Source organism: Xiphias gladius, chromosome 24 (genome assembly GCF_016859285.1).
Source record: "Xiphias gladius isolate SHS-SW01 ecotype Sanya breed wild chromosome 24, ASM1685928v1, whole genome shotgun sequence".
Taxonomy (NCBI): domain Eukaryota; kingdom Metazoa; phylum Chordata; class Actinopteri; order Istiophoriformes; family Xiphiidae; genus Xiphias; species Xiphias gladius.
Window position 1 is genome coordinate 18,811,185 of NC_053423.1, and position 288,358 is coordinate 19,099,542.

Consider the following 288,358-nt stretch of genomic DNA (forward strand, 5'->3'; position numbering starts at 1 on the left):
GGGAACCAAGCCCAAACAATGGAAAATACAGAATGTGAACCGGGTTTTCCACATGCTACTAGCCATATAGTTTATGTTACTTAGTAAATGGGCTAAAACATGCCAAAAACTTTGGTATGGTCCTTAAGATGGCTGCTAAGGTCTAATAATAGTTTACCTCACACTCAAAAAGTATTGAAATCTGAAGTTAACTTCCCTTCAGTTCAAATGCAAATCATGTGCAGCCCAGTATTTATTCCTCTTGATAACACATGGCCTTAATAGATTGCTTCAGGCAGGAGTGATAGACTGTATATGGCAGGAGCCCACCATGGTGGAGTATAGCTCATTTAGCTGGGGGAGGGGAAAAAATGGAGAGCCACTGTGAAGGAGAAGGCAAGAGAAGAGGATGGCCCTGCAGGAAGAAGAAGAGGAAGAGCGTAGGAGGGTTGGATTGATAGATAACTTTGTTGAGATAACAGAGTAGTTTCAGTGCCGGTGGATGGTGGGAGGAGAATCACTGTCTCTTCCTGAATGCAGAGGTATGTGTATTTTTGAATGTGCGTCTTTGATACATATAGATACCTAGATAACTAGGCAACCGAGGCAAAACACATATGCAAGCACCACTGACACCTCACACACATATCTTCTTCCCATACATCCCATTCAGTCCTGTAGTTGTGGGCTTCAAAGTCCTGAAGCTAACAGGATGGGACCACCACGGTTAGTTAAGTGGAGACATGATCCATGTCCTGATCACAGACAGGAGGCAAAGGGAGTTGGGGAGGGGGGGGTAGCCAGTTGTAGGAGAGAGGAGAAAGAGGAGGTGAAGATCTCACATGGAATTGACAGAGACAAAGGAAAAGCAAATCAAGTGGGAGAGATGGAAAACGGGAAAGAGAGATGAAACGACGGTATGTCTTCGGAGAGATGTTGGTCCCTTTTGAAGAGGACACGGGTGCTGCTCAATCACAGTAAACTTCAAAGGCTCTTCATTAAAGCCTTGCCTAGAGACGAGAGCCCTCCTTCCCTCCCCTCTCTCCCCTCCGTCCTCGTCCTCCTCATCCTTCTTTTCTTCACTGTCTGTCTCACTCACTCTCTCTTTCTCCCTTGACTCCACTCAGCCATTAAAAACAGCAGGTAGAGAAGCAAGTGAAAGAGAAGAAGAGTGAGGAGGAGACAAAAGGACACAAAGGGAGAGAGATCAGCCATGCAGGCAACAGAAAGCCGCGTTTGCTGAATCGAATGAGCAATGTCCTTTGCTAGAATCCATCTTCTTTTGTTGTTGCTCAAGCTCAATCTGTAATGTTGTCTTGCTCTTCTTCCTCCAGCCGAAGAAAAGCTGATGAAAAGGTGTGCACAGGCTTGAGTGAAGAATTAGAATAGAAGAGGCAAATGCTTCACAGTGGTTAAAGCCCGCCGCGGCAGAGTGATGTGTCACATATCTTATCAGCTGTCACATGAAAATGTGGTGTTCCCAAAAAGTCAATCGCAGGATTTAACAATTGTGAAATTTTTTAATTTGTTTGACATAAAACTTAATCCAAAGAGGTACTGCGTACAATATTAACACCCACCTTTAAAATACTCTAAAGTGTCGATGTCAAATAATAATCCAATGTCTTTGATTTGATTTTGCAAACACAACCAGCTTAAAATGCTAACATATGTGTTTGCTGCTGCTGATCCGTTTGATCCCTGCTCTCAGACATGCATTGAGCATATTAGGTCCAATCAATGTCATGATGAAATGCACATCATGCTGGGCAAAACCTCCAGCAAGCAGAGCAGCCTCCTGAGAACACACACACTTCAGTCTACAGATAGAGAATCAAAGAAAAAAAGAGAGTGTCACTTTGCACTGATCCGACACGCAGGCATGGGCATCTATCAGATGGAATAACAAACAAAAATGTTTCATTTGGAGACAGAGACCCATGTATGTATGTGTATGTGTATATTTATACATATATACATATATATATGTGTATATATATATATATATATGTATGTATGTATGTATGTATATACATATATACACGGGTTGTCTGCAGCTTTTAGCTCTAGGGAGGACTGGTAAGATCATTACCAGTCAGGGGTAAGTCCTAGTTGTTAATGATCTTTCCAGTCTATCCTCATCAGAAACAACCTTGCCTCACAGAAATGGCTTGCAAAATCGGATATACATCAGCTCATCCATCATCAGCAGATTATTGTGACGGGATTCCTCCGGAGAGCAGCTGCCACCAACTGCTGTCGTCATGACCGATTTTGTGCATCGCTACAAATAAGTGATTAAAAAAAGCGCCTTTAGCATTAACAGTTATTTAGTCCAGCTACGAAACTACAACATCCTCCGATTTTCTCCATCCAGATTTGACTTCAAAGACCCATCCAGTTCCTTGCTAGCTAGTTTTAATGTCCTGGAGGATGATTTATTTTGAGATATGAGGCTTCCATTATACAGCACTGCAATGATTATGAGTATAAAGGCAACAGTGCAAAGCCAGGTCTTTGGAAAGGTCTGGCGGAGTTCAGCAGCTTAAAATTTACCTCTTTCAGTGATAAATATATATTCAAACAAAATAAAAGACAAAAGAAAGACGGGATCAGCATGTTGTGACTTTACGGATCCTTCTAATTGAAATGTATATGGGATTTACTCAGTTAATCATGCAACTTTCAACATCATCATCTCCCCTTGATTGATCTTGACTGGAACTTCACTGTTCACTGTACTGCACATATTTTACTACACAGAATACTCAATGTAGCAAAAAGTGAGTGAGTGCAGATGCAGTCTATGTTAGAGGGCCTTAACACTACTAAAAACCATAATTTAAACCATCACCGAAATAAGTATTCCAGTCCCAGAAAACAGAGCGTTCCCATGGGCTCTGAGCACAAATCCATATGACTTTTCTTCCCCGTGGCTTCAGATCTAATTAGTATATAATGGTTATAAACGTTCCCATCATGGGCACCCTAATCAAAAACAAAACTTCCATTTTCCCTCAGTGGACCTCCAATGAGCAGGCTGCATTTAAATGAAATGATGGTAATATCATTTTGCAGGCTAAACCCGGGGAAGATGAGAAGTCTAACAATGAGAACTGTGCAAGTACGTGTTTGTGTGAGGGTATGAAAGGGAATTAAATGATTTCCAAATCCAAAGGAAGCAAGGTGGCACATTGGTATTCATTATCGGTCAGCATTTAATCAAGAAACTTGGTGATTAAGTGGCAAAGTCAGCAGCTTGTCGTTTTTCTAAATTGAGTTTGTCGTGTGTGTGGAAGGTTATATTAGCAATTTCTAAATGTATCAGAGTTCGCTAACATGCATTATCCCACCAAGAACTCTACGGTTTTGGAGTGATCCCCCTCTGTTTCTACTGGTTTCTGAGATACTATGTTTTTAGCCATGAGCGGCTAAAACATGACTCCAGGGGTAGCAGTGTCGGTCTGTTTGTTGGTCCACCGCTTCGGTCCGGAGTGAAATATTTGATAATTGATTGCCATATAATTTGGTTCAGACATTCATGGTGTCCAGAGAATGAAGCCTGACAATTTTGGTGATCCCCCCTCCAGTGCCACCATGAGGTTGACATTTTTGGGTTTTAATTACCGACTCAACAACTATTGATTGGTTTGCCATGGAATTTGTTGCAGACATTTACGGTCCCCAGAGGATAAAACCTACTGACACTGATGATCGCTTAACTTTTCATCTAGCACTTCCAGCATGTCAAAATCTTCACTTGTCCAGTAACGTATCTCGATCTCTACTAGACAGATTGGCAACAAATTTGTACAGACATTCACTGTCCCCATGTATCTTCATTACTTGGTGATGACCTGTTCCTCTACCACCACCAGGATCCTGACATTTATGCTTTACATGGATACACTGTAATAACTTTGATGATCCATTAAATTTTCATCTAGCACCATCATCAGATCAAAAATTGACTATGTCCAGTAGTTTAGTTTATGACCAAATACCTTGTGTAGTGCTTATTAGCAAATGTTGGCATGCAAACATTATTATACATCATACATTAACTTGTTGACCTTAGCATTTAGCGCTAAGCACAGCTGTGACTAAGTACAGCCTCACAGAGCTGCTAGCATAGCTGTAAACTCTCAGTCTTGCCAATTTTGATTTTGATGTTCTCTTGAAGAGAAAAAAAAAAGGCAAAGATTAGATATTTGCAAAATATCTTAAGATTTAATATGTTCTAATTTGTATGCTCTGAAAGTTTGTGGTGAATGGTACAAGAGCTGAGTGTCTGTGCAGAACTTTCCAGCATTCAACGGTGTCGTCTAAATCATGTCAGACAAACTGGGAAAGCTGGAGTTTTTGGAGGGGAATGAGATGAGCAGCATAGATTGGCTGATAATCTTTAAAAGCATTGCTGAAATTTATACTCTGGTTTTGTTTGAATAACCAAGCAGAACATAGTTTGTCAGGGAGTGGTCATCCTTTAGGGCCAAACATACTGTCGGATACTCACAATATGCTTTGTGTACTCCTCATCAAAAGGCGGATTCAGTGTCTTGAGTCAACAAAATATGAGATTATTAAAATATATCAATGAATCAATCAATTGAATTGAGTGTGACAAGGGTGAAATCTTTTTTAATCTTACTGAATAAGCTTAGAAAACTCACACTACATAAAAGAGAGGGCATGAGACCAATCTGGTGAGCTCACGGTGTCTTATTCCTTCTGTCCTTTATCCAGTCCGTTTAATTACACTGACCTAGTTGATAGTGGACCAAAAAATGGACACACTGTAATTCTGTTCTTTGAAAACATGATTAAGTTCTCTGTGTTCTATTACAAAGGAGAGAGATAGCTGTTATCAGTTGTCTGTCCTCCTGTGTCAATAACAAACAGCCTTGCCTGCTATAGAATTCATCACCACATTTACAGTATTTTGTTTGAAACAAAAGAAAGAGTCATGCTTTGAGAGATCGGGGAGTCTCAAACACAGTTGCTGAGTTGCTTTCAATTGATTCCTGCACCATGTTAGCTTTTGTTTTGCCAACGGAGTGCTGGAGAACCACTTTTCTCATCATCAGAATGTGTTAGTAGCAGTCATTACACTCCTCCATACCTCTCAAATGTTGCTCTCCATGCTTCTGTGATGCCTAAATTTGCTAAATGTTCGAAACTACCTCAGCAACCAGCTTACAATAGCAGCCAGAACTCCTAACCTGGTTCAGCTCTGTTTTATACTTTCAGCCAAGGAATTAAAATTGTTCAAATTCCCCGCTGGATCATCCAAACTAAGCAAAATTGTTGCATAATTACTTCATGCTTCCCTGCCTAATGTAAAAAGCATCATTAAGCTTTAAAACCTCCGAACCTAAATTACCTGTTTTATACATGACTCAGAGCTTTTAAAAAGTGGAACGATAATAAAGGAGATGGTGATTAAGCCCTCACAAAACTGCGACAAATTCAATGCATTGTAGCAGTTTCACAACATTCAGACATGATTTGCCTCCTAAGCATCTTTGAGCACTAAAACCTCTGATCCTAAGAAGTACTCAGCTGAGCTCACCTTCCTCACAGGGGTGAATTACGCTGGCTCTCAGACTGCTTTGCTTTTAGGAAAGGCAAGGAAATCCTGCTCTTGCGGGTTATGTCCTCCGTCCTCTTTGACCAGTCAAACCTTAAATCCGGTGAAGAGCATTCAACAAAAGAAAGGTTGGATTGACTCCGGCAGGACAGGGACAGGGATCACCAGACACCAAAAATGACTAAATATAGTGACTATATGACAGGCTAACATGAACATGTCCTCGTGTTTTGTCTGATAGTGATTTATTCTTCCCAATTCACTCCAGCAATTTTTTTCCCGTCCATTGTTGTTAAAGTCTAATGCAGCCTCTCTTGCACCGTCATGCAGATTTTTTGCTCATAAACTTATCTTGTTTTTGGGATTTTAGCAAGCTAGCATTAGTTTTTAGCCATGCTAGCAGCACGGCTCTGTGGATGGCAGTACTGATCTCTCATTCCACCACTTTTGTCCAGACTAAAATGTCTAAACAACTATTTGATGGACTATTTGAGACTTTATATTGCTTTTAATTTGATTTAAATTTTTTCGACGTGTTGCGCTTTGTTCAGTATTTCTTTATTTTTATTTTCCTTGTGAGTTCATGGTTGGAAGTGAAACTAAAGTCAAAATAAAAATACATTCTCGATGTCAGTGTCCGAAAAGAGGATGCGTTTTGGGTTTTGCACGTTATTCTGCATTGTGCTGTAGAAGTTTCCCCTCTGGAAAACGAGACAATGAGTCACCAGTTTTTTTGTCACCAGTCAACTTTAATGTGAGGTTGTGTGTAAGATTGAGAGCAGTTTCTTTGTTTGAAGCTGTAAACCACCATGCAGCAGCGGCTGCGGCTGCTAGAGTTGAGGCTGAGGCGTGTGGCACCGACAACTATGAGCAACGCCAGGCACGAATTTAGACTTGAGGTTGGTGCTTGGACTAAGAGTTGGGCTTCATCATACTATAATTATCAGAGTTTTATTTGCGAGGCTTGGGCTTGGACCGGTGCATTGGCATGATCCAACGCAGTGTTGTGTCTGCCTGCTATATTGCTGTACTTTGAGTTTGGGTCAGTGAGGTCCTACGTGCCCACCCTAGTCGGGCCCAGGCTTAGTCTCCAGCCATGAGCTCTTATGAGGCCTGACAGCCTGTTTACCTTGGACGCCATTTCCTTAACATTTCTGCATGGTTTGGCGCTGACTACCAGTTGATGGCCGGCAGCTTTATTGAATTAGCTCTGCAGCTACAAAGGGAGAGAAAGAAAAAAAAGAGAGACAAAGGAAAAGACAGAAAGTGGGAGAGAGAGTGAAAGAAAGGAGGAAAGGTTATAAAGTAGTCTAAAAGCCATCCACCTATATCTGTGGCTAAGTCGCGGTTTACATTTTTGCTCTCTCTCCTGACATAAACACACACGGACCCTTTACATTAACCTAAACAAACAGCACGTAAATCCTGGTTGCACTTTGACACAAACTTTAAACTAAAAGGACAAACACATGCGACGTAGCTGCACAGAAAGGAAAGGACAGATTGGGAAATGTGTGTTGCTGCAACAGCTTCAGCATAAGTGGCTTTTCCCATTGGCCCTATGCTTCACCACCCCCCTAAATGGGTCCTATCCTGATGGGATGTCTTTTACAAACTGCCTCTGGGCAAATATCACATACCATATTAGAGCATACTGACCCAATTCCTCAGAACAGAGTAGAAAGAGGAGTATTCACTAAAAACAACATATCAAGAACCAGAAGTAGCTTTATCGTGTCCTCTATGATCTGCCTCCCCTCAGGTAGATACAAGAGCAGACAAAATGCATGTGCGTGGGCACGGTCTGTTTGACACCCTAACAAACACACATGTAATACTCAAACCTTTTGGAACATGCACTGGTGCATGCATGTTCAATTCCTCTTTCCTTTTTCGCCCTCAAAGAGAACCTCACAAGGTGGTTTCAGCACGCATGTACCCTGCTGTAATGAAGCAGCTTGTAAAATCACGAGCAGGTATAGATCAAATGTCAAAAAAGAGCTGATGATCTGCACCCAGCGTGGAAAAAAAGGTTAATCTAAAGCAGTAGTTTTTCAGAGGGGATTGATTTGAATGAATGAAACGCTTCCCACCTCTCCCTCAATTTTCATAATTGCTGCATTTATTTAATTAATGAACGAGAAGTGAAAAAGAGAAATATTACCGTTTCTTAATGAGCCACTCAGCAACTCTAGAGAGGGATAATCACATTTACTTTTTCAGCACATGGGACACAAGCCATGATGTGTTTCAGGTGATAACTCTGAATAAATAAACCCGTTAATGAGAATAAATCTGCCCCCCTGAGATTTTTGTCAGAGCTCGTGTCAGCCTCGCTGCTTTCTCTTTCCACTCGTGGCACCACCCAAGATGCGCAATCCTGTGTGAGATTAATCCCCACCGTGACTCTAATCTGCCTCTGTAACAGGGTGAGATGAGGGCTCTAAAATGATATGGTGGAGCACATAACCACCTAAAGATTACTCATCTGCACATGGATAATCCCCTTAGACTTTAAGTAACATTAAGAGAGTGAATGTGCTTTAAAAGCAGCCCTTCGCTTTAAATGTTTTTGTGTCCTGTTTATAGATACAGAGATACCCTTTGTTTGAGGGCATTTTTGAGGGTATTTTTGGCTTTAGGGTAACCATGGTAAGAAGGCTTACCTTTTGAATTATTAGCCAAGTGTGAGCTTCTGTTGGAGACAAGTGTCAAAGTAGTTAATGAGCCATATAAAGTAATCTGCATCTGCTCTCAACATTTCAGACAAAAACACTCAGTAACAGATCCCTGGCCAAATCTTTGCTCAAAGAACTTTATTAAAAATTTGAAAACTGACTATGATCTAAAAACCTCAACCTCCATGATTATAACAGAATGGCATGACTAGAAACATTAATTGCTAGTGGTACTAGTATGAAAGTGTATTTTCACAGTATTTTAAAGGAAGCGTTATTCGCTGTCTTGTCGTGAGTTAGAAGAGAAGATTGATACGCTGTTCACATCTGCATGTTAGGTTCGGAGCTGGAGCCAGGCGGCATTTAGCCTAGCTTAGCATAAAGACTAGAATCAAGCAGAAACAGCTAGCCCGGCTCTGTCCAAAGTTAAAAAAAAACTGCCTATATTCACCTAAAAATTAATTGTGTTTATCTAACCCAAAAACAAAGTGAATAAACCATGAAGCAAGGCGTCCGCTCTCAACATTCTACACCATTTTAAAAAAAGGAAAATATATAAACTAACAGCAAAGAACCCTCCTTATAAACATAAATGCTTGAAGGGTAAATCTACTTATGATTCGGTAGTTATTTTAATGTCAGAAAATAGTTTAAAAAAAAGGTGATCACAATTTCCAGACCTCATGGTGACTCCTTAAAAATACTTGTTTTGTGTGACAAACAGTTCAAAATTCAAAGACAGTCTATGGAAAGCCATTTTCAGGTCTCTCCAGAGATTTTCAATCAGGTTCAAGTCAGGGCTCTGGCTTGGCCACTCAGAAACATTCACAGAGCCACTCCTGTGTTGTCCTGTTCGTGTGCTCAGGGTCATTGTCCTTCAGCCCAGTCTGAAGTCCTGAGCTCTCTAGACCAGGTTTCCATTAAGATTATGTCTATACCTTGCTATGTTCAGCTTTCCCTCAACCCTGACCAGTCTCCCTGTCCCTGCCGCTGAAAAACACCCCCACAGCATGAGGCTGCCACCACCATGCTTCACTGCCGGGATGGTATTTGGCAGGTGATGAGCAGTGCCTGGTTTCCTCCAGACATGATGCTTAGAATTGAGGCCAAACAGTTCAATCTTGGTTTCATCAGACCAGAGAATCTTGTTTCTTACAGTCTGAGAGTCCTATAAGTGCTTTTTTTTGCCAACTCCAAATGGACTCTCATGTGTCTTTCACTGAGGAGACCTTATATAGACAGGTGTGTGCCTTTCCAAATCATGTCCAATGATTAAATTTACCAAAGGTGGACGCCAATCGAGGTGTCAGAACATCGCAAAGATGATCAAGAGAAATGCAAAGGGTCTGAATATTTGTCAAACTGATATTTCAGTTTTTCCTTTTTAATTAATTTGCAAATAATAATAAATTTGTGTTCACTTTGTCATCATGGGGTATTGAGTGCAGATTGATGAGGGGAAAATGAATTTAAAGGATTTTAGCATGAGGTTGCAACACAAAAGTGAAGGGGTCTGAATACTTTCTGAGTGCACTGTAAACTGTTAGCAATTAGTTTTCACCCAGTTCCTTGGAGTAACACTGGGGTTTTTCCATCGACTGGTGACAGCAGAACACCTGATGACAGACCCCTGTAACTGGAGTCAGAACACAGGTGCTACACGCTTCACGTTCTGCGTGGTTCAGCGCTGATTCACCAAGATATTTTAAAAAATGAACACAATCAACAGATCAGGGAGAAAAAAGTAAAAAAAAAAAAAAAAAAAAAAAGTGTAATTTTAAAACAAGATGGCACAAGCAGTTGGATATTAGGCCACAATGTTTATTCAGTAGTGTTGTTTCAACTTATAGGTACAATACTGTCTGCTTTTGTAAGACTAAAAAAAAGTTACCATTACAGTCATCCATGCTCACAGAATGCCAGTCAAGTCGTTTACACCCCTCCTTTGTGTACACACCCGCCACATGCTCACCTTGAGCACGTACATTTCCAAATGGTAGGCACTTTGAAGGTTTAAAACATTTGTGAATATACATTTATATATATTTATATATCTTTTCATATACTAATAAGCAATTGGACTCTAAGGTCAGGTCTCTAATAGAGAGAAAAAAAAAAAAACTAAAAGAGTGAGGAGAAAAGAGAATGAGGAAACAACATGATGTGGCCCTGGTGGAGGGGAGTGGGAATGAGAAGATGGTTGGAGTAGAAATACTGTGAGTCTTTGGGTTTTTCAGTATAGTTCAGTACCTTAGGTTCTATCACAAGAAAGGACAACAGAGATGGGGGGAAAAGAGGATGGAGGTGGACAAGTTAAGGATCACAGCGAGACTGAGAGAAGAAGAGAAGAACATGATGGATGGAGAGGTAGAGGGATGAACAGCTGCATGTGGTAGGTGTTAGGAGTTTAGACGATGTGACAGCATCTACTGTATCTACTACACATTACTGTACAGCTGAAAAAAAAGGCAACTTCACAAACCTGCCGAACAAACCTTGTGTGTCTCTTCAGAGCAAGTTAATGTGGACATTTAAAAGAAAAAAAGGTGAATTCAGTAACCTGTTGTCAGTGGACTGTAATCTTTGCTTTCAATTGATGCAGCTACACGGCTTTTTTTGCAGCAGCCATTTTGTGGCCTCTTATTGAGTTAAACTCATTTCGGGATGCAAAATGGCATCAAAGCAAACACCTTGTGTAGGTTGTAAACCTAGTAAACAACTTCCTCTTTCAACAGAAGCTATTTTGAAATGCCTGTGCTGATCACTAGAAACCATGAATAGCCCTCAACATGAGTCCCAAAACTAATTCAAACGTAACACTTGGGTCTTACATTTTCTGTACAGCCTCATTTATCGGTGCCTCTGAGAAACTAGGTTTTCTAGAGGGGGGGTTCTGGTGTTTATTTACTGCAGAGGTATGTGCTCTGCATGTGGGGATTCAACCGTGGCCCTGGTTTGTTTGTGTCCAAGCAGTAGCGGGGCTTCACTGAGCCGATCTTTGGGCCTAAAGCATCAACAATGGGACACGGACAATAACACCAGGCTACAAGGGTGGCTCCATACAGCTGAGTGAGAAAAAGAGAGAGTGGGGGATGGGGTTGGAGGGGTTATTGACAGCTCAACTGGCCATGCTCCAATCTGATTAAAGAGAAGGTGGGAATGAGGGAGTTCAGGGTAAACAGACTGAGGGGGCGGGGGGCGGGGGGGGGTTAGCAGAGTTTGGGTGCAGTCAGTAAACTCGAGGGACACGCTGGGGAGGTAGGTGGCTATGGGCCAAAAAGCCACAGAGAAGAAACTTCACCCCAAAACACTACACACACGCCAAGCTGCACGATAGCAGTGGGAAGCAAAAAGCAGTGAATGTGCAATGTGAGACAGAATGCATTTAAATAGAAAAGAAGTTCAGCAAGACATAAAACAGAAGCGAGTTTTGTGATTTTTGCCGAGCCCTGACACACTTATTTTTATCTTTTAAAGACCAATTCCTGGTATGAAAATAAAACCCTGTCGAAAAAGAAAAAAAGGACACTGAGAAGAGACAAACAAATCAACAAGACATAATGAAACGCTCACGTCTGACTAAAAAAACTGAAGTGAGAGCAAATAATAAACATTGTAACCTGAAGGGAGAACATTTACAATTGACCGTTAACAGCGTTAATATGAAGACCGAAGACCTTCATCAGAACTACAAAGGCAATTTTTTTAACATCAGAGAAAAGATAAATTAATGTAATACACCTTTAGAGATCAACATCAGACATGCTAGGACAAAATAAAAAGAAAAAAATGAACGTAGGATTGATACAGAATAATTATTTTCAATTACTTCCACTTTTAATTTTTTTTTTCTTTACAAAGAACATACTGCTACAGTTAAAAGTAGTCAGTGACTAAAAACAGCTCCTTTGACAGAAGACAGATGCGATCAGTTTCCCTCGCCTTTACAGATCCTGTTTTTATTTTTTTCAGCCTTTTCAAATAATACACAAAATGTTTAAATACACTGAGATTTGCCATAAATGAGAAATGCTTGGTTTTTCATTTAAAAAAAAAAAAAAAGAAGAAAGAAAAGGTCTTAATTACAATACTCTATGCAAAAGCTTTCCTTTATGCTATTTTTCCTTAATCAACTTGAAAACATTTTGTTGTTGTTTCTTGTTGTGTATGAACAGATTTGCTGTTGTCATGGACTGTGTTTTTGACAGTCACTCGAGATTTGTCAATCTGTTGATGAGAGGGCGGGATTTTATGCATAAAACTCCTTGGTGGGGGCCTTCTGATAGGCTGCGCCGGAGGGTTTCCTCTCTCCCAGGTCATAGCTGCCCTCATCCTTCTTCCTCATGCGGTAGACCAGCAGGAGGATGAGGAAGATGGCGAACAGGAAGCCAATCACGCCGCCTGCAATAACAGCTTAGAGAGGCAAAGACAGAAAGGGAAGTTAAACTGTCAATGCTCAGGAAGTAAAATCAATGACTACTCTGTGTCCTCGTGGAGAATGAGACCTTAAATTTGTCCTAAAGAGACCAGACTTCTCAAAAACTGAGCTCCTTATGGCCTAACATGCAGTGTGTCTTCTATCTTATTCAATTAAAACACATAGTTTCTGCTATTGCCGGACTAAATTTTAATACTAATGCAATATAACAGCATATTATCAAAACTGAGGGGTTAAATTTGGTGAAAGCAAAATGCAACCATCATCGCTGAATGTTGAAACCATTGCAGTTACTAAATATCAATGGGGAAACCTTCAATTTGCCTCAGGAGATACAGAGTCAGTAATTTTCTGTGGTTCATTTCACCTCTTCTAATGTGTTGGTGAGTTTAAAGTTAGTGTTCCATTAAAGGGATATTAATGCTCCTGTCCTTGATTGGTATACAGAGCTGTGTTGCGCCAAGTGTGGGTGTTTCGACATGATGTGTATTCCAATCAGCGGCTGCCGACTGGGACTTCAGAGGAAGAAGCTTGTGGCATTGGCTCCTGCCTTAACAGCCAGGCAAATAAATCCAGTGAGGACAAACAAACACGCACCAGTCCAGCATGGCTTGAACTGAATCCTGTCCCTGAACTCGGTGATAAACTGCAAGACTAAAATATTGACCGCTGATACAGATTGACAACAAACCAAAACAGACTGGATCCTACACGTCCCATAATGTCAAGTCGATTGTGTCTTTCATTAGACACTCATACCCCGTTCCACACCTTTCAAATTCCACAGTAGATGACACTACACAGTGTTCCCAGGCTGAGTAGTACTAAGAGTGACTGGCAAACTGAGCTGCAAAATATTATGGTTCTGCATGGATATCTTCAGGACCTTGGACATCTTAGTCACGAATCCACTCATAACATTTGTTAAGAGAAGAATTATTAAAAATATGAACTCACCGGATGGTAGGAAATCATCTTATTTGAAGCGGAAGAAGAGGTCAGGCGGGTATAAAACAAAAAACCTTATTTATTCCAACAAAGAGGTCTCGTCCATTTAAGTCAATAAAAGGCAGGAATCCTACGCCAACTTGCATTTTTCATGGTTTTTTGTTGAGTTCAATGGAGGAGACTTTTCTTTATTCTTTAAAAAAAAAAAATCACGTTTTTCATTACTGCCATCCTTTTTTTTCAAGCTTGTAGGTCACTAAGAAGATTCCTACTATCCAGTGAGTTTAAAGTTTCATTATTGCTATAACAAATGATATGAATGGATCTGTGACTAACATTTACAGAAGATATCCATGCGGGACCGCGATACATAGTATACGGTTCTAAATCAGGGCTTGACAGACCCCGCCGAGATGGAAACAGAAGCATTTGAGGTTAAACTTTATGTAGAGGACACATTGTAAACCACACGGCCAACAGTGGGCTGACATCAAGGGAAATCTGAATTAAATCCACCGAGGCTGTATTAAGAAATGCCCCCCTCCAGCTTTGACCCCTTACTCTCCTCAGTAATACTCCTAACTCCCCACATGGGCTTATTTCACTCTCCCTCCCAATTATGCCTGTATGAGGTTCTTTATAGCTTCCTAATCTGTTTAAGGTCTCTCCCGGTGCTACAGTCTGCCCTCTGCTCCACTTTAGGTTTCCACACGTCGACTGGCACCATGGCCCCGTGGGTAAAGCCCGTGGCACACACCCAGATGCTGAGCTCCGAGAAGCAGTAATGCAGTGCAGAGTGAATAAATGAAAATGAGATTATGGGCAATTATATTTATAGGAGTCATACAGGAGATGAAGAGTAATGGCTATGATTTAGAAGAAGGGGGTAAAGTGAACAAAATAGTGAAGGCAAAGAAGGCTGGAGGTGACCAAGGTACACATATATTTCCAGTTTGAATGCCTCATCTAAACACGTTATTCTGGCAATCCGATTTTTTTCTATCACAATCCACGAACAGTATACGAACGATGAAAATGAGCCCATCATTAGGAGAGAGATGTGAGGCAAGCCTGTCCTGATTTTGTCCTTCTTAATGTTGTTTCAGCGTATTGCCAACACCAGATGGATATCACAACAAAATAAAAGTGAGGTGCCAATCAATGTTTGCCTCAGACACGCAGGGAGAGAGACTGCATCAGAGAGCGCAGTGATTTCGAGTCAGATAATTTCCTTTCCACTCTCTTTCATGTACTCAAAGCAAGCAACACACACACTTGAAACGCCCACAATGCTGTGAACCCTGCAAGCCCCCACAGAGGGACACAGACGGAGTTTATTAAAAGTAATTATTTTGAGAAGTGGATTAGCTGGGAGACTTTAGGGGAAATGCTATGTAGAATTCCAGACATGTTGTAACATATAAGGATTGGAGAAACATTAGACTGCAAACTAAATAAACACTCCCAGAATGCATAAAAGAACTCATTGGTGGAGAATCAAATTGTGATGTTAAGGCAAAAATAAAGTAAGATCTCAACTGCAGTCAAATTTGTAGTATATAATTGTCCTTGTGTATTTATGTAGTTTTCCATAGGAGAAATGGTTTGATGTCTTTTGTGGTTTCCTGTGATAGATACCTGCCAACACCTCTGTCCTCTGGAAGAGGTTTTCAGTGCGGACCTCAATGGCCTCCTGGGGTGAGCCGGGGGCACTAGTTGTACTAGTCATCTGGTTCCTCTGCATGTCCTCTGTAACTGGCACTGGTGCCTGGGTGAGGAGAAGAAAGGCAAGAGAGGAGGAAAGAGAGGGTTTAAATTTAAGTTTGCTTTACTGACAGCTGACTTACACATTTTGTCCTCCAGTAGTCCGTGTCTGTGTGTCTAGAGGACTTGGGTTCATTTGGGTGTTATGGCATAATCCCTAAATTCCTCCCTGATATGATCGTGATTGTAAATATTAAAGAAGTAGTTCAGCATTTTGCGAGTTCTGGGCAGGACTATTTCTAATCAAAGACTATTTTTCGGCAAGGCGCAGTAACTGGAGTCGCCGCTGGTTATCTGATAACATCATAGTGACGACAAGACTCAGGTAATCACTGCACAACAAACGAGATATAAACAAGAGAGATGTAAGGTGTTAATTAGTGAACTTTAGAGGTGCTGGTAGCTGGATTTTGTTACCTTTGTTTCCCTGTTTCCAGTGTTTATGCTAAGATAAGCTGACTGCCAACTGGCTCTAGCTTCATATTCAGTGCACAGAAGTGTGATGGGTATCAATCTTCTCTTGTACGTCTCGGCAAGTGAATTTCCCAAAATGTTTAATTGGTCCATGTAGGAAAAAGAGGGAATTTCATTGGGCCATGAATATGAAACCCGCCCAATGGGCCAGGGCCCATGTATCCCATGCTTTTTTTTAATGACACCAAAGAAGGGTGAAAAGGATCAAAAATGAAACTGCAGTTGGCCAAGGGAGCAGTGACGGAGGAGAATAAATGGAAGAGGGCCAGGTAGGCTTGGCTTAGGGGGTTGAGACCTTGACGACTAATCCCAAACAGATGCAGTATCCAGTACAGTACAGTGGGAGTGCAACACAGAAGTGAGATCTAGGATGGTTCCAGAGTATCTGCTTATGCCTGAGAGAGATGTAATCCTCCATAATTTGCGATGGAGGGAAAACATTGAGAAGTGACGTGAGCCCTTGATCTTTATCCTGAAAGCAACCTCACAGCTCCTGGTATTACAGGGGATTTGATGACATATACTGGGTCATATAAAGACATATTGAGGTACTGTGCCGCTCTCTGTTGAGTCAGGGTAGTTATTAAGGAGCCACCATGATTATTAATGACAGTAAGTGTGTATAATTTCATAAAATACCTGCTTACAATAAAGCACACGGCAAGAGTTTTACACCAGAAGAAACGTAAAAAATATTTTTTGGCTATGATTACTTTAATAGTTTAATATTCCTCTACTGGTTAAATATACTTTAAATAGTGATTGTGGACTTTTAAGCTGTTCGAAGCACCATTTGCTCTAGGTGGAGGAAAAAATACATCAGGGCAAAATTAGCAGCATCACACAAGTTATCAAATGCAGAATGTCTACTTGAAAGAACGAATCAACATTTTGGGAAATACGCTTATTCGCTTTCGTGCTGGGAGTTGGAAGAAGATCAACACAACTGTCATGTCTGGATGCTAAATATTAATCTACTGCCACGAGACGGTTAGCCTGCTTAGCAGCAAGGATGAAAACAGGGGGAAACAGGCAGTCTGGCTCTGTCCAAGAGTAAAAACTCTACCTACCAGCACCTAAGTATACAAACAAGCTGATGTTTTACAGGGGTTATGTTATGGAACTAGTTATTGGCCGGGCAATCTGTTTTTTTTTTCATTACCTTTGGAAAGATGCAGGCTAAGTCTTTCCCCCTGCTTTTATGTTTTATGCTAAGCTAAGTTAACCATGTCCTGGCTGTAGCTTCTGATTTAATGGACATATGAGAGAGTGGTGTCGATCATCTGATCTCTCTCTCAGCAAGAAAAGTGAATAAACATATTTAAATCCTTTGATTTATAGAAGTCAAAACTTTCTTTCTTGTCTTGCTGACTTTTGTCCAAATCTTAAGAAGTCTGAATACCCTCGCTGGTTAAAACAAGAAATCAAATTTTGTTTTGTCTCCTGTCTATATCATAGTACTTTTTTAGGGTACCTCTTACCTCTGTTCTGAATGGTTTCCTTGGTGTGCTGTCCCTTGCCTTTTCTCTGACCGTGGCTGTGTCCACCCTGGGGGTGAAATCTTTGGTGGAGTCCTGGGTGGGTTGTGCTGCATTGGGCTCGAAATAAACCGTACTGACAGTCACCGTTTCTTCCACCACTTCTTCACCCCCACCTGGGAGAAAGAGGGTGACAGGTAGAGGGTTAAGGAGAAACCTATGAAATGTCTGAAATGTTTGCTTGGTTAAACTTCTACTGTATTACTATTATAGGGAATTTGGTTCACTGTGGGGAAAAAAAGCATTAAATTGTAAAGATTTTGATGTGTGTATGTCCAAATAGGTATAATATCCAGAGCATCCATGTACTGTAAAAATTTAATTTTAATGTATTATATACAGTTTGAATCTCCTATAGAATACAGACAGAAGGGCAGAGCAATAGGGTATAGATCTGTGTATATATATATAGATATAGATATATATATTTATTGATATAGATATAGATATAGATAGATAGATATATATATCTCTATATCTATACACACACACATATATATAGATATATAGATATAGATATAGATATATAGATATATAGATATATAGATATAGATATATATATGTATATACACACACACACATCTAGAATGGCCTTCTCACTGCAGTTATACAAGTCTCTCAGAGAGAAGAAATACTTTTGACCAAAGAATTAACGTTGAAAAGGTGCTTAAAGCAAGTAGAGCAGACAAGCTAATAAAAAAGACGTGAAATTTGCACACTTGCCCACGGCAGTCTGGGTGACAAGGCAATCTCAATTCAAATCAAGTGAGAGAAAGACAGAGGCAGTGAAAGAAAGAAGAGACAAAGACAGGAAGAGAAAGGAAAGAGATAAAGAGAGAGAAGAGGGAAATCGATGGCACATCTTTAGTCTGCCGGTGGAAAAAAAAACAGAAAAGAAAAGAACTTGTTCATAAGACTTGTTCATAAAACTGACCTGCAGCAGATTTGAAAATGACACGTCACCATGCCTCTGGGTAATTGCCCGCTGAGCTTAGTAGTGTGTGTGTCTTTACCCAAGTATGTGGCTGTATGAGCGTGTGCAAATGTGTCTTACCTGAGCCAGACCCTGAGTTAAAGTCATCATCATCTTCAGGGTAATAACCTCCTGAGCCTGTGTCATCCAGGTACAAGTCATCAGCCTGAGAGGATGTCTTGGCTGCTTCTGTTATCTGCAAAACAACAAGATAAAAAGGTATTCAGGACCTGTGTCACTTTTAAATGCACATCTGTATTTATGCAAGTCCATGTAAGAGTTGTCATTCAGCACCACGTCACATCAGCGAAGTGAAGACATTCACTGTGTCCACGCGGCACACATTCCGTTTCTGTTTCTACCCCTGGCAGCTAAATATGATTTAGAAAGTCGAGTGGCCAAGTTTTAATTCTAGCCTTTGAATCAATAATAACATCCTCTCCACTTTGAGACCAACACTTCGGTTTGTGATTATTTCTTTAATTGGCAAACATAAAAACCTCTTGGGTATCAATGCAAAGCTCGTATCATTAGTAAAGTTGGAACAGCACAAATCTTTGCTAAATTTGCCCTTCTGAAATCTCACAGTGCAGTAAGTGCGGCCAAAACAGTCAAAGTAACAGTCTGTCTTGTTGTACCAGCTATTAAGCAGGAATTGGTGCACAGTGCAAACACAAATGTTCAGCTGAGTGTACGCCCAAGAGATGGATACTAAAACTGCGACATAACCGCTTCCTTTCAAACAAAACTAAGAGTCTACAGCCATGTACTTATGCACCGCCGTGCTTCGAGCTCACTGCTAACTTTAGCATGCTAACATGCTCACAGCGACAATACTAACATGCTATAGTGTCCACCGTGTTCACCATCTTAGTTTAGCTCGTTAGCATGCAAGCCTTCGCTAAGATGCACCGAACACAAAGTACAGCTGAGGCTGCTGGGAATGTCATTGCTTTTACAGGTACTGGTCATTAAAAACACATTTTAATTTTGACCTGGTGATGGCATTAGATAAAAAGTTAATCGATCACCACAATTATTAGAATTCGTCCTGAATGTCTCAAGAAAAAAACAGGGCAACACATTTAATGATTGTCGAGACTGGCGCTGCACATAACGATTATTTTCATTATTGATTAATCAATTAAACGTCTGTAATTTCTCACAATCACAATTTCCTTAGGTCCAAGATGATGTCTTCAAACTGCTTGTATGTCCTACAGTCCAAAACCAAAAGACATTCGGTTTACGGTTTCATAAGAAAAAGAAAAGCAGCACATATCAGGGATTGTCGGCATGTTTGTTAAAATATGACTTAAATGATTTTATCATTTAAGTCATATGTTATCACTTAATTTTATCAATTTTCTGTTGATTGAATTATCAATTTACTGACTCGTTGTTTCAGCCCTAGTTGAGAGAGTTCACTCAAAACCACGAGTGTCAACCTCATGGCTGCGCTAGAGGAAAAGCCGGGGAATCACTAAAATCAGTAGGAATCATCGTCTGGGCACGATGAATGTCTGTACCAGATTTCAGGCACGCCATCCAGTAGCGGTGGACAGACATAAAGATCAACAGTGCCATCCCTAGATCCACGCTGCTGGCGTGGCTAATAGCACACGTCCCCGTTTCATCGTCAAATGAAGCGGAGCAGCGCAGGTGACCGTCCAATCACAGCATCTAGTCCCTACCACAGCATCGTTGCCTGGACAACTCGCCTGACTAGTGGGAATGTTTGTGTTCCGGCTTAATGGAGTGACTGGCTGAAAGGACCACAGTTTAACAGTGTCTGTTTGTTTAAAAAGCAGCTCCTCGCATGGTGTGTAAATTGGGATTTTATTGAGAAATAAGATAAGGAAATAGAGTTTTCACTCTAAACGGCTTCCAAAACCAGATATATGCTGGATGCCCAAGTATGACAGCTGTTATCCAAGTGTGTGTATATGGTATACATAACTATCATAGTGTTGTGTTGAGTGTGTGTGACTGGAATAGCTATAAACGCATCCATGGCAACATCCATTCAACTCCTTTTCACCAATCTGTGGTTGGCTGTACTGCCCCTTCTATACTGATAGTCCTGCTTTAGAAAAAAAGAATACAAAAGAGAGACCCCGCAATGTATCATCCCTGTGTGTGTGTGTGTGTGTGTGTGTGTGTGTGTGTGTGTGTGTGTGTGTGTGTGTGTGTGTGTGTGTGTGTGTGTGTGTGTGTGTTCCACCCATTAAGCTGGTTGCTACAGTTCCGTGTCTGCTCTGAGGATGTTGAACTGATAAACCTGAGACTGAATGAAGCTGGATTGGAGGAAATAATCAATTGGCTTGACAGGAAATAAGTTTTTTTTTTTTTTTTTTTTTCTTAACTGCAAAGAATAGGCATGGTACGAGAAAGCTAAGAAAATGGGCAGTGAGACATTTTCGCCCCTTTAGTGCCTGTTTTGGAGACTCTTTGTTTGGGCAGGAAAAAAGCGAGTATGCTGCAACTAATGTTCTCATTATTAAATAGTCTGTCCGTTCATTTTTTTCTATTAGTGGCTAAATTAGGATTTATATGAGATCCTGTGACTTTCAGCATTTGTTTGACATATTTTTAATATACGTTTTATGAATCTTATGTTCAAGGGTATATGTTTTGTTTTTTCCCTGGCTGTATTTTTCCCTTTGGGCCCAATAAATTAAAAGTTGAAGTTTCTCAGAACCCAAAGTGGTATCTTCAGGTCGCTTGTTTTGTCCGACGAGCTGTCCAAAATCCAAATATATTCAAAATAATTGCGATATAAAACATAAAAGCCTCACATTTTAGAAGCTGGCACAGGCACATTTTTGGCATTTCTGCTTGATAAATGACCTCAGTGATAGACTGGGAAAATGTTTCAGTTACATCCCTTCTCCATTTCAGCATTTCCAATTACACTCAGTATTTTAATGTGAGTGTGTTCAGTAATGCTTTCAAGTCATTATGTCTGCTTTTGTGGAGTCATGAAAGAAAGGCCTGGCACTCTCCATAACAAAGAAGCAGGGAGTACACATAGCTAACAACAGTGAAAGAGAGAAAAAGAAAGACAGAGGCGAGATGAAACAGAACAATGCGTATCTCCATCTCGCCTCTCTCAACTGGCTCTGGCTTCTGGAAGAAAGGCCTTTCACCGCAGATCCGCCTGATCAAAGAGAGAATTTGTTCAAAGTAACTTTATCTTAACCTTTATTGCCTTCTTTTCCTCCAAACACAGCCCCCGTCCACTGCAAATGCCTGGCAAACCAATTCACTGGTCCATGCCGTCCGCAGGTTTTTATGCATTGGTGATATGAGCACAATGGGCCAAAGGGAGGCAGGCCACAGATCAAATAGTGACAAAAGGCACTAATGAGATAGAGGCCACACACACACACACACACACACACACACACATATGCATGCATGAGTAGACATGTTTTACAAACGTATGCAAGTATTCAGTGATTCATTGATTATACATACACACACACACATTAGAGTGCATAAGCATATAACATGACACCACACCGACAAGCAAGCAAATGTGTGAACAAAAGCAGGAAGTAATAACAATGTAGCTGGAACTCCCCTTGGGCCTAATAAATGCAGATTTCAAAGACATTAGAACTATAATGACAAAACTTTCACTTGACCTGTTTAATTAATAAATGGATGAATAATATGAATGGTGATGCACAAGGAAGTAGCTAATTATACCTTTTTACCTTTTCTTATTTACCAGAAAGTCCCATAAAATACAATACAAGGCCTAACGATTTAATTATCAACTAATCTAAGGATTATTTTCTGGATTATTTCATTTTTCACTGGGTGTATAGAATATCAGCAAATTGTGAAAAAATATGCCCATCCCAAGCTTGCAGAGTCCATGTTAATGTCTTAAAATGTCTTGTCTTGCTCGACCCCAAAAATATTAAGTATACTAACATAAAGAGCTCAGAAAAACAGAAGATATTTACATAATAGGAGCTGTAACCAATGAAATTTATGTTATTTTTGTTTACAAAAGATCATTAATCTATTAAATAGTTGTCTTTTAATTAGCTCTATTCAATATCTGTTTTTGCTTTTGATACAACATACATTTGAAGCATATAAATGCAAAATCCTTTCAAGTGCATCGATTTATAGTACTTAAAAAGAGTTTGCAAAGTTTACAAGGTTAAAGTTTGATAGAGCTCTATCATCTCTAGTGAAAAGCAGAACTCTCTGAGGCAGGCAAAAAAAAAAAAAGGAAAACTGTTCAAAAGCATCACACTAAACAGACATTAGCGATAGGTATTAAACATGTGAAAGTGTTTAACAATATTTATGAAACACTTTGAAATATACTTATTTGCTGTTTTACTGAGAATAAGATAAAAATGAAGCTACAGCTAGCAGCTGGTTAGCTTAGCTTAACATAAAGACTGGAAACAGGGGGAAACAGCTAGCCTGACTATGTTTAAAAAGGTCACAAAATCCACCTACAAGCACTGCTAAAGCTCACTAACTAAAAATGTATCTTATTTGTTTAATCCATACAAAGATTAAATGTAAAAATGAGAAATTTACTGTTTTTATTAGTGAGCTAAAGAGGTTATTGACAGGGACAGGCTTTATATTTCCAGTGTGCACATTAAGCTAACTGCCTCCTGACTGAAGCTTCATACATACCGACATAAGCGTGGTATCAATCTCTCTCGTCTAACTCTTTGCAGGAGAGTAAAAAAAGCATATTTCTCAAAATGATCTAGTCTTTTAACAATGACAATAATGCGAAATCCAACCAATAGTTATGCTACCTTTAAGATGTGCACCCAGGTACACAAGTGTACAGAGGCCCCATTTATCTCAAGCTTGAGGGTACACAAGTCCGCTTTCACCTCTGTAATCTTCGTGTTTCAACAGTTTGAACAAGGCGTTTGGATTAGAGTGGTTCGTACGTACAGGCCACGCAAAACCAAATCAGTGTAGATCTGAGGGGGGAAATGGTCTGTTTGACCTTGATAAACTTCCCTGACTTTATCTGACAGACAGGGACAGGCTCAAACCTGCAAGTGTGTGTGTGTGTGTGTGTGTGTGTGTGTGTGTGTGTGTGTGTGTGTGTGTGTGTGTGTGTGTGTGTGTGTGTGTGTGTGTGTGTGTGTGTGTGTGTGTGTGTGTGTGGGAGTGTACACACTATAAACTTGATAAAGCTGACTGTCTCTATCACTAGCACACACATGCATGTGCAGCCACAGCAGCCCCGATAAACTTTGCTCTTTTTATCAATCCAGTGACATTTACAGGTAGTCTCTGCTTTCAGCCCTTATCACAGTCTCTGAGCTGAACCAGACATCAATCCGCCGACAAGTTAAGCAGAGTGGACACTGAAAACCAGTTACAAGGTTGCGTCACTGGGGTATGGCTGCTCTAGTCTGAATAACAATTAGTCGAAAAATCCTGCAGTGTTACTTGCAGAGAAGATTTAGGGCAGGGAGAACTTCTAAAATTGATCCAGTTGGAAATATCTTAATTTAGCAACTTATTATTCCTTTTTGGCGATCAATGTCAGGTTTCCCATGATGGACTCATCCCTCCTTAGAAACAGTGCTCTCTCCCTCACTATCTATGTTGTCATTCACTAAAGCTGAAAGCTAATGTGATATTAAAGGGGCAATGTGTCAGTATTTTAGTTTAAAGTATTCAAAAATTGTCTAAAATAATCAACGGAACGTGAACAGTTTTGACATTATGTTAAAGACGTATTTGTATTGTGTTGCAGAGATATCTACTGAGGTTAGCATGCATAACCAGCTAGGCCCGGTCTGACCCGTCTCGTAATTCCACTTTGTACCTCAGGTGGTGGTAGTGAGTCACTGTAGCGTTCTGTCTGCCCTCAGTCCGACATGAGAGGATGAAGAAGTGGTAACTGTGATTAGTCTATAAACCCGTGCTGCAGCTGTCCTCTCTCAGCTGTCCTCATCGTTCCTCCACTCTTTCCTCAAGCTGAGCTACTGATGCCGCTGCTCCAGCTGCTCTCCCTCCCCCTCGCGTTCCTCGATCTCTCGTTCCCCGTCCTCCCCTCCTGCCACCAACCCCTCTTCCCTGTCTCTCTGACTGGGCAGACTAGCTGTGAAACTGTCATCGTCCGTAAAACAACCTAGCCGTTACACAATCAGATTGCAAGGTAAGCCTGCGTGGAAAGCACTATTCCCAGATCCAGGTGCAGGTTTGGCAACATGTCAACAACTGCCCTACGCTGAGGGTAGATATATTCCAGCTAGCGTTGGCACAATGTGAGGGTGAGGGTTGAAACTCGGTTGTGGTTGGCCATGAGCTCAGTCCAACAATGCGCAAGCAGCACGCTCTCACGCGCACCCTGAATGACAGGTACGCAGAGAGGGACGGAAAAACTTTATGGATCTTTTGACGGTACACCAGCCCTCCAGTGTGGCGGCCCACTGGGATTTGTCCTGGTATGCCCCATTGGCACAGGGGAAGAGGAGGGGGGGAGGAGGGACCAAAGAGTGCATTACCTGGTTTCTTGCGATCAGGGTGGACACCCCAACTTCCTGATAATATGCTGCCTCCTATTTGTTTGGAGTATGAATTCAACGGCTGGCCAGTTCTTACACCTAGCCCCTTTAGTTTCACGAACCCTTGAAAATGAAAACTTTAAGACCTACGGTTATTCAGTATTTAATCCAAAGTGGGATAGAGGATCAAGTAGAGCAGCCAACATTCAGTGTAATGTGACTACTGTAGTGAAAGGCTCCATAATAAAGCTTTCTGAGTGCTAACTGAATAGTTGTATTGGCTATAAGGTTAACCACTGGCGTATATAGTTAGTGAGGAGGGTATGCTGTTGAGTCTGTATGTATAGTATGTTATAATCGCAGTAGCCTATCATATGCTCTAGTTTTGGGGGAAAAAAAGGCCGGTCTCCTCTATATGCTTGCATATAAACCAATCAGTACACAGAAATCAACAGTAATCCACATCTGTTGCCAATAACTAATCTTAGGTGACAGTTTATTTTCACTGATTTGCCTGTATGCTAAATCAACGAAAAACCACACAGCAGAGTAGCAGAGGCACATTGTACTACTCAGACAACTGGTATTGAATACACAAGGTTTTCTGGGAATTAATAGCATCAAAGACACACTCAGTCACATTCAGTTGCTCTTCGTAAATTTGGCTCAACTTTCCACTAATCCCGCTTTGACAAGTGTCATTCTTCGAGCTCAAGCCGTACACCTTGTAGTGGACTAATACAAAGACAATGCATTGGAAAGAAGAGGCCTTGGAGCACTGTTGCAGAGTGAGAGCAAGACAAACATCAAAGCTCCCGAGTGACACTTAGGGAGCAGCACAATATACATACACAAAGGCACACATTCCCAAAGCGGCATGTCGCCTTTGTGCACAGAAAAGTGGGATAAGAATGAAGGCCAAGTTTAACACATGTAGGAAATCTACCTCGTGCATAAACATACAAAAACGCTCACGTGTGCTGTGTTCATCCCACACACAAAGCTACATGCAAACGCGCACACACAGAGAACTTTATGACTTGCGTACCCCACTTGGTGCGAATAGCAGTATCTGAGGCAAATAACAGGCACTGATTGTATGCCTGATTTCTTGGGCCACATTCACACTGACATTAGCGTAGTAGGAAAAAAAACCGCAGCATGCCCATTCACGTGAATGATGCCACTACCTTGATGCAGTGAATGTGCCAATTTAAAAAATTAAATTAAAAAAAATAATAATAAAGTCGTCCGTCAGAAAAGTTGAACCTGGCTCATCTTTTGGCAAATCAAATTCGGGCAAGCATACATTCCTGGTAGACTACTTTGTACTGTGAACACCATATTCCTATTGTTTACCCCGAGCCATGATGCGGCGGATCTGTTCCATCAGACACACATTAAACGAATGATGCAAAATGCAGCCGAAATCCCTCCTGTGTAAACAAGCCTCTACTTGGTCCGGTATGACCAGTGCCTTACAGTGGCTAACGTTAGCTCATGCTAAAACCCTCAGGTAGTCACTGCTGTTTAACTGCCATTACAGAGTCAGTTCTCTGACTTGGTGCTCCTCCTCTTTCCAATAATGAATATGACCCAGCACATCATAAAAACATATTTCAGAAACCGAACCATAGAGTTCTGGAATTTTTTCTAGTTAATTTTTCATTTTTATTTTAGCTACAATCAGCTCTGGCATGTCCTCGTTGAAACTATCTGACTCTGTTCATCCTTAGTCTTGTGCCTTCTCAAGCGTAACCGCACACAAGGACACACGTGAGTTTGCAAACACACAGGGACACACGGAGACAGCATCATTTGGGCACCCTAACAAGCAGATACCACATAGTTTGATCAAGCTTTCGGACAGCGAAAGGAAAAGAGGGACAGACAGAGACAGAGAGCAAGTGAGAGCGAGGAAGAAGGAGGGCGAACTGCCATAATGGGCTTGTAGCTAGTGATGTATGCCCTCTATTAGTTGTGCAAAGAGCTACGCTATTGTGGTATCTCTGCCTGCTAATGAAGTAATAAGCCGGCCGGAGTGCAGCTTCCACACTGTCTGTCTCTCTATCTGCCTGTGTCTCCCCGTCACTCTGTCTGTTTGCCCTTTAAATCTGAGGAAGAAACGAAGGGTTGCAGACCTTGACCGAACAAAATGCAGACGGCGGAGAAGGTGGGATTGAGGAGAAAAGAGTGGGAAATAAAAAAAGAGAGAGTGGAGGTGGACAAAAGGGGAGAGAGGATGAGAAGCGAGAGAGGGAGGGAGGGAGGGGGAAATACCCCACTGCTACAGACAATCCCGTAGCCGCGAGGTTGCTCTGCTAAAAGCCTGTCAAAATCACCATGTCCAAGCCTAGCGGAGCTTGAAAGGCCCTGGGTCTGTATGTACTAACAGTATCTGTGAGTCACTGTGATAACTGCATCTCTCTCTCCTTTCTATAACATAGGGATGAAGGGGGATGAGTGGGGACATATGGAGGGAAATGGAGTCATCTGGACTAGCCCTGGGCTCTTGACTTTCTCCTGTTGACACACTGCTCTCACTTCCAGTGCAACAAATATTAGCTCAAATCCAAGTCAGGCCAGGGGAAATAGTGGTCCTCACAGGAATGCAGAGACACAGACGCGTGCACGCGCACGCGTGCCAACATCTGCGCGTCCACGAAAGCAGCCATGGGACACACGTATGTTCCAACACAGACCCACACAAACCCTTATCCAGCACTCGCATCTCAAAGGCGTGAGACGAATACAAAGACACACATCATAACACCGACTTCAGAGAGACGAAAAAGAGGAAAACAAGTGCACGGGGGCCAGCAGACAGACAGCGTTTCAGATCCTCCTCCATCGGTCGGCTGCTCTCTCTGGTTCTTAACTACTTCTTGAGTCTACCTCAGAACTGTAAGGAGCTTAGAAAAAAAACCACAGCAGAGGAAAAACAACAACTGCTTTCCAAGCACAGTCACTATGCTCTGTATAAGGCATTGTGCCTCACAACTCTAACTTTTCTATATTTCATAAGAATATCTAAGGTATATGAACTTATATCAGCCACTGCTCTTGCAAACACGTCGCTGACATGACACTGGTGAGGTGGTAGTAGAGCTGAATTCAGAACTAATTAACTGAGTGGATTATTCAGCAACATGTTTCATGATCAGTCTTTGATTTATCTCATTTATCAAGCAAAAATGCAAAACATTTGCTGGTTCCAGGCATAGGTCAAAGTCTTGGGAGATACGCTTATTCCCCCGTCTCTCAAGAGTTAGATGAGAAGATCAATACCGTTTTCGTATGGCTATAGCCAAGCAATGATTTGGTTAGCTTAGTGTGAAGACTGGGAGCAGGGATAAACAGCTAGAGTACGCAATCAGCATCTCTAAAGCCACTTTATGAACACAATTTATCTATGTGTAATCCATACAATAAAAAGATGTATATAAGGTTTTGTGCCAGGCTTCCCTCCAAGTCTTTACGCTAATTAAGCTAACTGTCTCCAGACTGCAGCTCCATATTTTAAAAGTTCAACAGTTTATGGTATATGCTTATCCCCCTTCTTGCTGTGAGTTCGATGAGAAGATTTATTATCTGTCTATTAAATATGCAGCTACACCAGCCAGTTATCTTAGCTCAGCATGAAGACTGAAAGCAGCTGTGGAGGTGCCTACAAGCTCCTCCAAAGCTCGCTTATTAATAGATTAATCAATCATAATAACTATTGATAGGGGCTGCCCTAGGTCAAATTTACTGCATCATTTATTGGTAGCACGCTCTAGACTCTCTCTGCCTCTCTGTTTGTTAAGGTGTATTAACTTTCACAATATCAACGTTCTTCATATGCATATTGTGAAAGCTTTACTACGTTGCGTGTATTGTCTACTTTGCTCTGTCCTGTGAATTAAATCAGTTCTTATTGTCACGGCCAGGCAAACAAATATCTGCATCTATGAGAGAACTCAATAATATGTGAGGGGAGTGTGTGTGTGTGTGTGTGTGTGTGTGTGTGTGTGTGTGTGTGTGTGTGTGTGTGTGTGTGTGTGAGTGTGTGTGTCTGTTTGTTTGTTTGTTTGCAAGTGTGAGAGAGACAAAGCGTGATAATCCCTAATTAACCAAGTAAAGGTGGCAAAGGTTCACTTCATCCGTTCTACTTAACCTGCCACAGATTTATACAGAAGGTCAATACGGCAACTGTGCTCTGCCCTGTTTCACTCTGCTGTGGTGAAAACCAGACTCCCTTCACAGGCCCACCCCTTTCTTCCTCCCACTGCCTCCTTCACGACATGGGCTTTATCACTGCAGAACAGAACGGAGACTCAAAAAAAGAAGAAAAGAGAAGTTGGTGCAGGCTGAGAGGTGTTGGAGGAACCTGATAACACATTCAGCAATTGAAATCAATTAAATTTCAGATTCCTGGTTATTGTTAGTTGAATTTAGCAAATATGGTGTGGTATTTTGTTCCCAGTTGCACTTCCAAAGTCTTTTGATACCACAAAAGGTCTGATTTTGCACTTCTGACTGGCTCCCTAGTTATGCGGTTGCTGAGGCTCATTGGTATGAAATTTAGATCGATCTACCATACCAAACTGATGGAAAAAAAAGCCCACATTTTCTCAGAAACAAAGTTGAAATAATTAGAATTCATGGGCATAGTATAACCATATAGTGCCACTTAATTATCCTGGAGAGCTTTGCTTTTATGTTGAGGAACACTGAGGATATCATTAGGTGAATACCTTCAAATGGGATTTTGAAGTAAAAAATAACTTCCTCCCACTTTGCAACTCTATTGTGACTGGGAGGAAGAGAGGAAGTGAACAATAGCCTCCCTGATGTTTGGAGAAGTGGAAAGCAGGAGAGGGGTGACAGAAGAAGACGAGTTGGGGAGAGTTTGGTGGTTATGCAGGGTGACAAATTGGCTTCTGTGAATTCATGTAGCATCAGCCATCAACAGAGCAGACAGCTGCTGCTTTCATGGCTGAAGTATGAATAACAGCTGGATCCGTGATGGTACTGTTATTAGAGACAGAAAAAAAACCCAAAAAAAACAGGACAGGAGGATTTGGTGACGTCCAAACATTAAATTTGTCCAACCAGCACCTGCTGATGACTGAACAAACTGCTGGCAAGATAGAAAGAAAAAAAAGGTCCCTGTGAGTCATGTATGTGGGTGGTGAGAATTGTTTGGAAAATGTAAATAGGAACAACAGGCAGTAAACACCCCCTACATGACTGTAAGAGAGGATGTCCAATCTGTAACTCATACAGGCCAAAAAAAGGTTAATGTGTGTGTTTGTGTGTGTCCGTGTGTGTGTGTGTGTGTGTGTGTCTGCCTTTGTGCTCTTTGAACCCACTCTAACTTTTATTGCCCTCCCAGGGATCATAATAGGGAACTAATTGATAGTCTTTGAGCTGCGGGCAGAGGAGAGGGGGAGTTCCTGCCGGAAGTCAACACAAATCAAACTCTCTCTAAGCCCTTAAGGTCTGGAGCTACTGTAGCTGAGCTGAAGTGTGTGTGTGTGTGTGTGTGTGTGTGTGTGTGTGTGTGTGTGTGTGTGTGTGTGTGTGTGTGTGTGTGTGGGGGCAGGCGGGAGAGAGACACAGACAGTGAGCAGAGAGAGGAAATGCGAAAGAGTGAGACTTAGATAAAGTGAGAGCGATAGTTTGAGTTGACATCTATGGTTTACACATCTACTTGTCTAGATGTCGCCTCCTCACTTAAGCAAATGAGCTTGCACTTTTGACCTAATAACTTAAGACAGCTCAGATAATGCATTTCAGCTATATGAGATATGAGACATACGGTATCAATATCCTGCCTATTTCACATGTAAACCTCTAAACAGCTTGCAGTCATTCCCCTTTTATTTTTAACAAATATAATATATATAAATATATATTAGAAAACACAGTTAAGTCAACACAGCACAACAGCTTTAAAACAAATTTGTTACAATATGATGTCTCGGAGACACATTTATTTCAAGAAGCTCAACGCTGTACAGTATCCTTTGGAAAATAATCCTACCCCGACTCTTTTCATTTTTCTCCCTGCTCCCAAAAGATTAGATCACGTTGCCTCGGTAGGTGAAAGGCCCACCTCCACAACCTGAGCACAAGCTGAGCATGTGGGTGCTTTCGTCTCATAGATTCGTCTCAGATTCATATCGTCTCCTATTCCAAAACAAACGGCCGTGTGACATAGAAAGGCATACACCACATTCCAGAAGGCTCAAGCCCCTCCATAAGGGGGTTGGCAGGATAAGGAGGGGTTTCCACCTCGGACTTCCAAGGGTGTCTTGCACCACAGTACACTCCGTGTAACTTATGGCCCTCCTAAAACTGAAAGTGGGCCACTTTTATGCATGCGCACAATTAAAAGACAACGTCTAGTGATAATCGCTATTTTTCTTAATCCTATGAAAATGACCGAAACCAACAATTAATTGATCCTACTAACAAGTATTGCCTGTGTAACCAAAGCTTGATACAGCTTACAGACCTCCATTTCCCCCCCAAAAAACCCTATTAAAGACATTTCAATTAACCACACAGTTCATTGGGTGAAGTTCATTGCAATAATCAGATAAATGTGGTTTTTATTCTCAGTTAACCCACATACAGTATATCATCCTGCTGCTGTAAATACCCGCTGGCGCACCAAATGTGTGCCGCATTTGAAAATAGACCCCAACAAAAACACAGTTTACTCCTGTTTGAGTAATATTGGCTAGAAACAGAGAGATTGTTTAGACTTTGTTTTTAAATTTTATGTCTCAAATAGTAACTACCGGACCTGGGGCTGAGAACCACAGACATACTGTATTGACTACTGAGAAATGGACGAACACAGTTAGTTTTGGTCATCTCATGAGATTCGTGAGAATAACATAAATATGAAGTAACACCAGCCTAATATTCTAATAAACGATCAATTATTCATCAGTCATATTCATGTCAAAACAAATTTAGAAATCAAAGTGACAAACTTTACTATGGGTCATTACATCTGTGTTCAGTGAAGGAAGTAAAATGTTCCCCAACACATGATCAGTTTTAATCAGAGGCTGAAAAGAATTTCAAATGGGTATGAGAACGCCGGTGAGAAGATGAGTTACCCTTTCATTCCTCTAACACTGCCCTGCACACTATTATTAAAGGGATGAGACCAGTCTTTAACAGGTGCATTAGCACAAGTTTATGTCCCCATAAAGATTAAGTAAACAGTTTAAGACCGCAGGACAATTAAATGCAGCAGACTTCGGTGAGTGCTGCTGCTCAATGGACACGTCGGCTGACTGACTCAGCCTGATACTGCTGAGCAAATACACGCACTTTCTGAAATATGGGACAGGTCAGCTACCTCTTAGCTGCGCAGCTAGGAACGTTTCTGCCCACAGAGAGAGTATCAAGCACTGAAACCGGTGGCTGTTTTTAGCCATGCTAGTCTCTGGGAATGACAGGGCCAGTCAGCCCGTTCACCACTTTGGATGGGTTACCATGAAATTTTGTACTTACATTAATGTTATTGAGAGGATGAGTCCTAATGACTTTGGTGATCTCCTGACTGGTCCTCTAACACCACCATGAGGTTGCAATTTGTGGGTTTTTGGGAAATGTCTCCTATTGGATGGCTTATAATGAAATTTGGGGAAGACATTGATGCCCCTCCCCCTTCAGGACGAATTGTAACTTTGGTGATCCTTTAAGTTTCCATCCAGCACCATCATCAGGTCAAAATTTTAATACATCCAACACTTGAACACTTCAAAATACCTGCAAATGAGCAAACATTAGCAGGATAGCACGCTAAACTAAGATGATGAAACCAGTAAGCATTATACCCGTTAAACATCATCATATTAGCAATGTCACTGAGAGCATGTTAGCATGCTGATGTTAGCATTTAGCTCAAAGCATCATTCACTGTGCCGAAGTACAACTTGACGGAGCACTCACTAGCCCAAGAGCATTAAGAGCGATGGTTATGGCGTCCCTATCAACCTTGCTACCAATTTGTCCCACAGAAAAGAGAGTTTTATTTTCAAGACGTCATCCCAATGTTAAGTCTATGCGCTGAGCAGGAACACGCAGGCGGGGCCAGTGGGCAAAACACCGCTGTGCACGTGCAGTGGGCTGCACAGCATGGAAGCAAACCAGGAAGCTGGAAAACATTTCTTATGCTCATGCACCAGGCGAGCAATTTTCATTCAAGTGACCGGGCACCATCTTGAAGTCCTGTATCCAGTTCCTAAAATAATCCTTGCACTAGCCTCACTAACATGGCAGTAGACTTAGTTTTGTCCGTCTTCCAAGAACAAAGTCCACTTTGACAACTCAAACTAAATCCGTATGTGAGCTGAACAATTTCTGGCAATAAGAGTGGACTGGAGATTTAATTGTTACTTCCAAGCTAACAAACACGAGCAAAAGCACAGAGCTGACAGGGGCTGACAGAAGCATCTCTTGTTGTATATTACTCTAAGTTGTACCATGTAAACAGCAGACGTGGGTAGAATTGTAAACCCTGCCTACCCATAACGTGCTGTCTTTGAACCAGCACCACATGCTCCTCTATTTTTCTTCCCCACAGACCAGTGAGACACAACATGGAGTGGCTATGATTTCCTCCCTTGCAGTATTGCTTCCCAACAGGAAGAAAGTCAATCTCATGGTTTCCAAGAAAAACAGACACATGCTGACAGACCACCGATGAGCAAGAGAGAACAATGGCGCTTGACTCGCTCCCTACCTGTCCAGTTGTGTTTAGAGGGTAATGTAGGTAACAATACAACAACCACAAAAACTGAGAAGATGAAGTAAAAAAATAACAGTGCAACATTCTTATCTCACAGCAGATAAGAAAAAAATGTGTCTCTGTGAGTGTGTCAGTGTAAGAATATGGATTTTTTTTTAACATGCTGCAAGTATTTCACCACTCTAATTAAAGGATGACTGATTCTTTCAAGTGGCTCTCTAGACACCTTCATCTGACTTAATGTAAACCTTCTCACTGTGAAATTTCTCCATCAGTGCTACCAGAACTAATACAGTGGGGAACAGTCTGGAGCTCATGTGGCTTTAAGATGGCCCTTTTTAGAGAATACCTCAGTGCTGTGGTATCCAGCCTCATGGACCTTAACTTGCTTTCTTTCTGCCTTCTGCACAAGGAGCTCTGCAGATTCCCAGGCCTGGCGAGCGCTGCTGCTCCCACTGCCGAATCCCGCCCTCTTCTCCTCCCTCCACTGTGCCCCCCTGCTTGCCCGTCCACGGGCTTCGGATACGCACAGGAAAGCCTAGATTCTTTGTCAGCTGTGAAACTCTAGACACTGGGAAACGGGCTTCAGCTTCCAGTCATCTCTGGTGCTGAGGAGGGGGGACACAGTGAGATTTGCTGCAGCACGGCAGCTCTCTTCCCTCCAGACAGGAGAGAAATATTAAGCTTAACAGAAAACCTTGAGCTGAGTGACTGTAGAGATGAGCAAACGTAGTGTGAGAGAGAGAGAGAGATTTAAGTGCGTTATATAAAACAGGTTTCATATTCTGTATCTCAAAGACTCCAGTAACCCGAAAGCACTAAGGGGCAGCATGGGAACGATCCGGAGTTTGTCCATTTAGCTGGAGGTGATAGCACAGCCCATATCATGAATACCACATATCAGAGGTTCAAACCACTTGCAGGGACTCAAAATGGAGTAAGGCCATGTACACACAATTGTGAGCAGCTGTATGAATAGGAGACAGCTCTTGTTTAACAGGAGCTGCTAAATGGAGAGAAGTTTTACAAGCAGTTCAGCTCTCTGCTAGAAGTGAAGAAGATTCCGCTCTGGCCCCAAGGCGACCATTCACTGGCTGAATGTTAAGTGATACTAACAACAAATTCCATGTCTCCTTATCCTGAAATTACTCATTTATTTACTAATTTAAACAAATGAGCTTCCTGTTTAGAGGTTTAAAGCATCTGTCTTTTTACTGGGTTAAACACCAGGTGTAACTGAGGTTCCTACAATATTTCAGCCTTTGCTGACATCTTTCTCTGAAAACAGAGTCAACGATGTTGCTATCAAGACTTTTAATTATACTGCTCACACTCGGCTTTGTTAACAAATTTAATCTCGTAAAGTTAAAATATTCTGAGGATTGTCAGTGTCTTGTAAGCGTAAATTTCAACGACTTGAATGAATTGTCTGCCCAAAAGTTCAAAACCAAGCAATATTTAGTTTAGAACTGAAGCTATTATTTTTAATATCGATTACACTGTCAATTTTTTTTTTTTTTTGATGAATCATTTTTAAAAAATGGCCGTCAGAAATTCCCAGAGTTCAACGTCACGTCTTCAACTGTCTTGTTTTGGACGACCGAAGTTCAAAACCCAAAGATATTCAGTTTACACTAATATAAAACAGAGAAAAACATCAAATCCTCACATTTTCAAAGCTTGAACCTGACAATATTTGGCATGGCTTTTTAGCAAAAAGTGTTTTTCCAATAGGAAATGACGATTATGAAACTACTTACAGATTAATTTTCTGTCAATCAGCTCATTTTTTGAGCTGTAACTCAGTTATGTTTTCACGAACAATGACTTAATCAATTAACAAAATGTTGTCCAATTATTTCTGTCAATCAACTAATCGATTATTTGAATAACTATTTCAGCAAATTTCCAAGGACCTTCAAGGCTTATTGGAATCGGTGTTTGTATAACTGTCCTTCAATTCAGCTCATAGACGGAGTGGTGAAAAGCAAGCTAACAACAACAAAGGAGGTTTAAAAGATCCAGTTAAAGACAATTACATGTGAAGCAAACAACAACACACAAAAACACTCAAGAGACAGAATTTTCTTAGACTTCATCCATTTCCTGCTTTAATTAAAGGCCACCAGTGGCTCTCATGACCACGTTAAGCTTGACTACCATAGCTGAAAATGACCTGCAGTGCCCACTTGACCTAGGGAGAACATTAGCGCTGTGACAAAAGCTTATTCTCTTATTTCAGTGACCCCGGTCCATTCACTCAGTCTTACTATCCACCGATCAGCCACAGCATTAAAAACAGTTGCCGGTTTTAATGTTGAGGCCGAATGGTGTAAAACGAGCCTAATCAGGCATCTGGCCCTCTATTGGTGCAGCATTCATATTTCCCTTGGCCCTAAAACAGCAGATTCTCAGTCCTTCACGTGCACACATGTTAATGCTCACTTAGCTTGGCTTCTGGCCCACAGGTGCACAATATACGAGACCCTTTTGTCTATGTAAGAGCAGGAAATTAGTGATTATGCTGCTAGCTTAGCAGGTATTCTCCCAGGAGCTGCAGTTTATATTAGAGAAAGGAGAATATAGAGCCTGTATAACATCCACCATCATTGCCTTTACAAGAATTCTCGTCTTTCATGCCTGCTGTGTAATACTCAGCTCCGTGGGCAGGAACGTGTGCATATACATCCACCTCTCTTTAAATGCACGTGAAACTGTTATCTACCGCTTTGTGCCGACGGGTTTCCTGCTCCCGTGACGCGGGCCTGCAGGGTTCAGTTTAGTAGCATGTGGCCCAGAACTGATGCTCTGCTGTGTTCGGCTGCTGTCGGCAGCCGGCAGACAGATGGACAGACAAGACTCTTCTGGTTTAAAAGCTGGGAAGGAGGAATACTTATAGAGGGTGCCAAGACCATCTGTAAGGGAGTGCAGGGGAGAGAACAGGTCTCTCTTTATCTCATGTCCTTGGACACAGCCTGCTAAGAGGACAGGGGGAGGATGGATGGAAAATGTTTCAACAATTATTTGCGGAAGTTTAACATTAAGCCTATGGTGTGCTGCATTGACTGTTGGAGTAATGATTCCTGTTATATTTTCTTCATCAGGAACAATACATATAGTTCTTATTAGTGCAGAAACCAGTAGTCAATTACTTGATTATTTGCTGGACAGAAAATCAGTAATCATTTCAGAAAAAATGCAAAAATGCCCAAACTGCAACCAACCTTTCAAATATGAGGATTCACTGCGTTTCTCTGTTTTACATCTTTGTAAATCGAATATCTTTGGGTTTTGGAGTGTTGATTAGACAAAACAAGCAGTTTAAAGACCCATATTGATGGTTGAGAGGAGTAAATTTGCAAGTAAATGTGTATAGCTGTACAGTATCTTCGAAAACAAACAAATACTTTGGAGACTGAGTATATATATAAATAAATAAGGTCATACTCTAAAAGTGCTCAAACACACTGCAGTCCTTATCAAAGTTCACAGTTCTTCAAAACAATATCCAGTCCCGAACAGTGACTTTGTGTTTCAAACATGCTGCATAAAAATGATAAGTGTCCAATGAAATTTGTGTAACAGAAATAATGCAGGTCTTCAGTCATTGCCAGATCCGTGTCTCTTACTGTCCAATTACAGCAGCCAGACGCTCATGTCCTCTGGCATGTCCCCACCGATGCTTCGCTGGTGCACTTTTCTTTACTTCTTGGCATTTGATTCTGACACTTGACCACTTCCTCTTCATTTCTGGAAATGTTCAGCTCTCTGAGCTGGCAGCATTAACTACTGCTGCTGTAACATGTTGCCAAAGCTGATTTTTTTTTAATGGTCGCAGTAGATCTATGACAGACCCAGAACTGCGGGAGGTAAAAAGGCTTGAAACCAGGCCCCCGTGTGTGCCCACTTCAGGTTCAGCGTTTTAATTAAGTGTTTTGCAGGCTTTTATAAATCAGGGCATCACATGGATTGACAGATGAATAGAATTATACTTTATCTGCATTAAAACACATATTCCTAAATAAATATAGCCATGATTATTCAACCACAGTAAAGACTTCAAAAGCTTCACGGGGCTCCCAGCCGTGATCTATCACGCTGTTGGTTATATAAACCTCTGCTGTGCACATACACACCTGTGCCACAGGCGAACACACACTTTCAGTACAGTGCCTTGGGTACATAAAAACACACACACCTCGGTCATGAATGTACACATTAACACATGAGCTGCCACACAGTCATGAACGCACAAACTATAGCCTGTGTTCCTCTAGCGTGTGCAATGACCTGTGCTCATACAGTATGCACACACACACACACACACACACACACACACACACACACACACACACATCCTCTATCAGGTTGTCAGTGTGTCAGTGCTCTGGAGAGGGGATGAATGCAGTCTTTTAAGCCGCAGCAGGCCTATCATATCAACCACTCCTGCACTAACACAGGTGCTGCTGCTGCTGCTGCTGCTGGATGAGTCAACTGAAATGAATATTTGTGTGCACATGCAAATATTTGTAGATATATGAGTGTGTGGTGTGTGTGTGTGTGTGTGTCTGTGTGTGTGCGGTACCCTCTATGCTACATGCACTTACACAGTATACAAGTATGGTAATTACCTGAGAGGAACATGGGGTCAGCCAGAGCTCTGTGATCTGCACCGCTGACTACACTTTGTCAGCAAAGCACACACACCACTGGAATGTGCTTTGTTTGAACCCTATCACTATACATTAGGCTTGTCGTATGTGCCTGCATTTGTTCCGGGATGTCTTTGCGTGCTTTGTACTCGCACTCCTTGTTCTTGAACTGAACAATTGTTCCAAGTATTGCCAAATGCTGGTCATGAAAATAGTGCTGAAAACAATCCTCACCAACTGTCTTTGTACTCTTGAGTTCAATCTGGCAAAAACAAAAAACTTAAAAACAAAACCCACACACACACTGTGGTAATTAAGACATTCTGTGCGCAGTCTCCTATTAGCTGCTATTCCTCTGGCAAACACATAATGTCTAACATAGAGGGGGACTGCTAAGTGTTTTAAACTCAGTACCCTTAATCTTTGATCCAATGGCATGTACCTAGTTCCTGGCTCAAAAGGGGGTCATTGTCATTAACCACCAATCATGTGCTCCAGGCTTAGAGCTAAGCTAATCAACTTGTCATATAACAATCAAGGTGCAGGGTCAATTCACTTTCAGCTGTCAAGGCAGAGCGTGAATAAAAAAAAAAAAAAAAGAAATTCGTTGAATGCAAGAGAGGCCAATTAGTCAGTCAGCTGTCAGGAAACTGGGTATACAGAGAACTTTTTTTTTCAGTTCAATAAGAAAGATAACCTGCAATGAAAACTCTTTCTTTTTTTTTTTTTGAATAGACTGATTGTCAGCATTTTCCACTGTTAGCCGTAGCTGCTGCCAGCTACACAATCATCCAGTGGTCCGTGTCACAAAACATTTCTCTCACACCTCACACAGTCTGGTTTTCTCTGTCACTTTGTCAATGAAAGGGCATGGTTTCCATCAACTCTGCCTTTTAAAAGATTGGTGTTTGGCTCGTGTCATAAAAATCCGCAGGGCAAGGTGTGTGTGGTTGTGTGTTTAGCCTCCGTGCACGCATGTGTTTTCATCTTTTGCGCTCAAATACTGTACGTACATGCACAAGAAAGCGAGTGTGTTTGTGTGCATGTGTTTGCTCGATGGATGAAACACATTTCAAGTTTCAAGTTTAATATAGTCCAGCTTTTTTCCCCCCATTTGAGCATCTCTGGGTCTAAGAATGTGTGTCTTTAAACAATCTGTTGCCAAAATAGGAAAAGAAAAACCCCTGAGCTTTTTCTGGCAGATCATTAACACCACACATGAAAGCGCTTTGTAGGGGTCAAAGTTTGCCCAATGTCTTCCTCAACACATAAAACAAAAAATATATTGGATAGATGGGAGAAGGGGGAGGAGGATGTGGGACACGGGTTGGGAGTTTTTGGAGAATTATAATTTCCTCTGATTTTATTTAACCAAAAAGCTGCAGTGATTTGCCGGTTGCCAGCTACAATCTGGTCTTATCCATTTACTAAAAGCATTTTAGATGACATGAGTAAATGGTTGAAATATAAGCGTACAACAAGGAGGGTGGAAATCCACATAACCAAAGTTTATAATCAAATACACCACATTTTCATTCCTGTTAGTACATATGGCCCTTTATGCACTTATCAGTGTGCAGGGGAAAAAAAAATGATGATGTGCCACAATCTTCCATCCAGGACGCCAATCTCTCACTGCTGCCAGCTCTGCCTTTATCACCTGAGATGAAAGCCAGAGGGGGAAGAGAAAGAGAACGAGGGAGGCAGATGGGGCAGAGGCAAGCGAGGAGAACGATTTTGCCACTTTGTTGGCTGATCTGGTTCAATCCTTGTGGTGCAGCGATTGAATTCCCATCCAAGCCTTTTCCTTAAGAGGATTTGGACTCAAGGGAGTCAGCAGGGCTACAGGACTACAGTGTGTGTGTGTGTGTGTGTGTGTGTGTGTGGGGGTGGGACCCGTAATGGGTGGATGGGAGTGATGGAAGAGAAAGGCATGGGTGCAGGAAGAAAGAAAGAGGAGGATTGGGAAATTGTTCAAAAAAAACAAACAAAAGAAAAAACAGGAAACAGGAAAGGTCAAGGATAAATTCTGGTCTCAGACGAGGCAAACATCTCATCATTCTCTAGCTGGGATAATGTGATAGCTATTTAAAGAGAGGAAGGAAGCAAAGATGGCGAGAAAGGTTAATGAAAGAAGTGACACGCTTTATAACTGTCAGGCAGAGAGGGGACGTAAAAGAGAAAGGGGGACACTAATGATTTAAGGGTTGGATGAACAGAAGAAATAAAGAGGTAAAGAAGGGATGAGATGACGGGAGAGGAGCAGCAGGTGGTGATCTCTGATCCCATTATCCAGGGCTAATCCTGACCAGCAGTGAGCGTGTTTGTATGTGTCCTGGCATACGTGTGTGTGTGTTTGTTGTTGGCATGACACCCACAGAAGCATCAGCTCTGTTGGTCGAACCGTCGCAAGACTTGAGGGAAAAAGGGAGAGTGGGATGTGTTAAGATTTCACCACACTGCGGGGGCAGGGGTTAATTAACGGCAAAATGTACAGAAAGGTTTGTAACATCTTAAAACTTTCCATATTTAGTCTCCTTTTAATTTAGAGCAAACTGTGTAGCACTTCAAAGGCGATGCACTTGCACATAAAACGTCTGACAGTTAAATAAGATGAAAAGCATGGAAATTGAACAAGAAAATTAACAGTTATGACAGGCCAATGTGGTGATTGTATAATTAAATGTTACAATCTGTAACATAGCCAACTATTCAGTGGGACAAATTAGCTGTTCGGTCCGGTACTTGACAAACGTTTGGCTGTCATTTTTGAACAGTATCAACTTGCCTTATGTTTTAACAAGCTACTTCTTTGTCATTTTTTTCCTGCGTCCGCCTGCTCCTCACTCTCTCACTCAGAAAGCAGCGGACTCCTGACAGCTCGCTGCCTGTCAGATGAAAACAGTGTACGCCCCAGCTTGTGTCCACAAAGGTAATAAAACTCTGGTGTAAACTTTTTCAGAGTTTGACAAACAGCAGGTAGTGTGGGATTGGGTGAGTCTGACGTTACGTGGATGAGAGTTGGCAGCCCCCCTTGGCACAAATCCAAAGTGCCGTCGCCTACAGTGCCGTATGCAAAGGGTTTTATGAATAGTCAGGTAGCCAGTGAGTCTGGGTCGCTATGTGTTTGTGTTCAAATACACACTGTTCAGGTTAGGGCCGCAGAATGCATCATAGATGATCTTAAATTACATTTCTATGTTTTCAGGATTAATCATCACAAAAATACAGCCTGAAGGTTATTTCATTACAGGTGGAATTGCTTTCCTGTCATACTATGTCCAGAAAATAACATATACGGTTTTATAAAATGAGACCTAAACATACATCAGCTCACAACAACGTTAAAACAATGTGTGTATTATTGCTCTACCCAAAGAACCCTTGCCATCAGTGCATTGTTATGTTTGAAGAGGATTTTATCCTCTGGCTCTAATCTAGTCCGGGCCACCGTGTCACATGATAATGGCGGATGGATGACTGCTGCAGATGTAGATGTGCAGGTTATTACTGCGTTAAGCCCTAAAAAAAAAATGTTTGTTGAAAGACACTGTAATCCTCCTTTACTCTTTGGTTTGAGTAAAGGAGGTCAGGTCAGGTCGATGTCCCAAAGGTTTGGGACTTCGACCTGACCCTAGACAGAGTTGAAAAATTGTGAACCTATCCTTTAACCATTTTAGAGAAGAGAAGAGACAACATTAGGAAAGTGTCTCAGTGGCAGAAAGTCTCTGTCCAAAGATGGTAAAGATGGAAATCACGCCAAAAAAAAAAAAAAAAAGGCAGCTCTCGATGGGCTCCTGCATGAACAGTGACTGTATCCGACGTGATGTAAGCATGACTCATGTAATTGCACATTAATGACACTGTCTAATTATGGGTGCATGAGCTGAGCTGTGTGCCAGACTCAGTGTAGGGTCCACAAACACACAGGTTTTTTAATCTCTAGTCTCCATCAGTACCAAAGCTCTGAACGAAAATATCTTCAAACATTGACAAAGGAAGGACTTTTCTTTCAACAAATATGAGCCAAATACTGAGGTTGATTATTGCTCTGGTAATGTGAGCCCAAAACCCTGCTGAAGCCTGTAAAACCAGGATTAGCTTAGACAATAGAGTTATTGACACTTAATGTGTGTCTAAAGCAGCGATTGTATAGTCACACTATTGTACCTACAACACATGTACAGTATATTCTGATGTTCCTGCTTTGGAGAAGAAAGCCACGGGCTACTGCTCCACTGTCACAGCGTTAGCTGTGTGGATTAACAGTTTTAGAAAGTCACCTGAGGTTAAGTTAGCACATGCTGAAGATAAGCCGGCTGTGGCTCGAGAGCACTTCAGACCTCGTAGCGGTGTAGTCCAAAGTAAATCGAACTTGCCGTGCAAATAACAGCGCACTCACGGCAACTCGGGGTCTGCTCAGTTAATGGTGTCAATGCCAGTTTAAATCGCTCGCAAGTTACAGTAGAAGCAGGCACAACTTGCAAGTAGAGCAGAAATGATTAGCGGATTGATCGCAAAAATGCCAGACTTTCGCTGGTTTCAGCTTCTCAAACGTGACGATTTCTTGCTTTGCTTTGTCATATATAATTGTCAATTTAATATCTTTTTCGTTTGGACTTTTGATCCAAAAAAAAAAAAAAGCAATCTGAAGACAGAGGAAGAGAAATTGTGACGGACATTTTTTTCACTTTTTTTTTTTGATTTTTCATTAGCTAATCGAAAAAAATAATCAGATTATCAAGGAAAAAAAACAATGCTGGTTGCAGCCCACATTGCAAGTTTTTTCAAAAGAGGTAGCAAATATTTACTTAAACTAGTTTGATTCTAATGTTGATCACTTGATGATTGGTCTGTACACGCAACAGCAATCTAGGCAAAAGTCTGGAACTTCCTTTAGTTCATAAAACCTGCCATTTCGCCAGTGTGAAATAAAAAATGTAATTTTGTTTGGAGATTAAAGCCCACCTTCGGGATCAAACACCAATCTCACAAAGAGGAAGCCCTTGAAATCTACATCTGTGTGTTCCTCTGTGTACATGAGCGATGTTTGACAGAAAACACCGCAGCTCCGTCTGCTCGGTTCCGGTGCATAACAAAGTGCTCCACAACAAAAGAAAAATGCTTCCATGTTTTACATATGCAGGCCAGCTGCATATGGCGCTGGATGCATGCTTGTCTTATCAACCAAACAACAAAGATCCCGCAAGTTAGCTCGGAAATATGAGTACACTACTCCCGTCCGTCTGGACAATATCCTCCTGGATCCATTACATGTGGCAGTTCAGCTTTGATTAGTCGCTAAATGGAAAGACCCTTGTGTGGATCGCCTGCGATCACACTCTCCCACTTGAAAGGATGAGGTGCACATCCCAAAATCATCTTGCTTTCTTGGGGTTATTTTGTGAGTCTTTCCTTTTTCTTTTTTTCTTTTCTTTAAAAAAAAAAAACTGTTGTAGCTTCTGGCTTATATTTGGAAATGATGAGGTGAAATTCTTATTCACGTTCCATCCTATGTAAATAATTGAATTCTGGCAACCAAAATAGGCCCAGTACCTCTGCCACAGCTAGACTGCATTTTTAATCTTTAATGACTCTGTGGAAGAATAAGCTGGGACTTGAAAGAGGGCCAGTTTATCAAGACAGAAAGCACACTTTCAACTGATAGAACGCACAATTAGCAAGAGCCCAATCTTTCACAGAGGAGAGCAGTTTTTTTGTGCTCTCTATTTTGGATGCAGGACAGAGATCACTAACAAAACTCCTGCAGCTAAAAATGGCTTTTAATGTGGCTGCCAAACCTCTACTCCCTTGCTCACTACATGGCCTTTCCCAGATCTTTCCCCGTGCTGTAATTCTGCAAGAATGTGTGGTTTCTGAAGACTGCAGTCTGGCTTTTACTGAAACGTCCTGAAACAACACAAGATGCTGGCCAAATGACGCTCCACCCTGTGCCCCAGGGTTTTACTACCACCTCCTTACTGATGGGTAAGGAGGATGCTGAGGTCTAAAGAGAGGCATAGTGAGTGGTTGTAAGAGAAAAAAAAGAAAAAAAAATCAAAAGACAAGTTAAGAGACAGCATTTGCACAGCACAGGGAACCTTTGAAAACAGTAAGAGGGATGAAACACTGAGCTCTAATCGATGGTATCTGCATGCAAAAACTTTAAAGACTTATCTTTCAAGTGAAACCAGACAGAGACATGCGGCAAAAGCTGGGAGGCAGAGGTTGTGGTGGTATATCCCACACTAAAAAGGAGGCACTATCAAAAACACACCAGGGAACACATGTCTGCAGCAGCTTTTGCACTACAGGTCTAAGAAAACTTGTCATAAAGCCTCTTGTGGTCACAAAGTCACACATGGCGGAGTGGAACCACACCAAACAAGAGCAGAGGCCACAACAGTAAGTCATCTTCAAAAAAGGCATCTTCAATAGACTATTCAGAGCTGTCTTGCTGCAGTAAGTGGAGTTCATTACATGCACACTGTAAAAGCTGGGTCACTCCACAATGACTATTGAAAATGCTTCTCAAAAGCAGGACAGAACCGAAGTACCTGTAGTTAATGATATTTTAAAAAAAAATAAATTACAGCAAGTTGTGTATTGCTCTCGGCGTATGATAATAGAAGTCATTATGGCTTATTATAATAATGTGGATGTAAGACAGACCTCTTTTCTCATAGACAGCTCAACTATGATGATCAAAATCCTCAGATGTTCAGTTAAATAGAGTGTTCCAGCAATTTACTATTCAACTTTCAAAGTGTTAGCGGTTTCAGAATACATTAAAAAAATGGAATAATCAATTTGCTGCAGCTGAGGCTGAGATATTCTGAGTTTTGTTGCAACTCAGGAGCGTTGTTTTGTTCGAATTTTCCCGCCTGGTAAACATCCATGCGTCTTTCTTTGTGCCCCTAGTTTGTAACACAGGCTTTCCAAGCCCAAGTCTGAGATATTTTCTCAGACCTGACAAAACTCCCTCTGGAGCCAAAACAGACGTCATACAACTATTTTCACATCCTTGTGTGTGTTCACAACACAAACTAAACAGGGACCCACTCATAAAAAAACATTGCACCGTAGCACCGCTAGTAGTCTAAAACTCCGCAAGTTTAAGTTTGAGTTCAACAATGACACTGAGAAGAAAAAGAATCATTGCTCCTGTGTTTGGCTGAATACTGTTTAAAGGCTTAAGCGAACAGCACCACTGGCCTAGGAGGCAATCCCTTAAGTTAGCCAAAAAGTTATGAGGCTATGAGGCTTAAAGCTGCTTAAACCTTCTATAGCTCCCGCATTCTCTTCGCATCCACTATTTAATTCTTTGTGATGAATCTGAAAACCCCCATAGAGGCTGTGTTGGTAAGCCCGGAGGCTGCCGCGTCTGCTGGCTGTCCGGAGAGAAAGGATATCCTGCTGAGTCTGGAGGGTAGCAGTCATGCAGCCAGTCCACCCAGCCACCCAATCACTTGATTAAACAAATTATCATCATCAAAGTAATCAAGCTTTGCACTATGCCTGCCTGCCTCCATTATACCATGAAAACTGGTTTAACCATGGCATGGAAACGATACGGATTAAAAGTGAAGCAGTGACCTTGGTTGATGTCACTGTCAAAGGGGCTTATTTTTGGGGCGGCTGCGAGTGAGACAGAGAGAGCCCGAGAGGATGGGCGAAAGCAAAAGACAGCCCAAGAGAGAGTGAGACAGAGTGTCATTGAGGACAACATAAAAGCTGGTAAACATCATGTCCTCGAAAGTCCATTATTACAAGTTTTCAATATGAAAGTAATAGTGTGCTTAGAATTTCTGGTTATATTCAGTTTCAAATATCCAAAACCCAAGTAAAGCCTGGAACCTCAACACAGTCAACCATACAAAAACACATTTCCAGTAAAGGGTGTCAAAAGGTCAACCATGTACCTGACTGCGGACACGACACATTTGACTGGCAGCCTCTCTTTGTTTAGAGATCTCTCTCTGAAATTTTCCACCCATCAAGCGAGCTGTGTGGTTGGGCCCAAAAGGAGAGAGCTGGCAATGAGCGTGTCAGCGGTATTTGCATTTAAAATCAAAATGGATTCCATCTGACACGGTTTCTCTGGTCTAAAGCCTCTCCGGGCTGAATAATAAACCCAATCCCTCGGCGTAATGGAGGACTGACTGCTGGGGTGCTGAATGCCACACAGTGCTCTGCTCAAAGGGTTTACAGGCAGTGTTGAGGACACAGATGGCTGTTAACAGAACGCATTAGTAAAGATTAACTCGCCTGGTAGACTCGCCACATTAGTGCCTGTGATCATGTTAACAACCATTGCAGAAGGAGAGTATGTTGCATGATGAGATTCGGGCTGAAGTTTTTTTTTGGGGGGGGCGGACTTTTTGTTGGACTGTTGGCCGTCAATCAGGACGTTTGACGGTGTCACTTTGGGCTGTAGGAAATTGTGATGGGCATTATTCACTGTGTTCTGACATTTTATGCTCAAAAAATATTCATTGAGAAAATAATGGTTAGTTTTAGCCCAAAATAAAACCTGTAAGAAAAATAAAGAAGACTGGTCATCAGGATCACAATATCCACCTATAACCTAAACCATAATGGTGCAGTCTTAAAGCAAGGCTATGTAACTTTCGAAAAAAACAAAAAAACAAAACACATTCTTACTTCTACAAATAAAAAGCTAAATTCATGAGCAATAAAACACACCATTGCTCAGTTCAGTACACTTAGGTATTTTGCTGCTACAGCCTCACTAGGTCTGTTATGACCAGTAGCTCATGGGGGCTAATGTTAGCTAACGTTAACAAACTTTAGATAGATACTATTGAGTTAACGACATAACGTTTGCTCTCTCAACGATTACAGAGCACGGAAATTCATTTTTGACCGTTGAAGGTCCACTCACTAGCTTGTTCAACCACTTCTCACTGTCTACATCGACAGATTGGATTTGGTTGGATTATTTTGTCAAATTTATGACTCATCCCTTCCTGTGCTACTGCACTACTACATCTTCAAATAAACCACTTGTAGCAACAGCTCGGCAAAAGTTACAAAGGCACATTTCAAGACCATTTCACACCAAGTCTGACATTCATCTGGTGAGAAAAAAAAGCGAACAAAAAGGAAAATACATTCAAATCTAGGGTATCCTGCACATGTTGGGGATATTTTCACTGTGTATTTAAAATTCTCGAGTGACCGATAACAATAACTATACAAATGTACGTAGCTGCTGTTCACATGATCTTTCCAAAGCACGACAGCAGATTCAGAACTGGCTTAAAACACATGGCAGCACATTACCAAAAAATAAATAAATAAATAAATAAAAAACATTACCAAATTACCAAAAAGTTGGGGAATCTTTGTAGATAAACATGCCACTTTGTTGAATTTAGCTGCCAAAACATTTGCTTTTGCACAGCATGTGAGCAAAAGTCTGTCGAAAATACCTATATTCAGCGAAAAAAAGAGCTAGCAGGCAGCAGGAGAGAATAAAGGAACAGAAATAACATAAAGGCGATAGTGATTATGACTCCATTCACAGTAGGAGCTATGTATACAGGTGTTACTATAAAGATTAACGTGCCTAAAACTTTTTTTCAGATTAAGGACTATAAATTAGTTTCAGACTTGCCCTCAGTGTGAAAAGGCCCTTAAGTGTGATCCTCAGTAGCACATGAAACTCAACTCGTAGAAGTTTTTTTAAAATTTGCGCTGGTTTTTCACCACTCTTAGCTCATTCAGTCTTACAGTGTGAGTCACTGTCTCGACTGGTTTGATGATGCGGTCACAGTTTGGACTCGCAAACATCGGACGTCTGGCACAACAGTACACAGGAACATCTGGATACAGATCTGGGGTCTTGACATGACGGTTCCTCCAAATCAAAATAAGGAAATGAGGCAAACCTCAGCAAAGTCAGCAGAAACCATTGCTTTTGAAATTAAACTGGGAATAAAAACTAGGATATGAAAATAACTTCTGAAGACTCAAATGTTTGTTTTTGGCAAGAACATGGAGTGCTGGAGACAGATGCACATTTTTCTAAGCATGGAAAAGTCTGGCTTATTATTAAATTACAGGTTATGCGCCCATAAGGAAATTATTAAAGCTGGAAGTATTCATGAGTCTACTGAGGGAAGGAAACACATCTTCTTCATGTTTCTTGTCTCACATCTCAATAATGAATATTCATGAACACTCAATTGCCTTTTAAGTCACTGCTGTTCCCTAAAAACGAGATGGGTTTACACACCCAAATGCATTTAGACGAAAAAGTGCTATGTGTGGAGTTGACTAATGAATTTCCCTCTCCAGCTCATCAGCTTTCCCAAATACCCTCTGGAATCTCTGAGTTTTCTCATGAAAAAAAGCTCTAAATTAAGTGAATGCATGGAATATAATTTGAGGTTGGTGATACGCCCTGCATAGAAAGCATGATTTACGCACTTTTAAGTCATTCAGAGCTCTTTTGACTCAAGATGTGGGAAGTAATAGAAACAACAGGCATTAGAAGTACATTTCTCTGCTTGGAGGAACACCAGTGCAGATATCAATTTGCCCCCCCCCCCGCCTTTTGAGACGATAAAGCGCACTCGTAAATATGAGTGAGCACAGATGTGTTAAATGTGCCTTGCAGTTTTCCACAGCAAAACCTGGGAGTTAGATGGAAAAACCTAGCTGACATCATGGCTTCAAATATCCACCATTTTTTGGACAGTATACAGATGGAACAAATTTGGTCTACATACGCAAGTCATTGTCTATTCAGCAGAGCAAAGTCAACCGAGATGGTTTCACTTGCTCCACTTGATTTTACTTCATCCTTTAACTAGCAAACCAACAGAACCTGAACTGACCACAATCTACACTAATGACATTTAATAGACAGCTATAAAGGAAAAACGTTTATCTTAGTCGGGAGTGGACGGCAAACGTCCAATATCAGAATCTCAGATTTACAATAACTTGCAGCAACGATGCCTATGCTTTGACTTCTCCGAACACTATGAATTGCACCAAACAGCAATACACTGTGTTTTGCCATTTCCGAAAAAATAATACCATTCTCACAGTAAAGGAACTTTTTAAGAAAAACCTGTGTTTACCATTAGGGTGAATTGATCAACACGGGTGAGAGTAAGTGTGCTCAGCTGAACTACTTCTGACAACGTGTAATCATTCAAATTGTGATAATGGCGCACATTTTCAGAAAATCTTTCCTCAAAGGCGTTCGTGGTGTAAAGCTGAAACTGTGTGAAACTGTGTGAAATGAGACGGGGACAAGATGCGAGAGACATTCAAATCCTGTACGCTTTCTCACCTCTGCACACCTTGCCAATGGCTGTGGGTGTAAATTTTCAGAAAGGTGCAGAAATTTTGGGAAGCAACCCCCCAAATTCCAAGTCGGGTTTTTTTTTTTTTTTTTTTCCCCCATTTGCATTATATTGACGTCTTTATCCTGTATCTGTATCCTTGCTCCAGACGTGGGTTTTATGATACCACTTTGGTACAAGAGTGTGACCACGGTTTACTAGAGCGTTTATAGGGTTACTACATACACAGTACTCAGGTTAGTGTGTACCGTGAGTCTTACAGATACCATAACATTTCTAGAGAAGATACTTTCAAGTAATTTTTAGCCCTCCCACCCGGAAATTCTGCTGTTTGTACTTGCATAGACTTTTTAAATCAAAGGCACAGTGTATTTTCCTTAAGATTAGAGGTGAAAAAAATGAACGGATCAGTCAATTGGGCAAGTACCTTATTGATCAATTAATCATTTCAGACACCTTTTCTAGCGAAAATGTCAAACATTCCCTGGTTCCAGTTTTTCAAATGTGACTATTTGCTGCTTTTCTTTGTCTTTCATGATAGTAAACTGAATATATCTGTTTTTTTGACTTTTGGTCTGACAAAACAAGCAATCTGAAGAAAGAAAACTGTCTGAGGATTGATAAAGTTACAAAGAGTTAAACCAGATTATATATACAAAACACACACACGCACACACATGCACACACACACACACACACACACACACACTCAAATGATTTATTCTGACAATGGCCAAATAGCAAAAACAATAATAGTCTGATAACAGCATGCTACATTAATTCAAAAGAACTGCGCCTTCCTTTTAAATCACATAAGAAAAAATGGGAAAGTACAAAGCATTTCTCCAAGTAATTGAAAAGTTAACAGTATAGGCTGATTCTGTTCACAAAGCAGACCAGTCCAGCAGTCACACACCAAATACCATTAGTGGCACGCTGTTTACCACATGGGTCTGTCTCTGTCACCCCCACCCCCGCTGCCAAGTTAGACATTTTTCACACCTCACACAGCACAGCACCAGGCAGGTCCTGCCTGGGAAAAACCTGAAACCTGAGGGAGCCAGGGTTCACACTCTTCCCCCACTCCTTTTCCTTCGTCTCCCTCTTCTTTTCCTCCTACCGACTGAAACTGGAAGGCGGCGGGCAGTAAAGAGAAAAAAGAGAAAGAAAGGAAGAAAACACACATCCTGACACAGGGTTTTCCCCACTTCTCTTTGTCACAACCACAATCCCCTCCACCACGGTCCTGCCAAGGAAGTTTCCATTTGCTAAGCTAATTAAAATACAAGAAAAACGGGAAGAAAGAGGGTGGGAACAGAGGAAGAAAGAAAGAGAGTAATGTTCCAGGTCTACTGTGTCTAAATATTTTCATCCACATTGCCACATGCTAATGCAGGTTTGGTTGTCTGCTGCTGCAGCCTCTGATAAGTTTGCAGGCGAAGGTGGCCGTGGCCCAACATAAACCAGTGCTGTTGCTGTCGCTGGATGTGATGTAGCCGCATCCCCCTAATGTGTTTTCCCTGTGACTCTGCGGCTGGGATGACGGTGTATTTTAGACATCCCACAGGGCTGTAGAAAGGCACGGAGGCACAAACCGGCACACACAGACAAATGCACTGTCAGTAGAGTTTGACTATTTTTTCGAGTCTTCTCTAGTATGCACAAGTCCCTGCCAAAGAACGAGCCTCTTCTAGCTCCTCAACAAGAGACAGGAGGATTAGGAGGAAGAGAAAGGGGGTGAGGAAGGCAGCTTCCTTTAAACACACGTGTCCCGCAGATGTTGGCAAATTCGATTCACACGCTCACATCTTAAGGGAAGGGGAAGAAAAAGAACGGGGTGCATCTTGTGTGAAAAAAGGGAAACATATCCTTTCCCTTGATTCCATCCAGCTGCATGAGGGGAAATATTCTGAGAATATTGAGGGATGTGGCAAGAGGGGAGCAATGTAGAGAGGGAAGAAAAAAAAAAAATCAAACATGGGGGAGGCATGACACTATGTGTGCGAAAGTGTGTTCATATGCTTGTATGCGTGCGCTACGTGACAACAAAGCAAGAGTTCATGCATGGACATAAATGGATTCAGGGAAAAGGGGGGGTGGTGGTGGTGGTGGTGGTGGCGGTGGTTGCTGTGCTTTCAGTGGTCCAGCAGCCCCTGCCTCCTGCCTTCTGGAGAGTGCATTAGCGATTGCATAATGCTAGGCAGACAGGGACAGAGTGAATGCACCCCCTGAAGGGCCGGACACTAGCGAGGAGGTGGGTTTCCTCTGCAGGGTAAGAAACTCGGGTGTGTGTCAGTGGCGGATTTATTAGCAGAATAAAAGGGAAGCAGCTTCCCGGCTTTTTCACTGTCAGACAAACAAACCACAGGCAGCTGAATGCAGGGGATCTGGTCGTGTCTTTAGTTTGAGGATTTCTAGGTTAATGCAAAAATAAAAGAGCATCATAAAATATACAGCAGGAGAAGCTGCAGTCGCAGTCACAGCATATGCTTCTTATGTGGCACTACATACTTCAATTTTTCTGCTCCATCATTACCCTTTTTTACAGTAAATGTTATTACATTCCTTGCTGCCTTTCTCCCTTTATTTAGTTCTCTCGAATAAAGAATGACGGAAAAGAAGGTAAGTATTTTGTCCGGTCACCATTGACGGGCATTTTACTTATTCACCATTAACTACATAGGAAATTAAGTGTACAAGATTAAGCATATTGCTTTTTATCACTGGAAAATGGAGAGAAAATTTCCAATGCGCATACCTCATTCAGAGTCTGAAAGCCTTCAGCTGTGCAACAAGTAAAGTGTTGCGATCAGTTCAGTAGCCTTGAAGAGGGTGTCAGGAGGATTTACAAAACATCAAGAATAGTGGAAAATAACATGCTTTCAGGATTCATATAACCTTCATATAAATCTACCCAAAGGGAAATAGTAGTGTGGGTTATTTGTTCTTGGGGCATCTGAGAATGAATGATGTGTGTAGATGTGTGTGTTTTGCCAGAATTGTGTAAAAAAAAAAAAAATACACTGGACAGCCTTAAGTTGAGAGGAAGGTCAGTGTGTGCGTCTGTGCTGTTCATTTCATTACCACCCAATCAGCAGATTCAAAACTGGCATTCAAGCCAGAAAATGAAACTCAAATACCGCTGAGGGACCAAGATAATACATCCCTGACAATACACGGCCTGCACCTTTTCCCCTCCCTCGAAAAGCTATCAAAGGCTTCAAGTGGAAGTCTTGTATTTGCTGCTTTGGCCTTTTCGCACCTGGAACAGTGTAAGAGTTTTTCTCAGGCTTAGCTTGTCTTTTCTTTTTGACTGTTTGAGGGTAGTTTTATCGTAGCGATCTGACCTCACTTTCCCCGTTTGAGGAAAGACTAAGACTGAACTTGGTAAGAAACATTCCATGTCATTTCGGGTCTCTGTCTCCTCCATCCTCCAATTTCCCTCCCTCTGCTGTCCCTCTTCCGCCACACCAAACCCAGCATCGGAGCGCGAGAGAGAGTGCCCCCCTGTAAATCCCAGATGTAAAGGGAGGTGAACAACACCCTCGCTTCCTCCCAAAACATGACACAAATTACAGGCCGCAACATCTGGTGAGTGGCATGCAACGAAACACGGCGGGCCAAGCACACACAGCCTAGCTTAGCCCAGCCAAACTCATCCTCCTCGATCACAAACGTTCTTGGGAGCAGAGGAGTGGAAAACGTTACAAAACCTGTCTGAGGGACGAGTTGCAGACGAGAGCAGACTGCTAGAGCTCCTTGTTTCACTGGGCTGACCTCATCTAATAAAAGATATGGCAGCAGTTGATTAAATAATTTTCCCCCAGCCGGGAGCAGCTAATTTTTTTTATCTCTACCTTTTCAAAACCCGCCGAGTATCACTGGGTATCCCTGTGATGTGATGGGGGTGATTAAAACAGAGACAGACATTAAAACAGAGCGCCCAAAGCGGGTTATCAACCACTTGTCAGCACCGGCGCTAATATTGAAAATCAATGTCACGTGTCAAGTTCCACTGAGGCCTTCAGGAGACACAGATAAAGGGGAGGAAGATATTGATCTGTGTGTGTGTGTGTGTGTGTGTGTGTGTGTGTGTGTGTGTGTGTGTGTGTGTGTGTGTGTGTGTGTGTGTGTGTGTGTGTGTGTGGGCTGTCTGTGTAAAGTCATCTACCATGATGATGGTCAAGCATGCCAATCCCGCTATAATCCCGTAATAAACTACTTCACATTTTGCCAAAGTAAGTTGAAAATCATTGGGATATCATACTTTTAAGTGACCAGAAAAAAACACACTGTACTGCAATACAGCACAATATTGCAATACATGCTGCATTTTGTGAAACTTGTGGCCGTCGTGGATACTGGGCCAGGATATTGTTTTTGTTCAACTCCATGGGTATTTCCGAGGCTTTAATTTGTGGTAGAGAAGTATTGTATTCACTCTGTGTATGTTGGGCCATTGTGCACAATTAACAGTAAAGGATGTAAAGTTCAATGAAGAACTGGATTGTGGCGCGCAGATATACAGCCCTAGTGTAAGAGGAAGAAGAAAAAAAAAGAAAGATAATAGAAAACATGTTAAAAATGTACTCGGGGGTGACCTCATGCAAAACAATGAGTCATTAAAACAACAGTGTCTGAATCAGCTAATTGGACGAGCGGCTCTAACAGAGGAGGCGGCACTGCGCCAAGAGACAAGTCACAAACCACAGGGTAACAACAGGAGGGGACAATAATGACAGGGGCCGCGCACGAAGGTGCCAAAATCCGTGGTTCCAACCACCCGGCCAATTTGCAGGGCGATGCGCGCTCGGCGAGGAGGCGCCGCACGGACTCGAACCTGAGACTGGGTCGAGGACACGACAGGGGTGGACAGCGACAACGGTGTATGGGCTTTAAGTCGGGCCGCTGTCGATAACAGGAGGCGGGAAAGGAAAAACCGAGAATGAATGTGGGGACATTTCTCAGAGGGAGCCCTTTTTTTTTTTACATCTCTTTCACGACCATTCAGCACTTGCCACCAAATGAAGACAAAACAATGATTTATCTAAATGAAGACAAAGCAATGATTTATCTATTTAGTGGGCTGGATTGCTCCATTAACTATGACATCTACTCAATAATGCATCTGTTTCAGTCAGCCTGAACCCTGCACAGCTGTCAGAGGAATCAGCATCTTCACGACAAATCGCCGAAATACAGCTATAACGCCCCCATACGTTTGCTCCGTGCCCCCTAACGGTCAGTTTGGTGATCATATCCCTCATTTCGGATGGCATGAAGTCTATAATATGCCTGTTTTCTAAACCCCCCCCCCCCCCCCTCCGGAGTGCCTCCGGTCTTGCAGTTACTTCTCAGCTTTGGAAAGAGACATTTAAGCAACGCGTACAAGCACGTCGAGTCAACTTTTACACTGTGCGTCCCTTTAACCAGCTCCACGTTACAAGGAGAGCCACGGGCAAGTAGCGAGAGAAAGCCCGTGGATCCCGTACGGGCTCTTTTCTGACCATGCCAAGTGCATATGACTCTCTTATACGACCTATGGAAATCTGTAATGGCAGCAGGCTCCCCTGCCTGGTTGTCAAGAGGCAGAGAGAGATTCAATGGACACCAGCACCTCGGTCCGAACTACGACCATCGAACCCGTTTCACTGTTTATGTTGTTCCATCAAATCACAGCAGCGTCTTCGCACAGAAACTGAGAGGAAAGGACACATGAACGTCTGCAAATGGTCCCGGGGGGGGGGAGGGTTCCTCAAACAAAACAAAACAAAAAAAAATCTAAAAAGCAGCGAGTGGTCCATACGAGGACCCAAGTTGCCTTTCTCCCCCACCGCTACGGTGCTACTCCGTTTCAAGTTTGCCCTCCGAAAACTTACCCTCTCCCCGGCGAGGACGGCGGTGAATCCGAGGGTCAAAATTATCCAAACGTTCCTCATTATTCCTCTATATTTTAATTGAAAACGCGCTGTTAGGGGCCAAATGTCAAATCTCTCTTCTCCTCCTCCTCCTCTTCTTCTTCTTCTTCTTCTTCTTCTTCTTCTTCTTCTGTCTCCCCTCTCGCTTTCCTTGCACCCCTCGCTTCAACTCCTGCCGCTTCTCTCTCTCTCAGGAGTGGGATCCCACCGGATACGTGTTGCGTTTTGGTTATTCCTCCCCCCCCCCGCGCGTCTCTCTCCAAACACTTCTTCTTCTTCTTCTTCTTCTTCTTCCTCCTCTCTACTTCTCCCTCTCTCTCTGCGTAAATTTGTGCTAAATCGCGCGCAGACGGGCAGGGGTTTTAGCCGCGAAGGTCCTCCGCGCGCCTTGTGTCGGTGGAATCCGCACGAGACACCCAGCTCGCTCTCCCCGCTCTCCCTCGGCGCTCGCTCGGAATAGCGAGGACAAAGTGAAAGAGCGCGAGCGTAGACTGACGCTCCGGGGGGAGTGCGTGCGCTCTCTTCCTCGGCCGCGCCGCCGCGAGACGGGGGGAGAACTCGCGGCGAAAGTAGCCGAACACGAAACCGGTCATAAAACAGCCGTCGCAGCAAAAACAATTATGTTCTTTATTGACGCGCTGCGGGTCTTTATGGGGATTACTATTATTGTTTTTCTTTTTTCTTTTTTTTTGTCCCCACTGGGGAGGTTGGGTAAGAGGATGCGTGAAGAGAAGCTTCAAACCCTAACTGAGCCATTTATCTCCACGTCTAGATAACGATCGTTAATTGAGACCGTAATGAGACGGATTGCCACCGTTTCATTCAGCCGCTGCTCTGAATCACAGCGAAGCCCCCCCCGTGTCTGTGATGCGGCACGGCTATCATGAACACATCCGATTAGTCGCTCACGGCGGCCGAACTTCGGCGTGTAACGACATTCATGTGCGAATAACTCGCACAGCATCCCGTCGGAAAATGCACCACACAACAGAGGTGGAATTGAACACTGGAAGGAGTCGGGCATCGGTTGAGTGCTACAGGACGTTTCCCACTCCCGACTTCATCCATTTACGGGCAAAGTCGCCCCCTGCTGGTATAAATTAATAACCCCCCCCCCAAAAAACAAAAAACAAAAACAAAAACAAAAAAATCTACACAATACTACATCAATCAAAGAGAGCTTTGTACCTGTAATCTTAGTTTTGTAAACTTTGACATTCAGGTTTGAGCCTGAAAACTCTGATTTACATGTTTTTGCATTTTGTTCCATGTTTCCTTCTACCTCCAATTTACCAGTAGTCTCTGTTTTAGCGTTTCTGTGTTAGATGTTAAACTGTTCCTAAGTAAATGATTATGTCCTGGTTCTTTAAAGCTATTAGAAAGCTAATAAATGTGTCTAACTGATACTGTGTGTGTGTGTGTGTGTGTGTAGCAGCTCCAAAGAAACTGATTAGAAAGTTAGATTTCATATCCTTAACTGCAAATTCTCTGCGTACAAAACCTCACCTCATAGCAAGAGAAGTCTGTTAGGACACACACACACACACACACACACACACACACACACACACACACACACACACACACACACACACACACACACACACCTGAAATGTTTGCATCACATCTTTTTAAAATCTGTACAAACTTTCCAATCAGTTTTTACAGGCAGGAAACTCAATGTTCAGATTTTTTTTTTTTAAATGAAGCCTGCTAGCGCATACCTGAATAACTTTCAACAAAGAGTTGAAAGAGGCAGAGTTAACAGATACGAACAAACAAACAAAAATAAGATTACAGGTACAAAACTCTACTTTAAAGCGCACCTTTTTGAATTATGGCATAAAAATTACCCTTGTTAAAAAGACCATTACGTAGAAATAAAAATGCAGTTCGCTGTAATTACTTTCACAACGTGAAACTATTGCTCTTTTTAGAGGCGATTCTGTTGTAAAATTAATTAAAAAAACGTGACTTTTTCCATGAGGCAGCCTTCCAATGGTCCACTGATGGCACCCTTGCCAGCTCAATCCTCCACCTCACCGTCAAATTTCCAGATCACTGAAGTCACTCAGAACAGTGGAAACAGCATTTTCCCAGAACCTTTTGAAAACCACTAATCCTACCCGATAATAGTCTGAACTTTTTTTCACCGGAAACCCTTCAGCTCTCCTGACCGCTGCCAAACAAAATTCCTCCGGCACCATCTTGGCCACATGAATTGCAAGTCACTTCTGCAGCTACAAGGTGACTTCCTTGAAATACTTGCTTCAGTCAGGGTGGACCAAGGCATTAGACGTGCGTAACAACGACTGCGGTACGGAGGTAAACGTGCATTGGTGGCTTTATACTGCTGCTTTATACCTCGTTCCCGGGAATTGTACACATATCCACAGTGATTTGGATAAAATGTGAGTTGTTTAACGGGTCTTCGTGCTGGGTGTGGGTATACGTTGTAATTAAATTCGCACAGAATGCCGAGTTTAGCCACAGCATGTCACATCCTTGACGTGGTCTAACCAATCAAACTTTAACACTCAGATTAAAGATTATGGAGTCATAAGCGCCACTGCTTGATCTCTCATTTTCAACAAGAAAAACTTTCAGGAATTTTGAAAGGCAACTTAAATCATTGTGATGATAAGCATTGACAAGCACATTTCCATATGTGCAACGAATTCACATTAAGGAGTGTTTATTTGGAGATTTCACTGGTGTCCGCTGTTAGTGAAGCTTTAGTTCAAAACCAAAATAATTCCAGATTTTTAAACGGCATTAACTTCAGTTTGACTTGGCCTCTGTTGAACGGATGATGACCCTGACGGATTTTGTTTGATGTTTAAATGTTTTCAAACTCAACATTCAGTTTCAGAGACAAAATCAGGTGTTAAGATCAGATAAAGAACAGTCTATTGAGTTTTATCTGTAATTAGATTCTGCTGTATTTGCTATTGATTGTACACAATCCAACTAGCAGTTTAGCAGTTGTGGGATCACACTGTTTTAAGCGCACAAAAATACCCAAAAGGTTATGCTACGTAGTTAAAGGAATTTCAGAAAGTTCACTTTCTTGCCAAGAGTTAAATGAGAAAATTGATACCACTCACAAGCCTGCGAGGTAGATAAGCACCTGTTAGCTCATGTAATTGTTAGCTTAGCTTAGCACCAAGACTGGAAACAGCCAGCCAGACCCTGTCAAAAGATAACAAAATCTGACAACCAGTATCTCTAAAGTTCACTTAACACATTATCTCTTGTTTCTTTGAGTCGCACAAAAATCAAAATGGAAAAATGACAGCTCCCTCTTTTATGTACTTTTCCTTGACTCCGACCAGTAATGTCTTGGAGTCTTCGCTGGTTGCCTGGCAACTGGTTCTGTCTAAGAAGTAGTCTGGCAAAAAGGCCCCCTTAAAACGGCAAATTGTCATTTTACACAGCGCTTTTTGTACATATTAAGTTTACAACATACAGTATGTTGATTTGTGAGCTTTAGAAGTACTGGTAGGAGGATTTTGCTACCTTTGGACATGCCAGGCTAGCTGTTTCTCCTGTGAACACGAGAACGGGATCATTTCTCTCCCGTCACTCTCGGCAAGACAGCAAATAAACGTATTTCCCCAAATGTTAAACTATTTCTTTTAGGTGGTAGTTAATATGAAGACCCGCTTTTTCTTGTAATTCATAATGCATACCCTGATTGATCACAAATGTAGTATCTTTTACCTTTCAGAGAAGCACCCGACTGCGTGCCTGATATGAGCCAGACTGTATCGGAGGAGGAAGACAAAAAGAAGAACAAGAGGTGAGACAGCGAGGGACAGCGAAAGAAGACAGCATGGGACACAGACAAAACAGCAGAGGAAGGGGGGGGGGGGGGTAACAGGTCCCATTTGAACCTGAACAATTTTCTTTTTCCTTATCAAATTGTTCATCATGTTTGACCTGAATAGAAAACCAACAACAGCAGATACACTAAGTGGTGCCAGCCAGCCTTGCACAAACCAGGTGAGTACTTGAATCAATCATTTTGGGTTTGAACGAATGTGAATTTAAACCAAGCGCAATCCAAATCTTACAAATATTTAAACATTTATTTTGTGACCCATCCCCCACACAAGCACAAGCTTCCCAGGCCTCATCGTTCTCCTCCTCAGAGGGCTTAACTCTACTCCCGGTGTCCCAGATTATGCAGCCAATTAGGGCGAAGGCAAAGCCCCGTCTGCTGCCGAGCCTGGCTGGAGAGTCGTGTGTGAGTGTGAGTGTGAGAATGTGGCACCAGTTCATGTAACTGTCAGCCTGGTGCGAGGAAGCACAAGGACACAGAATGACACAGTCATCGAAAGGGAAGCCTTCAGCGATCCAAAAAAAAAAAAAAGAACAGTGACAGGGATGATAAATAAACTCTGTGTGAAGGCTGTATAATTTGATTTCCCAAATACAAATTATTCAAGGTGAATTATGCATGCAATGTGCTGGACTTCTTTCATTTTCATATGTGAATGGAATATCATTCAGACTCGATAGAAAGTGAAGACCTTCAATGTAGTTATGGATTTCATGATATTTTATTCAACAGCACCACCAGCTGGCAAATAAGAAACTGATTTAAATTCAGAGGCAAATCCCAGCATGTGATGACAGTCCGGGGAGGTGTTTTGAATATGAGCCACACGAGAGTAAAGCAGAATGAAAACTCAGCTGCTACCTGAATCTGTCTCTCTGTTTTTGGCCCCGTGGGCTGTGCTGAGGAATGCATTTGCAAACATAAGCACATGCCTGCATTAAACCAATGGAAACACTCAAAACACGGCCTCTTTTACACATACAAATGCAACTCATTCAGTATTTGCGGTCACTGCCTCAGTGGTAGCTGCTGCGTTTCTAGTGTTTATGTGGGTGGTGCTGCCATATCTGGCAGGGCCGGTCGACTTGGGCCCCTCGAAGGATGACATGCTTCCCCGAACATGGATGCCAAGATTATCCTCACTGTTGTTATTAACATCACTGTCTGGTTCATGGTCCTCATCCTCATCTCTGTTGTTTTTCTGTTCTCCATAGGGTATCAGGGTAATGAGGCTGAACTGCCTCAGTGGCTTGCCAAGAATCCCGAAGCTAAATGAAAGAAAGAAGAAAATTTAATGTCATACAGGCACAAAATTTTATGCTGCATTTAAGTGTCAGTCAGTTATATTAATATATGCTTCCGCAGTTCTGTGTACATGTTGTAAAAAACGTTTTTATATGTAGGCCTGAAAATATACATTAAAACCGTAAGCAAAAAAAATGCTCTGAAAAGGCAAATGCACATTATGTGCCCAGCACAGATCAAATTAATGAGTGGCTGGTGAAGACAGTTAAGCATTAAACCCCATAAACGACCCAGATATTCTCCTTAGGAGTGTTGGTGGATAACTGGTGAAACATGGCAGCATTAGGATGCATATGTAGCTATGTATCTGCTTGATGCAGAGGTAGGTAATCTTTATGGATAACACATTAGCAATAAGGTCTCGAGAAGCTGCCTATGAGAGGTTGTATATCAGGGGTGTGTTTCCATAAGTTTATTTTGGAGTATTTCTGCCCGAAGTCGTCACAAATGGACACTTAGTGCAACTTCAACCAATATGGCTCCGACTATTTGTCTGACGTCACTGCACACAGTAGTGCTACAGATACATGATACCATTAATCATGATAAATCACATCCTCCAGGGTGTAAAATGGGACGTATCGTGTGGCCACCTGACGCTGGCCAGCTGCTGGTTGAGCTCCTCCGTCAGGGCCTTGGTGTCACAGTGCTCGATCTGCAGCAGGCTCTGCCTCCTGGCCCGGCTGCTGAGGAACAGATGGGGGGACTGCTCTTTGGGTGAGGGCAGCAGAGACACCATGAGTGGGGAACGCTGATCAACTACGCTGCTGAGGGCCGGACGCCTATCGGATGTCCTTGGTTAAAAGTCAGATCAAGGAGCAGGGTCAAAAACTGTAATGAACATATAGTACATATAAACACCCCGGGGAAACATAAAAATTGATGTACTGCAGGAAAAACAGGGACAGTGAATTTCATGCATTAGTGTGTACAGATTGCTCCCTAATGCATTTCAATTATAAACAGATTACATCGTTTATATCTACAACCCCTCTGATTCAACAAAATACTACACTAAAAAACTGTCTATACATATAGTAGTTCATTCACTTGCAGGCAACAGCTGTATAAGCATTTTGATAAAGAGAAATCCCACACATATTCCATTTGGTCATACATACACATGATACTCATGGTGGAAACCTAGACAAATATGCAGAACTAATTAATCAGGAAAGACGCTATGGTAGCCAAACTTCTCAGGATCCGTGTGCTGTTCCTGAACAAATACAAAAATATGTATACTAGATTTTTTTTTTTTTTTAAACCACAATCATTGCGGTGTCTGCAACACAGTTAAAAGTGTTGCTGAAGCTAGTCCAAGTCATGTTGTGTACATCCACCCTCAGGAGAAGAGCAAGCCCCGAGCCCGGCTTTTGATTGTTTGATCCCAAGCTGACAGCAGGAAAAAGAGCACCGGGCCTTTGACAGCTTACACGAGTGCCAATCATGTGTCAGACACAGCAGAGCAACATAAAACAGGCTGTCAGATATCTTGTCAGGACTCTAACTGGAATACGATTGATGTCGACAGATTCATAGCTTTGTCCGATAGGAAAAGCTTTCTATCAATCATAGACAAGTTAAGTGTCTAAGCTATATAGTTATTTGCTGTATAATATGTTGAATCAGGGGAAGATTGGTTATGTCTAGTGATGGTTAGACATAAGAATTGACATATAGCAAACCCCAAGTGAATGCTGATACTGAAAAGTCCTCCATATAAAAAGTATGTGGGGGGTAACAGAATCACAGAACACAGTTTTACTATTGGCTGAACACTTGATCAGAATCTCGCAAACATGAACTCTGACCTTTGAATGTGCAGGACCTCGAGGTCAAATTGCACTGTCGCAAAAAATGGATTTTTGAATACGTCACCGATTGGGTTTTCAGTTGTAGTGCATGAATGGTAACCAGTACGGAGCTTTTACAAAACTCCACAGGGACATTATGTACTGTAGTTGACCGTTTGGTTGGTCTGTGGGGAGAGCAACCGAAAAAGTATTTTATAATATTAGAAATATTAACCTAAATAGGAGTGTAACCGAGGGTTAGAAATGCTGTTGCTTTTCTTCAATCAAAAATTCTTGTAGTCTTAAAAAATACATGTACAGTGAGAGTGAGTGCTAAAGCCACCTCAACCCGACCTTTACTTCACTTTAACGTACCTGTGCTTGAATGTGCCATTACATCCCATCCCCCTGGGGTCAGCTTCTCCCGTCTTCGCTGAACTACCCAGAGTAGTGGAGGTCGTTCCTGAGTCCCCATCAGTTCCGCTCCTCACTGCCGTTTGGAAGGTGTCCGAGTACAAAAGGCGCCCAACCTCCTCTTGGATGTCTCTCAGGTCCTTCCTGCCAAACGTCACCCAGGCCACAAAACAGTAGAAGCTGTACATGCACTGGAAAAAGTGGGAAAAGAAAGAGGGAGAGCAGAGTGAAGGTTGTCACCTGCTGTTTTTTTTTTATCCTCGAATCAATTCCTTCAATTCACAGGCCGCCACTTATTCCTCAGGGTTTTTAAAAGGTCACAACAGCTATTTCTGTCCAAAAAAGGTCATATACAGAGCAGGCAATAAAATGCATCTGTTAGAGGGATATTTCTCTCCCTGTCCACCCGCCTGGCTAAATACTGGAGGGAGCCTGTCAGAGCAAAGCACCTGTGTTATGTCAACATCTCCTACCACTAACTAATTCATTAAGGCCACCAGGCATAACCTGCACTCAGTGTAGCTCAGTTCTGCTCCCTGCCGTCTATATTCACAGATGGCGGACTGGCCTTCTCTCTGACCAGCAGAAAGGTCTATTTTTGTGTGCAGATGAGGCAATACAGTTTTGAGTTTTCCAACACGGAAAGAATGACAGGTCAGTCGGTCAGTTACCTTAAAAACATATTAGTTGGATAGGTCTACTTGCAGTCAAGGTGATTATTATATTGCAGCAAAAGGCTGTGATTGCACCTACCGCATGTAGCAGCCATTCTGTACTGTTTGACATGTGGACCCTGGAAAAACACATAAGAGTTTAGTATGTTGTGGAAAAGTATGACTGGTTGACCTTTCTTTGTGGATGACATGATCGTACTAGCACTGAGTCTAACATACTGGTTTGGGATCTGTGATTAGCAGCGCTACATTTCTAGCAAGTACGAATATTTCAGCAGTACGTACCTTCATTGAGCGCAAAACACTTTTGAAAGAAACATGAGAACAAAAACCAACATTTAATGGCAGACCTTAGATACAACTGCACAATCGTGTATAGGAAACCATGGCAACAATTAAATTCACTTAAAAAGGTGCACAGTACCTGAATCCAGCCCTTGAAGGATAATGAATACATATGGGGGTATTTCTTCAAGTCTGTCTTAAAACAATGCTCAGATGCACATATTTATATTGAAACAGTTTTTGGAAATTGTAGTTGTTCCTTCTGTCCATACTATATGCCCTACAGAGATCCCTTTTTAAAGTGAATCCAATGCATTTGATTGAGAACAGAATCCTCAGTCCTAGTTTGGTTTAGAAGTTTGTCGTAAACTTCAGCTGAGGCTAACGTGTGGCTCCAGCAGTCTGAGTTAGCCAAATCTATCTACCAAAGTAGATACCAAAGTTATGGTCCTTCTGGTAGTTCCACATACCCTCTTTCTCTTACAGAGGGAGAAGGAACCACTTTCTGGGGAAGCACAAAGAGGGAATACTAAAATCACAGTAATTCTGGAAGATAGCTACTTGATTTGTGCAACTCCCACCACTGAAGCCTCATACAGTATTAGCTTCAGCTTAACTTTTGTGTGCATTTTTGCACAGAGGAAGGAATATGGATTTCGTCCCCCATCTCTTACATTTGATTTGAATCATGAGGGGGATCTCTTCAAGGCCAGTATGGACAGGAGGTACAATTACAATGAATAAAAAACTTTCAGTGTAGATATAGATATGTGAATGCTGTATCAAGATAGACTTGAACAAATGTGAACCTATCCTGTAAGTGATTATTGTATCCTGTACTGTAGTGACAACATTTAAATGAGATAAGTGATGTGAAGTGGCTTTGATAGCAGGGCTTTTTTATGTGAATATCATAAGATGTTTATCACTTCTTGTCAGTCCCTACAACTTTGCAATATAGAGAGCAATTATGCACAGTGATTATTATTTGATGCTTATTAGTAAAAATACATTTTACTGTTGCTAAAATGTAAAGTACTAGATGGTTCCTTGCAGATCTCACATTGGGCTAGAATGACAGCAGAGTGTTGTAGTGATGGACTTTGTGCCTGACCCCATTCAGAGGACCATAACACTTCAAACCATACATACTGTATTAGAGATTCCTGCATTCCTGAAATTAATCTAATCTAATTAATATAAATACTGCCCTTATTAAAGATTTCCAGAATAAATGTAATTTCGGCTAAACATTCTTCTTTGCCTTCCTCAGATCCTCTTGGGAAGGCATTCACTACTGCTATCCAACCATTAACCCAGGAAGTATTTTGAAAATAGCATGACAAGTAATGCATCCTGGTAACTATACAACTGAGTGAAACTAAGAAAACTTTCCCTGCCTAAGACCTGTTTGATAAATATGAACAAATACTCACTTCTGATATGCTGTTTGTTGATGCTGTTCTAGCTCCAGAGTGAAGTAAGAGACAGCCAGCTTCTTTTGAGCTATCTCCTTTTTGGCCAAAGTCTCCACCGTCATCTGGTGCTCTGCGATGATGTCTACACTGGCAGGTTAGTTGGGGAGGAAGCGATGGTGTAGAAATACAGCACACAGAAGAGAGAGCAGGGGATTGGAGGAAGAGCAAATATACATAAAGACAGGTCACAGACGTGGGGGGATAAAGAGAGCATTACTACGATAAAGAATGCCACCGCATTACAATAAAGACAATAATCAACAGCCTGTAATATACATGCATGCTATATACGGTAAAACAAACAACACTCCTCCATTGTTAGTATACTTACCCCGATACAGGCTTAGGTTTATTTTCCAGAGACTTGTGTTCAAAGAAATAAGACAGGTAAAGGAGAAGGGCAGCCAGGACTTCATCAAGCTCTTTACTCCTAAGCACAGACAAGGAAGAAATAGTACTGAGTGGCCGATCTTTTCATTCAATTTACTGGCAAAGGAAATTGTGTATAAGGTAATTCAAGTCATGCGTTACTTACTTCAATATAGCCAAGAAGCAGAATGGAATGGGAAGCGAATAATGCTCCTGTAGCAAACTGACAGCCACGTCTGCAACACAGGGAGCCTTGTCAGAACAGGGTCAAAAGGTCATCTGGCAGTCACTAGGTATAGAAAGACGGCATTCTCTGGCTAAAGGCTATCACCACCCCTGAAGAGCAGAGTTTAGTTTTACTCCATATTTGATATTATGATGATATTATGAAGAGCGATTTGTCCTATAGTCACAATTTGGTTGCTCAAAAACCTCAGTCCTTATGGCGAGCACTCTAGTAATGGAGCAAATAATCACACATACAGATCTGAGCAATCCCTGATTCCTGTACATTCACACCCAGCAAGCTCCTATTTATTCGGCCAATTAGGAGTTCAACAGCATATCGACACTTGCGTTTAACATCATCAATGGAGACGCGGTCTCCCCGCCTCTTCATCACCGAGGACCTGTACGCGGTCAGACGCGCGGGGCTCAGGCTCTTCCTAATGCTTTGGCGCCCTCTAGGGTTCGATGTGTGGACATCGGCCAACCTGGGGGAGGCAGCGACGATGAAGATGTGCAGGTTAGTCGGAGAAATGTAACGAGCCGAAAAAACGTTTTGTGCAGTTACAAAAGGAGATTCCAGGTCTAGATTTCGTCTGCCTTTCGAATAACGTAAACAGCTGTTTTAATTAAAAAAACAAAAACAAAAAAACTTTTGAAAGCTGCGTGGATTCAGGCCTACCATTCTGCGCGCCGCTGAAGATCTTTGAAATCGTCGTGGGTTTGCCTCCTTTCACTCAAAACACCCTCCTCTGCCTGACCAGAACTAGAAAAAAAAAAAATGGTCTACTGTTTTATACGTGTCGCGACTGATAGCGGGCGCAACACGCTTGCAAGTTGCTCTGACCGTCCTCACCTGACCAACTCCACCGTTTGGGACTCGTCGCTCCACGCCCAGCGGCCTGGCGGCGGCACGCTCACCTGAAAGGTACGCCCTTTTAATGTCAGCCGGACCTTTGCATCGTGCGTAACTTTACGATGAATCGGAACAGTTAGGCACCAGCAACGTCACGGGTAGGTCACTTTGGCACTTTTGAATGGTTAACGACGTTCATGTAGCCGCACAAACACCGGTTGTACAATTTACTGGCAAAGTTTAGAACGTTTTATTTTTCACACAAAGTCTCCAAAAACCTCAAACTGTTTCAGTGTGGCAACTTACGCTTCTCACGTCCTCGGGATATTTCGGCATTTCTGTAAACACCACTATCTAAAGTTTAGCTAACGCTCCCTTCCCAGTTCGTTTGCTAATGTTAGGCATTGTATCCGGGCAACAGCCAATGGAGGAGAAGCTGGCCCCTTGAGGCAATATTACAATATGGCGCTTTTAATATTTAAAAAAAATATATATTTCTTTAAAAAAAAGTCTTACTCCATCCTTTTTTCTTTCTTTTTTTAATCAGCTGGATACTTAATGCCCTTCTCCTTTATGCGAATTGCTTATAAACATGCTTTTGTAGAAGGTTTCATGAAACTTTAGTTCATCTGTTTTGGGAGTCCTGCGCCCACAAGTAAACATTTTAGACTGATACATGAAAAGTGAAAGATATCTGTTGACTTTTGACATGAATTTGTGCTGTTTTGAGAAAGGGAGGAAGATTTCAGAGACTGACATTTTACACACTGTTAACCTGCTTTTGATTTTTAGAAAGTGCAGAAGTATCTGTCCCCTGAAAATGCCCTGAAACGTAGTCAGAGTTGTAAGGAATGAAAAACTGACTCTTTGTCTTACCATCATTTGACTTGTCTTTTTTTTCCTAAGATTTCTTTGCTTTAATGTCATATTATAGCTTACATCCTGTTTTCTGTGTATCATTGCTGTACATCCAGTTTTGTAAATAGTTCTATTAACATGTTAAAAAATGCCTATTTGCAACTGTTAATACTGTCAGTACTACACAACAGCTGTCAGCTGTCCAACTTCTTTCAATTAAGCCACAGACATCTTGTTACAAAACATTTTTTTATTTTATCAGGCATTCAAAACTTTATTACAGTCCTTAGAGGCCTGATGAAAATTCACGAGTTCCAAAACTGTTTTATTATTTTATCAACATTTTATTTCCATGTACTTTCACTTTCCCCCAAAGTGAAGCTGTATCAAGATGTGTAAGCATGAAAAAAAAATTCCTAGGACCTGTTTTTGCTACAAAATGCCAAAGAGCAGCTTTTCTAAGCCCGCTAAGCTTGCAAGGTAGTTTTTAACTGCTCTTTGGAGTGATGAGGTGTACATTTTCAGTCAGGTAGTCCAGGCCCCATTCTCGCTGTCTGTCCGTCAAGGCATCCACCGACTGCAGCCGCTCGATATCACAGCTCTTCCCTGAAGAAAGAATTTGTGCCAGTATAAAGCTCAAATTAGCCTCAGCCTCCAATCTTGGCAAAAAAAAGTACTCACATTTCTAGCAGGTATCCAAGTATCACTTCTTCCATATTTGGGTTAATTTATAGGCCTTAGTTTCATGATTAAGTAGAGAAACACACGCAGCCATGATTGTTCTTAACAACACTCACCAAACAGGCTGTGCACTTGCTCATCAGGCACAAAAAAGGGAGGACCTGAAAAACAAACACAGTCAGAAATATCTTTTGCCTTTAACCAAACTCAGACAAACACACAGGCCCCCTGCAGACATTTTAAAATGCAAAATAAATGATAATAAACAGTGCCGGATGTTTTAGACACAATATGGAGGGATTACCTTTATATAAATCAGGATTGTACAGTAAAGTGTCCAAAAGGTATCTGCAGTCTTTGGCCATCAGAGAAATTATGAGAGAAGTATACCTGTGGTATTGTTAGAGACAGTGTAGTAAGACAACGTGGAACGTATGGTTAAATTACAAAACGTTATCTAGCTATGTTATGTATAACTAATTATCTAATGTTTATTTCTTAAAATAATTCACATTATAAATGTAAACAGTTTCAAGCGGTTTTCATTCAATTTTAGGGTGCTTTGATATACAAGGCATCTGCTTCTAAGTTGAGTTTTAAAAAAAGAATATGTAGCCTCAATGGAGGGTTCAGTCTCTTCTTACTTTTCTCTGTCTCTTGGGTTGATGGCCACCAGAGATCCCCGGTCCCAAATTGCCCCGAACTGACCCTCGATGGAGCTGTGAAATTGAGAAAAAGTCATTCTAAGTAAGTAATTTAGCACCTTTTTCAGGGGAATAAAAACACACGGCGGTTACCTACCTGCAGAACTTGTACAGGTCACATTGATATAGAGTGATGTTTTTCTCCGAGCTCTGCGGAACAAAGACAATGTAGAATAAATGTTTTGCCCATGTCTATAAATACATGTAGTTTCAGCAAGTAATGTGGTTTGGTAAATAGGCATTCCTACATGCTTTGTTGTTTGATATATAAGTACTTTGATGAAAAACCTGAACCAACAGACTGTAATAATGCAACATCAGTATTTTCGAAATTTTTTAGTGCATTTACTACAGATCTCATATAGTTTATATAGCAGCTTAGTTACTTAATTAAATCACTTATTCTTTTTGAACATTTGATACAAGAGTGGATGATACTAGCGTAAAGTATATTCATTTGCAAAATAAATGTGATTTGTAAATATGATAAATAAGCTTAAACATGAAGAAACACTGTCCTTTATGTACTGTAGATAGTCAGAGACAAAAAAAAAAAAACACTAATCGTCGTTTTACTTGTTCAGTGTGTTCCTTCTGTGTATTTTTTAATGAATGATCACGGTTAGCCCGACCCTCAGTGAAAAAATGCATTGTTTTTCCTGCTTCACAACAAAAGCAACCCCGTTTTTTTTCCATTCTAAAGCTTTTATAGTGAAGCAGCATGAGGAGAACTTGTTGGGTTTGCATTAGCAGTAACTTCATAAAGCGCTGATTTGGCTGCAGGAGAGTGAACAGTAAACGGCGAAACTGATGTCCTCGCGATAAAATCAGACAGTGACACTGGATTGCATGCTGTGAATCCATTGTGTGTGTGTGTGTGTGTGTGTGTGTGTGTGTGTGTGTGTGTGTGTGTGTGTGTGTGTGTGTGTGAAGGCAATCTGAATCCAAAACAGAAATAGCAGACTCTGCCATCAACAAAAAAAAAATATATATAGAGAGAAATAATAACTGAATTTAAATACATTGAACAGCTATTGCTGCAAAAATGTTAACCGTTAAGAGTAATAAAAAATGGATTATAACTTTGAGGCATAACAAACTTGTACAGTGCATTTTCGACTCATAAAACATTCACATAACTTGACTTTCAGTCTGTCTTATTGAATAAATGTTATGTTTCGTTACACGAAAAGCAAGATGAACCCTCGCCATTTACGCACACACACAGTCTACAGTTCATCTACCTTGTAAACCTTTGCTCCAGGTATGGCGGGGACAGGCTCCTCACTGTACGTCAAGTTATTCTCCTCAAAGAACTGTTTTATGGCCTTTTCGGATATGTCCACCCCAACCACCGAATGGCCCATGCTTGCTAGCCTGGTATTCACACGGAAAGGAGAGCCAACTTAGAAGCAGGTTGTTTTCGTCACTGGGAAAATGTTTTAATTATAGGCTGTCCGTACCCTTTTTAATAAGAACTGGCATTTCTAGCAGAAAGAATAACCGAACATGTAAACACCAAATGTAATCCTTATTGGATATAATAAGCTTTTTCACACCAATTCATATCTACTGCTTTCCCACAGAGGGGGAAGAAGAAGCGAACTCCTGTCCTCTTGGAGAGAACTTTATCGATATTGATCTCCAGCATCCTGTCAGAAATAGACAAAACCAAAATGACAATTAACAGCAAACCGCCACATGTTCCTGATTGTGTGTTTTTTTTTTTTAATAGTTAGGGTTACATCAACACTCCATGTAAACTTCTTGACTTTATGAAAAGCACTCAAACTTAAAAAGTTTGGATATTTCCAACATGCAATCAGAGTAAGCTTCAACGTGAATGACGTGGCAATGTTTGGACTGCATCAGCCTAGTTGACGGTCCTTATTTACCTTGTAAATAACTTGTTTTTTTGTGCTGCTTTTCTGACATTGAAAAGTGGGGGTTTTTACTTGTGTACATGAGGCTGATGGAAGCCAATTCGGTCCTCCTGCCAGCGTTGCTCCCATTCCACGAGCTCCATGACCCGATCCCCCTGTGGTGCCAGCATGCCGGTTACGTTTGCCTGACCCCGGCCACAGAGGGGACAACAAAGAGCGGAGGGAAAGCATGAATGAAGACCACAGAATCTGTGTCTGTGGCTTGAGACGGGCGAGAACACACGATACATACTTCCACGCGTTCCTGCCCGTAAACACATAAGAACAGCTGCACATCGAATTCCTGTGTGAACACTATGATGGAAAATAACGGCATTAAAAAAAAAAAAACCCCAATGAATCGACAACTACCCACATGTTGCAACAGAGCATTAAACAAGCCCTTAGACAGCACTTAACAAGTGTGTGTGTGTGTGTGTGTGTGTGTGTGTGTGTGTGTGTGTGTGTGTGTGTGTGTGTGTGTGGCGTTACAAAACCACGATTCTCATGGACCCAAGTGAATCAGACTCAGTTGGTAGATAATTAATCTAAAAGAATCTGTGGTAGCCAGAACAGACAGAACTGAGGTCAGAGGTCAGGTACACGCATACCTTGTCACCTGTGCCCTCTAACGTGCAAAAATCATCAGTTCCAAAACTGGAAAAGGTTAAGCTCACGTGGGTAGCGAAGATCTGACGTCAGAGGAAGCGTACCCAGCGGCTTGCATAACACGAGCGTTCGTTCCTACCGTAAACACATTAGATTTTATAGCTTTAAAGCTAAAAATGAGGACTAGAATCGCAGGAAGTGTGTCCAGAAGCAGTTATATTTATAGTACGTAACCGTTTCAAAGTCGACAGTTCGACGCTTACCGGGCAGCAGCCTGGAATAAACACCAACCACGGTACCGCTAAGAGAAAACCTGAATCCCGCATGTTTGTCTGCTATAACCGAAACCACACGTTGCCTTACCTGAGGCATCTGATATTTGCTCAGAGACACAGCGGGTGCAAAAAAAAAAAAAAAAAAGAGCTGCCGGGGGGACTTCGTGTCAGGCGGTCTTTCGGTTCGCAGCGGCAGCGGCAGACCGTGTGAGCGTGTGCCGCCTGTCAGGCCTCACTCGGGGGTGGAGTGAACTCCCAGGATCACCCGGTTTCTACATCTGGTTTGGGAGGAGCCTGGTGCTGCATTCCCGGTTGGGTGGAAAACGTGGGCGACACCACCATCCCCACTCTGATCAACGTTGCTTGCCCCCCCCCCCCGACGAGGCCCGACGCTTGCACAGTCGCCAGGCGGCTGGGTGCTCGTGGCCAAAGCTGACGCCCTGCGCTGAATCCTACCTTTCCCGAAGGTCGCGATGAGGCCGCAGTCTGCAGTGCCGTTGAATTATACTGCGGGGTGCATCTGTTATTGTGTCCACCCTTTTTTTTTACATCAGCGAAGGCAGGCCAGAGGACAGACACATCTCTCAGTTCACGACAGTGCAGCTCAACGGCACCGCGTGCCCATCCTCCCACAAAGTTGATCACAGAGTTGAATCAACCGATCACTTTGTTTGAAACAAATTTAACAAGAACCGACCACTGGAACCTCCACGAACGCAGGATTTATCGCAGGACTCGTGTGTTGAGACCGCATTGGTTTTTAGCTCGGTGTGTACCCCAATAAGCTGGCAACTGAGTGTATAAGCATACTGATCACCTCGGCCAGTGAAAACAAAGTGTTTCCCGCCTGCTTTAACTGGCGTAGAACACGAGACATATTCTGCTAAATAGGCTAAAAAACGATTGCCCCCCCCCACACACTTATGTTGTTCTCTGTGGGGACCAGAAATGGTCCATGGAGGGGTCCTTTAGGGGCCCCCAAGCAAAATTACAGAGATAATTTAACTTTAGGCTTTACAGAACAGCGCACAATCCTATCCCACACAAGGCTGTCACGTTGCCACTTGTCACTCTGGGTGAATTATTAAAAGTTACTTCATCAGTCATAACCACCTAACGGTATGCTAGATACACTACATCTTTGCATAAAGGGCCTGATAACGTAACTCAAAGCCAAATACCTTTAAGGCAATGAATTGCGTCATTTGCAGTAAGAATCTGGCAGATGCAGAATAATTCACCCACCTGATATGAGCAGGTCCAAATTAAACTGGAACCCCGAACGAAGTTACGCTTTGCCGTAGTGCAGCTTAGTGTAGTGGATCAGCCAATCAACTAGTCGACTGGCTGGTCGACAGAAAATTGGTCTTCAACTATTTTGTTAATTGATCGGGCTAATTATTCCAGTGATTTCCTAGCAAAACTTCCAAACCTTTACTGGTTCCAACTTCTTAATAGGCTGCTCTACTACTACTGATAATAATGATAATGTAGCCAATAATAAAATATAATAGAGTTTCAATTGTCAGGGTTTAATAAGATTTATTTGCTTAATTATTTTCAAGCAATCAGGGCATTTTTTTCTTTGTCCCCCCCCCGCCTTCACTTTTCTGTAAAAGCTGCCGAAGCCGCATTCAGACTGTTGACAGCTGTCACTAATCCTCAGAAAGCCTCTGCCCCGTTGTTCAGCGATTAGTCTCGCTCGCCCGTCCTGCTTCTCTCCCCACCCTCGGTTTCGGTTCGGCGCTGCCCGGAGACCGAGAGGCAAATCCCGAGATGGGATACTCTTCCAGAGCTCGACGATGAAATGAAACGAAATGGGGAAGCGGAGGGGGAAAGGCAGGAGCGCAGCTTTTTTTTTTTTTTTTTCCGGACGCAGAGCGGCGCAAGAGTCTCAGAAATGCCGGCCTCGCCTCGGAAACCAGGCTCCGTGTCACTTTCACCTCGGTTATCCCGGTGATGTTATCACGCCGTACCCCACAAAATGTGCGAGGGCACGGTCGTTGGGCGGCCGCGTAGCGTTTTCGGACGACGTTCGCCTCATCAACACGCGGTATATAGCGCGTATTGTGAAAAAAATGGTGCTCTGGTGGTGTATTTTAAAACAGCATCCTAGTCCTAACACCCGGCTGGCTCTCCGGGCCTTCCCATGCACATCCTCACAACAGGCTGCGGAGCACGTGTGTTTGCCTGCTACCAAAATAAAGGAGCCTAATTGGGATTTACTTTTGAGTAATAATGCATTAGATACCTTATTCACTTCACCGCTGGCCTATAGCCAACAACTCTCGTCTCATAGAATTGAAATGTTAAAACAACGACCCCCCCCCAGCCCCAGACTGGTGTCCCTCATACAAAGTTGCCGTCACGATAGTGGCCCCGGCGTTTACAGCCATGCACCTGAAACCACATTTTCCGCAGAGGCGACACGATCGCTATCTTCAGCCACAGTGAGCAGGAGACTACATTTAAAGGAGCCTGTAGAAACGTGACGCTCCTGCGTGTCGGTTCAATGCCTGCGCGTAATTCGGTGTTTCCAAAAGCGCTCCAGTTGCGCTGGGTCGCATCCAGATGTCTGTGTTTTTCTTTACTGTGAGACCAAGACGTCGAGGAGCCTCTGAGCCAATCGCTGCCGCCCGGGGGCGGGTCGTGTGTGGACTGTTGTAGATATGGAAAATGGACAATTTAACGCGCACGGTCATCATTCATATCCCGACGGGGAGACCTGCGCTCGCACGCTGAATTGATTCGCAAATGCCCGGCCGTGGTGTGAAAAGGAAAATTACCAGAGAGGGGAAGAGCGTGGTTCGCCAGCCGGTAAGGGCGAGCTCTGTGACGGGGAGAAGTCGGAGCGCAGCGGGGATCGTACTGGGTGATTTCTGTGTTCATTGTAGATGCATCCTAGTAATAACAGATAACCGGGTCTTTCTGCTGAGATTGTAGGTGGCTTTTTTTTTTTCTGTGTTCGGAGTTGTAGAGTATTCCTCATTTGGCTCATGTGGATCTGATCCTCTGGTCTAAAGGCATCAAATCAGCATTGCAAGCTCATTTTCCTGCACGCACAACGACACGCTTCATTGTCCGCTTACATATGGCAACAGCGCATGTTGCGATGGTTTAAAAAAAAAAAAAAAAACGGGACTGTGTCTCTGCAAAGTGCGTTTTTCACCTTGAAGCAGCCCTAACTGTTTTCTGTTCCTGGCGTGTTGCTGGTACGGCGCTCAGCCCGCGCACCTTTGTCACTCACGCCGCTCGGGATTTTGAGATCGGAATCACAAGTGTGTGTGAAGCAGCCCCCGAGATCCCACCCGATCAAAAACTAGCAGAGACCTCTTGTCTTACCGCAGCGATTGCACGGGGATACAAAAGAGCCAGAAGGTCATTGCAATCGGAACTCACCGTGAGTGCAACAGGGGCACTTTAATTCACCGCTGGGTTACGATGAGGCTGCCAGCCTTTATTTGACAGACGCAGCCTGTTTCGGTAAGTCCGGGTGGCCGGTGGAGCGTCGGGGTGGGATGGTGTGCGGTCCGTGGTGCTCTGACTGGGAGAGGTGCATGCCGGATAATAAGGGAGAAACCGACATATCGGCGGTTGAGAGGGGCGAGGGGGCGGCCGCACACTCCGCCTGGACATTGTTTCTACGGACGGCGCCCGGACGGAGCCTCCGTTTGCCCCGTGTCAGTGTGTTTTGCAATTTAACCGTGCGTCGAGAGTCGCGGAGGTCGAGGGGGGGGGGTTAGTGTTGACAGCCCAGGTGGACCGAGCTGTGACAGCGCCACTAGAGCAGGACGCACAGCGGTTCAGTGCGCAACTGTAGCCCCCTGATCCTGCTTTCAGGTGGACGGGAGAGTCCGAACGCTCCCAGCGCGGAACTGAATGAACCTGCTGCTGCCCCCCGCAAAGGATCTCCCTATAAATATGTGACAGGTACGCTGAATAGGTGGCGGCATGTTTTGACAGTCATACGGCCGAATGTATTAGACTGGGTGGCGTTCAAATACTTCGGCTGTGTCAGGGGCCGATGCATTTATAGGTGATTCTCATGCTGTCGTAGATAATGAGGCTTTCTCTGGGTCCTTTCGAAATCCCTTTGAGATCTCTCGGCACATTGATCTGCTTCTTCCACCGGACAGACGGGCTGCAGGTCACCCATTACTCTGCCACCATCCAAGCATATTAAATAATACCACTAGTTCGGCTGTCATAGTGTTTCTGTATGCAAAGTAGTGGCCAGCAGAATCACTTTAATCAGAATCACTTTAATCTTAAAGTACACTGAATTGAATCCCTTACCGTATTTTGCAGACACAAATGTACTAATCAGACTTCTACAGGCTACTGATGTATCACACCTGGGATACACTGACAGTATAATGCATGTGGGGAACAGTATACTGTGTATATCACACAATATAACATGACCTCCTCTTCACTTTGTCATTTTAAATTAAGTATTTCTCGAGAGCTGTAGGGAATTTCCCTTTTACTTGAAAGCTACTTTGAAGCATCTGTAACACCTTAGTTTTAAAACAAATACACCAGAGGGGTTGTATCTTCTTGATGCAGTCCAAATTAAAAAAAAAAAAAAAAGTACTTTGTTCTGGGTCTCGTTTGACTTGGATGCCCCCTTGCATTTTTGATATGTTAGCTAATAGCTCAAGAAAGAGCAGAAAGTTACCTGCTTTCACCTCCCACTAAGTGCTCCATGTATTCATGAATCCCAAAGAAACAAACAAGGCTGCTGGAGTTGAATGCAGCAATTAATTATGAGTATTTAGTTATTTGTTTGATGCAAAAAGATGGGGAAATAAAGTGCTGTCATTATCCTGGATGCTCTGAAAAGACTCTGGAGAGGGGGGATCCCGATGACAAGCTGTACATGGATTTCATCAGATTTATGGAATGACTTTATTGTAATGGCAACCCCGTCATCTTAATGGGATTTTGCATTCATGATGGTTCTGTAATACCCATCCTGGTGATTAAGAGAAGCACAAATCTTGTCTTGCTGAACCATTGGCCACGACAGGCAGTATTCGTATTCCAGAGGTGCAGGGCATTTCCATAATCAAGGCATTCATTAGAGGGGTTCAGAGTATCAGTGTGTAGCCTTTAAAAGCTATTAACCCTGATGGGTCAGGGTATAGTCCTCATGTATTCTCAGGCACTTTTTACTTTGTTTGTGCAAAAAATAATGTTCATGGTCAAGTTTGAGAGTAAGGGAATGGTATTAAAAATATAAATATTTAGTGTTTGTATATAGTAGTTCAGTATTGTTGTTCTAAATAAAATCCAAGGCAGAAACTGATTTTAAAAACCTATTTTCCACACAAGATTGGGAATCTTTTGAAACTTTAAATATCAGATGACAAGGACAGTCTACTTGCCTGGAATGTGCACCTTCTTCCTTATCCCAGGGTCAGATCGTATATCTTCCCCCTGTTGTAAAGGTCAGATTGTTTATGGGCCGATCTGATCTGAGTTCTGGGACAGGACTGCCTCCGGGCCGAAGCTGCAGAGATAAGACGAGTTGCAGGTAGGATGCACGGTGAGCAGGACCAGCTATTAAGGCCGATGGATTTCACTACTTGCTGTTTCTGCTGTGTTATCAGGTGCACGGCCAGGCGTCCTGAACACAGAGCGGCGTACTTGCTATATCAGAGTTTCTCAATAGGCTTTTCCACTCTACATGCTCGGAGCTGTGTGTCAGAGTTAGCTGTGATCTTTGTCTCTGTCTGGGCGATATAGCCTAATCTGCACATTTTCTGTGCCCGTAAACAGCACTGCCAAATTCGCAGCGCGAGCTTGAACCTCCTAATAATTGTTCCTACCCTTCTTGTTCATTCTGTTAATTAGCCCTTGTGGCGTTGGAGTGCAGCATATTGTTAAGACATAATTAATCAACCCGGCTTGTAATTATGCTGGGTCTGGAATGTGAGCGCGGTTGGGATGCTGGTTGCAATGCAAGGGCGTTCAGCTTGAGGTAAACATCTTATTAACCATGTCCCTCAGCATACGCAGAGCAAGTACAGTGTTATTGAGGTGGAGAAGAACGTGCTGTTATCCATATTACGAAAAATGGCCTCATAAAAGAACCAGCGCTTGATTAAGTTTATGGCCATTATAGTTCTGAGGTGGTCGAGCTAATGGAAAAATACTCTAGTAGCTGCATGGAGACAGCAAGATAGATTGTTTTTTTTTATACAGCAAAAAGCCATTTGTTCAGCACAAAACAAACTGTGCATATGGATGTGTGTATGTGTCCGTTTGAACAGTGTATGCATATGGTATGTCAGGGAGTGCAAGAGCATCTCCATTTTCGAAGGGCAAGTAGTCGGTGAGGACAGAAAATAGAGCATGGATCGCATCCCGGTTGTAGGCTTGTAATGCAGGTCAGTCGGGGGAGACAGCCTATTTTTTAAACGCAGCAGTATTTTCTTTGGTTCACCGCAGACAAAACTCTAACACTCAACCTGACTCCTGCTTGGGTCGTAGATAGCCAGAAAGGGATGGAAATGCGACCCTGCTATTATGCAGGCATCCACCATTGTCGCCAATAAAAACACACATAGTTAATGAGCACATAGACAGATTCCTAGCCATCCTATCCCCTCCAGTCACTATAGCAAAGAAACATACACTAGCACAGTGGTTCCGAATCGCCTGCTACAAGAAGTTATTTTTTCCTAATATTTGCCCATTGCTATTTTATATAATTATAACTGGCTTTAAGATTTTTATTAAATCATACCCCATTTTTGATACTTTTTCTAAACAGTAGATTTCATTATAACTGGTGGAGTTTGCCATTGCCACGCTGGATTCAGGTTGCCTTCACACACATGAGGGAGTCACAGGAAACAATGCAGCATGTAATCCAGCAAAATTTTATCTCTATATCTAATACCTAATATTTTGTACTGTTGTCTCTCTTTACACCATATGACAACTTTATGAACTTGATACAAACCCAACATTTCCTACTGCTTGCTTCACATTAAAGAGGGGGACTTTTATTATGAAGAAACCACAAACCACAGTGTGTTTATCATTGCGGCTAGTGCTGACAGTGATCAGTTATTAAAAAGGGATTAGCAAAACAAGTCTTTTTGGCAGTTTCTGACTGCAGATGAGTTTTAATTTTTATAGAGGAGAAATGGAACACGAAGCAGCCGCCACAGTGACAGACGGCACGCATCCAACTCCTCAGCAAAGTTACCAGCTCCTTTTACATTGTCTGGAAAAATACGCGCGCCGCGTGCAACATTACGTCAGGTCGCAGTTGTTCACGGTATGATGGAAGAAAGGCAGATTATTGACCAACTTCTTCATTAAAACAACACGAGTTTGTTTGGCTGCACTGTAACAGATATGCCAGTTACCCTTCTTGTTTTATTTCTGTCTGCACTTGTTGTTACCACTGTAACCACAGATGTCAAATCAACCAGGGCTTAAACACAACTTTAAATTATCCCCAGATGAAATAATCTGAGAACATAAAATGACTCTTTGGTCAAACTGCCCTCCGTTCAGTGACATATGCAAGGGGCAGACATGGACATGGCTTGATTTTAAGAGGTCACAAGTAGAAAAAAATTCAGGAATCACTGCAATAACACGAACAACGCAGCGTGGCTATCTTCTGGTGCCCACTTACACTGTCGCATCTCTCAGGTCTGTAATGACAGAGTCCAGGATTTAATTTTAGCTTGACTTAGCCTTTCACCTCACCACAAGATTTGTGTTTTCCTCAGAACACTTCATTTTGCTGAACCCAGCTTTAGGCCAGCAAAAACACACACATGCCAGATGTGTGTTTAAGTATAGTTAAGACAGACGCTCACACACACTCAGGCCAATACAGCCACAAAAAGTCACTGAAAGGCCTGCAGCCCCGCTGGTATTTGTACAGTGCAATCATCTAGGATTTGTGGAAGGTAGGCCTCTTTCATTCAGGTAGACTGTCTTTACAAGCTAACCATATCATCTGGAAAGGAATGGGAATTTCATTTTATCAGGCATTTGGCCCATCCAGTGTCAATTTATAACCTGCTCTATGTCACTGCTCAAATCATCTCCTACTTCATAATGCTGCTGCTGCTTCTCCTACGCTAGCAGTGACTCTTCTTTCTGGAGAATTACTGTAATGGTAATGGATTTCATTTTTGACTGATTACAATGTCAGTTGGGTTTAGCACTGATGCTATGGCCAGAAATTGAACAAATAAGGGAAAAGTCAATCTCCCCCCAAAAGACAGAAATCTCCTTATAAACAGTGTCCAATTTGGTGGAAGAAAAATACAAATTGACTAACGCTGAATTTTCTGCAGAAGGGCATCGTCAGTGACATCCATTTCAGAGCATGCCAGTTTTCATTTTCTATCAAAGCCTGCATAACCACAGTTGAATAAGCTGCTGTGTACACAAAGTTCAAGGGAGCTAGATTGGGTGACAAATTTAAATTCCATTTCTCTGAATGACTTATTAGCATAGTTCTGTGAAAAACTGCAGCAGGTAGAGCCTTGAGGGCTTCCCTAAACTCAAGGGCAGCAAGTGTAGGGACGGGGTCCAGCTGTCACCCATGAAATATCGATCATTAAGTCCTTCTCCCTCTTGTTGTTCGCTCCTTCCCTGCCTCTTTAAAGTCCTTCAGCCTCACCTTTTATTCCCATCGACTTGTTCCTTTCCTTTTAAGTACTGACCTTCCCATGTCCCCTAGATCAGACTATATTCAACATGAAGTCCAGTTTCAGAATTAAATTACGTTCCATAAAGAAGTTCAGCCCTTTAACGTTGTAATCCTTAACATTTCCATCCTGGTTGGCTTGGCGACTCCCGTTGTGACTGGTGGTATCAGCAACTGTGATTCAATACTTAAATATTTTTTCAGAAATACAACAGAGGAGCAACTTGAGCATCTGTTTACTGATCAGCCAAATAAACTCACGGTATTTCAATAAAGTCAGTCAGTAATAATTGTAGCTGTGGTCTGATTTCATGCTGCACACGGCACAAGTTTTCCACAAAACAGCAGAGCACAGTTAAGTTACCTTGCTGAGACGTTGGAGGTCTGTAGCTGTCTAAGGGCTCACTGTGGCTGCTCCTTCTTGTTCCATAACTCCCTTGCAAAAACTAAAAATGAACCATTGTTGAAAAAATGCCCATAAATGACCTTTTTCTTGTTTTGTAGGGAATTGCCTTGTCTATCAGTAAATGTAGGAAAGTACCTTTAAAACTGTAGTATGTTAGAGCGGTAACGTTAGGTCAGAAAACGACTATAGAGGTACTTTCTTTGCTGTGAGGATATGCAACATTGTGTAGAAAAGTTGGTCTAATGCATTTTTACATTTACATTTTTTTCTCTTTGCAGTGTTGACACATTTTCATTGCTTGTTTGGCACACTCTGAATGAACCTTCCTAGAAGTTTTTTTTTGCACTGAAGGTGAGGAAATGATCAAAGAATTGTTGGCCTTGCAGAGTGTAATCCCTCGTGTCTGTGATTAAGTGTTTTGTGTGCCTCTCTTCATCCCACCTTTTACCGCCCCCTTTTGAGGATGAAGTAGGAATAACTGAAAAAGCGGTATTGTTTTTAAGTGGAACCCTCCAGTCGGCTTAGGAAGGATAGGAATAGGAGGGGGGAAAGGGGAGGAGAAAATAGAAGGAAGGAACAATGGAAGGTGGAACAAGTAGGAGTTGAGGGAAGAAGGTATAAATGAGAAACAAATGACAAAGGTGGAATTTTAGAGCCCTGAGTCTTGCCCTCACCTTTCCTTGAACCCTGTCCTTCCACCTTCAGGCCCCTCTATTCAATTACCCTTGTGGCTTTTTCCAGTGCTAGTCACCCAACCATAATGATCCATCATTGATCCATGACAGAGGGACTTCTCTCACCACTTAACGCCACTTGCGTGTGTATGTGTGCATCCATAGCCGTGTGTCTTCTGGCTGATTTGCAGCTCCAAGGGTGTTGCCGGGCCCGGTCAGGTCCAGGCATGCCCTAGAGTTTCACTGGCTTACATTCATCATTGTTGCTTCTTGTTAATGGCCACACACTGGCATTGTACAGTTTGTCCTTGCGCATACAAGTAGGATGGTAGAAATCAACATTAACAGTGTTCAGCAGAGGCTTGAACAGCGGAGCTTTCAAGCAGATGAGGGAATTAATTTTTTTCTGGTTAGTCATTCAAAAATGGGTAGTTTCATGCCCTAATATCCTGTAATATTATATTCAATGATTATGTTCAATTCACATGTTATCCTGCATCCTCCTCTAAACCTATAATACCTCATTGCCTCAGAAATATCGTAGTGTAATTTTGAAATCAATTCAAATATGAACTTTAAGCTGCTTGTATTTGATAAGTTAAATGAAATGAAGAGTGTCAAGAGAAGGTTTTCTTTTACTGATATTGTGTTATTGTGAAATGGCAGTTTAAGCCCTCCTGTTGCTGATCCAACTATAATAGAGAGACCTCAGTGCATTTAAATCAATGTAAATACCCTAAGTAGACTTTTATTTTTGTAAGACAACTGCAGGCGGAAGGACAAAAGCAATGGCATCCTTATATGAAATTACTTGGCATTAGATTTGATAAGGCAACGGAATAAATACTTCATGCCCATCAGCATTACCGTCCTCATAACGATGCCTTCCATCACTTTTCTATTACACCTTCCTGCCATCACTATCAATTATCCCCATAACCACAAATCACAAGGACAGCGCTCGTACACATCCCTCACCGGAGTGTATCCTGAAGAAGATTGAAGTCTAATTATATGCGTTGGTGGCAGGGGACATAAAGCATGAAAAAAATAAAGAAAGGAAAATCAATGCCTTAACTAAAGGAGCAAGTGAATTATTGATGAGGAGTATGTAATGGGATCCCAAGTGTCTATTCTTCCCCATCATGGACTGCATGCTGCTTAGGCGGCTACAGTTGTAGCCAGAGAAGTAGAACCAAGGAAGGTGCCAAAAACCACCCACTAACATCGACACAGACAGATTAGCCGACCTGAATTATCTGGCGCAGTGTGGCAGACATTAGCTGCTGTGTTCAGACACACACAAAAATTCTCCAAAAGACTCCAGACTGCCCAGGTGCTCCGGCTACAGTCAAGCGACAATGTAAAGCACTAGTGCAGTCAGCGTTTCCTTTATCCGCTATTTCTTCTTCTGTGGTGATAAGTTTAAAATGTTCTCTCACATTACTTCTCACATGATTTAGCGTCGGAATTATATGTTTAGCGTTACATTAGCAAAGAGAAAAAACAATAGCCTAATTTATTGATGGATAATAACCCTGCATTTTAACTTTAGTTGCAGGATTTAGTTCTAATGTATGGACAGGAGAAAATTGTAGGATCCTTAAGTTTACTGATTCTGTCCAAAACTAATTATGATAGATATGGTATTCAAGCTAAAAACAACAGTTTTTTCTTTCCCCAAAGCTGAGGTTATCTCTACAAAACATATAGTATACATAGACAATCATGAATATAAGCATGTCAGTTTACACATAACTCTTTCTTTCCTCTACCTTTCTGAGGTGCAGAAATCAGAGAATGCATTGTTTACCCGCATTACCAGCGCGCTTTGTTTTATTGCAAGCAGAAGAGGCAGGCATCATTTCTCCTTGGCTGGAGAAGAGGCAGAAATGAGGAATGTGAATGAGGGGTAGAGAGCGAGCGGCCAGGTGAGACCTGAAAGCTGCCTTTGTGTGGCAGCTGGCAGTAAGAACACTGCCCCTTCAGTGTGAGGTGTTCTCCCCACACACACATACACAAGTATACTGTACATGTAGGGGTGTTATGGGGTGATGTTTGGCAAAAGTATGGGGCTCAAAAACGGTTGCAATTTGGCAAATGTAACAAAAAAAAGCCTTCTCCCCATCTCCCCAAGGTGAACGGACATTTCAGAGACATAAAATGGCTCTGTTTTTCCTCTGCATTTCCAAATCTCCATTTCAGATGCTAAACGCTCGCTTATTTTCTCCTCCACTGCACTTCAACTGTATCTGGCTCAGTTCAACTAGAGCTTGAAGAGCGTGATAATATCTAGTCCAGTCGGCCGCTCCGGGTTCAACACACTATCGCAAAAAAGACTATAAAAGAAGTCAGTGCACATCACAGCACATATGGCCAGTAAATATCCATCTTCATCACAGGAATTATGGAACGACAGAGCAGGAAAAAGATAGAAAGAAGGTGGACCCAATGAAGAGATGGTTTTGATGAGGGGGTTGGATACCTTTTTGAGAGAGCACTGAGTCGTTCTTTTCTCAGTTTTCCTTTTATGAGATCAAGCTGAGGAGCGATTTTGACCGTTTAAAATCCTCTGCTGCTTGTGAGACATTAACCAGCTGTGCTACTATATTGCTATTTGATAATAGGCGTGTTTAAGTGTATTAAATGTGAGTGAGCCTGCAGATTACATATGTCTTTCCAAAATGAAAAGCTAAACCTCATACCCACTGGGCTATCAAAAGTGTTAGTTATGGCATCTCTTGAGACAGAGTATGTCTCTGTGCTGGTTGCGAAGTGGCAACTAGGTCTGTGTACTGATCTGTGTTCTTGTTTATTTACTTCTCTCCAGGAGGGGCCCTGCAGACAGCAGTCACGCCAGGCACCATGAGGCAGCAAGCTTGGCCTGAGAGAGCGGAGAAATCACCCTTCAGCACTCTCAACCAGGCTGGGCAGCGGAAGAAATGCACACAGCAGCAGCACACACCGCAGCAGAGACACGCTAATACACACATCTGAGAGTACAGTGGAGAGCAAATGGGGAAGGCAGAAAGGGACTGAGAGAGGAGAGTCAGTAACTCAGATTGCGTCATTCTAAATGGCAAAGTGGCCCAGGCCACACTCAGAGGCAGTGATGTCCTTGTTAACACATTGTCCTCTGTTAGAAGCTCCTTGTTAGACGGCACAAGACAATCCTCCGCCCCTGTGAGGCTACAGAGCTGAGGGGCAGAGGAAAAGAAAAACAGAGGACGAGATAGAGACAGAGCGGAAAACGAGAGACTGTGACAGGCCCCCATGCAGGCGCGTAAGAAGTATGTTCTGCTGGGCTTGTGTGCGTGCTGCTGGCTGGTCCTCTTTTACTGGGGCGGAGGAGTCCAGCTACGTCTGCTCCGGCTGCTGACACGCCATCGGGGTGAGGTGGTGCGCCCCTGGCCCAACTGGACTGACCGGGCCTTCCTGCCCCGCTATGCCCACCTGGACGAACTCCAGACGGACCCGGGGACAGCTGAGTCGCCGAGACAGCGGCGACAGGCATGGTCCACCATTTATAAGGACAGCCACTGCCGCATGGAGACCTGTTTTGACTTCTCTCGGTGTCGTCGCAGAGGAAGAGAAGGGTTCAGGGTGTATATATACCCATCAGATAAAAACGATCGTGTGTCGGAAAGCTACAGGAAGATCCTGACATCTATAGGTGAGTCACGGTACTACACATCAGACCCCCGTGAAGCATGTCTGTTCGTGCTCGGGATAGACACCTTGGATCGGGACCAGCTATCAGGACAGTTTGTGCCCAGTGTAGATGAACGGATTCGTGGTTACCCGTTGTGGAATGACGGGAGGAACCACCTGATCTTCAACCTTTACTCAGGCACCTGGCCTAACTACACAGAGGACCTGGGCTTTAACATCGGCCAGGCCATCTTAGCCAAAGCCAGCCTCAACACAGAACATTTCAGGCCAGGCTTTGACGTCTCCATCCCGCTGTTCTCCAAGGATCACCCACAGAAGGGTGGAGAGCGGGGCTGGCTGGTGAGGAACACCATCCCGCCAAGAAGGAAGTACCTGCTGATGTTCAAAGGGAAGCGTTATCTGACGGGCATCGGCTCAGATACCAGAAACGCACTCCATCACATCCACAATGGGAAGGACATTGTGTCGTTGACGACGTGCCGCCACGGGAAGGACTGGGAGAAGCACAAAGACTCCCGCTGCGACCATGACAACCTGGAATATGAGAGGTAAGACGGGGGTCACATGGCCAGTGGGGAGGGCAGTAATTAGGTGATGTTAAAATGAGAAAATATGTGTGAGTCAGTGTGTCATTACATGGGCATTTGTAGTAAACAGAGAGTCAGGTGTTTTTTTGGGGGCTTTTTTTTAGGAAATACACAGTGGTGTTGTTCCATTTGCCTTCTTATTTGAACTTTACATGTTGTTTTATTGGTCTTTTAGATGTCAGATTTTCTACAAGCGGTGTCATTGGTATGCTTTTGTGTTCCACTGTTTATTTTTGTCTCTTTTATGGCTGTACAGTTTTTGACTGTTTGAGTTTATGATGTTTGGCAGTTGTTTTTTGAAATCACAGATTTTAGACACAGACTCAAGTCTCTGGAAATTTAGATTCAGGTCAATATTTACTGCAGTTCTCTTATTCTTGTGTAATTACATTTAAAAGTACAATGTGGTACAATTTAAAAAATACAATTAAAGTGGTTGTAATTTACTCAGCTTGCAGTAACTTACGTTGAAATCTTTTATTATTCAATAGATCTTACAGCATGAGAGACAAATTAGAGTATTCAACAAAAATGTGAAAAAAACAAGTTTACGAATGCACATTTCCTTTTATTTATTTTGGTGTTTACTGCTATGAAGTGGTAAACACCAAAGTAGAGCTAATTAAGTACAGCTGATAAATTAAAACTGAAACAACAATGTGTAATGAGACAAGGCAAAGGTTACCACAAAGAATGGCTTTGTGAAATATCTAAATACCTCAAAGAATAAACTGCTATTGGGTGTAGGGTTTTTGTTTTGTTTTTTGAACTCAGATTGTCCATTTTAAAGCAGTTTTTTTGCTGTTGTTGTTGTTGGAGAATGAACTTGCCATTTGCACTTTAGCTGAAATGGTATTTTGGAATTTACTGATTAGATGGTGGGTGGAGTGGATAAAAGACATTGGGAAGTGAGATTGCTGTGCTGCAATGCTGAGTGTGATGATTTATTAAAACCAATTAAGTTCAGCATATGACCTTTGCTATGCTTTGAAAGCAATTTATACAAAGACATATGCTGTTCAAATTTTACAATATAGAGTTTCCACTTCAGCCCTCTGTGCTGTACGGGTCTTTTCAGAGAGCAGCTTTCAAGAATGCAAGCACCATTGTTGAGTTAATGATGAAAAGCTTTAGAAAACACTTCCATCTGCCAAATACATGTTGCAACAGCAACTTGGTAAACATGTCTTATCCTCCGAGTACTTTTCATAGCCTCTCAATTACTTATAAGAGGTCAGGCACTAATTAAAAACAGATGGAAATAGATGCATACACTCAAAATAAGCTATAAAATTTTTTTTGCTTGTTAAAATCAATAGTCATCATCATCATTACTTTCCGAAATTCATCTTTGAGGTAAAAACCCTTAAGAAATAAGACCTCCTTTGTATTCACAGTGCTGTGCTATATTAATTATTCATTGCAAATGAGCTTCAGTGTAAACCCAAACACTGCTTCATATGTGTTCAATTTAGCAGCTGAGTGTTTGCTAGTTTACGTCTACGAGCTGATTAACTTGTAGTAACGTGGAGACTCTGAATGCTGAGGGTCAAGGTCCTGTACACTGGTGGTGAGGTTGAGGAGGACAAAGAGTGTCATGGTGCCTTAAAACATTACTAGGAGAGCAAAGGGATAGGTCTGTATTCACAAGGGTTGATATGTTGGGTTTAAAACTACTTTCAACGAGTGATAGTTTACAAATTTTATATAAAAGACCTTTTTGGTGGCTTTTTTTTCCCAAAGTTAACATTCCCCAAACCTAACACTGTTCACATGTGTTTACTGTAACTACGAACTATTACATTTTGATAATTACAGTGTTATCGATCTTGTAAAAAGTGGAATAGGTTAACACCCCATGGGCAATGGCAACAATCTCAAATGTCCATTATTTGTAGCATTACACTTTTCTAGTTGGAGGTACGATCCCAAAGCATTTTGTCTGACCCATAACTTAAAATGATATATTCAGTAATACAAGCCTAACTGTTATTATACTCTACTTAAATTATGTTTTGTGATAATGTCATTATCTTCTATCATTCCATACCATATTAATTACGTCATTGATATAGAGGAACAATACCGCCCTATAACACAGCCCCTGTGCATCAATCCTACTTACTTAACTTACACTTTGCAATGAAAGCCTCTGAAGCTGAAGTGCTGACAGAGCTCGGCATTATAAAGTCTGCGCCTGTTCATTCGTAGACAGATACCAAGAGCAGGATAGTCAGATGGTGCAGAACATTCATAGACAGGTGAAGGTGGATTTAACTAAAAGTGAGAGCCAGAATGATGAAAGAACGAGAGAAAGGAGTTAGAGCCGCACCGGTCTTTCTGTTAAACCATGACTAAATCAGTGTATGGCAATGAGAATAAGACCACCGAACTTTGAACAGTGCCACTGTTCCATAATAGGTGAATAAACAAAGATAATTCAAGTGTTTAGAAGTTTTGCAGGAATTAATTTCAGTGTCTGATTCACACTTTGACGAACAGAAGCAGGACTAACTCAAGTGCAGGATCGAGGCCGACTTGTGGAAAGCTAAAGCTGTTGAAAAGTGTTTGAGATCACACACAAAAAAGCATTGTGTTCCTGAAACTTGATTATTTATATCCCTAGCCTCCTCACTGTGTGCTACACTGTTAAGGCCTGATCATACCAGAAGTGGCAGAGAGACTTGAAACGAATTGATTAATTGACAAATTATTTTAGCTCTACTGAGCAGTGCATTCACACAGAACTTGTATGTATAAGTGAAATGAAAGCTAGAAATTATAAATTAAGTTTACCTGAAAATAATAAAACTTAAAAGATTAGTTGCTTTTCGATTGTCCTGTACATTTTGTTTTTACATTGTAATGTTTTTTTTGGGGGGTGGGGGTTGTTTAACTGCATCAGCACAACTGAAAATGCTTCTCCTTTGTTGGACTGACCAAACGTTTTGGAATAAGAAAAGCCAACTGCAAAAACCAAATATAAATCTAAGCCATTGGGAGATGCATGTCGTTTTCAGGCGTTGTCAAATAAATGCTCCAAGCAAGTATTTTAAGACAATACAATGTTACTTTTCAGATATATTGTTTACCCTGGGATCAGCCGTTAGGAGTTGGTTCTGATCCAAGCACACTCCTAGCTGTGGCCTATAACTAGCTACTTTAGGCTTGTTTATATTGGGCAGGGCAGCAAGGGGATGGAGCTCCTCAACACTGTATGAATGAGCTCATTTATTCCACACATCCCAATACTCAGACACCTGGGTGGGCAGGGGGTGTGTGGGATGGGGAGGGGGGAGGATAGTTGGGGAGGTGGGGTGGTCCCATGTGGTATTTTGCAGTAGATTTGGATACTGCAAAGGCTCCGAGGGTGCATGAGTGTGAATAGGGGAGGCAATGTGAGAGACAGCTGCCGTTTGTAAGAAAAACACAAAAAGCTGGATCATTTTTTTCCCCCTCTCTCGCCTTTTGTATGAAGTCTCTTTCTCTGGAAACAGGAGGCTTTTAACCTTGGAGAGCGAGGTGTGAGGGAGGGTCAGGGGGGTACACCTCTCTTTTTGCATCCTTTGAATCTCATTGGGGAGAGGAGATGGGGATTCTTGAGGGTAGAACATGAGAACCGTGGAGACTGTAGAATCAAAATGAATGAAAGAAAAAGAAAAAAAGACAATTTAAAAAAAAAACTCCATGAAGCGAAGTCTCTGTGTGAAAACCAAGTTCAGGCCAGGTAGAGACGCACCCTCACCTTTCCATCTGTCTGCTGTTCTGGCATATTCTCCCCTGTTTTTGTTTTTTTCACTGTTGCTATCTTCCCTTTTCCTCTTTTAGATGCCTTTTTGTCAATAATCCAGCAACTGTACCTGTAATAACAGTCCATGTCACTGAGCAAGCACTTGTCTTTGTGTGAGTGACTGTCACTGCTATGTATGCATGGGCCTGTGTGTGTGTGTGTGTGTGTGTGTCTTAGGCTGTGTCATGGTCAATGAGGCTCTTAGGAGGTGGTACCAGGTTAATGAGCGCGTACATCTGGTACACCAGCAGATTAGCCCTGAGGGACCTGGACAAGACAGCAACCAAGGGACAGAGGGCACAAGGAGGAGGAGGAGGAAGTAGGGGTGAGGGGGACTCAGACGGAGAGATCAATGGACCAGTATGATGTCATTTTTCTACACAAATAAGAAGCTGAATGTACCACCCATCTTTTCAGACTAAAGAGAAAATTAATAGGGCTGTAAATTGATTGCATCTGAGGATAACATTAAGTGCTTTTATTGTTTTTACCATTAACGTCAATCAGTTTTTGGAACAAAGAAATGCTAAAATTTGGGGAAAAAAAGAACAAAAAGAAAATCTAATGATTTGGGTTTGTTGAAATAGGATTAGGTTTAATTTAAAATTATAGATACGAGAGAGACTATTGAGAGGTGCTAATCTCTGGTCATCACCGTTCCAACACTGTTCATTCCAATATGTTCCAGTACCAATTCAAACTAGAGGGTTGGTTTATATGGATAAGGATCAGTAGGATTTGGAGCATGTGAAATGATGTTAAAACCTATGGTCAAATATAATCCTTGGTGAACCAGTAAAAAAAAAACAAACAAACTTGTGAATGTGTAGAAAAGATTTGTATTTGAACATCTAACTGACATTTGTGCACAGATTATATCAATGGTGAGGTTACACAAAGACTTAATCTGAACATCTGACTTCAGAATCAAAGCAGCAGAACAGTTTGAGAACGGTGTGCAACACAGCAATCAAAGTTTGTGTGTGTACATCTGTGTACAAATCAGAAGTCAGTGTTTCCGCTTGCAACCTAAATGTGTGTGTGCATGTGTAATTTGTGCATAAAATTTAATTTAGACATTCCCAGTTTTCAAATTTTTTCTACACATTTACAAACTTGAATTTCTCATGGCGATGTTTTACAGGACTACAAGGGGGGATATACTGCACAACTATAGGATGTGAAATAACTTCTGAACATCATTTCACAAACTCATAATTTTAATCTTACATGTATTTGAGCCAGTAAATTTACACAAATTACATCATTTCTCATTCCCTCTAGACATGCAGCTAGACTTCTGCCTTTCACTTTCACATGAACAGTTTCTTTGAAAAAAAAAAAAAAAAATAGCTGAAAAGAAAAACAGTGTGGTCTTGGATTATCCTGAGTCATTCCCACTAGAACTAGACTTCTGTGCAACCTGTGTTCAACCCACGTTGACAGAAAGATGCACGTCCGCCCATTTAGACGGACCACTGTCATAGGTTTAAACTGCATCAGTGTGACAGTCGATACTAAAGACAGAAGTTTAAAGCTTTCCTAAAATATTCATTATATATACATGTATGTTCATTTGTTGGACTGCTGAATAGATGTAATACTGTAAAACATTATTTTGGCTTTATAAAAAAATATAATGTCTCCATCACTATTAGCAAAATAGTTTTAAAAACAGGTTAGGTTTCAATACCTCTGTCCCTGACGTTTCTATTAGCATAATTTTAGTCTTTTAAACTGTTGAATGATTGGTAAATGGTACGTGAAAATCCCATTAAAATCTGCCATAGGGAAAAAGGAATGTGAATAGGGACAGTAGGTACCTGGAAATACTTTTTGGGTCTATTCAGTTGGTGCGTAACACGGAGAGAGTGTGTGTGTGTGTGTGTGTGTGTGTGTGTGTGTGTGTGTGTGTGTGTGTGTGTGTGTGTGTGTGTGTGTGTGTGTGTGTGCGTTTGTGTGTGCATGGATTATGGATGATAGGAGAGAGAACAGAACGAAGTAGCAAAGAGACAAGTTGGAGGAAGGACATAGTGGTACCCAAGGCAATAACAGAAGCAAGACAGAAAGGAAGAAAAGCAGAATGTCATGTGATAAAGATTACAAAAAACAGGAAAAAGACGAAGGGATACCGCAGGCAACTTAAGGAAAAAGCGAGAATGAGACAGGGCAAGAGGGAGGGTGGCAGAGACAGAGAGAAAAAGAGGGAAATGGAAGAGAAGGGGATACTTGAAGCAAGGGAGAAGCTGTGGTGCAGCCTAATGGCCTAGTTTCCCTCACTTTAGAGAATTCTCTAAGAAAGGGAAGAGAAACATGCATTGTACAGCGAATTTAAATGAGCAAGAGTGTGAAAAAGGGAGAAAAGAGAGGGGTGAAAGAAAGAGAGGGATATTTCGGAGGTATAAAAGGTACCACAGAAAACTGAGATGGACAGGATTGGAGGCAGAAATTGAAATGAGCAGGAGGATGTGTAATGGCAAAATGCTCTACCTCTCTGTTTGGCTTAAATTGCTACGGTGTATATAAGAGCTTGTGTTGGAAACCGATGGGTCATTATTCATGACCCTCCTTGAAGCAACACAAGGTTAAAAGAGAAAGAGTGAGCAATCAGACTTTAAAACCTGGCTAACAGTTCAGGATGAATGCAGCATACTAATCAGACAAAACAGAACTGAAGGACTCCAAGAGTAACAATTAAATAGTATATTCGCTACGCTGAAAGTTGGAAGGAAATGCTTTAGAAATGCTCTCATGCATATGTAATTTGAACAGAAAATTTGCAAACTTGTATGCTGTCATGTAATTCCCACAAAGGTTTTCAGCGTGGTGCGTGAAAAAATGAATCAGCATTGCAAATGAAAACAGCGTCACTGTTATCTGCTGGCAGACATTAAAAAAAGGTCTAGCATAGCTGTGCAGTTACTACTTCTTTACATGCACAATTTAAATTAATATGAGGGCGTGTACACGCACAGTTGTGTATGTATGTATGTGTCTGAATCTGTAAACGGAGTACCCACGTGTGCGAATTTGAAATTTTGGCAAACCAAATAAGAAACACTGCAGCCCACTGTAATTAGGGCCTGTGAAATTGTACCTCTGAAGATGCTGTGGTCTGAGTGTGTGTATGTGGTTTGTGTGGCCCATGTCTGCTCTCTCTGTTTAGAATACTTGGAAATGAGAGGCAGCTTTGTGATTCTCTGGCACTTGTACAACCCATCTTCTGTTCTTTTCCTCCTTTCCAGTTCGTGTCTTTCTAATCCCAAACATCCGTCATCCTCCTTCCCCGTGCTTTTGTCGAGTCTCTTCAAATATACTTAAAAACTGAGGTTAAAGTCACAAAGTGCTTCATAGTTCAAAAACAGTTGCACACAGGGCTTGAAAGTAACCCTCTGTCTTACTAACCATTGTTACTGATGGACTTTGTTTTTCTTTAAAGCTGCTATAATCCATATTTTTGGATCAAATTACAATGTGTAATGTGAAAGAAGTTGCTCATAGTGATGAACCCACAGAGAATTATCACTGGACTCTGCAGTTCCCTGCGGTTTTATGCAGCGTTATAGCATCTTGCAGCTCATTGTTTTGGTTTTACAACCAACAACTTGAAAGTATTGGTTTGCTCTCGTCAGTGCCGTTTCCAACTACCAGAGCAGCTTTTTAATCCATTGCATGCTACCTGCCAAGCACCAAAAGACAGACAGACAAAATTAGAACCTAAAGAGCCAGATACCATATTGGCCTGAAGATAATTCCTTTTTTTCCAACATCTGTTTTGGAGAAAGACTTTTTGAGGATAGAAAACACTTTTACACTTGTCCTGTTGGGAAAATTTCCCTCAGATACCATTAATCCAAGAGGAAAGACCTCATCATGATGGCTTTTCTCTCATAAGGGAAACTTGAAATACAGTAATACATAGAACCTACATTTATGCATCTTCTCTATCAGTCACATACTCACACAGTCTTCCATCAGACTCTTGGAAGGTCTTCGTGGGTCCAAACTTTGGAACCGAGCCAAAACATCCCCGTGGAAAACCTACCCGAAACCAACATGCATAAATTAATTTTCAAAAAAGAGAGACCTGATCCATAGAGGACCCGGGAACAGCCAAATCTGACTTCAATAGGCCAGAGGATAATGAGGCCCAATCCAAAATGCAGTTGACCCAAACAGATCTTAACAGACTGAGAACATAAACACATGCAGTAGCGTGATGTGCTATCAGTTAATTTAATCAATTAACTAGTAGCCACGGTGTAAAAGAGCAGCAATATAATAATAACAATAGCCTAGTTTCCTAAGGACGAATGTAAAATCATAGAAACTAAAATAATTCATCTATTTGCTTCAAAGACAAATTTATATAAATAATGTAAAGTCTTATATCCACCTCCTGCACAAACAATAAAAAATTCTGTTACCATCTGAGTGATAGATAACATATTTAGTATCAGTTTATTATATTAAGACTAGCAGCAGTAAAACCGAGACCTGAACCGTTCTGACCTGATTAGACTGCACCCGACCCGACTTTTGTCCCAGGATGGGTCTTGGTTCCTCGGACCTGAGTGGCCTCACAAAGACAAAACCATTTTCTCTGCTCTTTTCCCAGCTTTTTGACCTCATCATCTGTGACAGTAGCAATTCTTGGCTGTTTGACACATTTTCTCCCTGGTTCATATCTGCATTAAAGACACCAGGAGACAATATGAACTTGTTTTCCGTCATCATGAATTTATTTCACGTTACTAGCCTTCAGAAACTTCTATAGGTTAAACAGGGCAAACAAAGCACAAAGCTGACTAACTCTGAAAGACACACTACAAACAGACTTGAGAACACTCTCCTGCCTATAGCAACATTAAGGCTACAAACAACCCAGAATGCAACACTCTCTGTGGGAGCCAATGTTACACTGGTACTCTCTCCATCCAAAATAGCTGATGTTGTAAACAAGTAATTGTTTAGTCCTAAAATATAGACGACACCCACTTTTCCAGTACTTATTTCCATAAAAACATGCAATGTATTATTCAAGCCAAGTTTTTCATTAGAGAGTTGGTATAGACCAAAAACAGAGGTAAAAGTAGAGTAAATATTGGACTTCTTCAGGCTACTTGAAAAATGAGTTACAATGTATGATGATATTTCTCTGTATCCGCTGGCTCTCTAGATAATTCATTATATCATCTTTATAATTTGATAATATGTCATTGTGTTGAAAGCTTTTTTTTCTGCTGCCCTCAAGTGGTCAAAAAATTGCAGATTACGTCCTGTTTTGTCTTCTATCGTGCCTTACTTTGTCACCTGGCAGTTTAATAAATCCAAACTTGTCGTTAATTCTATGTTTAATCTACTATACAGTTATAAGGCAAACTAAGTTTTTAAAACAATGCATTTTCATTGGGTGAAACTGATGAATGTCTGTTGTCCATAACAGTGGATGTGAGATCTAAAGGGGTTCAATAGTGTATGATCATAGGAGTTTAGGGATTATAACTGAATGTCTCTAATGATGTTTCTTAGTGGTAATGAGATTGATTTCAGAGTACATTTCTGTCAGTTTATTACATCCACCTTTAAGTCAGAGGTTTTGCAGTGTGAACTAATCTGAAATTCCAGCATTTAGATGATTATTATGTTTTAGCCGCAACTATGAGAGAGGGAGACGCATGATCTCAAGTCCAAAAGGCATGTTTGCAAGGTCACAAAATAATTTAACTTCACTACGATTTATGGGAATGATGACTTTGGCTTTAAAATGAACTTGGAAGAGTGCTTAGTGTTGGCAGAGGCTCTCTGAATTCTCTACTTCAGCTCCCCAGACTACTCATCTGAAAGGCAGAACAACCACAGTTTTCATTCCTTAGTCTTGAGAAAATGAAATGTATTCTCAAACACAAGCCAGTCACAACCTGCTTGTCAATTCTCATGCTCTTTGTCCAATATTCATCCCCTCATTGTTCTTTAAATTGCTGATCACTGTTGGTGAACCTGAGTCATATTTGTAACCTCATACTTCCTCAGTACTGCTATTTCAGTTTGAGTTTCTCGTCAGTCCAGCCCTTCCATTTTTCAGAATAGGTCATAATTTACTCATCTAGTCTGGGGGCATTTAATGTGACAAAAGCTTGTTATTTACAAGTCATACTGGCAAAACCAGTGACACTGGAGCCACACCACCAAATGAGGCAATCAAGGTCTCAACGGCTTTGTGCTGTACAAGCTTCAGCAAGCTTCAGCACTGTTTTTCATACATAAACAAGATCAGATAATGTAACATGACAAACTTTCTGGTATCTCCCACAACCAGGCTTTACTTATGCCTGGGAAGTCTTAATTTTAATCCCTACACTAAAAACTACTGTTCACTTAATTGCTGTAATAGACACAATGTGGCATGGGTGCACGCATACATGAACATTTTGCAGCTTACAATACTTATTCTTTTTCTGTCTCTTACTCACAGTTTCTTAAAATGTATCCTCTGCACAACCCCATAACTTTTCTCCCAGCATCTTGTCTTCCTCCTCTCCCTTTTTTTCATATTGTACTGCACAGAGTCCTCCTACAGTTGACTGCAAGCTTCCTACCATACTTCTGAGCTCCACCACCATGCATGATTTATCAACATACTCTGATTCTCCATGAAGGCGAAACTTTTTTGACAGCACCGCTGTGTCCGTGGTGTTACACACAATTGTCCCACACGCCATAGTTACATGCACATGAATGCACATATGCATGCTCACAAACACTGACGAACAGTCTCTTTCTTTCCTTTTCTTTACTCTCACTTGCTAATCTATGCATTCCTGCGCTGGCACCATGTCCCCCCCCCCCCCCCCCCGCTCACCCTCATGCATGTTTGGAAGATCCGGTCAGCATGCGAAAGGTTAAGGGAGGAAAAGGTCTTAAAGGATATGAGCTTTAGAGTGTCAGATGAGGTTTAATTTAATCCACTAAAACAGAAGTGACAAATCAGTGGTGAAAAGTGATGACAAATCATCAACCACAAGTTGTACTACAGCATGCTGCCCTCTATGCTGCCCTCTATTAGCAAAACACGTAGATGATCACCTGAACTTTTGATTCTGTTAAGTGTACCCTGGATTGATTTTTTAAAGCAGCGATAGTTGATATTTTTATAATAATGTATGAAATTACAATTTGAAAATAATGTCACACTATGAAAGGGGTTGCTTATAGAGATAAATACACACCCAAGCTACACACCTTTATAGTGGCTTTCAGCTCATTTTTATCCATCTGGCCCATAGCTTAACTGTTGTGGTTCACTTTCTCAACTGTTATAGTGTTGTTTCTGGCTGCACTGACTTCTGATTTCAGGGAAAAATGTATAAAGCCCTACTACACACTTACTGCTCAGCACAAAACAGACATAGTTAGTTACTAGCTGGTGAACATAGTGAAACATGTAGCAGCTAAGGAGTCAAATATTTCCCCCTGAAGCTGGTAGAGACCAAAAACAGAGCTAAAAGAGAGTGAATATTAGAGTTACATTTATCCAGAAACAAAACTCCAAAATTAATTATGATGTTGTAAATAAGCAACTAACAAGTTTACCGTATCAATTTAAAAGGTTGTTTATGTGGCCAGCTGGCCAAAAAAATAAGTTATTGCAGATTTACTAATCAAATGTTACCCTTTTCCAATAAGGCAACATGTTATAGAAATATTTGCTAGAGCGTTATAGATCTGTTAAGTAATTAATAAGAACAACGGTTGAGTTGACAGGTTGTGAATCATCCCTTTGACTGATTGGACCATTGGACCACTTACCATCTGGAAAAGGGTTGCAGAGGATCTGGACAAAAATCCATTTATTAACAATCTTTTAGACATTTCTTAATAATTTACAAACATTTTATAATTGCAAAATTAAAGGATAAACATCAGCAAACTGATTTTTTTCACAGCTTCCCCACCCAATGTTTACCTATTAATGGCTTATAACTGACATAAAAAGCATTTGGAAAAGTTTTATTTACAATCAATAAAGGAATTATTTACAATGTGTAAAACCTTTTTAAATGGTGCTTTATTAAACAGTGTACTATCAAATCAAAATAAAATGCTATCCTCTATATAATCACCATTTCTACACTTAATGCTTACAGGTTAGGAAAGTGGAGACCGCTTATAGGGATCACAGATACAGTGATCAGCCGGTCTTCTGGATTAAAAAGCTTGGGGCAGAATCAAGTTAGTGAATCCTTTACAGATGCTGTTTAAATAATGCGTTTATAGTAATGAAGTAGTCTTGGAGCAGGAGAGGGCCATGGCACAGTTTGTTATTTTATCTGTATAGCTTAAAAAGCAAAGCTCTCCGTTTTACTATTTTATATTCATGTAGTAAATATACAAATGTCAATTAAATGGTAAAGTGCATGAGAAATAAACAAAAAGAAAAAAAAACGGTTATAATAATCATCCGCTTACAGTGATCAATTTGACCAACTATAACCAATCACTATAAGCGGTTTTTCCACAATAATAATTTAATAGGAACGTGTCACATTTTATTTAATTTTAAAATAAAACATTTAATTTGTTTGTAGAGCCAACAGATCTGCCTTTATATCTTGAAAATCATAAATTCTAGTCATATTGTGAAGCTAATACAGTCCAGCTGCTTTGAAGGAAATCACCTTACCCGTAATATCCTCTGTCTGTTGGTTGACCTCACTTTGTTCAGTTATTACAGATATATGTGAAACCAGTGATCACTTAAAAATATGTCTGTTTTTGCCAGATCATCTCAGGGAATTTGAAGCAGTAGTAGCTTACAAGTCAAACAGGTATAAACCAGAACCACTGAGAAATCCTGGCACGCATAGCCTCAATTTATTTCAAAGGATTTCAGGGATTTTCAAATTTAATCCATATAGACTGGATAAGTGGTGCTGTGCAGTTACAGTAGGGGCTCTGTGTCTCACTGATAATGTGGAAGATTTGGTTTGAAGTTATGACACTATTATGACAGTATTTTGGAATATCAGCATTTTTCACCAGAAATAGTACAGTGGACGGCTAACCAAAGAGGAAATGTACTAACATGTTGGACGAGGCACTTAAGATAGCCTGAAGACTGAAACATTTGAATCTTTGGGCCAGGCTCAGACTGGAGTTTGGCCAAGCTTGCACCAGTTTTGGGCCTGAATAAGGCCAGGTTTTGGATGTAACAATAAGGCTTGGACAGACTCTGCCACAATTTTCGGTGCTGGCGCTGCCACTGCTTGTGAGTGACACTAGTTTCATATTGACAATGAGCAAAGTATGCAGCTTTTTCACTATCAGCTCCTTATTTCGCAGTTACTGCAGCTTACGCTTTGTTTTTCCTTTAAAACTCCGGAATATATCAAGTGGGCGACTCCAGTCTGTCAGGTGGGTATCAGTTTTCTTAAGGAAGACCATTTGTCCCCGGGGCTCCTTCACTAGCGTGGATGTCCTCTTAATGGGTGCCCATTCAGCTCCCTAATCGGGCCCTTTATCAACCCTGGCTAACACCACAGCGATCATAGCAGGAAAAGCCTCTGGCGACACGGCTAGCTTTTGTCCAGGCCAACTGGAGCGTAAAAGCTTTGACAATGACAATGCAGTTGGGGGAGAGAAAGAGAGAGAGACATAGAGGAAGACATTTCTCATTGCTTATGCAGTTAAGGAGCTGATCCTCCACTGAGTGCCCTGGACTTTACTTGTTTACTGGTTTTTGATAGCATCTATTTCACCTTTGACCCTACCACCACATGCTGTGAGAGTCTATGATTCAGTCATTGTGGAGGTGAGGAAAATAAGAGATTAGTAATACTTCTGTGTCTTTCTTGGCTTCTTGACAGAAAAACCACTCAACCTCACCAAAAGTAAGATATGCAGAAACCGTTAGGGTTTAGAAGTTCAAACCCTGGAGGTGAAAAAGAAGCCTGATGCCAAATCATTACTTACATATACACAATTCAGACCAGATTTTGATGCAATTAGGCTGTCCCAAACACATTCTGAAGAATTTTTTCAAGCTCTTCCTCACAAAACTCTTAAATTGTCTGAGCTATCTGGTATAAAATTAGGTCAGAAAATATTGTGTAGTGTAAATTTGCAATAAGATGAAAAGGCTTTTTAATGACAGCTTCTTCTTTTTTTTCTCTCTCTTTGATGTAGAATGAAGCGCTCCGATTGGTCGGTCTTGAGATGAATGACTGATACATAGTGATAATCCCAACCACTGGAGGGTTCAAAGGACTCACTAATATGTGCTGCACTATCAGCATTAAAATGATCTATGTACCCCGGTTTTTAATAACGCGGTGGGATATTGGGGTTAAACTGGGATTTGGATGAGGGGGGTGTCTCAGCAACCTCTAGTATTTTTCATGCACATAATTTCATAACCCTCCATGTACATTGCTTAATTATTTCACTCATACACCATTCTTTATTGGAGTATTTGTAACACTGCTTGTTAAATAAATGTGTGTGTGTTTTTTCAGGTATGAGGCAAAGCCCTTTTATCTATATTTCTATTAGCGATATCCCGATCAAGTTTCTTTTATCCCGATCCCGTTCCCAGTCCTTTAATAATGGGTATCTGCCAATTCTGAGTCCAGTTAGATACTTATATTTACAAAGCAGCAGATATGCATTGTTGATTAAATATGTATCTGGTACACTTATATAACAACTACAGTCTACTAACTTTGGCACACCCTATATTTCACAAGCTACTTGATTCAAGGTCATGGTTCAAAATGATCACCTTAAATTACTAAAATGATCTGAATCAAAGTTTAACTGGGAGGTTTTGACTCCACATTCACACTGTCTAATTGTGTTTGCACTATATGCTATAGTGAAGGAGGCTAATCTACTTCCGAATACACATGCCCTTCTACGCTAATAGCCTGGTGACTTTTTGGCTAGCTGAATACACCACCAAGTATTATTGTCTGCAAAAAAGAAATGCCTGTTTGCCATTAGCTAATCAGCTACACTAACACAAAGAAAAAAGCCCCAAGCTAGAGCCATTAACTAAAATAAGCATTGTGTGAAATATGATCCAGGACGAGACCCGAATAATGTTATGAGGACTATTGGCAATCAGCCCTTTATTAGCATCTTGGCTACAGTTGTTGTTGTGTCAATAGCGGAGAACACTAACTTGAAATATTTAAAATAATAGTGTTTCACACTAAAAAACTTTTCCCCAATTAGTTTTTACGCTAGTTTTCTGTGCTGCAAACAGGTTAACATTGTGTGTGCAGTGAATGCAATGCAACATGCTATTTCTTTCTAATGTGCTGTTCTCCCCGGAGAAGTTAGTGTTTTCTACTTATAACAGCTTCTTAGTACAAGATGTGCTCCTTAACTATCACTTAAGCTCTTTGAAAAGGTATATGTGGGCAGCGCTGTTTGTCTGTTTAGCAAAACACGCTTTCTACATTTCTGCCTCACAAAAAGCAACAGATAAAACCCAGTCATTTTCAGCTTTTTTTCCTGTTAAATAACATGCTTGCGTTCCCCTTCAGTTCGTAGTGTACTTCTTCAGTATCTATTTGGAGTGAAAGCTCATGTACAGACTGTCTTCTGCGTTCTCACTCACACTGTGCACTTCAGCAAATAGTTCAGTTCCACTTCATCGTCACTTTAGGTGTTTGAAATGACATTAGTAGTGGAAAACGGATTGTTCAGAGACTTTGGTGGAACTTGACCTGCCTTTCAGGCCATTATCTGTGGAGTTCTTATCATACTTCTTATACTGGTATTAAAGGAGTACACGGTACTTTTTTAATTAATAAGGGAGGCTGTGGAAAGGGCATCTATTCTAGTATCCTGTGAACAAGTACAAGCAGTCTTTCTTTTAACTTTTTGGCTTGCGCGATTGTCAGAGAGGTTTTAAAACCAGACCTGCTGTATTCCAGCGGTTAAGCTGTTTAGCCAACGTCTCTTTGTCTAACACTTTTGCATAGAGAAAGGGTGTGAACCACTGCCTGAACTGTGCAAAGTCATGATTATAAATGATAAAATCCCCATTATATTGTTCTCTCTCGGAGTGCATGGTAGCGAAACAATAATAATTAAGCTTTTCAGGAGCCTCTCCTGTTTTTTTATGTAATGTAATACACTTTTTAGGAGCTGGAAAGTGTGTGTGTGAGTGTGTCTATGAGTGTGTGTTTGTGTGTGTTGCTGTTGCCAAGCCCAACAGCAGACGATACAGTATGTGTGCCCCAGATAAGGGCTTTTATTCTGCTACCTAGCAAATGAAGAATGTGTAGAAGATCATGAATTACTCATGAGTTCTGGTGTTGAACTCTTATTTAATGATAGCCGCGCTGAGACTGTTCTGTACCTCTCGCCCGTCTCCCTCCTCATAACCTCTGATGAATGAGAAACAAGTAGAGAGAGTCAAAACTTCCCCTTAGTTGCTCTCAAAATGTCTTTTGCGCTGTAGTCTCTCAGAAACTGCACCGTAGACACAAACCCTACAAGGCCCAAGTCGCACTTCAGAGTGTATGATGTATGGCCTGCTGCACTTCCTTGTCAGATGACCTACTACACTGAACACTCACCTACAAAACAGCCTTCCCCCAAATGGCACTGCACCGAATATACACACACTTTGTCAGGTCTGCACGTCGTGTGAAAAATGAGCTTTGTGTTGCCTCTACCTGCTCAACCTAAAAGTCTCTTCTGTAGATTAAAACCTCAGCACACTGAGCTCCTTCACACTACAGCAGGCCCTGACTCATTCCAATCCACCACTCATTTCAATCCTCATTTCCTTTACATTATACACACCATTAAGCATATTAAGTTCAAAGCCAGCCATTGCGCTGTCCCAGGCTTTTAATGACATAGCCATCTGCGTAGCCATTCCTTAGCAAGCAGGTGCTTCAGGCCAGGCTAGGGAAAAAAACCTGCTTAGTCAGATGCAGGGATGAGTCCAAAAAGTAATGTAATTTAAATAATTCAAATAAATGAAACACGACTACAGTCTACAGCCATGCTAGCAGCTCTGTGAGGCAGTAGTGTTTTGAGCTCATTGATAACATTGTCATGCGAACATATTCAAAATGACAGTACTAATACAGCGACATTTAGCAAGAATAATGTAGCCCGTTGGGCATCTTACTTTAGTATGTTAGTATGTGTTTAACACAAAGTACAGCAGATGGAAATGGTATTAGTTTTGCATATTTTGGACAAAGTAAAATTGCAATTTGTTGGTCGCACTGTATGAAAAGTTAGATTAGGATTCATCCTGGAAGTGTCCTGTAAGCATTTGGGTAAGGCGCGTTCATCATAACCAAAATGTGCAGGGCTCGACTCAGGACAGGGACCTTTGTTGCATGTCCTGGGAATCATGAATGTCTGTACAAAATTTCGTAGCAATCTATCCAATAGTTTTATAAATATATCAGTCTGGACTAAAGTGATGAACCAAACAACCAAGCCACACCTCTAACATATGACTGAAAATTAAATGTATATTCTTCCTCCTTCCTTCTCACTCTCCACCACTTCTCTTGGAGTCATTCATCTTCGCCCTGGTGTATTTATTTTCTGCTGTGATATGTTCATACCATTTCTACTATTGGCTTGCTGTTGGCATCTACTATAATGACCTCTAACAGTCCGGTATTAGCATTGGTGTCACTCACAACCTTTCACCCAATGCCAAGCACCAGATTACACACATACATACCCCTCCTGTGCCCTTACACACTCTCTCTGTCTTTCCTTACTTTGCTGCTGCTGCTATTTCTTTCACTTGATCGTCCTCTCAACACAAGATGCCTGCAGTCACACACGCCCCTGCTCATGTTTCTCGCTGTGTGCCCAGCCGGCAGTGCCCTGCACGCCTAACCCTGCCTCTATGTGTCCAGCTGTCCCCTGGTTATCACTCTCTGTGTCCACTTGCTGCCAGTAACGAGATCACTCTATCTCTGTCTCTTTCTCTGCTCAGTGACCTTCCCTCTCTTACTGTAAGATGAGTCCTTGCATGCTTCCCTTCTTTCCTTCTCTTTGTTGTATTGCCCTCCACTCTCTTTCTTCTTTGTATCCATTAGGAGAAGGGATTTACTATTTCTATAGAATATATTCTTTGGCTCCACCGTTGTCTTATATTCTGCTCTTTCTCCAGCCCCCATGCCTTTCTGCCTGTAAGGATTGGTTATATTCATTTCAAAAAGTAGATTATGTCTGTGTGCGCTACTTGATCTTCTACTTTACTTAGATAAAAGTACCAATATCACACTATACATGTACTTCATAACAAGAAAAGATTCGGCATTCTAAATCCCACTCAGTAAAAGTACAGAAAAGTGTACTTAAAGTATGAAAAGTAAAAGTACTTGTGCAAAAGAATGTCCCATGTAACTTACATAGTGTATTAATGACCCTGTTTACATATGGCATTAACATGCATCCTGGGTGATCCGAACAAAAGCTGACATCCGAGACATATCGGCGTTTAATACCTATGGCTATCATGCGTTTACAAAATATCCAGCTGACTACTTGCATTCGGATTTCGTTACTGCCTATTTAACTTCTGTCCTCGTAAATTGCCCAGTTTCAATAGGAGTCGCCTAGTTTTATTTGGACTAAATCTTCTGCCCAAATTGACATTAGATATCTCGTTTCGCTTGCACGCCAGCCAGGTACATCAGCGCTCCTCTCCATTTTTTTTCGAGCAATGGCGCAGTGCACTTTCACCAAAACAACCCCCACGTCCTGCATTGATGATGTATTTTCCTGTTGCGTACTTGGCGGGGATGCATCGAGAGACACTACACTATCTACACTACATCTACACAACAAAAGATATGCAGTCATATGCATCCCATACCACCTCCGTAAGAAGCTTGAGTGATCGGATCACAATGCGTCCTGGTGGTCGTTTACACTTGTATTTAGCGCTGTCCACCTGTGAGCCGATCACCCAAGACTCATGTTGACGGCAGGTGTAAATGGCGTCATTATGTATGACATTATTAAATAATTAATACTGACGCATCAGTGAGTAAGAGGCCTTTTAGTGTTGTAGTCAGGGTGGAGCACACAGTTAGGTACTGTAGTTCTGCTTCACAAATTTTTATTCTTTTTTTTGGAACTTTATGTAACCTTTGCTTTTTTGTGAAGTATCCGGTCTTATCTTTAACAATACGTTGTATTTTAATGAGCTTATTACGTTTTTAAATGTAAAATCTTAATCTGTAAAGCAACTAGTAACTACGTGTGTCAGATACATGTGTTTTTACTTAAAGACGCACTTTAAGCCTTCAGACAGTCGAGATACATAAAAGTGGTTGCAGCAAGACGCTCTTTCTAATATTTTGTTCATCCCCAGTGCATTACGCCGCCCTATACCCGCACCCACCCAGCCTCTGCCCACTTACTAAGCACATGCACTCACACACATCTGTCACACTCCATCATGGCCTCTAATAGGGTAGAGGCTGATGGAGCAGCCAGGCCTGCTCAGCAGACAGTGGTAGAGTGAATCTATATTCCGTCTCTGCAGTTCTTCTTCCTCCTCCTCTGGAGCCTGATGAACTCAGGGGAATCCATGGACCCAATAAACATCCTGTGATCTATTGAGGCACCCTCCCTGGAATGCAATCCATACTCCATGGGGCACTGACTGTTTCTGCGCAGGCTGAGTGTCTGGACGTGATCATTTTTTATTTGTGTGTCTTTGTGTGTCCGATGGAGAACAAGGCGCAGTGGTTTAGTGGAGGTTTAGTGGATGTGTGCATGTATTAGCAGTTTTCTGAGCGTGTGTGTGTGTGTGTGTGTGTGTGAGTGTGTGTGTGTGTGTGACAGGGAGCCAGTAACTGAAAGCGACAGAGTCAGAGAGGGAAAAAGAGAGAATGGATTAGGTAATGAGTCTCTGTTTTCTCAGTGTTGCAGCTATCGGTTTACTACAGAGTGACTGCAGCAGATGAGCCAGAAGGAGTAACAGTGTTAGTGTCCCATAAAATGCAACTTCCCATGAGAGTGCCCTCGCTGCCACATCGCCTCCTAGGTTAATGCAGTGATGATTAAACATGTGGTGCTTTATTGATCCCCGCAGGAAATTGTCCTAACTAGGAGGTCAGGAGGAGCAACGGGACATGTGTGAGGGCTGACGGGATCCAGTGTCTTACTCAGGGACACTTCTGCAGGGTGACAGCTGTGATCACTATGCCTCCAAAACGGCTTCAAGCATAGTTAGCATAGGTTCTACAAGTCTCTGAACTCTACTCGGATCTTCCCAAAAAGGCCCCTCATTTGGTATTTTGATGATGCTGGTGGAGAGCGCTAACATGTTGGTCCGAAGTCTTCCATAGCTGCTAAACTGGGCTGAGATTTGGTGACTGTAAAGTCCATAGCATATTATTCGCCTCATTTTTACGAAATGTTTGAATTGCGTCTGTTCTTTTAAATCTTTTCCTCTTGACATCTTGATCTTAAATGAAGGTCAGCTGGGCTTGCTTATTTTGAATCCTGCAGTATTTAAGCATGTATGTAAGCGTCTGCAGTTGTTATGTTGCTCCAGTGTAAAGTGAAGGAGAGAACCACAGAGAGAGAGAGAGCATGCTAAAGGCAGAATCAAATTATTAGTTTGTTACTGTCTCCTTTTCTCTGCTGTTCTCCCTCCCTCCATTTCACCATCCTTCCTTCTCCTCATTTCCCCTTCTTTCTTACGGTAATGCTGCATTGATCTATGCTGGGAAGAGATATAGCTAATTCACTGAACCCTGCTCAGCCTCTGCTCTGCCTTGGGCTGATTGCACTAGTTCATCCCTAATGTTCCCTTTTCTCTCTGAGCTTTCTCTCTGCTTCCCTCAGCTCTAACCAGTGTCCCAGCTGGACACGTTTAACCCCTCGGTCTTCCAGTGCTGCGGGGCAGCTGGTGGCTCCGGACGCGGCAGACTCGACTCTGCAGCAAGTGGTGCTAATGGTGACGGTGCCAGAGTACAAGTGCCAAGTGAACTGAGTTGGTAAAAGTGATGATATGATCAGCAGCACTCTCAGCAGTGTGTGTGTGCGTTGTGAAAGTTGTGGAGAAAACTTCAGGAGCAGTTTAAACTTTCAGAAACAATAACCACCCCCCCCCAAACTCTCCTACACTTTCATCCCGGGAATCATACCGTATAATTGTATTAATATCAAAGGAGGTCTGGGTTCGATCATGAAGCAGCTCATTAAGTCATAAGTAGCTCTTGATCAGAATCCTTCAGCTGTAACTCACAGGGAAATAGAAAAACTGGCAACTAGACAATTACTAGGGGTGAGAGGAACAGTAACACCAAAAAGTAATATACTGCCTAAATCAAGGAACAGATATAATGAATGTCCGGGGGGGGGCTTTGTTTTGAACAAACGGCCACACAGACACACACACACACAGACCTTAGGCCACAATACGCCTTGGTCCTCTCAGATGTCTCCTGTCCCTTGCTCCCTCACTGCAACATGAGGATGCTCATTTCTCTCCTCATTCATCATCTCACTAAAGCACATTGGCTACAATTAAACTAAACCCATCATAACTGAGCCTGTGGTAACTTTGCCAAGGGCAAAGAGTTAAAAAAAAAAATGGAACTTAGACCTCAGTGCTTTTTTTTTTTTTAATCAAAAATAAAAGAATTTATTCTGTAGAACCTAAACCCTTGGGTACAGTTTGTTTGGTGCTTGGCTCGATAAAACATCAAATTTTGTAAAAGCCTTGGCAGTTAAACGGTCTCTCTACAAAGATATTAAAGGAATAGTTTGGGAAATACGCTTATTCACTTTCTTGCCAAGAGTTAGACAAGAAGATTGATACCACTCTCTTATCTGTGCTCTAAATATGAAGCTACAGCCGACAGCTGCTTAGCTTGGCACAAAGACTGTAAACTGGAGGAAACAGCTAGCCTGGCTAGCAAACAAAATCTGTGTAGCAGCACCTCTAAAGCTCACCAGTTAACTCATTTGTTCAATCCATACAAAATCTGAAGTGTAAAGGCAGATTTTGCTCCCTTCAGACAGCCCCATGCTAGCTGTTTCCCCCTACTGCCAGTCTTTGTGCTAAGCTAAGCTACCTGGTTGCTGGAGGTGGCTACATACTGTATTTATCATGCAGACATGAAAGTGGTATCAGTCCTCTCATCTAACCCTCAGCAAGAAAGCTCATAAGTGTATTTCCCACAATGTCCAGATGTGAGAATATTTAAATATTTTCGGAGTACAGGTTGAAAAGACTAAATGGAACGATTAGAAAATAACTTTGAAGTCATGACCTCACTGCAGCTGAACCTTCAACTTGCCCGTGATTTTGGTGTGATTTCCATCACTCGTTTGATGTTACGGTTGAGCTATTTTCATCTTTAAAAAGCAGAAAGCAAACAAAGGGAAAAGCTGTAATGTGAGGTGGTCGGCTTGTGGTTGGACCCTTTTCTTTTTCTTTCCCCCCTCCAGAGAAATACTGAGATGTGTGTTTTGTGTGTGTTGTGTGTGCGTGTGTGTGTGTGTGTGTGTGTCTGTGCATGTGTGTGTGTATGCATGTGTGTGTGTGTGTGTGTGTGTGTGTGTGTGTGTGTGTGTGTGTGTGTGTGTGTGTGTGTGTGTGTGGCCGAGTGGCGAGGTCGGAGAATACTGTTTACGGTCCTACTGAGGCATGACATTTAAAAAATGCTCCATACAAATCTCTTTCCCTCTGTGTCTTTTCTCCACTTTCATTCAGCATTGTTAAGTGTCACATACTGTATCTTCCTTTCCTCTCCTCTCTTCACTTCCTTCTGCACCTAAAAATGTAAAATTACATGGCTTTAAATATGCGCATAGCAAGGTAGGTGTCAATCACCATTTTGTTTTTATTAAATGTTCCTTATCTAGCCTCTCCAGATGTGTGAGAGGGATGAGAAACTAGGGTGTCAGAAAGTATTCATGCTGCTTTTGGCTACAGTATACTTTCTTCCAGTGAGCTCTCCCCAGAGGCTGCAGTAGTTCTGCTCTTGTTTTCCGACCAAACGAAACTTTGATTGGCTCGAGGGCTGTTCCCCGCATGCCAGTCAACTCGTCTGACTTAATTAACCACTAATCTCTCAGCTGTCAGCTTCTGAGGCGGGAGCTGGAGTGACTTCAATCTCCCGCTCTTCTCTGTACTTTTCCCCAAGAGCTTTAGGGTCCCTCTAGAGAAACCTCAACGCAGTCCGCCCCATTCAAACCAGACAACGCCGGCATCAAATACCCAGTGTCATCCCGCTTCAACAGCCAGCAGACGTCGGCCGCCCACAGGAAATTGAAAATTTTTCGCTAACGTGTTAAAAATAAAAAAGAAAAGAAGAAAAGCAAGATAAGTCACCACTGCCAGAAGGGAGTGGTTGACGGACAGCCGGGGAGGAATGTAATGAATTTCTTTCTGATAGGATGAAGGAGGAGGAGGAGGGATACTGATGTCAGCGGTTGTGTCTCTGTACTCTGTAGTCTTCAATAGATTCATCACCTCGTCCGTCTTTACCCTCTCCTTTAGGTTTCATAGGAAAGTTACTCTACAACTCACCTGAAATCCAAATTTGACATTCATGTTACCCTACTTCAGGAATTATTGCAAAAGATAAGTGTAATTGATATGTTTTTCTCCTTGAAGGGTTCTGTTTTTTAAGATTTTCAACTTAATAGAAGATTAATGATGTTTTGCTAGCTAAATGAAGGTGCTGCACTATGTTAATGTTTCTCTTAGACTAAAACAATGTTGGTCGAGATTCTGTTCAATTTTTCTCCTATGTTAGCCTTCAAAATGACAACACAATGGATGCACTTACCTTCTTTTATCTCAACTTCAATTTTAACATTATTTACATTTTAACTTTAATTTCTGCAGGGGGAAATTTGTCTTGCAGCCAGATGAAGCATAGCACATACAAAGATTTAAGCCTAAGATACAGGAAACATAGGAATGCACAAAAAATATACAATGAAAGTATGTGTAACAATTGTTTAAACCCGCCACTCAAGCTGACATAAAACAATGTACGTCAAGTCACAGTATAAAATAAAACCTGGAGTACATCCAGCCATCATCATTAACCAATTTTATATGAAAGACACATCATGAGCATTGAAGAATTGTAACCTAAAAAACGGAATTATCCTTAAGAATTACGATGTTCCCTTATCAATTTTAAGTTAAAGCAAAATGAGGCTGTGAAATTAGCTGAAATGGAAAATTAATTGACCGTCACTACTTTTAACTGACATCTCGTGTGTCTGATGTGGGGGTTATATCTCCAATATTCACTCTCCTTTTAGCTCCGTTTCAGTCTCCACCAACTCATGAAGCTCCTTAGCAGCTAAAAGCTCCACCATGCTCACACGCAAAGTTGCTGGTAGACAGTAGGCGCACAGTGGGTTTTACTTGAGCTGCCTGCTAAGGCTGGATTTATGACAACATTGATGAGAGCAATGACAATAGACCTAAATATTAAAGTTGCGGGCAGTAAAACCAAAACAATGAGCCGTAAGATACTCTGTAGACCTGAGGGGAACTGCAGAGTTGAGCGATAATTCTTTGGGGGTATGTCCCTACGAACGACCCCTTTCACATTACACACTATTGTTTAATCCATTGTAAATGTTAAAAATATTGATTAGTGCAGCTGTAATTTTCTTTTCCACACATCTTTTCTTCAATCAGACTTATGCATTTCAAAATGTCAAGTTTTAGTTACAGTATTAATCCAGACTAGAACAAGCGTGAGGTACTGTACATGTGCGGCTGGGCCTGTTTCAGTTGTTACTAGTACTCTATGTAAACCAAATATTTGCTCACAAGGCCCGTTTCAGACTGACTGTGTTGTCATTGGGACAAGAGGATGCCTTTCAGATCATGCCACAGAAGTCACATTGAAAGTAAAACATGCCCACAACTTTTATACACCGTACACAGCAAAGATCATTGCCCCTCTGAGTTTCCATTACACCGGGTGGGAATAAGTGAGTTAATTTCATGCTATTGCCTCCTATTTACAATTCCTCACTTGACTTTTTTTTGGCCATTCCACCACCAACTTTGATCTTAGCATTCATATTAGCCCTTTAGCTTTGTTCAATTCAACAGCTATGCACTAAAACATATTTGCATATTTGTTGGATATGCCGTTTTATGTATGCTTATACATTACTTCTGCACCTCTATGGTCCCACTAGGCAAGTTCAGTGAGAATGGTAGCTGCAGTATGTTGTTCTAATTAGATGCAATGTGTCGTTTTGAATGTGCTCAGCGGGGAGTAGTATAAGGACTTTTTGTAATGCGGCCACACATGCTGCGCAAGTCTTGTTGTTTAATTATTGGATATCACTTTCCCTGAGGTCCCACTCTCGCTCCTTTAATTCCTCGCACTGCTTCTTTCACCCCTCTTCCTCAGACCTATCCTTGATATTCTCTCCTCACGGCCAAACACCCTCACTTGCTTCCTCTATCTCTTCTCCTTTTAAACCCCACCAGCGCGTGCTTCTATTCCCTATCTCCTGCCCTCCTTTCATGCACCTCTCCTCTTTTCTTAGAGATAGACTGCTTTCTGAGATGGCCACTGGCTCATCTGTGGCCCAATTAGGCATAAACAAACATTTGGACATCTCCCTCCTTCGCCCCCTCCCTGTTGCTCTGTTCTTTCCCTTCCTTTCTTCTCCTCACACAAGGAAGACACAAGCATTTCCTTCTACATTAAAATCAGTGTTCTCAGTGACCCTGACTGAATATGAGGCAAAGAGAGCGGTATAGAAATAAATGTAGATAGTTAAAAGAGACAAACGTAAAGCGGTGGAACATTGGAAAACATGCATTCTTACATAGGTGGAGAGTTTTTGTAGAGAAAGAGTGAAGTAGGAGAGAGATAATAAAAGGGGAGAGAGGGATGTATTGGCAGAAACAGTATCTCAGGAGCAGATGGCAACTGATGCATTGGGAGTTTTTTTTCCTTCATTTGTCTGAAATATTTTATATACTAGTTACATAAATAATTAATCTAAAAGTTCTATGTATGTTTGCAACTGAGTCTGTGCCTACCTGTGCTAGATGTGTATGCCTTTCCAATGTATGCCGCTTTTTTTTTTTTTTAGAGGTCTGTCACATGCCTATAAAATTTGAAATATGAGGTAGGCGTTATTCTATATTTTTCTTATTGTCAGCAAATCCAATGAAAAGACCAAAACCAGCCAAGCGTTCCTCAAATCCGTCACTCAGTACTTTCCAGCTTCGCCAGCCTGTCTGTGGCACCCAGCCAAAACCATTCCAGCCCCAATGAAGCAAAGAAAAAAATAGGTCAAAAATACAATAATATCACCTTTAAAAAAGTAAACTGCTACAACAGGTGAGCACTGTAGTTTTTAGCAAACATTACTTAAACAAGAGTAAGTAGTGTATTTGTTGGGGACTATTTTGAGCGGCAGATGAAAAACACGTAGTGCACCAAATGGACTAAGTGTTTAGGGGAGATGGACAGTGTATGTGGGATTCAAAGGATTCAAAGGTTTATTTGTAATATACAGAAATAATAGGTGTAGTAAATGCAAAGTAGTGTGCTCCTAAGGCTGTGCTAAAAGTCTATTGTGAAAAATAAGAATTAGAAAAAAGAAATAGAAAAGGTTAAAAAGGTTGAAAAATAATGGATATATGCAAAAAAAATGCATGTGTCACAAAAATTTACTCAAAAAAAAAAACTACAGTAGCAGTAAAACAATGGAGGTCTATGGCACAGAGGAATACACTGTATTATTACTTGCTTAAGAAGTAAGAATACAAATTATCACCAGTCTTATCCTTTAACATTACACAAAGAGACTCTAACATGTTTCTTCAATCAAATCTCTCTTGAAAACGCATTATTTAAGAATTGAATTGTCTTGAATTGTTTTTATGTCTTCATTCCCGGATTTACCGCAGCTGTGTTTGAACCTTACCCCACTCTAATCTAGTGTTTGTTTTTTCTAGTTGTTTTTGTTTTGAAAGAACTCACTGTTTACTTCAATTTAAAGTTAACAGTGACTGAAAGTTCAAGGACTATTTCTTTGGTAAAAAGTATTTCCAATGAAAACCGATTACAATGACGACTGTGGGTTATCCTGAGTAACCACAACAGTGTTTCTACAAAGATATATTGCTGCTGAATTTTTAAAATGTAATTTTTCAATGCTTTGTGCAGCACGAACGAAAGTCTTTCATCTCAATCCTGTTGGAGTGGAGGCAGAAATCTCTGAGATTTTTCTCTGTCTCATCCTTTGACTATGAGGAATTCAAGGCATGGCTGAGCTAAGGCTGCACTCAGCTGGGGAGAGCAGGATAAACAGAGGAAGATCCCTAGATAACACTTCTGAGAAACTGTGTGTGTTCCTGCTTAGAAAACCAGGAAGTCGTTGCACAAAGCTGATGTGGTCTCACTTCACCTTGATTCCGAGAAAGGTTGGAGAGAAAGTCGTAGAGAAAGGCAGGGGAGTTATTTGGTGGAATATCTTCACTGTATTGTGTATGTGTCATCCGAGAGTAGTTTTTAAGTCTCTTAATGACTCAACTCCGTGTGTTGCTGTAATTTAAGTAAGCAGGGAACTGATGCTGAGACACTGAATCACTGTTTGTGTGTGTGTGTGCGTGTGTGTGTGTGTGTGTTTGTTTGTGTGTCTGTCTGAGTGTATACTGATTTACTGTATATTGCTGCATCTGCATGCATTTATGTGTGTGTTTAGCTGTGTATAAGCATGCGTGTGGGTGTATTTGTGAGTATACTAATACACAGACACACATATACTCCCAACCCCTCTCTCCCCTAGAGGTGCAGTGTAGATGATTGTGTCACAGCAGGAAGACGCTCTCTCTCTCAGCTCCATGTCTAATTAACTTTACGCCTCATTGTGTGTGTTTGTGCAGTGCGTGTGTGGGCTCGGCTGCGCATTGTGGCTTTTGCCAGTGCTAAAAATGAGAGCGAATTATTTAAAATGAATGTGAAATATTTAAAGGGAGACCGAAATATTGGACTGGTGTTGCCGCAGAAGGTGGGAGGCGGAGGATTCAGCAGAGAAGGAGCGAGAGAGTGGAGACGAGTGTGTGATCCTCGGGGTTCAGTGAGGGAGAGAGGGGGAGAATTGAATGGCTGTTATTTTTGTGGTATGTTGATGTGAATCTCAAAGTGACAGTGCAGTCACCAACGAAAGCTGCTGTCACTCTGTGTGTGAATGTGTATCACTTTTTCCCAGCTACTGAGATGTGAGTACCTTTGCTTTGAAGGATGAATCCAGTTGGGTCTTGTTCCGGGCATTTTGACCATCACTCCTAACAGTGGTAATAACATTATACCGTCCAAGCCCCCTTTAGGTACTGTTGCAATGCCTGTCAAGCTTTCCCCTTCTCGCACGGCACGTATGCATTTTACAGTGATTACCGTGGCAGTTTTTATCACTCAAAATTTTTAAGAACTTTTAAAACATTGGATCCTTGATTTTAGACGGATTTCAAGCTGACGACGGTGGATTTCATTGGTTGAAATGAGGGCTGGCACTTGCAGATTTTATCGGTTGCAGCTAGCTAGTGTAAGGTAATGTCAAATGCTCAAATAATTTCCGTTGGTTGAAAACCCTGTCTCTGTCCAGCTGACTCATATTAAAACAAGAACCCTGTAGAGGAGTCTGGAATATACACTTGGCGTCTACATGCATGATATTGTGCTAAAAGACTGAGGCTAAAGCTGCGTGCCCCACGAAAAAGCGTCAGCATTCTCACCAGTTCAAGATTCATGTTAGACATGGAAGTAAGGAGCACCATTGCTCTCGTACTGCAGAGTTGAGTCAGATAGTTTGAGAGGCTCGCTGTGCCTGGTTACGGATGCTAAGCTATGATCAATCACTGTTCAGCTGCGGGTTTAGCAAACCATCAGTTGCTTAGAGTGGAGATTCATTCTTGACTTTGGGAACTCCTGTCTGTGGTAAAATATTTTAGAGTGTCTTAGCTTTCAACCACATCCCACGGCCTTCTTCAGTGAATGGAAACTGCCCACGCATCATCACTTTAAGAGGTTATGGTCTTGTCCCCATATACGCCCACCTGTTATCACTAATTTCTACTTTTAATTTTTACCTCAGCAAAGGAGGTACTGCATTCACCTGTGTCTGTTTGTCGGGGTTTTTTTTTTTTTTCAGCAGGATTACATAACAAAAGTACTGAGCCGATTTGCACCAAACTTGGTGGAGGGATCGGGCATGGGCCAGGGGAAGAACCCATTACATCACATTTTGGGGAACATCTGGATCCTTTACTATGAATTTGAATTATTTTTTCTGAAGTCTGGTGTATGTTGTTTGACATTGGTCTTGGTGGAGGTGTACACGGTCTGAGTGCCCTTCTAGTTAATAATGTGTTCATGTACTTTTTGTTGTTATGTTGTTTCTGTTTCATTGATGCACAATCAATAGCCCGTTTGGGGACAAATAAAGTGATTGATTGATTGACAGTGATGACATTTGAGCCAGTTTCATTCGCTGAAGAATATTGTAGGATACAGGTGAAAGTTGTAGGAATAACTCAAGACTGAACCATGTGTTTAGTGTATTTTAAAACGGTTAATTGCTGACTCTATTGAAGCGGCATTATTGTCAAAATAAAGTCAGAGAGAGCAAGAAATACAAGACAGATTTTAAACAAACCTTCAAGTTAATCCCTTTTTATTTGAAAGAGAAAACAAAGATGGATGGTAAGATTTCCAAAACTGTTCGTTCTAAACATCCATCACTGTTGACAAACCAGTTTTCTGATTCAACGTATGACCTGCTGTGCACAGCAATGTATTGTAGTTCTTGTACAATAAGGGATTATTACATTTGTGGGTTTTTTTTTTTTTTTGTTTTTCATTTTTGCGGGTTTTTTTGCTCAATTTTGGTTTTGGTAAAGTGGTTCAGATAATCTGGCTAAACTGTAAACCTGTTTACAACCTCTCTGATTGTCTGACTGCTCATAATTCTTGACTTCTGTTTAGCATTGTCGCCCTGTTTCCAGATCTCACCAATTAAAATGCAGAGTACATTACTTTCATAATCGATAGAAGCAGTGACCAAACTACAAAAACAAGACACAGTTTATATTAATATCTGACTGTCTGTGCAGTCCCATATGTGTTTGTATGTCAAGACTGCACTAAATGTGATGTAGGGTCGCAGCTAAACTGTTTCCTTTTGGTGGCGAATGTGATAAGAAGAAGTCTTAATGTGTTAATTGCAGTGAGAGTGTGTTTCTGTGAGTGTGTGGTCGTGGTCCTTAAGGTCGATAGAGGGATTGGGGGATTATATCCCAATATTACTTACCGAGAGACACACGCATGCATGCCATGAATTAAACTCAGTGTGGTTCGATCATTCTGAAGGGCCTTCCATGTCGCTGGTGTATTTACCCATTAATCACATGTCCATTATGAGTTCACCTCAAACCTTGTGCCTGCAACAGAACACCACGTTGGGGAATACAAACACAGTCTGCTTTTCCTGATAAGACACACACAGTCATGCACACACACAAGCAAAAACAGACAGAGAAATATACACACAGAGGGAGACAAACACATGATCACACACACACACACACACACACAGAGAGATACACATTGGAATACAAGCACATATTCTCACATCTAAATTCATCTAGAAAAACAAAGAAATAAAAACAGACACACCAACATGCGTGGACTTGTACTCACAGATATATGTGCTTAGGCATTATATATACAAGAATACAGAGAAATACACACAAGCTTTAAAAGAAAAATAAAAAGGAAACCCACAGAAAAAACATACGTATCCATAAACACCAACAGATATAAACACACATTGACAAACACATGGACTTCAGTGCTCACACGCTCACACCCAGAGAACTGCACATTCGCATGCACCACACTCCTCTTGCTTAAGGGCTGTTGAATCAATAAAAGTAAGATTCAATTGCTCTGAACTTTCAGTCGATGTTTAATCTTTCTGTGTTTTCCGCAGCAGACTCACGATGCTGCGGCAGCTGTGCTTGACATAACGGCTGTGCGCCGACGTCACGTCGCAGTGTCTCAGGAAAATAAGACATTAAGATGCAGTCAGTTACAGCTGCATGCATGCTTGTCCACCTACAGTGCACAGTTTACCAGTGCTTTTTCTGTATTATAATTATTAAGATACTTTTACTGTAATTGCATGCATTTCTAGAAATAAATGTAGTACAAACATAAATTGATTATGTAGAAATGGTGATAGTATTTCCTGTAATCTTGTAAAGGAATAGTTCGACAAATCAAAGTGTCACTTACACGCTTGTTACTAAACTATAAAGATATTTAGCCCCATTATTATTTTCAGTTTGAAATGAGTGTCAGCACTCTTCACCCACTCTGTGCTCTATCAGCACACAATGACATGATTGATGTGTGCGGGCTAGCAGCAGTTGGCGTGGAGCTCCAGTCAGTCAGAGGCTGTCAACCGTGCAGAGGTCGGCTAAACTAGAAATGACTGGGCGAGTCTTAGCCTCCTAGGGTCTGGTTTACTGCTTAGTTAATCTGTTGAGATTTTGAGAAAATCTGCTGACTACACAGCAATAACGGCCCATTAATTACTCCAAGCGAGTTATTTTTTTGAAGTAAATTAATAGTCCTATGCGCAATAGATCTTTTTAATGCCGCGCGAACCTGCATTTGTCCAAAAAGCTGTCACCGCTGCCACTATTGCAGACTGCTGTGAGCTCTGCAGTCATAGCCCCCCACTTTACAAATCCTCATGTAACCCTTGCTGTTATATCATCAAAGTATCAAACAGATTTTCTGGAATTGCTTGCATTAAAAAAAACCAAAAGCTTAGTATTAAAGAGGAACCCGACTGCAGAGAAATCAGACGCTGTCTGGTCGACAGCTGGCGCTTGTGGAAAACACTGATAATTTATTTTGTTAGTGGTTGCATTCAACAGATTTTTCTGACAGGAATACAGCTGTAGGACGAGTTCAGCATTTTCAAGAATTGTGCCGCCACGGTGAAAATCCAATTTTAAAACAGGAGTTTTAACTTTAAAATATGCATAACATTCATTACAGTGCTTATGGTTGGGGACCATAAAATAAGCACTTTGCCCTGTAAAATTATCCCAAATACTGTAATAGAAACAGCGGAGCAGCTCTCTACTGAAAGCATAATCAAGCTTTTTTTGTAGTTGAAAATTGAGGCGGAATTGTCAGAGATCACGGGAATAATATGACAAGGGTTAATCCCCCTTTCACAATGGATTTCTATTTTTCTCTCTGTAAAAATTATATGGAGCTGGTGTTGTTGTTTGTTGTTTAGCTTGTTTACCAGCAACCATCCAGCCTGCCAGCCAGTGGTCCCTCAATTGGAATGTTCTGGAGAGTCTCTGGAGCGAGGCCAGTTCCTCCACACTGCTCCCACTGTCTCCCATCTCGCTGCACTGAGAGCTACGCAAGCTGGGGATGGCACGGCCAATAAGGAAGCCTGAGAGTGTGTGCATGAATGGGTGTATTTGTCAGCGAGGGTGTGCGGGACTCGCTTAACCGTTGCTCTTTCAAAACCACCGGTCACAAGATTGTGTGTGCCTGCTAGCGAGTGTGTATCCGTACGTATGTATGTTCATGTAGGATGTGTTTACCAGTGGAGGCAGAAGAACTCAGATCCTTTACTTAAGTAAAAGTAGCAAAAACACACTGTAAAAATAATTGAAGTCCAGCATTGAAATTCTTACTTGAGTTAAAATAAAGGACTATCAGTGAAATTAAAGTATCAAAAGTAAAATTACTCATGCAGAAAAATGGCCCAACAGACACACCTCTTTGAACTGCAAATACTCAATCTTCTATTTTTTTCTGATTTTGTTCTAATTTTTGTTTCTTTCTTCTAGTATTTTTGCAGGATTTATTACAAAGTTGATTGTAGAGAGAGAGAGAGAGAGAGACAGAGAGAGAGAGAGATTGTCCCCAGTTGGACTTGAACTGTTGTTGTTCATGATGCCTTAACCCCTGAAGCCACAAGCCACAGTCTGAGGAGGAAAAATCCGTAAAACCAGCACCTGTGATGAGGGATCATGAGCTAAAAATGGCGGGAACCCCTTCCTTAAAAAGTAGTTGTACTGACATGTTAGAGCCACCGAAAATATATCTGAAACCGCAGCATCGTGATTTCAGAGAGATGTTAGGAAAATAATCATTTTTTAAATTATAGTAGTATAAGTAAAACTCATCCATGCACTAAATGGGATTGAATCAACATCTATTTTAAAAAGGTTCCACCATTTATGTACCTTTGTATCAATCCACACTTCTCAGTGCCAACTCATTATCTTTAAACCACTGGAATTGTGGCACAGCTGTTTGTTTAATGGTGCTTCTGTCTTTACAGTAACACTGTGTTATGCGCCAGAATGTGTAATGAGAAAACAGTTGTGACAGGTAACTACAGTGTATGTGTAGAGACTGTTGTTTTTGGCAACCTGTGAATTGTGGAACATTAAATAAGGGCTGGCTGACCCTGAGCCTGCAGTGGCACAGTCTGATGTTCTGTATGAAGAGTGGCTTTGAGTGAGGTTGAAAATGATGGCCCGCAGTTTGGGAGCACAATTTGTTACACTGTGGCATGAAGGGAAAAAAAAAAAAAAAATGTTTTCCTTTTTTTTTCTTTTTAGTTTTTCAAAAAGCCACCTTTTGTGTTGAACTGCCGGTGAGAAATACCATTTACTTTACAGCTACACAGCTATTTTACGGCTTATCCATGTCAGGGATGAGCCAAATAATCCCTCAGCAACGAAGCTCAAAGCAGAAAAGGGTTCATTTCTAAAAATGCTATGCAGAAAATTAATTTTGATCCAAAAACAACTGCCTGGTCACACATCAGTATCACTAAAATACAGTCAATCCAGGCTCTAAATGTGTCAGCTAAGGAGAATAATTTAATACTTTTTTTTAAAAACACTAATATTCATTTTCATTTTTGCTGCCAATTATTTTCTATGAGTATCTTTTTTTTTTTTTTTTATCAAAACTTGTTTTGAAATGAAGTTTTTCAATTTATCCAAGTGAACTCAACCTTTATAAAAAGGCTAGTCAGTATTCTTAAGATTGTATGCAGCTGCTATTCCTAGAGGTCCTCAGGTGGAAATGAGAGCGTAGGGTTGCGTTACCAGCAGGCTCAGCATATGTCCAGGGAGCTGACCTTTTGCTGTCCTCGAGGGGGACAACGTGCCCTTACAAAACTTCAAAGGCGGAGTGATTGTGTCGCACCAGGGAGCTGTTACAAGCCCTAACCTTTGCTGTCTCTCACTGACTAGCGATGCTGACAGTGACTCTCGTGGAGAAAAGTCCATCATAAAACTAAATTTACATTACTCCTGTGATCAAAGATGGTTCATTGTACTGTAGCTCATCGTTTAGGAGAGATTTTGTTTTTGTGCAGCCACGCAGAGGGTTGTAGCTGGACCCTGGAGCAAAGTTTCAGCTAGGTGGCAGAAGGTGACCCTATGCTGAAAGTGATGTGACTGGAAAGAGCATACATATCAGAAGCTTCCATGTGTGTGTGTGTGTGTGTGTGGACAGACTGCATGAAAACTATTGGGGGTAGGCGGAGGCAGTGAGGGTATTGCTTAGGAGAGTGGTTTCAGACCATTTTTGGCTTGTGACTCATAAAAAGAAGCTCTTTGAGACTTATTGTCAAAGGTTGCATGTGTATGGGTTATGCCTGAGTCAACTAAGGCAAAAAGGGGGCATTTCCCCCCCCCCAATCAACATGTGTATTTTATTTTGCCGTTCTCTTGCAAAGTATAGTACAAAATCTTACTTTGCTTTCTCAACCACAACTTGGTTAATTATCATCACAGTCATCACGTTTCATGGGGAGTTATGTGCAGGATTTGTTTTCATTTTATTAATTATTAACCCCCCGTAAAAACTGCAACCAGTTGGTGTTAACCTTGCACAGAGCCAGGCTGGTTGGTTCCCCTACTTCCAGTCTTTATGCTAAGCTAAACCAACCAACTCCTGACTCCAGCCTCAAATATGTCGCATGTCACATGTGGGTGGTATCAATTTTCTCATCCGACTCTCGAAGAATAATAAGTGTTGTTTCCCCAGAATGTCAAACTATTCCTTTAAATATCTGCCATCGTCAGGCCATGAGGATCTCTCTCAGTGGAAGACACACTTAAAAAAAAAAGTCTTTTTTACAGAACCCCCCCGCAAGTAAATAAATAAATAAATAAAATAAAAAGACAAAAAAAAGTCTGAGCTGTAGATGACAACAGAGTGAAGAAGTGAAGAGATAATCATGACCAAGGTCAGACACACACACAATTTACACAAGCACATGCACACACATTCACAGAGATTTGATAAGTGCCCACTGAAATGCAGCCTGCAGGCAGATGCCCAACATTCCATAAATGCCTCACAGAGAAGTGTGTGTGTGCATGAAGGCGTGTGTGTATCTGGAGAGGCTGGTGTAGTATGGTCGGGTCATTGTAAAACAAGTGAGGTCACAGAGTCGGACTGTGTGTCCTGCTCAATTGAGGTCATAATCCTGGTAGTTTACTTCATGACGTGTGTGTGTGTGTGTGTGTTTTGTGTGGTGAGGGCTTGAGCTTGTGTATGTGTGGGTTTGTGTGTTTTGTTGTGATCTAGATAATCTGGCGACGCCGTAACAGTCAGTAGTCGATAGTCTTTGTGCCTCGAAGCAGTAAAACTGTCTGAGTGAGCATGAATGCCGTTAGACACATGCACATGCCTATCACTGTTGCCCTCGAGTGCACACACACAGACACACACACACACACACACACACACACACGCACACATAAAATTGAACCGGCTCCATTGACATGACCTCTCGTGTCTGCTATTTATCTGAGCAATCTGTGTTTACGCAGGTGTCCCACACACAGTCACAGAGACTCCACATGTTCTTGCTCATATGTACATGCACACACGCACGCTTATAAACACACTAAAACAAGGATTTAAATTCTCCTCGCCCACTCCCCAAGGATGCCAGCATTTCGTAGAGACAAACATGCATGAAGATAAACTGCAGCCTCTCAAGATTTACTGCATCAGTGCACTTACTGACAATCATCTACTTCAGTGGTTTCCGGCCTGTGGTCAGGACCCCTGCAAAGGGTCACCAGATAAATCAGAGGGGTCGCAAAACACATACTAGGAAAGGAATGCGGAAAAGAATGTGATGCTGCATTAAAAAAAAAAAAAAAAAGATTCAGAAAATAGCTCTAATCTCTGGGGGAAAATCTGTCTGTGATTTACAAACGCATGCAGAGACAGACCAATATTCATCGTTGGATGGCTGCTAAAACTGCGGGAACCACAAACACACATACCCCAAGTACACATGTCCACGGCAGCAATCAGAGTTATGGAAAATCCTGCTCGTCACCGAGTTCTTTTCACTTCACACTGAGCCGTTCCTTAGAGGCCGTGGCCTCCCTCATCCGCTGGAGAACACGGGTAATCACCTCACAACCTGCTGTCGGGGTCTGAAAACGGCATGCGCACACGCATGGGCCCATGATCATGCATACATAAGCTCTTAAATTATTGTTTGTTGTTCATTTTTTTTGCTCCGCTCACCGTTGCAAGACTGTCAGATACATAGAGCATGGTCACGGGCGAACGTTACAGAAACAATCCGGTGAATTGCTGCCACGATTCAGGTAAAATGGTGAGAGGCGACAAGGGTCCAAATGCAGACACGTAGGCAGAGCAGGTTGAATTAAAAGCCTTACTTTACCGGAATCTAAAGTTGCAGGCAACAACTTGGTGGCTGTCAGAATTAGGAGAGTAATTCCAGGGGGGCGAAAGCAAGAAGGCAGGTGATTGGAATTCAAGATTTCGGAGCCGGGACTGAGGATTGAGGATTCGGAATGGAACAGTATGGCAGCAGAGCAACACAGGTTATCTGGCCAGAGGGAGTAGGGAGGGTTGCAGGTATACCGTAGATACACTTCAGCCAAATCAGGGAGAGGTGTGCAGCGAGGAGCAGAGTCAGGAGATGTGCTGGGTCGGGGACAATCTAAGAATGGCTGGCGGATAAGATACGTTACGGCCCCGTTCGTGTCATATCAGAGTTATCATAATTGCCAGTTTCCGACTTGTCGGATTTTTATGAAAGTTTACACAGCTTACATCAGACTTGGCACTTAGCGATACAAAACGCCTGAAAAGCCAAACAAACATGAATGCCACACGTCAGCTGTCATTCATAATAACTAAACACAGATTTAATGGATGCAGTGTTAAATTGTACGCACAGTAATTTCAACATCCACAGGACCAGGTCTGCAATGATACAGCTGTCTTGAGTTAGCCTTTGCCATCTGTTTCATCCATCTCATGTGACAAGAACACGGCATAAGGCAGGAGCCATGTCGCCTTTTTTCAGTCTACAGTGTGCCCACACTGGAAAAGTGGCCAAATCAAATCAACCCGTGCCTCTGCATTTCAGGAAAGTGAGCACTGAAACAACCATTTCTGAGTGCGTGGTTGATGTACGCTATTATCCCACAACACAATAAACAAACTAATGAAGAAGCTAAAGACAGGTGCAAAATGTTTGAATAAATTGTGGATGTGTGAGAACATAGGAAAACTATGTTATTAGTATTCAAAAAAATTTTACTTTAATTGGTAGTGTCATTGCAAAATAGCGATTTAATTGCCGACCGTTAGCATATGTTTCACTTCCTTTTAGAAGAAAATTGTGAGGTATGCTGATTTTTAAGTACACTAACTGCAGATATAGTAGCCTATGACATTACTTTACAATATTGTACATTATGCATACAATTAGTATGTATGTATGCAATGATCTGGAAAAGCTTCATAATAAATGCAGTGCCTGGGGGGGTGGGAGATGCGGTTTGAAGCTAAAGATGAAGAACGAGTCATCATGACAGTGGCACTTTGAACAGTGGCCTTCATATGAATTGAATTTGTTGTATTTGTTTCCATGGATTTAGAGCACACACAGCAGTGTACAGAGGCTGGCCATTTTTAGATCTATATTTTATGATGTTTCTCCTTCATACTGCCTGTGGGAAAGTTTCTGGACCACTGAGATAAATAGAAAGTGGAGCAGTGCCACATAGTTCTTACACTTTTAAGCAAAACACGCTCCTGCATTCCGATAGTGAGACAAACATGCATCAGGTACATGAGAATATGAGAGAGATTATTTTATGGAAACAGGATTTATCGCTCCTGTTCCAAAGAATTAAAAAGTTGCAATATTTGGTCTTTTCACACAAGTACATGACAGAAAGAGGCTGTCTTTTAATTTGTAACTCTGCAGTTTTGTAACTGCTGATCCTACCAGTTGTATTTGTGTCCTAAATAAACACCCATGGGAGTTTCTTTGGGAAATATTGCCGCTGTCCTTAGAGCATGAAGAATTAGTGTTTGAAATACAATCTGCTATGAGCTGCAAGGCATGTGCCACAAAGAAAAATATAATCTGCCACACTGGAGACGAGGAAAAATCCACAGTTGCCTCACACTGAGGTTCTTATGTAGATTACTTGAGTACTTTAAGGATTTAATCAGGGGCCGACAATCCAACGGTGTCTCGCTTGTTTTTTTCCCTCCACAGTAGCGTCTAGCTCACTAATCTGTAAGATCTTGACACACACCGCATCACTCACTACACCAGGACATACAGGTGGCAACAAACAAGTGTGAGCTCACACACACACACACACACACACACACACACACACACACAGATATGCAGATGCGCCGATCTCGTCGCCCACACGTATGCCTGTTCATGTGCGACTCCCCAGGGCGGTGTCAGGTCCCTGACTGATGAAAACACAGCAGCGGTGGCGGTGGCAGCACCATAAAACAAATGCTGCAGTGTAGATGAGCTGCCAGCCATACCTCCAGTGATGGATATCACCACCAGCACATTTGCTGCTGAAAACAGACCATTTAGTCTCCCCACCGCTCTTTCTTCTTCCCTCACTGCTCTCTTAATTCTTCCACTTCTACCTTGCTCTCTCGCTTCCTCTATCACAGAGCATTTTATTTGTCTTTTGCATTTGCCGTCGTCCCGTTGGCTGGCTGTGATTTTTCCCTATATCTCCTGTCTTCACACTTTTCTTTACAATTGTCTGTGCCCTTCAGCCATCTTCAGAGTTGAATGACTCATGTTTATGACCCTTACAAAAGAACACATCTGTTCTCTGCCCAGCCCACACTGTCTGTTTCACTGTCTTCTCTCTTCTCTGCTCCACTTGTCTGCACACGTCTGCGGAGAACCCGCCTCAGACTGTCTTTTGTCCATTCAATATCCTTCACAGGTGAAAGGGTCACCGCATCTCCAATATCCTCCAAACCCTCTCTAAAATAAGGGCTGTGTGTATCTAGCAAATATCGTGCACAGGTGAAAACTGTCAAGCAGAAAATTGTCAGATTTGTGTGTTACTTCAACAGAAATATGTTTCTTGTGTGGCTGTAAATCCATTTTAGCGGAGGAAGGTCATTTAAAGTTTTCTCGATCCGGGAATCGTTACAAATTGTGCCGTTATTTTCTGCTTTTATATCCGAACTTCACACTTGTGCATTAGTCGGCCAGATCGCTTACAAATAACAGCACGTGTCGACAGATCGGTTTTAAACGAGGCTTGATCATGACTCAGTTTTTCGATGTTATTGGGTACAGGATGCAGCTCACTGAAATATGCAAAACCCCCTAAACCCTGTGACTATTTTTAGAAGATGAAATATCACAGAGAGAGATTATGTTCACACCAGGAAGTCTCAGGAGAGAAATTTCCTCAACGATCTTCAGTAGTCCCACTCAACAATGCATAACAATCTCCCCCCAACAACAATCTGGGTTAATATCATGCAATTACAGTGCATATGTTTCATTTTGGTGTTTTGCAACTAGAGGTTCACTGAGGATGAATATTAAAAAGATGTGTGGTGAGGTATTCTTCCACGCCAGGTCCTAGGTACAACCAAATGCAAAACCTCCTTTCTTTGATGAGAAATATCTTTACAGTCCTACAGAGTGAATTCAGGGTAGTGCAATTCAAAATAATAAAAAGTATTTTTGTTCATCAGAAAAGGAAATATGTAAATAATGAAAAACGAACAAAGATAATCATATAATCCGTATTTCTATAGTAAGGATCACATGAGTACTTGTATGTGAAAGGTGTCAATTACAAGGATAAGAGCAAAGATAATTTTTAATTTTTTTATTTTATTTTGTATACTGTATATGCTAATGTTGCTCAGTATCTGCTGGATTTGTAAATTTGGAAACTTTTTGCTATTGAGTTCACCATATCAAATTAAAAGGTGACGATACGTCAGTTTCGCAACTTGTTTCCCACCGCCCTCATTTGGGTAAAAAAAACAAAAAACAAAAAAACCCACAAAAATGTATGGCAGGTTTAAATTTTCATTGAAATTACACTTTAGCTTTGTGGAAGAAAGGTTCTTCTCTGGAAAACAAAAAACTTCTCAGCTGGACACCCACCACTAGTCACTCAATCATAAGTTTAGGCAAGCCAGCTGGGAGAGTCAAGCCCACTTATTTGACCGTGAAGGTTTATGGTATATGGACAGACTTTATGAATAGAGGCTCTATTTAGAGATGGCTCCATAAAACGAGCAGCCGTCCACTGTTTTATGTTTCATCATAAAACCTAAAGTCAGTGCTGTTTGAAGTCCAAAATGAGATTCATTCTCTATTTTTACAGGGTGGCAGTTAATCTCTTGTGACATAATTTTCATTAAGGTAAGAAAATGAGTGGGACCAGTGTTGAACCTGGGTCTGGAAACTTTTGTGGTTTTAACATTACCTATGTAGATTTAGGGCAGAGCACATACAGTGTCATGGCCTTTATGTTAACAGAAGAGCTATTTGGGGCTTTGTGAGGGCATGAAAAGTGCGTTTTATATGTATGACTGATGTCTGCACACACACACACACAGGCACACACAAATGATCCTAGAGCGTCTACAAACTTTCCCTCCCGTTTGACTTCAAAAGGAGCCGCCGCATGATGGTAGCCCCACCTGTGTATGGGCGTTTCCGGCCCACACTATTAGTACAGCTGCCGTCTGTATGTGGCAGTATTTGTTCAGAGCTAGAATAGCTTTAATGACGGTTTGACACGGTGCTCTCAAGAGCAGCTCTATTGTCACTGATGTAATGTCTGTTGTTGTCTGTTTGGCTTAGAGACCCATTGGAGGTGCAGCAATGACAGCAGTGCAGCTGATGGGATTTGTCTGCCTCCGTGTGCGTCAGTGTGTGTCTATACGTGTGTCTGTTCATGCGTGTTGTATTGTGTTTTGTCGTTAATGGACTACCCGGTGAGCTGCCAGTTGGCTTGTCTCATCACGAGGACCAGATTCTGGTGATTCTCAGGCAGGCAGGACAAAAAAAAAAACAAAACATTTACTGGCACTTTCCGGTGGTTAAACAATTAAAGGCACACAACGACACACGAACACAAACTCTGTTTTTCTGTCCCCCTGTCATACACACTCCTGTGCAGGCTCACAAATGCAGCATTTCCCGCCATCTGTAAGAGTTCCCAACACATTTTATTTTCAGCAGGCAGCAGGGAAATCATGAGGGGGAGAAAACTGTCATCAATGTGTAAATTCACTATAAATAATTTGTCTCTCGTCTCGCCCAAAAGACCGTCGTGACGTGTGGTTCCCGCTCCTGCTTCCCAGCTTACGCCCCTCTCTCTCTCTCCCCCTTCCTCCTGTATCTCCCCCCCCCGCCAGCATCATTACTTATGAAGCACAATTATGAAAGACTCTCACTTTCAGTGATTTCTGAGACCCTCCATCATTCGTCCTCCCTCCCTCCCTCACTCCGCGATGGGCACATTGGATAACATATCCGGGCGTAATGGAAAATGAAAGCAGAGTTGTGGCCTACACACTCACGCGGTGTGAAAAGCTGGAGAAGCGGAAGAGCCCTCGCCTTGCTCAGCTCTATATTTTTAGGCAGAAAACCTGATTTCAGATCAGTCATGCTAGACTTGCAGCAGGCACCTTTTGCATGCCGGGGGAGGTGGGCAGGCAGACAGACAGTAAGCTTTTTCTAGTTCTTTCTTTCAGTCTTCTCTTGCAAAGAGTGAATGTTTTATGTTTTATTTCTCTCCCTTTATACCTTTGCTTTCTCTAGCTGTGTGTCCTTCTTTACCTCCTTCTCTACTGATCTTCCTCAACAGAAACATGGTGACGGTGCACTTTCTCCACACTGCAAAAATCCTATATTCTGTTATATCTACTATTAAATTCTAAGTCTTATTTTCTAGAATTTAGCGTCTTTTCTTTCTCCAGTGCAGACATTTCTTTTATTCTATCTTTTTTCAAGATACTTACACTAATTTCTACAAAATTCTTGAAACTAATCCTTTCAGAGTTCAATAATAGGAAAAAAAAAAAAAAATCACTCCATAAGCGTGGCTGGATCATCCCCTTACGGGGCCCAGGGGTAAAAGTTTGCTGTTGGGCCCTCGTTGAACCCACCCCTGACCAACTAAAGTGATAAGAGAATAGTTCTGGGAAATATCCTTATCCCCTTTAATAAGAAGCTACAGCCAGTAGCCTGTTAGCTTATCTTAGCACAGATACTGGAAGCAGCTAGTCTGGCTCTGTGCAGCACCTCTAAAGCTCACTAATCAATACATTATATTTTGTTTGGTTAATCCATACAAAAACAAGTGTAATGTGCTAAGTTAAGCTAACCTGCTCCTGGCCATAGCTACATATGTACTGTACTGGCATGGTCAGTGGCACAGTATCAGTTTTCTCGACTAACCTCCAGCAATAAAGCAAATTCACTTAATTTACCAAAATGTCAAACTATCCTTTTAAAACTAGATATAGACACAGGGCCCCTCTACAAAACAGGGACTCAAGATTCAGTTACGATGCAGCGCTGTTCTTAGCCAGTATTGTACTTTAATGTTGCAGTTTCTCTTAAGAAATTTTTGATTTAACCAAATTACCCACAATCAGTTGACATGCAGTGAGAATGTGGCCTTTGGGGCCCCTTGGGGTCTGGGGCCCAGAGGCAGTTTCCAACTTTGGCCGAATGCTAATCAGATAGAGTTTTTTTTGCAGTGCATCAGCTTGAGTTGGTTCTTGGCACACATCAAAAGATCATTTACCAGCTTGCCAAAACACTTGAAGAATCCGGTTGTATTTCCCTCTTTTGTTCCCCATTTCCTTTGATCCTTTACATTCCATCTAATCTTTACCTTGTTACACAGATGCCTACAATCCTTGAAATCAAACCCATTTCAGTCCACTGTCCTTAGTTTGCATCCTTTCTCTCTGTCCTTCCCCCCCTTTGCCAAGTCCTCAGTTCTCTCTGCAGCTATATCGAGATCTCTTTTTCTGTCTTTCCCCCTTCTCGTCTCCGCCTTGTCATACGGAGGCAAGCGGGCCACTGACTTTCTGTTCCTGTGCCGTCGTGTTCCTGCGCTGCTGTGCTTTTAGCCTAATGGACGTACAGCTGTGCTCCCATTTCTATATATAACTAACAACCCCGCATGATGAAGTTTGTCACACCCTCTCTCTGGCTACTACATGTAGCTGACCACTGTGTTAATGTCAAAAGGGTACCGTATGTGAGAGTGCGTGTGCTCATATGTGTTTTTTGTGGCGATAAAGCCTAAATATCCGAATTTTAATCTGCTGTCTTTTTGTACTCAGTTTTCAGGGGCTTTTTGCTAAAAACCTGCATTTTTTTTTTTTTTTTTATTTTGCTGCTTTTTATTTAATTATTTTTAGCTAAACATGAAAAACATGGGTTTATGGAAAATTAAAGCTACCTTAAATAGATTTAGTGAAAAGCACTTTGATAAGCCTAGCTGGAACTACGCCTACTTTAAATACGGTATTTAATGTAGCCTTAATCTGCATAAAACCACAATTCTGTTATTAAATGAATGCAGGACAAATTTGAGGTAAAAATAAAAAGCCTTTTCTGTCTCAGCACTTCAGTTTCAGCGGATTATTCGCTTTATTTTCAAGGGAAAATAGCAGAAAATGGTGAGTGTTTAACAGGCCTTGAAAGTTAAGTAACACACATTCTGACTCTTGTTAATGGGACCTTCACTCTTTCTGCCCTTCATTTCATATAATGATTGATGATGACATGATTAAGGACATAAATCCGCCTTTTAGTTATTTTTGATATTTACATGCACATGTCCGTTTGGCTGCAGCACTGTATGTGTGTGTACGTGCATGTGTGTGGGAGTGCAGGACTGAGGTATAAGAAACAGTGTTAAGGGATCAGCTGGCGGTGGGGTCATATCCGTTCAGATCCGGTCAGATTAGAGAGCTTAGTCCTTCCGTCCCTGTGTAATTAAGGAGAGATGGGGCAAAGAAACAGATAGATAGAGAAGAAGAGGCAAAGCGAAGAGTAAGTGTGTACGGAGAGTGGTATTAAAAGAAACCAGCGCGCACGCACACACACACACACAGGAACACGCTCAGCAGTGGAGGGATTGTGTGTAATGACAGGCTGCTCAGTGGTCAGTTTATTTGTGTACATGATGAGTATATAGTCCAGAACCAACAACAGATAGGATATAAGAGGGTTGGTCTGGGTATGTGGTTTGTCCAGCAGAGTTCAGGACCTCGGTAATGTCGACAGGGACAACAACTAGAGGATGGTAGGGATGTAGTTGTATAAAGCCTTAAAGTGGCAATCTCAAAGATTTTCATTTAAATAAATGTCGTGTAAGTCACTGTCTTTTGCCGAATGAGGTAACGCAATGGTGCCTAAGCCTATGGCCAACTGAGAGAAGCATTGCATTATTTATATATTTGGAGTATTACGAAATCTGCGTCTGTGGCGACGTTCCCGGAAAAGATGCCGTACTGAGTTACTGCTAATGCAAACCAAACATTTCCTACTACAGCAGCTTCACGTTAAAAGCATTGAACTGGCAAAACGCGAGTTTTTACTTTTATTATGAAGTAGTCAGAGGAAAGGCAGTGTGTTTGTGAGTGTAGCACATACCGCTATCGTTCCTCCAAAATGCATCTACAAAACAATACAACGGTCTGGTCCTGGCTGAGAAGTTGGAGGCATTTTTGGACATTGGATCAATTTGAAGTATTGCAGGGGGTAATGGAACGAGAAGGAGCAGCCACAGCGAGCTGTTAGATGAAGAGCTGCAGGCGACAGGCTGCACGCCTCCAACTTCTCAGCGAGGTAACCAGCTCCTTTCACTGTGCCCTGCTGTTTGCAGACTCATACCGTGCGAAGCATAAAATCAGATCACTGTTGCTCGAAGAATGATGGAAAAAGGCCAGTTATGGCCTGACTTCTTTATTAAAATGACAATCGTTTGTTTTTCTTCCCCCAGAATACAGTGACCTGTAGTATTAAACCCCATTTGCTGTTACCACCAGTAACTACAGGTGTCGCCAAATCAACCAGGGCTGAAATCTTCGAGATTGCCACTTCACATGCAGCAAAGACAAAAATCTGCATGTACACAAACCCACACAGTTGTAAAATTTGCAATAACAGTACAATAACAGTGGTTTTGCGACAACAGGCCCAATTAATTCTGTAAAAGGTGTTGTTTTAGATCAGTGGTTTCCAGTCTTTTGGCGTTTGACCCTTTTAGAAGCAATGTCTACAAACAACCAGGGCAAAACTTGGTCTCAGCACAAACCGCTGTACATTCCAGTAGCATATTACTCATTTTAACAACACACATTATCATGTCATAATGAGAAATGTTTCTTCTTTTTATGAGATACATTGATTTTGTGTAATAAGGGAAAAAAATGTGATACATAGATAGGATAAAATTATATGATGTTGTAACAAGAAACGTTCCTCATTAAAATGGAATAGGCATGTTTATTTGTATAGCACCTTTCAGTAAGCCGATGCAAAGTGCGTAAATGGCATTAAGACAGGATATAAAAGAAACACAAGGCAATATTAATGGGCATATATAGATAGGATTTAAAAGAGTAAAATGAAAAAGAATATAAAAATACACCAAAAATGAATAAGACAGACTGAACAGGTGAACAAAAATGACAGTACAGCTACAGGAAAGTGCAGTGCAAGATGCATGTATGGATAAATAGTGAGAGTGATTTTACATTCTCAAATTGTTTCATTTGAGTCATTTTAGATACCCGAGTAAAGAAATCATGCATAAAACAATAAGTATTTCACCGAAAAGCGAAGACTTTTCTCTAAGGTCAGAAGTGATAAACCTAATTTTCTCTAGCAGAATTGTTTTTTTGTTTGTTTTTTTCTTGTTTTCTATCCTTGTAATCATTCTGTCACCCCTGAGATTTATTGACCCCTACTAGGAATCTAATGTTTTAGATAATAACACAGCATGTACCCCTGGCCGGGAAATTGTGAGGAAAATATTTCAAGTTTATTGTGACAAAGGATGAGCCTCAACGCTGGGAACAGGTGCGTATCAAGGTGATTCTCTCGTTGTTTATGCTGTCAGGCTGTTAATGTAATTAGTGTTAATTTGAAAGGTGAAAATGTGAGGTGCGTCCAGCGTAAATGATACTGTTAGGCGATTAATACTATACGAGACAGCCACACAGGGAAGGAGGTTTGCCGCATTAATGTCGTTCCGCCTGTTTGTTAAAAATGAACGTGCAATGAGCAAATTGCAGGTTTCTTTGCTGATAAATAATGAATGTCTCTCTCATTAATAGCCGTGCATTTTTCAACTAGATTGGACAATGCTTTTAACATGTCTTAAGGTTAAGGAGGTCAAAGAACTTGTAGATCAGGATGTCATATTTCAAAGCAGGTTATAAAAAATAAAATAAAAAAACATATATATTATTATAACAGGAGAGTTTAATTGTAAATCCTGAGGAAAACAATGACTCACTAAATGCACTGTCACATAGGGAAAACAATTGCATCTAAATGCAAAGGGCGAAAAAAAAAAAAATCACTCCTTTTTAGACCAGCACTCAAGCCTTCAACAGTAATGACTCTTGGTAACAGAGGAAGACAAAGCTGCGTGGCAGAAAATCCATTAGCGAGTCTGCAGCTAGATAGCGACGAGACACAGAGGAATGGTGGCTTTTGATACAGTGGGGCCGACTGCACTGGAGCCATTAGAAATACCTACCTTGTCTTTTTTTTTTTTTTTTTTGGGAAACTCTGAGAAGGCTGGCAGAAGTTAGCCCGCATGTCGAAACCCCGGTGGATGACTAATGTCCGAAACACTGCTGCGGAGCCGAGGTGTGTCTTTGGGTCACGGCGTGACGGGAGGGCAAGGGACAGAGGGAAGAAGGGGGCCAAGAAAAACAACTGAAAAAGATTTGGGGATTTCAGAAACACCAGTAAGTTACAGTCCCCGGCTAAATGATTTTTTTTACCGCTTCGGTTTATCCAACTTTTAAAGTCGCCTTTTAGCTTCAAATATAAACGTTTTGCATCCTTTATTTTTTAAGATGCGCAGGGCCGTTTGAAATGAAGAAATATTTGGTGTGAAGAGTGGCTGTAAATTACTTTTATAATAAATTATTTTGAGGGGCATTTCACCACATTCAATAGGCAGTAGACAGAAGAGAGCTGAAAGGAAATTAGGACAGAGAGAGCGAGAGAGAGAGAGAGAGATTGGAGACTGGTCATGACATGCAACAAAGGTCCCCAGCTGGACTCATGCCAGGGATGTAGAAGTTACGCTGTATTTCTCTATAACATTCAATTTTAACGACTAACTAAGCTATAATCATGTTAAGGAAAAAATCTTTAGGTATTTTTATAAAGAGTTTGATACTGAAAACTATGCCCACCAAAAAAACGTGAAAACAGGAAATCTCACATGAACAACCCGGAACCGCTTTAGGTAACACACTTTAAGTCCTGCTATTTAGCATATATAAGCAGTATACTGATATTTAATTAATGGTTTATTACACACTATAATTTAGTTGTAGGCAGATACAAGGACATTTTAAGTTTTTATTAATGTATTATGAAGACAAAGGCTGATTGAGATAATAAGTTTTGAGGGCCTTTAAACTTCTACACAACCAAGCAACCCACATTCAAGATTTTTAAAAGATATACTGTACATACATGTTGAAATTTGGTTCATCTAAAAAAACGGTCGGAGGTCAAAGCTCTTACCTTTGAATGTCATTATGCACAGCAGAATCATAGCCAATAGCGACATCTGTATAACCTCTTCCTTTACGTCCGGAGCGTGGGACACAACCAAGCATGATGCACGCATGTTGCTCAGATCTCCCTAGCAACACACAAACCGCTCATAAGGGATAGGACTACTGATTCTGACGGTGCGTACTACTGAGTGAGATTCGTGTATCAGCTGACGTGCAAGGCTCACTCAAAAGAGTGGGCAGAGCTCCCCGGTTCTGGTGGGATGGATAGGGTTCAAGGTTCGACACCCTGTAAATACACTGCAGACGATCTAATTGTAACGTCACGCTATGCTTTCTTGTGTTACCTCTTGCGATATGGTTTTATGAATCTTTGCTGGATCCGCACGCAGAATAGCGCCACGTTCCTTTCTAAATATAAATTCCATTTACCAATTTAGATGCACTAGATTCTGTTCAAGGTTTGGCGAAACTGTTCAGTGTTTCCGAATCTCATGTTGGCTGCTGCAAAAGCCAGGCTGCAGCCCAGTCCTTTTTGATTTTTTCTTTTTCTTTTATCTGTACAAACAGTATTCCTCAGCCTCTTTGGATGTTATTTCAGCTTTGTAAATGTGTTGCGTATCTCCCTAAAATTTACTACTGAATTGAGTTTCACGGTTGAATTGAGGCTGCGGCTAAATTTCGGTTTTTGTGATTGAACACTAGATCACCATCAAAGTACTAGAAGACGAGGAAGTGGAAGCGGAGTAAGAGAGTGAGAGAAGAGAAGATCAATAAGAAAGAGTGATTGAAGGAGACGGCTCATCCGTCCATCTGCTACTGAGACATGCAATAAGGCTGGGATGTGCGTGTGTGTGTGTGTGTGTGTGTGTGTGTGTGTGTGTGTGTGTGTGTGTGTGTGTGTGTGTGTGTGTGTGTGTTTGTGTGAGCTAGAGAGAGTTTCTTAGGTCTGCATACAACAGCTGCAGGATAGGAATTAATATCTGGATACACCTTCTCTTTCTCTTTCGCTCGTTGACTTGTCACACAAACACACATGCAGACACCAGGCCATTACTCTCTTGCCATGGAGATTACTTAATAGAGAGGAAAAGATAAATAAAGAAGGGATCATGAGGAGGAAAAAAAAGAGGAGAGAAAGTGATTATGGGCATTGCTGCTTCTGTAAGACGTCCACAAACGTCCTTCACATAAAGATGAGCATGAACACTCGTCTCCCTCTCCCTCATTTGGTTTCTCTATCTCTCTTTGTTTAATGTAAGTGGATACTAGAAGACCTCATTCCTCTGCACATTGAAACCTGAACTGCCTCTTTAGGCTCCTGCCGCTCAGTCTGTCTCTCTTTTCGATCTCCCAGCATCTATTTTCCACTTTCGAATTCTGTCCAGTCTCTACAGTTCGTTGTTCGCTTTTCTCACGTGTCTCATGCTCTAAATGCAGTTCAGAATACTGCCCCACTGTCCCAAGTGATGATTTTCTTACACTAAATACAGTATTCATTTCTTTCTATTACCCCTCTGCTTCTGTCTGGTAGCATATCTGGTGTCAGTTGTTGCTCAGCTCCTGACCCATTGCCTGCAGACAGAGCTGTAATTTTGTGACTTACTGTCTTCCAACCCTCTCTTCCTCCTGAGTCCCAGACGCTGCAGCAGCTGGCTACATACATATTTCTCTCAGTCTATGTGATCCTCTTCTCCATTGTCTGCAGTTTTTCTCCCCCATCGTTTCCTGCTCTCAAATGTTCTCCGTCCTGCCCGGGTCTCGCTGTGTCACGTACACCGACACCCTTCGACCGTTAGTCCGGGGAAACATTCTGTTCGCAGCCTGCAGCCATACAGTTTGTTCATATACAGAACAATACAGTTCATTTGTTGTACAGCTGATGAGGAAATATGGAGATTTTATTCCTCTCATAATGGTACCTCACTATCATACCGTTGGCATACAGTATGAGAGTACTGGCTCATTATAAGTTGCTCTGGAACAGCATCAGCCCACTACCAGTGGTGAAAATATAAATATATATATATAAATAGATTTAAGTGGCTCAAATGTTCCATTATTCCAAACCTAACTTTGGGTAAAAATTTATGTCAGTATCACGTGACGCAGTTAGCATAAGGATTACTTTCCTATTTATTTTAGTTTTGTCCTTTGTGTGGTAAAGGATTAAAAGCATTAACAATCATTTCTAAAGAATAAATTCCAGTTCCAGACATTTGTAAATGAAAAGCACACAAATGAACTACCAACAGAATATATTGCCATAGCTGTGATATTTTTACATGTTTTTTTTAAGTGTGTTTTGGGAGTACTGTTGCCTTTGTTCGAAAGCGGCCCGTGGAGAGGTGACAGGAAATGTGGGGAGCCAATATCCACTCAAAAAAGTCCTAAATAACATTAATTGGAATTTCTTTATGTAAAATGTCTTATATATTTTTTAATGGAGGAAGCCTTTCTTTTTTACTGTAATTTTTTAACTGTGAAATATTTAGAACAGCAACATATACGCCAAGGAATGTACCATTAACAGCAAACTCTGCTCTTTAACGGGGCTCTCAGAGAATCTGAGTAGCAACAAGGATTCTGTGGGGAGAACTAAGCTCACTTTAAAAAACACTTACATGAATATAAGACCTCAGTTAAAACAACAAGGCTTAAAGCTCAGCACATAAGAAGGAGTTGGTGGCGGAGGAATACACGAGTGTGACTGGCCTTTACTGGTCAGCTGGTAGCCAAATAGCTAATGAATGACTCAGTTATTGTGAAGCATGAGTGGAGCAGCTGATGGCAATGAGCTAATGAAAGCTGCTTCAGTGCTACGCCTGAACCAATGCTTTGGCCCCCAGTTTATTCTTGTCCCTTTTTTCCCTTTATTTATAGGTTGAATAGCAAAGAAATAAAAGAATTATAAAAATGTACAGCACAAGCACAACACTGTTGCCTTACATGATACCGGAGCAGTGATGGATGAAAGGTATGTTCTTGTTTAGGATTATTGCTTTGGCAATCATTTCTAGCGTGTGTGTTGACATTATCAAGACAGTTACTTCTGTCATTCAGGTTGTATTGTGCTCAGTAAGGTCTTCGTGAGAATGAAAAGTATTGACAGTGGCCTGTTAGCGCTGTGGTGGCCAATCCATAACCTTGGTCAACCGCACACGTGTTCATGCACAGGGACACACATGCATACACACAGACACTGGAACACACTCATCGTCCATTGACACCTGACCTTTACAGGAAGCAGAGTGGAGATCAACTGACCAGAAGCTGCTGTCAGTCAAGGAGACTCAGCCCCAGCCCCCTTCCCGCTTCCCCTCCATCCCTCACCTCTCCGCTTTCACTAGGTCAATATTCATTAAATAGTCGGTGTTTAGTTTACGTGAGGGACGAGCGTGCATGAAGCGACGAGACAGAAGGGAAAGAGTGAACAACTGAGTGGGGAGCAATTTTGTTTATTGTTGTAGTGCATGAAATCATGCTCAGACAAAATGGAGGGCGAGAAGAAATGCAACAGAGAAGCAAGTCGGCGAGGGCGACGCTAATGGCTGCATGAGTGGGAGAAAGGGATCAGGGGATGACGTTGAGGAGAAGCAGATTTGCTTATCAGACAGAACAAATTGCACACACACATAAACACACACGCGCATACTGTCTGCGACTCAGAGCGCTGTCATCTTAGTAAACACAGCTCTGATGATAGTAGTATCACACTGAGTCCAATGTCTTGACATGAGAAAAGACAGCATGCTGTGCACCGTGTGTGTGTGTGTGTGTGTGGGAGACACAGGGTGGGTGTGAGAAAGTCTTTGGCCTGTGTCTCTATTTATGTCTCTGTATGAGACTGTGGTTATTTGAAACAAAAATACAAAAAAATTCTAGCAGTATGAAGACATCAGGCCTAAATCTTTCTGAGAGTGTTTGTGTGTGTGTGTGTGTGTGTGTGTGTGTGTGTGTGTGTGTGTGTACCGTGACTACTAAATCAACTTCTCTTATCCTTTTACATAGATTGGCTCCATATTGGATGTTTAATGTTTAACTATATCTGTCCTCATAGGAGACTAAGGGATTGGAAAAAAAAAAAGTGGGAGGCAGCAGTGCGTGTGCACAGACACAAATATGACACACGTGCACACTCATACAGAGCAGTGCTTACTTCGACGGATGTGAGTGTACACGCAATCACAATCCTTCATCCAAAAACACAACGTGCAATCAAGAGCGTACAAATGAGATGAAAATGTATTCAGACAACGCCTAGAGTCAAAACGTTAAGTAAGCCATGTTTCTGCCGACTGTACACATGCCCAAACATAACTACATTAGTGCTGAAACAATTAGTCGATTAGTCAAATAGCTGACTTATAAGCTATTTGATTTATAAAATGTAGCACTTTTATTGAGCAAATGTGCCAAAAATATGCTGGTTCCATCATCTTAAACCTCTATTAACGGATTTTTTTGGCCACGTGGAGACAGTGAAAACAGCTCAGTTTTGCTCTCGGCCAACTCCTGAGGGTATTATCTGGTTCTTTAGCTGCAAAATGCTCCACCGTGTTCACCAGCTAGTGGCTAACTTACAGTGGGTTTATCAGAGTTTTTTTGCTCAAAACATCCTCATGCTGCGTCTAGAAATGGCGCCGATGAGTGCGGTGAGAGCGAACGAAAACGTTAAGGTTGCAGCCCAGAAAAACCAAAACAATAAGCTGAAAGAAGCCTCACAAGGCAGATGTGAACTGCAGTTGGTTGATAATTATTTGTGTGTTCAATCACTACGAGTGACCCCTTTCACAGAGACATAGTACTTTGACTACTATAAAAAAAATAATAGAAAATATTTTTAGTTACAGCCCTATATTCCATTCTTAGTTGCATGCATCCCATAAATCCAAAGTATTCACACAAATATGCACATTGACAAAACAATGTTCTACTATTATGTCACCTTTGCAATGTAATCTAATGCAATCCACATCCGTACTCACATCTGAGCACATTCACAATGAGGGCTTCCAGATAACAATCATGCAAATTGCCACCCAGCGCACACAGCAGTCATTAAAACCCCCAGTGGTATTATACTGCAAGTTCTGGTCTGTACGTGTACATTACTCATACTGTATGCATGCTTTCCCACATTAACATGCAGTGGCGCTAGTGCGGCGCGTTCCTTTCCGTGCACCATATGAAATGACATGCATGCAGTCACACACACACACACACACACACACGAGTGCACAGTGAGTCGTTGTCATTTAGCTTGGTCTACCTGCCCGCCAAACCCCAGTCACAGACACACGCTGACTCAGTTAGTCGTTACATTCGTCACACACATGCACTTGCCCAGTTTTGTTATTTTTTTTATGCCCTTATGAGAAGTAGAAGAGGTACTTAAAGGGGTGGTTCACCTGAATTACGATTCTTGCATGTATATATTTTTATTTTTTTGTCATTAGATGTGGTTGGTATGATGATATATTCCATTAGATGAAATAAATTTGTCAACGATCAGATATTTTGCAGTATACATCGCAGCAGTGTACCTATGTATACCTTTTAATATCTCTGGTTGTATGAAGCTAAAGTTGCCAAAGTTGCAAATAAATGAGCAGGACTGCTTTATTGCAACACTGGATTTTTATATTAAACAGCCATTCCTATGGGATTGTACGTCACTATGGGCGAAAGTTTTTCTGAAGACAGCTGTTCACAGCTTGATCCGTAGAATATCCAGAGGAACACATACACTGCTCTAGAAAGTAACATTGCTGTCGAATTTCTTAAATAATATTTCTCAAAGCTGTGAACACCAAAAACAAAACAAAAAACAAAAAAAATTATTTCATTAATCATTTGATCGTCTGTATGAACTGTCAGGAAAAAAAAATGCTCATGAAGTTCGCAGAGCCCAAGATGATGTCTTTAGAATGCTTGTTTTTTCTGAACAGCAGTTCTAAACCCATATATATTTAGTTTACTATCCAATAATACCAAGAAAAACAGGGAAGCAGGGAATTTGAGAGTCTGGATCCTCCGAATCTTTGGCATTTAATTGAAAAATTACTTAAATTGATTATCGAAATTGTTGCTGTTTTCAATTTCCTTTCGACTGACTACTTGATTAACTGACCAACTGTTTCATCTCTAATGTGGGTGAAGAAACCTTTTAATGTGCATATACACAGATTCACATCGAAACACAGACCAGGACCTTTGGCATAGCGTAATAATCCAGGACATGTGCATATTCATACACAAAACCTACAGAGCACCTTTGTTTTCCTGTGGAATCTCTGTGACAGAGCAAACAAACAAAAACCTGCATACTCAAAGGAACAATGCAGAGAGATAGATGAGAAGAAAAGAAGGAGAGAGAGAGAGAGAGAGGAGCAGAGTGTAGGAGAGACGCAGCAAGCCAGGTTGTTTGTTGTAGGAAATAAAGGGCTGTTAAATGATTTACTTGTTCCCGGCATTTAAGTAGATTCCCTCATTAAAGTACAGCAGCAGGCAGACTGGCCAGCCAGACTGCTGGATTTGCATACAGACCCTGTCATATGCAGACACACACATGCACCATGTCGGGCACAAGCTGACTTGCACTTATTCACTGTCAAACACACACGAGCAGCAGGCCCACGGAGAGAAGTGGGTCAGACTAGACAGCTCACTTTCACCACACTTGCATCATACAAGGAATCCCACTGTTTCACATTAGATATAATACATGCAAACACACATATAAACATATACGGTACGGTACAGCTTGTGCACACACACACACAACAAGGAAAATGTTAAAGGTACTACGTATGTGGTAATGTAAAGCAATCTACATATATTAATCAATTTTTTATTGCCAATGTGTGAACGAGTTGTTACGTAACTTAAAAAAAATCAGACCTTCGCCGACTTTCTCAGTTGCCTATAACAGCCTGTGTACCGATTTCTACGTCAAGCACTCGGGACGAATCTTCCAGGAGAGTCCAGAGGATGCGCCATTTACGCTCACTTCCCCCGGTGCCTTGCCTCGGTGCCCCTACAGCACCCACTGTGTGCAAAGCTAGCTAACGTTAGCTTAGAAATGGAGTCCGCTAACGTCAACAAACGACCGGCCCCCAGCAGGGTCAAATATAGTCTGTAGTCAACCTGTAATAACAGTGTAACTTTAGTTACCTCATCTATCAACACGATGCCGGTCAATCACTTTCAGTCGGCAAAGAGAGGCTGACTGCAGTTTACTCGACGGCCACCGGTGTCTTTTATAAAAAGATTTTCTGAATGTTACATGTAGTACCTTTAATATATTCTCACACCAACATACCCCATCACACATATTTAATCGAGGAGAAGTGAATGCATTTACTTTTGAAAGCAACACGCACTCTCAGTTACGCATTCATTTAGTCCCTTTCAAACACATGAACACAAAGAGAAGTCTTTACAGATGCAATCGACAAATTCATTTACTCATGCATGCATGTGTTCACCTAAATCCCGAGACCAGAACAAGATTTGGATGCAAAATCCCTCAGAAATACATTTTGTGAATCCCTTTTTCACTCGAAGACTCAGGTCAAACGTACACCAACCCTCCATACTGGAGACTTCTCATGCTACATATGCACGGGGATCCATCACCCGCCCATGTACACACGTACATGCGCAACAGCAGCAATGGCAAAGCTCTATCAACAGGTGGGGGAATATCAGAGCAGAACCGTGGCTGACGCCAAACAAGGCTCCCTTTCACTAAACCGAAGCCAGTGTTTGTGTGTGTATGCCTGTGTCCGTTTGGTGTGCTTCGACGTATTCATATTGAATGTAATGTCACACAGTGACATCCATTCAGGTCTTGATGTCCAGGGCTGAGTGTGGCAGTGTTAACGGATGTCAACATCGGCAATGAAATCCCAACTTTCTCATCCAGGGAGCGAGAGAGGCCTGTGTCTCATCACTTATGGAGGGTTAAATAAATGTCCAAGCGACGGAGAAGATTAATGGCGGGCATATTTTACACTGACCTACCTTCTGCAAATAAACAAGCAGAGAGCTGGAAGCAGGCTGAGGAGGAAGAAGAGGAGAGAGCAGGATAAGACCCAAAGGAAGAGGTGGGGTGGAGTGATGAGATGAGGAGGGGAGAGAGTGAGGGGAAAGTCGAATTCCTCCCATAAGAGCCCGTTTGTTTCCTAATCTGTTTACTTCACTGTGCAGCTCTTTACCATGAGACCGTTAGACCACTCTTCCGTTGCTTTTCCACTCAGCGGATGAAGGAGCGCATTGATGCGGAGGTTTCCATTTGGCTTTTTTTTTTTCTTTTTTTTTTTAAACATAGCGCGAGTATGAAATATGAGTATTAAGTGGTGGCGCTCCCCCGGTTGACGTATGGCAGCAGCCAGTGGGAGTAGCGCACTCAAAAATGTCTTACTTTGGCACAAGTTCAGGCCATCTTGTCTACAACACAAATCGATAGAGAACAGAGATTAGGGCATATTTACTTATGAGCTCAGTGATGGATATATTTTCAAGCACACAGTAGCTACCTGTAGCGGTGCCAACATGTCTGAAGGGGGAAGAAAAAACTTAGTAGATTTATGAATGCATATAATCTGGGCCGTTATGACTAAACATCAGAAATGAAAAGCCACGAAAATCTTGTTTTATGTGTGACAGATGTTCAGTATCGTGTATCAGCGGGAGCGTGTGTCGCCACACCGGCAGGCTGATTATTAGATTTATTCACTATCATTTGGTTATTCCAGTCGATAACGGCTACACTTTTCTGTTGGCATCTTTCACATTTCATCATTTTAAGAGTTGAATAAAAGAAAAAAAACCCATCTATTTACACTGAGCTGAGGTTACATCTCACACTCAGTTTCTAACACACATCTTCACGCAGTTATAGTTTTTAAAAATCCTGCTACACTCCAATTTGGTCTCTTAGCTCCACCACACTCACTGAACCAGTTTTTAGACTTGACCATAGAACTTGAAAGATTGATCTTAAATATTTTCCCTGCACTCATCGTTGTGTAGCTTCTTCACAATCTAATGCTTCGACTTTCCAAAACTATACAGCTCTTATACTGTATGTGTCAATCTGTATTACTAACTACATAATTGACCCTCTCCCTTCTACACTTTGTGTTGTGCAAGGACATAACTCTGCGGGACTTGGGTGACTGAACAGAGTAGAAAAACATTTATAAAAATATGTCCCTCTTAAGAATCAATATCGTAATAATTAACAGATCCTTAAAAGAGCCATTTTCTCATACCAACCCCTGGAATTCTGTGTGTGTCCTGTCTCTGTATACATCGTTTAATTGAGTACTCAATTTAAAAAAAAAATTTTGCCCTCATATACTACTTCCTGCAAAAAAAAAAAAAACTGAAAATAAAATAAAAATGAAATACATATATATATAATATATATTAATGTATATCATTGTTCTTTTGTTTTTTTTAGGTTTGATTACCAGGAGCTCCTCCACAACTCCACCTTCTGTTTGGTGCCTCGAGGTCGACGCCTGGGCTCCTTCCGCTTCCTAGAATCACTACAGGTAAATATATATTATCCTGTAGAACATGCACCATCAACAGTATTCATCATTCAAGGCTCATTAGCCGTATTATCATGCTTTACACCTGCATTTCTCAACATTAAAGGCCCCGAAAACCCTCTTTTCTCGATCACCTTCTTATTATGTGCATTGGAGTCCTACATGAAGACACATGAATAGAAAATATTCTGCTGAAGTTCTATTCACATGAGTACATGTGGTTTATCAGAATGTGCTGATGATGTGAAGAGGATGAAGGAGACTCCGCTGACACCGTCTTGATTGCATATAAAGGTTTATTACCAAGAAGTACGGCGTCAAGTCAAGCACCTGCAGGTCTGCTCGTGAAAGGGTGTGAAGCCGATGAACCGCTCTGAAAATCAGCCTTGGTCACCGACTCTTAAATAAGGCAGTTGTTTTTCCTGAAAAACGTCACTAACATATGGCTTTACATCCAAAGCACTTCCTGCTATTCAAACTGCAAGGCCCCCTCTGAGGACCTTTGACCTAGGGCCTTTGTGAAAACACACGACGTCAGCAATACTCCTCATATACTAATACGATTGCTTTATTCGTGTTTTGTCTGTGCTGCGCTCACCGATTCAAAGTGGGTGGTGCCCAGTTGAAATACGTGTGACGCCATGCATTTCCAAGCACCAATCAGGATTCAGGAATATTTTAAATTAGATTAATTAGACTCTGGTTAAAGTTGTGGGATTGCTTATGTTTCCAACAACGTCAATCAAATCGAATCAAACCACACCAACACTTTCTTTTGTTTGCTCGGTTTTTTTTTGTTTGTTTGTTTTTCAAAACTGTAACTTTACTTATTTAGACATTCATATTTAATGTTATCAAGCTAACCTGGAGATTTGAACCCAAGTTTTCAGGGGTTGGATAAGTTGGATAACACGAACTAACCTGTCATATAACCTCCAGTATACTGTACACAATCATCAACATTATCTGATACTGCGTGTGCTTATAAGTGTAAATCATTCCCCTACACATAGACATGGGATGCCAAAAATATAGGACCACAACCCTGACAAATAATTCTGTTATATTCTTCATAAAAGTCTTGCATTCATCCTGCCCGAGTACTACAGGCCTCTCCAGTTTCTCCGAGGCCGACTTAACAAACAGCGGGGCTCATGCTATTGTATATGCCGACAACAACAATAATCAAAACATTAGCTGCAGCATTTCCCCCTACATACCACTGTTAGAGTGACCATATTACACTTTTACAGGAAACAGTCCCGGTTGAATGGGATCCAGCTCATATACAGTGGAGTCAACATGGAAGTGCGCAGGATGAGAATTTTTAATGTTCCGGAGCCGTGGTTTATGTAGTCTTTTTTGTTATGGACACCTTAATGGTCACATCTGCAAGTATTTTCCTCAGACCATTGTGTAGTGTTGAGTGCAGATCTAGCCGCAAAGGCTTTATTTGCTATTTGCTAGACCTTTTAAACTAAAACGGGTCCATTAACACACGCGGAGGCGCACACACACACACACTTATGCAAACACTGAAATCGTTCATTTAAGTCCATCAGTGAAATGTGCAAGTACATGAACAATGGAGATAGCGAAGTCAGCGGAGTGAGGGAACAGTTTAAGCCAGTCAGCGTGCTGCTGTTCTCTCTCCGCCACCCAAGTCGACAGTCTCACACCAGTGCAGGAAGCAGTAGTGGCTAGTTTTTAGATTTGCCGAACACTGAACATTCTGGCTGCTACAATGTTCCCTGGCTGCACTGGTCTCTGGGGCTGTGTGTGTGTGTGTGCATGAATGGTCCGGAAACATCCACAGGAGTGGCAGCCTGCCCCTGTGCTGATGTCTGGTGAATGGACGAAGCCACACACAACCCATTTGGCTTGGCAGCAGGCAGCAGTCATGGTCCCTTTCTCCTCCTGTCTTCTCTCTTTGTCCTTTTTTTCTCTCCCACTCTTTTTCTCCCTGCTATCCCCTCTCTTTTCCATTCAAGCCACTTTTCAAGATTTTTTCGTGTTTTTTTTTTTATGCCAGCCAAGCCCACAAAAGAACTGGCAATTGCCAGTGTGGTGGCAAACTTACTGCCAGCTTTCCAATATACACACGGTCACACATTTGCCCACTCCTTCACATACACACTCACCCAACACCTCCCCTTCTTCATCTCCTAGTACAAAACAAACCCAAAACAACTGCACAGCTCATAGGCTTTTATATTACGCTACCTCAAGGCAGAGGCGTGTCTGAAATGTTTGAAACTCTCCCTCAGAGCGTCTCATCTCTTGGGAAGACGACTCAGGCAAGCCTGGGGCTGCATTTCAAATTTAGAGGCCTTGGATTACCACTCCAGGAGTCTTCGTGTGACCTTGTTGTAACCCGTGTCCGACACAAACACATACACACACACACACATACAAGTCCCCGTATTTGCTGGAGTGTCATTCAGCAGGTCTATTCTCACAGGAAATGCAGGAGCGTGGAAGCCCACGGTGGGCCGGAGAGAACGTTTGATGTCCACCATTTCGGCCGCCGCCGCTGCGCTCCGGTGGTGTAATTACAAAAAAAAAAAAAGTGGCAAAAGAAATAACACGCAGACCTATCAACACTCCAGACCACCGTGGGTGGAAAGAGGAAGAGAGCGGGATGGGATGAGTGCAGTGGAGAGAAATGGAAAAAAGGAGGACAGATAGAGTAACCGATAGATGCACGGAGAGGGGGACACCAAAGGAGGGCTTGGAAAGCAAAAAAGTGGAACAACATCAAAAACCTGTCGGTGAATGACGAGATAAGGCAACATCAAAAATCAACTTCAATAAAGCAGGATGTCTCCACGTATCAACCGGTTCCTCCTTTCCCCCCCCTCAACCCTGCATCCCTCTCTCTTTTCCTTCAGTTTACCTGCTTCCCTGCATACTGTATGTCCCTCAGGGGTTGTACCTAATTACTGCGTAGTCAGCCCATGTCAGCCACATCTGGGTTTGCATCTGCGAGTGACGGTCTTTGACAAAGCTCCAGGTCTTCCTGGGAAAGGAGACACAGGAGTTATTACTCATTCCAGCCAACCTATAGGGATCCTGCACACACACACACACGCACGCACACACACACACACAGACACACACACACACACACACACACACTCAGCTGCACATACATTTACACACAGGAGCATTGATCATATTATCTGCTCAGCTTGTATTATCACAGTGCCAAGCAGCTGGGACTGAACTCATACAGACTCCATTATATTCATGCAGCTGTAGAACGTCCTGTTACGTTGTTTACTGCCAAAGAGAAGCTTAACCGGAAGGAACCAAGTCAAACTGCGGCTGAGCAGGGCTTAAGGGATGTATACGGAATTTTTTTAGTTTGTTCTGCACACTGTCATTTGGTTTTTTCATTGTCAATTCTTATATGCGTGTGTCCAGGCGGCGTGTATCCCCGTGTTGCTGAGTAATGGTTGGGAGCTGCCATTTTCTGACATCATACAGTGGAACCAGGCGGTCATTGAGGGGGACGAGAGATTACTGCTGCAGGTAACACGACTAAGCATTTACACACACACACACACACACACACACACACACACTGAACAAGTGCACACTTGAATAGACGCATACCTATGAGATCCTGATGACCAAACTGAGGACAACTCTATAGCGAAGCTGTTCTGCAGATGTACTTTGGGGAAAGTGAAGGAAAAAGGAGGAAGGGTAGGGAAGAGGAGAAAGGGGGTCAAGGTGAAGTAGTGAAATGTAGAGGAAGGGAGGTGTGTGAAGAGAAACTAGGCAAGAATGGAAATAAATAAATAGATAGATAAATACTTAGCGGCCTCCTGGCTTCTGTAACCAGCACTCATTAGGAAATGTGTTAGCCGTGTAAAGACTAAAGAGTTTGAAGCAGTCAGCGGCTCATGCCTTTCTCAGTTCAACATAGCCTTCTTCCACTCTGACCACTGAGCTTAACTCTCCAAGTGATTAAATCAATTTCGGTGATACACTCGAAATCCCCAATTTAGTCCTCTCTAATTAATGTGTAATTATCTGAACAACAGGCCCCAAATTAGCTCAATGTCAAATGTTTTTTTTTTTTTTTAGGGGGCCAGATTAAGCAACCACTTGATTTGGTTTACACAGTTTTGATCACTTAAATGCCATTTCCAGTCTATTTTAAGAGACATAACTTGAAAAAACAACCCAAGTAAAACTCTTTGTGGCTTTTTTGCTTTGTTCTTCTTTTTAATTTTTTTATTTCTTCCCCCCTCATGTCACTGTCTGAATCTCCTCCCATCTTTTCTTTCTAGGTGCCGTCCACAGTGAGAGCAGTCGGGAATGAGCGAGTCCTGGCCCTGCGGCAGAGGACCCAGATGTTGTGGGAAGCCTACTTTTCCTCTGTGGACAAGATAGTCCTCACCACGCTGGAGGTCAGCTGCAACACACTCAGCATAAAGGGCCGGTCACACCGGAAAGGGACACAGCCCAATTTATTTACAAAATACATTGTTCTAGAACTGTGGTGTCCTGTTCTCATCAAATAGTTTAGGGCCGTAATCATGAGCAACTGAGTCGGCAAAATCGGACAGCTATGATATCTCCCATTTAATGAAAAAAACTACAGAAGAGTCAAAAAATACATCTAAATAAAATCTAAGCTAAAATATTAATATTAATACAATTTAAACAGAGCTGGACACGGTTTGTTTGTATCTGGTTTCACTAGCTAATGAAACACTCCACAATTTGTTAACCCTACAAAACTTAATAAATTGGGCAGTTTAAATTGGGTGAAATTCAAGGCTAATCCTGGAGGTAACCATCTTGGACCATCTGCTGAGCTAAGCGCTAACATAGTCATCCGTGAACATGCTCGCTCGGTCGGGGAAGTCACAGTAGCTCCCCAAAACTCCGGCCCGGAATTTTGTTCTCGGAATTGTACGTTATTTAATCCAATTCAGAGAATTACTGAACAGGGGAAAAACTCCCAACAACAAGATGTACCTAGTTCCACTGATTCCTGTCTCATAACTGATAATCCAACATAGGAGGGATAGTGGATAAGCTACGACAGCTTCTTTCATTTCGGACTCTCTGGCTCTCCTTTCCCACAAAGGCCAGGACCTCTTAAGACGGTTAACTATTGGTCAAACGTTGGCTTGGTCATAAAAACTGAACTCTTTGGGAAAATTTCCACTGGAAAGAATTGATTTTGCTGCGAAATATAGTGGCTTTAAATGGTCTTAAGTCTTAAGTCTGATAATTCTCTGACTGTGTCATACCTTAATATGCACTGACCCCCAGTGCCACCACTAGGAGCTCTATCTCCCACAAATCCTTACGGTTAATGTCTCTTTTGGCTGCTGAGTATTGACTCGAAACCTAATTGAAGTGTTTTATAAGTCTGAATACTCTGCGTTTCTGGTACCGTATAATTCTCTTCAGGAATGTGCAGCACCCTACCCTTTCCAGTGAAAACATCTACAAAAAGAAGCCACTGCTGTAAACACAGGTTTTCTTCTGAGCACACAGCCATAGTTGCCACCTCTGTGCAGTTTACTGCCTGTGTGCTATCTATCATCAGTCCTCTTTCAGAAAGGCTTCCCAGCAGAGTTTTCACATTTGAGTCAAACTAACCTTCTATCATTGTGATTATGGGGTTGGATCCTGTCCTGTGTTCTACAGTTCTACTTTTTTTTTTTTTACTATCTCAGCTCTGTGTTGTACTATAGGCCTGGTGAACATTTTCAGAGCAGTCCACATCCGATCTGCCTCGAGTCTCAGAGAAACCCCCTGATGTAATGAGATGATATATCATTACATTGCACATTATCGGTCTCAACCTGCCAGTTTCTGCCTCACTGCTCGCTATTATGTTTATTTTTCAACACTACAGGTCAGGTTCAGAAAAAGTTTCATGTTTGAAGGAGTTGTTGCAAGATACAGGAGAAACAGGAAGCTGCTTGGATTATTTTATTGGATCATATTATTTTTTGCTTCCTGATTTTCACAGGTTTAACATCAGGTGTAGCTCATACAGCGTCTTTCTCTGTTCATCTTTTGTTTCACCTCGCTTTCTTCGAACAAGAGGAGAATATTAAGATATGTACTTGAAAGGTATTTGCTTCAGCTAAGAACAAGTAATTTGAAGGTTGGCCCAAGGGTAAAATGACGCATGAAAAGAAATAACCGCCTTATATGAGCAGTTTTTGCACGCGCTGCCAGTGTCTATTTTAGCACACACAAACCGCGGGGAAACAACAGCTTTAACCCCGGTGAAATCGGAGGAAATCACACAGTGAGTGGTAGGCTTTGCACTCTGATGTTTATAAAGGCAGGCCTGGCAGCCCCTAGTGTATTTGCTGCTGGGGATTTATGCTAGAGATGATAAAGGAGAGGTTCTGGAGGTTGGTGATAAGCTGCTTATGTACAGTACATACAGCATGCAGAGGGGAACCTCTCCCCATGGGAGCCAGCTGTGCAGTCAGCCTGAGGTCAGTGAGACAGAGTGCCTCAGAGTGGGTGCCACTGTTGCTGCAGCGTGGACACCTCCTGTTGGTGTAAAATGGGAAGTACACAGAGCACATCGTTGGGGATTGCTGTAATATGTAAACGAAAGTGCGTCGGGACTTGAAGTGCAGTGGTGTTTAGATTAAGATCCAAGGCTGTCATCCACCAGCTTAGAGGAGAAAAAAAAAAAACGAATGTGGCGCAGGTTTGTACTAGATGAGCACAACAGCTACTTCACTATGCCAAGTCAATATGTTCTCTCTGCTTCTCGCTTTGCAACCCACATCCAACCCTATCCATTCTTTCTGTCTCTTCCCAGATCATTAAGGACCGTGTGTTTTCTCACATATCGAGGAACAAGTACATGTGGAACTCCCTGCCAGGAGGTCTGCTGGTCTTACCAGAGTACTCAACTCACCTCGCACATTTCCCTTTCTACTACCTGGGATTAGGTAAACACACCCTTGATTTAAATGAGTCTGCTCAACATGCAAATTTTGATTGCACAGTAGGGATCGTGATGAGACTATAATGTCAGACGTGTGGTGGTACAGATGAGTAATCAACACTCTACCAGCAAGTCATAATCAAATATATGTCACGAATAAGGTTGCTATTTATTTCAAACTATTAAAAAGTCACTATGTGTTGATTTGAATGTGATTATGACATTTTCAAATGATTAAGTCTTTGTTCGTAGACAAAAATTTGGAGCAGTCTATATGTTGCTTTCCGCAGCGTGTATTGCTCACGACGACTGTCTTTTTTTTTTTTATACCACCAGTGCCAGAAATGTAATTTTTCACAATATACATAAGTGGCTTTAAATTGTTCTGGTGATCCGTGGTGGATTAATACAGATACACTTTCTTACAGTATGTTTCTTCTCTAGAACAGCACCTGATACATATATTCAAGCAGGTAATACATTCACTCTTCCTCTCGTATTATGTTTTTTCAGGGGTCAGTCCAGGTCAGGAGTTCACTGCGGTCATACATGCTGTCTCCCCATTGGTCTCCCAGTCTCAGCCAATCATGAAGCTGCTTCAGGTGGTCTCCAAGTCAAAGTACTGCTCGCAGGTAAATCAGACAAACTCTAGGAGATTATGACAAAATTGAATATAATGTAACCACAAACGGTAACTTTTATCCTGTTACCAGACAGCCCCGTTTTTGTGCACAAGCCTGAATATATTGCACCCAAAGTAAAAAGGTCATTGTTCCTCTGATTACATTTAATCTCTGGTCTCGTTTGAAAGGTCACTCTTTAAATTTTACAACAAAAAAATCAGGATGAGTATAAGAGATACTGAACCAAAGTTAGCAACAAAAACATGGGAGAAATTTAAGGTTTTTCTGCCTCAGCTATTGTTTATTTTCTGACATAAAAAGGGAATAGAAGGCCTGTAGTAGTAGCTTTTTTGTGGAAAACACTTGAGTCATAGCCACAGGACTGATCCAATTCTGTGTCAACAGCTGTTGGAGTGATATGAGGATCCTAAAATGCTTTGCACACATAGAATCAGGAGAGTTAGAGCTTCCAAACACTGTGTGACTTGTCAAGGTTATGTGAAGATTTAGTCCAGAACAGACCAAAACACACCTAAAATAGCACTACCAAGGCCTAAGCGTCCCACGGGTGGGATGGTGTATTTTAAAAGGTGAAAACAATGTTTCAGCACACGTGCAGTCTTCCACACTAAACACTAAAGCTTTAGCCATGAGCTTAACATGAAAATTTGATGAGGAAGCATTCCTCTGCCAGCCCCTCCGGTTGATTGATGTCAGCAATTATTCCTGATCAATCCCGGTGCATCTTATCTGTGTGTGTGAAATGTGAAATTCCCTTCACCTGCTGCCGCAGATCATCATTCTCTGGAACAGCGAGAAGCCGCCACCTAATCGGAGCAAATGGCCTCCCATGCCCGTCCCCCTCACTGTGACAGACGGCAGGAGGAAGGTGAGTGCCAACACAACTCACACTGTACCCTGCTCTGATGTCTGAGTGACAGTGTGACAAACTGTCAGTCGCTCAGTTTGTTTGTCTCTCTCTCTCTCTCTCTCTCCTTCTCGATATATCTCGGTTACTCCATTTCACTGGTCCTGCCCCTTGATGTCTATTTTTCTCTGTCTCTTCTTCCTATCCATGTATATCTGACATGTCCACCGATCCGTGTGGCGTTCGCCTTCGTAAATGTCAGTCATTCTCAATGTTTCTTTTCCGTCTCCCTTTCACAGTCTGACTTTTTTCCCCTCCCTAGGCAAAATCTATAGTGATTCTCGCTCATCTCAGTCACTCAAGATGATTTACTGTAACACGATCCTCTCTCACTCACTCTCGTAATCTCTCGGAGCACATGTCAGACAACACATAGCCCCAAGTACCAGAACTAAAATTCTTTACTGTATTTCTCTCTCAGACCACCAGTCGGTTCCTACCTCACGTTGCCATAGAGACAGAAGCAGTGCTGAGTCTGGACGAGGATACAGTCTTGCTGACCAGCGAGGTACGTTTCAGTGTGTGGGTTATAAACATGCAGCAGATGTGCACACAGATAAAAAAAAAAAAAAAAAAAATCAATATTGCTGGAAAAGTAGCAACAGTATCTAAGTGTTCCATGTCTGTACTTGTAGGTGAACTTTGCCTTCTTGGTGTGGAGGAGCTTTCCTGAGCGAATCGTGGGCTACCCTCCCAGGAGCCACTTCTGGGATCCCCTGAAGCACGCCTGGGGCTACACCTCTAAATGGACCAACGACTACTCCATCGTCCTGACTGGAGCTGCCTTCTACCACAGGTACACCAACACAGTAGTATGTGAATTTGCCCACTGCATCTCTAATTGACCATCTGGCAGCAGCCAACATGATTTTCCATATCCATTTCTATCCTTTACTATTTCAATTCAGATTCTTCATAAATTTTCATAATTAACATACAGTACACTATTTTGTAAGGTTTAATATTTACCCTCTAAAATGTTTCCATTGTTTACTTATAACAAGCATGCATGCATATACTGTGCACATACCTAAATTTAGACATAAAGGCTAAACACTGATTAAGCAGCTAAGATTGAAAACAAATTGCCTTTAAGAGAGCTTTGCAGGGGCCGTAATGACATGAATATCAACCTGAAAAGCAATAAGGAACAATCCAACAGAAATAAAGGATATTAAGGATAATGTTGTGGATATTTGGGTGAGGGAAAAAGAAGAGGGTGAATTACTCAGGGATTACTTCAAGCAGTTTGAATAATTCAAAAAGCCTTAAGCCGATATGTGCAATGGTAGAGGGATGTGAGTTTTGAATGTACTGGGCACTTAAAAAGCTGTTGAATCCCTGTGACATTTTGAAATAACAATTATTAGTCAGTCAGTTAAAATGTCCCTTGCTCATTGTGGGAACCTCAAGCAGTAGGACTGCTTAGCAAAAAATGTAATGCAAAATTAACAGATTAATAAAAAGCACTGAACCAGAATCTCTAGTCTTGAAAGGAATAGAAACATATGCATTGTACCACAGGGGTTTGGTTTGTTGTGCACTATAAATATCAAATCCTTCTGGTGGTGAAATGGTTAAATTGTCCTAGATACATATCATCAACATACGTCACACCATCTACTCTTTCCTGTAGATGTTTCCATGCCTATTACCATAAAGGTGCTGGTTGCCGGATTCCCGTGATAAGTTATGCAGAGATGTCTTTACTCTGTATGGTACATTTTTTATTTTAGAAGCCTTCTCCCAACGAAATGTGACAGATAACGTATTGATTTTAGACATCACCGCCTCACCGCTGACAACACTTTATCAGTGTTGAGGTAGAATGTAGGCGCTATGACAGTAATAAACATGATTTTATAAAATTTTTTTTTATTTTTATAAAATCAGTCTGTTCTTTTTTTGCTGTAAAACAAATATGTACTAAAAAGGGTGGTAATTGTCCACAGCAAAATCAATGGTGTTTCATTCAACAGAAAACCTGTTTGTTGTGTTTAACAGTCAATTAACAAAGCAGCCAGCAAACTTTATATTTTACCGATAATATCATTTTTATCTTTGACATTACACATCAGCAGCTGTGGGAATTGAACCTGTGATCACTAAGGCTGATATTGCCCTGTGTTTTTTTTTAAGTACCTTAATCTGTTAGCTCTCAAAAAGAATATCCTGTACACATATGTCCTATACTACTTTTTTTTTTTAATAATATTGCATACATCCGTTTAACATTTTCACCTGTTCCACAGGTACTACCACTACCTGTTCTCCCACTACCTGCCCCAGTCTCTGCGGACTCTGGTGGATCACACCTCCAACTGTGAGGACATCCTGATGAACTTCCTGGTCTCTGCTGTAACTCACCTGCCGCCAATCAAAGTGGCTCAAAGGAAGCAGTACAAAGAATTGCCCGGTCCACAGGTAGGGGGCTATTTGTCTTATTTGCTTTAGTCCGTGGATCTTGTTTACTCAAATGTCGGGACATGACTAGAAGGGTTAATGAAGGTGTCTTGTTTTTCCTCCCAGGGTACAAAGAGCGTCCCCTGGGCCAACCCGGAGCACTTCAACCAGCGGCAGGAGTGTGTCAACACTTTCGCCAGCTGGTTTGGCTACATGCCTTTGGTTCACTCTCAGTTTCGCTTGGACCCCGTGCTCTTCAAAGATCAAGTATCTGTCCTCCGCAAGAAGTACAAAGACCTGGAGAGGGCGTGAAATCGAAAGAAAGAATGGGGAGAATGGGAGGTATGGTCTAGTGGCCTTTTGGACAGACAACTGGACCAATGACTGGTGGACAGTCAAGATGTGATACTCAAGGACTGTCCGGGATGTGGACAAAATGGTCCATTTGCATAATGGACAGAGTACAATCATCAGACAGACCCTGGTGGACTGTTCTGGTCTATATACATATAAATATGAGAAGAGAAGGGTCTATAAAGTTTGAAAGGAGCTTTTGCAACGTCCATGAGTCCGGTAGGACAACAAAGGAGGAGCCTTGAAAGAGTCCTTGTAATTGGGTCTCTCACTGAGAAAGGACAATCTCTATTGGACAGCAAAGATAGGAGCATGTGTGAACACTTCTGATGTCAGTGCTATTGCCTTGACAATAAGACGGGAATAGCTAACTCATGCCAGAAGCAGCCATGGGACTGGTATTGATGCCATGCACTCTGGCTGTCAATGTGTGTCTCAGTGTTATTGTGCAGGGACTGTTGCCAAGGAAACAGATCATCTCACATCAAAATGCTAACTGTACAAACAATAAAATGATTTGTAAATGCAATCTCTGGCATGATGATGCAGACCGTTCAAGCCACCCCCCCACTCACCCACCCACCCCTTACCTTACACACACCCTCTATTAAAAGAAGACCAGGACATCATACTACATCTTAAGACACTGTATAGGGTTAAAAAGGAAACATAACAGTGAGCCAGTGAGGCCAATAGTAATTGGTCACATTTGTACCCTTCCACGTTTATCAGGAAGACAACAGGGAATAATTTCAACGCTGTGCCTATGGAAGGGGCATCTCATCCTGGTTGAATTAACCAGGATGAGATTAGCAACAATTTTCTTTGTCTTGAAAAATGTGAAAAACCAGAAATCATATGTTGATTTAGTTTGGAACATGCAAAAACCAGACTGGACTTTATACTGGTCCTTTATACATAATTGAATGTGCTGTACATTGGAAATCCTATTACAGTTGGTTTCAACTAGTACTGCAGCTAACAATTATTTAAATTTTCAATATTGATTATCCTTTTTTCTCATATATTCGATTAATCATTTGTTATATAAAATATCAGAAAATAGTGAGATAAATTTCCAACACTAAGGTGACATTTCAAACTGCTTTCGTCCGACCGACAGTCAAAAATCCAACATTATTCAATTTGCCATCATAGAATACTTAGCGTGCCCTCGCTTACACAGTTGAAATCCTGGGATTTTTCTTCCTAGCAACTGAAAAGGAGAAACCTTTCTGGGCAGAATGAATTATTCTAAATACAGTTACAGCAATCGAAAGCACTCAATTACGTGTTTGCTGTGTTTTTGTGACTGCGGAATTCTCATGGTCTTTGATGCCTTGTTGTACTGTAGGAACACTAAATAGATGAGCAGTTGGTGTGTAAAGACAGATGAATACAAAGGGTCGGGGTCAGGATATGCAGCTTTATGTGTAGGAGGATATGCCTTGATGTACTTACATATCATCTCAGTTGTGAAGGAGAGCATGCATTCCCACATCGGCCCTTGGGGTTGGAATTGCCACAATGGAGCACATCCTGCAAAGTCTGACTATGCCAGTCTTGTATTTAGAAGCAGGACTTTAGAGTATATGTTCTTAAAGAGATTTAGGTTAAAAAGAGTTTATTTTATACAAAACAGAATGGACCCAGTAGGCCTACCTTTTGTCCCACAATATACAAAAATAAATCCACAGGCAAGCAAGTCTCAACACCCAGAGGGTAAACAGGTGTGCTGTCTAGCACTCAAGAAGCTAATCTCATTAAGCACATGCGCACACACATGTGCGCGCACACAGACACACACACACACACACACACACACACACACACACACACACACACACACACACACACACACACACACACACACACACTTATGTACAAAGCACCTGAGATATGTAGCTGCCAAGGGGCTAATTTGAATTCTGAACCCATAGTGTTTTTACAACCAACAGAGTATAATAAGGGCAATTGTTCCTATTGTAAACACAGTCATCAGATCAGCTTCTGTGCTTTCTGCAAGAATCACCTGCAGTGAATCCAAGTCTGTCTGGTGTCAAGTGAGCACCTGGGAGCAAAACACCATGAATAGTGTTTCAAGAAAACTTTTTTTTTTTTTTTTTTTTTTAACGTGAGGCAATGCAGGTTTCAACTCATTATTTAAAAATAATGAAAACAGAGGTCCATTACGTATCTGAATAAACACAGAGTGACAAAATAACAGTTGTAAAGCACTTTGCAATCACAAAAAAGGTTGTCAGCTGCCTTGGACAATCCTTGGGGGTGGAGTGTATCAGGTTTTTGGCTTTCGTTTAAGCCTTATCCTATCTTATTAATAGTTTTCCCCTAAACAGCTTCAATATAACAGATAATCAACAAAAAAGATGTTGGGTGAAGTTGTGAGTAATGTGTCAGTTTCAATGACACAGCGGCAACACAAAGGAGGTGCACCTAAGTGGAAGGTCCCATATCTAAAATCCAACAGAAATTCTCTTATTTCACCTTATGTTTGCCATTATGCCTGCGGAGGGATTCATCTCTCAAAAAGAGAGCAGATCTAATGAAGAGTTATCATTTCCTGAGCGTCAGCATGGCATTGACATCCCAGAGCAGGTTCCTCATCTGATCCATCAGAACCTTCATCTCCTGGTTCTTCTGACGTACTTTCTGCAGGTGAACCACATGACATATGACATTAATTAGTTAAAACCCTTTGGAGTGCATGAGCCATAGCGTTAGCATTTAACGTCCTTTCAATCTTAAACAATCAGGACAGAACCTAGTTTTTTCACTGTAAACAGTGAATTTTCATACTCAGTTATTGAGACTTGATTATAACTGCTGGGGAGAAGAAGAAGTAAGAAAAGTCATTTTTAACTGACTTGGTACTGATGTTGTTAGTAAAATATCCTATTTTGCTACTGGGTTGCCTGGCAGCAATTTCATAACTTGCCTGAAAACTTTATCCCACTTGAATGTAATATTTACAAATACAACAAACAAACGGAAAACAAATGTTCTTAAACTGCAAACGATGTAGGAGTTTTGCATTTCTCCCATAGCACCGAGCAGTCACTTTGTCCTATGTCAGTACTGCCACCTAGAGGCTTTTAATAGTGAGTCTTGCTCAGTTCAGTAATCTGAGTATCACTGTTCCTGTTTTCGTTTTAATATCAAAGCAAGCCTGAGCTGCCAGATAGTAATGTTTCACCACCAAGGAAATAGTGATGTTATTTAACAAGCGGCAGCAGTGGAGGACATTTATTTTATGCTTGATAAAGTAGCTCTTAAAATGTCTGGGATTATAAGGAATATACCACCAATGTGAAAAAAATAAGTTGAGAAAAAGCTGAAAAATTATCAACTGTTCTGTAATATGACAACAGCATAGAGGCTGGAATGTGCCACTACTCGCCTTACTGCCTTGATGCGCCAACACTGATATATTAAATACACGGCAAACCTCTTTAAAAAAAAAAAAAAGCACTAATAATTAACTGCCACTTCTGATTATTAGGTTAGACAAGAGAAAACAGAAACACACCTCTAGAACTTGTGTTCTCTCCTGGTTGACAGCAGGACTGCATGGCTCCACTCTGACAGAAGCCAGCTCCTCTCCAACATATGGCACAAGCTGAAGACACGGAATACAAACAAAGAAGTTTTAAAATGGCTGCTTTTGTCTTCCTTTGTAAGAATGAATTGGGTTGTGATACATAACAAAGAAAGTGTGAGAAAAGGCAAATAATACACTGACATTTTTTTTTCTTAATCAAGCCCAGATAAAAGGGCAGAAAAAGTAAAAGGTCATTTGCAGCATTAGCATTATAAGAAATGGCTTTCATGTATTCCTAAAAAGCTGAATATTTCAGAAAAAATGTTTTCTTCCTAACCTCTGCTGGCCCCTCCTGCAGGTCAGAGGTCATCTCCACACAGCGTTCATACAGGAGCCGAAGCTTTCGGAAGAGCAAGGCGAGCTGCCGTAGATGTTCCTGGAGCTTCCCAAAGCGGTCCTGATACATTGCCTGGCTCTGAGTCACACCATTAGGAAGCTACATCAAAGACACACAACATCTCTCTTCAGTTAAAGCGTCGTTTCCATTTTTTGGTTCAGAAGGCACTGTAATATAAAGATAAAGACCAGTTGGTAGGCAGGAGACATTATTAATATTAAGACAGTATATATATGTTTACTCTCAATTTCCTGTAAAGTTTAAGCTGATACTGTCAACTGTCCAGAGTTTTCCCCTCTCCTTTTTTTTTATAGTGTATTAGATATTAGCATGGGGATGATGATATCAAGAGTCGGTAAAAGGCATACCAACTCAAGTCCATGGTCCTGATGCTGCTCATTTGCTCTTAGAGTTTTCAGTTAAGAAAAAAAAAAAACAACTCACTAAGCATAAAGGACAAGGACAACCTTGAATAAGTCAGTGATAAAACTGAGAAACACAGTGCGAGACAATTAGACGCACAGACCAGGTGGAGATGGAAGGATGAGTAAGACAGATGCTGACAAGCATGCCAAGCTGATACGCTAGAAAGAAAGACAGGACAAATGCAGACTGACAGATGAACACTGTAAGCTCGAAAAAGCATCAGCCATTCAGTTAATGTCCACACACACTCGACAGTAGAAGAACACATTGTAACATTTTGTTTTCTATTTTCTCTCAGTAGCTATCGCAAGATATCTCAGAAAAGAAATTAAGACATTTTCTAAAGCAAAATTGTCATCTATGATAATAGTAAAGAATTGGTAAGTATTTCTAATATTCTGTCCTTTTCCTCTATGTAAACAGGGGTGGACAAAACTAGAGTTAACTGGTTGGTCAACTATTTGATTACTCAATCAAAAGCTTCAAAACAAGAGAAAAAGTGGACCTTGAGTTGAGTTTGTTATGTCCAAAAATTGTCTTTAGATTAATCAAAAAATGTTTAATAGTGTGCTCTCCAATACAAAATCAAGATTAAAAGTGGGGACACATTACAGCTGTTGAGGTGATTATGAATAGGATTTGGTCGCAACAACTGATCAGACCGGGTTGGACCGGGTCTGCTCCAGTCTGGGTCAGTTGCTGTTGACAGTCGACAGATAAAATCACATAGTGTGTGATATGTTAAGATTGTAATATTAAGTCTTCAGATCCAGTTGCCTCCAGTCGGTCTTATAAAGATTTTTTTTTTAAAGTTTTTCAATAAAAACTGAACAGGTTTCACAAAGATAGGACTTATTGGAGGGCTGTTTTGTATGATCGCATACAGCTAGTGAGAATTTACTCAGTTGTAAGCCACTTGGTCAGTAATTTTTACAGCCAGTTGTGCCAATTGAGAAAAGGTCTCTGGCCTGATGTTTGCAAAACTCAGCATCACAACAAAAAAGCTAGCTGACATGGCAATGTCCATTACTTGCGTGGCTCGTGTGATCTGGAAGATCTCCATGGTGCGAGTAACAATGTCCTGGACGGTCTCCTGTCCAATCCGACAGAGGAACACTGGGGAGATCTCTCTCAGGGCTCCTTGAGGGGGCATGGGCTGCTGACCTTGGGCTGACGCAGCGCTGGGAGGCAGGTGGGATGACTGCTGAGGGGGCATCCCTGCCATCCCCGGCTTCTGAGGTAAGGAAGCTGCCATAACTATAAAGATCTGTGGGAAAGGGATGTGATTGAGATAAGTACATATAGGTAATATCTTGATAAAGAACCTAAACATGTTGTGACCCCACGGCAACAAACGTGCTGATATCACAAATTGGGCTACTTGCACAGGTTAACATGCAGTGGTGGAGGAAGTATTCAAATTCTCTAATTAAGTACAAATACTACTACCACAGTGTAAAAAATACTCCATTTCAAATCCTGCATTGAAATGTTTATGTAAAAGAATGTGAGTATAAGTAGGAAAATGTACTAAAAGGATCAAAAATAAGAGGACTCAATGAAGAAAATTTTTTATGTACGATAATAACTACTGAATATTTTCATTATGGATTTTTTTCTCCATAAATGGATCATTTGGTTTGTAAATTCAGAAAATTCCCATCACAATTATCCCTGAGGCCAACGTGGCATCTTTACCATGCTTGTTGTGTCCTATCAAGATTCCATAACTTAAAAATATAACAAATAAATTGGAATTATTTAAATAATTAAAGGGGGAAACAGGAAATCCTCACATTTGAGAAGCTAAAACTGTGAAATTTTTGGCAATTTTGCCTAAAAAATGGCTCAAACAACTATCAAAATAGATGCCAATTAATTTTCAGATTAATCTATTAATGGAGAAATTGTTTCAGCTATACTTGTATTTATTTTTGGGTAGTTCAATCTACAAAAAACATGATATTTTATAAGACCTTCAAATCTTTTGTATTTCAATTCTTAATCTGTAAAGTAATTAGTAGCTGTCAAATAATTGTAGTTGAGTAAAAAGTACAATATTTCTCTCTGGAATGTGGTGGGGTAGAAGTATAAATTGACATGAAAAGAAAATACTCAAGTAAAGTGCAAATACCTAAAATTTAAGTATAGTACTCGAGTAAATGTACTGGTAACTGGCATTTACATTCCAACGGTGTTTACAATGACGTTAGCCACTCATAATAAACTTGAACAGTTTAATAACGATAATATTACATACGATGTACTCAAACCTATCTACGGTACATAAACTCTACTTCTTAACAAAACCCACGAGTAAAAAAAAAAACTTTAATTCTTGTTCGCACTAAAAATAAGATACTAAAGAAACAGTATTTTCAATTTCTGAGAGACAGAAGCTAATCTTTGTGGCTAACCATGCTAGCCCAAACAATAAAGAACCATCCACAGGCAAGCTAGGCAGTTAGCCACTAGCTAGCTAACTAGCCGTCGGCGAGTGCAGAAAACCGCTTACCTATTTCAACAACGTCCTTTGGCTAAGTGCTGTAAAAATATTTCCGGCTTGCTCTGGCAGTTGCGACGAGTAACGTTTGCTCATTTATCATTTCAAATGCGGCATAATGACACCTTTCCACGGATTTTGCCTCAGAGAGAGTTCAGCGCGTTATTGTTTTCATGTCGTCACTTCCTGGCGGAGAGAGAGAGCGAGAGAGAGAGAGAGAGAGAGAGAGAGAGAGAGAGAGAGAGAACAATCCCGCCACCAGATGGAGACACCGACCTCACTTCAGCACGACAGACCTGTAATTCAGTGATGGGGGAAATATTTAGATCCTTTACTTAGGCAAAGATAGCACTACCAAAGTGTAAAAACACTCCGGTACGAGTAAAAGTCCCGCATTCACAATTTTACTTAAGTAAAAGTACAGACGTACTGTCAGCAAAATGTACTTAAAAGTACTCAGAGGAGTGCCTCAAGCTGTAGTATTTTATTACTACATATTTTATTGTTTGATTCATATTGCCCTTGCACTAATTTGTAAGCAGCATTTTAATGTCGTAGCTGGTCTAGGTGGAGCTAATTGTAGCTGCCTCATGTAAAGTACTTTTGGGTAGTTTAATTTTAATTAGTAATTTAATTAACAAAATCTTAACCTGCAAAGCACTGCTACAGCTGGCAGATAAATGTAGCAGAGTAAAAGTATAAAGGAGCAGAAAAAGGACACTCTCCTGTAAAGTAAAACTACTTCAAGTTAAAAGTACAGTAATGAAAGAAAAACTTTATAACATATCTAAAGATATCATAGCATATAATATACCTGCAAGCAATATCAAAAAATGTATTCTAAATTTAGAATATTATTATTTATCTTGTTAAAACTTTATTGTGAGATTTTTAGTCCACATTTTTAGGATTGTCCCATTTACCGGGACCTACCAAGGTATCTTTACATAGAACCAAAACCACTGTTTCATAGAATAAAGCTGAGCAAATAGTTAAATCCAGCCTGCACGCAATAATAGCCCTTTTGGGATTAAATGAAGGTCATATGAGTGAGACTTGTTTGTCTTCCAGCCCAGCCAGACCAATGAGATTCAGCAATGGTAAATCATTCGTCATTCATGTGTTAACCTGCTTTCTTTATTTGTTAAATCAGTGTAGTGCCTTTATCAATGGTTTACATAAGATCAAAGGTTGCATTGTGACGGGCCAGAATGTTAAGGAAGTACATTTTGGTTTTTTTCGCGTGGTGTGGTTTAGTGTTTAAAAGGGCCTTTGTTGACCTACATTACTAGGTATCAGCATTTGATAAAACCAAACGGCAGTAAAGTTTAGTTTTGAAATACATCATTTCTAGGTATCCAAGAAAAAGAAATTGTTGGTATTTCAATGTCATCCAAGGAGAGAATGGATCAAATTCAGCAGTGCGCAAAGAAACTGGCAAGTACGGGAAAAAAATGCAAAATTGATTGTGTAAATGAAAGCTAAGCAGTTTTTTTTTAATTTTACATTAGAATTGCATTGTGAGAGCATTGGTGTTGATGCCTCACAGTGCTTCCAGCTTCGCTTGTTTACTTTTGTTTCCTTTTATACCACAGAATGAAAATCAGTAACTCTGTGTTAAGAGCTCTCTCCTTTTACCTTCCGAATCAGCAGGTTCGTGAGGAATTTGGCATGGTTTGAAAAATTGATCCCTCTTCGGGTCATGGCTCACTGTGCTTTTCGTGCTCAAACTTGTCTCTTTTATGCATCATTCATCGTTCATTGTCGTAACAATGTACACCGAAGTTTTGTAATTTTTTGAGTTTATATGAATGTGAAGACCCCTCATCTTTCTAACTGTATTCTCTCACCTTTATGGTTGAATGCCATGTAGCTGCCTAGGCAATAAAACATGACCTGATGCAATCAGTAAATCTCATCAGATAAAACACATCAAACAAACGAGATCACAAAGCAGCAAGATGAGGAAGATTGCAATGTAATGTCTAATGCTTAATTATTGACCTTCAGACATTGATTCAGAGTCCATCATACAAACAGAAATGTAGAAACACACACACACACACACACACACACACAAATTAAACATGCTTCTGCTAAGTAGTGTCCAGTACCACTGATGACATGGAGCACTGGGTTATCTGAGAGGGATATTTAAATGCCCGGTAAGGAAATATTCAGCACGGGCATAACACAGCTGATAAAGCACCACAAAGGACTGGCTGTGATCTCATAGCTACCAAAGCAATCTGTTACAGGAAGAAATTTGTTTCCCTCTCTGTCCTTGAGATTGTACGATGATGATGATGGGAGAAAACCTAAGGCATCTGGGTTTCAGTTTTAGATTTGATTTTCTCTCTTCTTTTTTTTTTTTTTTAATTTAAGTTGATAAAGTGGTCCTAGCATCTGTACATACCCTTTTTCCTTAATCACCTGCTCTGTATATAATGTGGGTTGCATTTGTGGACTAGGGTATCAGCCTTAACCTTGAAATAGCTTATGAACACGGAGTTCTTGTGAGAGTTGTGTAATTTATCACTTAAAACCTTTCTGTCACACCCTGCCCTCTGTCATCTTTAACCAAATAAAATAAAAATAAGAGGGATTCACTGTTTACTTTTCCCTAGAAATAGACAAGTTAAAGTTTTATGGGAAAATAAACTGGTATATATTTTCTTCCAAAGGGAAACCCTGCTAAACTTAAAACTGGGAACACTTGTAGCCAATGTTATTCCAAAATTATTTTTCGCAAGTGTTATTGTTGTTTCATACACAAGTCAACTGAGGTTCTCCCTTCATTGCTTTGTTTCAAAGTAAGTGATAAAAGGATGCCAGTTTTCCCTCAATTATTTGTACAAACTTGATATCAAAAACTAAATATCACAGAGCACATTCCTTTCAGCTCCCCTAGCTGCAAGTCAACAGTCAAGGTCAAATCAAACATGTCGTATTCACCAGATTTGCATCACGATAATGTTCACTGGAGTGGAAAAAATGTAAGTAAGTAAAGCCGAATTCTTGCGCTATCAAAGTAACCCAAAAAGTCTCCCCTGATAGATTTCTTTGGTTACAGTCCATGTTTAGGTGAATAACCTTATCGTATCACATTGATTTTCCTTAGCAAACTTTCTTTCCTCAAGTTTCTTCCTTCTATGTCTTGGTCGAAAGTGAAACGTTAAACATGAAGAGGAAACAAATTAGCTTCTGTTTTCTTCAAAATGCTCTGAAAAAGCACTAACTGGTATTGTTTGGAAAAATAAGGATTTCAAGTTGTTAGGACATGGAAATATAAATGATCAGCATTAAAAATAATAATAATAATATTAATTAAAGCTGCACCAACAAAACAAGTTTGTCTTTTGAGCATAAGTGAGTGAGCCCTATAAATAAGAATCTGTGTTAATCATTACAAAGTGACAAAGTTCTGTTAACCTGTGTGGGTCAGTTGTGGAATGTAGGAAAACCGACTTTCAGAGTTAAATCTATGTTTACAGACTCCTCTACTCTGTAAAACCTCACAACTGATCCTGGTGAGATGCTAGTTGCTAACAATACAGTAGAAGTAGTAATAGTTACATGTTATGGCTCAAGTTTGACTAACAGTGGTCAAATAATCGTCTTGAACCTGATTTTTTTTAGCCAGTTTAGCATGAGGAAACAAGCTGTGAACTCCTCATTGACATATTATCATCTTTTTAGTTGATACGGCAAAATTGTTAGCAAACATTCGCGTATTTACACATTAAGCAGACACTGAGGAACATAAGCATTAATTTCGGGTCCTATTTCCAGCCACCTGGTGGATGTAAGTTCAGTATTCACTTTCCTTTTAGCCCTGTTTTGGTCTCCACCAACCCCTGAGAAAAACATCTGGCGCCTCAGCCGCTAAACGCATTAACATTAGTTGCTAACTTTGTCTCTCTGCTGTTTGGTGCTGCGCAGGTAGTGTACAGTAAAAACTTTGTCAGAGCAAGACAAGGAAGACTGGAGCAAAACAGTTTAGAGCTTTTGCACTGAAAATTGACACCTGCTGTGGCCAAAAACTATGCTATGAGAACAGTGAGATTTACGGGTCAGAAAACCAAAAAAATTAGCTGAGTGACACTAAAAAGCTACGTAGAGCTGCAGGGAACTGCAGAGTTGGTGATTATATTCTGTGGATTCAGGACTACAAGAGACCCCTTTCACATACAAGCAGTCATGTGATCCGTTATTAATAATATACAATGTAAATAAATAAATAAAATATAAAATATTGATTATAAGCCCAGCAAATTTTAATATAATGTTAAGGTTAAGTTACATTTTTGAAATTGTATTGAGGGTTTCTCAACTTTTCTTATTTTTACCGTGTGGCACATAAGACATTTTGTGAGTTATTTAACAAACATAATGTTACACATATTGGAGGAATTCACAACTGCTGACAAATAAAGGCGCATGCAGCAACTCCCAGCCCACGTGAATTTGAACAATCAGGGGTAAATTGTGGTAATATATTATATCTTGTAAAATGGCACTTCTGTATGATTTGGGACAGCCAATGATGTCAAAATCCCCTAGCATCATTACAGCAGCGTGCTTCAATATCAAGGTTGAACCGGTCAGAGGTAAAATCAAAGTGTAACCCTAGCTTTAGAAAAGACATTCAGTTTGACAAAATGAAGTGGTAGACTTATCTGCCCTAGCCTTTCCTCATGCCATAATTCTAATTTACACATCAGACACACGTAATTTAAGTACTCTTTCTTAGCATTATTTACACAAGTCAGGCTGGAAGTGCTCAAGGGTATAGTGCAGGATTTTTTTTTTCTGCTCTGCACTCCCTGACGACTGACAGTTTATCAGCATCATTGCTATGGAGAGCTGGCAGGTATAAAAGGACAGACAGAAAGGAGGGGACAGCCATAAAGTACGAAGGGAATAGCTGAAAACCAAGATGAAGAAAACAGTGGTGCTTGTCCTCTGTGTCTGTTTGACCTTCATTTCACCGGGCAGCGCTCAGGTAAGGAACACTTTGGAAACCTGGGACACACATTGTGGGAAAAGTGACCTGAGTTTGTGTCCACATTCAGAGGACTGTGATGGACCAGTGATGGCCAAACAGTTCACCGTCTCTGATTAGTGGACATGGGTCGAACAGTTGATTTATCTGAAATTTTGAAGACAAAGCACAGCTGCCTTTTGTTTCTCTAGCTTAAGTGTGGTTACATTCAAATTAGTCAGAGGGAAATTACACATTTAAATGCATCTCAAAGTCTAGGCAAATGGAGGTAAACAGCAAAACCCACATTTTTCTGTTTGGATTGTTTTTACTACTGAGCACAAAAGATCATAATCCGTCTCTTGTAAGTAATTTATACCAAGAGTAAGATAATAGACGCTTGCATGAATAAAAATTATAATGTTCTGTTGAAACTGACAATGAATTCTTCACCTTGAAAACAGTAGTCACCACAAGGTCCAACTAGTTTTATATTGCATGATCTGTCCAAGCAGATAGACTTTTCCATGGAATTTTACATGTTCAAATTTCTATTTTTCTGAGGCCTTTATAAAAAAAAAAAGCAATTAAAAAAAGTATTTTTGTTTTTTTTTATTGCTTTTTGTGTTAGCAAAAGATCTTAACAAAAGCAAAAAAATATACTAGTTACTATAGAGAATGGCTCATTGCGTGTAACTAGTTAAAAAACAAACAAACAAAAAAAACATGTCAAATTAGTCAATACATTTCATTAATCCTTTGTACAATTTCCTCTGAAAACTTTTTACTGAACTTGTAATGTTAAATTATTATTGCAGCTATTCCACATCTGCACATCAGTGACCAGGTCCTGACTACAGGGGGGGATACAACAAAGAAAACAAAGAATGCAATGCAGATATGCTGTAGGCAGTCAGGGGACAATTATACAACACACAGAGTGCAGGGCAGACATGTACCATAGGCCTCTATCAACCACAGGAATATGCAAAGTGAAGTTAAGGTCTCCAAAGCTCATGTATTCAGCTGCAGCAGCAGGTGCCTGACCTTTGCATGTTGTGGCACCGAATGATTTTTCACCAACACAGAGACACACTGTACTGCGGGAAGGATTTATCTATGGCATTGATTGAACGTGTGATACAGACAGGAAATGCCGACAGTAACTAGTGTGAGTGGGGGGGAGAACAGAGCCCTATGATAACTGCTAGAGACAAGGATATGATTTTGCCCCAATATAATTTTTGCCCAGGTTTAAATATGTCTGTGATTTCTGCTGCCTCCCTGAAGTAGTGGGCTCAGGGCACTAAAAAAAAAATCTACATTTAAAAAATTCAACATCAGCGTGTATTTTACAGGAAGAGTTTAACATTTAATTTGCTTTCTTTGTGAGATTGAAATGAAATGTTTAGCCAAGCATTGTCTAAAAGACTAAAAGCAGGGGATAACCGCCAGTCCGGCTCTGTCCAATGTTAAAAAAATACAGCTACCAACACCTTTAAAGCTCACTAACACCTTGCATCTCGTTTGTTTAAGTAGTTCATAAACGGAAATGTAAAAATGCCAATTTGTTGTTTTGGGGTAAATTGCATGGTGTAATTGTTTTTTGGTCAACAGCTGGACACAGTGACTGTGCTCAGTTTGTAGACATGGAAAGGTTGCCAGGTGCGGTGTCACTGTTCCTGTTCAGAGATCAAAATCAAAACCTGTGGGCACTGACCATATCTGGCAGCCCACGCTGTAGCCAAAGATGCTGCACAGAAGTGACAGGCAGACATATAACCTCCGGCATGTAACCCCGTCTAAATTCATAAATGGTTCTTTTCATATTTTTGTTCCTTTACGGGCTCAGTAAAATATATGTATTGTGTAAGACAGCTTTAGGCTTATTTTAAACTGTGGACAGAGCGAGGCCAGCTGTTTCCCCCAGCCTCCAATCGTAATGCTACGCTAAACTTAAAAATACCCCGACTCCAGCTCCTAACGCACAGAGATTGACATCAGTCTTTTAATCTGACGAAAGTAAGTGTGATTCCCAAAATGTTGAGATATTCCTTTGCTAAAAAATGTTCCAGTTATTCAGAATAACTTACAGAACCTACTGTGAATAGTTTTCATTGGATCGACTTTCTACTGAAGACATTTTGTCATTAATAAAGCTGTTGACAGTGAGGTGGTTGGATTATCCAGAGTAGCCGGGGCATTGTTGCTGGAAAGATACCATGCTGTTTCATTGTTTAAATATATTTTTTATTGCTGGGAGAACCACAAAAATTAAATTTTCTTGGAAATGATCAACAGATATATGGCTAGACACCCATAAGAAAATACTCTTACTTATCACATCTCTGTTGTTTTCTTTTACAGAGAGAAAATGTAACAGTTTGTAACTCTTGTACAAATTCAACAAATGCAACGATGACCACCAACAGCACCGTACCAACTTATTCCTCCCAACCCACAGCGACCACACACCTGCCCGGCAACAACTCTACGCACGTAACCTCCAACAAACACACCAGCGATACTGTAACTACAAGGCCACCTCCAACCTCCTCCACCTCAGCTGTCTCCTCGCACGCCACAGCAACCACTGCTTCAACACAGCAATCCACAGTGTCCTCTGGAGCAACTCGAAGCTCTGGGGCCACAGTGTCCACCACTCGGCGTTCTCCGGCTGGGACTGTTGGGAGTACCGCTGCCGCCACTTCAGCTACGACGTTGAAAGGGGGCTCCGCCGCTTTGTTCAGGTGCTACAGTCAACTGCTGGTGCCCGTCATCTCCATTCTGATGTACAGCGCATCGGGCTGAAAAGTGTAAAACCGAGGGACTCTGTGGTGACCTTCTGAGAACTGTTCTCCTTTAAATCAAATCCATAAATCTTCTTATATATAAAGAGAAAAAAATCACAGATTAACCTTTCCTCAATAAAAATGTTTGATTTTTTGACTCTTGGAGCCTCTTACTCAATGGCTCTTACTATGACTGTCACACATTTAGCATACTAATGCTATGAGGTGCTGTGTTTGCAATGAGCACTTTTCCACTTTTTTCTACGACTGCTCCACACAATCTCTATAAATGATGTATAACCCCATCCTTCAAATGTTAAAACTATATTTCACTAAATGCCGAACACAAACAGCGGATATGAAATTCATCTGCATTTTTTTTGCCGAATAAAATGGTTATTAAATTAGCATTGGACTCTATTCTTCAAAGTAAAAACAAAAAAAACAAAAAAGAAAGAAATCTGATGGTAGAATCCCAGCTGCCACCTCATTTAAATTTTGGTTTTGATATTAAAATTCAAACATCGCATTAAAATTCAGGATGTTTGTTTTGAACTACTTTCAATGTTTTGTTTTGTTTCTTTCTAATGGTTCTTCTTCAGGGTATTTAGGATCGACACTAATAAACTTATATGTATTCGTATAACTCTTATAGTATGTTGAATATAATGAGCATGATCAAATTGTTAAAATTGAAGGCAATTGGTGACTATTTAAGTTTGACAAATTTGCCTAATCAGGCTGTTTGAGAGCCCAGGGTGTGGTGTAAATGCAGTAACAGGTGTATGAATTGATGCGCAATTACAGAACTCTGATATTGGATGTATATTTGTAGGTTAACTGTACTCCCATCTGATTTAACTTAAGTATTCTCAGAGTAACAAATTCATTGGGCTCCTTATCCCCAAGGCTGCTTCAAAGGCAGCCATCTCATTTGCAATCTTAGTGATAAATTTTGCTTTTTATTACAGCTCATTCAATAATACGAAGCATTTCTTTCATTTCAATAAGACGAAGCAGTTTCTTAATCTTACAGTTCTGCAGAAAATCACGTCCATAAAACGATAAAAATGGCTGCAGCTAAGCGGTTGGAGGCAGTTTGCTGAACAAAGACAGCAGAGAAGGGGATATCTCTTTCTGGATTGATTTCACCTGGCCTGGCAGGAGATTTTGCATTTGTGGTTCATCACTGGGGTGGAGACTGAGGCCAGACTTCCTGAAAGAAAACAGGTATCAGGTGAATAATCTGAATGCCTTATAAAAATGCCAGCCTCTGGAAACACACATTTTACAAAACTAAGACTCTCAGCAAGGACACAGAAGTGTATGAATGGCCCAGACCATAAAGAAGTTTTAACAAGCTATCTCCAGCTTTCCATTTATCTTAGGAAATCATCTTTCATCCAATATGAAGCACCGTGTCCTGGGGCTATTTTCACTGGCTCTGCTGGGATTTGTCTGCGCACAGGTAAAACTCCTCTTTACTGGATATAACGTAGATAGAGAGGGAAGCCAGAAGAAAACCCCTTTGAAGTTAAACAGTGGTACAATATGAATATATATATATACACATATATATTTATATCCTACCACAAAAAGTCCAAATGAATAAATTCATTCAAGTCAAAAGACATATTCATCATAGTAAAATGTCAATGGTTTTTGTCAAATCACTGCCAGTTTTGAATACAAAACATGCTTTTGTGAGTTTTTTTTACAATATAATACAAAATATTATGCTCTGCAGCATCAATTACAATGCCATGTTATATCATAAATTTCTTTTTCTGTCCCCTCTTTCCCTCCTTATCCAGACCTCACAGAATCCATCATCAGGTGGCACCACAACGATGACATACAATAACACCTCCAATTCAACCAGGCCATCCAATTACAGCACAACCACCACCACCACCACCACCACCGACTACAACAACAACAACAACAACAACAACAACTCCACAGGAACCAATCAGGTGCCCACTAACACGGACGGCACGACGACTGGGACCAGACCCACAATGACGACGGGAACCGGGGGCACAAATTATATGACCGCAAACAACGGACAGAGCCGCGTCTTCATCTCTCTCAGCCGGCTGTTTGGATCTTTTGTCCTCCAAGCACTTTGGCAGCGAGTGCCATCCTGAGGCCCGGAGCCGGAGTGAGTCTGACACCACCGTACTGTTTAACACTGTTTTGCAAAGCTGAGCTAACTATACCGTGTTTGCTGTAGAGGAAATTACATTTTCAGTTGCTTGTGTTAAGCAAAATTGTGGTTTATGAGGTTATGAAATTATTAACAAGTCACAGTGACAGAGTCAGCCTGCTAATGAGGTAGCAGACAACAACTTAGACAGACGTGATTCAGATCCCGCATTGATATGTGAAGAAAAAAGCAGCAGTCAATGAATCATAATGAGTTAAAGCAAATTTGTTTGTATTTTAAGAGATTACTGCTGCCTGACCTGCATTTGGGGGTGGCATATCCTAAATCACAATTACACTTTGTACATACTCTGAGCCTATTTATTGACTTGCGCAAAATTATGTATTCAATCGAACATATTTCAAAAATATTAATATGATATAAATGAATCAATACATTGTAGTTTTTATCTGTACACACGTCACACTGCATAGTAGCTGTGTTGACCTTTGTGTGTTAATTAGTAAAATGATTTGTACACCGTGGTGCAGGTGGTCGTATGAGTATTTGCTTTGTATTGGTATATCCAAAAACCAATAAACATTAAATAAACAGAATAAAATATGTAAAAGATAAAATAAAAAAAATAAAAACATGTCTCTATTACCTCATGTCATATTTACTTTTACAATATCTGTTCATCAAAATGACGATATGGATGATGGATGTGCTTTTTCTGTGTTGTCTAACAGGTTTTTGTTTGCACTACACACTACAGACAGTAGTCAGCAAAGGTACTGTATCGTGTGATTAAAATATTATTTGAGGAAAGAGGGCAGAGAGATAGAGTTTAGTCAAGAGGGAAGCTCCACAGAAGCTTTTGTTGTGCTACAGCATAAGGAAGATTTGACACTAATACTAATCCAACATCCAAATATTGGACTACAGATAACCTTTGACATGACAACTTTTATCAAATTTCCCTTAAAATGGCAAATTGATTTTATATTCTTCAGGTTATAAAAATTTTAATATTTTAGGACTAGTTTCAATATCAGCCCACATAAAAGATTTAAATACCGTGACCACACACCGTATGGTAGAAGGGCCTATTAAGTCCATGCATGAAGAGCAGGATACAAAGGGTAAACAAATGAATGAATGATCCTTCAGTGACTCAGCAGGTGCAGTGACAAAGATGGTAGCACCAAGTCAGTGTCATTCTTGCTTTCGTGCCACTACCCCCCGTGTGTTATCATTAGCTTTGCAAAAGCAGAAAAAAGGAAAGTAAAAGGAATAAAATAAGAGGACAAAAGCACTACAACAGACCTCTGACTCTGATACCTGATAACAAAACAATTAAAGTAAGAGCAATGCAATTTGGCAGAAGAACGAATTAAATAGTAAATAAAAGACCTGACAAAAACTATAAAAAATTAAACTTATAGCAACGTTAAAGACATTATTATGTTAAGAAGTATGACCTTAACATGAAATCTGTTACTTCTTGGACACCGTTATCCTCTGTAGCCTCACAAGGTCCGCAGCAAAGATGCTGCAAGTTGTTGTGTGGGGTTGTGAGGAAGCCAGTGAGACCAACAAAGGTCATACTTGATTTCAGTTTAAACAACACTGCATATAGAGTGATGCTTTGTAAAGACTTTATTAGCATTAGGTGTAAACTAGACAGTGCCAATAAAGTCTTGTTTAAATTGAAATCAAGAATGAATGTGACTAGTCTCCGACCAAAATCCGCTTACACGTGTGGCTTCTAGGAATAAAAAAGACCTGCGACTCAAGCTCAACCCAGGAAATGCCTTAATATTCGTTTATCATTTTGTCAGTTATCCACCTGGAGGAAAAATTCTAAATGAATAATATTCTCTTCATGAATAATCTAACTGCTTCAGTTAATTTGGTTATGGTGGACCTGCTAATGTCTAATTTTTTTTTTTTTTATGAAACTCCATCAATACAGGGAATTTTGAGGGAATGCCATATACATTTATTAAGGTTAAAAATTAAACAAGCTACCAGCATCACAGTGAAGAAGTAGAATATTTTCCATTATTGTTAGGGCCATAAAAAAAGATTTGAAAATTGAAGGTGTTCTAAGGTTGAGCAATCACTGAAGGGTTATCTAGAGGGGATTGTTATGTTATTATAAGAATTAATTCTTCCTTACAACTAATAATTGACCAGTGAAATAAAAACTGTGAAGATGCTTTTGTATTTGTTTACTTTAACTGTATAGCAATTTTTAACTCAAATACTTTTAGTAACAGGAACAAAGCGTCAGAGTGAATGGTGAGAAGTTATTAATTTTTGCAAAAAAGCAAAAAGGTGAGAAGTCCATGGAAACTGCACAAAGGAGAATAATATATTCAGTTTTAAAACTGTACTTTGTAACTTAACTTATGTAACAAAACTTTTGGAGTGCTGATGGGATACAATACAGGTTAGTAAAAGAGCTGAAATTAATCTCTAATCCACTGCAACATGAAAAGAGAGCTAATGTATTATAATCTGACTGGATGAAACTGTTGAAAAGAAGTAAAAAACCAAGTATTCTCTAGTGCAGTGTCTTGACTAATCATGTTCTTACATGGCAGGTAACTGTTGAAACATGTGTGGTCTTGGCATGCACACAGTATGGATCACATTTCATGTAAGGGACTATTTTGTATTATGTGCTCTGACCTTCATGATCTCAATACATGAAAATGTTAAAAGGGACATTTTGTACTTGTTCCACGTGTGACATCATAATCACACCCAGTGGTTTGTCTTCGTCAGCAGCTCCTTTCGAGACCATGACTGTGACCGCCAGGTGCATAGTGATCCGTCACCGCAGGCCTCCCGTGCTTGTTGTGGCAGCTAGAGCTGCCTACAATTTAGCTGCCGTCACCTTATCAGTTTGGATTTACATGCTGCTAAGGCATTTTGTTGTCCATTTTTTTCCCAACATTAGCGCATTACTATCCAGCGGGGCAGTGTCAGCAGTGTGGTATTTTTTTTTTGGTCAACCTGGAACCCAGTTTACACCGACTGAAATGATTTTTCCCACCCTGCTCCCGATCACACTCACGGAAACACTACCTCTGCTACTGTCATGAGACCCGGAGCAACGACCATGACTCTACCTGCCACCGTTTCTATGAATGGAACAGCTACCGCTATGGCCATGCCAGCAACTACTACTAAAACCAACACTACGACCACCCCTACCACCACTGCTGCCACCAGCATCAATTCCACTAAAACTGTCACCCTAACCACCACTGCAAGTGCGCAAATGACTACATCTACATCCCTAACCACCACTAAAGATCTAGGCTAAATACTGACCTTTTTATATATGCTAAACATTTGCAGGTTGTTCTCAAATGAACAATGTGTATTGATGAACTTAAGGTATTTAAGATCTGCAGAGTTAGAGGTTAGAGGTTAGACCCGCAGGTTAAAACAATGTACTGGATCTGACTCTGTGTGGCATCAGGAGTAACTCATTATTGAAAAAGTGATGTAATGACTTAGACTACTAATATATGGGTGTGAAGGAGCTGACACGGCTGACTACTTCAGTGTTTTAAAGTCTAAAAGCTGGGAGAGATTCATGCTAGACGGAGTTAGTTAAGACTAAAATATACAATTTTGAACTGTGATTGTTATACTCTATGTATACACCTCATTTATGTGGATTCTAACACTACATGTAAAATTATAACATTAATTAAAAATGATCATTCTTATTCTTATTAAGCGTAAGGGTGCCATTGTTTTATATTAATAAGCAGCATTTGGAAAAATTACTATATATAGATACAGCATCAGTATGAAGAAGCAGTATTGAAGTAAATGTTAAAAGTAATAAAAACAAATACCCAAACTGGACTCATAAAATATCCAACAAAACTTCCTTTGTTACATTTAGTTTCATGTATTTGTATGAGTCATTAAAACAAGCATATGCAAAGCAGGCAATTAAATGAGATTCCATAAAATATGAAAAGTAGCAATAGAACATAAGTTTATTTTATTTGTGTGTGTGTGTGTGTGTGTGTGTGTGTATGTTGGAGGGGGTTACTATATATAAATGGAGCTACTCAAAATTTGTAGCTTTTGTTTAATCTTCGGATCGACAGATGGCCAGCAGAGCCTGTAGATGATCTCCTTTGAACTGTTTCTGTTGGGGAAAAAAAAGGAGGTTACATGTAGAAAAGTCTATACTCTTCCCTTGAAAGAATAAAAACAGTGTGTGTGTGTGTGTGTGTGTTGTATTTATGACAATATCACGTGTGTGACCCACCTGTAGCGCAGTGTAGAGAGAAGTGCCTGTTAATTTAAGGTAGGCAGCTCGGATACACAGCAGATCTTCCTCAGAGTGAGACACCATGATCCCCTGCACTATCGATGTCTGCAAGAGTGAAACATTTTCTGTGTGAGTAGTCAAGTATTCAACAATCTCAGACGCTAGACGATTTCCTAGACGCACACATATGCATGAAAAGACAGTGTGAGATATTGGATTTCCTTATCCCCATAACCCCACAGATGACCCTTTGCTGTTGGTGACAGAACGGTCAAGTGTGATGGCAGCTTTCCCAAGTCCTGCCACTCTGCTGTTCAGACGTTGATGACCTCCATCTGATTCGCTGAGCACTATACTGTAAATACAAAATTGTAGCCTATAGGCCCAACTAAGGGGCTGTCTGTGATCATACAGTAGAACCACGCAAAAGCAAAAGTCAGATTTATTTTTATAGCACAATTCATACACGAGGCAGTTTCAAAGTGTTTTTCAGACATTTAAACTTTAAAAGGGGTTGGAAACAAACTATTGTTAGAATAACTATTATACGCATACGAGGCAACAATAACAAACGAGTTCATATATTTTTATGAATATTTTTATGGCTGCGACTAGAAAAATTGATATGATGAACAAGACAAATAACCAAGTACCTTTTTCCCCAAACTACGGATAAGTGGTGTATAAGACATATTAAAACTTGTAAAACGTCATGAAAGCAATGCCTGCAGTAATGAAAATGAAGGAATGAATGAATGGATGAATATAGAATGACGATCAATCAGTTGATCCATTCATCAGTTAGTCACAACATAGTTGGATCATTATACCATACTTTAACAATCAGTTAATGATGAGAGTGTCTTACCTTCATGGTACTTAGTCTTTTAGCGAGGTAGACATCAGGGCTTTGAATGCACTCCACTGTCATGACACAGACATCAAGAAAAGTCCATGACTAAACCTCATGTATACTGCGGACCAATTACTGTACACACTATCTCAAACAATATTTACCTAAAACTTTCAAACCCAGTCGAATGTCTCCTGTGAATCGTTTCTCCACAGCCTCATCCACCATCTGTCCACTCTCCAGCTCAAGTCCCATCAGCACTGCCGGTGATGCGCAAGGTCAGGGGAAAGAACATATTCGTATTTAAAACACTGGTCACGTTCTAACCCACAGAAACTAATATGCAATAACTATGTAAGACAAACGTCGTGCGGCCTCACCTTTGTCAAGATGGTCTGAGTCTCTAGAGGTCAATATGTCGATCCATGGTTCTGCATCCGCTTTTTTCCCATTTAGTGACGCGGAGAGAGACTGGAAGAATAAAAACAACAACAAAAAAAAACAGTCAGAAAGGGGTGAAATCTCAGTCAACTCTGGCTTACACCCACTGCACGCTCCGTGCAAGGGGCTGCAAGGGTGTAGTGCCACTGTGACACTGAAGCAGCAGCTTACAAAGGAAATGACTTCCTCTTTAGAAGTTTAACACCAGTGTGCCCATTTTTCATACAGTGCCACCAAAAAGGATTGGTGCCCTGGCAGACTTTAGCATCATATTGCAAACTTTAGATAACAGATCTTCCTGTGCGAGAACGCAGTTTCCCAGGTTTACTATAGTTATACTGAATATAAATAATGTATAATAAATCAGTAATAGGTAATGGATGAGTATTAAATCATCGGGAAAATGTTCTCTTGCTTGCTATTTCTGAAGTTCAAAGTTATGATTTTCAGCACTGTTCCAAAATCAGCGGTAGCTGTCAGCACTAACCTTGCTTCAGTTCCTGTTAATACACATCAAATCAGTAGTGTATATCAGTTGCTTGTATCCTAACTGCCCTATTAGTGCACTGTTGTATATGCTTAGTCCCGTTAAAATATAGAACTAAAAACTGCTCCTCGTACACACCTCGAGCACAACATTTGCACATTAAAAAACATTATGGGAAAACAATACCTCAATATCACTTTGAACCACACCAGCAACATTTTCTTTCTGTTGGGAGAGGAGTGAAAAAACACTTAATTCCAATTTCAATTTCATGTCTAAATGTAATAATCCCAGACAAAGCATGAAAAAAATGGTCAATATTCTATAGTGATTAAGATAAAGCTGTCACTGCTATTTCATATCTAAGGTAAATTGAAGCTATAATGTAGCTTTGAGGCCAATTGTTTTAGTTATGAGGCATAAGGTGAGAGTTAAGGAAGTAAATACTCAAATTACATTCAGCAAAGCCACAACAAGCTTAGCAAAGTCTCCACTGGTTTCCCCTTTCATTTCCTTCTCCAGGTCCTTTTTGTACACTGAGAAAGGGACAAACAAACAAAATGAGGCAAATATCAGGATACAAGAGATTATGGATTAGGAGTGTCAGTGTCCGCCACAACCAATCAAAAGGTCTGGGCTCGACAAGGGAAGTTCTTTGATTTACGGTGTTTGTATGTCGCACTGATTTCTTGAAGCTGCTTTCCAGATCGTGTACACAGGATCTCCATGAGTGTTTCCTCATCCGTGCCTAAACCCTGCACACACACAAGCACACTAATACAGTATATCGTATGACACGAACGGTGGCGTAAAATCCAATCCCAAGCCCCCCCCAGATGTTTACACAAACACACAAACGCCCACTCACCACCATGGCCTGGTGCAGGCGCTGAGCCTCATAGTGTAGAGAGGGCATCAGCAGGTCCAGCAGGAGAACCTCCAGATCTCCAGACAGAGCTTTCTTCAAACCAGCTACCAGGTCCTGGGACACCAAAGAGCAAGACGTTTTCCCATATTTTAGATATTGTCTCTGGTTGTCTCTGCGCATAGTGTTCACAGATGTACATATATAAAGCAGCATCCGACACACACCTCTGGGTTAAGTCTTATTATGGTAGTTTAAGAGGAAAAATCAAGCCTGAAACATACTTAAGATATTAATATGTCTTTATCAAACCATGGGCACAGGAAATGCCTTGTTATTTTTTTCTTTTATAGGTATAAAAGAACACCTCGAAAATAGTTGAACCACCCTTCTACTGTAAATCAGTGCTCACCGTGTAATTCGCCTGCAGGTATCCATAGCAGCATTTCTTGCTATAGCCGCTACTTGCTAACAGTTCAGCCAACAGAACCAACTCTCGCTGGCGACGCAAACCTAGCTATGATTTTAACAACAACAAACAGAATCGATGACAACTTCTGCCCCACTTCTGTCTTTGCCTGTGGAAAGGTGCCACGGTAATAAGCGCAATAATGCACTTGGGCAAAAGGGGTCCTAACATAGCAAAGTGGAGTCACATCCTTTGCATCTGGTTATGTTTTTTTTTTCTAATATCAGATCCTGTCCTTTACATATTTTACACCACCATGAACACATCTCGTTTCTTTTCTTGCCAAAATCCAATATTCAGAAATAGGTAGTTTATCATTGGCAATAGCATGCATCAAGATTAATGCCAATAAAAATGACTTGATTTGAGATAATAAAGGAACAACTGTTAAGCCACTACAACAGCCCTATATCGAAATACAACTAATTTAAATGAAATAACGTCTGTAGCAGAGGATTCGGTCACTTGTCAATGGACAAACTTAAAAAAGTGTCACCTGACAACGTCACCATCTTCAATGTTGTTGAACTGAGGCCTGACTGCTGAAACTCGGTGGGCTAGCACAACTTAAGTTCCTTTTTCTGTCCTGTGGACTTTCTCTTTTAAGATACTCTGACACAGTGTACTTTTGGCAACTAAAGAGAGATTCCTGTCTGTCCGACCGCAAAGTGACAGTGTGGAAATACGTGTCTGTGGGATACGATCACCTTCTTTGTGAGAAGGAGAATACTTCTAATACAAGGGAAAAGAAAAGTATTAAAAACTGCACTCTGCCATTTAGGTATGATGAACAATGTGTAACACAGCACCATATTAACTCAAGCTCTACCTCAAGGTAGGACTCACTGTTACATTATTTAAGTTCAAACTCCTTCTCTAAACAAAGGCGTGTTTATACCCTTTAGTTTAATAATATTTGATCAGCAAACCCTCGGAAGTTACAGATGAGCAAACAGACGGCTGTCATTTTCCAGGATACACAATATTATCGGTTCAACTCTACAGTACAGTACAGTACAGTTGTATTGCATAACAAGGTTTATTTTGGGAAAAATTTTATACTGCAAGGCTGCTGTGGCTTTGCACTTTCAAACGGTTCTTCTGAATTTCATGTTTTAGTTCCTAAATGCCTTTTCAGAGGCTTCTCCATTTAAAAAAGTGCCTTTGCAAATGTGTTCACTTCATTTGTTTCTGTACCTTGTTTGTTATCTCTTCAAATGTAGTGGCGATCACTTGTCTCTGAGCGTTGCTCCGATTGGTTAGGATCCTCACCAGGGTCACCGCATCTGAGCCAGGTACACAATGTTTGCATTTCGGTTTAATTCAATACTGAGCATTTAACGGGTGGTGCGAGGAATGTTAAGAGGCAAGAGAAAGGAATTGTGTAGACATTTATCTAACACCAACCCCTCTGGCTTTCCAAACCAGCTTTACTCTACTAGCAGAAGCACCTTTCTTCTCCAGCGCCGCTTGGATCTCCAAAACATCCCTTTGAGGATGGAAATTGGAGAAAGGTCGCACCGTTCCAAGGGTACCCCAACACATCTTCTATATGATAAACAGGGAGAGTAAGAGACATAGTGACGAGCCAATAAATAGCGCAAAGGTAGACAAAAATCTTGGCAGTGGTCCCAGATCCTGTCGGATTCTATCAAAAGCATGGCAGTTGAGTGGCAGGGAACCAGCGACATAATGGTGGACTGACAAACATGATGGCTTGATTTTCTCTACTTCAAAATCATAAGGGAAATACGACATCACACGGTAGCATGGCTGGAGGCATCGGGCACACACAGTGACTCCCGTGGATAAGGTTCGAACGTCTGCAGATCGTCAGAGCTCACGACACCTGATAATGTTATCTACAAATGTGGTGTCTTAGTGAACAGAGGAACAAAGCAAAGGCAGAGGGAAGACGGGGCAGAAAAAGTCAACTCACGTGGGATTTGAAATACTCGGGGTCCATGGTTTTGTTTTACCTGCAAGAAAGAATGTGAGTAAATAGAGATACAAAATGGTTTCCATTTATCTCTGTTAAAACAGAAACCTACAGTAAGTGACATTAACTCACACAGGCACGTGGGTGCAGTATAAAAATAAGATTAATTCCAATTTGGTGGTGTAAATAGTCGGAAAGGGATAAGTTGGATTTCAATTTTCATACAGTACATCATTTAATGACAGTTTACTCATGAAACCACTAGTCACCTCAACAAAATAGTTATAATACCTAAAGTGTTTATTTATGAGAGACCACAAGCCAAAACAAACACAGAACGGAACGACAGAATAACAAAAGATCAACATTCTCTTACAATTTTTGACAGAATGTTTATTTTTCCTACCCGTAACAGAAAGCAGTGGCAGCTGGAGGAAGGTGTGGAGGTAGTGGGGTTTTTTTTTTTCTTTTTTTTACAACTTCCTCTAATCAGCACTGTATCTCAAGTCCCACCCTTATTACGCCACACCTGTTCCCATTACACCCACCTGACTGTCTATCACACATTCTGACCAATCACTGGCCAGTATCTTCACATCTATGACTAACAGTATTGGTCTGTATAACAACCGGCTTTTAAAATACTGACATTCCTCGCAAGGGAGGAATCCAGACTGTCACGTTTGTTTACAGGTGACCCCTTGCTGTGAAATTACCATAGGCTGCAGATTGTGTGGCTGATTTGACCAAAAACAAATGATTGAGTGAGGATTTGCTGTTGTGTTGGGCTACACAATGTATCCCCTTCATTGAACAATGTGTGGTATCGGGGTTCTCAGGTTACGGCTTTGGTACTTTACAGCTTTTCATCAAGATAGGGCGGACATCTGATAAACAAACCCACCAGACAACATGCCAGTCATCTCTGTAGGCAAGTGAGGGCGGAACTTCGGTTTTAGGGTAAAACAGACCTTCTTAAAACTGGTGTGCTCATGAATAACCTGATGACCTTTTGGCTCCAACGACTGAAAATTAAATTGTGTCACAGGAGTTAACATTTGTGGCATATTCCAAAACTCTTATCTGCCCTTTTCCCCTTGACTTAAGAGAGAAAGAAAAAAAAAAAAAAACCACTGAACAAATGTATTCCTCTCATAGTTTTAATCTGTCCAATCCCCCTGTGCTGCTCCGCTTCTACCTGCTGTTCACCTGCAGAGCACAAAGAAACGTGAGACCAGTGTGGTTATTACAAACAAAGCTGATCTACAGCAAGCACTTTCAGCTTTCCGTAGCATTAGGTTAAGATTTGCTACGCTTAACAAAGCACAATTTTTAGGTAGAAAAGGCAAAATTCTCTGAAGAAAACGTACATGTGCTCACTGCTGAAATTTGTAACATGAAATACTGAAAGAGTTAAAGTCAGAAAACAAATACTAAAAGTAAATAGCAGCTTATACGCAAGTGATAAATGTTTCAGTTTAAATTACTGAATGAAGTACTGAATGAGGTTGAAAAGGGTGAGTACTTTGTGGAGTCATGAAAACATTTGAATCAGTTGAATCAATCCTTCATTTGAATAAGAGATTAAGCTTTAAAATGGCATAGACTGCAATGATAATGATAGAGAGAGAGAAAAAAAAAACAGGCAAGAGGATTTAAATATTTTTCAGCTAAAGTAATCACTGAATGATAGGAAAGCCTGCACACAGCACCCAGTGAAATCACTGGATCACTGGTGTGATGACAAAATAACCCGACAGTTGTCTTCCTGCTTCCCCTTCAGCTAAAAGTTTCATCAGAAAGGTAAAAATCAGTTCAAGTGTCAACTGACACACCATGCGAGAAGCGAAGGCAGTTGAAATGTCAGAGGTGAAGTTTCATTTCAAGCGTAAGTTAATGAGGCCGCTGAATCTCCGCGAGCGTGATGGTGTCGCTCATTCTAGGTCCGGACCTTCCAGTGCACAATACACACCAATGTAAAAATCTGAGAAGGCCTCAAAAGATAAAAGATTTAAAAACATGAAACTGCGATTACAGAAAAACTATAAATAATATAGAGGAGAGGGTAAGCGCGTCCATCGTTGAAGGAGAGCACACTGATTACAAATACAAAGAAACTAGGTTAAGTATGTGTGTCATCCAAGAAATTATTAGAATTAGTATACAGTTATGTCGTTTTTTGTATTTCTCCTCTTTTGGCAATTCATTATTTAAAGGTTGCAGTTATTTGAAGTTTTGGATGTAATCACAATGAAGTATAAAGATAAATAAACAAAAACATAAAAATACCATTAGAGGGTCGTTTCCGTTTCGCATGTTATGTCCTTGTTCTTGGCCTTGACATCAACACTGATAAAGTAGTTTACTGATCGTCAGACATACACACACCTAAGCTGTCAGCACTGAGAGGAGACGTGATCAGGGCTGAGCAGTGCTGTGCATTTAAAAAAAAAAAAAAAAAAAAGAGCTGTTTTTTTTTTGGTTTTTTTGCTTTTTTAAATTGAAAAAAATAAATAAATAAATTTAAAAAATAAATCAGGATAAGGGGTTTGCAGTAAGTGGGATTTAAGTAGGTTGATTTAGTGGATAGTTTTTATAACAGTGGAAACAGGATGTATTTTCAAATCATCATACAAAAATATTGTCAATGATATTATTTATGATTTTTTGCAATCAATTAATCAACTTGGTTTTATTTCATAATATTTATTTTTGTTTTCAGTATTTTAAAACCACTCCCTTTTACATCACATTTGATATGATATCTTTAGTACCAAATATTAACATACAGCTGATGCGGGTAAAAATATGACAAGAAACAGAGTAACTTGACAGAAGCTGGACACACACACACAACCCATTTCATTGCACTGCAGCAGGCAATGTGATACACTGTATACATAACTGGAACATTTCCCACAAAACAAAGTGATACATACATATAAAAATATCTTTAAAAAAGCATAACACACATTAGTTGCATACTACACATTCTTTTGGCTTCGTTCACCCAGTATCAGTATAAAGCATTGGCAGCCACTTGCTGTCCACTCCAGGAAAACAGTGTCCAGAAGCAATTTAAAACCTGGTTTGATCCATTGCAAACAAACTTTTAAAGTCATCAACTACGGGTGCTTCTACATTCAGGAGATTTGCATGAGCCTGGAATCATACAAACAGGGAGATCCTAGTTTGAATACCCAAATTGTTGACAAAGGTAAAAGTCCAAGTCGCGGAATAGGTCAAATGATACGGTCGATCTCCGGAGTCAAGAGAATGGGCCCGTCAATGCAGGGTTTGTATACGTAGCTTAGTACATCCTCAAAAAATACATTTAATCTTGCTTTTCAACTCATGTGATGACACCAGTCGCTGCAGCATCTCAAGGCACTTACACTTCTCTTTGTTGTAGTCCTTAAATACAGACGATCACTATCTGACTTGGAGGAAAACGGGATCAATTTTCATGAGAACAAACTAACAAAAACACAAAACTCTGCAAAGCCCTAAACTTTCTGGTGCAGCTTTTGAGGCTTTGTACTGCTTAACTGCACGCTTACTGTTGTCATGTTCCCACTAGTTACATGGATGACGGAGTTCAGAAAAAAAAAAAATGTACAGGCACTGAAGTAATTTACATCATACGGCAGTGACAGCAGCTCGTTCCCAGAGTGTTGAGGGAAATATTCTGGAGATGTAAAGAAAAGCACGGTTGGCGCGCTGCTTAAGACAGCTGAGAACAGCAGAGCATGAGGTCTTTATAGCAACTCTATCTCCCACTGTTGGCTCGGCCTCTCCTCGTTCTCCATCATTATCACCACATGGTCCTTGTCGTAAGTTTTGCCACCTAAAGAAAAGGAAAAATAATCTCGTTGAAAACGTTAAAGTCACCGTGAGTACCGCCACAGTGATCACCACATTTATTAGAGTACGGGGACCTGGCCGGCAATGTAAAAACTTAGAACCCCGCATTATTTTAGGGAAAATGTGCTTGAGAGAGTCTCACATCTAAGCTTCATCAGTTAAAGTGAAGCAAGAGACCATATGATTAGCAACAATAAAGGTTTTTCACAAGATGAGTGCTATCAAAGTCGGTTCTTACTTTAAAATGGGAACTTAAATTACTCTTACAGTTTTGCATTCATATTAAGAATATTTAGGAAAGTGTGCAATCAAATAAATATTCAAATGAAATCGCCGGATGCACCATGTTTTCTTCTTTCTTCTTACCTTTGACATCCAGGACCATGCCAGGGAAAGTAAGGCTAGTGATGAGGCCTCTCATCCGGGCTGTCCAGTTCTGGACAGGCTGTCGAGTCTCTGTCCACAAAACCACCTTGGCTGCCGGCTCTACGTTGCCCATCACCTGAAGACTCATGGTTGGGGACAACTACAGAGGACACACACGGTGCATGATCAGACCAGCTCAGGGGACTTGAAAGACCCTGCTCAGGTTTTGGTTTGCAAGATGCGGCCACCATTATAACCTTCGAAGCGTGCATTACCTTGTTCTTGATGAAGCCGTCCTGGTAGAACCAGATGTCACTCATTGACTCCACATCTGCTGTCACCACCACGCGTCCCGACTTCATCTCCTCCACACCACCCTGGACGGACATGAAGAAACCTCTCTCTTTGTTCCTGATGCGGAAAAAGTGGCGCTTCTGCAGGAGGCAAAGTACCACAATATTAGAGACTCACAGATCTGTGGAACTTTGGCTGTTTTAACCCCGCACAACTAAATCCCGTTTTCAAACACGAAAGGAATAACATAAGAGTGGTTGAAATTTGGCTTTTGTACTTCAAATGACATGCCCTTTATTTATTTATTCTTTCCACAAGAATAGGATACATCCTACCATTTAAATAAACGATCTACAAATTTTGCTAATGGTAATGATTCCGGATTTCAGCGTCATCTACTGCTACATACACTGCATTTAACATTGTGGTTAAATAACTTTGCGGTTAGGATGCATCTTCTGCCTTCCTAGACGTGTACTTTATGTTGTTAAAAAGAGAGTTGTAAGGACGCCTGGTTGACAAACCTGTCTGACTGGATACATTGAGCCAATAGTATGTAGTGAACTGAACTTTGGCCAGTTGGTGATTTCAATTGGTTCCAGTAGGAGCTGGCGCCCCCTGTAGTTGCCGTATTCACATATCACCCAACTGCAAAGGAAGAGAAATGATATTAGACTGTTTTTTTGTGGCTTTGCTATCACATAGCATACGCAGGCAACCAAAACAAGCACTGTGTGGCATTGTTTAATTTAGTCCCCGGTATCAGCTGAATATCAAGATGTTTTAACAGTTTTGTCAGCAAATGTACAATCCATGTAGTTTATTTTAACCACCTTACTGTCATGAAAACATGTCAAGCGGACACTCATAGGGAAAACCGGAAAGCTACTTTGTGAAATGCGTCAATGCAAATCCGCTGGGGCAAATGCAAACACACAAACAGCACATGGCCAAACAAACAGTCTCCCCAAACACTTGGGGAGACAAACACTTACCAGCCGCTGTTGACTCTGATAGACAGGATGTGATTGTTGAAGCCCTCTTCCGCCATGCTGAGGATCTCTGTGTCTGTGGTGATCTCTCTGCCCTCCAGACACTCGAGGCCAAACAGAGAGATGGAGGGAACTGAGAACATCTAGACAGTGAGAGATGGAAGTTCAGAGCGAGGCAAAGGAGAGCATACAGAGCATTGTCCGAGGTACACGACAGCTTTCTCACCATTGGTACGACCTTCACGGAACGGATGGTGCAGCCGGGGGGGCATCCCATGCTGGTTAAATTGGGGTAGTCTCCTTCCGCTAAGACATACAAGTTCCCAGAGTACTGTTCATTCTCATAGAGCACCCAGCTGAAACAGAGAATTGAACAGATTTGGTTATTTATTGATCCGCTATCAACCTTAACATATTAGCTTCTTAATCCTCCCTGATCTGAAAACTAACCTCACTACTTCTTCGTCAGGCATACTTTGTTGTTCAGCCTTCGATTAGTGGCCTTTTTTCGCACATTACTCTTTACTTCTTTGTAGATCAGTGTTATATTTGTTTCCCTTATTCCCCGTCTCCCCGCTTAGGTGATGATTCCTTACCTTCCTCCCGCAACTCGGCAGGACTTGGTGGGTAATTTTTCTGACACCGCTTCCTGGTTGCGGTCAAAGATGTGACACGTGCCCTGAAAATCTGGCTCAGAGTATAGTATTATCTGACAAAACAGAGGTAAAGGAAAGGAAAATTAGAGATTAGATAGAAACATTCATAGCCTTAAAGCCTTTGGTTCTTGTAATTATTCTTATTTTTTCATTGTAGCCTTTTGATCACTGAATGCAAATGTGCTACTACTGTGTAAAGGAATTATTTATCTTATTTTCTGCTTTTACAGGTCACGTTTTGGTAACTAGTCTTTTGATTACAGGTTCGTTTTACAATGCAATGTACTATACTTACTATCTAATATGTCACATGCAAGATTTGAATAAAAAAGACCAAGTGAAGGACAAATAACAGGATAAATCTTGTCTTTGGCTAAAGGGCCTTTCAGATGGAAACAAAAACTCTACTCTAGTTCTCTGAAGGTAATCAGTTTTATGGCTTGTTCCGTGCAGAAAATGGGGTTTTCCCTGCATGGAAAGTAGTAGTAGTAGTAGTAGTAGTAGTAGTAGTAGTAGTAGTAGCAGTAGCAAGCCAAGCAGACCAAATATCATATCTAAAAGTGAGATAAAACTGTGGATACGACACCCTATATATTAGATGAAAAGTGTAATAGACAACTCGACTGATTACTGCATTAAACAACATAAAACTGAGGATGTCAAGACAAAAATATTCACCGTATTCCTGCTCCTTGAGCTGTCACTTGGAGCCTGAGAAAAAACAAACACACAAAGATGTGAGTAACATATAAACAGTCATCAGGTCAGGCCGACAGGTTTGCGTCCTCCTCTTTCACAGTGGTCCTCACCAGTAGGATGGGCTGCACTGAGCAGATGCGAGTTTCCTGTGAGCCCCAGTCAGCACAGTTATTGTAGAAACCTTTCTCTAAGATGTACTGGTGCCCAGAGAAGTCAACATGAGAGTAGGCGATCCATCTGGAAGCCAAATGGAGAATTGCCCGATTACTGTATTACAGTACCGCTTTGATTAGTGACGTTACATCAGCGGTAAATCTAGCATCCATCAACTTACGCCCCACTGAGTACGTGGATGGAGCGCGTGGAGGTCTTGTACCCAAACAGCTCAACATCGGGGATGGTCTCCGTCACCTCAAATGTGTTCTCCTGCATGCCGTCCTGCTCTTCTTCTGGCTGTTCAAACATCACCATCAAGGGGTCTGTCAGGTCCTGCAGAGGAGCAAGAAAATGGGTTAACCGACCTAAATTACACGAAAGCCCCCTGTGGTTAAAAAAATGAGGACCAGTAAGGGGACATCTATTTTTTTTTTTACCTCAGGCAGCTGGAAGTGAATCGCAAATGAAAGAAGAAGAAGAAGAAAAAAAAAACGTGTTTTTCTCTAGTCAAGGAGTTAATATTCCGGCTAAAGTAAGATTCTGTTTTCTCATTATAGTCATATTTTTGACAACATGACAATCATCTGAGTTAAGTGCCTCATTTTGTTTTAATGTTAAAAAGTATAGTGAAATAAGGGGAAAATGCACTCACCAAAGTACTACTTAAACCACCCATGTAATGTATGTTAATTTTTCTTCCCATTGTATTCAGATAAGACAAAATTTACATAGAAATCAGGTTCCTTCTTTAAGAAGGTTTTAACTTTCTTCAAGTAATTTATGTTGCAAGTCATTCCTGCTGAGGGCCATTGTATCTTCATTACTGCACTGCATTTGTTGTGTGCACTCCTCTACTATATGCAATGTTAAAATGGCCTTGAGTTAATAAATCCAAATTATAGATATAACTCTAATGTCCTTGGGTCATTTTGATCTAGTCCAAAGCGACATCGGCTGTTTCCATCAGTCAAACTTGGGGCACTCAGTATCGGAATTAGTAAAGCCATTCATCAGAGATGAGTGCAAAGCCACTTTTTAGTTCAGATAGGAATCGTTATAAAATGTTGTAAAACTGGGTCATTAAAGAAACCAGAGTAATATAAACAAGCAGTACATAACCTAAAATAAAATAAAATAAAACTTATGCAACAAAGAGAGTCAGCTCAGTTTGGTGCCAAAGTATTCAGCCAAAAAGTTTGCAGTTGCGGCAGTAATAGGGAGAGCAGGGACTTCTTCGCTGTACTGTGGGTGACAAGACATGGCGTGCCTTTGGAGTCCCAGGTTCACCAGTAGCTTCGAAGTCTGACCGCAAATTACTGATGTCCGTGAGAATATTCAAATTAGCAACCTCCCATTACAGCAGTGGTGTTGGTGTTTTAGTCAGCGTTGGGAGTGTTTCTAATTCAGCCACATTCACTTTTTATAAAAACAATCTCCTGACCATTTAATGTACAGTTTGCTCATAGTGAGAGGATTTAGGTAACATTTGATTTTTACCTTTTACAGACAAATATTCCCCGATGTGAAAAAGTCCTTCTAAGACAACTTACTGCTTGTATCACCCTAACAGAGCGCAGCTCAGCATCAAAGCCTCCCCACACCCTCCAGTCATGGTACTCGCCCTCCTCCAGCAGGTACTGGTGGCCTCGGAAGCCCTCTTTCTCATAGCCGGCCCAGCTGCAGTACCAGGAACAGGCAAAGGGTTAAAAAAAAAAAAAGCACTCATATCCGAGTCCAGTTATTTAACCTGGGAGCTCTTTGTTATTGGCTTTCTGCCTCATGCGTTACTCCCCACCTGAATTGTGGAGCAGTGCTATTTAACCAAACTTAACGATCACCAAGGTGTGAATGCAAACGCGAGGAAGCAGCACTTACATTCCTCCCAGTACTTTAAGGGAACCGACAGAGTACATGAAGAGAGCCTGCTGACTCTCTGTTCTGGCTATGAAGTCTCTCATGTTAGTGGTTATGGTCCTCGATTTCCCAGTGAAGTACGGCTTTTCGTAGATCACCATCTGGAGACGAAGAGAGGCAATTACACTCAGGACGCACGAATAACCCAGTAATGGTACGTGTCAATCATATCATTGCTGTTGGATAAGCAATTAGAGTCTCAGTTAAAGTGGAAGTATATATATAAGAGTAGTATAATACCACTTTCTTACCATTGGCTCAATCATATTTTCCACTCTTGGTTCACCCTATGATAAAAAACAAATACATTTGCACATTATTAATAATAAATGGATATCCTTTTACACAAAAACATTAAAGAAACATAAGCGGAGAAGCTCGTCGATACTCATAACAGCGTGCAATCCCACTTACTACTTTGAGCGGATGCAATGACCCCACATAGGGCTGCTCTACGCTCCAGGCTGCAGGGTTGGAGAACCCCCCCACCTCCAGGACACGTGGTACACCCTGGAAGAAGGGCTGCGCGTACACAAGCCATCTGAGAAAATAGAAAAGATAACGTGGGTGAAAAACAATGGGAGCAACTTAAACCTGATTTGATGGATAATCTGTTTTTCAGTCCAGCTGAAATAAAGCACTAAAAAGTCAGGTTTCACAATGGTATTTCAATACTACCATGCATTTTCTCACAACTCATAATTCATAACTCACAGCCCAGCATTAATGATGATAGAGTTGGCCTTGATGGGGAAGCCAAAGATCCTGGCATCATCAGAAGTGTCTCTGAAGGTGACCTTCTTCCCCTCGGCGTTTTCTTCTGGGAAAAGACTGATTTCTGGGACGCTGTAGTCCTGAGGGAGGACAGAGAGCATCCTTTCATGTCATGCAATGGAGGAGATAACAGGTTGTAATGCTGCAGTCCTGAGGGAATTGAGAGGGCATGTGCTGTAGTTGGCCTCAGTGGGAAGTATACTCAGTTAAGGTCTACAAATCATAATCCAAATGTGAACAAAAAGGATAATTTCACCAACCAAAAATCAAACAGAAGATAGAACCTGCCGTTAAACCCCTATTAATACGCAGAATTGCATTAGACAGCAACTACATCAAATATTTTTGATCAGGATCTCTTTGCTTTTTAAAAGAAATGTGACCAAGATATGTATGGTAGAAATAATTTAGGTATACTCTAAACAATATGATACGATATATCTGCAATAAGATAATATTGGCCAATATATTGGCTTGGCTGATGGTTTTATAACTGATGAAATCAAACTAAGTATTGAAACAAGCCTATATATTAAATATGGTAACAAGAAACACAAAAATGTTTTTTTGTAATTTCATCGTCAGATAAAGTTGACAATTGTATGAACGTACTTGAAATGTATGACCTCTTAGAGGTCTTATATTATATGTTAAATCTGCATTGCATTAATACATAAGAGCTGTCAAATGTTCCTGGAAATTCTGTTATTGCTGCAGGACTAAAACGTTGTGGGACTGTAAAAACTATTTCTACATGGGCTGGGCTGAGCAGTTCCTACGGTGGAGGGCAGGGGCTGGAAAAGTGTAGATGAAAAGTTGTTGACTATTTCAGACAAATGGAGCTAATGGAGTCAATTGTAGCATTTGCACAGTAACTTGGGTTTTGATTTTTTTTTAGTTTATTTAATAGATCATTCCTTAAAAATAACTGAAATTCCATATCCCTCTGCAAGACGAGGGGAATGGGTGCTCATACTTATTTCTGACACTAGATGGTGCTATTGAAGAGGGGAATACACAGTCATTGAAAAGCAAATGGTACAAAGCGTTTATAGGAACTAATTAGCCTTTTGGCATTAGGCAACAATGTTAAGTAGATGATACTTGAGCTTACAATAAAATTTAATTCCACAGCTTTTTAATCACAGCCTTCAGATCTTAACGCAGGGTGTGTGACAAGAATTTAGGACTACATCCAAAAACAACAGAGTGAGCTGAACTCGTCTTACCCTGACAGCTCTTCGTAGAGATCCGATGATGAACCTCCTAGCCGGCTTGGTCTCGCTCTGCTCATCAGTTGCTTCTCCACTCGGCTGCTCCCCCTCCTTCTGTCCGTTCTGCAGCCTCTCCTCTGGAGGGCTGAAAGGGTAGGTGAGCTCTATGTCTCCTTCGTCCAGGGCGATTTTCTCCCCTTGGAAGTTTGGTTTCTCATACAGCACCCATCTAGGGAAGAGGAGGGGGACAATGAAAGGGCCAGAGGTAAAAAAATCTTCTGGGCATGTGTTTGGGATTAATAGACCCAGTTGATGCAATGAAAATATTTTGTTATGCTTCACACATTGCTGCATTATTACTCTGAAATGCTGCCGAAACAGCGTCTGGTGAAAACTGCTATCAACTCGTAGACATCTGAAACACGACAGGGCCCCAACTGGAAAGCAGCTTTTTTTGTAACAAGACAAAAAGGTTGGGAACCGCGGCTCCTTAATCATGCATTCTATTTTGTAAGTTTATCCAATGTTTTGTATGTAAAATGATAGTAAGTGAAGCTGTCAAACAAATGTAGAGGACTAAATAGTACAATATTTCACTCTGAATTGTAATGGAGTAGAAGGTAGCATAAAATGGAAACTCAAGTAAAGTATAAGTAACTTTAAATTAATCTTTAGCACAGTATTGAGTAAATATACTTGCTTACGTTCCACCACTGGTACTACTCGACTACGTAAATCTCAATAAAAAGAAAGTAGATGTCAGTTAAAATCAAGGGGGCTAAGGGAATAAAAGTACCACTTAATTAACACTCTTTAGCGGCAGCGTTTGCTGTGGTTTTGGCAGCGGCAGTGTGTGAGATGCATGCGCTGACAGCATAATTACCTCACTTGAAGAAGTCAAGGCTGGTGTTTTTACAGGCCGGAGCAGTACCGTCAGTGTTTGTGCAGATTCACACTGTTGGCTGCATTTGACTAAACATTCCAGATCTGAGGCAAGTGTGTGTTTAAGCTTGCGTGTGGGTGTGTCAACCACCGAAGGCATTTGCATGTCCACACTGCATCAATAGCAGTTTTGTTTTTTTGGACACCGCACGAGTAGCTCTGGAGAGAGGGCCTTATTTTGTAAAACCAGTGTCTAATTACACGCCTCACCTTTCAAGAAAAACAAGATGTGGAGATATTATCTATCTACCTTTGCAATTTTGAAGATTTCAGGAGGTGTCAGGTTTAATGGAGCCAAAACAGACTTATTTGTTTACAGCTATAATTAGTGAGATCTATATTCACGGTCTGCTGAAAGTGGAAAGGAAAATAGTTTGACCGTGGTTGCATGTTGTTCTATTGCTATTTGTGAGCAGTTTATGTTTCTACAGTAGCTTTGGCCTCAGTTTTGGTTGTGGATCATGTATAAAGCGTGCCCACTTAACTCAGCTCATTTCTGGAAGAAGAAACGAGACTTTCTCCTGCTCACAGGTGAAATGTTGAATTAGGACACAGCTATGTAAGGACATAGCTAGAGACTCCATAGCAGGTTGTTTTAAGGGAAGATCTGGAGAAGCAAACATGCGTGAGCGTGGACAGTGGGCATGCAGCTCGGCCACTCACCCTCCTCTGAGGACCCTGATGGAGATGGTCTCCTGCAGCTCCCAGGGCGTAGCATTGATGACGTCACTGCGTACCTCGATCCTCTGGCCGCACATCCCCGGTCGGTCGAATATATACATCTAGAGAAAACACGGAGAGGTGTGATAATAGATGATAGATGATGACGGGGATTCATTAATTCGCTCATTTCAGCATGGCCGTTTTACAACGTGGGTGTGAAGTCTGGCTGTGTGGCTGAGGGGCACTTCCCTGCTCACTGCGCAGCTCTGCATCCCCGCCAGGACATTTTTGCAGTTATTAAAGCGAAGGACCATTAGATTTAAAGTTTTGCAAAGGGAGACATTTATCAAATAAAATATGGTGATTAGAAAGTCACTTTTAATATCAGGAGCCATTTACTAGTACAATGAGGATGACACAGTAGCAGACCTGAAAAAAAAAATTACAGTAATGACAAAGAATTACTGCAGGCAAGAGCTCAGCCCCTGCTGCTGAAAAATCCTTTATGGAAAATTAAAGAACAAATCCAATATCATCCAATGACAATATATCAATTTTCATATACAAGCATAAATCTTAAATTTCATGCTTGTCCCCTACAGACATGAATTTTACAAGGTTGGAAGTAACAGTATGGTAGCCGGGTTGCACAGTAGCATTAGAACCTGAATATCATTAGCTTCTGAAACATGAAGAAGAATTTGAGTGCACTAGTTTCTTTAAAAAAAAAAAACCCGTTCACCTTCACATACAGTATGTTTCATTCATTCGGGCCTGAGGCCCTGCAGCATGGAAGAGTACTCAATGGCTAAACCTAAATGTCAGCTCCACCTCTAGTATTCAGGATCCTTCATGGACAGCCTCAGTGAGGAAATGTACGCTCTTCAGCTGCATGCAGGAGCAGGCCTGACTTTTTAAAAGTTAAAGACGTATGTTGCCTCTTTTGAACATGCATATGAAGCAGGTGTGCGGTTTAATGGCAAAAACGAAACAAAAACAAATGGTTTAGCCAGGCAGTCTGCCCCGTCTACTGAAAAACGGTTATGAAATAGCAGCTGTGTAAGAGGCCGTGTGATTCACCGAAAGCAAAGCGAAGTGAATGTTTTGTATCAGTGACTTTTTTTCCCCCTCCAGTAAAACTCCAAAATGTATTCTGCAAACGAATGGGGAACAGCACGTCCGACCAAACGAACAGACTACACTGAGATTCACGATTTCGATTTTTTTATTCTCGTGTACATTGTTTTGCAGTTTACAGCCACGCAAGTGGCTCTATTTAGACACGCCGGTGCTCTGAGCTTAATGCTAAACGTCAGACCCCTAAATGAATGTGTTCCTTCTGTGGCAACTGTCGGCACGAGAAAAATGAGGCGACCGTCTATGTACCCATGATTACAGCAAATTCCACAGTAACGCAGCCTTCACAGTGATGATATTAACTTCCTGGTCCCGGTTTGAGTGTAAATCAGTGAAAGAAGCTGTCAGCTCTGATTGTGAACCTGCACATGTATCTTAGCAGAATGTGCCTGAAGACCACTTGGACTGTGGAGTGTGTTCTGTGTAGAGGCTCACCTTTCCAGGACGTGGATTGAGTTTCCCATGCTCCTTCTCTTTAGTGAGCTATGGACAAAGAAAAAAAAAAAAAAGTGTGTTTTAGCCAACCTCATATATATACGGTATTCGGCAATACCTTTTCTTTTTTTTCCTGACACCCTGAAGCAAGTCATTAATACAGTAAAAGGTCAAGATAAAAGCCAAGATAAAAGCACAAGGTTGTATACAAATTAATGTATGATAAATATTAGAGGAATACTGTCATTAACATTATCTATAAATATGAAATGCAGAATTTAGATCAAGACCAACTGATCGCCATTACCAGTTCTGAGGTTAGACCCAACCCCGTTTTGTTTTTTTGGCTGACTTCAGTTTTCTTCTACTGAGGAGGCGCAGACATTAGAACAACACAGGCCGATATATCGTTGCAGATATAAAAATGTAATTATGTAACAGCCCCAGCAATTATCTAGATTACACCCAGTTTGTACACCTGGTGAATTTAGACATGCCAAGCAATCCAAACATTGTTTATCTTTAGGTCGCCCAGTCCAACAGGTTCTGGGGGCGTCAGGGTGGAGAAGCGAGGAAAGAGATCATCCCTCGTGACGGATCACCACCTCTTTGACAGGTGGGTATACATTCCTCCCTTTTAACCTGATGCTTCCTAATACTAAACCCTCTCAATAAGAACAGTATCACCTGACTTCCGCTGTACAAATCTCTGCTGGGATACTGATGTAATTTTGGCATGTTTACTTGTGGAACTTGAAATGTGGTAGCAGGTTAGCACTGTGAAATTTGCGTACATATTTACCAGAGGGATTGGTGTGTGTGCGCGAGTTTGCGTGTGTGTTTGGTCTCAGGTATCACTTGGCCTCTACTCTCTGGGAGCTCTGTAGGAAACAGGCTATCATCTGGATCATGTTACCAACCAAAGAATGCCTGCTACCAAAGCGGTTATTTCAGCAGTCCTCGTTAGAGTCCTTCTCTGCTCTGATGTAATTTGGAAACGTTTTTTAAGTAGATACGTAAAAAAATTAGCCAAATCTCAGCCAAATATGCCCACCGATATAGGACACAACAGCGTCTGGCCCTCTTTAAACTGCAAGATAAAACCTTTCTACATTTTCAGTCAAAGTGAGCCGAGGAGTTAAATGGCCGCCTGGTGCCTTTTCAGCACTGACCTAGTGAATAAAGTAGGGATTCATTGCTGTTCACAGACATACCATACAAAAAACAAAAAAAAAGAAAAGAAAAAAAGAAACTGTTTCCCACCACCAGCTTTAACATTTAATGGACGTAAGATTCTTTTGTCACATAAGAAACATCAGCTTTTCTTCTTTGGTGCTTGCCATGACAGGAAAAATAAGTGCTTTACCAAATCAAAGTGAATGCGGGTAAACTTGGATGCAACCAATTCCTCGAATATTAAAGGTTAAAGTTAAGATTAAGAATAAAGGTGGGTGTTACGAGATGCCTTTGGCAAGTAAGAACATATATATGAAGTCATTTATCCCACAGGCAATTTCTCAAATAAAGTCTTTTTTGCCCTTTCTTATGGTCTTTTCATCATTTTTTCTATTGTATTTTACGAGTAACTGGAGTATTCATATCGTCAGTGTTGTTGTTCTGTGCTTTATGCGCATGTTTTACTTGTTTTAGTGACGTTTAGACGTCTTCCAAATGGGCCAGAGATAATTTTGCACCCTAGGTCGACATTTTGTGTTGGTAATTCAGCTTTCGCCTGCAGCATGTGGCCGAAAATCCGACACCACACAGTATGTCTGATCTACTAATGGTCCCCATGTAGTAAAATTAAATGTTTTGCTTCTCAATCTGATTGACTTGTCATTACGTCCTAATGCAACCACAGGTGGAACTGTTTCTACAAAACAATGTTGCCATAGGACATGCTGTCGTATTGCATAATCAACAAAGACTCCAAGTCAACCTTTACATTCTTATAGCATTTCACAGTAATGTGTATTGTTTACAGTGTGTAGATGCTTTTGGGCAGAAAAGCCTGAGCCAAACCAGTGAGGGGACAAATGCTGAGACAATACAGGAGTATTGATTGACATGGTAATGTAACCCGACAGACTGGGACACCTGAGCCGGGTTTACAGGTAAATCTAAAGTTGCTGTCTCTTACAAGCTGTAAAAGTATTAAGATAGTATTGCCTTGAAATCACAGTTAAAATTCCAAAGGGCTTGTTATGAAACAATAAATGAAAATTAAAGTAAGACTACCAAAGGTAGAAATGATCTACCAATAGTATTTCATTTGGTGAATGTTTCAAAAGATACATTGTTTTCCCTGTTACTGGAACAAAGTAATTATAACGAAATGCTATTTATTAAACAAATAATTTACTAATTTAATTTAACAGTGTGCAAACATGCTGTCTGCCGTGAAATTAAAACAACATAAAATTTTCATAGCCATAATTTCTTCAAATTGTTGCTGCACGTAGAAAAACCTTGTCCTCAGATCAACTGAGCACAATTGAATGAGACCGGATTGCCCAAAAACCTTGGGTTGAATGCTTTGATTTAAAACATCTAAAATGTTAGCTTTCTGACCCGTATTGTGATCGCAGTCTACATTAGACAAAATATCTATGAATTAAACTCAAGGCCTGTGGTTTTTTACTAAATATATGCCAAATATAATCACAAATGAATCTTGTCTCTACATGAATAGAATCAGATAAAATCATGCTGTTGTAGCATTGTACTTGAGAACAGCTTCTACTGAAATTTAATCATGACACTCAAACGTCTCATTACATCCTTTCGGACAACGTTTTGATTATCTGACTGAGGACGTCTAATTTTTACAGCGCTGCGCTGTAGCGCAAGCCAGTGGACTCAACTGTGCTTAGCTTCAACTTTCACTTTCTAAAACTTGTTAAGACACTTGCAGCTCTTGTAATTCGAAAAACAGACTCTTTCAAATTTCAAAAAAAACGCATACTTCCTTCTTAACGTTTCCTTGCCTTTACTGTTCAGCTCGAAACCAGGTCAAACAACTGCATCTTTCATGAGGAGTAACGCATTTACTGCTGTCTTGATGCCCAACTGAAACATAAACTCACACAGACACTTTTCCCCTTCCGTTCCCTTCCATCCCAGCAGCCTGGGAGCAAGATCTGTTCTCCTGTAAAATTAGGTGCTGCAGATGGAATGTGCAGTTTCAGCAAATCGCACATTAAGAATATGCATGAACATGTGATGCAGGTAGCTCATAAACAAAAACAAATGAAAACCCTTAGAGGGGGACAGATAATGGCTTTGTCCTTTTCTCTCACCCTGCCACAGCCTTATTTCCCCCTTGTCAACTCTGCTTCATCAAATATCAAACCAACAAGCAGAGAAACATGAGGATAAACACAAAAGGCGAGGTGTGGTCACATTTCTGCAGGAACAGACAGATAGCTGGGATGGGTGGGGAGCCTGGATGGGACTTTAGAGAAAATAGGGGGAAAGAAAAAAAAAAAAGGAGCAGAAAGTTTTGTGCCAGGATTAAATGATTGAGAGGCTTCACGCCCACCCACTCAGAAAAGTGTCACTGATGGTGTAAATGCATGATGGACAGACAAACAGACATCCGTCGGTCCTGCAGCAGGCCCAAAATCACCTAAAAGTCATGTCCAGTGTCCCTCCCTCCATCGAGTTGTTAATGTTTTTTACAAACAATGACTCTATCCCCCACAGTACTCTATTTCTAGATCTCTAGTCTTGGTTGAGCATGAATGAATATGCCGTGCAAACATTTTTAATAAAACTACACAGGACAGCTGCATACAAATGACAAGTTACACTTCAAGAATCCATCGGACACTCCTTTTGTATTTGCCTGGACGGAGATTACACCACTATCGTGTGCCATGCCTGGAGAACTGGAGACTGTGAGGAAGTGGTTTCCTCCTTCTCACGACATCCCAACTAAGGGGTTACTTCTGTGTTTCCCTAACTCTTGGCATTTATATCTGCACTCACAATATATAATGGTTAATTATAATGGTTAAGAGCTGAGTGTGAAATTGCTTGAAAACATTTGGAGAGCTGCAAAACAGGAAGAACAACTGAGAGCGGCAGTGTGATCCAGAATTACGTTTGTTGACTGCGAGCAAGGGGTAGAGAAAGTCAGGGTTTCTGCACCGCCATGCAAGCACACGTGAGAAGATGTTCTCTCTCTCGCCAATAAAAATCATTTTAAGACACGTCCTCATCAGTTAGAGCCTTCAAATACACACATGAATGATTGCATGGAAGAACAAGCGCATACGTGCATGAACGCAAAACCCGGATACCCACCCCTTTCTGGGTGATTTTGTGACGCTCAGTGGGACTAGCATATGCCTGACAGGTAGCAATTAGTAGTTTGAGTCTCACTGACTGCCGCTTTAATCAATTTTTCGCTAATGTATGACTACCGAAGGACTATTCTGAGACTACTGATGCACTGATGCACTGGTTGTTACTGGGACCATCAGCAACCACTTTCACTTTCAATGACTCACGGTGCTCTACAAATATTTGAATTAAGAAGCTCAATAAATTGTACATGTTACAGTATGTGAAAGTATACATACATCAACAAAAGTCACACATAGAGGGCCAGTTCCTGTGTGCACGACAAAACCACATACGAAGTCATCGCTCTGACCTATTGTGAGCTGATCTGTTGTTTGTCCATTTCACAACAGTGAGGAGAACAGATCTGAGAGTGAGGCTAAGGGCTTCCTACATAGTAAGTAGAGTACAGATATTGTACAAAGGCAGATATGCATTCATAGAAATCTACATTATAAGTTGTTAATATAGAGGTGGCTGCCATTTCAACACTCACTCAGCCTTCCACTGACTGCAAACTACTGCTGTGTACAACCAAACATGAATAATTAAGAAGCTCAGATAAAAATTATTTTAAATATTCTCACTTACTTTTGCCTTGGACTGCAGGAAAAGGCATTATTCATAAACCATTACCATATTTCTGCCCTGAACTGAGGCCTGTCCCTACATAAATTAGTTCTACAACCTATTTACCAAAACACTCAAGAATAATTATAAAATTTTAAATGATTTATAAGGATTTTCACATAATATGCTTGTGCAACTCATCTAACATAAAATATTGATACTCAGTAAAACTAAATACACAATATTAGTAATACTCACATAAGCATCAGGGAAGGCTCTGTATTTCATCATCAAATTCCTGTCAAGCTCAGGTTCTTTGCTTTGGAACTGAGACCCTCCATGCATGCTGTTGAACAATGAAGTCTGATGGACCCCCGCGGTGCCCTCACTACAGAAGCTCCTATGCAGGATGGGAGTCCCCATTGTCCCAGTACCTACACCCATCCCCATCCCCTGTGTCTGGCCAAACAAAGATAAGGGGGAGTCTGCAGAGGTGAATGGCCTGTGAAGGTCTATGGAGCCGGTGGGGCTGAGGAGGCGGGTGGGACTGTTGCTGGAGGGTGGTGAACTGATGCTAAGTGGCGGAGGTCGACTCATATGAGCGTTGGGGTCTTCAGATCCAGCCAAGGAGCCTGACGAGGAGGATGAGGTACTCAAACGGAAGGAGAAACGCTCAAAGCGGGACCCCACTGGGTCTTTCTCGGGGCTGAGGTCACTGAGCTCCTTTACTCTTGCATTCATGCGATCTTTCGAAGACCCGATTTCTGGTAGCGAGCTGGCGTCAAAGAGTGGGCGATGGGCCTTTCCATTTTCCACTGTCTGATCTATGGATGATGACCTGTAGCTTCCAAAGATCACACTGTTGTCTAGACGAGAGCCTGTGTTGGAAGATGGAAGTACTCCGTTCCCATTTAGCACTGGGGATTTTAAGTCCTCAGGGGAAGAGTCAGAGGATTTTCTCATTACAATACTGTTGGAAGCGGATGCTCTCAGAGGGAAATTCATGCCTCTTGTTCCAGACTGCAACTGCTGGTCCTGCAGGTGACAGAGCACATGGAACAAGTTCAGCAATAAGGTAGGTTCACCCAAGTTACAAAGCAACTACGCTGTCATGTACCTCTAAGAGATATCTACTCATGCAGATTGTTTTGGTTTTATTTGTCTTTGAGATATCCTTCTCTAACAAGGAGATTCTTTGAGATTTTCCACCACAGAATGGAGGTGAATGAAGTTTTGTTTGTGGGGAGACAGTTTTGAAAAATTTAATTCAAAAAATGTTTTATCAACATCTCTTTTCTGGATCAGTAGCCAAGTATCCAAAGAGGGGTTAGTAAAAAAATATACCTTTTTTTGTAATCTGGGTGAACCTTTAAAGATGAGTCAAACGTATATAACTTGAACTCTTTGTTCTGTTGTGTTTTTAAATCCCTAGAAAAATTCAAATTATGGATATGAGGTTTCCACTGAGAAATGACAATCTACTCAATTTAGGTATTAGTATACTATACCTGCTGGTTCTGCTTCATCAATTCCAGTGGTAAACGAGTGTCTCTGGGGGAGCTCCTCTTCAGTCCCAGGTCAGCGGGCAGAGTGAAAACTTCCCTGAGGGACTCGGCAGGGGTGCTTGTTGTTTCCATCCTTTTTTCGGGACTGGTGAGGGACGCAGGGATGTCAGAGGTGACAGGGCTGGGAGCATCCTCGACGATGGGAGGCAGGGAAGAAACAAGGACCTGAGGAGCTGCACGTGGGGCCATGCTCCTGGGCCTCAGAGAAGGTCCCATGCTCTTCAGGGTATCCATCAGGCTATCCATGTCAAACTGGTTGGGGGAATCTGCGTCAGGGGAGGCAGGGGGAGTGGAGGGGGGGGCTGCAGGGTCAGAGACCAGCTCCACGAGTGTGGCCTTGAACAATCCAGTAAATCGTGATGACTCGTCGTCGTCGTCTTCTTCTTTGAAACTGTCGGTGTGGCTTGTTTGAAGTGCCGAGGAGAAGCCGGCCACAGTGAGCTGCTGTGAGTCACAGTGCAACTTTATTCCCTCTGACTCTGCCTCTCTGTGTCCCTCTCTCTCACCTGCAGGTGCAGCAGGCTCCTCCTGCTCCACTGAGCTCCTCCTCCACTCGTCTTTTGGTTCCCCCGTTGGCTCGCTCTTATGGCTCAGATAAACATCTGTCCTGTCACTCAGCCTGTTGCCAAGTGTAAGTTGCCCCTGTGAATGGGGGGAGGAGGAGGAGGAGGAAGAAAACGTGTTGCTGATGTTTTTGTGTGCCGTAGCGTCAGGGAGAGCAAAGGAGGAAGACAAGTAGGAGTTACTGGAGTAGGTGTCAGGCATTCTGTAACTCAGAAAGTCAGAATAAGAGGAATCCTTTGGTTTGTATGGTTTATACTGAGAAACCCCTTCAAATCTACTTCTCCATCTGTACTCTGAGCCGAGATCTGTTCCATTTGACTCAGTCACAGTGGTGCTAGTTTTGCCCAAGTCCACTGTATCCTGGTTGAGGCTAACAGCCTCACTGGTCGGAGACACTTCACGGAAACGATGGTTGGATTCATCCTCTTTCGGGGGAGACGAGTTCCTTACGGTCAGTTTGGTGCTCATGCTGCTGTAGCCTGAATTCATTTTGTCGACCGATTCCCTGCCAGCTTTCGTCTGCTGACTTTCTGAGGCAAGGACTCCTGAAGCTGCTGTGTCGGGCCTTGAAGCTGTCAGGGACCTGGACAAGCAGAGAAAAGGGAAAAACAGAAAAAGATGTCAAAAACAGAAAAGGCAAAGCAAGAGTCTGATTTAATGATCGCAAGTGGTCCATCAGTGCTGCAGTGCCTCCAGGGTGTGGTGGTCATGTAATGGCAACAATGCAAATTTCAAAAAGCTATTATAAATATCTCGAGTTTACATAGGCCTCATAATTGCACCAGTTGTTTGGCTAAATGTTTCTCTGCATTTCCGAAATATAATGCTTGAAAAGGATTGGAAATTTCTAGTAGAAACTGGATAAGGTAACAACAACACAGGAAAGAATTTAATTAAAAAGGAAAAGTTTCAGCTGGATTCCCTCTGTAGATAAACAGTCATAAATCCAAAGTTTGTTCTGGGAGGATCATGTGCATATAAACAAAATGCTTTCATCTGACAACTGAAGTTACTCAAAGTCAACGCACAGTCAAAGTGGAAGTGAGGTCTTTGGCATCGAACATACTATAATCGCTTAAGAATCAATATTTTTATCTAATGGCTCCACAAAATCCTGACACATTCTCATGTACAGATGAGCAAAAATTGGAGCGGTTGTTAACATTAGCCAAGTTCTTGATTAATGCCTGGAAAAGAAGGAACGAGTATATGAAGTTTGTTGTAGACATGAAAGTGAGAAAATCTGATTAAGTAAGTATAGTTAATTTCTGTTCTCCAATTTTGGACTTTTTAAAAAAAACATTATTATTATTTGAAAACGGATGACTTGCTATCAGGACGGGGTTAAATTAATTTGTGGTGTCTTACAACAATAACAACAACTCCTTCATCCTCATCAGTATTCTCTGCTGAATCAAAAATAATTATCCAACTGAATGTCAAGCATTAATTCTGACTTGATCCTCCATCAGTGGATCATTTGACCTTTAATAGATTTTTGGATCTTTCCTCCATAGCAGGAAGGTTTCAAGGAGATGTTAGATAAATCTTTTGAAAATGGCAGAAAGATAAGTGGCGTTCTCACTGACTGTGTGGGTGACTACCAGTAAATGGCGGACAATGCAAACTGTGACTCTGTGTCATCAAATTTGACATTAGACCCCGGGACGATTTGGCACAGAAGATGCTTTTGCTCCTCACAGTTTTAAAAGGTGACACACCTCGAAACAGCCACAGGGCATTATTCAAAGGTCATGAGGATATAATTGCCTAAGTGAATTACTCAATGGCATTACCAAAAAAAAAACCAAAAACCCCATTAAAAAGGTCACAGTGTACTTTGATTGTGGATGCAATACTTATGCAATAGGTACCAAGTGCACCCTCAATGGGTACTGTAGGTTTACTCAATGGATTCAAAGATCCTAAAAAACCTGCAAATAACAACAAACCCTGCGAAAAATGTTGCTTACTACCATGATAGTTGGAATGCCAATTCATTAGTATAACTAGACATGCTTCACTATCCATGTGGTATTTCATTTTCTTCTTGCCAGATAGTTATTTGCATGCAAAGTAATTTTAACTTTTTTTTTTTTTTTTTTTTAAAAACAGAATTACATATTCTGTCACATACAATGTGAAATACCAGCAGGAAGTTAAAAAAAAAAAAAAAAAAAGTTCCCAGTCATAACGCATAGCAATGCAAAACACCATTAAGTGCATGGATGTAAACAATTTGAGTATCAGTGTCCCTGAGCAGACTGGTCTCCGCACACCAGCCAGACAGGGTGAGTCACTCGCACACTGTTGGTTCTGCAGGTCCTGCAGCCTAGAAGGTAACAAATAGAGACGCTACGATCAACCTGTTGGTTACTTTTGCCCTGCTGCAGTGACATAACAGATAGGCACTAAACCACAAACTAGACTTTAGTTACTCTTTAATATGACTTTTTATTGTTTTGTTTTTTTTCTGCAATACAACCTACTCTTCCTTGCTGAACTCTCATCTCACACACATCTAGAACTCACACTGGCGGTCATGGTCATTTTTTCACATTTTATTCCCCCCCCCAAGCACAAAAGCTCCTGGCAAAGGGCGAGTACACTGCTGCTCCAACCGCAGAACCCCACCTACACGTGAGGTCCCCCCCGCAAACTCTGTCAGTGATTGAAAAAACCTCCTCTTAGACTTCACTGTAGCGTTCAAGTGATGTCCCCCGTGATACAATGAAACACCGGGAGACATATAGGCAGACAGACAACGCACACATACTGTACATGTTGCAGACACAGGGACATCCTGTGAACATACACACAAACACCTGTAAATCAAGATCCATGTACTAACAGCCCGTATGTACCAGAACACGATGCATGACACTCGGTTTGGGGAATGTTGACGTGTCGCACATGAAAGGAAAACGTCCCATACAATTATGCATGTGCACGATACAATTTTTAGCGCTCTGTCTTGCCTGGTTGTGCGGCTTTGGAGGATCAAAGAATGACATCTGCTTCCATGTAATTTCTGAGTAAATGTTTAACTCTTTAACAGCAAACACTCTTCCTTCTGTACTGATTAACATCCTAAAAATACTCTACTCTTGATCTTCTCCCAGAGGTGAAACAAGGATGTTGGAATTTTGGTCACCACACAGTAGACCTAGCCTAACATGCAAAACAAGTGAAAAACATTCCTTTTTAAAATCTGCCCTCTCAGGGCATCTCAGTCTGAGAATATCATGTGCACGCAAAGGGTACAGCTGGAAGCTTAGAATATTTTACTCTTTGTAAAAAAAAAAAAAACTACATAGAAACAGGGCTGCAAATCCAAAACACAACATAGGACAGAGCGGAAACAAAGACTAGATAAAAGCATCTGGGGTGGAGCCTTTACTAATATTGATTTTGAACGTTTGTTTAGAATTATGTGCAAATACATGAAGCTAGCAGAACACACGCAGGCTGTTCACTCACATGAGAAGCCATCAGGCAGATGTGATTTCAGGTGGGGTGGAGAAAAAAAAAAAAAACTTCAGATAGTGTCCATCTAAACATATACGATTAATGTGGAAATCTATGAGTGGGAAAAGAGTGCACGCATATCCCACTGGTACGTTTTTCTCGTTTAGCCTGCCTTCTCTCCAAATAATCTCCAGAAGATTAAAGAAACTGGGTGCTGGGTGACCAGTAGTGGTACTGGTGAGCATTTGGATTTCTGCAAGAGCTGCCACATACATCGCTCGCTGTCAAACACCAGCAAGCACCGAAGCGTTACTGAGCTCAAGGAAGAGATTTCCAAGTGCGATTTACACGTCAGTCACTTTGTTAAAAGGTAAGTGCAATCAAGAAAACGTCACGACTATTTCGCTATGCTGACTCTGTTTAATCTAAGTATTGTGACCACCAGTCAAACACTATCATCATACAATGAAACATTAGCAATGTCAGGAAAGCCACACTAGAGCAACGTTAAGGATATAATAGACACGTACTTGTTTCCCCCCCCTTGCAAAAGTCATTTATTTACAAATCATCCTAAATAAAGGAATGCTGTTGGTAAAACAAAAAAAAGCAAAAAAAACAGCCATCCCTAAAGACTCTTGGCCCACAACCTTGGTCTGTCAGAGTGTTAGGAGGCAGCACTTCCTGAGGAGGACTTCAATAAGGTCCAGGTGTGGTTTAAACTCCCTTCACATGTTCTGCAGACAGAAGGTGATTTACAACAGAGGGAATTCTCCACGAGCTTTTCATTCCCCTTGTGTCTCCAGTAAGCTTGTCAGACAATAGCAAGTCAACCACACTTGGAAAGAAAAAAAAAAAAAAGAAGATCAAAGCTCAGTGGTGAAGTTCTGACTAAAGACCTACAAGTGGCTCAACCGGCTTCAGCATGAACATCAGCATGTCTTGTTCACCAGAAACCGTGTTGGAGGCCGCAGCTTTCGTGTCGGCAGGTTATGGAATTAAAAACAAACAACATCGCTGGAAATAATTAATGATGTGGGTTTCAAAAGCACACACACACACACACACACACACACTGTGGTTGGAAAACTTGAAATGCTAAAACAACTCCTCCTTTGCTGACGTTCATTCTTTCACTACTTGGCTTCTCTTCCGTGTCTGATGACCCTACCTCATCTGTTTTTCAGCCGGTGTCTTCAACTCAAGTAAAAGACATGTTTTTGCTGCCATCTTGTGGTTTTAAAATTAATTAAAATTAATGAATACACATAAATACATACATAAATAAATAGTGCAGCAAAGTAAACCAATAAAAACAGCAGCGTTTAACCAAATTAGACCAAATGCACCATTGCTGTTACACAACCATTTACACGGCAGTCAATATATTGTATGAAGTGGATATTTATACATCAATTCTTGCGTTAGACATATAGCCAAAATATGCCCTTTTGCTGTGAATACAGCAAGGCAGATTTGTTGTTCAGCACATTAAGATTCTGCTGTGTTTACGTGATGTAGCTGCATCGTGTGCCACAAATTCCCAGGAAAATCTCGTCGTCCTGAGAAATCTACCTCTCCCATTACCTCCAAGCCAAAAAAAAAAAAAAAGGAAGCCATGTTCTTTGCCCGCACATGTTGACACTTCTGACACCGATCAAACAGTCCAGTAGGAAGAGATGAACCAAGAAAAGACTTGCCTATGCACATTCCTGTGAATTGAAGCGTTTGATCAAAGGCCGCCTTTAGATGAAATATAAAAATGATGCTGTGATAACAAAACATGACTGTTATACAGTATAAATGTGTTAACAAGCAAATGAATGATCTGGCATGAGACCCTGTGCTACAGGTGTCAGCACATGTTGTGGAGCCAAAATAGATGATGATCTTATGAGTAAGGACACTTTTTAAAGTTTTAACCATTTAGTGCAACAATGTCTTGTATTTAGGGCAGCAACTAATGATTATTTTCATTGTAGATTAATCTGTTGATCATTTCTCACAATCAATTGATTAATTTTTTGGTCTAAGATGTCAAGAAAATAGTGAAAAATGTGTCTTCGAATAACATGGAACAAAATGTGGATAACAAGCTCGACAAAGACTGCGAGTTTATTAATCTCCCCGGCAGCCCTTGGGACTCACATAAATATCCTGAGCACATACCGAGGAACCAAACATTCTGGACAAAGAAAAACCCTAAATGCTAATGCAGCCGGAGGCTCAGGAGGTGGAGACGGTTAACATTGCCGAGAAGCAGGCAGTGGTGTGGGATCAAGTATGCAGAGCTAGGAACAACGTATGCAGAGAGAAATCAGTGTGAAATGTGTTTAAACTGCATGGACTGCTCACCTGATACATTAGATCATTAATGATTAAAAAGTGTATCAGACTTTTTGATAGTGATATTCCATCCAAAATCTATATTTTTTAGTGTCAAACACTGACCCACTATATGTTGGTTTGTTTTTCCTCAAGAGGAACAGTAGCAGTGGTCAGCTGGAATTCATGTCACCTACAATAGATTAGTACATAGTTTTCATGAAGGGATGAAAAGAGATGTCTCAGAAACTCCTCCGGCATTCTCTCTTTCTTCGGTGGCTTATCCGTATGCAGAACGTTGCACACATTATGTCACAGAAACACAGCTAGACGCATCTTTCCGCTGGTTCAAGGAGGGAAACAGATAGATACATCCAGTAGAAGCGTCGTATTTATCCATACCATGACAAAAGCTGAAACAGTGCGTTGATAAATCGACAGAAAAATATTCACCAACAGTTCTGATGATTGATTCATCATTTAAGTAATGCATTAACCAAATGTGCCAAACATTCGCTGGTCCCTGCGTCTGAAATTTAAAGATTTGCTGCTTTTTTTCTGTTTCATAGTATTGTAAAAACTGAATGTCTTTGCGTTTTTAACTGCGGAACAAGCGACCTGAAGACATCACCTCGGGCTCAGGGAACCTGTGATGTGAATTTGTCAGTATTTTTTGACATTGAAAACTAAACAGTCAATCAATAATCAGAAAAAAGTTTAGATTAAACAGTGCTGAATCATTATATAATCATCCCAATTGTGACAAGATGTTGAGCTTTTCGAGAAGATCTCCTTGTAAAAATCAGGCTTGGTTTATTTTGTTCATTTTTAGTAAGGAATAATTTACTATCAATTTTTTCTTAAAGTTTCATTAAAAAATATGCTGAGTGTATTCAGTTGTGAACTCTGTATTGTGCACTGTTCCAACATGTGAGCTGACTGTATCGTTAAACCCCCGCAAATCAATACTGCACCCTCATTGTGCTGAGGGATGGCTCAGAGTTGAACGAATGTTCTGGACGAGAAAAACCAACCAATTCACTGCTAGTCTTCTTCTCGCCAACTCTACACTGCATGCGAATCATGACATGTGATGTGTGCACTAATAAATGCTCGTTGGACAGATCAGCCCGGGTCGGGTCATCAAGATGAAGGTTCGTGACGGCGACGGCTCAAAATCAGCCAGCTTGGGTTATATCACTTAACACATGGTTAATTTAAAAAAAAAAAGGGTGTGCTCAAAGCTACGCAGGTATGTAGACAGGTCTGCTGGTTAACAAGGCAGCTCATCCGCTGCCAACTTCTTTGGCTGAGGGAATGTTTAGACATCACACATGTCGGGGCCTTATCAGATAAATACCGTATTTATTTACGGTGCTGCCAAGACAATAGATGTACTTGCCTACACTGTAGCTTACAGAGGCTGCAATTTCCTAAATGACGGCATTCTCAGACAACTCACACTTGTTGCACTTTCCCCTAATGCTCCCTAAACTTGAACTTTATGGAAAGCAAGTTATTAGTTACACAAAGACTTGAGAACTGTTTAATGTACCCTGTTCATTCACATGCTTCATTTATGTTGAGCTTAAAATCCATTACACCTGCAGCCCCGGACTCAAACAAAGACTCGCACTTCTTTTCCAACATTGTGAGACCTGTCACTTACCCCTGATGCAGGTCAGCTTGGGCTTCTGCCGGACTCTCGGGTCTCTCTGAGAGCGCCTCTGCGGGTTCGGTCTCAGGGCGTTGTGGGTCTGCCTTCAACGTTGACAGCTCGACTGCCGCCTGCTCTTGCACTGTCCTCCTTCTGTCTGTGCTCTGGGTAAGTGTATCCACCCACTCACTGCTGTGTGTAGCCCTGTCGTGTTCATTCTCTGTGGCATCTGATTGCAGCTCAGCGCTGTGTGTCAAAATGCCCCTGACAACCTCTGCTCTGGCAGAAGTATCTGTGTCTGCACCTGCGGTAGCATTAATGCTGGTTTCTATGCCTTCTTTGCTCGCTTCTCCTCTCTTAGCTGCAGTCAGTGAAATCTGCTCTTCAGCCCCTATAGATGTGGGTGTGATCACGTCTTCCTCACTTGTGTTACTGGAGGCAGCGTGTTCATACTCAGAACTCCTGATGTCCTTGAAAACCAGATATTGTATCTCCTGGCTTCGGAGTTCCTTCTCTCCATTAAGGTGGTCTTCTGTTTCCAAGTCCTCGGTCCAGTTTCCCTCTGACCACTCCCCCTGCACACACAGCCCACTGGAGGGTGGAGCAGCCTCGCATACCATAAGCGTGTTCACCTGCTGAACCGGTGTGGCCAGTAACTCCTCCTTTCTCCCTCCCTCCCCCTCTTCTTTCTTCTGTGGCACTGCCATGGTTTCTCTTTCTTTCTCCTGACTTTTTGCATCATTGCTTACAACAAACTCAGATGCTCTAGTTTTGTGCACTTGAGTTTCTGCCCTCTGACGTCTTAGCTGTTCCTGCACTTCAGTTTGGCTATCGAGATCCTCTCTCTTTTCTTCATTACCCATATTGCCTCCCTCATTTTGCATTTTAACAACTTCCACCCTCAAATCTCCCTCATCTCCCTCGATTCTTCCTCTTTCTGAAATCTCCCCCCACTCCATCTCTTTCATACCGTCTACCACGCACATTTGTTCTCTTTCATCCATCGTGTACATCTCTTCTTCCCCGCTCTCCTCTGCGTTATCCTCTTCAGCGCTGTAGTAGACCTCCATGGCACTGCCATCATCTGATCCCACGCTCAGATATGCTGGGCTTAATGGCGCTTCACACCCCTCCGTCATTCCAGAAGCAGAAGCGGCATAAAAACACTCTGTCGTTTCAAGTTTTATCTCAAGACTGTTAACTACGCTCATTTTATCAGGGACAGGAGAGGGACAGCCAGAGTCAGCGATGGCTTCGTCAGTGACTAACTCTTTGACCAGGATCCCTCTCCGTTTGGAGTCAGTAACCTGAGTAGCTGTCCCTTGAGATGTCACATAGTCAGAAAAGGGAGGGGCAGAGTTTTGAACCACAGGGACTGCCCTGACAGTGTTGCGAATGAGGCTAAAACTGTCTGATTTCACCTCTGAATGGGAGCGGGTCAACTCTGAATAAGTGATGTCTTTGCCAACTGGTTCAGAGGCCAATCCGAGAGAGGAAGGGAGATATCTGTGGTGGATGCCTGTGTCTGCTCGAAGATCAGCAGCAGTAGAACTTCGGTAAGAGGTAAATCCGGAGCTCTCATTAGAAGAAACTACCTTGAAGTCGGCACGTCTGTCGTTATGACTACTTTTTGCATCATCCATTCTACAAGCAGCAAGGTCATGTGAAGAGGACAGGCACGAGTAGACAACATTAGTTTCTGTGTGACAGTCATCAAGGGTTTTACTCACGACAGGCTCTGATCTGGTGTTCAGATGTCTTATCTCGGTACAGATTTGAGATGGAGGGTTTGAGACGGATGACATAATCTCGGAGGTAAAACTCTGGGGGAAAAGTGACTCATACAACGCTCCATAAATGACAGCTTCACTGTAGGGATGAGTATTCTTCTCACTGCTAACAGCCGAGGTTGTGGTGACACTCTTGGCAGCTTCAGGAGTAGATCGCTCAGTGCGAGAAGCTGAGACTCCTTCGTTAACGCCAGCAGAAACTGTGCTAAGAGCAGAGTTGTCATTGTCACGGTGAGCAACAGGGGTTGACGCTGTAGTTGTGGCATCAGTTTTGGAGTCAACGCTTGTCAGGGAGGGTTCACCACTTTGAGCTTTACTGTCAGCTATGTCAGGGGCATCAGGTTGGTGGGTTGATAATGTATCTCTGACGGATTCAGTAAGAGAGATCTCTGTTTTTCTGTAAGACTGCTTGAGGGTATCATTATCACAAGGGTCGTTGCTTGCGCAGACTGCGTCGACAACTGCTTTGTGATTTGAGGTGTTAGGCACGATTCGAGGCTGGCTAGCCGGAAGGCTAGCTGCAGTCTGGGTATCAACAACAGAGATGCTTTGTGTGTCAGTCACAGGAGCAGGGGATTTGGCAACACTTTTGGGGGAGTTATCGTGAACGGGAATGTTCAATTTTTCATCATTTAGCTGGAGCTCAGGAACGGAAGCCACCGGTGCTTGCAGCGTTTCCTTGTGCACATTCAAAAGACTGGAGCCGTTCGCCAGACTGGAGACTGGAGCCTTTGATTCTGGCTGGGTGCCTCTGGTGACAATTGACTGCGATTGGTTGGTGACAGTGAAGTAAGATCCTGACTGGTTTGTGGCCACCGGGGGAAGAGAAGGGATGTCAAATGTGTCACTGGTGTCAAGCTCTGGTTGAGACATACTTATCATCTTCACGGTGGCATGATCCATCTCCATCTGACTGAGGTCCAGAGGAGTCTATAAAAAGATCATTGACGGTTTCACTAATGAGATAATGAAGAATTTGCAGTTAAGCACTTTGAGGGACGTAATAATCATTTGTAGATAATTAAAAGTTAACCCAAGTTTAAGTCTTTTTTTTTTTTTTATCATTTCATTCGAGGTACAGAGCCGAGCATTATGTTATTCTGAAAGATAAATCCCTGCTGATCTTTGAAACCCAGAAGATCATTCTACAATCCTTAAAGACTCTTCTAACCATCTGGATCAATAAATATTCTGTCCACTGATCAAAAGAAAATGGTTTTAAACTGTTTCCAAAGTTGCAAATTTTTTGTTGCGTAATACCAAGAATGCTGGTAGTTATAAGCTACATTTCTCCTTGTGTATAAAGTATAATATAGAAAAATAGAAATGTGTTATTAAGTATGAAAATGTAAAATAATGATTAAAATAATGGAAGAAAACAAAACAACACACATAAATAAGCCTGTTGCACAAATCATAGAACTATGTAATTCATGGATACCATCTTTTTTTTTGAGTTGCTACTTGGAAAATGGATTAAACATCTTTTAAATAATGCAGCAGATGGAATATTATTTGATTCAGATGGCGAACAAGTCTTTGAGGATTCAGGAAATACCTTAAAAACTGTTGGAATTACTTTTTTGCTTTGTGCTGGGTTTTGGAAAAATCACGACTAGATGCATCTTCTGTAAAAACAGATGCTTAGCTCTGCAATGGTAATCGAGACAATTACATAAATATAATGATAATACATGATATGAGGGATAACACAGGAATTCGAGGAAAACCTCCCCTACCTCCTCTTGCTCTTCAACGCCTGGGCTATGAAGACCAAAAGTGCTCTTTGAGATATTCTCTTCATCCTTCTTCTTCTTTCTACGACCGAAGGAAAAAGTAGCAAACCTGTTGGGCTTACGGAGGTCCAACTCAGAGTAGCTGAACTGTTTGCCCTGAGAGGAAGAGAGAAAGATGGAGGGACGGAGAGTAAGATGGAAATACAGAGAAAGATCAATGGAGAAAATAAATGAAATGCAAAATGCAAGACATAGAATTTCATGGTAGTTATTAACGCAAATATAACTTGTTACTAAAAGCATCTAGTTATGTAGTGTGGCTTCCTGTACATAAAATCCCAGATACCCAGAAATATCAGGCACGGGAATTCGCAAATCCTACTTTTTTTTTTAATAAACACAGTCATACATAACTATTGTACCACAGATACCAAACATACCTAACAATTTTTAAGCCATTGCCAAAGGTTAATTACAAACTTTAAAATACTTCTTCTTCCAGTGGTAGGAATGAGGATATCGCACAATGAAAAAAACCATTCCACCACAAAGAATATGCATTTCTTACAGAACAAGAAGGAGTTGAAATCCTGACCTCATTCCGAGGAGTAAAAGCTGCTCCACCCTGAAAAAAAATGAAAAACCTGTAGAACACGATCTACTAAACCTAGTAGCTGCTGTTTCAGATACTGGGAATGGAGAGCTTGGTAAAAGTTCCTGTTAAATAGTCCTACTTTTATTATACTTCCTGTAGCCTACGGTATATTTATTGCAAATACCTTATGCACAGTATAACTGACACAGGAAACATCTATATCATTACACAGCATTAGTGTCTTTCTTGTTACAAAAATATGCTCTTTTATTGACTGAAACTGGCAGAACAAACGTTTAAAAGGGACGTCACAGTATCTCGGGGGAGCACCTAGCACAACCCACGCAGTCATCTCCAGATATTTTAGTCTTGTGATTATGTGTTCATCCTTTGCCGAACGGTGATGACGAGGGAGAATGGAACACAAAGCTGTCTGTCACTGCCATCTGTCAGATTTTGAACTGGGTGTGTCTCTAAGAATTTGCCCTTCTCTTGATGGATAGTTTGTAAAGGTAAGAGAAGCAAAGACAACAATCAAAGTGGAGTCTTGAGTTGAGTGTGCGGTGGGTGGACAGCAGTGGCCAATCGGGCACACCGGGACAAACCCCGCCACATCCATGGGCCGGTGGGGTGTCGAAAAAAATCCATTAAGTTCTTACCGTCTTAAGACTGGTACATTGAAGCAGGTATGTTTTCAGTAAGATTCAGCATTAAAAGGGTCTCCATGCATATGTTATTCACACAAAAACGCTGATACAAAGATTTACAGTGAAACCTTTTTACTCATTTATACCAATGTGAATCCAAAGGTCCTACCGCTAAAAAAACTTTGTCCTTGTAGCTTGACTTGACATAAAAAGACAATACTCTGAGATTAAAGAGAGACTACTGGTATGTAACTTTTGAAAGAGGAATTCGAAAAAGTTGAATTCATGAGCAATAATATGAACCCTTACTTTATGACTCTTCTCTGCTTCACTACTGTTACATAACTTTTTAGTCATCGACCATTATCTCATAATTTTCACTTGTAGCCACAGTACCCGCTGTTAAGCAATGGTACACTGAACCCGGTCAGGCTAAGGTTTATTGTTAAGATTCTAAATAAATACATTATTATTTAAATTTAATAAGGCTCCTACACAAGTTCACAAACAGGCATACATTGTAAAAAAAAAAAAAAGACTCCGCAACACCTACACTCCATTTCCCAAATGGCTAAGGTCATTTTTGTCACACTCTACATCTATAGAATAAGTTCATCTTACCCTTTAAATGCTTCTGATAAATACAATAACAGATCAATTGGATCATCATGCCACCTCAAATGACTTCTCATGGGTCCATCTACCAAGGTCTGCCTCCCACATGGGAAAACCTTTGAAAAGGTATCCACTGATAATGCTCTAGCCCGCCCTACGGCCATGAACTATCATGTCCTTTTATAAAAAAAAAAATCGGTTATATCAGGCTTTAAGCCCATGTGGAATTATTTGTTCACACGCATAGTAAGCGATCGAACCTTCTGGTCACTGTACATTTTTGAGCATCACTTTCATTTGAAAGCAGATATGTTCTAAATACATACAGTACACACCATACGGTACTGTACACACACACACACACACACACACACATCTACTGCGTTCCTACATCCCCCTGTTGAATTTCGTCAGCAAAGGCTGTGCCGTATATAACACTCATTACAATTCAAGAAGTAAAACTTTTGAGCAGGATTAGATCATTTTTCCATGCCATCTGACCCACAGGTGTCAGCTACAAGTCGTCGGATCATAAATCGGCCAGAGCTTCACCGCTCTGCTGCTTGGTAAAGCACTGGCACCCTCTTCTGGAGGGAATAACAAGTCTTTGGTGTATTTCACCTGCTTCCCTGTCCAACTCTGTATTATATCTACAACAGGCATGAGCGGGGAAACACGGCCAGTGTAATGCAGATAAAATCAAACTGTAGCCCTGTAGACATAAAGAAAAGACAATCACAGGTGACTTTACTGAACTTGAACAGGCTGTGTGTACAGACAAAGTGTTGTATGTGCCATTCTTTGTTATATGGTGCCCTCTAGAGAGGAGTCCCGTATGTTGGCGACATGCAGTCAGTTGTGCGTCTCCTTGTGGTTGTAACTCAGATGAGATTACAAGAATATGAGTATGGTTAAATAATAACAACGGATAAACATGATTGTGCTTCTTTGCATAGTGCACATCAGAGTTATCTGTGAACGCGTCCTTGTGAGTGTCACAATTATGTGGGCAAGACCCTGAGGGAGATGTTATAAACCACAGTGGCGATTCAGCTACCGCTGAAGACGGGAACCATGAAGTCACCTGAGAGGGGGCTCATCCATCACAAACGAAATTTAAACCCCAAAGAATATTCTTGATCAGACTAGTTATCTTTAGGGTGCTGGGAGAAAACCTACAGGTCTGTTATGCAATCTGAGAGGAAAAAAAAAAAAAAAAAGAGAGCTATGAGTACACCCACGACAGAAATATGAAAGACATTGTCACATATATGTACGCATCAATTTTAGGGGTGATAAAAGAAGACCTTAAATTTTAAACAGTTTATGTACGCATTTATGGACGACACTAATATGGATAAGAAAATAGTGTGACACTATTACTTGTACCAACCAAAATATTGAACCTACATGGAATATATAATATGTGATTTATGTTATTCCATTTATACCATTAGATGGAATGTATTTTTGGCTCATTTAAATCAGGGGGCCATTTCATGGCCTTAAGAGTTAACCGCTGTTCCATGTTTGGAGGATGCGGACTCAAAGACCTTGGGGGATGGCGGAAATAATCCCAGCTGTAGCAGTGTTCTGAACCGATGACGAACCTGGTAACACTTAACCAGAAAAGGGATGAGTATGTTTTAGAACTGGTTAGCAAGTCTGGCAGTCAGCCAAAACCTTTTGATTGCTAAGGTTGACAGATTTAAGGTTGTCATATTTTTTTTTTTTTTTTTTGCTTATAATTGCCAGGATAATGGTAGCATGTAATTAAAGCCCACATTTCTCATTCGTTAATGATGATCCCCAGGGTGACTAAACATATTTCGCATTGTACAAATGAATTCCCTCTCCGCCTCGCACACAGAAAAAAAGGATTTCACCACAGACAAGTGGTTCGGGTTCATAATCACTCAAAATAAAAATAACAGTGATAGTCTAACTTTAGCATCGTGCCTTTAGACAGACTGCATTTGCACGTTTATGGATAGGGAAAAAACATATTATACAATAAAATTCATAACAGTTACCTGCTTTAAGCCAGATCAGATTGCTGGTTCTGTCAAACAAGAGTCAGTTGGGACGTTGAGAAGTAATAAACAAGAATCTAGTAAACAATAATCTTAAACATTTTGCCTGAAGCTTGATTTGCTGGATTCTTGGAAGCATGGTGCAAGTTGAGATCTCTGACTTTAACTGTTTTAAGCTTCCCTCTCCTGTTTATTGGCTATCTATTTATGAAAATTCTTTTTTTTTTTTTAAACCTTTTATATTCATCTCTCTTGGTATTGGTACAACTGTCTATTTAGCTTTTGCATAAAATGTTTAATGTTAGAACAGTTGTTACTGTATGTTGATTTATGTTCGTGTATAAACTGTTACAATTTACAATTCTTTTCAATCTTCATTATCGCCGTTTCTCACCTACAGCTGCGCCCCCAGCCATCAGAGGAAAGAGGATCCATTTTGAAACTGCCTCCCCTGCATTTTCTTCCAATTTTTTTCTTTAAGTCAGGTTCTCTTTTATGAATTTTCCTTGTTTATAACTTGGGAAGGGTGTGAAACCAATAATGACGGTGACATACGAAGCCTTTGAGACATTGTAAGTTATACCCATCAGTACAAATAAAGCGTCCATTTGATTCTGTCAAACATATTGTAACCAGTGTATTGTGAATTTGCTATACCCAAAGTAATATTCTTTGCTTAATTTATGACACTTTACTATCACAATATTTTAGTGTGACCCACAGACACAGAGTCAAACAGTTATGTGGGCATGTATTTCTTTAGCACATGTTCACACCTAAACTCAAACCTTTCTTGCAAACTCAGACTAATGTTGTTATGGTTAAAGATTTCAACCATTGCTACAAAGTGGCGCTTATTACTATGACTGACATACAATTTACTATTAGTCAGTAAAAGTAAAATTGATTATATCTCTGACAATATGGATAACAAACGCTGACATTTTTTTATATTTGTTGACTAAGTTGTTCGCTGTACGGAGCATAAAAGGAGTAAGAGGAAGGCTGAGTCTACGTGTGACTGTAAAACTGTGAAATAATGTATATCGGGTTCCAGTAAACCCGATAACTACTTTGAATGCACAAGTTATAGCCTTGTGGGCATGTAACTTGCTGAAACACCCACTTTGTATGCACACACACAGAATCTTAACACACTCTCGTTACGATCCAGTCAAAATTCTGTGCTGTTTGACCGCACTGTCTGAAATACCTAAACGCTGAAAAAAGGGTAAATTTCCCAAATTTTTAATAACTACCCGTGAAAAGAGGTTAACAGTGAAAACAGCTTTACTGACCTTTGACCTGGGTGCGGTGGCATAAAGAGAAGACTTCTTGTTGTCCGAGACGTTGTTGTCACCCAAAGCCTCTCCATCCTCAGCAGCGTCACTGGGCTCCGCGGCACTGAGGGGGACAGAGTTAGAAACGTGAAATTAGTCGTCGCTTCTTACGGAATCTACTTCAACATATGATCAGTTCAAATTGAATTTTTGAATGTTTTCCCACAATCGAACGAAATGTAACTAATCTGAGCTTTGAAGCAATGTTTGGTCAAACAGCCAACTTTTTTTTTTTTTTTAAGTTATACGAACAGAGATGATCTTTTGCGATTACTTAATGAGTCAATATACAACACAAATGGGTACCAATGCTTGGTAACACAAATACCAGAATTTTCTTTTGTTTTTGGTCCATGTTCAGCACAGTATACTGCTGCAATGAGATGGTACTTGTGGAAAGCTGTACAACTATTTCATCCTGTATGTGCATTACAATAGTTAAGAGGGAAAATATTCTGCTTATCAAAATAAAACGGTGAATCACTTCTTAGGGAATGTGGAATAGAACCGGCTACGCCAAGTGCGAGGTTCCGTTCCTTAGAACGGCGTTCCGTCTTGTTGACGTTTGTTTGGAACAAGGACTAATTATGCCATCAGGGAAAAAATATATGAACATAAAGACTTGACTGGGAACTGAACTGCATTGTTCAGTCTTTCACATTAATTTCCGAGTCATGTCCTGGAATGCTGGCGTCAGTGTGTGCCTGATTAGGGTCTTCATAGTCAGCACAGTGGCTCCATTAACAGTCACGACCTGTCGTCACATCCGACAAATGGTTCAAAAGTCTCTTTATACACGCAGGCTGTTGAAACAGGAAACCAAATGAGAAGCAAACATTCATAGCAACGCCACAGTTTATAGCCCATTCTTCCCAAGATTTCAACAACTGTGCATATTCATGTGTGCACACAGTAAACATGCACACAATTTCATCTGCTGTTGTGCAGGTAGGAGATTCACCTTTTTCTGTACACATATAGGTGTTCCAGTGCTTTTTTGGTTGACGAGCCTAATGCAGCATCACACTCTTCTATATAATCTGACAGGCTCATGTAGACACACAAATGCATGCAAAAAGTTGTGTATTCGTCCTTTTTAATGCATGACAACAGCCTGGTAACTAACTCAGTAACTAACAGCTGCAGTGTGTGAGACAAATAAGCTGGGGTTTTTTTTTTTCTTCTCTTTGTAGAAAAGTTGTCCAGGGGTAAGAGGATGAGTCATATCTGTGTCCCTAGGTGTTTACATGTAAAGACAAAGGGTACCCAGAAACATTCAAAGCCTTCCAATGTATGAACTTACAACATCCGACAGTGGAAAAAAAAAAAATTAAAAAAATAATAATCATTGTTATGAATGTCTTGATTTGGATGAAGTTCAACAGGATGTAACAGTGATGAAAGTCCCTTCTGTACCTTCTTCGGCTGTGCAGTTAAATGCGAGAGTGTTCGTTTGGATTAGAACAAGACTGTTAGTGAGACATGTTGTTATGGTGAAAGTATTCAACCATTGCTACAGGGTGAGCGAGGGAGGGAGCAAAAGTGAGGCCTATTCCAGCGAAGATTACGCATTTGCGTATTATCTACAAACTCTTGCTACAGCATAAACCACACATCTTCTTTATGCAAATGGGCCAAAATAGGCTTTTGGAAACTTTTGGAGAGCCAGGTTTATTCACTACGCCATCTGTCTCCAGACTTTCCAACAGTCTTTTTTTACCTTGTGCGCATGGCTATGCATGTTATCTCATTCAAATTTGCAACTTGCATTTCCAGGAGCTAAGGGAGATAACAGAGAACTATGTACAGTAAGTCACCCTTTTCTGTTTTACAGTTATAATCTATAAAGGAAAGCTATTTCACGACTATTTTGCCACACAGACATTTTTAAATCGGGCTTTAAATGCAATTTAATTTGACTTTTTTTTCGGTTCACCATGATACTTTCACTTGACACAAGTGTCACTGAAAGGAAAAGAATATGAAAGTCAATGTTTACCTTTTTCATTCTAATGGAAAAAAAAAACAAAACAAAAAAACAAAAAAAAACAGCTGTCACTTTATGAGCAACAACTACCTGATGTCAGGACTCCAGTTTACTCCAGGTCAAATATAATGCTGTCCCCTTCATTATGTGCTGTGAATCATGGGAATCAATAATTATGCCTTTTAAAACTCAAAAATGATTTCCCTTAAGGTTTTTCAAAGCTCCTTTCACCAAGGCAATGGAATACACACTACTGCCAATCAATAATTTTGCAAATAAATGACTAAATACTCTTTGCAGAGACAGAAATGATCCCTCCATTGATCAAGGGATCATCTATATCTTTTGTCTGACTGATACTTTACGTTGTCATCTCAGGAATTCTTTAAACCGTGGTGCAATTTTGGAATCAATACCCCTGTTTAAGAAAAATGGACTGAATAGAACATATATAAATGAACTCGACTACAGTAGACCTGCAGGGACTGCTTGGGTCTGTAGATATCAGCAGGCTGTTTAGACTACAGTACACTCTGACATGTATCATTTTAGGGCAGCAACTAATTATTTCCATTATTGATTATTTTAGCCTTTATTCTTTGATTAACTGACTGCTCATTGAGTCTATATACCAAAACAAAAGCCATAAATTGGCTATTTATTGATATATCAGCCAATATCAGCTTATTGCAGATCGGTATTGGTGTGTGTCAATTAAAAATCGTGGTCACAATTCATTAAAAATAAATAAATAAATAAGATGTGTTTATGTAAGACAATAACTATCAGCCCATATATATTTTCAGATTATCAAAAGTCCAAAATCCAAAGATATTCCTTTATCAGTAATATAACACAGACGGTATTGTCACATTTGATGAGCCCAAGCCAGTGAATTCTTGCCTGTTAAATGTAAATCAATTATTAAAAATGTCCTTTTTCCATCTCAGCCCCTTATCATTCAACATACCCAGGTAACCATATGAAAACACACTATGCTTTCATAAAGAGATAGTTTCTTTCCACTTAACTCACCCCCTCATTCACTGACTACAGACCACAGTACGTTCCAGTACTGTAATAGTTCATTCCGCTGGTATTCTGAGAGGATAATCAAGTGTTTCTACTCAGAAGTGTGCGGTAAGCTCAGTTTATATAACCACAGTGTTAGCTTCATTACACTTCGTGGACACATGTAACAGGTTCCACAATACAGTGACTCATTTTATACTCAATTGTTTACAATGCAAAAGGCATGTGGAGTTGCAAGTTTCTCTACAGTGTCTCCACTAATCCACGGCTCCAGTCAGGAGCCCGACAACCCATGCCAGAAGCGAACGCTCTGGGTGCTATCGACTTGTTTGAAAAGGAGACTTGAGTGTTCCCTCTGTACTTTCATACGACGGGGATAAAGTTTCAAAATAAAAGCCCAGCGTGACTTTGACATCGCCTTGAACCGTATGAAATGCCAAGACCCTGAAATCCTCAAATCTTTGCCAGTTAAAACCCTGGACATGGATAAAAACTAAATCCTTAACAAAACACAGATTTTGTCTGTGTCTGGACTCGCTGATCTAGGACATTTGTCTACAGTGTCAATAGCATTCATACACTGCAAATTACTTTAATAGACAAGCTCATACAATAGCTCATTAACGCTTTCAAAAAGGGATTTTGTCTGACAATGAGTGGATAAGAGGCTATTAAGAAAAAAAAAATACCCGTTATTCTTTCATCCCGTTTTTTATTTATTGTACTTTTGTCCTAGAAATTAATATGAATGTATCACTGGAAGCTTGTTGTAGGTTACTGTTTAATATTTCAAACTGAGTGTGTATCCTTTATCCCTACTTGAACTCAGCCTTAGGGTAACCCTTGTGTGCAGCTCTTGTTTGCAAAGGCGGTTCTCGCAGTGTCAGCCCGTCATTTATTTTTATTCTGCGCAAACACAAGCTGTCCGTCAGTCTGGTCTACAAGCACATGAAAAACATGATTACATTGGCCTGGCATGTGACCGGTGGCTCATCCACTGCCTCACCTGTGTACAGTATATGGGGCCTAAACAGTACACTGCGTGTTACTCCTTTGTAAAACATTTTAGAACAATATGATGGTTTAACATAGGGTTTAAGACATTCAAATTGAATTTTTGAAGTGTTGGATCTGTATTTCTTGCAAGTATAACACTGCTAAATGGCCAGTGGAGACGCTGTTTTGTTCAACTCCCTACTGCGTTTTATAAAAGACGCCTCCGTAGACTCCAAGGTTAAGTTGCACTTGACTATTACACCCACATCAACCCAGACCTGTGTTTAGCCTAGACTGCAAGTGGTGACAACGTAAAAGCTATATCGGGTAACACATTACTGTGTGATGCTATGGGACCATAGTGGTGGTGGTCCCTAAATGATGCTTTCACATGTTACACAACACCGGAAAGTAAAGTCTTATCCCCATTTATCCCCATTCAAAGTTTTGACAGCAAAAGATGGATCGGGTGTGTTTATCAGCTTCATGAGTACAGTCCACTGATATCATTGATGAAGTAAAGCAACATAAAGAGTCCTTCAGTACTTTACATTTTCTAAATTAGTTAGCACTACGGATCTGACACTATTGGTTCTCATGTGTACTGCGTAGATCTGCATCTACTTATCTGCCAATAGTGGCTAAACAGGAATGTATTGATAGTAATTGAGAAACAGTGATCCTTGTTCAAGGATCAAAAAGTTTAAGTTGATTACTGTATTGTTTGTCGAGCAGACTTTGCTGTTTACAAAAGAGCAAATCCCAATTTGCCAGATGGTTGGTCTAGCTCTGTTCCAGCTCCGTTTATTGCTTAGCTGTAAAACAACTTACCTGCAGCACATGACATCTCTTTCACCCTCCTTGTAGTTCTTTGCAGTCACTCTTTGTCTTGCTATTGTGTGTGCAATTCCATTTAAATCACTAACATTAGCGCTGCTAATGAAGAAGTGACGAAGAAATTATTTTCTCAATGCATCGATTCATCGTTTGGTGTTTAAAGTGTCTGAAAAATAGTAACAAATGTCAAGCACAGTTTCCTATAACCAAAGTGGAATCATTCAAACTGGTTGTTTTGGCCAACTATCAATCCAAAATCCAAAGATACTCAGTTTATATCATAAAAGACTATGAAATCCAGTAAATAATCACATTCAAGGAGCTAGAACCAGAGAATTTGGGGCATTATGACATAGAAAATAGCTGATTAACAGATTATGAAAATAGTTGCCTGATCGTTTCACCTCTAATTACTTTGAACACACAGTTTTCAGGTTCATGAATGGAGTAACAGAGAGATTTTGGTGGTCCCCCTCAAATGATGTAACAAAAGAGAATTTTGAGCTAAAAACATTAAATGCCCATTAATGTTAAGGCTAAAATACACCCAAGTAAAAAATAAGACTTTTCTAAAACTGTTCATAAGCTATGTCCCTCATGGATTCTGCAAACTCTCAGAGAAAGCAAAAAATGTTTAATGTCACAATTCACATGCTCTTTAGCAGGATTACACAATGACTGAAAGAACTGACTGCATTTCTTGGATTTCACAGTCTGCCTTTCAACAGTCCTGTCTCGACAGCAGTGTCCTCTTGGGCTCTCTAAATCACCAAATCTTCTCCAGGGTCAGGGTAAATCTAGGGAAATTGGCACGACATGGTGTTGAAAAATAATCCTTCTTCAGCTATCATACCCCGATCTCATAAAACACTGGTAAAATTTCTGCACTGGCTGATGAGTTGCCTATTGCACAATGAGAGCTCTCTGATCCAGTCACCGTGCTGAAGGCTCAACTGATAAAAGTACCAGTTCATACCAAGAGCCCAAAGCTTCGCGCAAGATGATACATACAGTTCGTGCATTACTGCTGTAGGAAGATAAAGACTACAACAGCAACATGGGCTCATTTAAAACTGCCTGAACGATGTGTTTTAAAAGGACGTTTACCACAAAAAGGTGGCAGGAAAAATTGGAGCAGCCGTGGGCCAGCTGCAGCTTAAGAGCCTGCTAAAATCTCACAAAGCTGCTCCTCCACGTGAAGCCATATGACCACATGCACAGGCATGAAGAGTGGAAAGTCTTCATGCCTGTGCAGGAGAGTCAGGTACCCCAGTTTCAACAGCTCCGCATTCTGCGAACATACCTGAGCACCTGCCGGCTCTCATTAGCTGACTTCTCGGGGGCAGAGCCGCTCTTCAACTTTTTCCTCAACCTGTAGAATACGAACTTCTTCTTCTCCCCCCCGTTTCTGCCCACGTCCTTCCCCGCCGCTTCGTCCAGGCTGGCCTCGCTCCTGGCGAACAAACTTTTCAGCGACCTTCTGGGTGAACCCCTCTTCGCCATGTCCACCGGGCGAGGTGTCGCCGAGGGGCAGAGGAGGTCTAGCGGCCCTGCAGGGGAGTCACGTCCACTTCCCGCCGCGACGATCGGCTCATTTACAGCCGAGGCAAAGGGTCGCGGAGTTGGACGAAACACCGCACGGATGGCACCTGTCGAGAGGGGACAGCGGCTCCTGCAGCTTCATTTTCTGTGCGGCAGGCAGAGCCCAGGTGGGCAGGCACGCCCTGGAGGAGCCACACCCATGACCCAGTCAGCCTCCCAGTGACACTGCTCTCTGATGACTCTTGGCCCACTACTACATTATGCAATAATATAAACAAAAACATTCGAAAGTTATTCATTTCATTTGTTTTACTGCCCTAATGGGTCGGGGTTTAAGACGGTGTAGGGATTCATACATGAAGTTTTCATTGTCAAGAACAAGGGCCTTAGATAATGCACATACACGCGCTCTCCTTGGTCCAAGTTGATTGAGTTGTTTTAATATTTAATTTTTACAGATAGTTATGGTTTCATTTTCAAAGTTTTTAGTTCCCAGTTTGCAATATTTATAAGGTATGATGTCAACTGTATATATATATATATATATACGTGTGTGTGTGTGTGTGTGTGTGTGTGTGTGTGTGTGTGTGTGTGTGAGTGTATAGTAACTTATATATATCCCTCATCTTGCTGGGAATTCCCTGGGGACGCTTGCAAGGACACAATTTAGAAACCTTCAGGACAACAGATAATAATTCAATGTACCGATAATAATAAAAAAATAATTTTCATGTTTGATGACTGAATTGAAATGGGCATCCGCCCGGAGCAGTTTATAGATTAAGTATCTTCCATATCCTACAATTTTAAAACATCCGTGTGTGCAATCTCAATGGATCAATGGCGACATCTGGTTGTCGCTGTGCAGTTTGCAACCTGATCACAGATCTGATTAAAGGGCACGCAGGCACCCGGGCCGGCCTGTACACACATTTACAGGCATGTGGCTCACTCTACCCCACGATGGCACTACCAGCTGGCTCAATCCAATCACAGACAGAAAGCCATTGTATGACAAGTAAAAGTCAGTATCAGTGTGTGTGTGTGTGTGTGTGTGTGTGTGTTACCTGTTTGACAAGGAAATGTCTATGAATGGACTGATACAGTTAATAGTCAATAAATAACAGTAAGGCTTCCAAACCAAACTTTTTTCTTTTTACCCCCTCTGTGAACAATAGAAATTATTGTCAGCATTTACTGTTCCATTAATATTAAAAAAAAACCGCACTTCTTTCATTCCCAGATCAACATATTCACATGCGTTTTTTAAGAAAAAAAAAAAGTCATACATTTACTCAAAATACAGGTGACGCGTTGAAATGCCATCATTTAGATAATCAAAGCCTTAAGTTGTATTCTATTGCTTTACTGCCACCCACACTGCTTATATATTGCTTGCACGGCTGATGATGAGCAGATAAAGCAAGATAAGAGGCTGAAAACAAATATCCTACATGATCTCATTTTATATGGAGGGCAATTAAAGTGAAATCATAGTATCGATCATTTTGCTGGGATTCCCCTGCAGCAACCCTCAAGGACGTAACATGGGAATCTTCAGAGTCCTTGATTATTTTAATGAGTGTTCAGTTTGTGTGTAATTTCGACGGTGAACAAAAAATTGTAATTTTTTAATTGTAATTGCCATTAGCTCATGAGCTACCAGTTCGATAAGGAAATGAATATGAATGGTCAAAAAAAAAAAAAAAAAAAATGGCTGGATTTACCTGCTTGGTGGCTATGGGGCAAAAAATATGTGTCTGTTATTCTTATGCCAGAATATTAAATGTGCCAAGGTTTGCTGTGTGGTAATTTGACTTACAGGTAGAGGAAGTGAATTGAGGAATATGCACCATGTAAACACAGCATCAGCTGAACAATGACAGATTTTGACAGATTGGTCTCAAGATCAGATAATAAAGCAGGACCAACCGTAAAGCAAAAGTTCAACATTTGGGGAAGTACACTTATTTGTGCCCTTGTAGATAGTCAGATAAGAAGATCGATGCCTCTCTCCTATCACTTTGTTTAATTCATACTACCACTGAAAAATGACAATTTGACCTTTTACTGAGGTTCTGTGTCTGTATTTCTGGGCTCTGAGCACTTGCCTGGAAACCGGCAGAGACTCCAGGAACTTACTGGTCCCAGCCAAAAAGATATGATATTGGTATCGATTTTATATAATCTCATATATTTCTCTGTTAGAGAGCAAATAAGTTTATTTCCCAAAATGTCGAACTATTCCTTTAACTAAGCTACTATGTCAGCCGATATTGTGCTGATCTTTATAAATTCCTTTGAAATACATCTTTTGTTTTCTAACAAAGGTCCTAGTTTATCAGCAGCAGGAATACTTTTCTAAACATTTCACTTTCAAGCATTCAAACTACTGACAACTGATCAATATTGTTTGAAAGCCTGTTTACTAAAGTAAACCCCCATTTTTTTTATCTTCATACATTAAACCTTTAGACCCATTTAGCTGATTCCTCAGTGCTCCCCACCCATGTTTATGGTCTTTACTGCTGACTAAAAATAACTACAACCGAAGGTCAAACAAACTCCGGTTAATGATGTTCGAATGTACAAAAATAATGAACCCAACATACAATTAAAGGTGTAACGCCGTAATCTGTTTTTGAAAAGAAAACAAAACGAAACATTTGTTGTCTTGCTAACAGAATCATTACATATCAGTAATTTAAAACTGAAAGGGAACCACTGGAATTGAGCAAACTGTCAGTGCACAGTCACCCACATGAAACACAAACACAGCCACACCCCTGCTATTTACCATTATCATCCTTGCAGTCATTATGTTGAATTAAACCAGAAAGTGGTGTGATGCACATGTGTTATAGCAGTTGTTCATAAAATCTATCACGGTAGAGATATTTGGTTTTTGTTGATTATCTAACAAAAGCTTTTTTTGTTTTGCAATCATTGTTTTTCTTCCCTCCTTGTCTTTTTAAATACATTTTAAATTCACACTCTCTTCAAGGTTTCAGTTTCAGTTCTTTAATGCAGTAACCAAGCTTACCTAAACACTCATTTTGTAACCAAATACTAATTGTACACAGCACAGTACAGGATACCTAACTCTAAGTCATGCAAAACATGCTTAAACCATGCAAAAATATGAAATGGGTAAGTGAATGTTAACTAATGGATGTGAGATTAAAAAAACAATACTTTTGCTCTCATACTGAACTTTCTTCTCCAATTCAACATGGCCACCTCTTCTCCTGAACTGAACTGAAGATTTGAAGATGGAAGAGTGAAACAGCAAATACTTACTCTAACTTCTCAAGCCTGTGCTGTACTGGTCCTGAGGTTCATCTGGCCTAACTTACCAGGCTGCCTGACACTGAACAACCGACAACAGCAGTGGCTTAGAGCCCGACTTAAGCTCACCCCTCCACGTGCTGCACTTGCCTTGGCAACCAAACTAAACATCCTTGTCCGACTGGCGTGGGATCACCAACACTACCTCTGCGTTGTTTGCCGAACACTCGCATGATGTAGCTGCCTCCATCAGCTTTATCTTGCCGAAGCCTTCGTCTGCCTGAATGCTGGACTTTCTGCTATCTGCGGCCTGCTAAAGCTCCCGAGGACCACCGAGCTTCATGCCACCAGCTGATCTGCATGAGGGACCCCTGCCTGGGCTGTGGGAGACCCCCTATGAACTGCACCGTCGTCCTACCACCATCCTTCCCCACAAACTGCCTTAGGTACTGATCCGTGCACTATATCATCTCCAGAAGTCCTTCCATTTAAACGACCATATAGGTGGTTTGTCCCTACCCTCGGATATGACCCATAGGAGCGTACCAGCAGCAGTAGTACTGGACCTTTGTTGTCATGGTAACAATAGTATAACCCTAGGAGTGTATCAGCAGTAGGCCTAGTGGACCCTCGTCGTCATGATGACAACAATACGACCTGTAGGAGTGTATCAGTGGCAGGCCTACCAGAACTTTCGACATCATGTTAACAATACTAAACACATGGTTAAGGTTACAGAATGGCCACAGTTTGGTTAGGTCTAGGCACCAAAACTACTTGGTTAGGTTTTGAGGAAAAGATCTCGGTTTGGGTTGAAATAGGAACTTCCTTAAGGTTAGTGGACCTCTGTCATCATGGTTACAATAATAAATGTGCGGTCAAGGTTGTAGAATGGTCATAGATTTAAAATAAAAAAAAAACATCAACTATCGGATTCACACAGGAAACAAAACGCAGTCTCTTGTGTCAAAGTCCTGTCTTTTGTCGACCCCTCCATCCACTGCAACCTCCTTCAAATGCAAACTTTATACTATGTCGCCTAACAATGAAATGGAACTATGGGCCATATTAAACTGGCATTGTTTTGTTTTTTTTACCACAGGGCAGTCTCATTATGTCGTTGGGCTCTCCAAAGTCTTCTTACAGAGAATAATCTCCCACACTTATTCAGTTACCAGCATTCGTAAACCATCATAGACATCATTTATCATAGCAATCATTTAGTGTAGCTTTAACGTGTATTCTCTTTATTTGAATCTATTCCCTTATTTGAATATACAGTATACTCTGATGTTTTAGAGTGTCTTGACTTATGAAACCAATATAAATATGAGCATTGATTTTATCTTCTATTTTTAGACACGGTTCCCATTGCCGATATCCCTATTCGAATATTCATCACATTCATCTTCTCTCGTTGTTTATTTTATGTCTAAATATTGTGAATAATGACCATATACAGTATCTGGGAGAAATTGTCCTGACTCTTTTGTTTGTGTAAATATTTTAATATTGAGATCCGTGAAGAAGATTGACTTTGCATTTGGAGATATATGTTTCATATATTTCCAACCGAAGTTTGCTTTTGCATGCCCACTGCACATGCTACATCTGTGGTGTTGCCGACAAACCTGGTGACACAACACTAGTAAAAAACAGAGTGAAACTGTTGGCAGGCAGATGTTAGAGCTGTGGTTCCACATATCAGTAAAAAGCTGTGGAACCTATGATATCTTTCACTGTCATTTTTGCTGATGATTAAAAATCAGATCATGATCATATGTGAAGAGAGTTACTGATAAGTGGATGCTAGAGATGACGCATATGTTCCCTCTACCCTGTGTCCTTTTCCAAAATGGATTTAAGAAATCTAAGTAATTGATTTCAACATAGTGCTCACGCCGTCACAGAATGTATGGCTCTGATTTATGTCCAGAAGTACGGTGTAATGCAAATAAGATACAATTCATGACTTGATTTTGTTGCAGATAGGCTGTGCCATAATAACAGTACATGGCCAAAGACACTTAAAGGTAAAACCTGATCAGAATGACACGGCCAATTTGCAAGTGAATGAATAATGCAGATGGGAATAACTTCTTTGCAATCAAGTAAAGCACATATTCTACTGGGCAATACGGTGGCAGAGATGAGCAGCTATGTGACTCCTAGGTGCATGGAAAAGTCCCTTTTTCAGTGACCTGAATGGACTTTTGAAGAGATAGCCTGGTTTACCTTTTCTAAAGCGCTTGAATGCGTGCAAAACACCACTTTGTTTTACTCGTTTGGTGAGTTTCACTTTTTCACTGCGATTCTTATGGGTTACATGAATTGAGTCTGCTGTACAGCTGCCCAAAGACAGAGCGAAACTATAGGGTGTCTGTTTTTAGAAGAATAAATTAAGTGTCAAGAGATCCGAGAGGATAAACAGGATGTTTGCTTCACGCGAGCCCTGTCCTCTCAACCAGCCAGCCATCAGTCCGGCAAATGACAATGTTGTATAACGACTAATGCTGTTTCTAATTCAATTTCATTTTGTCCTTTTCACTTTGATTATTTATTTCCTCTTATGGTATTGGTGCCACATTACATAATAGCTAATTCACATCAGTTGTCTCTTCTCTCATTCTAGTGTGGGGCAGGGCTGTCTGTAACCATGGCTGAATCTGTAACCACTGACTGTGATCGTGCGGCATCTCTTCTGTCCTTTCTGTCTTCCGATCTCAAGGGAGATGGGAGTATGTTATACTGTAGATATGGGAGTGTGTTATATGGGAGTACATACAGCACTGGAACCGATCTACTCTACACAGACAAAGGTTACCAGTGTTATGTTGAATTTCTTGTTTGTGCAGGCTGAATTGCCCACGTAGCTCGCAAGGTATAAAAGCTTCTGGGCTGGTGGCCTTGTGGAGTTACTGCTTAAAGGGCAGGAGCCAGACTGTTCATAAGTTCAAATTTAGCCAAGTAATAACATAAGTTTTTACTGAGCTGAAATGTATGCATCACTTATTTAAAACACTGCACTACACAAACTAGTACTTACAAAGAGATTTTTTGTTACTAAATACACCGATCAGCCACAACATTGAAACCAGTTACCAGTTTACTGTTGTTGCTGGTCGGTGTATGTACCCAGTACCAAGTGCTAGTTGTAAGTGTAACGGCCAAAGCTAACATTACCTTGCTAATATATACCCCCGTTTAGAGTGAAGAGTAAAAGACAGAAAAGAGTTAAATTACATTTCACAAAAATAACCTCAAAATACCTGAAATTACATTAAGCTGAACGACCAAATAACACCAGTAAGTTAGCATGACCAGATATTTCTATTTGAAAACTGCATGAATATGGAACATGTATTTCTCCATGTACACAATTATAGATAAAGTTATACTTACATTTACAAAGGAAAGGCAGTTAGGTTTAATATATCATTTGGCCAACTAAAATTGTAATTTTTTTTGAAGTTTCGTTAAAGCTTTTGTTGCTAAGGTGTTTTTATTCTGGTCAGTGGTGTGTAGGTGTTTGTTGTGGGGTTCTCCCACATGGGGCTGTCTGCGGTTCTCCTCTATTGTCTTTATCTGAACAGTTCACAGGTATTTTACTTTTTCTCTCAACTATGACTTCTGCTTCTTTTGCTTTATTACACCGTAGGATAAACATGTATGTAGTAGCTGGCAGCCTGGCAGAACAAGAGGATTTCCTGTCACCACTGCAGTTTGACTGCACACAGGTCTGAGGTGTTTTTATTCTGGTCATTGGTGTGTAGGTGTCTGCTGTGGAAGTTCAGAAGAGAAAGTACTACAGAATCAGGAGTCATTGCACAGCAAAAAGAAAAAGAATGAGGTTAAGAGACACAGAGAGAGAATATGAAACAGAAGAGAGAGAGAGAGATGAAGGCTGAGAGAGAATTACTGTAAAGAGCAAACAATGCTTACAGTAACTTTGCGTTAGATTTTGTTGGTTGAAAGTGTGTCTCATTTCGATGGGACAAATGTGATAAAGTTAGAATCATATTTTGAGGTTTCATATTCATTCAGGTATGCCTGCTGTATCCATAGATGTATCACACTGTTGATAAAAGCAGAGAAAAAAGATTCAGGTTTCGACAAATGTCTTGTTTGAAAAAAGGTTCTCTAGAGGAAATAATCAGGGAATTTGACCTCAAATGAGACCTGCAATGTTCCTGACTGTAATTACCTAAAGCACTACTTATTCATACCCCCTTATTCCTTTTAAACTCTGCAATGTTATTTTGAAAGTAACAATAACACTCAGTTATTTTGTAATATAAAAATTGAGATGTAATTTTCACTAGAGACTGATTACTTTCATTTCCTATATTTTCTAGGAAAGAGAGCCTGAGAAGTGAACCAATTGGGGGGGGGGGCATGGGACTTCCTAGAGTTTATTACCAGCAAGAGAAATGGGTAGTAAGCAGGATGTTGCGAGGGTGTATTGTGTTCCTTTATACAATATAGAGGAGCGTAACTGTGTCATCATGACTTTTAGTTCATAGAAAGAAAGTTTTGTTAGAATATCCACATGAGTGCATTTCTGGTTATTTTGATACGGAACATTTCCAACAGTCTCATATCTAAACGATCAGATAATATGAATGGAAAAGAAGAATTAAAACTTTTAGGACTCGTAATTTAATTGTAAAATCAGTTCTGAATTTACATACAGCCAGTAATAGACAGCAATAATTAGAATAACATGAGCTAGTGGGAAATGAGAGACATTTTTTTGTGGCGGTGCAGAGTCCATGGACTTACAATGACCAACCCTGGAAGAAATAAAAGCAGGTATGACTTTCTTTGCAGGTGAAAGGAAAAGCCAGGTCTTGGTGAGGACTCTTACCTTTAGAGAACATGATGGCCCCACTTTATTTAGTTGAGTGCCTAATGACAGGTCTGAATTTTGATCACATCTAGTTACAAACTTAAGGTACTCTGTGGAATGCTATGGAGTATTGTTTTTACAATGTTTTTGAGTCCATTTTGTTTGTATAACGCAAAAGTATACAGGCACAATTTTTTTTCCCACCTGTGTAGGGGAAGACTCACCCTACAATGCCTCTGATTGGCTTGGTTGGTAAGGTTCAGGCATGAGGAGTGGTGAGATGGTTAGGGTTAGAAGAAAATGTCAGGGTCAGAGCAAATCAGAGGCAACCAACTCGAGTTGAAAAGAACAACAACGCATGATACACATGCATTCTTGCCTACGTAGCAGGAGTCAATCTGTCGTCGGTGTCACATCATTCCGCTGATCAATGGTTTCCTATCTTTCCAGGGAAATGCAGCTGTGTCATCAGCATAGCAGGGAAACTTTAATTCAGGTCTGTCCATAATATGGCACAAAAGTAGCACAAACAAGGAGAATAGTAAGTGACCGGGGATGGACCCCTCGAGAACTCTACAAGGGAGTGGGTCAGTTAAAAAGGAGGTTTCTAGGAGGGAGAAGGGCCTGTTTGACAGGGCTGAGCAAGGTCTGAGTTAGGGTGTGGATGGACGGGTCAACAAAACTCAGACTTTGACACAGGAGACCATTGTTCATTTCCAGTTTCCTACCACTAGTCAACATGTTTTTTTAAAGCATGACCACAATTGTCCCCTAACCTTAACCAAGTGTTTATTATTGTAACCATGACAACGAAGGTCTCCTTAAGGTCTCCTTAACAAAGTAATAATCCGAACCAGAACTATGGTGTTCCCCTAAACTTAACAAAGGACTTTATTTACCCAAAATGGTATAATTCCCTAAACCTAACCAAGTCATTTTGTGCTTAAACCTAACCAAATCTTAACCATAGTTTTGTCACATCATTAAAAACCATATATTTCAACAGTGATTTGAAACGGTTTTGGAAGGCACAGACAATGATGTGCCACATTGCTAATAAAGGCTTTACATCAGAAGACGCTTCTATGCGTTGTTCTGGCGGGCACAGACAAGCGTGTTTTGTAGTTTTCCTTGTAGGACTTATGTTGCGGAGAAAAGCATTATAGCGCTGTAGCAGCAGCAGCATTACGAGTGAAAACCTCAAAAGTGAATTCGGTCTCATTATGGTCTTCATGAAGGTGATTCACAGAGGGAGATAATGCTTATTAGATGACTCTCAGAAAGACATTTGTGCACTGCCAGAAATAATGCTTCATTTATCATGAGGATTTCAGAAATGATTTATTTTATGCCCTTCCAGTTGCTGTATAGTTCCACTATGAAAATCTTATACAGGCGTGAAAACAAATGCAAAACACCGGGTGTATAGAAACAATATCTTTAATATGCTACATTGTGTAAATATAAAAGTATCGTCAAAATAGTCTCTCACATATAAATTCTTAACATCTCAAACACGTTTCAAAAAATAAACTACATAAAGAAACAGACTGTACAAAAGAAAAAGAAACTACAAAATGACAAAGATATTACTGACTCAGTAGTAAAATTTAAACAAGTTCCCGCCTTCTGGTTTTAGGTAACCCCAAAAGCACACAGATCTAGTTGCATTTTTATTCCAGTGCTAAGTGACAAAAATATTAACAATGCTAAAAAACTGTGCTCCTGTTTTGCTTGTTTTTGTTCTCCAGTGCTGAACATGAGGTACTGATGTCTGAATTAAGATTTGGATGAAGCTCGAGTTTACAAACATTTACAGTAAAGCTTTGTATGCAAGAAATATCTGAAACATTTGAATCTGGAAAAAAGCTGCATAACAATATGCTTCATGACTCAGAATTAAGTTTGAAAGAATAAAAGCCATTTTTCAGAGGACCATGTGTACATATTTAATTGTGATAATGTGATACTGTGATGTCTAAATTAGCTGTGAGAAGCAGCTGGATAACCAAGACATTACACAAATAAATGCTTTGTCTGAATCTCTTCCCTTCTTTCTGTTGTAAAAAGCAGTTGAATAATGATCCAAAAGTTATGCTTTACATTCATATTCTTCAATCGTAATTTTGGCAATTGCTTAACATAGTTTCAAGATACCTGATTTTTCCCTTTGTAATCATAAATAAATATAAAACAGTTGAGGAGCAGGAAGGTGGTTTGTGCTATCACTATGCCTTGTCTTTCATACATACTTCCACTCATTGTACACATGCATCCTGAAGCTCAAACACACCGTCACATAAAGTAAAACAGTACACAATATAACAAGTGAAGACTTTTTTCACAGGTTCATGCCATGTCATGTTCCCAAGTCATTTGTGGTTTTCCTAAGAGATCAAATCTCCTTGGAACTGTCAACATAGAAAAAAAACACTAACATCAAAAACAAACTATGATAAAACTAAATAAATATAGATGACTCAAATTAAAAAAAGTAATAAGTTAAAGCGCAAAAAACAAATACTTCTCTACCTGAGTGAAAAGAGTTTTAAATACTTCACAGCTTAGCAAGGCCCCCCTCTATTTTCTAAACTGAGTTTAGGGAGGAAGTGCAATCACTGAATACCCAGTCTTTGGAATGCTCTTCTTTTGGTGTTGCGCTCAGTGGATTATAAAAGTATGTGTTCCCTGTTATGCCACTCATGGACAAAATAGGGAATTTGATTTGGCGACATCTGTTTTCTTTGTTGATGGTTCGCTGTATGTTCATCTTTATATTTTCTCCTCTTGTAATTCCTTCTCACTGTGCCTCTGTCTTCACTGTTGGCCGTTTGTGGAGATGAACGACGCTGGCCCTCTCCTGGTAGGCCAGAGCAGGGCTGTGATGTGATGCAGGTACAACAGATTGGGCCACGGGCAACGCTGGTGCGTTGATAGCCGCTGTCAGAGCTTTCAGCAGTACGGTGGCCTCTTTCTGATCCTCCTTCCCCTCGCCTTCCATGTTACGAGCCAACCAACGCTCAACAGCTTCTTCCACCTGTGGCGAAGATGCTGTTTCTGTGAGCGTGTCAGCCTCTTGGCTTGCATCAAACCGCTCCACCATCTCTCTCATATGGATGTTGACAGGAGCGTTGGAGTTACCCAGGCAGGAGCTGCGCTGGTGGATGCGGAGGGAGAAGCGGTGGAAGAAAGCCTGGGCACAGAGCTGGCAGCGGTAGGGGCGGTCGTGGTTGCTGTGGAGGCGGCGGTGCAGTTTGAGATGGATGTATTGGGTGAACTTGGTGCTACATAGCTTGCACTGGTAAGGTTTTTCTCCAGAGTGGAGTCGCAGGTGTGTTTTCAAGTTGCTTGTGCTACTAAAGCGTTTGTGACACACCTGGAAAACATGAAAAGAAAAGGTCGAGGCTTCTGTGAGCAACATTCACAAGACTGATCATTAACACCTTAAGAAAACTGTGAAAATTGTGTTTAGGATTATTCTGGAAAAACAGTATGACGTAATTTTGATTTTATTAATAGTTTATTATTGGGGTTGACCATGTTACTCCAGTTCTCTGTGGTGCTTCAATATAACAAATGAGGGACTACTATTCTTTCTTTGTAAGACTGGTTCTGTCCAAAAAAATTCTCAACACTCACACCCAAAGAGTAGCAAACAAAAGCAAACAGATACTATAAGATGACAAGAAGAAAATCAAGTTGTGAGTTACCAGAAAGGTATTGAGTCTGAGAGGATTTAGGTGTATTGTTTATACAGTGTGTTTCTTTGTAGTCTCTGAATCTTGATTTTACATCAATGTCATAGTGAGATCAATATGAAGCTTGTAAAGAAAGGAGAAAACACACACCTAGGCCATGATTTACAACATACCTGACATTCATGTGGTTTCTCCCCTGTGTGGACCAGGTGATGTTTCTGGAGGTGGGCCAGCTGAGTGAAGCTCTTCTTACACAAGTTACACTGGAACGGTCTCTCACCACTGTGCACTCGGAGATGGACCTACAATTACACAGATCATACAAAGAAATGCAATGTGCATTGGTGTCAAATGGCAAATGATGAGAAGAATTTTTGGTGTCTAAAAATCAGAATAAATTAAAATAAATCAGAATTTGAAGTGAGAGGAATTGAACTGGTACCTTGAGATTTGAAAGCTGTCCGAAAGTCTTTGAGCAGATATTACATTCATACTTGATCTTTCCATTTTGCTTCTTCAGTGGATAGGGCAGGGATTTGTGGCCAGGACCGTTGCGTGGCGCTGTGTTGCTTTTGGTTGTAGTCAGGCTTAGGTTCATGGCCTCCTCACATCCAGAGGGTGACTGCTCCGGGGACGGACGATGGCTGTTGGGCTTGGGGAGAGGGGAGAGCTCTGGGGTGGCTGGGGCACCTCGTGGCGGTGACACATTTGGTGTTAGTTCTTTAAGACCTCCGTGTGGAGATGGCGGGTAGGGGAGGGATACTGGAAGTAGATTAGGTGAGCTGATAGGGGGGTATGGAAGTCCATCTGTGCCCAGGTAGCTGCTGTATCGGAGGGATCCTCTCGAGGGCATCATTCCAGGAAAGGGAGGGGAGTACGAGGGGAGGAGGAGGCGAGGATAGTGTGGGTTATAGGGGGGAAGAAGCTGGTAAGGGGGCTGGAGGGGTCTGGTCTGGGGGTAAAGAGGGTAAGATGAAACAAGCCCCTCCCTGTGCCCATAGAGGCCATGGAGATGAAGGGGGAGATTTCGGTGTGGAGATGGGAGCGCAGGGTGGTGATCTGTTAAGTATGGATGATTTAAACCCAAGCTGGGTTCTCGGTGTCCTGGCTGAGGGGAAGGAATGACCCCCCGTTCCTCTGGATCCCTGTTGCCTCTCTCCTCCTTCTCAACCTTTTTGCTGAAGTCCATGATATGGTCATCAGGCGTGTCAGGGGGAGTGTCTCTCTCCAACATTTCCACGTCGATCTTCTCCTCTCCTTCTTCATCCCTCTCTTCTTTCACCTCGTCCTTTGTTCTTTCTTTAAGCCATGTCTGCTGAGGTAGGTGCTTGGTGTATTCTGGCTTTTGGTCTTCATCAGCACCCATGTATTCTGTGAGAGAGAAAATTAAATTGTATTGAGTATTGTCACAGATTTTAATGGGTATATAATGGCATCTTACAGAACTAAATATGGATTTACATATTTTTGTGGAGATGCTCACTATAATGTCTATTTAATTCCTAAATTCAATAAGTTAAAATGCCTCACACACTTGGACAGGCATCCACCCACAGAAGGCACTCCCTCTTATGGTAAATGATAGTAGTTTCAGTTTTCACTTGAAATGTAAATCATACATTATGGGTTTCTATTTGTCAATCACAGTAGTGATCTGGGTGTGGGAGAATGGGTTCGTGGTAAAGTGTGTGGGAGTCCATGTGTCATGTCATGTTTGAGCAGCTGTACAGCAAGATTCTGAGTTTCGTTATTTGAAACCTATTCTGAGTATAGGTGTCTTACCGCACTGGCCAAAAGAGAATGTGAAACATCTCTTCCTTTCTTCCTTCTCTTTTAAAGCCCCTCGCTCGCCTGGCCCTCAAATCTGTCACTAAATATTGTCTGTCAACTCCTGCAAGTGTTCATTGTGTGAGTTACATATAAGGTCTTTTAAAGAGCCACGGCACTATTTTGGCATGTTTTTAGCCTGTGTGTTTAAGCGCTGCCACAAAGCTTGGACAAGCGGCATCAAAGAATTAGGTGCTGAACTAGATTGCATTCACAATATATCAGAAAATCAAACCTGACGACAAAACAATGAGCATACCTGGACTTTGAAATAAAGGCAGGTTACTGCTTTTAAGATCCTTTCGGCTGATAAAACGTAATGACGCTGCCTTATCATTAGTCACCAACATGAATGCAGATGCATCTGGTGTATCCAGTTAGTATGAATCATCAAACTTTGTGGCAACAAAGCATCGTTTAAGATGATGAGGGTATGACTTTCCATTCTACTAATAGCTGAGGATATATGACTCACAAAGGTACTTTGACCAACCACTCTTCCCCTTACATTTCTCCACTACTTAAAATCTCATGTTATTCACCACATCTCGTGAAATGCTGAGATTTGTCTGGTCTGTTGTGTGGTGTGTGCATCCCCAAATATCTCACATAAATATTTGGCTCTCTAGGGTAAGCCAGGCAGGAAAAATTGGATCAAACTAACTATGTTTACTGTTGGTAAAAGATAACATGAAATAATGTGTGTCTATTCGCTTTGAAGTGAAAGAATTTTGCTGAAATAAACTATCATCTCGGGAAACAGACTTTGTGCTATGTGTTTATTCATGGCACAGATCTAAATCTGTCATTTTATCAGGTCTAGAAAGAACAAACTTTTGTGCTGTCCACATTGGTCACATCAAACCAGCTGATAATCAGCTCCTTTCACTCCTTCTCACTAACTCATCATTCAGCCGGATTAATGCAAGGTCACAGGGGAATGGAGTTCACCAAACATGGTGGTTGTTTTGTTTGTATACAAACAGCAAATCTGTTTTTAAGTCGGGTTTTATGTACCAGTCAGCCAAGGCACTGTACTTCCAACAACTATCACATTATAAACAACCAATCTAGTTTGCATACATGAGGTCTGTTCCTTCCTGTGCCTCAAGGTATGTGTCAATTTTGTCTACTTTTAGTTCTATAGATCCTGTGGGCAAGACCAATACATCTTCATCCACAAGTAGAGGAAGCTTCTATTCCCGACGCACTCACTCTGTTTGATGTCGTCCTGTTGGCTGCAGAGCCGCTGGGCGAACTCCTGGCTGTACCAGACCAGCAGCTCCTGTTTAGGCTCCACCGGCCGGATGGTGTAGAAGTAGATGTCCCGGCCGTTCTGGCACGCCACCAGGTTCTGTTCAGCCAGAGAGCGGGCTGGGTTGACGTAGCGCATCCAGTTGCTCCTGTGGACATCATAGCCATCCAGGAAGTTTTGAAGCTGGCCCCCGCTGTAAATCTGCAAAAGAAGAAATGAGAAAATGGGATTAAAACATGTTCACATATGGGATACTTGAATAGGACAGACCTATTGTAAAGCAACTGATTTGTATGTAACATGATGAATGTTCGTTGCTGCTTAAATTGTCTAATATAATTTAACCATTATATTATTTGACCATCCACTGCAATGTCCACATCCACCATTAATGATAGAATTTGATGCTATTATCCCTACAATTTGAAAAAAATAAAATCCCTTGCTGATTGAAATGCTGACTAACAGTCACATAAAATCCTCAAAATGATACATAGAAAAAAAAAAAAAAAGATTATAAAGAAAAAAGTCAAAATAATCACCTCTGCCATGTACATGTAATTATACTGTAGCTTCTTCAGTTATGGTATTTTGTTCCTTTGGTCTGCACCCTAGAGCTGTGCTCTTTGTATCCTGAGAGTTTCAGTCTTCTGTGTGTTTGTGCACGAGCGTCACTGTATTTGAGACGTTAGGCTTGGAGGCATGGCCCGCCCACAGACCACAGTCACTGCCTCTCTCGCTCTTCTCTTCTCACTTTTCTCTCTCTCTCTCTTTCTCACCTCCTGCTATTATTACTGTCTAGTATTTTAGTTCATGTTTTACATGCCTGTTGAACACTTTATTACGATCACTATTTTTTTTTAGAAAAGAAGTATGCATGTCCTTTCCGAAATCCAACAAGATGAAGGGGAAAATGTGACCTCCTGGAAGCCTGACAGACAGGTGCTGGCAGGCGGCCAAATGCACACACATGCAGGTATGCCTTTGACAGCACGTTGGCCCTCTGTTCACCTGTGTCATAAGGCTGATGAGATAATCACTCCAAGGGAGCGTCAGGCTTTCACTATTGAACCAGGGCAGGGTACACCCCTTGGGACAGGTTTACAGGAAATGAGGCCTGAAGGAAACGTAGGATGGCAGCAATAACTCCTTATGGGAATTGACTCAGCAGAATAGAAAATTTCCTGAGTGACCCAAACAAAATCTGGATGAGAAAGAGAACGTAAACAGGGGACTTGAAGAATAAAAGCGGGCGGAAAGAACACATTGTGTGAGAGTCTATGTGTGTGTATATCTAACAATAGTCCCTTCCTTTGTGTATGTGACACATGTTGCAAAGGACCTGAGTGCCGGTAAGACTCTGATGACTGTGTGAGAGTGAATCTAATGTTACGTGCCATCAGTGTTTGCAACTTCCTCTAAAATTTTGACCAAATCCCCTGTACACCACTGCAGTCTGTCTGAAAACATTTTTGTTTCTTTATTGACGTATGGACGTGGACTTGATGTGAAACTTCTGTATCTGAGCAACCGATGAATTTTTTTTTCTTTTTTATGAATAACAGAGGAAGATGAAAACAGGTCCCCGGTCACCCCTTGATTATTCCCAGGGTCATTTTCTAACATCTAGATTTGAGACTTTCCCTGCTTAACCGGTTCCTGAGCTGGGTTGTAGTTTTGATGCCTAAATGAGAATGTATGTAGTATCTGCACATGTATTGTGTATTTGCGTAGATACAGTATGTGCGTGTGTATATTTGTTTCCCTTACCCTCCAGAAGTATTTCCTGTTGGCCTGTTTGGGTACGTTGTCTTTGGTGTAGATGTCTCCTTGCAGGGGGCCAAATCGAGTCCCCTGAGGAATGTATTCTTTGCTGAACACGCCAGTCACCTGGAAAACAGGCCAAATATATCGTTAGGTTTAGAGTCTATTTCCCATCTTTCTCCTCTTTTATGTGGAATATTACACAGTAACCAAACACTCAGCCGTCATAGAAAATGTTAAAAGTCATCCTTCGTGTCACAAGAACTCAGAAAAGTTGATCTATCATTCAAGCAGTAATAAAAAGAATCATCTATATCTATAAATATATACATATAATACAGTGCAGTACTTGTGTTTGTCCATTGTTAATGTCTGGCAGGTTGTTGGCCTGAGTTGCAGTTGTTTTGGCTTTGCCACGTTGACCCAGACAGCTCTAGAGTCACGTTAAAACCCACAAGGTGACCCACTTTCTACACTAATGAGTTAAACGAATGAAGAGAATTAAACTTTCTCTGACTTACTCCACTGATCTCTGACCTGCTGTCCTCATAAACACCAGAGACAGAGATAAACACACACACACACACACAGAGGAAGCAGTGTCACCTGTTTTTTGTCTTGTGATCTTCATGACTGCTGCACTCTGAGCTCTCATTTATCAAGTGTTTTGAAATTCATAGAAGACAAAACTACACATTTGATTTGAAAGCCAAAAAGACAAAAGCATACAAAGCAATTTCAGATATAATTCTGATTCTGCTTGCTCTTTAGACAGGTTCTTTCAAAGCCTATGAGCCCTGATAACAAAATGTTATATCTTTAGATGTGGAAATAGGTCAGACCTTTGTCAACAACTGGATTCCCTGGGAAAGGTGTTTCAGAGCTTTCGCAAACATACGTATATTTTGAATTGTAAAAAAAGAAATGTGTATGGGATTTTTTTCTACCATGTGTGAGTATCTTGTTGTCTAGGGACATACAGTAAATGTATGTGATAACAAAGGAAGTTCCATTCCACATTTTCTTGAGTCATTTTTGACCTTTGAGGCCGTTTTTTTTTAGTGAGGTGGATAAGAACAGCTTTGGAAAAAACAACAAATCTATAGTGAAGAGCTACAGTATATGCAAATGTCCTCTTTGTTGTGCAGAACAGCTTTATGATTCACACTTGACAGAAAGTGCACAGGCTTGGGGTCAAACCCTTCGCAAAACACGCCCAAGCACACACATACGCCATCCGACAGCAACATCTGCGGAGCACATACAGCCTCGCTTTCTTGAGGAGCTTTGTGTTCAATCCTTCAATAACCCCCCCCCCCCCCCCACCCCCACCCCCCAGCCATAACCCTCCTTCCCCACCCCCCAGTCATAAACACACACTCTCTCTTCCTGCCATTGAGGAATTAAATTTTACTGACCCTCACAAAGATTTTCATGGTGTCCTGTATGACGGTCAACTCTTAAAAAACAAAAACAAGGCGACAAACCGCTGAAAACTTTGCATGATTGGATTTATCACACTATGAAGAGTGGAGTTGGCTTTTGTAAATGATGTATAAGCAGTTAATTAGAAGAACAACAGGTTACTGAGGGTGGCAGGGGTGTATGTGTGCGTGTGTGTCAAGCAGCCGTCGAGGCCAGTGAAGTGATTCCTGGATACGATGAACCAGTGTGACAGGGACATTGTGCTTCGCTGGCGTTGCGTGACTAACGAATTGCTGTGGCTGCTGGGCCGCCGCTGCTACTCAACCGCTCAGTACAGCCAGGTTTGGAGGAGAAGGTGGGAGGGGGGGGGTGTTGAGGAACGGAAGACAGGAGGGTGGGCGTTCTTAAATGCACCCACGCTATCACACTCCTGAACGCCCTCCTTTTCTCCACCCCTCCCCTAATCCCTCCTCTTTTCTGAATTCTCTCGAAATAGCTCGTGTGCCCGCCAGGTCGAAGCCTGATGCATGGCCGCCTGCCTGGCTGGCTGCCTGTCCCCGATGAAAGTTAATCATCTGGTTTTAACCTAAATCCCCCCCCACCCCCAACACACACACCCTCTTCTCCCCAGCTTCTCCCTCCCCATCCATCCCCTCCACTGCCTCTTTTTCCCCCCTCACCGGCACCCGCTGCTAACGCCCCATCTGCCACGTGTCCCCTCCTCCCTGGCACGCTTCGAGATAAAAATGACAAATTGGGAATCGTAGTCAAACAGGTGCTGAACGAGTATGGCAAGTGTGTTGATCAGTATAATGACATGCTTCCCATGTACAAAGACGAGGAAGCTGACAACATTCTCTGTTTTCATTCAGACTTTAGATCTGAGACATCTATCTACCATACACTCACCTGTGTGAAAAATACTTTCCCTCTGAGCCTTCCGAATAATTGTGTGAGCTGTGCGAGTTTACATTTGAGGGCACGTGCTGTGTGTATGTGAACCATACTACAAACCCACACCAAGGAGCGGCGGCGTTTCATGATCATCGTGGGAAATTAATTTCCCAGGTCTGGCAACAGTGAGTCAAGGAGAAAGATTAACATGAAACCATCTTTAGGACGGGAAACCACTCGATCGACATGAGCCACGTTGAGAAAAGCAGATTACTGGCAACCATGTGAGTTTGTGAGTGAGACTTGTTTTCGTGTTTCATTTTTTATCTGATATCTTAAGCGCTTAATGGTCTGCCAGTAAGTGTTTGTTGTTTGGGATATGAGATACAATCACATTAAAAAGACATCTTTAATATTGTGATTGGTTAGCAAGCACTGTTGCATTAGAGCACAAGCAAACTGCAAAATCAAGTCTGGCTGACTCAAGTGCGAGTGTGCAAAGTAACTGAAAGGTATGTTTGCTTGTAAACAAGGACTGAGGATTTGAAACTAGCCCTCAATGTGATTTAATCACCATTTTTTTTTTCTTATCTCACAATAGTAAATGCTGCAGAGGGGGAGGAGGAAGAGTATGAGTATGAGAGCTAGAGAAGAGGAAAGAGGACAGACAGTGTTACCTAGGTCAAGACTGAAAGAGGAAGGGGACAGCAGAGTCAACCGCATACATTTGTGTTGAGTGTTAAGAACGGCTTCCTGTGATGCTCTTCTCTTTAGCTACGGTACAAATTTCCTGCTAAAACCTTTCTTTGAGACTGCAGTGGTTTGCTGTCATTGACATGTCCGGGCAGATGCCGGATTTTATTGCACTGGGAGCCAAACAGCTGGCTGACTGATTCAGCTGCTCGGAAGACGGCATAGGAAGTAAAGCGGATAGGCAAATTTAAATGGAAAAAAAAAAGGAGGGAAGCGTTGATGCAATTAGATCACCGGTGAAAGTCCCGCTGATCCCTGATATCCTACCCCTGTGTGTGATTGTGTGTGTGTGTGTGTGTGTGTGTTTATGTCTTGAGAGTGCCTGCATGCATTTTTATATGTGTGAAAAAGAGATGTAATGAAGCTGAACAATGGCTTGAACATTCCTGTGACATAATGGAAGTTAAGGTGGCCAGAAGACATAAAAAGGCCCCTGACCTCAAGCTGCCAGTGGCCTCATGTCCACTCTCCCCCATTCACTCACACACACACACACACACAGCCTGTGCGCTGTACTGTATTTGTGAGGAACTCTTTAGTCAGCAGATCTTTTGTTCCAAGTCACCCAATGCAGATGGCCCAACAGAATGTTACGTAACACAGAATTATTATTTTGAAGTATAAAGCTCTAATCTCACAAAACTGGCTCTCCCAAAACACCATCAGGAAGAGAGACTAAGTTAAAGTAGCCTGAAAGTAAGTTTGTGGGTAAATGATGTGCTGTGTTTATGATCTGTAACATCAGTGGTTTGCTTGGTTGCCGCTACTGCTGTATATTGATTGTATTGTATTTGAATCTACACATTACATTTACAAGGAAGTGTCAAGAGTAAGACATTCAATCTCTCAATGGATAAACAATTTGAAAGAACCAAATTACTCTTACCTCATTGTCTGTGCCGTATTCGAAAGTGAGATTTCGTGGGATGGAGGTCATGGCTTTGGGCAAGCTGAAACTGGGGTCCGACACCTGGTCTGGCACAATGTAGGTGCAGTTGAGGGCGAAGTCCACCTCCCTCCACCCGCTCATGTCTCCTGCTGTGCTATCCAGCTTCATCTTGACAATATAGAATAAACTGTAGGTGACGTATTCAAGGTTAAGACCTTTGGTTTGGTTTTGTTCTGTTTGGTTTAGGTCGCTTTGGTATTAAAGTACTTTGGTTTGGTTGGGATAGGTCCCTTGTCTTAGGTATGTTGGTTGAAGCTCAAAATCTGAAAAAGAAAGGTAGGAGGAATGAGAAAGGAATTTTAGTGCAAAAAAAAAACCAAAAACAATTATCATGTTATTGAGATATTATTATTATTTCGGTAAAGTACATATTTTGAGAGAAAGAAAACATTCAGTACATCAAGAAAGAATCTTGTAGTCTATTTATGTGACCTAGCTTTTTTAAAGTGGCAGTAGATGAGCTCTTAACATCTTTACCCACTGAAAACTGACAATACGACATAGAAGTTATACAATAGTTTGACCTGATGTTCAATACAAATAATATCTGTATCCAAAATCATCTACATCTCTGATTGTGTAACCTAAAAAAATCGCCAGAGCATTTCCAAGACTCACTTTTATTTTGTAATGCCTAGTGGCAGTCATTCATTATTCAAGCAGCCGCTTCCATTCATGAAGAACCATGAAGTTCATTGACACTGTTGGCCATTCATTTTAACCAGCTATTTCTTAAGAGGCTAATAGGTCATCCGGTCCTTTTCTGCTCAATGTATCATTTATCCATCTTTTAAACTATCCAAGGATATTTTTGCAAGCAAAGAAGAAATAAGACATGACTTACTTTCACACATTCATTCAGCTGTAGGATCCTCATTTCTTTGGCTATGTCATTCCTTAATTGTTTTTTATTTCTATATGCTCTCTCTTCTATCTCCAGGGTGTCTTCAGGGATTCCTCTCAGTTAGATCCTTTAGGTATCCGCTCTCCCCGTGGCCACTCTGTCACTGTCTCCAGAAACTCATGAGCCTGGATTGCGCCAAGCTTTTTTAGCTCAACGCCCTGGCCAATCACCAGCCACTGTGGTCATGTGATTGAGCCATCTGACACACAACTGTTGGTTTTGGACAACAACATCAGTGACGTTGTACCCTCGGCCAGCAAGTGCTGTTGTGATGAATGCTTACACATATACATACACACATGCATGCACACACAAAGAAGACATGTTAATGAATGAATAAAGGAAGAGCAGATGGCTGGCCTGTTGCCACTGAAAAACACACTCATATATTTTTGCTTGGTTTGGCACTTAATGAGCAATCTGCTGCCACTGTATCTCCTTGACCTACATCTCACTGTAGAACGTCTTTAACTGAGACCCCTAAGACCCCGCTCACACACATAAACACACAGACAGACACAAACACACACGGCACCAAATAAACCCTAGACCCACACAAAAGCCCACGAGCACAATTTTTAATAATATGTTTTGAATTTAATAAAATCTGGAAAATTTTTCACATCTTTTTCTCTGATTCTCACACACAACACGTAAAGTAAAAATTATTAAAATTTTCTTCCTCTCTTTTAAACACACAGATACATGCCCTCTGCTGATCGGTGCTCATTCATAGGTGCGGATGTAGGGCAGGTCATCCCAGCACGCAAGGAAGAGACTTAGTCACCTGTCTGGTGAGCGTCCCCTTTACTTTCAGACATACACATGGAGGAACATGGAGCTCTGGGTCAACTCACCTGGCGGTCTGCGTAAAAATAGGCAGGACAGGAGAGAGCAGATAAAAGAACATATGGAGGATAAAAAATAGAATGTGACTTTTCTCCATGTGAAGACGAGATCGTGTGTAAGAGAAGCACATTTGAAATGTATGTTTTCATATCTTAAATGCCTTTAACAAATTTCAGTGTCTTAAATGTAATTTTTCCCTTTCATAAAAAACAAATTCAAGTTTTTACCTGTGATGTCCTACATTTCACAACTGAACCATCTGTCATCGTCATTTTATCAATGCTGACACACATAACTGTGCAGGAAATGGCTAATTTCTCAATTTACCAAATGTTACCTATCCTGCAGGCAAAATTACAAGGGCAACGCCGGACTCAATTCCTAAATTCCTTGTTCCTAAAAAGCGTACTTGATTTTTGTCAAGATGCTCTCCTGTGTGAGACGGAGAAAATCAGACAAAGTGTCAGTTATGATTATAAACTGATTAGCCGAGTTACTGGTTTTAATGCTGTGACCGAAACCGATAACTAGTTTGAATGTTGTGGTTGATCAATGTACCATAAAAGCCACCAAAAAATCATTTGAGAGCTTACCGAACAATATTTGATAAATAGTATTTGGTTTTCAGAGGTCACATGATAGTTAAAGGGTAAAGATAAAGATAAACTGAAAAAATTATTATGTATAAATATATTGAACATGCAAGGAATAATAATCATTCACTCTGGGAAAAAAATACAAACTTTTTTTTTTTAGGTGCTGTAAATTAATATTGCCATACCTTTATTTTAAAACTTCTAACTATATATGTGCCCCCCCCCCCCTTCTTTCTTGACTAGCTGGTGAAATACTAAATTGGTTGCCATATGGCAAGACTGATATTCAAGAGTGGAGCTTTACTTCCCAGTGTGGTGTGGGGGGTTAGTGGTGGTGGTAGAAGGAGTGTGTGTGCGTGTGCGTGCGGCGGACGCGAGAGGGAGGGGAAGTGGGGATTTGGGCTCTTTCACTGGCCCGATCCCGGCTGGGCTAATTTCTCTAATTTGCAGACAGCCTGGACAGAGGCTCAGGGCTCAGAGAATAAAGACCCGGCGCTCCAGGAAACCAGGCTAGCCAACTCATCTCACTCCTGGACACACATAAGATCTGGGACATTAGATGGTCCAGACATACTCTCTCCAGGGAGGGACACCTCACTCGCGGGGCAAGGGGAACTGAGCCTTAGCACAATGAGGGAGACGAGATGAAAAGGATAAGTGGAGAAAAGACCTGAGGTCAGCTATATTGAAGCGGTCTGGGACGGATAAAATCAGACAAAGTGATGTGACCTGAGACCAAGTTGATGGTACCTGGGTATTTTTACTACTCTGGTCTAAATGAACACCATGCCGCAGTCTAATTCTGCACTGCTGTAGTGTCAGTTACAGTGCAGAGAAAGCTGCCACCTGCTCTACCAAATGCTGATTTAAAAAAGTGAGTTACATTAGAGCCTTTGCTGATTTACAAATTCAGCTGAAAAAGACCCTTCCAGTTTACTTATCATTTTCCATTTCCATGGTGATGAGCAACCCACACAGTAGATTAGAGTACAGTGAACCTGCATACACAAATAAATACGATATACCATCTGAATGCATTGAATAATAAGCAAAGTATAACGAAGAACTAGAGGTCAATTTTGGACATTGTACATCTGCTCACCTAAGCTACAAGAAAACAAATCGGGCAATTAGGAGTATAAAGTAAATAATCCTATTGTTTACCCATCAATAACCACTGATTCCACCAACTTGCACCACCCCAAGCCCCACTACACATGCACTGCAACCAGTGGGCATCAGTTGCGTTTAACTCATGATGTACTTTTGCCTAATTGAATATACATTCGATGTAGTTTTGAACACAATACAAGATTAAAAAAAAATTTAAAAATATATAAATAGCATAATGAAGTATTGTCTGGAAAGTAGCAGCTTGCAAAAATGTTGCAATGATGTGAAATAAACTAAAATAAGGACTTTCACCCACAATCACACTGCATGGTTACTTGGTGGCTACTAAATGAATTCACCACAGCACACTCGTGAATACACTCTAGACCACTGAGATTTCTGACAGGGGAATCAGTGCCAGAACAACATTTTTGCTTTGTTTTTCACAATATTTTTTACCAGTCACAAAACAGCCAGGCACTCACAAAGCAGCCAGGCATACCCACACGAAATGACATCTAGCTTCAGAATAGCCAAAGTCCTCATTTCCTACAATGATAATAATGCGGCCACCTACTGTAGTGACTACTACCTCACCTACTAGAATCGAACTCCAAACTAAGCAATCTATCGGGGACAAAAGGAGTAATATTTGATTTCCATGTAAAACACCCCAAATTATTTTTCACCCCCTTGATTATTTTTAGGGAATTACAACATAAATCACCACCATCTCCTCTCGAATGAGGTGCTTGTGAGGTAATGCGTGCACGTAGAAGACGTGGTAGGAGGAAAGATTCAAGTGTAACGGAGGAGGGCGCCTTCCACAATGGAAGAAATGAGCAAGGGCAATCCTCATTTGTCAGTGGGAGCAGTATGTTCAACCAGGGATTCTATGACATTTAAAGCTTGTGCAATGTGGGAGTGTTGCAGTGACTGTACATCAAGGCCATACATCAAATATTTGATGTATGGCCTAGAGAGAGTTATAAAGGCAGCTCAGTTTCACAATAGTTTGCTGGTAACACTTTGCTTCTATGAGTCATCAGGACAGTCAGTCAGGGGACGCGTTATTGCTGGTAGGGTGGTTCAGTTTTGTTCTCGGTCACCTGACAGTTAAAGCCTGACTAATGTCAATTACTGCTATGCTGCTTTTGTTCAATCTGAATTCAGAACAACTATTAAACAGTGTTATGGAGTGTACAGCCATGCTAGCGGCAAAGTGAGTCTAGACAATGGTGCTTTGAGGTAAATGCTAACATCAGTATGCTGACATGCTCACAGTGACAATGCTAACACGCTGATGTTTAGCAGGTATGATATTTACCATGTTCACATCTTAGTTTAGCCTGTTAGCATGTTAATATTGGCTTATTAGTGCTACACAAAAAGTAGAGCTGATGGGATTTTCAATATTCAGTATTTGCTCATAAAGTAGTGGAGAAATTGTAGATGAAAAGGTTAAGAGATCACCAAAGGTATAAAAATCAATCCTGAGGGGAACAGGTCTGTACCAAATTTAATTGTGACCCAGTCAATAGCTTTCGGGACATTTCACCTAAAACCACAAATGACCTCACGTTGGCGCAAGAGGTAAAGTCAAGGGATCACGACAGTCAGTAGGCTTCATCCTCTGGGGACTGTGAATGTCTGTCTGAATGTCTGAATGTCTTTAAACTTATTAAAAAATCAATCCAGGGGACTTTTAGTTGTCAATATCATGCTTTCCCCTTAATATCTTATAGCATGTCCATCATAAAAAATCTTTTTAGGGAGTTCTTTGTAAGTGAGATCTTTGATATGAGTAGTATGAGTATCAAGTATTAGAAAGATAACAAACTTCATGATGTTTTGTATTACATACTGTAATGAAAAGTAGTTGTCAGTAATGTTGGTGTGTTGTGCTGTCAGTCCCAGGGCCAGTGTTTTCCTTTCACTGAGAATGAAAACGGAAACAATCCAGTCATGGAAGAAATGTGACAGCTCACTTTGTTTACGGCTGCTTGGCCGCTCATCACAAAATGAGTATGTCGTCCTTCTGAAGTGGAAACATGCCACACTCCAAAATATATGACACTTAGGGATAGGTTTTTACATTTTTACTTTCCTAGTGTCTAGGTGTCCCCATTCCTTCCAATTCTACTGGTTCTCCGATCCCCTGATGTTTTCCAGTTCTGCTGTGGTAAACAATAAACAGCTGAGCAGCAGATCTTTAGAGAGAAAAAGAGGATTATTTTCTGATAACGCATTGTTACTGTGGTACTGTAGTTGTTGTCCTTGGCAATAACCACACCCACTTTACCAGGAAGTAGATGACCTATGGGAAGTAGCCAGAGAAACATCACTTTATGGGGGGGTTTGTTGTTTACTCAGCTGGCCAGCTTAATTTTCCATCAGATCCCTTTAACCAGAAGGATTATCCCTACTTGCTGAACCTTAAATATGTAAGATTACATTATTGCATTTCATCACTAACATGCATGGACAACTGTTTTCCTCGAAGCATCTTTCTTTTGTGAGGCCTATTTTCTTAATGGGTACAGGTCATTGGGGGTTGGAAGTCTCTTTGTTTTCAGTTGGTGAGGGTGAAATCTTAAAGTCAGAGTTTTTCCCTGTTGTGCTTTTGCTATTACAAATCATTTGTCTTCACCTTTCTTTGAGATCTATTGTTCCACAGGAGGAAGGATTTTTTTGATTTTGTGTTTTTTTTCTACACCTCCTCGTAGCGCTTGAAAAATGTTTTTTTTAAGCGCTACGGTTGTTTTTCAATTCAAGTTTAGCAAACCTCTGTCTTTGTTCAAATAAATCTGAACTTGTTTGACCTGCTATGTCGCCTCAGGGGATACTATAAATTCACTGGAAGAAGCCTTGTTGTGGCAAAGATGATTAAATGACAGATAAGAATTGTTTCAAAGCTTATGGAAGCAATCGTTTTTGCATATGGGGGGAAATTCCTATATGGCATCTATAGGTCGAGGGGGTCAACATATATAATCCAGGTGTGATTTGAGACACAAAGGCATAATTTTAATCTTGATGTATAATCTTTGTCAATCCCTGTAAGTAGACAACTCCAGTGACCTAAGATGTGTTGTCACGTGTTTTTTTTTTTTAACCATGAGGTTTAAAAAAAAACAACTCAAATCTTCTTAGACTCCATCTTTTTTGAGATTGGTGTAAGGTGTTGGCAATTGTTTTCTCTTCCACTGCTGGGCATATTCACTATTTGCAAGTACTAGCAAAAGAAGAGAAGGGAGGGGTTCACGCTTCATTTCAGTAAAGGTTATACATTAACAAAACCTGGGTGTTCCTGTGTCTTTCTGCCTTTTTGCAAAGCAGTCCATCAATGACTCAAAGTTGCAATGAAAACTGACACTGCAAAACTAGAATAAGTTATACTATGATGCATTTAATACATTTACACGCTCATCTGAGCCCACGTGCAGTTCTGTATATACAGCTATAACTGCAGCAGAAATCAATACAGATTTAAAAGTAGAGCGAGGTGACTTCAATTGATCTTTTTTTTTTAAATATGTGAAACTGTTTCAGCCTTCTGCGTATCTGATTATCCTTATGAGGTTAACATGAAGTGAGAGCTCACACTTTCTCAGCAGCATCTGTAGCAGAAACCAGAGTTTCTCAGAGGCTGACTGTGACAGACCAAAATAACCCATTTAATTTTCACACCTCTTCTGCGTTGCATGTCATCACAGAAGAGGAAGGAGAAAGACGGCTTAGCCAGAGGCCTCAACAAACATCATCATCATCTGTGTTTTTACCATGCATACAGTCATTTTGATCTGTTACTGTTGTTTCGATCAATCACCCACATTAAACCCATAATCATTGGCCTCTGACTTACTAAAATAGAAGTAAACTTACATGTTATACTTTGACTTCCCACTTAGCTTTGCAGGACTTAAGCAATCCACGCTGCACTGTAAACTCAGTTTTATTGTATCTTTTCGTGACCCCTAATGAAGCAATGAGGAAGAGCATTGCTCATGCTAATGTTAATAAAAGAAGCTTTATGGTGTACTTGTATGAGCGAAGTGTCTAGTCAGTGTGACTACCATAAACATTTGCAGTATATTTTTTCTGGGAACTGACAAACATCACGCTGTTAGTGGCAACTCTTGTTCTGTGGCGCTTGCATTGTGACACAGTCTCTTCTTCTTTTTCAGAAAACATGAAAAGCCTTTTAGCTTTTGCCTTTAGTACATATCAAGAGAGATATTTGTGGTTGAAAACGGCTTAATTAGAGGATGTACGTATGTGAGATGTATCTCTAAACTGATGCTGTGATTCTCTCAGTTTAGACGGGAGTTTTCACACTCAGAGTGCATTGGTTAGTTGGAGCTGAGGGGGACTTGGAGGTATTTGCATACGATTTGCGACAGTTACTTCCCTCTGAAAACAAAATAATTTACAAAATTCCATTGTGCTTTACATGAGTGGGTGTATTGATTTTTATAACCCATCCATTTATTGGATAACAATAAATGCCCATCTTCTTTCAGTGAATGCACTTTCAGCACATAAAGTTCTCATTCGTGAAAACTGGTAGTGACTGACATATAAATATACATGACATTATGAGATTGCGAATACCGACGTGTCAGTGTGTAAGTAGCATTCAGATGTTGTTGCTGATCGAGGTGAAGAAGGTTTTAATTGCTTTATATACAGTAAAGTAGTTGGTCGAGTGGTTCCCAACCACAGGCAATTGTGAGATCCTCTGAAATAATCTGAGAAGTTTAGAGGGTAAATGTCTCTCTGAAGTAAAGGCCAACAACTCATTAAGATCTGAAATGTGACACTGTGTTTTTCATAAAGGGTTGCACGCCAAAAAGCTTGTAAACCACTGGTTCAATCTTTAACAGTACATTGTAGTTTATAAACGTATATGTTTTTTTTATTATAAAATCTTAATCCGCAAATAACACTTGTCAAATAAATGTAGTTGAGTGAGAAGTGTTATATTTCCCTGTGCCTTGCAGTCGAGTAGCATAATTTGGAAATTAGAGGAAAGTAAAGTACAAGTACCTTAAAATTATACTTAAATGCTTTTCTTGAGTAAATGTACTTTGTTGCTTTCCACAAATGCTATGCATGACACTCTGAAAATGTAGATCAGAAAAATGATAACAGAATCTGTCCGTTTGCCTCTAATTGCAGATGTAATCTTTATCTGCTGCAACAGCCTGCAAAAGCAACAAATGCCAACAGATGTTGGTTTATTAGCTGGTGTGTGGTGGCTAATTTGCAGTTTATAATGCTTCCATAATCTTTCGCTGCCACCCAATTATCAGAGGGTGTTTATCTCAATCCCCTACTTCCTGAACTAATGAGAGTCTACTAGCCTAAAACCCCAATTATTGCTAACTCTAGTCATCCCCTACAACACATGCAATTAATAATTAACAGGCCCAGATCACATGAGGCCCAACAAAAGTAGAGTGAGGGGGACATTGGGGGGCTACAGAAGGTATTGGGAGACTTAAGTGTGGTGTGATGGGGGGAATAAGAAACGGGTGATGTAAGGGTGTAGCAAAGTGTGCACGCTTTTGGCTTGTGGTCAACAGGTGGGTCCATGTACCGCCGCCCCCCTTCCCAATCTCACACACCACCAGCTAGAGAGAAAGACTTTAGCCAAGATCTGTCTGGCAGACAGAGAAGGGGATTTCAGCACCAAATCCAGCGGATCAATAAAAATGTCTGCTAATTAGGCTCGCCAGAAAAGGAGGGGCAACAGGATGAGAGTGAGACAGAGAGAGAAGGCAGAAAAGAAAAACATCACAGCAGCCAGCGCTGATTCAGAAGTCTAGACAGATAAGGAAAATCCCCAGACAGGCGTGCCTAATGTGGAAATCAGGTGAAGTACACTTGGTGATACCCCACCTTGCTCTTCGAGTTAATCCAATGTCGTCTTGCCGGGAATCAGGCACTCCCTTCTTCCCTCCCTCCATCACTCTCTTCCCTTGGGCGAGGCAACCTCCTATTCTACAGCGATCGGTTTCTCTGACCCCAATCCTTCCTGGTCCTCCTCCCACCTTTTCACGGCCTCCTCCTTTTCCCTGCCCCTCCTTCCTCCCTCCTCTGGACATCACCACTTTGACCTAAATCTCCTCTTTTAATCTTCTTCTTCTTCTCGTCTTTTGGATAACAATCAACCCCCTAATTGTCTTAATCTCACTGGTCTTTTATTGTCCCGGGGGCATCATGCATACTGCAGAACAAAAACATTAACCACAGACCAATACTTGGCATCAGGCCACAACTACTACTATGGTCTTTATCGATTATCACTAATTTAAGGTCGGGCTGCAGTGCTTATGGGTTTAATTAAAATAAAAGGAGGGTGGAGTATGTCAGTTTTAGAATACAGAAAACAAATCTTTTTCTTTGTGAAAGAAACATTTTGAAAAGATATTTTCGCTCAGTGACAGGGGCTGAGAGAATGTAAGCAAATGCTGATGAGAAATAAAAAAATGGAAAATTCATAAATCAAATCATAATGTTATCTTTCAGGTTTTTTTTCATAAAGACAAAAAATGTAAAAAAGGGATGAACGGCAGTACCACCTGGGATGGGGGATAAATTTCACAGCGGAATTGTGAAAAAATATCAACATTTTATGCGACTGCGGATTAAATCCAACTGGAAAGCAGCAGCACAAGCCAGCAATTGTAAACACCTTCTTCAAATCTCCCCCAAGCCTCTCTTTATGCTCTCTAAATAGAACAAATCTGTACATCGTCAATTTCCAAAATGAGAAGCTTATGGAATACCACTCTCGGTTATATTACAATACGGCTTTGGGCCCAGAGTCAGTGATATTAGCCTCAGAGCAGCGGTAAGCCCAGGATCAAGCTAAGGTTAGGAGGTGATTTGTGTATGATTTTGAAATGACAACCGGGACGATAATCAAAATATTCAGAACAATGACGGATTATCTGTTTCAGTCGCTTCACTCTGCACCATCTGTTGAGGAGCGGGGTTAGGGGCGAATAATGTTGTTCACTTGTGTGGGAATAGGTTTTTGTGTGTTTTTACATGTGTGGACATATTTTTTATTTTATTTTTTTACTTTTTCAATTTTCATTATCCAGATGTGTATATTTTTGGCTTTGCAGTTTCAAGATGTTGTACCTGCAACTTCTGAGTATGATATACACCCCGTTTTCTTCTACCTATTATATATTTTCTTCTCACTCTTCGCACATTTTTAATTTTTAATTTTTTTTGCTTTTCTCCCTCTGCTTTCCTCTAATATACACACCTTTATTCACACACTTTTTTCATCACCCCCTCTGTTCTCCTTCTTATAACATAAACAGCTCAGCCCCTCCCTCCTCCTCTCCTCTCCTCTCCTCTGTCCCTCTCTCTCAGTGGGTGAGTCTGGAGCTTCGTGGCAGTCAGATGACACTGTCTGACTCTGCTCTGCTGTAATCTGACATGGCTAATCTAATCTCTCTGTCTTCGCAGATTAGCAAACTACCTGGGTTTCTCCAGCCAATTAGGGCCCATCTGCACAGCACGCCATGCAGGCCAGACCAAAGCCAGCCTCCGTAGGGGCCAAGCCAGCCTGGTTTGGCCGCTGCATGGCTCAGCGACGGCTCAGGCTGTCTGGGCCCCACATATCTGCTGTAACAACCCATCTGCCCGTGGCTTGGCCTGGTCCACTTTCGTCCCCAACAGCCCAAAAGATTAGGGATCCTCCGCAGACTTTACGGCCAATTAAAGTACATGTTGCCATACAGTTGTTAGCTAATTGCCAAGGCCATGATTCATCATTCCGCAAAGTCGGATCTTTTTACAATTATCGCTTCCTCAATTCAGAGAAGGTTTCTTTTCCCACAATGTAAGACAATATGAAATTTGTTAATTTGCAGATTTTTTTAGCAACTTGTGTGTGTTAGATGCAGCGCAGAGAAGACAGTATAGCAAGAAGGGGTACATAAACAGGCCCAAAAGGTCAGAAATAATTAAAAACCTTCAATCATACATCAGTGATTTCATCAGAATTTAATTTCACATGAATTAGGTGTGGCTATTGCCGGTGTTGCAACCATACTCAATATGTTTTACTGTCGGCATTTAAAACAACTCTGTCAGATGGTGACTTATCCACCCTGTATCATGAATCCTCTTGTTTTCTATGACAAAGACTGAAGCCGCTCAGGCTTCTTTTGTGTCAATAAAGTATGAGTAATGCGATCTAACATTTGCTAATATTTTTTTTTTAACTTTGAATAGAAAAAGAACTTATAATAGAAATTGTATCAGCTTTCTTTGTATCTTTTCATTGTATCTCGTGTCTGTGAAGTCACTATGTATATATACAAACACTGAGACAGAGAGGTAAATACACTGAAACAAGGTCAGAGGCCTTCTAACAGCTTATTTTCTCATCAAGCCAGTCTCACTTAATCACCTTAGCTAAATTAGTTTGAAATTAGCCCTCTTTCTAACTCCCTGCCCTCCATCTTTCCCCTCCTTTCCTCCCCCTTTTCTCCCCAGTCGTTTTCACAGCTTTGTGGATTAGACAGATTACACGTCTGAAACTCTGTTTTTGTTCTTTCTCTCTCTCTCTCTCTCTCTCCCCTCTCTCTCTCTCTGTCTCAGTCCCAGTCCTTCCATCTTGGGGGGGGGGGGGTGTTAATCCAGGGTGTACAATGTCTCCACATGTTGTTCTAAACCTGTTACAGCTGAATTCATAACACAACAAATAGATCCAGTCAAAGTGATGGAATGACATGAGTTTACGGACCTTATTGTGATGCAAATTACCTCTAGATTGACTGGAACGGCACCCTGTCTTTTTACGGAAAAGGGAGCACGACTGCTGTATGTAAACACAGAACCTTGCTGCTCTACGCTGCGGTGTCAGAAGCTGTGTCAGAATCATATCTGTGGAACTGGTTTTTGTTTTCAATGAAATGAAAATGCCTTCATTTACAAACAGCTCGCTTCTTTGGTTTGGGGCTGAAAATTGTAGATTTTAACCTAACACAGGAACATAATCTACTTTTGGTCTTGGTGGTGTATCTTGTGTATAGCTGCCAATAACACAAGTCCGGTGTTGTTGCTGACACATGCGGGGCCTTAGTTTTGTTGTCAGGTGACTGCACTATTGGTAGTAATTTACTTGCTGTCGGAAATGCTACCTCCCAAAGATAAAAACTGAAAGTAGAAAAGATAGAGAGATGAATAATACGTCTGTCAGCTTATTATTTTTAATGACTTTAAATAAAAAAAAAAAAAGACAGTACAACTGAGTTCACTCTAGCAAAGGAATAATAAAAAAAACACCTTTTGTGAAAGCTTTAGAACTGATTCACTGATTGATCAATCAACTGAAAAATGATTAAGTGTTTTGATAATCGATTAATCATTTAGGTCTAACGTCAGGAAAAACTGCAAAACATTTGCAAATGTGAGGATTTATCACCTTTTTCTGTTTTACATTATTGTTAACTAAGGATCTTTGTGTTTTGGACTCACGGTTGGACAAGCAGTTTGAAGAACTGGAGGACTGTGATTCTTGTTTTCTGACATCTCATAGGATAAGTGATTCATCTGTTAATCATAAATAATAATTAAAGGATTATCCAATAATAGTTAGTTGCAGGCACGATTTTATCAACGCACTCTGATCCCAACGGGCTGAGCAGCACTGGGCTGGATTTGAGTCCGTTCTGCATCGCGGGCTTCCCCCCTGTTACGTTCGCGAATTGCTGTTTAGGTGAAGGTCACAAATAATACGGACGCTCGCGTCTGCTGACGCGTACTTTTCTCGGTGTCAGATGTTTTCAATTGCGCAAGAAAAAAAAGGTGTAGTTTACGAACGCGCGCGGTCGCACGTATTACGGCCGTATGGCATCAGTCAGCCAGGATGCCACATCATTTCCTGCGTGAAAAGCAAACCCAGGCTTTTCCCGAACTTTAACTTCGGACGAGTAAAAAAAAAAAAATGCTTTCACTTTCACTTCAATGCAGCGTTGATTCATGGGAGGCGCAGCGGTTGCGACGATTAAAGAAAAAAAAAAAAAAAGAAAAGAAAAAGAGAGAAAAAAAAAACAAGAGCAGTGACAGAGAGACGACTCAGGGGGACAGAGGAAGGCTTTATTTAAAAAACCCTGCCATGGCGTTTAAGTACCCGGCTGCCCGAAGAGACGAGAGTAAGGTCAGTGCCAAAGACCTGCCGTGTGCTGTTTGTCTCTGTTGGTCGGTGAAAAGTCTCCTGTGCGAGCACACGAGCAGGAAAAAGCGAGAGCTGGAAGGGGGGTGGGGGGGTAGAGCGGCAAATGGCGACCGAGTGAAGAAACAAAAACAAAACAAACTCCAAGACTGACAACTGGAAAGAAAAAGCCATTTCACTTTTAGTAGCCGGGCGAAGAAGTAGCGAGTTGAACACGCTTCGCGCCTGCAGCCACTCGACGCGCAGTCCAGGCGAAGTCAAACCAGCTCCCCACGAGACAGCGTCGCGGTGAATCAGCATGTGCGTAACGCTCGTCTGTCACGCCGAGACTTTTCCGTTTTTGATTCCCGCTTCACTGAGCCGCATCGCGCAGTTGAGCGTTATTTTTACGTTTCTCTCTGACCACTGCGCCTCTAAAAGAAAAAAAGCAAAACAGTTCCCCTCAGTTTGGCGTGTGCAGGGCCTTAGCCGGGATTCTCAATAATACCGAGTCCTCATGAGCCCCGACACAAGCCTGACCCCGAAGAAATGACCGAACAGGCACCAAAAGAATTTTATTCATCTGTTCAGCTCATAATTTATGTTCTGTGCAGATTTCACGCCCGATGCATGATGGTTTAAACGCAGTTCCAAAAGCCTTCACCTCACGCCCACAGATATTATTCTAGTGGAGAAACCGATACATTTTACAGAGATGAAATGATTCGTTGACTAATTGTGGTTGATTGACATCCTCAATAAGACAATAATTCTTTCAGTCCTACTTTTTGCTCTTATTTAATGCAGCTCGGCTGCAGCTAAGGATGAATTTAATTACTGGTTAATCTGCCATTCATTTTCTCTAATCCATAAAATGCCTGGCTGTAGTAGAAAAATGTCCATCACAATTTTGCAAAGCCCAGGCTGGCTTTTTTAAATTGATTTTGTCATATTAATAGTCTAAAACCCAAAGATATTTAGTTTACTACAACAGAAAAGTAAGAAAACCAGAAAAAGTTCACATATGGCAGGATGCAACCAGGGTATATTTGGCATGTTTGCTTAAAAATGACAAGTAAACAACTATTAAAAGTGTTGCCAGTTAATTTTCTTTCAGTCAACTTATCAGTTAATTGACTAGTAAATTCCACTCTAATAAATGAATGATTTTTAATCCTCTTGGCCTAAAACAGTAAATGTATCAGAATGGGCCTTCAGACTCCGCCATATGTCACTTCTGTGCTATTGTAGAATGCAAACTCCTCTAGAGGTTATTATTAGACGCAAATTCCCAGAAAAAAGGACAAAGGACATGACCTGGGTGTCCTCAGTTGTAGCTATTGCCCTGGGTGTATGTTTCCAGTATGTTTCCAGTATGCCCTTTTGCCGTAGCACAGAGTTGTGTCGTGTCTGCAACTGACACGCCGGTATCACCGTTTTAATTAGTGCGCTCTCAGAATACAACAGAGCCAAATAGGCTTTGCCAGAATTGCTGCAACATTTGCAGGCACTACATAAAAGTTCTTAAATGTAAATTTGAGTCTAATTATACTTTTTCTTTAGCTTAGTTCAATTTAGATACTTGCAGGTATTTACAGTTACAGACTAATTTGTAGAGCATGGGATGGAACAAATAAACCTTTTGAGTGTTTTTTTTTTCCATTTAATTTAAAATCTTTACAGAGAAGAGGAAGAAGAAATAAAAGCTAAATCTTATATTTGGACATTTTTTAACCTTAGAAAAGATGATCTGAAGCCCAGCAAGTGCCTCCCGTGCTGAGCTCGCGGGGCGTCCCGCTCTGGCCTGACGGTGAGGTATTAATGAACACACGAGTACAAAGACAAACTTGGCCCCGGCACAATGCACTGTTGTCTCGACCTCATTTCTGAGTGGGCGGCTTAAATGACACTGAAAGCAGACAAAATCATCTCTTTAGTACTTGAGTATGGACACACACAAACACGTGTATACAGTGTCGGCTGACTCAGCAATTGTGGCCCCGAGGTGTGATGTGCTGCCAGAAATGCATGGGCTTCTACTTAGCTTTGTGATTTGGTGAAAATCAAGTCAGTCCTTCTGATAAACACCCTCTCCAAACTATTACAGAAAGAGTATGAAGTTACAACATTAACAGCTAAGAGGAGGAGACACCTTCCCCAGAAAAGACTTTTCTTTTTTTAGAGATCTTGGGCTAGGTTGGGAATACATGCGTGTAAAGCTTTTGATACATTCTACGTGATACCAGATAGTAAAAATAAAGTCCTTCAAAGGTGAAACAAAGATTTTCTAGGTAAGGGTTGGTTTCGGGGCATCCTTCCGCAGAGTTGGAAACACTCCAACAGTTGTTTTGCAGTGTGACAGTTTAGAACATGTAGGTCTAGGGTTGGGTGAATGCCCAATCCCCCTTCAGAGTCTCTAAAAATGAACATGTCAGACAGTCTCCACTTGTGTAACGAACCTGTGCAAACCCACTTTTTCACTCTGATTGTATGTTCTTTAATTGATCCTAAGCCAGGTTCAAATCCTCAGGACAGATAATGCAATGCTTTGTCAAGACATTTGATACAGCTCCAAAGGCATAAACCGAACGAGCATATGTCATTCCCCAGTAGAGAAATTTGCATCTTTCACCCCAAGGTACAGTGATTTGGGCAGCTGCCAGCTGCGCCTCAGTGTCAAAACGGAAAACGCCGCAGGGCTTGTTTCTTGGAAATGGATTGGGCCATTGATGCACAATGGTTGATGTTTCAAAAACAACCTACCTGAACAACATAAGCTGCATCGCTGACAAACAAAAAGTTGACAATCCAAATATTAATGCCGCAGTTTGACGTGTGTCAAGTGTGGAAGCTCGTTAGTTACAGAGAAACTGTTTTTAGCACGAACCATGGCATTGCACAAAAAAATCCTTTCTGTCAAGAAAAGCCAAAGGTTGAACTCATTTGTTAATTGTGTGTGTATGTTTGTGTGTTTGTTCCTGTTTAACCTGTATATCTTTTCAACAGGTGGATGATTACCACGGAACTAAGATCTGTGATCCCTACACATGGCTGGAAGACCCCGATAGTGCGGAAACAATGGTATGCAACGATCCCCTGCGGGAAACTGAAGCTGTGTCTTCACCGAAACGCTCTACATTTCATCCCTTCCTCACTCTCCCTTTGTATGTCAGGCCTTTGTTGAGGAGCAGAACAAAGTAACCATGCCGTACCTGGAGCAGTGTGCTGTCCGGGCTCAGTTCCACCAGCGCCTCACTGAGCTCTATGACTACCCCAAATACAGCTGCCCTTACAAGCGAGGAAAGAGGTACTAGTTGAAATTTAAAGGGCAGGCACTGAACAGACTGAAAAACAGCTACACTTATATAAGGAACTAACTTGAACTGCACTTCTGAAATCACAAAAACAAATGCTTGCAGTGACTTTATTTCCTGTTTTATTTTCAGGTATTTTTACTTTCACAACAAAGGCCTCCAGAACCAGGATGTGCTGTATGTGCAGGACTCTCTGGATACACCTGCCACCGTCTTCTTTGACCCGAATACACTCTCTGAAGATGGCACTGTGGCACTGAAGAGTGAGCCAAACTGCAGAGCACTTCTTATTGTGCGCAAACACACATATACACAGATAAATGTGTATATGTGTGCTGGCTGACTTCCTTCTTCCTTTTGTCCCTCTCTCCATCCAGTGGGCCGTTTATCGGAGGAGTGCGAGTATTTTGCTTATGGTTTGAGTAGCAGCGGCTCGGACTGGGTAACAGTGCGTTTCATGAAGGCGGATGACCTCACCCCACTGCCTGATGTACTGGAGAGGGTTAAATTCAGCTGTCTGGCCTGGACTCACGATGCGAAGGGCATCTTTTACAACTGCTACCCACGCCAGGAAGGCAAAACAGACGGTTAGGAAGAGACGCCGGGCACACCAATACAGCAATTCACCGTGCAAAGACTATTACGAATGTATTCAACACTTAACCCCCTTTTTATTTCACTAAAGGCACAGAAACCACCTGCAACATCAATCAGAAGCTCTACTACCATGTCATTGGCACCAAACAGTCAGAAGACATTCTGGTTGCAGAGTTCTCTGACCACCCAAAGTGGCACAGTTCAGTAACCGTAAGTCTATACTAGTCTTGAATCACGTATTATAATCGAGACCACAGTGAGTGCTCCTTCTAGTGAAGCTGTCATCGACACACATTTTTTATGTCTCTCATTTCTTTGGTATTTTAAAAGAATTGCTGAACTGGCTGGTCGGAGCTTTGCTGTAGGAACTGTTTAAAAGTTGTTATAGCAAAAACTACGTTCACATAATCGCATGTCTTTCTCTCTCCCTCTGCTTTTTCTTTCTTTCCTTTCTACCTATTTTCATTCCTTCCCTTTTCCAGATATCGGACGATGGCAGATATGCCGTGTTGTCCATCACTGAAGGCTGTGAGCCTGTCAACCAGCTGTGGTACTGTGACCTTCAGCAGCTCCCCAATGGCATCACGGGTCTGTATTTTTGTGTCCTCCTTAAAATGCGCGCTGTGTTCTTAAGCAACTCGTAAACACAACTCGAAACAGTTCCCACTTTTTTTTTTTTGAGAAGTAGGATCACAAGTACAGAATGAAACTTCAGGCCTGCTTTGACTCACAGCTCCCGGCTGACAGCTCAGTTAAAATGATGTAACAACACAAGCTTCAAACTAGAATATCGAAGCGTAAATCCACACGCATGGAAACCCAAAGTGTTCACAATTTGCCAATTTGGTGGTTAACAACTGCTTGGCTTGTGTGTACAAATAAAATTAAAAAATACCTCTACACAATGACGCATTTCATGAGAAGGAAATGTCTCCGTGGAAAGATTACATTTCTCTTTATTTTGAAGGGGTTTCTTCTGCAAATCATTATTATCTTTATTATTGACTAATCTGCCTATATCTTTTTATCAACGTATGCAGTTTATGCGTGTGGGCAGCTTTAACATTTGAAAAATGGTAGAAATGTGTTTGATTCCCCCCGTGTCAAAAATAGATTCAGTGAAAGCCACATAGCTTTACTACAGTTCAAATTTTCAAGTGGCAAGAGATAATATCTCTGCAGCTCAATAACACCATATAACTGTGCTCTATCGCGGGAAACGGCCTTGATAGGAATGCCAGTGACTCAACGGTTACTTCACCAGATGTGAAGATTTCCAAATTCTCTCCGTGGACTGTTCTCTGGTGGGAAAAAAATCTCTCTCCCACAAACAGCAAAAGCGCGAGAGTATAGCGAAAAACGTGTTATTGGTTTTTACATATAATGTCGCACAGTCAAAAGTCATAAATAAATGGAACCCCAGATGATCAATGTCAGATATAAAAATCACACAACGCCTCTTTTATAATTGATTTTTTTTTTTTTTAATTTTATTCATCTTCTCCTCCAGGGCTGCTACCATGGGTCAAACTTGTGGACAACTTTGACGCCCAGTACTCTTATGTCACCAATGAGGGAATGGTATTCACCTTCCGCTCCAACTTGGATGCTCCTCGATACTGCCTCATCAACATAGACATCCAGAAACCAGACAGGCAGCACTGGACTACCCTATTACCGGAGCACAACAAGGACGTCCTGGGTGAGACTGAATGGAAATTTCAATAGAATAAACAGTCGAAGACAAATTCAGCTATGTAGTCCACTTATATAATAGCGCACTACAGAAGAAATGCAACAATGTCTGAGAGTTAGTAGAGCAATTATGCTGTCGATTAGTAAAACAGACCTTTGCTGGCATGACAGCTGTGGGCTTGTGCTGGTGTGTGGTGAAACTCCACCAAGATTTAGAAATACGGGCTTATACGTGGAATCATAGTTCCACAATTCAGCCCCTTGAAATCTTGTAAAAAATGCTTTTTTGCTGAATTTCTGCCCTTGTGTTTTTAAGCTAGTCCGACCACATTAACTGGGAAGTTCTGTGTCTGCGGTCGAAGACCTTCGTCAGAGGGAACTCTGCTCAGAAAGTGAAATTTGGTCCATAAGCACTTTGTCTTAACTTTTTTTTTTTTTTTTGTTATGAGTCATTCAGTTGATGGTAACTGTCCATAGAGATCAATGAAACACACAGCAGTGAATATCCACATTTCCGCTGAGAAGTGTGTACAGACACACACACACACACACACACACACACACACACACACACACACACACTTAAAATTGTCATTATGTCTGGATAGAACTACATCATAGTGTGTTATAAATAATTTATTAAATGTTTATATAGTGCTTATAGATGTTAAATAGGTGAACTTAAAGTAATGTGTTACCACGTGATTATAGTATCATTTATATTGCTTTATTCCTTAAGGTTAATGTCATGCGAAGGTATCATATTTTGTGCTTTTTTTTAATTCATGTTTTTGAGTCAAGCAATAGTCCTGCATTTAAGCATATTACACTGACAGCGTTTTAGTCTGCCCCCTGCTGGTTGTTGATGAGATCAGGTTACGGTAGAAGGATTCACACCTGCATTAACTCTGTGCCGTATATGTACAGTAACTTCTACATTAACCGACCTCATCACTAACTAACTAACTAAAGGCATGTGCAGTCCCTAGCAGTTATATTTGGCTTCGTCCCTGGATAATGAAATGACTTCTTGTTATCAAGAAAAGTGAGGAAAATTAGAGAGGAACATGATATTGGTAGTGCATACTATATACATATATATATCTGTACAAAACAGAAAAGGAAGGGAGACAAGAAGAATACAGTCTCTCTTGGATACAGGGTTTTCAGTACAGAGTCCTGCTTACTTTTTACCACTTCCTCTTTGTATCCCTCTGCAGGCTTTGTCTCCTGCGTGAACCAGCACTACCTGCTGGTCAACTACGTCCATGACGTGAAGGACATCCTGCAGGTGTACGAGCTGTCCACAGGGCGGCTGGTCCGGGACCTGCCGCTGGACGTTGGCACAGTGGCCAGTGTGAGCTGCAAGAAGAAACACTCTGACTTCTTCTACAAGTTCACCTCCTTCACTACACCAGGTAATTCTGTCATTTAACACATTATGTCTAATTTCCTGATATTAGTAAAATTAATGCTATGACATATGAATGTAAAATACAATAAAAACGTTATTCCCATATAAAAAGGAACAACAAAAAAATTCCTATCAATGCATGCAAAGTCTCTTTAAAGTACAATAAATACTAGGGTTGCAGCTAATGATTACTTTTAATATTGATTAATGTGTTTTGATAAAGCTTTTTTTCCATCAAATGCTATAAAAATATTCAATATAATAAATATTCCATCCAACAGTCCAAAACCCAGATATATTCAGTTTACTATCTTAAATTATACAGACTAGTAGGAAATCCTCACATCTGAGAAACCTGAACCAGTGAATATCGTGCATTGTTGCTTGACAAATTATAAACAGTTGCCGCTTAATTTTCTGTTGATCGACTCATCGGTTACTTTTACTGATTTTAAAATTTACGTTAAATGTCAGAAAAAATGCGTTGAATGTTAGTTAAAAAGTTAACTCGTACTCAAGACCAAATACTGCATAAAATAGCCCTCTAATGCTGCAACTTCAAGTTCAGTCATTTGAAAGTGCAATTAGTCTGTCTTACGTCATGAAATTTTACTCAACCAGTGTGAACAATCAGTTATTGAAATATACCTGTTTCATTAGTTAAACATACAGTAGCCTCTAACCCGTGTGGCCTTTGTCCTTTGGTACCCAGGCATCATTTACCACTGTGATCTGAGCGAGTCCAACCCAGAGCCTAAAGTGTTCAGGGAGGTGGAGGTAAAAGGCATCAAGCAAGAGGACTATCAGACCAGCCAGGTATTGTCCTCCTGTTTTATCTTCTTCTATCTACTTGTTTTCTCGATTTCTGTCGAGCACATGTCTCCATGCTCACACCTCCCCGTTCCTCTGTCTTTGTACTGTTATCTTCCAGTTCGTTCGTGTCTCTGTTGTGCTGCCGTATCTAATTTTTGCATAATTCATATATATAGTGGGGATGTGATTGGCAATGGACAGAAAAGCTCACTGAGCCACAGCGGTGTGAGCGGAGCAAGGTACCACGTGGCGTGCGTGTGCGCAAAGCAAGCGCACGTACGCAAGCGCGCGCTCACACTCACACACAGTGAACCTCTGTTGGAAGAGCAGGCAGGGACGGTCAAGAGGTGTTTTGTAAAACATAAAAGATTTCACCTACCTCCTGTAATATATCTTCAGGTATTTTATCCCAGTAAAGATGGAACCAAGATCCCCATGTTCTTAGTTCACGCCAAGGGCCTGAAGAGAGATGGAAGTCATCCTGTTTTCCTTTATGGGTACGGAGGCTTTGAGGCTTCCATACAACCATACTACAAGTAAGTGCATCTAAACTGTACAAAACCTCTAAACCGCAGCAACTACTAACTTCTCAGAGAATTATTGACAGAGCCTAGCAGACACAAGTGACAGTTAATCAGTTAAGAAAAACTGTCGGAGATGTGGTGGTAACTGATCTTGCCCCTGAAACTCCAGAATAGTGGGAACAATGCAGACGGCAAATATATGATTTAACGGTGCTTTCAAACACAATGTATGTGTACACAATGCCCAATGAAAAAGAGCTGGCTATACTGTGTATACCTTTGCGATCTAAATATGAATGTCGGGTAGTGATGTGATTTTTTTTTTGATGCGATTTCTTCGTACATACGTTCTTTTATTTCTTGTCTCCGCCTGTTTTTGCCTCTGTCAGTGTTGCTTACCTGCTGTATGTGAGACACCTGGGAGGGATTCTGGCAGTGGCCAACATCAGAGGGGGCGGGGAGTACGGCCTCACCTGGCACAAAGGTACAAGCATAAGACCGCTAGAGACGGAAAGACAGAAAGGCACGAGTTACTGTAGAGGATGTCAGAGAGGTAGATAATGATATTTAGAAAACAGTGAGGTGAGTTTTCTGTTATTTCATTCTGGGTTGACACAACTTATGCCGTATCATGTGTTTGTAGCTGGTACTTTAGGGAACAAGCAGAATTGTTTCGATGACTTCCAGTGTGCAGCAGAGTATCTGATCCAGGAAGAGTACACCACAGCCAGCCGCATCGCTATCAACGGAGCCTCTAACGGAGGCCTGCTCGTGGGTAAGCACAAGATCAGCTGTGTGTGTGTGTGTGTGTTTTTGAGCAGTATGCATTTATTTATTTAGTAGGAAACCAAGTGATACAAACAGAGGAGGAGAGAGAGCAAGAGAAAGTGAAAGGGTTGGAAACTACTATACGACAGTCTGTTTACGTGTTACACTCAGGAGTGGAAATTTACAGCTGAAATCTGGTAATGGAGCTTTACCTCAACTTCTTCCCAATTTAACAGCTCAGTTTCATACTTCGATGCAATTTAACCCACGAGGCTACTAACAGTCCACATAGTTTACGTCCCCATGTTTTTGTAGTTTTTCAAAAAATCACCTCAACCTCAAAGCTAAGAGCACTGGTCTCTGTCATAAGTCCCAGCTGCACTGATCAGAGAGCTTTGTAATCTTTATAGTACATCTTTGTCACGATTGCTAATGTCAAATTATTCTAACAGCAGTTAGCTGCTTAGCTTCAATTAATTTAGCTATTAAACAGCGCATTAAACAGTGCTTAGTCATATCATTAACCAAGGACTGGCTGCCATATGGCATCGCAAAAACCCAAATAGTGTTTTCTTCCGTGTGTGAGTGGCCGTTGAGCAGTGATTGTGTTCTACAGTTGGAAATTAAGAGGATGTATATGTGTGTGTGTGTGTGTGTGTGTGTTTATACGCAAATTACATTTATAACAAAGCATTTGAAATACAAACACAGCGGCATGCGTCAACCAGCGTCCAGACCTGTATGGCTGTGCTGTGGCGGAGGTGGGGGTGATGGATATGCTGAAGTTCCACAAATTCACCATTGGCCACGCCTGGACCACTGACTACGGCTGTTCGGACGAGCCGGACCAGTTCAAGTGGCTCATCGAGTATGAAACACACACAATCACAACGCCTCACGAAAATGTGCTTTTGCATGAGAATTCAGTACAGTTGAGCGCAAACCCTCATCTCGCTCCTGGCCTGTCTGTCATCGCTTGATGGGTGGAAATGCATTACGATTGTTGGGCCAGTTCTAGTTCTGATCTGGGCATCTAGACTGATTCAGCACGGGCTGGTCGATTTTGAAATTTGAGGGATCAAATTAGACAGCATGTGAATTTAAACGATTATAATCATTTACGCTATGTTCAAGTCATTGCTGCTATTTTCATAAATAACACGTGCTGGGATTGTTTGATTTTTTACTTCCGGAATTGGGAGCGCTGAAACTTGTGGACGTGAAGGCCAGGACATATTTTAAACCGCTGTATGAAAACAGTAAGATAGCACAGGGTGCTGCGAGTGAGCATTATTTTATAATGTGGTCCACGAAGTTCCAGGGCAGAGCTACAGTTCCCCTGAAGTTCTCCCTCCTGTGTCATTCACTCACCTTCAGCTCTCTCTGATAAGTTAAACTAAATGAGAGAAGCAAACTATTTGCGATGGGTGTCTGTTTTCTATTTTGTTATAGTCACAGATGAGATTTTGTCTTCTGGCTGGGTTCCTGTCATAGTTGTCATCGTGTGTGTTGTCCTTAATATGTTCGCGGTTCAGTGTTTTCTTCTAAAGGACTAAATAAACCTGTGCATGTTGGTGTAAATAGTCATTATACGTCAGGTGTTTAGCTTTTCAGTAAAATCAAGGTCTGTTCGCAGCTTCCCACTCAAATGAGAGAAGCAAACTATTTGCGATGGGTGTCTGTTTTCTATTTTGTTATAGTCACAGATGAGATTTTGTCTTCTGGCTGGGTTCCTGTCATAGTTGTCATCGTGTGTGTTGTCCTTAATATGTTCGCGGTTCAGTGTTTTCTTCTAAAGGACTAAATAAACCTGTGCATGTTGGTGTAAATAGTCATTATACGTCAGGTGTTTAGCTTTTCAGTAAAATCAAGGTCTGTTCGCAGCTTCCCACTCAACAACATACGGAAAAAAAAAATCACAGCAGAGCAACCGAATCACACATTGAATTCACGAATCACTCCCACGTTCTCTCTCCTCTCTGGTGAGAGAGCTTTATCACATTTTTCCTTCCAACTGGTCTTTCTCACCCTCTCGCCAGGTATTCGCCTCTCCATAATCTGCCGCAGCCCCCTTACTCTGGCCCTCCCTACCCTGCTGTCCTGCTTCTGACGGCGGATCACGACGATCGCGTGGTGCCTCTGCACACCCTGAAGTACTGTGCCGCCTTGCAGCACGGGGTGGGCAGCAGCCCCGCGCAGCGACAGCCTTTGATGGTCAGGGTGGACACCCGCAGTGGGCACGGTGCAGGGAAGCCCACCGCCAAAGCCATCTTGGAGGACACTCACATCTTTTCCTTCGTTGCCGAGACCCTGGGGCTCAGCTGGAAGGAGTGAGGGGAACATGACAGGGAGAGGGAGGTAACCGCTATGCACAGTGAGGGAGGCTTTTAAAGAGATGATGATTACTTGTTGAACTTCTTTTTTATTTTTATTAAAACTATAGAAATAAGAACTAACGAGAGAGAAATGACGTGTTAAAAGTCGAGGAGAAGGGAAGAGTGAGATCAAAAGAGCGTTAACAGTTAACAGAGAGTTAAGAGTGAAAGAAAAAGGAGGTTTAAAAGAAGGAAAGTCATATAATAAATAATAACAAGTATAGTATGATAGAAAATTTGAGATAGAGCTGATCAAATTGCTTCTTTTGAAACAGCTCTTGACTGTAGCTCACTTTAACCAGTCAAATGCACTAAAATATGACATTGTTCGAATGCTTATTGTAGGACTGAAATTGCATTTGAACTTTGTAAAGTTTCAATAAAATCTATTTGTACTATGATTTCTGTTTATCATACGTATCGCAAATGTAAATAGTGCCTTCCGAAGTACATCTCACTAGATCCGAATTGTTCAGTATAGAGGTGTAAGGCTTAGTCAATCAAACGACTAGGTGTTCGACTGAAAATTAATCTGTAATTATTTTAATAATTCATTAAGCGTTTTAGTCATTTTTAAGCTAAAACAATCTTTGGCTCCAGCTTCTCACTTGTGAGGATTTGCAACTTTTCTGTTTCTTATGTGATAGCAAACTGACTGTGGGTTTTAAACAAAACAAAAACTTTTTTAGATATTTGATAATAATCACTGGTTGTATCGTATGTTCAGTACTAGTGGTGGAGGTAGTATTCCGATCCTTTATTTAGTAAAAGCAGCATCACAGAAGTGGAAAAAAATACTTTTATTTCACAAGCGAAGTTTAAAATTTCAGAAATATTATCAGCAAACTTTACCACTAGCCCCTTTCAAAATGTATGATTATATAGATTACTGTATATCGTTGGATTATCATTACTGGTGTATTAACATAAGCAGTATTTTATGGCTGCAGCTGGTTGAGGTGGAGCTAACTACTTTGTATGCCAACGTGGTTCAGTCTACAGCAAATCCCTCATTTTCTATGATATTTTATAAGATGATGAGCAATATTTGTATAGAAAGTCTCGATATGCAAATGAACTACAGCTGTCAGATAAATGTAGGGGAGAAAAAACAACAACTGTGAAATGTAGTGGAGTAGCATTGAATAGAAAAAACTTGCTCAGTGAAGTACCTCAAATACTGAACAGTATTTGAGGTAAATGTAATTTTCACATACGCCACCAAGTGGCAGTATGGGACTGCAAAAACTCCCTTTCGGCTTGACCCTCTGCTAACACCTCCAGGTCAGAGGCTCAGTGTCAGCTTGGTGTCGCTCCGCTCGGCTGCTTCCTTGAGAGCGATTGTGGATTTAAAGGAACACCGCCAGATGCCACTCCGCTTAAATCTTACATGTTGTGAATCTGCTGGCCTATCTGCCTGGTAGGAGGGGGGGCTCGAATCACTGGTGGACAGGCCGGGTACATCTGGGTAAAGCAGCAGAAGTAGAGCAAACAAGAATGAGGACTCATATGAGAGGGATGGACTGGTGCAGTTGGGAAAGTGGAAGGCGACAGAGGAGAGAGGGAAAGATGTGTGGGAATCTTTAGAGTATGTGCATAGAAGTTGAGAGATGGAGAGCGATGATAGACGGCAGATATATGGCGAGACAGCGAGAGGCAACAAGCAGACAAGCACTTAGAGACTGAAAGTGCACTTATGGAGAGTCTCAGGAGGCGGCCAGACAGAGGGGTGTTTAAACTGTCAAAAAGAGAGATGGAAACTCTTAGCCAGCCAACCACGGAGACCCAGAGAAGTTGTCAGTTCGGTCACTCAGAGTTTAATCTTGGCTCAGTGGGAAGTTCTGATTTAGAGCAGACTGAACCGCGGGCCTTATCTAAGTACCTCTCGGTGGAGAGATAGGATAGGAGAAGGAGAGCGGGAAAGCAGAGACGGCAGCAGGGGGAGGATTTGCAGACAATGACTCTTTGCCACGGGGGAAAAGTGGTTGAATGGAGCCGGGAAAGACAAAGCCCGTAATAAGCTGGACATGCGAGAGACAGAGAGAGGGCTTTAAGATCATGCAGCGAAAAGGCTGTGACACTGTTCTCCCCAGGAGTGTCCCCGAGGATCGGTCGGACTTGTGCTGCTCCATTTCCTTCTTTCACCCCCGCCCGTCACCTTATCTCTGTACACACACGTTCACACACGTAGAAGCACGCATGGCCTTAGCATATCCTTTTCTCTCTGGAGAAACAGAAGCTTTACCTACAAAACCTTCACCATCTCGCGGCTCCTCTCCTTTCCCCCCCGTCTCACGCTCACAGGTCCCCATCCTGTTCTCCGTTTTGTTTACTTTACTCCCTCCATAATGCAGGGATTAATTTCTAAAAGCCGATTTGAGCTGCGGCACGCTTTGGCAAAGAGCGGAGAGCAGAACTTTTGTACTGGGGGAAGTTTCCCCTTCACACTAGCTTAGAGGTGGACTGCTCTTGCCTTTATGCCGCTCACTTTAATCTTCACATGGAGCAGAGGGAGCGAGGGATACAGGGAGGACAAGAAGGGGAGAGGGCTCTCAACACACAGCTGGGAATCGTTAAAGTCTTTACAGAGGTGTCGTCTGCTTTCCCATGTGCCTCTTTGAATCCTTTTCCCCTTCCACTACCTCTCTGGCATTTCTTCCTCTTACATTTCTGGCCTTTTTTCTTTTTTTTTTTTAAAAACAAGCTTTTGTTCTTTGTTTTTCATCTTTTTTATATTTGAGCTTATAGGGATAAAGCAGATGCATAATGCCCAGGGCTGAGTGTATAGGGATGCCAATAAGAAATATTTTTCATCAGTGATTAATCTAAGAAATTCTTCTTACAATTATAATTACACATTATAAAACAGTGAAAAATGTTACTTACAGGTTCCTGTAACCAAAGGCGTCGTCTTCGAATGGCATGTTTTGTCCAACCTATAGTTCAACATGTATAAAATTTATGATGATATAAACCAGAAAAGCAACTAATTCTCCGATTTGAGAAGATGGGACCCCCAAATAAGGGCAGAACCTAACTGTTATTTTCATAAGTATACATTTATTGGTTAGATTTTCAATTAATCAATGATTTGTTTGGTCTGTAAAACTTAAGAAAATAGTAAATCAAATGCCATTCACAATGACAAAGAGTTCAAGGTGACGTCTTAAAATCTGAAAAAATGTCTTGGTTTGTCTGATCAACAGTTAAAAAATGAAGATGTTCAGTTTACAATGATATGAAACAGAATTGCTTGATTGTTGACTCAAACATTGAATCGAACATTGAATCGAATTTTCGAAAAAAATCGAATTTTTTTTTCGTAGGACTAATCGAGTTATTTACTGGCCATTTTGGCTCTACCACAAATGTTTTGCATTTTTCCTTGATAAATAACAGCTAAGACTATTATCTGTTATTGTCGATTCATATTCTGATAACCAAATAGTCATTTCAGCACTAGATGGGTCGTGCAGCCGTACTCGGTTTGTCTTTGTGAAGTTTAATCCTGAAAGGAAATTTACCGCTTGATGAATTACTCACACCTAGCGGCATCACATGTACTGTTGTAAATTCCTCTGAATTATTCGAAGGCCTTATACCTTGTCATGTGTGTTGACTTGACTTTGAGAAAGTGATGGATTTCAGGTGGCACAATATATACTTCGTTTATTTTGAAACACAATTTCCCTTCGGTCTCTGGGAAGAATCCCTGCCCGTCTCCCGGTCCCAGTCTCATTTACAGTGAATAAACAGTCAAATCTGATTGAAGATTTACGCTCAAACCGGGATAAGCCTAATAAAACACCAGTGAACACAAAACCCCCTCGCCACTGAGGAGAGTTACTGCAGGATCTGTTGTTTGCATACTAAGACATCACACTCAAACTAAGAGCATTTAATATATAGTACCATAAGGGAATAGGAGGCAGATAGCAGTTGATTAGGCACGCTCTTTGCTTCGTTTAGCATGTGTGCAGCTGCTAAGTCGGCTCGTGAGCCGGCGCAGGCAGGAGTCAAGTGTCAAGGCTGTTAGGATTTCATAATTAATATTATGTAGATTAGAGCCAGCAACAGATTTTTTTTACCGCTATATTTTTGATTTTATTGATTATTTTATGTCCATGACGCAGTAGTCGGCCTAGAGTGACAGCTTACTAGGGACGCACTGATCCCACTTTTTCAGTCCCGATGCCGATACTGAAACCTGGAGTTTGGGTGTCAGCCGATAACAGCCGAGTAAAGAAACCGATGCCAGTGTTTAATTAGTGAGCGGCAAGCCTTGCTGTGCGGAAGAGACTGGGATCATTCTTTTATGTGTAGGGCAACACCAGGCTTGACTTAAACATTGCTTTCCTAACTTTGGAAAAAGGAAATGTAACAGATAAATACATATATATATAGACATTCACTGAATTGTTATTTATTATTAGAATAATAAATATTTTGCACCAGCAACTTGGTAAAAAAAAAAAAAAAAAAAATCTTCAGAATTTACAATTTAAGTGTAAACCTTTCAGCAACAAATTGGTCAGGAATTAAAATTCCAGTATAAAACAATACAACTGCAATAAGTGAGAACAAAATTCATAAACGTTAAATCACAGTTAAGTCGCAAACTAGTGCAGACAAACCTAGTAAATGAAATCACAGTTCACACAAGTAGTAGAAAGCAGTAACTTGGTAAAAGCGAATAATTCAAACTAAACGGGAATCAAAATTCTGCTGACCCTTGGTTTTTTTGCTCCCTCCATGCTTTGTTTGCTCTCCTCCCGGCAAAATGTACAGGTCTACCGGTGCACTGCTGGCAGATGACGGAGTACGTGCACATAGAAGTAAACATACAATAACACAGAAGCGAACGAAATGTCACCGATACCCGATCCAGCTATTTGAGTCAGTATCGGACCGATATCCAGTATCAGTATTGGATCGGTGCATCCCTACAGCTTACAGCATTGCATTTACTTTACCTTTTTAAGTAAAATAAGGATAATTTTGTAATTTGTCCATCTAAATAAATGCATTAACATTTAGTCAGAGCTACTGAGTATTATTCCCAAAACTTGATGAGCTTGACATGTAAATAAGCTTTTTTTTTTGAGTTTTCTTCATCAGGTTACATCTCGAACGCGAGCTAGAAATCTACAATAAGCCTCCGATAATGAATTATCCGAACTCAGCGTTACTGCAGCATGAGTTCAAACGCAGCTCAGTTTGGGTCTGCTGAGCAGCATCTGAAGGAGGTGATGTTTGATTGCGTGGGAGGTTTAGAAAGCTGCAGCCGGCAATGGCTCAAAGCTGAAACTCATTAAGTCACAAACTCCAATCCGCAACTCCAATAAGACTGTAATATAAAAAGTATGGATTGCTGCTGCAACTGTATGAGGTAAATTTAAAGATCTCGTTCTCAGATGTATGCCTGTGGCCTGTTAACACACTTACATTTGCACACACACGATATGCAGATGCAGTTTTATGCACACACACTGACCCATGTGAGCGGGCACAGAAGCCCGAACCAGTGCGTGCAATCACTTCTACACACCCACACAGTTGCCAACAGCGGTCCCACGCAAAGTTAATTTGCACGCGGAATAATTTCCCATATGCTCAGTGCTGGTCTAAAGGTGGGCGTTGCGTAATAAAGCAGTAAGTAATATAACCTCAGTCCTGGGGAGAGAGCCTTAATAAGTTCACATGGTGGAGCTGAAAGAGAGTGTAAGAGGGAAAAAAAAAATGGAGCGCAGAAGTAGGCTAGGAGAGGTACCTGAAAGTTAAATGCTGTTGTAAGTGGGTACAGGGCATTAACCTCGTAACACATAGATACGTACAAGTGGCCCGGACAACCTTAAGGTTGGAGAAATGAGGGGCCGTCAGTTCATTTCTTCTCACCACAAGTGAAGTTCAAGGGTGGACGGGTAATCGGGAGAGTTCATCATGTAGAGCCCGTCCACCTTTACTGTTGAGCTCCTCGATGCTGCTACCCTGTCCCCTTAGGCCAGGCACCTGAAACCGATGCATCCATGCAGATGCCGTAGTTTTTCGTTTCGTATGACCAGGTTTTGACATGTATGAGACGTTTGCCTCCAACCCGTGTGATGACAGTGAGTGGAGTTTTCTCAGCACCGAAAACTTTCAAAAAAAAAAAAAAAATTGCGCATTACCGCTATCATCAGTTGATTAGTGGAACGGTAGGAAACCAGCGGCAGGATGTGAATTGCGTTGCGTTGTACACCTAATCATAAAAACAGTGCTGTTAGTGGTTAAAAATTCCAGATAATATCTTCATCTGCATGCAGCAACGCAGTCAGGTTTTTCCCAGGGCAAAGGATGGTTTAAAAACGTCAGAATGTAAGTGGTTGCTCCATCGAAATGTTTATGCATTCATTTGCATGGACAAAAGCAGAGATTGGGGAAAAAAAATATGTTGTAATCGCAATGCTGTAAGCTGTCATTCAGTGCAGACTACTGCATTTGAGACATAAATAAATGAAAAATATAAAACAACATTTGAAAATGATTTCCATGCTGAGACATTCATAGCCCCAATTTAAAATTTTGCCCTGCCTCTGTACATTCAAAATGTTTAAAAACAGGCTACAAAGCCTTTTAGAAGCTTTAGCGGTAACAGTAACTGAGTTCAGGCAAACCACCAATTAGAGTTTCATAGAATTATTTAGTATTTTGTTAGTAGTTTAGTAAAAATGCTGGTAAAAAATAAAATTTAAAAATACTGATAAACTGTAATGTGAAAAAGTTGCACTGGTACTAGCATGTAGCAGATATACGGTCAGTATCAGTGTGTATGCCGACTGAAAATTAGTTGTTGCAGTATGTAAATGCCAAAATGTGTGACATAGTTTCGTGTTGGGGAGTGTTTTTAACTGCTCAGTACACACCTTGGTCGCAATTCCTAAAAAAACCAAATGAAAGGAGTCCTTATCAAAAGTGTTTGCGTTTATGAAAAAAAAGTTACTATCAGATAATATATAGTTAGCATATTTTTTAAACTCCTAAATATTGATATTGGCCTAAACATGAACAGTATCAGTCGAGCTAAGCAGTGATTACTCTCGATTCATAAATAGAAGATAAGGTCAAAAAACATTTGCTTGTATCGGACATTTTTTAATAACACATTTCAATATTGCAACAGCCATCAGATTTTCTTCTAACAGGTAAAAACCATCAAAAACTAACAAAAAAAGTTTTTTTTTTCAGTTTTATATTCCAAACACCAGTGTTTCTCAGCTATGGCCCTAAATTCAAACAAATAAAACCCTTACACAGTGAGCAGATATTATATTCAACACATTGTTCTTCAAACAAATTATAAAAATAGATTTAGCATTTTCAAATACATATTTACAGTATTAAACATATCATAATGGTCACAGTAACAGAGAGTGGGACAGAGGGGGGAAACAATTTGAGTTTCATTCATCGTGGTGACGAGGTCCAGTTTGTTGTTTGTTCGTGACTGTGTGTGTCTCTGTGTTGTGTATGTGTAACGGGACCATCAGTGTCTCTTCAGATATGTTAACATGTGCGTGATAACATCTATAAGGACATATGACTTTATTTAATTTGACAACACAGTCACAGAGAGAGAGAGAGCGAGAGAGAGAGAGAGAGAGAGAGAGACCACAAGGAGAAAGAACGAAAAAAACTCATCTTGTACCAAATACAACCCAGTTACAATATTCCAGTCAAAAACGTATGTACCCTCTATTGTGAAACTGTATGAGAATCAAATGATGCCCCGATAAACTTCCTCCTTCGAATCTCCTGTATTGAAATAGGACAGAAAAGGCAAGGGGCAGATCACTGTACAGAGAGAATTCTGGGCGTTAGCTGGAAAAGAGTGCAACCACATACGGTAGTATGGCGGAGCGTGATATTAACAGCAACATAAAATTAAACATGGTAGTCCAACAGCAACAAAGAAAAAATAAAAACAAAACATCTTTGTGACATTCTGTAACACTATATCCAAACTGCAACACACACACACACACACACTGTAATGTATACAGCAAAGCCAATGTTAATGGACCTAAAATTAACTGTAGCAAACCCAGTGTTCAAGAATACACAGATACTGTGTGCTGACAGTAAAAATCCTCAAGTATTCCTCTCAGTTCCTGTCAATACAACTAATCTGTTCAGGTATAAACTCACAGTTATATAATAAATCAGCAACAACTTAAACAGAAACAAAACAAGAAGACAACTGCTTTGCTTGATTTTTTTTTTTTTTTTTTTTAAATACTATAAGTTAAATAAACCTTCCTAACCTCTTCTCTGGAGAGGTTTGTGTTACAGTCTGTAAACATAAATAAATATGGATAAATAACTGAATCAGGCCATCTTCCAGAGTTGGCCTGAGCTCTATACAGAGTATTAAACGTGGTAGTGAGAGAGCCTTTGGAGAGGAGGATTATCTTATCGAGATTACATCCAGCAGGCTAACGGGGAAATTAGATGCTTTAAATGCACAAAGAAAAACAAATGGAAAGCACGGAGGAGTAGGGAGAGATAGAGGGAATTAAGAAACTATTACTGAGAGCAGCGAGACAGACGGCGACATACAGCAAATGAATGAACAATCAAACACATGTTTTCAACCCTTCGCTTTACAACTGTGTCCTGCAGCGTTTTGCACCATCAGCAGCCTCATAGAAAAAAAATAAAGACAAAGCGGGCTGAGGTTCCTGAAGGTACAGTATATCATCACCCACAGCTTACTGCAGCTCCGTTCATCCAGTGAGCACTTTATATACTGTATATAGGACTATACAGTACGCTAGACCCGTTCGATCGTCCGACTCTACTAAACTTACAGGACCCTTAACATGGGACAGCACAGACTTCTTAAGCTGCTGCTCTGAAACCATGGGTTACATTCCAGCCATGTTCAACATCCAGAAATGTTCCTTTAGCATCTGACAAGAGATCAGCTCTGGTGTACAATGATATGATTCTGTGTCCTTGTAGTAAATACGCTCCAGTTTGATGTGAAATCAGCTGTGCAAGTTCTGAGGAGAGAGTTATTAGATCCAAGGCCAGTAAAATAGTTCCTGCCTCCTACAATATATTGTTTTTAGTGAATCAATGTTGTGGTAAAGGGCAATTCCACCTAAAATGTAAATGTTCCTTCGAGCACTAGTCCATGACCCGGCATGTTTGCAGTGTAGTATATCTCTGCCTCTCCCGCAGCTCAGAGGTCAGCTTCAGACGGAGCCCGTCCCGCTAGGGACAGTGTTTCACTTGACTTAACGCACCGATCCAAAACCAGCGAGATCAAGCTGACACAGTTATTGGAGGTCAAAGTGCAGATAGAGGTCACAAAAAAAAAAAAAGGTCACATGACATCACTCCTTTGCTGTCCCCCAATCACAACAGGAATTCTGCTCTTCTCCGAGGGGTTTGGTGGAAAAAAGCCATGAAGGGATCAAGGAAGGCATGAGGAAGTGTGGGAAGGAGCAAATAGAGGAGTGCAGTAAGATGAAAGCTCTGCTCATCTTCCTCAAGTCTGGAAGAGCTCTCTGTCTTTCTCTCCCCCCTCTTCTCCACCCCATCATCCGTCTGCAGCAGCAGCGTGAGACTCGGTGTGCCGACTCTTTGTTAGACCTGCACGCCGCGACCGTGCATTTGGATGACCTGGGCTCTGAGGGTCTGGATCGCAGCCAGTATCAGCTTCTGGTGCTCTAGGGAAGTGATGCCAAGGCTCAGTACATCTCTGTTGACACAGAGATCGAGATTTGCCAAGATTAGTCGGAAGGGTGTGAAATTTATTGGACTCTATATCAGTGGCTTGAGTGAGTGACTTCTAATCATTTTATGCTTCCAGGTTGATTAATTAACAGTTTATCAGTCAAAAACTGAGCCCAATTGCTTCATCACTGTATAGTCGTGGTTTGATCAAATTTGATTTAAAGTGGCTTGGTAACATTAGGAGACAAGCCAACAACTGTCATCACTGTCCCACCACTGAAGTTGATTGAGAAAACAGACATACGGGGACCTTAAGGTACAGTTTTGAACTGTCTATTTTATGAAAGAGTAACTTAATGCAGGCTGAAAAGCAGTGTTTCACAGTCCTCTCTGGTGAAAACGTTTCAAATCGGTCCCGCCCTTTCGCCCGTAACCACGCCTAGCAGTGACGTCACTGTGTACCCAGGAGTACACCTCTACATCACGGCGGCAGAGGCAAGAAGTTAAACCGCTGCAGCTTAGATTCTCAGCTGCGTCGAGTTTCTCAAGGAAAATGTCAATGTCAAATAAATTGTAGCTTTTATCCAGAAATCTTGCACACATAAGAGAAAAAAACAACATTTACATTTAAGGCGTTGTCATAAAATTGTTGTTTTTGTTTTGTTAAAACTGTTTTTTTTTTCCAGTAACACTCTAAAACCTAAAAATATTCAGTTTGTCATCACATAAGAAAAACTGTAGCAAATCCTCACAATTGAGAAGCTGGAACGAGAGAATATTTGTGATTTTTGAAAAATGAACGAAATCATCAATCGCCTAACGAAATAGTTGTCAATTATTTTTTGGTGGATAAAACGAATCATTTCGGCTCTAATTTATTTTATTCATTTTTTTCCTCATGCACCTGTCAATCAAGACATATGTAGTTTTTGCAAAAGTTAGCTCTAATTGGCAGGGATTAAAAAAAACCCAAAATCAAGAAAAAGTGGAGATTATCCCACTATATCATTTATTTATTCATGCAGTTACTGTATCACTTCAATTATCTAGTCTTTCACTTAGCTACTGTGTTTAACAGGAAATGAAAGGTCACAGAGAAGGCGTTGTATAAATGCTACTCACTGTACAGTCATTCGTGCCACAGACTCCAAGTAGCAGTATCCTGCGGCAGTGAAGTTGTCCTTGTATCGGCCCATGTCCACCGCGTCCAGCCACTCTCCTACTGAGTTAAAAGATGGGAAGGAGGGGAGAGGCCTTTCTGCTAGTGTAATGGATGAACTCAGGGTCCTAAAGGAAGAGGAATGGGGGTGATTGTTCAGAGATAGGAAATTTATAGAAATGAATGTACGCAGGCATCCGTTTACTTAGCCTGTGGTATATCACCTGACCTTACCTGCGTGCCAGTGTGGAGGAACCGATGCCATCGGGGGAGCGAATGCTCTTGCTGAGGGCTGAGTGGATCTGGCTGAAGCTGGGCCTCTCTGCCCTCTCCTTCTGCCAACAGTCCAGCATCAACTGATGGAGATGTGGAGGGCAGTTAACCGGAGCTGGCAGCCTGAAACCGTCCTCAATGGCCTTTATCACCTACACACAGAAACGGGAAATCAGTATCAGGCTGGAAATTTTGGAACTTATTTTGTGATTTTCCAGTTCTTACACTATAACTGGATAACTTCTCCATGTGCATGTTTGTATCTGGTGGGGCAGGGTGGGGGAGGTGATTATGTAGAAAAGTGTTTGAGAAAGATACTTAAAACCCTTTTTTTCCCCTTTACAGTGGAGTTGCTTAGTTGGGTGCATGGTTTTGCTTTTTGTAATTTAACTTATTTCAAGGCAGCATCCCTTTAAGGGTCAACAATGAAAAAACCTTTCATGACAGGCCGACTTTGTGGGTTCAAAGGTCACTTCAAAGGATATTTGATTGGGTATCACTATCACTTTCACTATCAATAGCTGGGTCCTATCAGCAGAAAACTGTATCATACCTTTTCAATTTCTTATAATACATGAAGTCGTAGACCTGTGAATTAAAAAACAGCAATCCTGACAGGGTTGAAATAGAAGTGAAATTACAGAGATGAAACAATGAAAGCCAATATTTTCTTAAATGCTCCTACGATACCTGGCCCAATCCAATAGATGAGTCACTAAACACGTTGCGTCTTAGGAAATGATTCATCTCTGCTCAGCATTTTTCATCTAGCCCTGTGAAACCTCACCGTCTTCAAATATCAGAGCTTGAAAGCATCCCTCCAGACTTCCTCAATGTTCCTCCATCAAACTAATGTTGTCCCCCATTCTAAAATCATTCACTAACACCTCAGAGCAGATTTCCTCTCAGTATATCTGGGGACATGCGACACGTACTCCTCCTGAATCAATCTGAGAAATACAATCTCCTGAAAGGAGGAAATATTGTTGGAGCATAATCACAAAAATGACATCCATCAGTGGCATTATTTCCTAAAACATACTCTCTTCACTACCTACCCGCTCACCCAGTGCCCCTTCCACCATCCTCTCAGCCCCTTAAGCTCCTATCTCACTAAAGAGCATTCATAAAATGCATTTCAGCATTTGACATTTTCCATTTAATCAAAGCCAGTAGGTAAAGGGCACAATGGATCACAGGTGAACAGGCCGAGCAACAATTCTGTTATGATATAATGTATCAATTTAAAGCGGATTAATATCCCTGGCGCTCTACAAGCTTGACCTTTGCCCCTTCAATTGGAAAGTTTGATAACACGAACAAGGCTGAGAGGAAACTTTCCTCTGCTTTGTGAAAGGGCACTGAAAAGAAGGACTCTAAAAAGCTGGCTATTCTTGTGCCTGCTGAATAACTCATGCATATTAATTTTGGACATTCAAAAAGTGGAACATGCTAATAATCTGTTGCTTTTTGACTATGCGCCTGCCTGCTTAAAATGTACACATTATTTTCTGATGACTTTAATTTGAGAGGGCATCAGCATGATGAAGCTTTTGGACTTAAAATTATCACTATCTTTGGTAGTACTAAATTCCTGTTGTTTTTTATGGCTTCAATAAAAGGACAGTCACAAAGAAACATCTGCTCTCTTTTGTCTCTTTCTTGCGTCATGTTTTCATCTGCACTTTAGAGGCACAGCTTTCATCATTGAAGGACAAAGAGGGAGGAGTGACAACAGCGAAACAGAGCCAAAAACGCTGACTTGGAAATAATGGGTTGCAAGTGACAATTGGCTGGGTCCAATCGACTGAACAATCTCTTCACCCACAAATAGCAGGCGCTTTACATTTCCTGAAAGAGGCTGAATATCTCCAGAGGGATTTTCAACACTTTTAAGAGCAGGATGGCACTCAGAGACAGGCGGAGGCCACTAGAAGGGGGTCAGTACGTCCTTTCGAGAAAACAGGATTGGTCATGGAGCTGATGCAGACTTAAGGAGGGGGACTTAGGCCCTGCAAAAGCTTTCAGAGGTACTGTGGCTTCTTGGCTTTCTTTTAATAAGATCCAAGCTGGGCATGGATACAGAGTTCATTGATAAAGAGAATCAGGGAGAGGTGAAAGAGAGAGGGAGGCTGGTAAAGTGCAGATATTAATATAAAAAATGGAGGGAAGAATATAGAGAATAAGGGCAATAACTGGAGAGATTAATGGAAAGCACTCTCTTATCTAACTCTCTCTCCACTTACATCCTGGTTGCCCATATCCCAGTAGGGTCTCTCTCCATAGGACATGACCTCCCACATGACGATGCCAAAGCTCCAGACATCTGAGGCCGAGGAGAAGCGATGGTACTGGATGGCCTCCGGAGCGGTCCACAGCACCACACTCTTCCCTCCATGCTGGCAGACGGAGCAGGAGAGGTAAGACAAGGAGTAAAAACGGTGTGGATAGTTCACAAAATGTAAAGCTTTAATATTCTCTTTGAAACGCTCTGAGCATATTTTCAGGAGATCAAAAGAATCCTTAGAGGAGCGGGTTCACCTTGAGTGAAACCCAAAAATATCCAAGGAAATAAAGTACAGATTTTTTTTTAATTACATGATTTCAACTGAACCTGACATGACACGCTAGCTCTCATTTGGTCCAAGGCTCATTAAAAATATCAACCCTACATGTGTGAACTTCATACTAACTGCTTTGTACCACTTTGAGGTTCATTAATTAGGAAATTAGAATGTAAATTATCCAGTAAAGTTGACATCCTGGCTGCAGCTCACATAGGTTTTCGTCATGATTTTCTCTTACCAATGTGGTGTAGATAGCCTCTATCTTGTCCTCCTGAAGAGGTCTGAAACCAGACACCTTGCAGCCCAGGTTGGAATTAACCAGCACCTGAGATTGAGAAAACAAAAATGTTTAGCACTAGTTACATTTGGAGGGGAAATTTCAGTGTGAGAGCTCACCAACCTGGTGGGCAAAGCTCTAATCGCACTGGGGACAAGTGATTGTTTACAAAGAAAAATGTTCTTGTTCTTCATTTTCCACAACACGACCACTGCATTTGCAGTTTGACAGACAGGCTCTATTAGGAAAAAACCCACCCAGTGAAACCTGGAGGTGACAAAATGATTGTGACAGTATGGTCTTGTCATTTTCAGCTCCATGTGTTCCTCAAATAAAAACCTACAGGTGACTGATTGTCAAAGATGTCTGAAGACAAGGACCAATCGTATTCTGTAACCCACCTGCGAAAACTTGCGCTAGCCTGAGACATACATCACCCTACACCGTCCCCTCTATCATCTCCTCCCACCTGCTCCCTTACCTTGTGTGCGGCCAGCCGTTTGTGGATGAAGCCCATTTCAGTGAGGTACTTCATCCCTGATGCCACTCCGGTCAGTATGTCCATCAGCTGCATTACACTCAGCTGGCCTTCGTGTTTCTGAGGTTATCAGAGGGAATGGGGAAAGGAAGAAAGGAGGATACAAATCAGAGGAAGGGGAGGAAAAGAAAAAAGAAGAGAAGAGAATGCAGAGGAGAGGATGAAAGAAGGGGGGAGAAAGTAAGGTTAGTGAATAGAATACAGTGATCCAAAAAAAAGCTAACACATCTGTTACTACAGTGCAATGTTGTGCTCACTGAGCTGAATCTCCGTATTTGGAGGATAAAAACAAAGAGGCCATTAATTCATATCATTATAAACCACGCCACAGTGGTTCACAGAGCAGAGGGGCACAATAACGGTTTACAGAAGCTTACAGCATCTTTGAGCTGAAACACTTCATTTGTGCTCTTAATTATTTTATGTTTTCCTTATTACTGTAATAAGCACAAGTGTTGCTGCCCTAGGACAGTACCATAATATTAGTGAATTAAGCATTGTTAGAACAAAACTCCTTGTTTGTGAAAGTGGCAGATAATAATATTGTGGCTTTATTTTGTTATTAGACAATAAGCAAGCAGACATGCATATAAATTTAAGATACATGCACAAACACACAAAAAGACTTACCCTAAGGAAGGAATCTAAGGCTCCGTTAGACATGCTCTCCACTACGATCATCATGGTGTTACCTGGAGAAAGAGAGCAAGACAGTGGAGTGTATGAACGAGTGAAATTGGGGTAAAATTGTGGGAATCTGGGAAAATAGAGAGGTGATAGAGACAGAGAAAGGCAGGGAGGGAGAGAACAAAGAGAGTCTAGTCCACTTGGCAACATGGCAGACATTGTGCGTAGCCATTCTTCACTCAGTGAACTGCGGTGAAGCCAGGAGAACCTGTGTGCTACCCTGGCTGTCTCAGCAAGTTTAACAGCCCTCAAACACTCACTCGCCCGGTCCGCGCACGACAATACACATGAACCAACAGAGCCAGGCATGCACGGCCATATACAATACACACGAGCAACACAGTTGCATGCACCCTGTGCGCCCAGGCACAGATGGCACGGATCCAGCAGTGCTACGAAGTGCACAGAGGAGGATAATAACACTGCAGCAGTAGGAGGAAAGAGGAAACAAGGAGAAAGGAGCAGTGGGATCTAGCACGGTTGATACAGTCAAGTAGAGCCCGATAGATATGTAAACAACTTAGTATCTAAAAATACATATCATATCTGATAGTTTGTGCAGGCATATTTGAAAAATGATAACTCTGCACTGTAATATTCACAATTCGTGGTTTGCCAGTATTACTGGGCGGCCTGGAGAGGAAGCTATTTGAAAAGGTTACCAACAACAACCCAGAACTGTGAGACACTGCCACAACACGCCTGCCGTCATGTAATTAATGTGAGTTGGAAAGTGAATCAACGGTTTGTCTCTGTGTTGGGGGCTTGAACTTGCTGGCATGACAGGCAGCATGATATCTGTGTCACACAGTTATATGATAAAAACATATTGGGTTTCAGAAGATGTCGAATAAGTTTGCGAACGCTGACAGAAATGTAGGGGGAGGGAGGGAAAACTGAGGGTGTGTGTGTGGAGGAGGGAAAGAAGGAGTGGGGGAATAATAAGCACCGTCTGCTGCCTCACACATATTCATACAGTCATACTTGTAATTCATAATTTGAATACATATTGAAAAGAAAATCCTTGAACTTTACTATACTCTGCTGCTTCAAACTGTGTGGCAAAGCTGCCTCCCTGATGGACTCAATCAGGTTGCTCGAACAGCTAATGAAAACTGAAATGTCTCCTTGCTGAGGGGCGAAATTATCACATGTTCTTGTAGGAAAAGAAACGGAGGACAAACATCATCGCGGCCAATCGTACTCGGTAACGCAGCCACGGGCCCAGGGACCGGTGAGTTGTCATGATAAAAAGGTGTGAGTAATGCAAGGTAATTTCTAGGGTGTTTCAAATTTTTCTGTTACGCTCAAGCTCCATTTTTTGAGAAGGGTTTCACAGACTAATGCCAACATGCATGCAGATGATGTATTTATTTATCTATTACATACTGCGCACTGGTTTCATAAAACACACAGTTAATGGAGTTTGCCTTTGGTAAATGTTTCCATTTCATTTCCTTACAATGTAATAATCATATATTTTTAAATTTAGAATCCTATAATTGCTAATCTGTGATATTCTTACAAGCAAACAGTCCCGAGGAACGTTTCTAATTGGTGGTAATGTCAAACAGATAAAAATACTCTGAGGGTAGAAACACGCAGAAAACGAGGAGCCGAGTGGAGCCGCGGTCTTCTTAAATTTCTGTGACAGCTGATGAATAGTGGGAATGTAATGATCAAATAAATGAACTGTGAGCAGTCACCAATCACACCTGAGATAAGACAGATATATACTGTGCATTGTAAATAAAGGCAATTTGGAGTTTTTTTTAATTTAATTTACTGATCTGATCAAATGTCACCCCTGCAATGATATAACAACCACAGCAGAAAACTTAATTTAGCAGCCTACCACTTTCTGTGTTTCTACCCTGAGGTGTGGCATGTGAAAATACTTCCTAAAAATGATATTCCTGGAAGGTAACAAATCAGCTTATTGCATTTCCTATAATCCTATTTCCTGTAACTCTGGTATTGCCGGTAAGAAGGTTGAGCAAGTGGTTTGCTCGTGATTGATAGAAAGGAAACAAGGAAGCTTTCCTAGTTAACAGGACACACCCCGTGTTTTCAGGCGGCCTTTAATTGCAGTTGAAGGATGGGGAGATTAGGAGGAGGAGGTGGATGCTGTTTGTAGGTGGGCTAGGTGTGGTGGAGGGATGGAAGGGGGCTGAGAGAGGATCTGGTGGGGGGGGGGTAAGTGATGTAAAGTAGGTAATTTGTAGTCAAACAGTATGTGGGTGTGTGTGTGTGTCGACTGTTTGTGTGCAGGGATGTGTGATTTCATGCCAAGTGAGGAGGCAAGCAAGCAGGTGTCTGTGTCAATGATAGTGAAAGAGAAGTGAGCATATGGGGCCGCTTTCGTGTGCGAGTGCGGGGGCGCATCCATGTTAGATGCGTGTAAATGTGCGCGTGTGCTTGTGTGCACATGATGGTGCGAGAGATTGGAGTGGATCTCAGGGCCCTGCTGGGTCTCTAGCACCAATTACTGTACCCTGCACATCTGGTGCCATCCTACTGAGCACAGAGTGTCTTCGGGCACGATGCCCTCACACACACAGACACACACACACACCACTGAGCATCACTGTGGCAGTAACAAAAACTTCACAAACTCTTTAAAGCTTCTCCCTTCACCTGCCATACCTATTAACCTCT

At 41.2% G+C, this 288,358-nt stretch overlaps 12 protein-coding genes across 20 annotated transcripts in view; 4 read left to right on the top strand and 8 right to left on the bottom strand.

Moving 5' to 3' along the window:
- Nucleotides 1-10,063: 10,063 nt before the first annotated feature.
- sdc2 (syndecan 2) lies at nt 10,064-56,567 on the bottom strand. Its single transcript, XM_040121724.1, has 5 exons — nt 55,532-56,567; nt 18,464-18,578; nt 17,353-17,525; nt 15,272-15,401; nt 10,064-12,660 (listed from the first exon to the last, which is right to left on the bottom strand). The coding sequence occupies exons 1-5, from the start codon at nt 55,589-55,591 to the stop codon at nt 12,497-12,499; spliced, it is 642 nt and encodes a 213-aa protein (XP_039977658.1). The 5' UTR covers nt 55,592-56,567; the 3' UTR covers nt 10,064-12,496.
- Nucleotides 56,568-60,116: 3,549 nt separating this feature from the next.
- On the bottom strand, nt 60,117-67,167 carry LOC120785985 (protein phosphatase 1 regulatory subunit 36). 2 transcript variants are annotated; one of them, XM_040121028.1, is made up of 11 exons: nt 67,123-67,167; nt 66,817-66,881; nt 66,643-66,726; nt 66,312-66,448; nt 65,902-65,971; nt 65,698-65,796; nt 65,325-65,453; nt 63,683-63,722; nt 62,891-63,120; nt 61,313-61,513; nt 60,117-60,682 (listed from the first exon to the last, which is right to left on the bottom strand). In XM_040121028.1, exons 1-11 carry the CDS (start codon nt 67,150-67,152, stop codon nt 60,406-60,408), a joined length of 1,362 nt encoding a protein of 453 aa, XP_039976962.1. In that variant the 5' UTR covers nt 67,153-67,167; the 3' UTR covers nt 60,117-60,405. The 2 variants fall into 2 exon arrangements, with proteins under 2 accessions (XP_039976962.1, XP_039976961.1); XM_040121027.1 differs by lacking the exon at nt 63,683-63,722 and having other exon boundaries at nt 65,325-65,448.
- An 805-nt stretch (nt 67,168-67,972) lies between these two features.
- Nucleotides 67,973-72,093, bottom strand: LOC120786593 (probable thiopurine S-methyltransferase). 3 transcript variants are annotated; one of them, XM_040122106.1, is made up of 9 exons: nt 71,954-72,093; nt 71,015-71,127; nt 70,619-70,711; nt 70,304-70,436; nt 69,157-69,209; nt 69,000-69,074; nt 68,660-68,745; nt 68,472-68,516; nt 67,973-68,280 (listed from the first exon to the last, which is right to left on the bottom strand). In XM_040122106.1, the coding sequence occupies exons 1-9, from the start codon at nt 71,960-71,962 to the stop codon at nt 68,162-68,164; spliced, it is 726 nt and encodes a 241-aa protein (XP_039978040.1). In that variant the 5' UTR covers nt 71,963-72,093; the 3' UTR covers nt 67,973-68,161. The 3 variants fall into 3 exon arrangements, with proteins under 3 accessions (XP_039978040.1, XP_039978039.1, XP_039978041.1); XM_040122105.1 differs by having other exon boundaries at nt 71,854-71,960; XM_040122107.1 differs by lacking the exon at nt 71,954-72,093 and adding an exon at nt 71,593-71,832.
- Nucleotides 72,094-74,550: 2,457 nt separating this feature from the next.
- Nucleotides 74,551-155,215, top strand: ext1c (exostoses (multiple) 1c). Its single transcript, XM_040122104.1, has 12 exons — nt 74,551-74,682; nt 84,465-85,854; nt 143,351-143,444; nt 146,871-146,978; nt 147,746-147,865; nt 150,265-150,397; nt 150,907-151,025; nt 151,810-151,905; nt 152,366-152,452; nt 152,580-152,740; nt 154,197-154,368; nt 154,474-155,215. The coding sequence occupies exons 2-12, from the start codon at nt 84,908-84,910 to the stop codon at nt 154,657-154,659; spliced, it is 2,223 nt and encodes a 740-aa protein (XP_039978038.1). The 5' UTR covers nt 74,551-74,682; nt 84,465-84,907; the 3' UTR covers nt 154,660-155,215.
- Nucleotides 155,216-155,318: 103 nt separating this feature from the next.
- zgc:114119 (uncharacterized protein LOC619273 homolog) lies at nt 155,319-161,787 on the bottom strand. The gene is made up of 5 exons (XM_040120895.1): nt 161,599-161,787; nt 160,114-160,350; nt 158,598-158,756; nt 158,249-158,338; nt 155,319-157,371 (listed from the first exon to the last, which is right to left on the bottom strand). Exons 2-5 carry the CDS (start codon nt 160,336-160,338, stop codon nt 157,276-157,278), a joined length of 570 nt encoding a protein of 189 aa, XP_039976829.1. The 5' UTR covers nt 160,339-160,350; nt 161,599-161,787; the 3' UTR covers nt 155,319-157,275.
- A 4,097-nt stretch (nt 161,788-165,884) lies between these two features.
- Nucleotides 165,885-169,829, top strand: LOC120785979 (salivary glue protein Sgs-3-like). The gene is made up of 2 exons (XM_040121023.1): nt 165,885-166,591; nt 168,938-169,829. The coding sequence occupies exons 1-2, from the start codon at nt 166,526-166,528 to the stop codon at nt 169,379-169,381; spliced, it is 510 nt and encodes a 169-aa protein (XP_039976957.1). The 5' UTR covers nt 165,885-166,525; the 3' UTR covers nt 169,382-169,829.
- Nucleotides 169,830-169,835: 6 nt separating this feature from the next.
- LOC120785980 (GATA zinc finger domain-containing protein 11-like) lies at nt 169,836-172,127 on the top strand. The gene is made up of 2 exons (XM_040121024.1): nt 169,836-170,830; nt 171,177-172,127. Exons 1-2 carry the CDS (start codon nt 170,771-170,773, stop codon nt 171,510-171,512), a joined length of 396 nt encoding a protein of 131 aa, XP_039976958.1. The 5' UTR covers nt 169,836-170,770; the 3' UTR covers nt 171,513-172,127.
- A 3,451-nt stretch (nt 172,128-175,578) lies between these two features.
- On the bottom strand, nt 175,579-181,361 carry anxa14 (annexin A14). The gene is made up of 13 exons (XM_040121519.1): nt 181,284-181,361; nt 180,878-180,917; nt 180,390-180,486; nt 180,136-180,224; nt 178,473-178,586; nt 178,269-178,359; nt 178,061-178,140; nt 177,791-177,829; nt 177,057-177,147; nt 176,841-176,936; nt 176,692-176,747; nt 175,821-175,928; nt 175,579-175,697 (listed from the first exon to the last, which is right to left on the bottom strand). Exons 2-13 carry the CDS (start codon nt 180,902-180,904, stop codon nt 175,638-175,640), a joined length of 948 nt encoding a protein of 315 aa, XP_039977453.1. The 5' UTR covers nt 180,905-180,917; nt 181,284-181,361; the 3' UTR covers nt 175,579-175,637.
- A 2,208-nt stretch (nt 181,362-183,569) lies between these two features.
- On the bottom strand, nt 183,570-224,848 carry crybg2 (crystallin beta-gamma domain containing 2). Its single transcript, XM_040121888.1, has 25 exons — nt 224,391-224,848; nt 218,194-218,299; nt 213,601-213,630; nt 213,009-213,161; nt 209,492-212,199; nt 201,409-202,612; nt 200,159-200,935; nt 194,984-195,031; nt 193,412-193,530; nt 191,822-192,035; nt 190,533-190,672; nt 190,233-190,359; nt 190,070-190,105; nt 189,780-189,919; nt 189,455-189,581; nt 188,083-188,237; nt 187,859-187,985; nt 187,701-187,760; nt 186,990-187,102; nt 186,620-186,749; nt 186,397-186,536; nt 185,926-186,049; nt 185,383-185,541; nt 185,108-185,267; nt 183,570-184,724 (listed from the first exon to the last, which is right to left on the bottom strand). Exons 1-25 carry the CDS (start codon nt 224,588-224,590, stop codon nt 184,636-184,638), a joined length of 7,386 nt encoding a protein of 2,461 aa, XP_039977822.1. The 5' UTR covers nt 224,591-224,848; the 3' UTR covers nt 183,570-184,635.
- Nucleotides 224,849-234,230: 9,382 nt separating this feature from the next.
- On the bottom strand, nt 234,231-245,439 carry prdm1b (PR domain containing 1b, with ZNF domain). 2 transcript variants are annotated; one of them, XM_040121972.1, is made up of 6 exons: nt 245,269-245,439; nt 241,317-241,436; nt 239,507-239,747; nt 236,907-237,835; nt 236,638-236,766; nt 234,231-236,142 (listed from the first exon to the last, which is right to left on the bottom strand). In XM_040121972.1, exons 1-6 carry the CDS (start codon nt 245,437-245,439, stop codon nt 235,567-235,569), a joined length of 2,166 nt encoding a protein of 721 aa, XP_039977906.1. In that variant the 3' UTR covers nt 234,231-235,566. The 2 variants fall into 2 exon arrangements, with proteins under 2 accessions (XP_039977906.1, XP_039977907.1); XM_040121973.1 differs by lacking the exons at nt 241,317-241,436; nt 245,269-245,439 and adding an exon at nt 240,089-240,186.
- Nucleotides 245,440-258,847: 13,408 nt separating this feature from the next.
- On the top strand, nt 258,848-270,875 carry LOC120786916 (prolyl endopeptidase-like). Of its 4 annotated transcripts, none has more exons than XM_040122703.1 (15): nt 258,848-258,985; nt 261,986-262,060; nt 262,153-262,286; nt 262,426-262,556; nt 262,671-262,880; nt 262,979-263,100; nt 263,373-263,478; nt 264,401-264,592; nt 265,806-266,003; nt 266,712-266,815; nt 267,212-267,348; nt 267,726-267,820; nt 267,980-268,111; nt 268,816-268,969; nt 270,141-270,875. In XM_040122703.1, exons 1-15 carry the CDS (start codon nt 258,944-258,946, stop codon nt 270,436-270,438), a joined length of 2,130 nt encoding a protein of 709 aa, XP_039978637.1. In that variant the 5' UTR covers nt 258,848-258,943; the 3' UTR covers nt 270,439-270,875. The 4 variants fall into 4 exon arrangements, with proteins under 4 accessions (XP_039978637.1, XP_039978636.1, XP_039978638.1 ...); XM_040122702.1 differs by having other exon boundaries at nt 258,849-258,985; nt 268,816-268,972; nt 270,144-270,875; XM_040122704.1 differs by having other exon boundaries at nt 258,849-258,985; nt 268,833-268,972; nt 270,144-270,253.
- Nucleotides 270,876-277,604: 6,729 nt separating this feature from the next.
- LOC120786138 (ephrin type-A receptor 10-like) overlaps nt 277,605-288,358 on the bottom strand; it is a 150,644-nt gene continuing 139,890 nt past the window's right edge. The window contains exons 12-18 of one of the 2 annotated variants that reach the window (XM_040121318.1): nt 285,644-285,705; nt 284,957-285,073; nt 284,437-284,523; nt 283,878-284,030; nt 281,593-281,783; nt 281,322-281,486; nt 277,605-278,270 (exon numbers count right to left, since the gene is read on the bottom strand). In XM_040121318.1, the coding sequence (XP_039977252.1) occupies nt 278,192-278,270; nt 281,322-281,486; nt 281,593-281,783; nt 283,878-284,030; nt 284,437-284,523; nt 284,957-285,073; nt 285,644-285,705 (854 nt within the window). In that variant the 3' untranslated portion in view covers nt 277,605-278,191. Of the gene's footprint in view, nt 278,271-278,728; nt 280,225-281,321; nt 281,487-281,592; nt 281,784-283,877; nt 284,031-284,436; nt 284,524-284,956; nt 285,074-285,643; nt 285,706-288,358 lie in introns of those variants that run through there. The other variant, XM_040121317.1, reaches the window with a different exon arrangement.

What these genes read in the sequence shown, in the direction of transcription:
- sdc2 (XM_040121724.1), bottom strand. Translation starts at nt 55,591, where the DNA reads ATGAGGAACGTTTGGATAATTTTGACCCTCGGATTCACCGCCGTCCTC. An exon ending in GGAAACCATTCAGAACAGAG is followed by an intron (nt 15,402 to 17,352) that starts GTAAGAGGTACC and finishes CTCCTCACCCAG; the next exon opens with GCACCAGTGCCAGTTACAGA. An exon ending in GAGGACAGAGGTGTTGGCAG is followed by an intron (nt 12,661 to 15,271) that starts GTATCTATCACA and finishes TGCCTCTCTAAG; the next exon opens with CTGTTATTGCAGGCGGCGTG.
- LOC120785985 (XM_040121028.1), bottom strand. Translation starts at nt 67,152, where the DNA reads ATGCCGAAATATCCCGAGGACGTGAGAAGC. An exon ending in CTCCATTGATGATGTTAAAC is followed by an intron (nt 65,972 to 66,311) that starts GCAAGTGTCGAT and finishes CCTGTGTTGCAG; the next exon opens with ACGTGGCTGTCAGTTTGCTA. An exon ending in AATGGCACATTCAAGCACAG is followed by an intron (nt 61,514 to 62,890) that starts GTACGTTAAAGT and finishes CTTTTAACCAAG; the next exon opens with GACATCCGATAGGCGTCCGG.
- LOC120786593 (XM_040122105.1), bottom strand. Translation starts at nt 71,916, where the DNA reads ATGCGGGATTCAGGTTTTCTCTTAGCGGTACCGTGGTTGGTGTTTATT. An exon ending in CATCAGCCTCATGTACACAA is followed by an intron (nt 70,712 to 71,014) that starts GTAAAAACCCCC and finishes TATTTCTGACAG; the next exon opens with GATGCTGGAGATCAATATCG. An exon ending in AAAGCAGTAGATATGAATTG is followed by an intron (nt 70,437 to 70,618) that starts GTGTGAAAAAGC and finishes TGTGAATACCAG; the next exon opens with GCTAGCAAGCATGGGCCATT.
- ext1c (XM_040122104.1), top strand. Translation starts at nt 84,908, where the DNA reads ATGCAGGCGCGTAAGAAGTATGTTCTGCTGGGCTTGTGTGCGTGCTGC. An exon ending in ACGAGAGATTACTGCTGCAG is followed by an intron (nt 146,979 to 147,745) that starts GTAACACGACTA and finishes TTTTCTTTCTAG; the next exon opens with GTGCCGTCCACAGTGAGAGC. An exon ending in TAGTCCTCACCACGCTGGAG is followed by an intron (nt 147,866 to 150,264) that starts GTCAGCTGCAAC and finishes GTCTCTTCCCAG; the next exon opens with ATCATTAAGGACCGTGTGTT.
- zgc:114119 (XM_040120895.1), bottom strand. Translation starts at nt 160,338, where the DNA reads ATGGCAGCTTCCTTACCTCAGAAGCCGGGGATGGCAGGGATGCCCCCT. An exon ending in TGCAGGAGGGGCCAGCAGAG is followed by an intron (nt 158,339 to 158,597) that starts GTTAGGAAGAAA and finishes CCGTGTCTTCAG; the next exon opens with CTTGTGCCATATGTTGGAGA. An exon ending in AGAGAACACAAGTTCTAGAG is followed by an intron (nt 157,372 to 158,248) that starts GTGTGTTTCTGT and finishes GTTCACCTGCAG; the next exon opens with AAAGTACGTCAGAAGAACCA.
- LOC120785979 (XM_040121023.1), top strand. Translation starts at nt 166,526, where the DNA reads ATGAAGAAAACAGTGGTGCTTGTCCTCTGTGTCTGTTTGACCTTCATT. An exon ending in TTTCACCGGGCAGCGCTCAG is followed by an intron (nt 166,592 to 168,937) that starts GTAAGGAACACT and finishes TTTCTTTTACAG; the next exon opens with AGAGAAAATGTAACAGTTTG.
- LOC120785980 (XM_040121024.1), top strand. Translation starts at nt 170,771, where the DNA reads ATGAAGCACCGTGTCCTGGGGCTATTTTCACTGGCTCTGCTGGGATTT. An exon ending in TGGGATTTGTCTGCGCACAG is followed by an intron (nt 170,831 to 171,176) that starts GTAAAACTCCTC and finishes CTCCTTATCCAG; the next exon opens with ACCTCACAGAATCCATCATC.
- anxa14 (XM_040121519.1), bottom strand. Translation starts at nt 180,904, where the DNA reads ATGGACCCCGAGTATTTCAAATCCCAC. An exon ending in CCGAGTATTTCAAATCCCAC is followed by an intron (nt 180,487 to 180,877) that starts GTGAGTTGACTT and finishes TTTATCATATAG; the next exon opens with AAGATGTGTTGGGGTACCCT. An exon ending in ACTGGGTTTGAAAGTTTTAG is followed by an intron (nt 176,748 to 176,840) that starts GTAAATATTGTT and finishes GTGTCATGACAG; the next exon opens with TGGAGTGCATTCAAAGCCCT.
- crybg2 (XM_040121888.1), bottom strand. Translation starts at nt 224,590, where the DNA reads ATGGCGAAGAGGGGTTCACCCAGAAGGTCGCTGAAAAGTTTGTTCGCC. An exon ending in ATCCACGTACTCAGTGGGGC is followed by an intron (nt 187,986 to 188,082) that starts GTAAGTTGATGG and finishes TTTGGCTTCCAG; the next exon opens with ATGGATCGCCTACTCTCATG. An exon ending in CAATGTATCCAGTCAGACAG is followed by an intron (nt 185,542 to 185,925) that starts GTTTGTCAACCA and finishes TGCCTCCTGCAG; the next exon opens with AAGCGCCACTTTTTCCGCAT.
- prdm1b (XM_040121972.1), bottom strand. Translation starts at nt 245,439, where the DNA reads ATGAAGCTGGATAGCACAGCAGGAGACATGAGCGGGTGGAGGGAGGTG. An exon ending in ACAGGAAATACTTCTGGAGG is followed by an intron (nt 239,748 to 241,316) that starts GTAAGGGAAACA and finishes CTTCTTTTGCAG; the next exon opens with ATTTACAGCGGGGGCCAGCT. An exon ending in ACAGGACGACATCAAACAGA is followed by an intron (nt 237,836 to 239,506) that starts GTGAGTGCGTCG and finishes TCTCTCTCACAG; the next exon opens with AATACATGGGTGCTGATGAA.
- LOC120786916 (XM_040122703.1), top strand. Translation starts at nt 258,944, where the DNA reads ATGGCGTTTAAGTACCCGGCTGCCCGAAGAGACGAGAGTAAG. An exon ending in CACCTCCTTCACTACACCAG is followed by an intron (nt 266,004 to 266,711) that starts GTAATTCTGTCA and finishes TTTGGTACCCAG; the next exon opens with GCATCATTTACCACTGTGAT. An exon ending in GACCAGTTCAAGTGGCTCAT is followed by an intron (nt 268,970 to 270,140) that starts CGAGTATGAAAC and finishes TCACCCTCTCGC; the next exon opens with CAGGTATTCGCCTCTCCATA.